The 288,358-nt window shown below is 46.1% G+C and overlaps 1 protein-coding gene across 1 annotated transcript; it reads right to left on the bottom strand.

Annotated features, from left to right (window-relative positions):
• Nucleotides 1–216,724: 216,724 nt before the first annotated feature.
• Nucleotides 216,725–220,307, bottom strand: LOC146855187 (syncytin-2-like). The gene is made up of 3 exons (XM_085651085.1): nucleotides 220,202–220,307; nucleotides 218,298–218,990; nucleotides 216,725–216,828 (listed from the first exon to the last, which is right to left on the bottom strand). The coding sequence occupies exons 1-3, from the start codon at nucleotides 220,305–220,307 to the stop codon at nucleotides 216,725–216,727; spliced, it is 903 nt and encodes a 300-aa protein (XP_085507211.1).
• Between the last annotated feature and the right edge of the window lie 68,051 nt (nucleotides 220,308–288,358).

The raw sequence follows: 288,358 nt of genomic DNA, 5'->3' as shown, positions 1-288,358 counted from the left end.
TATTTTTGATTGTAATAAAATCTTACAAATTTTTGATTTGGAGTCAGTGGTCCTTCCTAAATGATATTGGATTCTGATGATTATGTTTTAAGAATTAGGTTTTCTGCCCTTCACACTATTTAGCAGATAAAAAGATCCTGGCGACCTGAGAGGATTCTTGGAGATCACCAGGTAGGCAAGAATCCGGTCCTATCACGGTCACAGTACAGATCTACCCATAGTTAAGTGGATTATATGTTACTTATTTTTCTTCATTTCTCTGTTGCTGTTTAACTAATGTATGTATTAATTACCCTAAACCACTTCCTGTCTGCTGTTGGGGGGGGTGCTCTTGGAAATAAATCTCTCTATATATAGACTGGATTCTGTTGTCTATATTGCTGTGTCTTGTCTATCCCAAATACCACATTTGGTACCAGGAGTGGGGTTAACAAGTGTTCATTTGGCATATGAACATTTACGAAAGTAACTGCAAATGAAAGAAATAAAAAGAAAATGGGAAAATAGAAAAAACAAGAACAAAAATAAAAATAAAAAAGTCTTGCTGGTGTCCTAGTTTGACTCTTGGACACAAAGAGTAAAATCATTCTAACTGGTGACTATTATCTACAAAATAATTCTACTTTGTGTTCGGAGCTATTGTGCACACTCATTGATTGCTAAGGTGCTTGGAACATTCATATGTAAAGAGGCCACAACTCAGTTCAACCCACTGGAGTGTCTCTTTATTTTATATTGTGTGGAGGAGGCTGATGTCATACGTTGCCGTACTCAAGCGTGTGCATTGAATTATGGGCAAATGAGCACAATTCCATCACATTTTAGCGGCCATTTTTAAAAACACGCTTCAGTAGTGGTGTCTTCATGTCATTTGGACCCGTGAGTTCAATCCAGTTTATATAATATATACTCAGCATCACTCAAAGTACAGGAGAGCGCTTACATTAAGGAGATCTTTCATACAGTTTCTTCTGTTACTCATATATTTTAATTATGGGTACAAGTCAAAATGTAGTCCAACCGCCGCCTTTGCTCCGAAAAATGGTAGACACGAGATAAACTAGAAGCAGTGGTTTTGTATCTTTGAGAACTATTTGCCTGCTAATGATGCCATGAGATAAGATCCACTGAGATAATTGGCACTTTTGTTCAATCATTTGGCAATTTGACAATATGCCTCAAGTATCTCGAGGCAAAAGAAAAAATGCAAAGGCACTATTCAGAAGAGTTGAGTGTACAACACAATTTCTTTAAACACTAACAAAATAAGGATGAAACAGTCGGAATTTACAGCGGCATTACATGTGCTCGCCTCAATGTTTGAGTTTGGCAGTAATGTAGAGCCATGGGGAAATGCCTATTTTAAGTATGGGCATGGGTTAAGATTTAGTTCAATCTTTCATCTCTAAATTGCAAAAGGTGTTCAAGAATGAAATAGGGATGGTGAACAGTTTTGAACAATCTATTGAGCTCAAACAGGGTGCTATTCCGATTGTACACAAAGTAAACCCATTCCTTTCAGCCTACGGGAGGATTTGAAAGTACTACCTGATAAACTCTGTGCTGAGGGTGTAATCCAGCATATAGACTCTTCAGAATGGGTTTCTCCAATTGTTTTGATGAGTAAATGTTCTGATGATTTCCGTTTATGTCTGGATTTGCGCTCTTTAAATCAAAATATCATGATGGACCGTCACCCGTTGCTGCACATACAAGAATGGCTTGCAAATATTGGCCAGGCCAGGTATTTCTCAACTATTAATTTGTATTCTGCATACCACCAGACTGGGTTGAGAGAAGAATCATAAGGTCTTACCACTTTTGTGATACCTTTGGGTGCCTTTAAGTACTCATGTTTGCCATTTAGATGAGCATCAGCTGCTGTCATTGTGTTTCAGACAAAGGTGGACACATTGGTGCCGATTATGATCCTGTAAAAAAATTCCCCGTACGACTCGTATCCGGTCTTTTTACCGTATGAATCGTACAAGTGCCGTACAAACTGCCAAGTACGATTCGCATGGGAAAAAGTCCATACGAATCGCATTGGGAATTATTCCCCACACGTCCTCGGGTCGGAAAATGTGTCCGACACATCCTCGGACGATTTACCGTACAAATGTGAAAAGTGAAGTCCAACCGCTCAAGTACGATCCATCCCGTGCGCACCGATGTTACAACCGGATGGAAAAAACACCGTCCGCACCGAACTCCCATAGCAACCATGGAGACATGTGCCCGCATACGCGCCCAACACTTCCCCCAGCCCTCCTGTGTACGAGTCGAATCCCCACCCGTGTACGTACGAGTCGAACCCCCACCCGTGTATGTATACCCGTGTATGTACACCCGTGTATGTACGAGACGTACCCCCACCCGTGTATGTATGGAGTACCCCCACCCCAACCGTGTATGTACGACCCGTACCCCCACCCGTGTATGTACGGAGCGTACCCCCACCCCAACCGTGTATGTACGGCCCGTACCCCCACCCCCGTATGCATGGAGCGTACCCCCTATCTCAACAGTGTATGTATGGCCCGTACCCCCACCCCCGTATGCATGGAGCGTACCCCCCATCCCAACAGTGTACGTACGGACCGTACCCCCACCCCAACCGTGCATGTCTGGCCCGAACCCTCACCCGCGTATGTATGGAGCGTACCCCCACCCCAACCGTGTATGTACGACCCATACCCCCACCCGTGTATGTACGGAGCGTACCCCCACCCCAACCATGTATGTACGGCCCGTACCCCCACCCCCGTATGCATGGAGCGTACCCCCCATCCCAACAGTGTATGTACGGCCCGTACCCCCACCCCCGTATGCATGGAGCATACCCCCATCCCAACAGTGTATGTACGGCCCATACCCCCACCCCCGTATGCATGGAGCGTACCCCCCATCCCAACAGTGTATGTACGGACCGTACCCCCACCCCCGTATGCATGGAGCATACCCCCATCCCAACAGTGTACGTACGGACTGTACCCCCACCCCAACCGTGCATGTCCTGCCCGAACCCTCACCCGCGTATGTATGGAGCGTACCCCCACCCCAACCGTGTATGTACGACCCGTACCCCCACCCGTCTATGTACGGAGCATACCCCACCCCAACCGTGTATGTACGGCCCGTACCCCCACCCCCGTATGCATGGAGCGTACCCCCATCCCAACAGTGTATGTACGGCCCGTACCCCCTCCCCCGTATGCATGGAGTGAACCCCCATCCCAACAGTGTACGTACGGACCGTACCCCCACCCCAACCGTGCATGTCCGGCCCGAACCCTCACCCGTGTATGTATGGAGCGTTCCCCCACCCCAACCGTGTATGTACGACCCGTATCCTCACCCGCGTATGTATGGAGCGTACCCCCACCCCAACAGTGTATGTACGACCCGTACCCCCACCCGTGTATGTACGGAGCGAACACACACCCCACCAGTCTAAGTACGGAGCGCACCCCAGGCCCCAACACCAGCACCTTCACCCAACATCGCGCATGTACGAGTCGTACCAAGCCAGAGACAAGGACAGCACTGTACAACAAAATGGCCCATGTACACACCGTACACACGCTAAAAACACACGTACACAACCAGGACAAAGCAAAACAACACAAGAAGACTCTATTCGAATCGCACAAAGCCACAAAACATGTCCAACAAGCACAAATACAACACATTCACTGACCTGCAACTGCCAAACTCCCAAACAGAGGCCCAAAACACAACCACTCCTTATAACACACCCACCCAAAGTTCAAACACAGCCACACCCACCAATGGACCAATAAAAAGGGCCCACAGACACAAACCATGAGCCTTTGCAACAGACTCACTGCTGCCAGACCCCACTGACAACCCACAGCACCATACTTGAACCTTTACTACACCTTACACTTGCACACCTTCACACACCCACCTTCACAAACACCCCCTCATCACATTCACACACACACCTGCACAACCACACCCACACACCCACAACCATCCACACCCACACCCCCCACAACCATCCACACCCACACCCCTCACCATGCCCACTAACAAGAATCCAAAGTTCACTAGCCAAGAGTTGGAGGTCCTTGTCGACGAAATCCTCAGAGTCGAGCCACACCTCTTTGGAACATTGGTCAGACAGACCAGCATTTCCGAAAAAACAGCCATGTGGCAGACCATTGTCGATGCTGTGAATGCTGTTGCGTCCACCAGAAGGACCAGGCATGAATGCCAAGCCAGGTGGTACGATCTGCGGAGGAGGGTCCGAGCCAAAATGACCGACGACCACAACCAGGCCAACATCACTGGAGGAGGGCCGCCCTGCAGACGCGTACAATACCATCCCTGGGAGGAGAGGGTGATGGCCATACTGCCGGTGGTGGCAGTGGACGGAGTAGAAGGACTCCGAGAGCCGGGTGAGTACACAAACAACTCACCTCACATGGGGGGAACGTCATCCACAACCAAACTCACAATCATGCACGCAACCACCCCAAGCTATCGAATGACTCAACCACACTCCATGAACACGCACATGCCACTAGCGCCACCATGCCCCATACACCCAGCTGGACAATGCCAAGTCACAGGCCACAGAAAACACCAACACAAGACACGGTAAGCCGGATGGCGGGAGTGTGGGCCCCAAAAATCACATAGTGCAACTCAGAAGCAGACAACAATGCCCTCTGCCCATATGGCCTAGGTCACAGCCAGACAAACAGTGTGTCCCCACACAGGAAAGACTTGCCAGCAAATGGCGGACGCCTTGCATTAAGACATGGGGGTGAAGGCACTTTTTGCACATGACAGCAGCTATTGAACAGCCAACACTGTGAAAGAGTGGCAGCACACACCACCACAGCAGCAGCGCACACACAGACACTACACCCAATGGCTGCCTGGAGATCAGAAACAAACTCACATGAACAAGCCAAGGGCCATTCAAAGATCTGCAAAAAGTGTGTGCCTAGGAAGCTGGGCTGAGGTGACAGAGGGTGACACACAGAGGGAGGGAGAGGGGGAGAGAGAGGGAGGGAGACACAGGGAGACGGACAGAGGGAGGAGGCTGACACAGGGAGGGAGGGAGAGGGGGACAGAGAGGGAGTGAGAAAGGGAGACACAGGGAGACCAATTCAGCCTTGGGTGGTGTGGGAATGTCTGCTCGTCAGCAGGTGGACTGCGTGCATGTAGACAAGGGTGGCCAGTGCCTGAATCCCCCTCTCTTCTCCATGGCAAAACACTGGGCCATGTCTCAACCTGTGCACCAGCACAACGCCAGCTACCTGCATTATAAAAGTGTGTGGAACAACTCCATGTGCCCACGTACAGTGCAACATGGAAGGCGCCAATGCATGGCTCGCCACACCTGCTCACTCCACTGCTGACTGCAGTCACAATTGACGCAGCAAGTAAGACTGTGTCACACATAGGTAAAGTCTCAAAAGCTGTGGCCAAGGGACATACCCAGGCACAAGTGCACTGTGAGTGGAATGCAAGACATATCCAAATACCCAGAGGAAATGTGCCAACTTAGAAACGAATGAAACATGGATGTTGCATGGAACATAAATAACATTGTCTCTCTCACACACAGGTCAACGTCGTGGATCACCCTCCAACACTGGGGGGGAAGACTCACAGGACCCGGCTCTGCGGGATGCCGATCCCACCGGCAGCGACGACTCTCACCACTCTGTGGACGACCCCGACCAACCTGGCCCCTCTGGTGTCCAACCACCTGCAGCACCTGCGTCAGGTACAACTGGGCCAACCACCACCCCCACTCCTGCCACATCCCAGGAGACACCCAGGATCCCTGCCCCACCACCACAATGCAGCCAGGCTCACCAGGAGGGACACGGTGCACCGGGCACCCAGGAGGAGGCAGGCGACAACGCTAATGCCACCCCTCAGGGGTCCCGGAGACCCGATGTGCCCACAAGGGTGGGCCAGGTGCAAGTGGGCAGGGGTGGTGGGAGTGGAGGACGGCGGAGGCGCGAGCCTTACCAGTTGGCTGCGGAACCAGTATATTCTCATGTCAGAAACATCCTGGACACATACCGGCAGGACACCACGGGCATGGGCCAGGTGGTGTCCACCCTCAACGAGATGAAGGGGACTCTCGAGGAGATCAAGACCCAGCAGGCCCAGCAACATGCAGAGCAACATGCCTGTCTACTGCGACACCAAGGGCGGATGGAGGACAGACAGGCTGAGCTTGTGACGGTGTTCACGGGAATTCACCGTACACTCCGTCGGATGGCCGACAACATGGGCAACCCTCCCTGTGCCACCAGGCCAAGAACATCACCACCCACAGGGAGGGATCAGGAGGAGGAGGAGCCATCCGACGGAGCATCCCAAACATCGTCACGGCCTGCTTCTGAGGGTTCCCGCAGGAGGGCGGGTCATCCACGGAAAAGACCGTGAGGGTCGGCGCAACAGCACCATCTCCCAGGACACCTGGCCTGGCACCTGGCTCACTGGACCAACAGCAGCACATCAGCAAAAGACATTCTCTGCCACATGGACTTGCTGGTCACTGTCTGACCAATATTGACAAAGACTGTGGCATGGACTCTGATGATTTCCAATGGCAAGGGTACCAACTCCCCCAGTGAACTTTGGATTCCACACACCCGGAAAGCCCCTCTTGTCATACCCCTCCCCACGTACCCCAACACAAATAAAAAGTTACACGATAAAGAGATGATGCCTACATTTTGCATTATTACCTTACATGTGTCTTGTAAAGTCTAACCATGCCTGAGTTCTCATATGACTTCAACCATCCATACCCTGGGGCCTGAGTCTGGCACAGAACACACATGGGTCACAATGTATTAGGCAAGACAGACATGGTGCACCATACACACCCGTGATGGGCCCAACCAGCTGAGGGGGTGGCCGCACAACCGTGCCGACAGACATATTGAGTACAGCGACAGTCATGCGCAGAGGTCAGGGATCATGTGGAGTGTCCTGGGGGGCACCCAGGTATGTGTAGACAGGTGGCAGAACCATGTCCTGCAAGCTTGAGTCAGGTGGATGCAGAGAATGGTGGCCTGGCCAACGTTGGATGCATGGGGATGGCACATGTCACAATAGCCACACAGTCTAATCCCACACAAACAGCTTGCATCTTGCTACTCTACACATAGACACATAGCCACTATCACGGAAAACCATGCCAGACATGCCGTATGCCCCGTGGCAACACACCAGCATTGACTGAGAAGAGGCACCTTGGAGGCATAGGGAGACCTTTATTAGTCATGTATTCGGGAATGCAGAGGCAATTCGGAGTACACATACACAGGTCATGTTGAGTAACATGTGGGTCCAACACTGGAACCCCCCTTCTGCAGCACAAATGCGTGATAGCCATGGAACTGGCACACAAGTGTCGGGTAACAGTTAAACACCCCCTGCTGCTCACGGAGAGGCTGCCATACACCATTGATCCTCTGATGTGGAAGTCCCACACCATGTCAAGCCAATGCAAACCGTATGTGTCCGAGGGCAGTGTTACACACATTGATGCCATCATCACAATCCACTATCCCATCACAGATGACTATCAACAAGTCTGACCATCTATTCAGGTGTACCCAGCTACATGTCATGTGTCCCATGGTGATGCGACATGTCTGCAGAGGAACCAAACATCGACAGGGGCAGTGTGCACACATCGGAAACAACTGCCACACTCAATACACCCCTGATGCATCCCTTACCCTAAGGAGACTTCCAAACTTGTCCGTGCGTGTAACGCTGAGTCAGCACACGATGACGTGTCCATGAGGAATAGCAGTGCCACAACAATGCAACCAGCAGACGGCATGCGCAAGTACCTGGGGATGAGAGACACACAAGAAGTCAGCCACAAAAAGCACAGCCACTTGCATGTGCATGTACTCGACACATGTAAGGATGACAACATGCTAGGTCACAATTATGACTGGGGAAATACACTCATCACTGGCACCATCACTCGAGTGACACATCCACACACACCTCTGACTCACGTGGCATACATGCAGATGGACACACACATCGCAACACATGCCACACGGGGACCAATGCGTGCACACTCAGACACTGGTACTCACCACTAAGCAAAGAAGTCGCGTATGAGCCGACTCCGAATGTCCTCTTGTGGAACCACATCCTCAACATCACTAGCCCCATTGCCAAGCCCTTCGTCCTCCACGGGTGGATGGTCCTGATCATCTTGATCCAGGATGAGTGGCACAGCTTTCTCAACTGCCATGTTGTGCAGCATGCAGCAGACCATGAAGATTTTGCAGACCTTCGCCGGGGCATATGGGAGGGCGCCGCCGGTCTTGTGGAGGCATCTGAATCGGCTCTTCAGGAGGCCAAATGTCCTCTCTATCACTCGCCTTGTCCGGCCATGGGCGGTGTTGTAGCGGAGCTGGGCCGGCGTGCTGGGGTTGCGGAGAGGTGTGATCAGCCATGGCATGTTGGGATAGCCAGCGTCCCCTACATGGAAACCACATGGACATAAGTAGGACAGGAGTAGCGGTCGTGCTGGAAGTCTACGCAAAATACAGGACAGACAGAGTTTACCCACCAACAACACATGCTCGTTCGTTGCGCAGCTGCGTCATCATTTCAGGCACCCTGCTACGCCTCATGATGTAGGCATCGTGTGCTGATCCTGGAAAACGAGCACAGACATGTGAAATCACCATGTTGGACAGACACACCACAAGGGCATTGATGGAGTGGTAGTGTTTGCGATTCCTGTACGCCACCTCCTGTGCCTGTGGTGGTACCAAAGCCACATGTGTCCCATCTATGGACCCAATGACATGGGGCATCCCTCCCAGGGCATAGAATCCACGCTTGACCCCAGTCAACTGTTCAGGAGTTGGGAAATGGATGAACTCATCCAGGTGAAGCAACATGGCCTCTAAGAAATCATGCAGCACACGGCTGAACATGCTCTGGGACATGCCACCAACATGAGCTATGGTATATTGAAAGGTACCCGTGGCAAGAAAATGTAGGGCTGCCATTACCTTCAGCTTGGGAGTCAGTGCCGTAGGATACCTGTGCAGCGGTTGCAGGTGTGGTGCCAGCCTTGCCGTCAACTCCTCAATCAACGGTTGTGGGAAGCGGTAGCAGCGTATACAGTCATTCTCCCGCATGTCAGCCAAGTCCGGAATTGGTCGGGGAAGAGGCGGCGCTCTGCAGTAATTTGGAAGTGACAAGGAAGAGTGAGTGCACTACAACAACAATTTATATGTACTGAGCACATGTTAATCTGTCAATACACATATGCTACATAGGGAGTCAGGTATGTGCTACATGCCCTGGACACGTATGGCTGCCAGGTGACACTCCTACCAAGACCCAGCTACACACGGAGATTGTGAACCTCCACATGCCATGGCATGGGACTAACTGTGTCCCAGTGTGAGTGAACAGCCAGACGCAACACAGGAGTGACATACATCAACACATCAGCAGAAGTAGGATGCCGATTGCAGAGACAGGTAGCGGAACGCTAGAGCCACAGGTCACATGACATTACACTAGGACAGCCCACACACCTTGCCATTAAGGTGTACATGTCATGACTCACCACACATACATTGAGAGGATGCAGACAGGTCCTTGTTACGCTACTCCGTGTCCCATGCATACATACACACCTCACATCCGATACCACATGTGGCCTGGTGTGCGTAACAGTGTGCCATGTCCATCTACACACAGACACATGTTGGTTGCTGCAACAGCTGATGCTTTTGAGGGAACACCAACATCAAGCTAATGGGAACACACCACACATACATGACATAGACACATCGTGCACCGTGGGTAGTCACATGTCTGGTGTGGTAACCCCTGTAGCGGGCATCAGGGGACACTTGCGTGTGTTGTTGACTGTGCCATGCCAGTGACGCTCATCCCAAGTGTGCAGTACGACATGCACACATGTCAAAGGAGTGAAGGGCATGCCTGGCACATATTGCACCGTCACACATAACATCTGTACACATCTCATCATACATCTATTGCCTTCTCGACTCAGGAGTAATGTGCCACATCACAGCCTTTCACACCTGTGCCCCACACATGTAGTACTGGCCAGACAATGCCTTGATGTCCATCCATGGACAAGTATGTCAGCTCTATTCCTTCCTGTGTGCTGCCTGTCACCACTGTGATGTGTGAAAGGCACCGTACATTCGCTCTGAGGGCCTGTGTACGTTCCCTATCACTATGGGAGTGCAGCCGTAGGCCTACCCATAGTGATAGTGAGCGGACAGGCGCGTGTACGGTCCGTATCACTATGGGTATGCATACGCCAGCACACCCATAGTGATAGTGAGCGTACAGGTGCGTGTACGGTCCGTATCACTAAGGGTACGCATACGCCAGCACACCCATAGTGATAGTGAGCGTACAGGCGCGTGTACGGTCCGTATCACTATGGGTACGCATACGCCAGCACACCCATAGTGATAGTGAGCGTACAGGCGCGTGTACGGTCCGTATCACTATGGGTACGCATACGCGAGCACACCCATAGTGATAGTGAGCGTACAGGCGCGTGTACGGTCTGTACATACACTGTTGGGATGGTGGTACGCTCCATGCATACGGTGGTGGGGGTACGGTTCGTATATACACTGTTGGGGTGGGGGTACGCTCCATACATACGCAGGTGAGGGTACGGGTCGTACATACACTGTTGGGGTGGGGGTACGCTCCATACATACGCGGGTGAGGGTACGGGTCGTACATACACGGTTGGGGTGGGGGTACGCTCCATGCATATGGGGGTGGGGGTACAGTCCGTACGTACACTGTTGGGATGGGGGGTGCGCTCCATGCATAAGGGGGTGGGGGTACGGGTCGTACGTACACGGTTGGGGTGGGGGTACGCTCCATACATACGCGGGTGAGGGTACGGGTCGTACATACACGGTTGGGGTGGGGGTACGCTCCATACATACGGGGTGGGGGTACGGGTCGTACGTACACTGTTGGCATGGGGGGGTACACTCCATGCATACGGGGGTGGGGGTACGGTCCGTACATACACTGTTGGGATGGGGGTACGCTCCATGCATACGGGGGTGGGGGTACGGTCCGTACGTACACTGTTGGGATGGGGGTGCGCTCCATGCATACGGGGGTGGGGGTACGGTCCGTACATATCCGTACCCACGCTGTGGAATGCTTGTGCGGGCCATACCCAGGCCTTTGCCACGTGGGTACAGCCGTCCCGCCATTGTTGGGGTGACATAGGTGTGGGCGTGGTACGACTCGTACCCATGCTCTTAAGGCGTGGGTACGGGACGTACCTGTATTGTTGTGTTACATGTTCGCGTCGTCAACCACTTCCGTTGTGGCGGACGCTGGCTTTGCTGGACACGCCCCCACACCCTCGTAGTGACCAGGGCCTGGGGGTCAGGTATGTCCAGGGCATGTGTGCTGTGTGACTTGGGTGGGGGTTTTGTGGCCTGCCCCTGCTCCTGCCCCCCCCCTTTTCCCCCTCCCTTTGTTGTTCTGACCTTCTGCGGCGTCTGCGTCCGAACCTGTAGAGGAGGTCGGCTGCTATGAGGGCCGGGATGACACGTAGGTTCGGGTCCATGTCTGTCCGTCGCGTGCAGGTACTCCTTGTTCGCGTCGTCCTGATTTCCCAGCAGTTTTTGGCTGGCGGAAAATATTATCCGTGCGGGATGACGTCGGTGCGGATCGTATTTCGTGGTTCGTGAATGGCAGGCTGCATGCGTCCCGACGTCACGTCGGCGCTTTCCCGGATCACATTTGTATGTATATTTTCGTCGGTCGGTGTTTTGTACGATTCGTACGGAAATAGTATTTCCGTGCGAATCGTACTTCCATGTTTGTATCTTGTTCCGACCGGGTACGCGTCGGACGGAGAATATGCTCCGTCCGACGGTTCGTACCCGGTTTTTACAGGATCGTAATTGGCACCATTGTGTGATGAGCTGGAAAATTTCCAAACTTTCCAAGATGATATACTAATGTTCACTGAAGATAGAAATTATTATTTGTAAGTAGTTGTTCATGTGTTACATATCTTGAATGAAAGGGTAATGACAGTGAAACCGGAGAAATGCTAACTTTTTGTTGAATACCTGGGTCACTTCAGTTCAGACAGTGGTATAAAACAATTTTTTTTATGTGGGGGTGATTCTTAAGGCACTGCTGCTGCAGTGTGGAATGTCAAATCCTCCCTTCGTCACAGACCAAATATCGCAATAACCCATTCACTCAAATACATTCATTGGTGGGGCCCATAACACCAACACTCACACTAACTTGATCTGCTTCCCCGGGAGGGTTAAGTTTCCATACGCTGACATGAAAGGAATATCTTTTCACCTAAACCCTTACGTGCATTGAATACTTTTATTGACTTCAAACCTCGTGATATTCCCCTCATTTGGCGATGGATCAGTTAGTTGTTTTTGAAGTTTGGTAATTCAAAACATTTATTTATGCTCTTCTCTTAATCTAATTTCTTCAAATAATCGACACAACACATTTGTCTATTAATCAAAACATCGTTTATGTAATTAATTGCAAATTTTAGAAAATCATCGTCCAAACCGCAGAACATCATATTTACCTAATCTGGCTATTAATCGTCCTCTAAGTCAGTCAAGTCGTGGAAAAATCTTTAAATTCATCAAAGTCAGGCCGCAATTCAGTCTCTCAAAGATTCAGGAAAACAGCTGTCCAGCAGTGTCACCATCCTCTCTGTCAGCATAACGTCAGGAAATTCGCAGCAATTCAAATCGAATGACAGAGATTAAATAACTCACTATTCTACCGTCCTTTATAATGACTTTAATGTCAAAATGTATCAAGAACGAGTTTTAGACAGTCCTGATTGGTGGATTTGGGGTCACTCGGTAAAGTTCTCACATAGTCCGTTAGATTAAGTCATCACACTTGCTGGTTTTGGTTTTAAAGACAGTTCATTGTTTTGTAGTCCTGGCAACTCTCCAGTATGACCTTGGTGGGTACATCTTTCCTGGGGTCAGGACGAGGCCATTGTTGCTGGCGGTGGCGCAGGCGCAATTCACCCAAAACCTCATGGACTGTAGCAGTCGCATTGTGCGTCTCAGTCGGCCATCTTTACGAAGGCCCAAATGGTCAACTTAAGTAAAACAAACACAAAAACGTAATTAAAACATTGAAATGGCTAATAAAATGTTAAACCCTCACTAATTCCCCTATGTGTAAGTAATTATCTAGCATAATAGCAACATTTAAAGCGTTTATATTCACCCAGTGATGTCATCTGGTGCAACTTACAATTACGTCACAAAAGCAACATATATCACGCAATATTCAAATTTTCTACCATTAGTATGCGTACATATATTAGTATACAATTAGTTTAGCCATGCAGAATGCAAATCCCGCGTGTAATTCTTTTGTTAATATAATTGGTGAGTTATCACTTCAAACGGATTAATAATATTACCATTAATTGATTATTCGGATTAATATAAACATGCAGAATAGGGGGATCTACAACATTTTGTACTACCCGCTCCAGCACTGCTACCTGTAGGCAAAGGCTATTTGAGTTCATTTTTAGAACTGTGTAAATACTGCGATCGATTTGTTCCTGGATATGCATTAGTAGTACAACATTTACATTCCCAACATAAGGAAGGGGTCAAATATAATTGGACATCAGATGTTCATGACACTTTTGAAGAAGTGAAAAAACTGGTAGTGAATGCACCAACATTAGATTCTTATGTAGGCGAGGAGAGATGATTTTTAACAGGTTAATATAACATATAAGGTACTGGTGCTGTTTTTGGACAGTTAGTTGGAGGAAAAGGGGCTCCAGTTTATTTTTGTTTGCAGAACGCTCGCAGATGCTGAGACTAAGTGCACCACTATTGAGTGGGAAGCTTTGGCCTGTGTGAGAGATGTTCAGAAATTTAAAACATATATCTGGGGTACCTCCTTTGATGTCAGATCATAAGCCACTGCTTATTTGTTCACTGCTAATTGTCTTAGCACGTTTGGTTAGGCTTCTATCCAAGCTCCAGGAATATGATTTGAACATCAATTATATTCAAAGGGGAGCAAACTTCAGATCAGTTTACCTTTCACATCTGCCTATCTCTATTACAGATTGTGTTAATGGCCATGTCTGAACTGGGGTGGCAGAGTGGGCTAAAGAACTGTGATGGATTAAACCCAGATCAGTTGACTGGGGGTGAGTGCTTGCAATGTTCAACACCCCATCCATCATTTCCTTTGGTTTTGCTTTGTTCGCCATAAGTTGGCAGGGTATGCTCAGACGTGAGTCCCTTGCTCACTTTGCCACTGGATTCAAGCAAGCCTGGCTGAAGACGGCTGAAATGCCAGAAACCGGTCCTAGGAAGCTTGTTTCCGGTCCAGGGAAGACATGGCTTGGCAGTTCGGGCTGGACTGTTCCCATGAGGCACAGGGTCAGACTGATTTGCATATGGCCATGTCTGAACTGGGGTGGCCGAGTGGGCTGAAGAACAGTGATGGATTAAACCCAGATCAGTTGACTGGGGGTGAGAGCTTGCAATGTTCAACACTCCATCAATCATTTCCTTTGGTTTTACAATTAGTTTAGCCATGCAGAATGCAAATCCCGCGTTTAATTATTTTGTTAATATAATTGGTGAGTTATCACTTCAAAGGGATTAATAATATTACCATTAATTGATTATTCGGATTAATATAAACATGCAGAATGGGGGGGTATACAAAATGTTGTACTACTCGCTCCAGCAATCCCCCCTTTGGTGATTATATCACCACACCAACAAAAATTTTGTATCCCTTTTACGGAATTTCAAAGTGATTTCTTGTTTTCTTCATATTTCAGTTTCCCCTGTTTCTTTTCTTTTTGCTGATTTATACATACTCTCCTTGATTTCCTCCAATTCTATTTCTTCAAATTCTCTTTCTTGTTTCTTATCTCTTCTCCTTAAATTCTTAACTTTTTCTGATTTTTATCCTTTTTATGGCAGATACACCCTAATCTAATTATTAATACAATGAAAATCACACATGTTAATTGAAATAATATCTTACCTAAAAATGTACTACCTAGTTTTACTACAAAATCTTTAATAGCTGATAATTTCTTTCCAATCTTTTCCCAAACACCTTCAACCTCCAGTGGTGCAATTTTGTCATGCTATTCTGTAATATTTTTAATATAAATTTTCAAATCTTTTCTTTCGTCAGGAATGTAAGTACAACAGTGTTGAACCTTCAGCATTCCACAGACTCCACCCTCTTTTGCCAATAATATATCAATGGCAAGTCGATTTTGCATTACCAGAGCATGCATGGCAACCATTTCAGTGTTTAGCAATAAAAATCCTCCAGCGGTGCTTGTTGACAAGCGATCCACTACTGTTGAAAGTCTTCTAATTTTGTTTGCATTCAGAGATATTCCCACTGCTGGTATCAATGCTCCAAAAATGTCACCCACAATTTCTGTTCAAGATTCTGTCTTACTACAAGCTAAATAACTACCTAAAGTATGTACACCATCTTCTCCTCTATCCATATGAAAAATCTTTGGAAAAACCAGGCCTACATAACATGTGCCATACCAATGGTCTGGCAAATGATAATATGCCCTGTTCCCACAAATGAAATATAGTCCAGGGAAAACCGGATCTTTTCCACCTTTAAATCCTCATCCATCCATGATTCGGTATGTATCATGGCACTCGCTATTCCCTACAAAATAATTATCATATGCTGTTTGATTCCTTCTAATACACAATTTCCCTTTCTGAGGCCAATCTAAAGCCATAGTTGGACTAGCTTCACCTTTCAGATGTTTCTCCATTTCTACATCCCAGACTGTCTTCTCTACTTTTCCTTCTGAAGCCTTTCTTTGTATTTTCAATCTCCTTTCTTCAACCATATCTAACAATGTCTTTTCCTCTTTCTTTAAACTGCAAGTCAAATTATTTCTAAATATGTATTCTAATGTTAGTTCTTTAGTCTCTAAGAAAAATTCTCCTAATACCTTTGCAGGTTTTACCTTATTTAGTTTGTTAATTGACGGTTCTTGTGAAAATATAGTATCTACATCTGAAAAATAATACTTTAATTTACCTGTTTGATAAAACAAACTAGCTATTACACTACATGTTATTCCATAAGTTACTGGAAGGTGGTGATAAGTCATTCCCCCCGATACAGAGGCAGGTAACCGCATACACACGTAGCAGACCCTTACGTCCATTGTCTTGACATATTCATACAACAATTTTGAAAACACATTATTAGAAAGATCAGTTATAGACCTGTCTTTATGTAAATAATTTTTATCTATTCTAGTCGGAACTACCTTTTGAATCTTCCCTATATTAGTTATGTTTTCACTATGTCCTTCTAATGTATATATAGTAACTTTAAATGAGATCAGTAGAGCAAGTATACTCCATAGAAGCATTAATAATCCTGTACAACAACAACACATTTTACACCATCTCCTCAGAAATCTACATCTATCTTTTCTACTATCTATGTTTGCCATCTTTGCTAAAATGGACCGTGTCTTTTGACTTAGCCTCTTCTACTTCACAACTAGTTTTCTAACCCAAGGCTCTAAGCACCTACTTGGTTCTACCAGTTTTTGTCTTTTTCAGTATTTTATTGTCTTTCCATCAATAGTTTTCTTGTCTCATTCAGTTTGGCATTTCATCATTTTTCACTTTTCCTTTGTTTTCGGTATACAGAATGTCCTGAACATCCGCTTCTTCTCCAATATCGGACAAGATAACTCTCAGGATTTCCGATTCTTCGTCTTCCTCAACCACTTCCGGTACAACCACCTCTGGATTTCCTTGGCTATCCGCCCCTTCTTTTACTTCAGGCAGGGCCACATACGTCCATTCTGGTGATTTATACTTCTGGTTAGGTTTGCTTGTTCTTTTGCTCTCTTTAACTACAATTGTTTCTTCTTCTTTTGATTTTTCCTGACTCGTCACTTCATTCACCTTTTCAGCCGTTGGTGAATTTACTCGTTTCAGTCGATATCTCAATCTTTTTATTTTATTCGGCCAAACATCGTCTTTGCAGTTCTTTTCAATTTACTCCCTTTATCGTTCTTTTCAGTTCTCCAAGCTCTCTTTCTTAGAACTCGACCTTCAGGTATTTCATCTTCGCTTTCCTCTGACTCTGTTTCAACTTGCTTTTTACTCTCAACAGTTTATTTTTCCACCACTTCTTTTGTTTTCCCTACTTCTGTCCCTCCTCGAATCTCCGACACGCAATCTTCCTGCTGACTACTTGTCCCTGCTTCTAACTGGATGTTGGTGTTCCCTACACTTCCTCGGGGGTCTTCCGCAATAATCTTTCCCTCTCTCTCTGTATCTGGCACCTGTCCATCTAAATGTGTTGTTTCAGGTGGAATTTCTCTCAATCTTTCATCTGGCACTTCCTTCTCATGAATCTCCTTTATCGTCTCTTCACTGTCTTTTTCTTTGTTCTTTCCTCGTTCTTTCCTGGAAGATTGTGCTCCTTGTTCTGTTTCTGAGTCGGAACTGGTATCAGAAATCTGTAACCTTCTCCTCAGAGAACTACTTCTGGGGACAAAAGTTAAACTTGGTTCTGTTTCCCCCCTTTCAGGGTTTTCTTTGTCTTTTGGCTCTCTGTCGTCTGACTCAGTACTGGATTCTGATTCATTGAAATACTCCTTTTCTGTGCTGTCTACTGGATTTGGAATTCTCAAAGTATGACTTGCATGAATCCAGTTCCTCAATCCAGCACACTTCACAGCTGTCGTTGTGGTCAAGATGACTTGTCTTGGTTTTCCCCACCTGGGAACCAAACTGTTTTTTTCTTCTGTGGACTTTTATCCTTACCCAGTCCCCTGGGCTTAGATCATGGGCTGGCTTCTTTTCAAGGGTGGTGGCATCTGCTCCAACCTGATGAAACACAGAATGAACTGCGTCAGCCAGGCTTTTACAGTATTCCAACACCATGTCATCAGTTATAGTCATCAGCTTGTTGACTGGTATAAACATGTGGCGCATGGCTCGTCCCATGATGATTTCATGAGGACTTAACCCTGTAGTTCTGTCTGGAATTGATCTAATAGTCATGAGTACTAGAGGCAAGACATCAGGCCATTTCATACCTGTGGCTAAACATATTTTCCCTATCCTGTTTTTGATAGTACCATTCATCTGTTCCACCACACCAGAAGCCTCTGGTCGGTAGGCACAATGTAGTTTTTGTCGTACATTCAAAGCTTCACAAATCAGTTTTATGATCTCATTATGAAAATGTCCCCCTCGGTCTGATTCAATGGTCACTGGGAACCCAAATCTAGGGATAAATTCCCTCAAAAGTAATTTTGGCACTGTCATCCCATCATTTCTTCTTGTTGGAAATGCTTCTACCCATCTGGAAAACAGACAGACCATTACCAAAACATACCTCAACCTATCACAGGGAGGCATTTCAATGAAATCCACTTGCATTTTGGTAAAAGGCCCTCCTTCTCGACCTATTGTTCCTAGACTCACTACTGTCTTTCTTCCTGGATTGTATTGCTGACATATTAGACATCTCTGACAAAGACTTTCTACTGCCAGTCTGAACTTTGCATTATACCAGGTTTGTTTAAAGGACCTGATCATAGCGTCTCTCCCTATGTGTACCTGTCCATGATACATCCGTGCCATAGCAGACATCATGCTATCAGGCATGACTGGTCTTCCATCTCGATAGACCCACACATGATCTTTCTCTCTGGGTGCACATCCTGCTTTTACCCACTGCTTCATTTCCTCCTCTCCTGCTTCTTCCTGCAATTGTCTTACTTCTTCCCATGTTCCCACAGTGTTAGTAAACATCAAAGAGCAAGAAATCACCTCTTTTGCCTTAGCCCAATTGATTGAATTCTGATTTCGTGCACAGTATTGTGCCATGTGATTCGCAAATTTATTTCCAGTAGCGATATAATCACCACTGCGGCTATGAGCAGCACACTTTACAACAGCCAATTGCCTAGGCAGCTGTATCGCCTCAAGCAACTTTCCATCCACTTCAGCATTCTTAATGGGAGTTCCACTTGAGGTTAAGAATCCTCTCTGTAGCCATATCTGGCCGAAGTCGTGGACAACTCCATAGCCATACTGGCTATCAGTTATCACAGTCACTCTCACACTTTTCCCAATCTTGCATGCTCTCGTCAAAGCAAAAAGTTCAGCTACTTGGGCCGATTTTACTCCTTTCAAATAGGATGCTTCCATTACTGCTGCAACTGTGCATACCGCATATGCTGCACTTAGCACTCCATCATCTGTCATCAAACAAGACCCATCAACAAACATAACAAAATCACTTTCTGGTAAAGGTTCATCTTTTATGTCAGGTCGTGGTTTTGTACAGAAGTCAAGTACATCCAAACAGTCATGATCTGCTTCATCTCTTACTTCCACATTCTCAGCATCAGGCAACAATGTTGAAGGATTCACATTCAAACATCTCACAAGACTTACATTTGTTGCACCTAATATGACCTTTTCTTACTTAGTCAGCCGACTATGTGTCATATACTGAGTATGACTCCTTGTTAAAAGGATCGCCACATCATGAGGTACAAACACTTTCACAGGATATCCTATCACAATTCCCTCACTCTGTTCCAAACTTCGACATGTAGCAGCTACTGCTTTCAAACACCCATGTAGGGCTACAGCAACTGGGTCCAACATTGATGAAAAATATGCAATTAGTCTCCTCAGTTTTCCATGCTTCTGTACTAGAACAGAGAGTGCACATTCATTACTCTCACTGCAATACAACTCAAATTCCTTTTCATAGTCAGGCATACCCAATGCAGGTGCTTCACACAACCCATCTCTCAATCTTTTGAATGCTGCCAATTCCTCTTTGTTCAAATCAATAGGAACTTTCACATCACTTCTGGTCAGTCGTACCAAAGGTTTTGCGATCAACGAAAAATTGCTGATCCATTGACGACAATATCCAACCATTCCCAGAAACATTCTCACTTCTCTTTCGGTCATAGGTGGACTCATTCTTTTTATGATCCTGATTCTGTCTATTGTTATTCTTCTCTGTCCTTTTTCAATGTTATGTCCTAAATACTGTACTTCCTTCTTACAAAATTGCAATTTCGATAGTGACACTTTTAGTCCTCCATCTACCAAATGATTCAGCAAGGCTATCGTATCTACCTCACAAGCTTCCCGGGATTTCGTTGCCATAAGTAGGTCATCGATGTATTGAACTGACACTGAATTTTCTGGCATTTCTAGATTTTCCAAGGACTTCTTCAATAGCTGATTAAATATTGAGGGGCTTTCTGTATACCTCTGTGGAATTCGGCACCAAGCCAAAATACGCTCACCGAAACGAAATACAAAAATTTGCTGACTGTCATGGTGCAATGGAATGGAAAAGAAAGCATGGCATAGATCAATCACTGTATACCATTCTGCGTCATGGGGAATCTGATATAAAATCACAGATGGATTCGGTACAATGGGACAGCATGACACAAAAATTTTGTTCATCTTTCTCAGATCTTGTACTATCCTGAACTTCCCACTAGGCTTTTTCAGTCCCATTATTGGTGAATTACATGGACTACTCATTATTTCTCTCAAAATACCTTGTTTTATCATTTTTTCAATTACAGGAGTCACTCCTAGGATTATTTCAGGTGTCAATTTATATTGTGGGACATTTGGATAACTTACTCCTTCTTTTACTGTTATTTTTACTGGATCTACATTTCTCATTAATCCTACGTCTTCTCCGGTGAAATCCCAAACTTCTCCTTTAACAGATTGTTTTAATTCTTTAGGTAATTCGTCAGGGTTAAATACAGCATAGGTTTCAGTAACCTCCTTCTCCCTGTTTGCCATTGTCATTTTATACAACACATCATCATCTGGGGTTTCAAATGCTATTCCATCCGGGGTACAAAATATAGTGCAGTTCATCTTGCACAACAAATCGCTACCTAACAAATTCATGGGACTGGTGTCGCACACGACAAAGCGGTGCATTTCAGAAAATTTCCCTATGCTAACTTTCACTGGATCTGTAAGGTAAGTTTTAATCTGCCTGTTGGATACACCAACTACTTGGATCGTTTCATTATCAACTTTTCCATCTACAAATGGGCCTGTCTGGTCTACTTCTAGAGTTGCGCCAAGTACGCACTCTTCTTCCTCCCTTCGGCACCGTCAATAACCCTCTTCTGAATCACTCTCATCGTGTTGCAGCCAATACTGCGAAGCAGCGCTAGCGCGCGGCGGCTTATTTACCTGTTCTCCGTTGTAGAATCCCGTTTCATTACTATACTTCTGGGAATTTTTGCTCTGTGGAAAAGGTGGTTTTGGCGCCTGATTCTGTTGTGTTACAACCTGCTGCTGTCGCTGCGGTTGACCACTCACCTCATTCTGCACCTGTGGATTCAATGATGCATTTTCATCGTTAGTACTTGGGGGAAATTTACACTCGGATTTCCAATGCCCTATCCTACCGCAATTATGACACGGAAATTTCTTCTTAGCTTCCTCTATATTTGGTTTACCTTTCCCAGGATTAAATTTTTGTCTTGATCCTGCTTGTTCGGCTAATTGAGCTTCCTGTCTCTCCGCTACCTTTACTTGTGCCCACATAGCCTTTTCTTTCAATTTTCGCTGTTTTGCTTCAATCTCATCTCTGAAATATTTAGCATGTCTCAGTACTTCGTCTATTTTCTTATTTTGCCAGTCTACAGTATGCTGTTTTATCATCTCACTAATTTCTGGACGAAGACCATATACAAACCTGTATACAAAATAACTTAGATCCTTTTCACTCAGATTTTCGTCCCCACTAAATTGTTTAAAGGCCAAAATCAACCTCTCATAATACGCATGTACTGACTCTTTGCTTTCCTGATGTAATCTGTCAGTTTTTACCCAATCTGTCACTTTAGGAGGTACTTTGTTTTTCAGAAATGCTATAACCTGTTCGTATTTCTTCATTACCTCGGGGTCTGGAGCCCCTGTTTTTGGATCCCTTGGGTATTCTTATGTTGGCCAATCTATCATGATTTTGCACTCTGTCCATAGATCTGCTGGTACTATTATGTCAAACAGACTGTTTAGATCAATCCACAATACTTTGGACAATTTTACAAATCTGTCCACCTGTCTATACCACTCGACGGGTTTTTCACGTAGTCGAGGGAAGTCATTTGTAAATGACAAAATATCTTGCGTAGTCCATGGGACATGTACATATCCTCCTCCTGGAATTTCTCTCATAGGGCATTCTGTCAAGACCTTCTCTTTTTCTCTAACAGGGAAAGCTGAAAAGGTTTTATCTGAAACATCATCTCGTTTTCGATACCATCTACTTTTCCATTTATCCACATCTCCCCATTTTCTCAAAAAAATAATTATTTCCTTAATCTGACTCATTCGTCCTGTGGTATTAATATTTTCAATATCCTTTTCAGTGAAATCTACTCGATATGGTTTCTGTAGGGCTTTTTCCTTTTCAATATCTATACCCATTTCATTTGCCACTTCTTCTAATCTTTCATGGAGACTTTTTGCTCTCCACGTTATGCTTTTACACAGAAATAACAACTCCTCATCTTGGTAGGTTTTTAACTTCTCCGTAGGGATAGTTCCTACTATTAACTCTTCCAGTACCATTCGTAGTTTGGCCACATCTATCGACTGAGATTCTTTGTCTTTCTTCTGCAAACTTCTCAACCATTCACTTAATTCCTCCGTAGATGGCCCTACTGACTTCTCTACATTTCCTTGTCCAAAATCCTTTTGTGTTTCTAATATTGACGCCATTGTTGTTATGCGCCTTTCTGCACAATTCTGGCCTGCAAATGGATTATTTGAAACATTCGGTTCAATCATACTTATTGTCTGTCTCCAAGGATTATCATTTTGACACAGTTTTGGTTGTTCAACCTGTTTATTGCTTTTATAAGGGACCGTCAAACAATGTTCGCTATCTTTCTGTTTATCAAAAATAGGCATTACTGGACCTATCGTTACTGGAACTGTTACAGCTTCCAGATTTTTGGTCAATTCTCTTATTATCTCTGTTAATTCTAGGGTTGTCATTGCTAGTTCCGCTGAATTTTCATCCTTTATTTTACTTCCAGACTTCTTCTCTACCTCTCTAATGGAATTGTTTTTTCCCAAATCTTGGAACTCTGGTTCCGATTTTATGATTCGTACTGTTTCTTTCATTGGGGCACTTGGGGTTAATATTTCTGGTTCTGGCCGATATGGGGGTGGATTTTTATAGAACATGTCATCAACAACATCATCCTCTGATTCATTCACTCCATACCCTCTCGATTCCACATTATGTCTCTTTTCTACGCATTTTCTTCCTTCATTTTCTCCTGCAGTTCTTACGGGAAACAAACCCTCAGTCATACTCGCATTCCGCCACCTTCTCATTTGATCATCATGAGTCTCATGTCCATATGATCTACCAAACATGTACCTATACCTTCCGCCACTTCTCTGTCTTTCTCGGTCGTGCATCTCATCTTCCCATTCTGTCAATGCTTCAAATTGTGTCGGTCTAGGTCTTGGTTCTAAATTCATCATTTTCTCTCTTAAATTTCTCAAAACTGCCAAATTGATTGAACCATGTTCTGGAAAAACCAACACTCCGTCTTTTTCCTTATACTTGACCCAATTGTCTAACCAAATACAGGTGTGATATCCATATTTCGCAACCATAAAGGATGCGGGCGTTTTCAGTGGAGGAAGTAACTGTCCTTCCCTAGTTACAATCGGTTTGTCTTTCTTAAACCACTTTTTAATTTTACCAAACCAGGACTTTTTCTCCTTTTCTGGTGGATCATAATACATTTTCCTGTCTTCCGTGTATCGCTAGTCTCTCCTTTCAACTGTACCGCTATTCTGTCCAATCGTAGCGTGACTCACACTAACGCACTAATCTGGGGCGTCTACGTCACCCTGTGCTTCTCCACTCCTAGCGCGGCGTACACTAACGCACCAATCTGGAGCGTTCTACGTTTCTGACTGACTGGCCCATCCCAGCGCGGTCGTTCTGACGTCAGCAGCCGCTGCCGCAGCTCCTGCTCCTGTCTACCCCTCCTTTACAAAATCCACTCGGTAAGTTTTGTTTCAAATTAACAAGTCTGTTAGTAACAACATAAAAACACCACCATTGTCCGCTTCGCTAACCAAGGAATAGCAATAGACTATTCTCACGAGAATTCCGTCTTTCCCGAGAGCAGCGCTTACTTCTGCCCTACTACGGAATCGTCACTTCCGTTGATAAAGTAGCACATCCCTCTACCTTACCCTTCTAACAAGCATTAGCTAACCGTTTCTCCAGAATTAAGACACATAGTTGGAGACCCAATGCTCCTGAGAAATAAAACTAGAGTTTCACAATTAACCCGAATACCTTCACATTCTCGCACTTTCATACGAGAAAATGTAGTACATTCACACAGAATCCTGTCTTTTCCGAGAACAGCGAACAGTCTGTCCTACTACAGAATTATGACGTACGTTAACAAAGTAGCACTTCCCTCTACTTTATCCTTCTAGCAAGCTCAGAGAACACCTGTTACCTTTCCAGTGATAAGCGTTATCGGAATGCCATTTGGACTCCTGGTACCTAAGACCAAAATTTCACAGGTAACCTTCGCTATCATACACACTTCTCTCACACAGAAAATGTCTCTAATGGCAACACACAACGATTTCACCGAATCAAACCCAGACAATGCGTCGTGCAACTTCAATCGTTACACGTTTCTCCCTATGTACCTACAGGGCAACAACAATTCCGTCTTTCGCGAGAGCAGCGCTTACCTCTGCTCTACTACAGAACCGTTACAAACTTCCGACTTCCTACATCCCAGAAGCCATGCAAACAACATAGAACTCGACGCGACTCAACATAGAGTGTTAATACATAAACCAATATCAATCAATAACCAATAATCAATAAGCAATGTACAAGCTATATTCACCAAATCAAAACAATAACAACCATCATTCTGCTACCAGAAAAACTGATGCAGCGTGTAATGTCAAATCCTCCCTTCGTCACAGACCAAATATCGCAATAACACATTCACTCAAATACATTCATTGGTGGGGCCCATAACACCAACACTCACACTAACTTGATCTGCTTCGCCTGGAGGGTTAAGTTTCCATACGCTGACATGAAAGGAATATCTTTTCACCTAAACCCTAATGTGCATTGAATACTTTTATTAACTTCAAACCTCGTGATATTGCCCTCATTTGGCGATGAATCAGTTAGTTGCTTTTGAAGTTTGATAATTCAATTCATTTATTTATGCTCTTCTCTTAATCTAATTTCTTCAAATAATCGACACAACACATTTGTCTAATAATCAAAACATCGTTTATCTAATTAATTGCAAATTTTTAGAAAATCATCGTCCAAACCGCAGAACATCATATTTACCTAATCTGGCTATTAGTCGTCCTCTAAGTCAGTTAAGTCGTGGAAAAATCTTTAAATTCATCAAAGTTAGAACGCAATTCAGTCTCTCAAAGATTCAGGATAACAGCTGTCCAGCAGTGTCACCATCCTCTCCGTCAGCATAACGTCAGGAAATTCGCAGCAAGACAAATCGAACGACAGAGATTAAATAACTCACTATTCTACCGTCTTTTATAATGACTTTAATGTCAAAATGTATCAAGAACGAGTTTTAGACAGTCCTGATTGGTGGATTTTGGGTCCCTCTGTAAAGTTCTCACATAGTCCGTTAGATTAAGTCATCGCACTTGCTGGTTCCGGTTTTAAAGACAGTTCATTGTTCTGTAGTCCTGGCAACTCTCCCAGTATGACCTTGGTGGGTACATCTTTCCTGGGGTCAGGACGAGGCCATTGTTGCTGGCGGTGGCGCAGGCGCACTTCACCCAAAACCTCGTGGACTGTAGCAGTCGTGTCGTGCGTCTCAGTCGACCATCTTTACGAAGGCCCAAATGGTCAACTTAAGTAAAACAAACACAAAAACGTAATTAAAACATTGAAATGGCTAATAAAATGTTACACCCTCACTAATTCCCCTATGTGTAAGTAATTATCTAGCATAATAGCAACATTTAAAGCGTTTATATTCACCCAGTGATGTCATCTGGTGCAACTTACAATTAAGTCACAAAAGCAACATATATCATGCACTATTCTAATTTTCTACCATTAGTATGCGTACATATATTAGTATACAATTAGTTTAGCCATGCAGAATGCAAATCCTGCGTGTAATTCTTTTGTTAATATAATTGGTGAGTTATCACTTCAAACGGATTAATAGTATTACCATTAATTGATTATTCGGATTAGTATAAACATGCAGGATGGGGGGATATACAACATTTTGTACTACCCGCTCCAGCACTGCTACCTGTAGGCAAAGGCTATTTGAGTTCATTTTTAGAACTGTGTGAATACTGCGATCGATTTGTTCCTGGATATGCATTAGTAGTACAACATTTACATTCCCAACATAAGGAAGGGGTCAAATATAATTGGACATCAGATGTTCATGACACTTTTGTAGAAGTGAAAAAACTGGTAGTGAATGCACCAGCATTAGATTCTTATGTAGGCGAGGAGAGATGATTTTTAACAGGTTAATATAACATATAAGGTACTGGTGCTGTTTTGGACAGTTAGTTGGAGGAAAAGGGGCTCCAGTTTATTTTTGTTTTCAGAACGCTCGCGGATGCTGAGACTAAGTGCAGCACTATTGAGTGGGAAGCTTTGGCCTGTGTGAGAGATGTTCAGAAATTTATAACATATATCTGGGGTACCTCCTTTGATGTCAGATCATAAGCCGCTGCTTATTTGTTCACTGCTAATTGTCTTGGCACGTTTGGTTAGGCTTCTATCCAAGCTCCAGGAATATGATTTGAACATCAATTATATTCAAAGGGGAGCAAACTTCAGATCAGTTTACCTTTCACATCTGCCTATCTCTATTACAGATTGTGTTAATGGCATCAATGATTATTTCCAATGTGTTGTGGTTGCTTTGAATGCTGTTTATGGGGCTAAAAGCTTTTCTTCAGAGGAGGACTGGGTGAACGCTACGTCACAGGATTCTGTTTTACAAAGTGTTTTTATGTTATATAAAGGAAGGATGGCCTCAGTCTGTCTTGCTGCTCAGCTCAAAATGTTTTCTCAAGTATCAGATAAATTGTCTTGTGAGAATGATATTTGTGCGACAAATGGTAGATTTATGTCACATGTGAGAGACTATTTGGGTTATACCATAAAGGGTATTTAGGTATATTGGCAACTTGCAAGAATTGCAAACAATTGTATTGGTAGTATGCCATAGATACACAAGTGAGAAGTTATAATAATGTATATCCACAGTGTGCTGTGCCTGATAAACATTGGCGAATAGTGATAAAACCCTGGTGCCCTGTACTTCTACCGAACCATTCTTGGGACAAGTTGGCTTTGGATTTTTCAGGCTCATTTAATTTACTTCCTTCTGATCAAAGATATCTAATTGTGTTGATATATACATTTTCTAAGTGGATTTATTATTCCTTTGTGGATTCTCCTAATACTAGCAATGTTATTATGGTTCTGGAAAGTAAATTCTATTTGGATGGTCTCCAAATGTGATTGTCACAGATAATGGCACATATATTGTCTCCAATGACAGAAAGGATTATTTGTTTAGATGTGATATTAATCATCTCTCTGTTGTACTTTATAATCCTTCAGTCACTGGATTAATTGGAAGGGCAAGCCACATACTTAAAGAAGGCGTGCAGACTGCTATTTCAGCAAAGCTGAATGTCAGTAAACAATTTGGGCTTATCTCACTTCATCTCATTCCCCCACAGGTGTTTTGCCTTTTAAGTTGTTAACAGGAAGGAATCCCAAGTCCAAACCTTTTCCTAATGGGTTGTATCCATATTTTTCAAAAACAAATTTGAACAATAGTACGAGCAAACTACCTGAAAGGATTGGTGGTACTCATTCAAAAAACCCATGATGTGAGAAAATTAGAATCAAAATGTACTTCTCATGTGAAAATTCTAAACGTGATTACGTATTTCTTTTACTGTTGGAAAGGTATGGTGAAAACAAGGTCACCTTGTTTCCATTTCCAACTCTCAAGTAGGGATTTACAAGGAAGTATCCAAAAATACCACAGAGTATTCAATTGATGACTAAGATTCCATGATTTCTACCTATTTGGGTGTTGGTACTGCTGATGGAGGTTATATTCCTGATCCAGGTGTGGACAATACTTCCGAACCTGAGCAAGCTCCAGGTTTATCTCTATCTGACTGAGTGGGACTGTCTGACTGGAGTCTTCCTACACATAGGACGCGCAAGGTCAAGTTACCCGTCAAGTTACTTGATGATAATTTGTCATGAACTCTTGTTTTTGTGTTTTGTAAAGTGAGAATGATGATGTAGTACTAGGTGTTACTTTATTTGCCTGTTATTTAGGTTGTTGTTTTTACATGCTATTAGTGTATCTTTATCTCTTCCTACATATAGACTGGATCCTTTTGTCTAAATTGCCGTATCTTGTCTACCCCAAATACCACATTTTCCACACCCCAAAAAATTCCATTTTGCTGCCGTTGACATTTAAAAATAACGTCATCTGTCCTTGATGCTAGGTAGGCAGGGATTAACAATTTTTCGTTCCATTTTCAACAAAATATTAGGTTTGTGTGCATACACAATAGACACACCTTCATCAGACAAAAAAAGAGCTACAATTGCCTGATTGTACACATTGAAGACAGTGGCACTGAGGTGCGAACTCTATTAACGTGGTTGTCAGAGTGAAGAGAAAAGGACTGAATCTGTCTGCTCCTCTTTGACAGAAACTAAGGGGCATATCAACAACAACCGGCGATAATTATCGCTAAGCGCACTTAGCGCTAGGATAATTATCGCCGGCTAGCGTTGATTTTTATCGCTGAGATAGCGTGCTATTAGCAACGCTTATCTCAATAGCGATAAAAATTCTCACGCTAACAGGCTAACGTGAGATTATCGCTGGAAACCCAGCGATAATCTCACGTTAGCTTGTTGATAGGGACAGACAAACTTAGCCATGATATCCTCCTTCCATAGGATATCATGGCTAAGTCAGAAAAATACCAGACGTAAAAAAGCAGCGTTAACCACGGTTAGCGCTGCTTTTTTTGTCTCTAACAGGGTTAGCGATATTCTTGATAATAGGAGAAATGTCGCTTAGCGACATTTCTCCTATTATTTTACTCTGGAACGCCCCCTTTGCATCTCATTACAGATGCAAGGGGAAGCGTAGAGTAAATGGGTGCTAACATGCAAATTTGCATGTTAGCACCCTGTTGTGGATGCTAGGTTTATCTCAGCTTTTTTGGCTTTTAAAGCCAAAAAAGCAGAGATAAAGCCCTTGTTAATATGCCCCTAATAAACTTCCTGAGGGCAGTAGCTGAAATTCAGGACTAGGGGTTGCACTGAGATCTTCAGCCCGGCTTAGCTTCCTGTGGTGGCTCTGGCAGCTGCTAGCACTAAAAGGGTGCCAAGGAATGATCAGATTTAAGCAGCTGGAATTCAATCAGGTTCAGTCCTACAGTACAAATACAATTAAGGAGGCTTGAGATCTAATATAAGACTGGAGAGGATAACTGCAGGATGTGTCATTCATTACAACTGGTCTGTTCGATGATACCATTAGTACCTGTAATTGATGAGTAGATGGAAGTGACTCTTGGAATGGAATTGTTCAGAATTGTGATAACCAAGTGGCCACACAGACTCAGCGGGCAGAGAACCTGCAACATACAGACCCGATGAAACCAGTTTGCATCATAACTCTGTTGAAGAACAAAATCCTGACAGACCCTCTGTCACAGGGAACATGCTTTAGGGCCGGCTGCTTTTACTCTTCTCAGAAGAGCCCTGTCTTCGACTTTTCCCGGTTCTCTCTATGGCCTACCTCCTTCTGGCCAGTCAGTTTACGCCAAACAAACACCCTGATGTGCACAATTCCAAGTTATTTATGAAAAACAATAAAATGCTGCACTAACGTTCTGATCATTGCCCTGCCCACTCCAGGTAGTCCTTCATCTATGACAAATTCTCTGCAGGGCTGCACAGGACGGGAACTCCTACATTAATAAGTTACCAGGACCCAATGGACAGTGTTACATTTGCAATTAATGTTAATAAAAAACAGAAATCAACAAGGTTTGCTCCTGAAATACATTTCTAGCATATACGTACGCTTTGTTCCAAATGCACATATAGAGCACATCAATGCATGTGCATTGTGAGTCATGCATACCTTATGTAATAGTTTGTTATGGTGAGTTAAGGCTAATTTGTGAAGCTTTAGTCCTCATGCCATGGAAAACAGTCGTAATCAATCCCAGTTCAATTATGATTTTTCAAGTTATTAAAGCCCCACAGCTGATACCATCAAACCCAAACAGAGCAGGATATGGCCAATGCTGCTCCATCCAAACTCCTGAGTAGATGCATGTGGTAGGTCGTATTATAAGGTCTTAAAAAAACTATTTGCAATCAGCATTAAAAGGTGCCCGCTGTCTCTCTAGCTCTTGCTTTGAGAGTATTACAAGAGGGCCAAACCTTCAAAATATAACAACAAACTTGATCTGGTGGAAGTCCATAGTAACTCCTCATGCTGCGGTAGGCTAGAAAAAAACGAATTTATAAAACCCTCAAGCCTGGAAATTGTGCTCTGAAAAGTGGAAGGTTAAAAGGGACTGCCGCAAAGAAGGTTAACCTGACATGCTCTGACTGAAATTGTGTTTATTGCTGTGACCGCAGGTAGGACCCCCTGCAAACCTTGGAGAGACTTACCCCTGAGGAAGGCTGGCTGTGTTTACACAGGAAAGGCGGCGAGGCGCACGAGTCTGCACATGCAGGGACCTGCAGGCTGCCCCCTCCTTCCTGCTGACAGAATAATTGAAAATAAATGAATGTTCTCTTTTCCCCTCCAAGTTATGTTCAGAAACTGTGACTCGACAACTGGAACTAAATTGAGAAAAGGCATTTTCCGATAAGTATATGTACTTTGCTTGAGAAGAGTCAGCCTGGAGCTTCAGACAGAGGCAACCTATCTATGACTGTTCTGTTCTGGTATATATATATACATATATATGTATATATATATATTATTCTGTGGCCAGCATTCAACTGGCTGTGGTATCTAGGCATTTTATTATTAAAGTTAGGAGCTTTAATGCTTACATCGTTCCTGCAGATATTTGATTTTATTTTCTGTAAGGCTAAAGTCACTGTATCCAGAAAAGACCCCTAGGGCTTAAGTCGTTTCCTGTGAAACATGACACAGCCTTGCTACTGCCTTCCACCTAGATACCCACTAATAGCTCCCGTGTTTGTGTAGTGCTGTATGGAGTGAACATACAACCAAATGGTATTGGTTGTCACAGAACTGATTGTTACTAACGATACACCAGCACTCAACTGGGCTAAGACTCGTCCTTCCTTTTGTCAGTAGGTATCTCTAAAGCATTAGGGTGGGCGTGTCCATAGTGGTCCCAGACCTGAATATGCCTCACCCCTTTTTCAGTATAACAATCATTAGCCTTATGGTAAAAACACTAACAATTTTCATGACTAGACAATGATGACACAGTGTGTATGATTGTCCACTTGACAGAAGAAATTTGAAAATTCACATTTTTGTTTCTGTTTATTATGAGTGCAGCTAGGCGCAAACATGTGTGAAGAGACAATCAGGCATAAGTCAAGACATGAATGGCTTTCCTAGCATTCTTATAAATATTATTAAAGAAGGAAAAGCAACAATTCACAAATGTTGCGCCCAGGGGGGTCTGTACAGTGAAAATGTGCAGTCCAAACTGCCACATACAAAGCTCAGTAAACAAAGCGGGGTTGCACATGGGTAGGACAAAGCTTTTTACTATCTTTCCACTAATGAATATGCATGAGATGGTAGACGTCCACTCATCATCCTTATGTGTAGATTAGTTACGCAAGAGGGTGGCCTTCAATGGGCCACTCTGTTTGATTTCCCAGTAGGCAGACCTGTTCAGTCCCATCCCTTCAAGAACGGAAAAAGGGATACCGTGGGGCTGTGCTGATGTGAACATACACCAGCTGAACTTCAGGCCTTACGGGGCACAAAGAACAAGTAACTCCGGGAAAGAGTGGGCTTTCAATAGGTATATGTGTCAATGAGTGACACAGTGCCCCTAAGCAGCAGAGTTCGTCAAAATGCCTGGGTTAATGATAGTGACATGACAGGTCACATGACCCTTGATTACTAGGCCTGGGCGGTAAATTTCGTTCCGCTCGCGGAATTTGCGATATTTTGACATTTTCGCGTTCCGCGGAGAGCGCGAAAATGTCAAAACTTTCGCAACCTGCCGCGAAACGGAAGTATTTTTCTTGCTTTAAAAATGCATTCTTGCGCATGTCATGACTTACCGGGTCCCTGCGTTCGCCGACGAGTTTACATATCCATTCGCACGCGCCACAAGATGTTGGATTGTTGGTAGCCGGTCGCGCTATCCCGCGAGAGTTTGCGATCGTGAACACGTCATTGCGATCGCAAACAGGAAATAAGCATCGCGAGCAAGATGGCCGCGCCCACTAGTGACCACATGGGCAAATTGGAGATATATTTCCCCGCGTGCGAGCAAAAACACATCGCGAACGGGCGGCAAAAGCAATCTCCACATCTTCGCGAAAGTTTTGCATGCTCGCGGAGATTTTGCGCAATTTCGCGATAATTTGCGAAAGTAAATCTCGCAAATTCCGCCCACCCTTATTGATTACTACACAGGAAATTACCTTGCATGACATTTGATTCCAATTATATCACAAAAAGTGACATATTCCAAAAACAACCTTGATGACATTACAAAAAAAATGGCACAGCATGACCTTTGTACTTGTAGTGCACCTTTGATTGTGCAATGATCAGCACACTTGATGCTATTTTAAAAGCCTCCAATTAAATATGAAAATAACTATGCAATGTACACCCTAAAGTATATAACAGATATTATGCATAACGTTTATATGTAAATTAGTTGTAATGGGCAGAACATAATGATTTCAGCAGAATAAATTCAACAAAAACAAGAAACAAAACCACAATGCAAAATATTCTAGGGACCAGTACAAAACAACGGACTTAAAGGTAACATCAACCCTCAACACCCACAGACAAAGCGTAGCTGTTAGACTTGGGGGTCTCTAGTTGGCATAGGTATGCACTTGTGACAAATAGGGACCCTCTCCTCTAGTCAGGGTAAAGGGGTACACTCCTAAAATAACACCTGCTCACCCCCTTGGTAGCTTGGCACGAGCAGACAGGCTTATCTCAGAGGCAGTGTGTAAAGTATTTGTGAACACATACAGTAATCAAGTGACAACTACAGATGGACACCACACAGGTTTTATATCAAAAATAAGTATTCTTTATATAGATTTACCACAAGACCATTAAACGACAAAAATCCACAATACGGTTACTTTAAGATGGTAGAATTTAGCTTAGTTCTCTTTAGTTCTTAAATGCGACACTTTAAGTCAATGTACCTTTTAGATGCGACACGCAGGGCAACGAAAGTGTTGCAACGATGTTGATGTGTTGAAGATTTTTGTGCAAAGAAATAAAGACGTGAAGATCTTCCAGATGCGGCACCCTTCTCCGATGTTGCGAGAAGACTCTACTCGATGCGTCAGGTACAGCGGCGATATCCCTTTATGTGATGCGACGACAGCGGCTTTGGCGGCGACACTCTTCTCCGACGTTGCGAGACTCTTCCGCTCAATGCGATACTGCAGCGGCGACACCCCTTTAGGCGATGCAACGACAACAGCTCCGACGGCGCCACGCTTCTCCATGGATTCGAGGTACTTTTCTTGATGTGGTGCAATGCGTCAGCTACGATGGCTGCGATGGCGACACGCTTCTTCCTCGATGCAAGACTCTTCTCTTGATGCGGTGCAATGCGTCAGCTATGATGGCTGCGATGGTGACACGCTTCTTTGGCATTGCGAGACACTTCTTCGATGATACGAGACGCTTCCGCTCGATGCGACAGCTGCAGCGGCGACACACATCACTTGATGCGACGACAGTGGCTCCGACGGCGGCACGCTTCTCCTTCTTGAGTCGCGATTGACTGACTGACTGACTGATTGTATTTATAGAGCGCACTTATGCCGAGGCGTCTTGCCGCTAGGTAGCCGCATCTGGGAAAGCACTGACATTAGCTTTGTAAGAAAAGCCTGGTTTTTATGGCCTTTCTAAAGATGGAGCGAGAGGGCTGAAGGCGGAGGGAGACAGGGAAGGCGTTCCATAGTTTAGCTGCCAGGAATGAAAAGCGATTACCACCCTATCTTGCCCTCTTAATTTTGGGAGGAAGGACCAGCCCGACGTCAGACGATCATAGACAATGCGCTGGAGTATAGCGAGAGAAAAGAGATTGAACATCTTCGGCCCCGCCTCCATAGAGGGCTTTGTGTACAAGGCAGAGGGCCTTGAAATCAACCCAGCGTCTTACCGGAAGCCAGTGAAGAGCTTTGATGCTCACGGAGGTGGGATGGTGTTTCGGAAGGCCACATAGAACTCGGGCAGCAGCGTTTTGAAGAGATTGGAGTTTGGTCAGCTGTTTTACCCCCGAGCCCAAAATGAGTGCATTACAATAATCTATCCTAGATAGAATAAGAGCACCCTCTACAGTTTTCCTGAGGGAAAGCGGGATAAATGGGAGAATTTTATAAAGGATTTTAAGTGTGAAGAAGCAAGCGGAAACCACTTGGTTGATTTGGGGGGCACAGGTGAGCCCACCATCGAGGAGAAAACCAAGATTTCTAGCCTTGGTCACTGGCGAGGGGCATATCCCAACCTCCGGGGGCCACCAATGCTGGTTCCATATGGAGGGTTTATTTCCGAACTCGAGGACCTCGGTTTTTTGGGTATTTAGCTTTAAAAAATTAACCCTCATCCATGACATAACGGAGGACAGACAATCGCGAAATCGCTCAGCTGGCAGATTGTCATTTTGGGTAATTGACACCAGTATGTGTGTGTCGTCAGCGTAGGAGACGAGCACTAGGCCATGACTCTTGATCAGTCTGGCTAGTGGGGTTACATAGATGTTGAAAAGAGTGGGCGAAAGTGCCGAACCCTGTGGGACTCCACCCGGGAGAGTGAACCGTTCCGATTTATTACCTTCCCAGTGGATTAGCTGTTCCCTAGAGTCGAGGAAGGAAGTGAGAAGCGATAGGGCCTTGCCACTGACTCCCACGGATTGCAGCCTAGTTAGTAATACTGTATGATTTACAGTATCAAAGGCTGCCGTGAGGTCTAGTAGTATTAGGGCAGCTCTACCTCCATCATCCAACACCCTTCGAATTCCTTTGGTTGCCATGATCAAGGCAGATTCGGTAGAGTGTTGGGATCTAAACCTATGCTGAGTGGGATCTAGCAGGTTGTTTCCCTCCAGGTAGGATGTTAGATCCTGATTAATGGCCTTTTCCAATATTTTGGAGGTTATAGGTAGACATGAGATGGGACTGTAGTTTTTCGCCTCCAAAGGATCAAGAGAGAGTTTTTTCAATATAGGCCTAATACAGGCCAGTTTCCATCTACTGGAAAAATCCCTGTTTCAATCACTAGATTGAGCAGCAGGGTCAATGCTCTGCTGACCTCTTCCGCTGCTAGATGTAGAATATACGGGGGACAAGGGTCAAGTGAGAGTGATTCAACCACTTGCTTCACCACCTTCCAGCTCCTTGCGACACGCAGTCCCTCAGAAGGCCCAAAAACAGCAGTAGACACTTCCAAAGAACTCTGGGGAGCTGGTGGTTGAAGTCTGTTGTTCCTGAAACTTCAGCAGGAGGCACGCTCTTTTCCAAGCCCGTGGAGATCCTTCACAGGTTGAACAAAAGTACACACAAAGTTCCTTTCTCCTCTCTTTGGCAGTAGGCAACCCCTGCAGGCCAATCCCCCAGTTTCAGGGATATTCTCTCCTCAGTTTCTTCTTGGTTCCTCTCCTCAGCAGAAGTTTCTTCTTGTTTTCCTAAAGTGATCTAAAGTTCTGGGGTCTGGGTCCCCTTTTTATACACAGTTTCTCTTTGTTCTCTGAAGGCAGAGAGGACTTTGCCTAGTCCAAACCAGTTCCGGTCAGTCCTGGAGCACTTTGTTGACTTGACTCCTTCTTTCCTTTCACAGTGCAGGGCAGAGACATCAGACGCACCACAGGAGGTGGAGCCAGCATTGTGGAGGGAAAGCACAGCCCTATTCAGGTCCCAGGTGCAACTCCTCCCACCCATCTAAATGGAGATCTCTCAGCCCTGTGCTGACTCACCCTGTCTCCGGGAATTCCCCAGCCCCCTGGAATTCCCCAGCCCCTGTCACTCAAACTCCAGACAAGGAATACACAGCCTAGCAGAGGCAAGTTTGGATGGTTAGACAAGAAAATACATACTTTCTAAAAGTGGTGTTTTCAAACACAGAGGTGCCGATTCCGATTTGGGTAAAAAAAATTGCGTACGACTCGTATCCGTATATTTTCACGTACGAATCGTACAAGTACCGTACAAACTGCGAAGTACGATTCGTACGTGAAAAATACATACGAATTGCGTCAGGAAATTGGTCCGAGAGGGAGCCGTAAATGTTTACATCCGAATAGCGTCGGGAAAAGTGTCCGATAGGGAGCCGGACATTTTTACGTGCAAATCGTAGAACAGAAGTCCGAGCGCGCAAGTACGATCTGTACCGCCCGTCCGAATACACAGCCGCATGTAAAAGGCCCCGTACGGAGCGAACGCTGTAGCACACATGTACACGGGTAAACTTGTGCCCGGATACGAGTCGTACAGCCCCCCCTCACCCCGCATATGTCAGCACCGTACCCCCGTATGCCAACACTGTACCCCCCTCCGCACCTTACCCCAACACCGTAGCACAGCCCCGCACTTGTCCGCACCGTACCCCAACACCCTAGCACAGCCCCCCACCTGTATGTGCCGCACCCCAGGCTCGTACCCCAGCCCCGTACCTGTACGCACCGTACCCCAACACCGTAGCACAGCCCCGCACCTGTACGCACCGTACCCTAACACCCTAGCCCAGCCTCCCACCTGTACGCACCGCACCCCAGGCTCGTACCCCAGCCCCGTACCTGTACGCACGTACCCCAACACCGTACCCCAGCACCCTCACCCAGCATCGCGTATGTACAGACCTTACCTATGCGAAAAATACTCGTACAGAACCAGGACACTGTAAAACAGCACAAGGAGGGTCAATTCGACTCGCACAACACAACAAAACACGTCAACATGACAAAATACATCTCTATGACTGACCTGGCACATCCAAACAGGCAAACAGAGGCCCTAAATCACAACCACCTCTTATTACACACCCACCACAAATTCAAACCCAGCCACACCCACAAATGGACCAATATAAAGGGCCCACACACACAACCCATGAGCCTTTGCAACAGACCCACTGCTGCCAGACCCCACAGACAAACAACTGCACCTTACTTACACCTTAACTACACCTTAACTTACACACCTTCACACAACCTCATTCACAAACACCCCCTCTTCACATTCATACACACACCATCACATTCACACCCACACACCCACAACCATCCACACCCACACCCCACACCATGCCCACACACAAGAATCCAAAGTTCACAAGGGCGGAGCTGGACCTCCTTGTCAACAAAGTCATCAGAGTCGAGCCACAGCTGTTTGGAACATTGGTCAGACAGACCAGCATAGCCCAAAAAACAAGCCTGTGGCTGAGGATCGTCGATAAGGTGAATGCTGTTGCGCCCATCCAAAGGACCAGGCATGAATGCCAAGCCAGGTGGTACGATCTGCGCAGGGCAGTCAAGAGGAAAATGAACGAGGAATACGCCCAGAGTAACATCACTGGAGGTGGGCTGCCCCGCAGACCCGTACATTACCATCCCTGGGAGGAGAAGGTGATGGCCATGCTTCCGCCGGTGGGAGTACACGGAGTCGAAGGAGTCGCAGAGCATGGTGAGTACACAAACAACTCACGTAACATGGGGAGAATGCCATCCACACCACAAATACACAAAATGCACGCAACTTCCCCCAAGCCCTCAACGCACACAACCACACTCAAAAACCACCCTCATGCCACTAACGTCTCCATGCCCCATTCGCAAATAAAGGCAATGCCATGTCCCAGGCCACACCAACCACAAACCCAAGACTGGATGTCCGGGATGCTGGGAGGGTGGGGCTCACACAACACATTGTGCAACTCCGAAGCAGACACCAATGCCCTCAGCCCATATGGCCTAGGTACATACCCATGCACCATGCCCAATGCACAGGGACTGGCAAAGTACTGACAAGGTAGCTGACTCTTGGCCCTGCTGTATACAGCACAAGAACCTCCTGTGACCACTGTACACTCAAACACCAACTACACAAGCTCAGATATCTAGCACAGGCACTCAAACTCACTGTCATGCCAGCATGCACCATGAGGGGACAGACACATCACCTGGGAGACCCAATGACAAATCACACTACACCCAACAGCAGGCCCGGTCACACACCCCCCCTCACACAAGCACACCCCCCCGGGGCAGGCAACGTATTTACCCACTCTCACAATGGACAGGTGACACAACAAGACCAATCAATCGCCAAATAAGCTTCCGAGCCAAAATTCAACTGGTCAAACACTCAGGAGAACATATCAATCTGTCCCCCGCAACATACCCATCCCCAAGTGTACATTGAGAGGAATGCTAGGCACATCCAACTACCTGGAGGATCTGTGACAACTTGAATATGTATGAAACATGGATGTGGCATGAAACAGCATTAACATTGTCTCTCTCTCTCACACACAGGGCAACGTCATCGACCTCCCCCCAACAATGGGGGGAACAATCACAGTCCCAGGCTCAGCGTGAAGATGATCCCACCGGCAGCGACGACTCACACCACTCCGTGGATGACCCCGACCAACCTTGCCCCTCTGGTGCCCAAGCCCCTGCAGCACCTGCGTCAGGTACATCTGTGCCAACCCCCACCCCCATTTCTGCCACATCCCAGGAGCCCTGCTCGCACTGAACAACACAGCCAGTCTAACCAGGAGGGACAAGGATCTCCGGGCACCCAGGAGGAGGCAGACAACCCCGATAATGCCATCCCTCAGGGGTCCCGTAGACCCGATGTGCCCACAACGGCAGGCCAGGCTCGTGTGGGCAGGGGTGGTGGGAGTGGAGGCAGGCGGAGGCGAGAACCTGACCAGCCAGTTGAGGGAACCGGTATGTCACACATATGCCACATCCTGGACAACTACCGTCGTGACACCAGGGGCATCAGCCAGGTAGTGTCGAGCCTCACAGAGATGAAGGGGACCCTCGACAAGATGAAGAACCTGCAGGCCGAGCAACATGCCAGTCAACAACAACACCAAGGACGGATGGAGGCAAGACTGGCTGAGCTCCTGGCAGTGCAAACGAACATGAGCCGTTCACTCCGTCGGATCGCCAACAACATGGGCAACCCTCCCTGTGCCACCAGGCGAAGACCAGCACCAGCCACAGGGAGGGAGGAGGAGGAGGATTCATCCGACGGAGCGTCCCAAGCATCGTCAAGGCCTGCATCTGAGGGTCCCGCAAGGAAGGTGGGTCGTCCACGGAAAAGACCGTGAGAGTCAGCGGACCATCCACATCTCCCCGGTCACCTGGCCTGGCACCTGGCCCACTGGCGCAACAGCAGCACCTCACCCAATGACATTCTCTGTCACATGGACTTGCTGGTCACAGTCTGACCAATGATGACCAACACTGTGGTCTGGACTCTGATGACTCCAACTGACAAGGATGCCATCTCCCCCTGTGAACTTTGGATTCTATGCACCCGGTAGAGCACCTTAGTACATCTACCAAAAGACTTACCCCACCAAAAATAAAAATAAAATTTGTCATGAGATGTTGCTGTCATTTGGCATTAGTCCACAACATATGTGTGTGTAAATGTCAAACTATGCCTGAGTGTTGAACTAACTCCAGCCATCCATACCCTGGGATCTGAGTCTGGTACAGGACACACATGGGTCACAATTTATCAGTCAATGCAGACATGGAGCACAATACTCACCTGTGATGGCATCAAGCTGCTGAGGGGGTGCTTTCAATACTGTGCGGACAGATCTATTTGGAAGAGTATCATTAAGGCGTAGAGGTCATGCCTCATTTGGAGGTTCACAGGAGGGAGTCCCAGGTATGTGTTCCCAGGTGGGAGAACTATGTTCTGCATGCTGGAGTACGGTGGATCTGAAGAATGGTGGCCAGGTCAAGGTTGGATGCACGGAGATGGCACTACGGGTTCTCGGATGACAGTGGTACAAGGTTGGTGTTGGGTCGGGGTTGTGGCCTGCCTCCTGAGTGTGGGTGGGGAGTCTGAAGGTCATCCTGCAGCACACAGTGATCCATTGCAGCTATCTCTGCTGGACGGTGATGTGGCTGGGGCGCGGGATGTTGCAGCTGAGGTGTGCAGATGCAGCCTGGATGTGGACAAGTGCCCTGGGAGTTTGGATGTGGCTGCCCCGTAGAGGGCAGGACAGTATTTGACACAGATGTTGTTGTGGACCTGGGGGATGGTCCGTCTTTCCTTGGAGTGGATCTATCTGGAGATCATGTGCATAATGCAGAGGGTGTTGCAGTCTGAGGCACAGATGCTGGTGATTACCATGGCAAATGTGAGCAAGCAATCCATGATGCACACCATCTTGTGTGCATGGACACTGGGTGCTTGTGCGGGGCTTCTGCAGGTGGGACACAAGCAGTTGACCCAGCTGTAAGGGGACAATCCTCAGATGTTGACCTCAGTCCTGTACAAATCCAGCCTCAGGTGGCTGCTGTTCTGCCATTCATCCATGGATCTCATGCAATCTTGAATATTGGAACTGGCAATGTCTGCGTCCTTGGTGAGGGTGAGGAGCACCTAGCTGTCAATGGCATACGAGTTGATGATGAGGTTGTGTGCGCATGTGATGGTGGAGAGGGGGGTCCTGGACACATTGTAGATTGACACGCTGAGAGATGATACCTGTGCCATGTGCCTCACAACGACAGCATACTACATGCAGAAGCCTTGAGTCCCACTCCCATGGCCTTGCCGGGGTACAGAGCCGGTGGGGAGTAGGAGGGACATGACCTGGTGGGTGTGACAGGGCCTGGAAGGCGTGGCAGCGCTGTGTCGGAGTTGCACACTCAACATGCAAAGGTGTTGTGTGTGCGCTTAGTGTATGCCTGAGAGCTGGCGGCAAATGTGTGGACGGACATTGCTTGGAGGGTGGCTGCAACATCAGACTGTAGTGTGATGTGGGTCATGCAAGGACATGAGGCTCGTGCAATGTTCACGTTGCATGTGCAGACGGTCCAGCCTTTGGCACCGCGTGGCTGCAACTGTGACACAGACAAGCTGATGACAGCCAAATGAATGGGTTGAGGGAGGAAAGGAGGAGCATCTTTGATGTGTGTGTGTTGCCAAATCAGGAAACTTCGTGTGCCCTTGCTGCAGTGGCTGCAACAGCAGGCGGCATGTCCTGGGAACTATGCCACAATTTCCACACAAAGACTAGAATGTCAGAAAGGACTACTGAAACAGGTGTATGTCAAGGAAGGAGTGACCGGTTTTCAATGGCACACCCAGAGACAAAGGATGCACAATCACCAAAGATGACTGACACCGGATCATGAAACTGAAGGCCAAGCTGCGCACAGGAAACACATCCCAGAAGATGTTGACGGCCCGTTGTGGGGACCAACATACCAAAACACATACACAGCCATGGACTTCATGCACAATAGAGAATCAAATACATGAAGAACAGCATGCAGGTTGCTAATCTACACATAGACTCATATGCACAATCCTTGACAACCATGCCAGAGATGGCGCATGCACAGTGGCAAGAGACCTGCATTGACAGAGATGAGGCACCTTGGAGGCTGAGGAACACCTTTATTACTCAGGCTCACACCTATGGAAATGCATCAATATTAACAGACTCACAGGTCTTTTGGATTAACATGTGGGACCTACACTGGACACCCCCTTCGCACCACAGATGCTGTAAATCCATGGGACTGGAACACAAGTGAAGGGGGTGAGCCCAACATCCCCTGCTGCACACGGAGAGGCTGCAATTCCCCATTGAGCCTCTTATGGGGATGTCCCGTAATATGTCCACCCGTATCCTCCCGTATGTTTGCGAGGGAAGTTGTACACACATTGATGCCTTCATCAAAAACCACAATCCCATAACAGATGACTGTCACGAAGTGTGACTATCAATTCATGTGAGTCATGCTACATGTCATGTGCCCCATGGTTATATGTTTCACTGAATGGTGTGGAAAAAATTCTTCAAAAACTAGTCATTAATAGACGACTGAAGTTTCAAATCGTTCTTTTAGATGGAAGTTTAAAATAATTGAAAAATAAAAAACATTTTGATTAATTCAAAGAAAACAAAGTTCTTCTACATTTTTTGTTTCATCTTAAAATGTCTGCCCATAAAAAAAGTTGAGATTGAAGTGTAGTTGCAGTATTAGCAGTCTTGTTGTTATATTAGATGAGTGGCCCAGCTTTACTGCCTTTGGCCAACCTCCAGTGTTGGTTTTCGCTTGCTTAGCAGAGGGTGCTCTGCGAGAGGTTTTTCTGTGTTTTATTCACAGCAGTGTTAAAAGTAATAGTAACTTCTTCCATAGGATATATTCACCTTCGAGACTTTCACACCTATTCACAGTTTGCTTGAGAGACCTCGCCAAGAGACCACATGAAATTTTGAATAACCTTAAAATGAAACAACTTTTGAGATTAATTTGTCAAACAATTTTTTCTGTGGTCCAATTAGAAAGATTCGATCATTTGTTCATTCAATTGTCGTAGTATATGTTTGTTTGTTCAGAACGTGTCAGGAATGTATGCGCACAATAACAATTCATGAATGAATGGGATGTTTGATAAGTATGATTGATATGTTTCACTGAATGGTGTGGAAAAAATTCTTCAAAAACTAGTCATTAATAGACGACTGAAGTTTCAAATCGTTCTTTTAGATGGAAGATTAAAATAATTGAAAAATAAAAATCATTTTGATTAATTCAAAGAAAACAAAGTTCTTCTACATTTTTTGTTTCATCTTAAAATGTCTTCTCATAAAAAAAGTTGAGATTGAAGTGTAGTTGCAGTATTAGCAGTTTTGTTGTTATATTAGATGAGTGGCCCAGCTTTACTGCCTTTGGCCCACCTCCAGTGTTGGTTTTCGCTTGCTTAGCAGAGGGTGCTCTGCGAGAGGTTTTTCTGTGTTTTATTCACAGCAGTATTAAAAGTAATAGTCACTTCTTCCATAGGATATATTCACCTTCGAGACTTTCACACCTATTCACAGTTTGCTTGAGAGACCTCGCCAAGAGACCACATGAAATTTTGAATAACCTTAAAATGAAACAACTTTTGAGATTAATTTGTCAAACAATATTTTCTGTGGTCCAATTAGAAAGATTCGATCATTTGTTCATTCAATTGTCGTAGTATATGTTTGTTTGTTCAGAACGTGTCAGGAATGTATGCGCACAATAACACTTCATGAATGAATGGGATGTTTGATAAGTATGATTGATATGTTTCACTGAATGGTGTGGAAAAAATTCTTCAAAAACTAGTCATTAATAGACGACTGAAGTTTCAAATCGTTCTTTTAGATGGAAGTTTAAAATAATTGAAAAATAAAATACATTTTGATTAATTCAAAGAAAACAAAGTTCTTCTACATTTTTTGTTTCATCTTAAAATGTCTTCTCATAAAAAAAGTTGAGATTGAAGTGTAGTTGCAGTATTAGCAGTTTTGTTGTTATATTAGATGAGTGGCCCAGCTTTACTGCCTTTGGCCCACCTCCAGTGTTGGTTTTCGCCCCCATGGTGAGTCAACATGTATGCATAGTAACAAAACCTGCACAGGAGCAGTGCCCACAGATTACAAACAACTACCACACCCAAAAAGCCTTGCTGCAATCCTTACCCAAAGGAGACTTTTCACCATGTCCGTGCATGTAACGCTGATTCAGCACACGTTGCATTACTCATGAGGAATAGCAGGAGCACAACGATGCCACGAGCAGACAGCATGCGCAACTACCTGGGGATGAGAGACACACAAGAAGTCAGGAAAAACATAGTCATCCGCATGCATGGTCATGTACTCTACATGAATAAGGTTGACACCATGCTAGTTGTCAATTGAGTGTGTCAGCTAAAATGTGTGGAATGACATCAGCACTCGAGTGACACATCAGCACACACCTCAAAGTCACTTAGCATACAGTCAGCTGGACACACACATTGCAACACATGCCACACAAGGCTCCAAGCGTGCACACTCAGACCCAGGGACTCACCATTATGAGAAGAGGTTACGTATGAGCTGACTCCGGATGTCCTCCTCCTCCTCCTCCTCCTCACTTGCCTCGTGACCAAGGCCGTCATTCTCCACGGGTGGATGTTCCTGCTCATCGGGATCCAGGATGAGTGGCACAGCTTTCTCCACTGCCATGTTGTGCAGCATGCAGCACACGAGGAAGATTTTGCAGACCTTCACCGGTGCATATGGGCTGGACCCGTCGGTCTTGTGGGGGCAACGGAATCGGCTCTTCAGGAGGCCAAACGTCCTCTCAATCACTCGCCTGGTCTGCCCATGGGCGTTGTTGTAACGGTGATCTGCAGCTGTTCTCGGGTTGCGGAGAGGCGTCACCAACCATGGCATGTTGGGATAGCCAGAGTCCCCTACATGGAAACATCATGTAAAGAAGTGGGTCAGGAGATGCCGTCACATACTAAGATACCACTGAATACTGGACAAACAGAGTCGACCCATCAACAAGACATGCTCGTTCGTTGTGCAGCTGCAGCATCATTTCTGGCACCCTGCTACGCCTCATGATGTAGGCATCGTGTGCTGACCCTGGAAAACGTGCACAGACATGGGAAATCAGCATGTTAGCAACACACACCACAAGGGCATTAATGGAGTGATAATGTTGACGGTTTCGATAGGCTACCTCCTGTGCCTGTGGTGGTACCAAAGCCACATGTGTCCCATCAATAGACCCAATTACATGGGGCATCCCTCCCAGGGCATAGAACTCACCCTTTATACCTGTCAACTGCTCACGAGTTGGAAAATGGATGAATTCATCCAGGTGCTCCAACATGGCTTCTGAAACATAATGCAGGACATGGCTGAACATGGTCTGGGACATGCCACCCACATCAGCTATGGTGAATTGATACGTACCGGTGGCAAAGAAATGTAGGGCTGACATCACCTTCATCTTGGGGGTCAGCGCAGTCGTATAACTGTGTCACGGTTGGAGGTGTGGTGCCAGCCTGTTTGTCAGGTCCTCAATTAACTGTTGGGGGAATCTGTAGCGGCGTATGCAGTCACGTTCCTTCATGGCAGCCAAGTCTGGCATTGGTCGGGGGAGAGGCGGTGCCCTGCAGAAATTTTGAAGGAATAACCAAGATTGAGTACATTACTACACCAATGTCAATGAACTGAGCACATGTTCAACAGCTAATACACATATGCTACATACAGAGTCTGGCCTGTGCAATACATCCTGCACACATATGCCAGCCAGGTGATACTCCTACCAAGAGCCAGCTACAAATGTGGATTGTCAAGGTCTACATGACATGCCATGAAAGTAGCTGTGGGCCAGTGTGAGTGAACAGCCAGACACATTACAGGAGTGACATACATCCACATATGTGCATTTGAATGATGTTATCTCATACAGACAGCTGGCGGCAAGCTAGACGCACAGGTCACATGTCATTGAAAAAGGACAGACCACACACCTTGCCATGAAGGGGTATATGTCAAAACTGATCACACAGACATTGAGACTACGCAGATATGTCCTCAGCTCGCAAGTCCCTGTTCGATGCATACAGACACACGTTACGTGTGATTCCGCATGTGGCCTGGTGTGCGTAATAGTGTGACATGGGCATCTACACACAGACACATGTTGGATGCAGCTACAGCAGATGCAGTTGAAGGAACACCAACAGCAAGCTCATGGGAACACATGACAGAGTCACATCGTGGCACGCTGGTAGTCAGATGTCAGGTGTCATCATTTGTGTACCTGGCATCAGGGGACAGTTGCGGGTGTTGGTGACTGTGCCATGCCAGTGATGCAGTGCTTGACAAGTTTTCACTACATGCACACATGTAAAAGGTGTGAAGTTGAAGTGTGCCACATAGTGCCCCATCATACATAACATCTGTACACAGGTCATCACACAACTATTGGCTTAAAACATGAGGAGACATGTGCCACATCACAGCCTGACACACCTAGGCCCTACACATGAAGGACTGCACTGACAATGACTTGATGTCCATTCCTGTGCGAGTCTGACACCTCCATTCCCTTCCTGTGCGCCTCCTATCACCAGTGTAAGCTGTGAAATGCACCGTACACACGCTCTGAGTGTGTGTGTACGTTCGTATCACTATATAGGGGTTGGGCAGGAGAACGCGTGTGTGTACGGATCGTACACATGTACGTGTACACACTGGTCCTATCCCTATGGTAGTGTTGCCGTAGGCGTACGCCATAGAGATACGGGCAGTACACGCGTGTGTAGGGGTCCTATCCCTATGGTAGTGTTGCCGTAGGCGTACGCCATAGAGATACGGCCCGTACACGCGTGTGTAGGGGTCCTATCCCTATGGTAGTGTTGCCGTAGGCGTACGCCATAGAGCTACAGCCCGTACACGCGTGTGTAGGGGTCCTATCCCTATGGTAGTGTTGCCATAGGCGTACGCCATAGAGATACGGCCCGTACCCACGCGTGGGTACGCGTGAAGCTACGGCCCATACCCACGCGTGGGTATGGGCCGTAGCTTCACGCGTGTACGGCCATATCACTAGAGTAGTGGTGCCCTAGGGGTATGTGTGAAACGCACCGTACCGGTGTGGGAATTTGAAAATCACAATGGGGACACATAAGGGACAAGTATTAGGGCCTAAATGCATGCTGGTTGTCATGGATACCCAGTTTCAAGATCAAAATTTTCCATCATGTGGCCTGGAAAAAGCAGTTGGCCAGCTTATACATTGTTGCAAAGTGGTTGTTGACTTGACGTGATGCATCAAATTTGAAAAAATGCTAATGTTGTCACTGGTGTATATTCAAAGGGATTGGAGGAAACGTAGGATGCAAATGAGTCTGACCAATCACTCCTTTAAAGGAAATAGCCCAGCAAGGCAGATATAAGTCAGCCAGAACCCATGAGAGGGCACTTCCCTGCACAACCTTTCTTCGACACCACTGCTGCTGTTTGGCTTCCTCTGGCACCATGTCAAGGACTGTGGAGAGGGCCCAGCCTTTCACCCAGGAGGAAAATGAGGCGTTGCTGGACGTCATCCTCCCACAGTTCCCCAGCCTGTATGTTAGACCAGGGCAGCAGGTGAGTGCTGACTCCGCTCCCTTTGACTGTGCCCCTTCTTTTTGTGACTGGCACTTCTGGCATTGTGTCCAGGTGTGACAGACATGCAATGTTGTTTAGAGTGGGTCCCGGGGGGGGATGGTTTAGGTGTTTCATGCAGAGCATGAGGTGGTTCATGTGTGCACTCCTCACTTGCATTGTGCTTACTGTGACATTCACTGCATGGTGCATGGCACATTCTGCATGGCTAATCCTCTTGGCCATTCTTGTTCTATAGTCCTGAGGTGATTCAGTGTTCCCCCCGGTGTGACAGGTGACTGTACCCACAGATGTGTGTGAGTTTAGTGGAGCTGTGGTGAGAGTGACCAAATGATGTTTACGCACCCTGGACATTGATGTGTGTGAATGTTCCCTGTCATGTGGGTGAGTGTCTATGTGGAGTGTTGCACCACAGATGGAGGAGGCAACTGCTCTACCCATCTGATGTAAGTAGTAAGCCGTGCTGTGTGTCTGACTAGCTGGGCTAGCCCCACACCTGTGACACCCCCCAGGCAAGTGGCACATGTGCAGAGTGAGGTTTGTATCCGCTGTTGCCACTGGCAGGTGATTTATCTGTGCCTGTGTGTGTCTGTGTACTCTGCTGAGGTTGGGTCAGTGGCCTGGGGCATGTGACTGCTTGGAGGTGCTGTCCATCAGCCTTGTGTTGCTAGTGATATACAGTGTGTGCCATGATCACGGAGTATGTTGCACCCCTCATGCCACCTGTGTACTTTCAATGCCATGTAGTGCATTGGGGCTTACACAGAGGCAAAATTCCCTATGACGAAGGTGGCATTAGTTTGCAGCATGCTATGCCCTGTTCAACAAATCAAAGATATTCTAATGTGTGTCTCTGTGACATGGAGCAGGTGTAGTAATCTATTCTCACTTTGACATCCTCACAGGTAACCGCCTACGAGAAGGGGAAGATATGGAAGCGGGCCGTCAGGGCCGTGATCTCCGTGGAGGGTCGCAGTCGGCACCTGGCCCAGGTGAGGAAACACTGGCAGGACATCCGGTGCTGGACCAGGAGGATCGCCCGGGTCCTGCTGGGGGACTCACCAGCACGAAAACACGGCGGGCGCCGGCGCCTGACCCACCAAATGAAGCATGTCCTGGCGGTGGTCTTCCCTGACATGGATAGGCGGTTTCAGGAGAAGCAGCAGCAGCAAGGGGGTAGGTACATGTGTGTCTGTTGTGTGTCACAAGCTTTTGGAAGTGCTCAGTCGCATGGATAAACTGCCAGGGTTTATATGTGCAGTGCATCTCCTGTTCCCCCTAGTCAACCGCAGCTGTTCTTCCTCCCTTCCTCTCTTCGACATGTGTTCCCTGGTCTGTGTGTAATCACTATTGCACATGGTCATCTAGGCTGCAAGTTCATCACGGTGCACAATGCTTTCTGCATCATGTGTGGGGGTGGTCTGTGACATGTGTTGGTACCTTGCCTGTGCCCTGTCCTGTCCACTCATTTGGGGGTCCTTAATTGTTGGCACTGTCCTGAGGCTCCACATAGGAGTGTGTGGTTTTAAATACACACCCTTGCAGCATGCATGACCAATGTAGTGGCCTCAGACATGATGTGCATGAGTGGGAGATATGCATAGGGCCGAGACGGTTGCTCCAGTTACAGTCAGATCATTGTGAAGGGTAATAATGTGCCTGCATGACAGATGTCTCCCAAGGAAGTGCACAAGAAACCACCTTTACATTTTGGGGGAACACGCTGGCACATTTCACACAAATGCACAGTTCTGTCCAAATTTTGTTCTGGAATTATACATGTCCATGTTCCCACAGTGTGTTTGCATTAGGGGTAGTCCTTGGTTGTTGCTGATGCCAACTTACCGGTGTCCAGTCATCCGGACCACCATGGTGCCATGTATAAGTACTTCCTGATACCACATTTCTTCTTAACAATGGCTTCTTGGCATTAGTCTGGCAGCTCATACAATGACTGTGTAATTAATTCGATCTCCAGTTATTTGCTGTTGTGTCCTGATTTTCATTATTTAAGGTGGCATGGTGGGTGAACCAACTGGGGAGTGCAGGGCTTACATATGTGCGGAGTCATCTAGATGTTACTCATGATGCATTTCATGATATGCACTGTGACCTATTATGTTTGGACTCATGTGTCAGATGTACACAGGTGACTGATTATTTCCTGTCTCTTCACCTTGCCCACAGCATCATCGGGGGACACCGAGGGAGACACCTGCACGGACGTGGAGGAGGGATCCAGCACCAGTGCCACCACTCCTGGCGAGTCGGCAGCATCAAGTGGCACGGAGGGCGAGGGGAGTGCAGCGGAGGACCTGGGTAGTACCAACACAGACTACAACGCTGACGGGTCCAAGGCTGAGCTCCCTGAGGGGGCGGAGGCTGCTCCAACAGCTGGCAGCAGCACTACAACTGTTACCGCCCCCTCCATTCCCATCACTGCCCTCCCAGTTGCTCCGGTCCCTTCTGTCCGTGTACGGCAACAACGTGTCTACTTCGTGCCAGGCACCGCACCCCTTGCCCCTGTCTCCCCTGCTGCCCTCACTTCCGAGTCTGTGGATATTCAGCGGCAGTTGCAGGTTGGGCAGACATCGATCCTGACTGTCCTCCATGGCCACACCACACTGCTGACACAGATGGTGTCGTACATGGAGGGCATGTCATCAGCGATGTCTGACCAACGGATGTTGCTGCGGTCCATGGACTCGTCACTGACGGCAGCAGTGGGTCTCCTGCAGTGCTTGGTCCCCCCACCTACCCCTGCACCATCCACACTTCCCACTCCCATGCCTGTCCCAAGCACACACACACATTCCCAGGCAGGCACCACACCAGACACAGCCAGTACACCAACAGGGAAGGGCAAGCGCACACCTCCAGTCACGCACACTCAGGGGGTAGAAGGCACACCCACTGGGTCTAGGGCACACAGGCAGACACGCAGCCACAGTCGGAGTCTGCATGCCTCACTCCCCAGTCCCTCCAATGTCACTCCCTCGGCTCCCCTGCCCCACAGTCTGAGAAGGAGGCCTACTTGGCTGTGCTGGGCCTCAGCCCCACAGCTTCACCATCGCGCAAACGGGCAAGGCACTCCACGGGTAGGGGAGTTGAGTCCCCCCCCTGTCCACCACCTCCCCCAGTAGCGCTGCAACCCATCCCTCTGCCCTCCCCCTCCTTGGGGCCTGTGGTTCATTCAGGTGCAGGGGAGACGCTGGCAGAGCTTGCGGACGTGTGCAGCGCCATACTGACCTCCACCTTTGCCGCTGCCCCACCCCCTGTGGTGGAGTCGTCCGTCCCTGCACCTGCAACACCTACCCTTCCCCCTCCTGTCCCTGCGGTGCCTGGTCCTTCCCCACATGATGCCCCCACCCCAGTCGATGAACCAGAGGTTTCAAATGTGCAGGCAAGCTAGGGGAGATGCATGGACATGTGTCCCCCCCAAGGACATTGCATCTGGACTGGCCTATGGCCTTTGTACATAGTGTCCTTTCATACATTTTATTTTACTGCTGAATAAAGCATTTTGTTTTCCCTTTGAACACGATTGCTTTTCAGGTATTGATGTTGGCGCTGATGCTCCATGAGTTGAGGTGGTGATCATGTGTTAGGTGTCTGGGAAATGTTGTAGTATGGTGCTTGTTAGAAAGGGTAGACGGACCGGGAGGGTCGGCCGAGGTCAGGAGGAGAGGTCTCCGGGGAGAGCCGTCTCCAGCGATCGTACAGACAAGTGACTTCCCCCCCACAGACAGACACCCCACAAGGATAAGATTTAGTGTTCTTTATATGCACTTCTTAGGGTACGATGAAATAGTACAAGGAGGTCTGGACTCAGGGGTCCCCTCGATTTAGGTCTCTTGGGATAGGGAAGGGGAAGCGGGACAGTCTGTTTACCAGTCCGGTAGTTCGGATGAGATGATGGTTAGCCCACAATCCTCGAGCTTGGTGGTGTAGCTGGTACGGGCTGCGGCAGCGCCAGCAGGTCCCGGTAGAGATGGTCGAGGTACGGTCCGCGGCAGCGCCAGCAGGTCCCGGTGAAGATGGTCGTTACAACGGGCCGCGGCAGCGCCAGCAGGTCCCGACGAGGATGGAGGTTGCAGAAGGCCGCGGCAGTGCCAGCAGGCAGGACGATAGTTCGCAAGATAGGGCTACGGCAGCGCCAGTAGTCCGTCAAGGCTGAGTTCTCTCGGTGTCTCTCGACTCCAGGATACAACTGCCTTCCTGCTCCGGAGTTGCCCCAGTTATAGGGCAGGCGCTCTTTGATGTCCGGACCCTCGCACTTGGAGGTCGGAGGGCCCGGGATGAAGGTGTCCAGACACCCAGCAGGGGGTGGAGCCAGCGCCTGGGGGAGCTGGAGGCGATCGGCACCTGGCGGGGGAAGAGCTCTTGAAACTTCGTCCTCCCATTGACCTGCCAAGTGGTCCGCTCACCTCCCGGGTGGATGGTGGTGCCGGGATGTCGGGGCCGGTCAGGCCCGGGGTTAGGGTCGGGGCGAGGCCACGCGGCCTCGTGGTGCAGGGCCCAAGATGGCGGCTTGAACCGGCCGGGGGAGCCGGTGGGGCTGGGCCCCGTGATGAGTAGAGGTCCGAGGGCAGAAGATCCGTCGGGAGACGGGGTACAGGTGCTTTTCGTGGGTTATGCCTGGTGGGCCGGAGCTCGGGCCCTGTCGTGCGGGGAGGGAGCAAGCCCTTCGTGTGGCCTGTCCAACATGCGTCCCCCCCAGCTGAAGGCGGGGAGAGTCACCCATCTCCTTGGGGACTCTCTTCGTCGAGGCGGAAAAAGCGGGACAGGCCATCCGCGTTGGCGTGGTCTTGGCCTGGTCGGTGCTCCACAGTGAAGTCCATTCCCTGCAGGGAAATGGACCAGCGCAAGAGTTTTGGGTTCTCCCCCCGCATCTGCATCAGCCACTGCAGGGGTCGATGGTCGGTTTGTACCCGGAAGTGGGTACCGAAGAGATAGGGCCGGAGCTTTTTGAGGGCCCACACCACTGCGAAGGCCTCCCTCTCGATGGTGCTCCAGCGCTGTTCTCGGGCCAGGAGACGTCGACTGATGAAGGCCACCGGCTGGTCATGACCTTCGGGGTTTAACTGAGAAAGGACGGCTCCGATGCCGTGGTCGGAGGCGTCGGTCTGTACCACGAATTCCCGACTGTAATCGGGGGCCTGGAGCACAGGGGCGGTGCACAGGGCGGCCTTCAGCTTCTCGAAGGCCGCTTGACAATCGGGGGTCCAGTTAATCCGCTTCGGTTGGTTCTTGGACGTGAGACCCGTGAGGGGCCCCACGATGCTGCCGTAGTCCTTCACGAACCGCCGGTAGTAGCCGGTGAGCCCCAAGAAGGCTCGGACCTCGGTCTGGGTGACGGGGGGCTGCCAGGACTGGATGGCAGCAATCTTAAGTTGTAGCGGGGCCACCAGCCCGCTTCCCACTTGGTACCCAAGGTAGGTCACAGACCCTTGGCCACTTTGGCACTTGCCGGCCTTAATTGTGAGGCCGGCCCGCTGGAGGGCCTGTAGGACCTCTTGGAGGTGACGGAGGTGGTCGGGCCAGTGGCGGCTGTATACAGCGATATCGTCCAGGTAGGCAGCGCTGAACTCTTCGAGCCCCGCCAAGACCTGGTTCACGAGGCGTTGAAACGTGGCGGGGGCATTCTTCATGCCGAAGGGCATGACGTTGAATTGGTAGTGGCCATCGGGGGTAGAGAAGGCTGACCGTTCCTGAGCCCTGGGCGTGAGGCCGATCTGCCAGTAGCCCGCTGTTAGGTCGAAGATACTGAGGTAGCGGGCGGCCCCCAGCCGGTCGATCAGCTCGTCTGCTCGGGGGATCGGATGAGCGTCGGTCCGGGTGACAGCGTTCAAGCCCCGGTAGTCGACGCAGAATCTCAGTTCAGGTGCGGTGCCGGGGGCAGCGGATTTGGGGACCAATAAAACCGGACTGGCCCAGGGACTGTCCGAGGGCTCGATGACCCCGATTGTGAGCATCTTGGCCACTTCCTCCTGTATGCAGGCCCGTACCCGATCTGGTACGCGGTAGGCCCGGTGTCGGACAGGGGGACTGTCCCCGGTGTCCACGTCGTGCAAACACCAAGGGGTGACCCCGGGGGTGAGGGAGAACAGGGTAGCGAACTGCAGCAGGAGGTTCCGGCAGCCCTGGCGTTGCCCCGAAGGGAGGGCGTCAGAGAGCCGGACCCCGTCCACGGAGCCGTCATTCTCCTGAGTCTTAAGAAGGTCCGGGAGGGGTTCGGAGTCTTCCTCTGCCCCACTGTCCGTAGCCATCAGGAGGCTGAGTTCTGAGCGCACAAAGTGTGGTTTGAGTCGGTTGGTGTGGAGGACCCGAAGGGGGTTCCGGGAGGTCCCCAGGTCGATGAGGTAAGTGACGGGGCTTTTGCGCTCGACCACTTTGAAGGGCCCCGTCCACTTATCTTGCAAGGCACATGGTTCGGTGGGGGACATCACCCATACTTGTTGTCCAGGCTCGAACTCAACGGAGGAGGCATTGTGATCATACCACCTCTTCATGTCCTCCTGGCTGGCCTCGAGGTTCGCCTTGGCCATCTCTCTGAAGCGCCGGGTCTGATTGCGTAGGGCCAGGAGGTATTTGAAGACGTCTGGAGGGGTCTTTAGGGGGGCCATCTCCCAACCTTCTTTTACTAGGCTGAGGGGCCCTCGCACAGGGTGCCCGTACAGGAGTTCGAAAGGGCTAAAACCGAGGGACTTCTGGGGAACTTCTCGGTAGGCGAAGAGGAGGCACGGGAGTAGTACATCCCACTGGCGACGGAGGGGCTCTTCCAATCCCCCAATCATCCCCTTGAGAGTGCGGTTAAAACGCTCCACTAGTCCGTTCCCTTGGGGGTGATAGGGGGTCGTGAATCTGTAGGTGACCCCGCCTTGTTGCCAGAGGGACTTCATGTATTTGGATATAAAGTTCGTGCCTCGGTCGCTGACGACTTCTCGGGGGAAGCCTACCCGGGAGAAGATCCCCATTAGGGCCCGGCCAACCACCGGAGCTGTCACGGTCCGTAGGGGCACCGCCTCGGGGTAGCGGGTGGCATGGTCCACCAGTACTAAGATGAACCTGTGTCCTTGTGCCGTGCGGGGGTCCAGAGGCCCCACAATGTCTATCCCCACCCTCTCGAACGGGGTGGTGACCACAGGGAAGGGTTGCAGAGGGGCTTTCAGCTTCCGACCACTCTTCCCGCTGGCTTGGCATGTGGGGCAAGATCGGCAGTGGTTCAGGACGTCGTTCCTCATTTTCGGCCAGAAAAAGTGGGTCACTAGGCGGCTGTACGTTTTGTCCTGGCCCAGGTGTCCAGCCAGGGGGACATCGTGGGCCAGGTTGAGCAGAAAGTCTCTGAAGCGGAGAGGTACCACCAGTACTCGACCGGCCCCCAGCTCGGCGATTCTTTGCTCGCTGTATAGCAGGTCGTTATCCCAGTAGACCCAGTGAGTTCCGGTGGAGTCCCCTGCGTTCTGGGCGCTGGCTTGTTGGCGGAGTCCCTCGAGGGAGGGACAGGTCTTTTGTTCCTGGCGGAACTGTTCTTGGGTGGGCCCCCCTTCTTGACGCCACTGAGCCAGGTCAGGAAGGTTCTGGGGTTGCGCGTCCCCTTCGGTCGTTGGGTCTGGGAGGCTGGCCTCGTCGTTGTCTTCTACTGGGTCGACCGGGGGCGGAGGTGCTGGCCATTCCGGTTCTTCTGATCGGGGGACGGCACGGGCGGCCCTGGACCGGGTGGTTACGCAGGCCCAGTCCGGGAGGCCCAGCATCCCCAGGTGCTCTCTCCTCTCAACGGTGGCCCACGGGGAACTCTCGAGGTCATTCCCCAGGAGGCAGTCCACGGGGGCATCGTCCCGGACCGTCACCTTCAACAGGCCGGAGACCCCTCCCCATTCGAACGGGACGCAGGCCATTTGACACATACTCTCAGAGTTGTCTGCCGAGCGGACGGGGCAGAGAATGTTCGGCAGGATCTGCTCGGGCTTCACCAGGTGACAGCGGACGGCCGTCACACTGGCGCCTGTGTCACGCAAGGCCTCGGCTCGCTGTCCATTAATGGTCACCCACTGACCGTATTTCCTGGTGTTAGCGGGTAGGGGAGCCCGTGGGACCATGTCTCTTCCCCCTAAGCACGCCAGGACCATGGTGGCCGGTTCCCACTCTTGCTGGGCCGGCTCATACTCTTCTGGTTCCCCCGATAATCGCTCTTCTCCCAGGGCGGCGGCAGCTACCTGGCGGGGCTTGGGTGTTTGGTTCTGCGGGCAGCTCGGGTCATTGGCGTAGTGGCCGACTCGCTGGCATCGGTGGCACGTGACGTTGGCTCGGAACCCAGGACGCCACGGGGGGTTGCCCCGGCCGGCCGGAGGCGGGGTGCTGGCCACGGGTGTTGCTGGCAAGGCGTCTCTCCCTCGCCCCTGGCCCCCTCCTCCTCCCCGAGGACGGTGCTGGCCTGGGTTGCTTCTGTTCTGTTCGTGTGGCCCCCTCCGGCCCACTCGGGTGCTTTCCCATCGGTCAGCTTCGGCGGCGAGCTGCCGGGGGTCAGTCAGCTTACTGTCGAGGAGGTGCTGCCTGAGCTCGACGAAACAGTTGTTCGACAGGTGCTCCCATACCATAAGGTTAAAGAGTTGTTCGTAGGTGGTGACATGGCTCCCCTTGATCCAACCCTCGAAGGCACGGCTAAAATAGTTCACGTATTCTACCCAAGTTGTACCTGGGATCCGGGTGCAATCTCGGAACCTCTGGCGGTACATCTCGGGTGTGAGGCCGTAGCGGGTGAGGAGGGCAGCCTTCATGTGGTCGTAGGACGACATTTGGTGATCTGGGAGCTGCAGTAGGGCATCGCGACCCTCGTTGACAAACCTTCCCCAAAGTCCGGCTCCCCAATCACTCCGGTCGATCCGGTGGGAGGTCATGGCGATCTCGTAGGCTTTAAACCACTGTTGTATGTCGTCTTCTCGGACATACTCGCGGACAACATCCTTGGGGATGTGGACTTTTTTCTCGATTGGCCCCGGGGTGTGTGGCCGCTCAGGCACCCCCAGTTCTTTATTCTGTTTCCGAAGTTCTATCTCCGCTAGTTGGCGCTCGTGCTCGAGTGTTATTTTTTTCTCCTCCAGCTCTCTCTGTCTCTGCTTCTCTTCTCGTTCTTCTTGGAGCCGCATATGCTCGAGGTTGAGTTTCTGTTCAGCTAACTTGAGTTCCTCATCCATCTTGAGTCGTGCCATTTCCAACTCGTGCAATCTGGTTCTTTCTCTTTCTCGGATCTCCTCCTGCGAGAGGCCCGTTCCCCGCTCCTCGGGAGCCGTGGCGTTCCCCTCTGGTGTGATGCTGCTTTGGTCGGAGGGTCCAGCGACCCCAGTTTCTGTCCACGACTCTAGGGCGTGCTTTAGATCATCCTTGGTACTCAGGCCGGTGGTAGCAATGCCAAGTTCTATGCAGAATTGTCTCAATTCCGGTGGTTGTATTCTTCTAACTTATCCATTTGGAATTTCTCGGTGGAGCTGCTATCTTTGGCTGACATCGTGTTTTTGTCGTGGGGTGAGCTACTCTCTGTACGATTACGCGTTGATTCGGATCGCGCCGCTGGCCACCAATGTTAGAAAGGGTAGACGGACCGGGAGGGTCGGCCGAGGTCAGGAGGAGAGGTCTCCGGGGAGAGCCGTCTCCAGCGATCGTACAGACAAGTGACTTCCCCCCCACAGACAGACACCCCACAAGGATAAGATTTAGTGTTCTTTATATGCACTTCTTAAGGTACGATGAAATAGTACAAGGAGGTCTGGACTCAGGGGTCCCCTCGATTTAGGTCTCTTGGGATAGGGAAGGGGAAGCGGGACAGTCTGTTTACCAGTCCGGTAGTTCGGATGAGATGATGGTTAGCCCACAATCCTCGAGCTTGGTGGTGTAGCTGGTACGGGCCGCGGCAGCGCCAGCAGGTCCCGGTAGAGATGGTCGAGGTACGGTCCGCGGCAGCGCCAGCAGGTCCCGGTGAAGATGGTCGTTACAACGGGCCGCGGCAGCGCCAGCAGGTCCCGACGAGGATGGAGGTTGCAGAAGGCCGCGGCAGTGCCAGCAGGCAGGACGATAGTTCGCAAGATAGGGCTACGGCAGCGCCAGTAGTCCGTCAAGGCTGAGTTCTCTCGGTGTCTCTCGACTCCAGGATACAACTGCCTTCCTGCTCTGGAGTTGCCCCAGTTATAGGGCAGGCGCTCTTTGATGTCCGGACCCTCGCACTTGGAGGTCGGAGGGCCCGGGATGAAGGTGTCCAGACACCCAGCAGGGGGTGGAGCCAGCGCCTGGGGGAGCTGGAGGCGATCGGCACCTGGCGGGGGAAGAGCTCTTGACACTTCGTCCTCCCATTGACCTGCCAAGTGGTCCGCTCACCTCCCGGGTGGATGGTGGTGCCGGGATGTCGGGGCCGGTCAGGCCCGGGGTTAGGGTCGGGGCGAGGCCACGCGGCCTCGTGGTGCAGGGCCCAAGATGGCGGCTTGAACCGGCCGGGGGAGCCGGTGGGGCTGGGCCCCGTGATGAGTAGAGGTCCGAGGGCCCTTCGTGTGGCCTGTCCAACAGTGCTCATGGGGTGGACCCTGGTATCTGCGTGCCATCACAAGGTCTCTGCAAAGATTCTTTGCTCGTGTATGCTCTTTGTGATTGGAGACATTGTCCCAAGGAGTGTTCCTTCCTCTGTGGCACCTGACATCTTCCCTGCAGGGAGTTGCACAATTGTTGTGCTGAACTGTGTATACATTTCCTTGGTGGCAGACGGATCACTTCAACTAGGTCCATGCCTGCTCATCAATGTCTCCGGCTGCATCGTCTGTGCCATCCTTGGTAGTCACTGTACTTGTGTATAGAGTATGTTGCCATGCCTCCATGTGGAAAGTGTCACTTTTCCGCACTATGCATGTGTGTACTCCCAGCCTAGCACAGAATTGGTACTTGTTCTGCAGGGTATTTGGTCACCTGACTGACAATTGTGGTCATTGTATCTGTGGGAAGTCCACCCTATTCCTTCCATGGGAGACAACTACTTGGTGGCTGTGTCAGCACCTGTACATTCCTATCAGTCCTGGAATGTGCGTGACAGTGTGTATTCCCTTTGGCTCTCTTAGTTTAGTGGGCTTTCACATAACTATGCAGTCTTGTGACATGTTCTCAGTGTGTGTATTGTGCTGCATCCACCAGGGGTGGGTATGCATGTGTCATTTGTCCTCACACCCACATGTGGTGTGTCATGCCGTGGGGGAAAGACGTCCATCCTCATGGGAGTGGGACAGTGCTGTCAGTGATGTGTTGATATGGCACTCTTAACATTTTCACACATTGGGGATGCGTTAGTGAACCCATGGAGGTGTGGTCATCTGAGGATGATGCACCCACCACTCATATGTCAGGGCTATGCTGGGAATCCTCTGCACCCACCCCATGTCTCTGTCAACTACTGGGTGTTCCTCTGCACCCACCCCTCATTTGTCTGGGCACTGCTGGGAGTGATAGGCACCCACCCCTCATATGTCTGGGCACTGCTGGGAGTCCTGGGCACCCACCCCTCATATGTCTGGGCACTGCTGGGAGTGATAGGCACCCACCCCTCATATGTCTGGGCACTGCTGGGAGTGATAGGCACCCACACCTCACATGTCTCTGTTCACTACTGGGCGTTCCTCTGCACCCACCCCTCACATGTCTCTGTCCACTGCTGGGTGTTCCTCTGCACCCACCCCTCACATGTCTCTGTGCACTGCTGGGAGTCCTGGGCACCCACCCCTCATATGTCTGGGCACTGCTGGGAGTGATAGGCACCCACCCCTCATATGTCTGGGCACTGCTGGGGGTGATAGGCACCCACCCCTCACATGTCTCTGTCCACTACTGGGTGTTCCTCTGCACCCACCCCTCACATGTCTCTGTCCACTGCTGGGAGTCCTGGGCACCCACCCCTCATATGTCTGGGCACTGCTGGGAGTGATAGGCACCCACCCCTCACATGTCTCTGTCCACTACTGGTGTTCCTCTGCACCCACCCCTCATGTGTCTAGGCACTGCTGGGAGTGATAGGCACACACCCCTCATATGTCTGGGCACTGCTGGGAGTGATAGGCACCCACCCCTCATATGTCTGGGCACTGCTGGGAGTCCTGGGCACCCACCCCTCATATGTCTGGGCACTGCTGGGAGTGATAGGCACCCACCCCTCATATGTCTGGGCACTGCTGGGAGTGATAGGCACCCACCCCTCACATGTTTCTGTCCACTACTGGGTTTTTCTCTGCACCCACCCCTCACATGTGTCTGTCCACTGCTGGGTGTTCCTCTACACCCACCCCTCACATGTCTCTGTCCACTGCTGGGAGTCCTGGGCACCCACCCCTCATATGTCTGGGCACTGCTGGGAGTGATAGGCACCCACCCCTCATATGTCTGGGCACTGCTGGGTGTGATGGGCACCCACCCCTCATATGTCTGGGCACTGCTGGGAGTGATAGGCACCCACCCCTCATATGTCTGGGCACTGCTGGGAGTGATAGGCACCCACCCCTCACATGTCCCTGTCCACTACTGGGTGTTCCTCTGCACCCACCCCTCACATGTCTCTGTCCACTGCTGGGAGTCCTGGGCACCCACCCCTCAGATGTCTGGGCACTGCTGGGGGTGATAGGCACCCACCCCTCACATGTCTGGGCACTGCTGGGAGTGATAGGCACCCACCCCTCATATGTCTGGGCACTGCTGGGAGTGATAGGCACCCACCCCTCACATGTCTCTGTTCACTACTGGGTGTTCCTCTGCACCCACCCCTCACATGTCTCTGTCCACTGCTGGGAGTCCTGGGCACCCATCCCTCATATGTCTGGGCACTGCTGGGAGTGATAGGCAACCACCCCTCATATGTCTTGGCACTGCTGGGAGTGATAGGCACCCACCCCTCATATGTCTGGGCACTGCTGGGGGTGATAGGCACCCACCCCTCACATGTCTCTGTCCACTACTGGGTGTTCCTCTGCACCCACCCCTCACATGTCTCTGTCCACTGCTGGGAGTCCTGGGCACCCACCCCTCATATGTCTGGGCACTGCTGGGAGTGATAGGCACCCACCCCTCACATGTCTCTGTCCACTACTGGTGTTCCTCTGCACCCACCCCTAATGTGTCTGGGCACTGCTGGGAGTGATAGGCACACACCCCTCATATGTCTGGGCACTGCTGGGAGTGATAGGCACCCACCCCTCATATGTCTGGGCACTGCTGGGAGTCCTGGGCACCCACCCCTCATATGTCTGGGCACTGCTGGGAGTGATAGGCACCCACCCCTCGTATGTCTGGGCACTGCTGGGAGTGATAGGCACCCACCCCTCACATGTCTCTGTCCACTACTGGGTGTTCCTCTGCACCCACCCCTCACATGTCTCTGTCCACTGCTGGGTGTTCCTCTGCACCCACCCCTCACATGTCTCTGTCCACTGCTGGGAGTCCTGGGCACCCACCCCTCATATGTCTGGGCACTGCTGGGAGTGATAGACACCCACCCCTCATATGTCTGGGCACTGCTGGGAGTGATAGGCACCCACCCCACATATGTCTGGGCACTGCTGGGAGTGATAGGCACCCACCCCTCATATGTCCGGGCACTACTGGGAGTGATAGGCACCCACCCCTCATATGTCTGGGCACTGCTGGGAGTCCTGGGCACCCACCCCTCATATGTCTGGGCACTGCTGGGAGTGATAGGCACCCACCCCTCATATGTCTGGGCACTGCTGGGAGTGATAGGCACCCACCCCTCACATGTCTTTGTCCACTACTGGGTGTTCCTCTGCACCCACCCCTCACATTTATTTATTTATTTATTTATTTATTTAACTTATATAGCGCATTATAACCACCGGGGTCTCTAAGCGCTGTTTGTCCAGATTACGTAGTGAGGTATGGCATTCACTTGATCCCAGCAGTGCGCCAAGGGTCTGCTCCATGCTTGCTTAAAAAGTACAGTTTTTAACTTTTTCCTGAAGGATAGCAAATTGCATTCCTTCCTAAGTTCTGGGGCCAGTTTGTTCCACAAAGCTGGGAGTGTGTTGGAGAAAGCACGTCCCCCCACCGTGGCCAGTTTGAAACGGGATTGGGACAAGAGGGTAGCGTCCGACGAGCGCAAAGTCCTGCCCGGTACATGTCTCTGTCCACTGCTGGGAGTCCTGGGCACCCACCCCTCATATGTCTGGGCACTGCTGGGAGTGATAGGCACCCACCCCTCATATGTCTGGGCACTGCTGGGAGTGCTCTGCAGCCTCCCAGCCACCCACCCACCCCCTTGGTGCAGTAAACTGCTGTCTTGTGCATACACACACACCAATATACTGCTTATATGCTGCACCAGGCCCTAAGCCAACATTCGTGGCGTGTGTACGCCTTGTATCCATTCTGTAATCGTGCTGTAGGGGTATGGGTTGGACGGACCGTACCCCCAAATTCTTGGTGTGTACGAGCCGTACCCACGCTCTGGGGGTGTGTGTATGGTCCGTACTATGCGTACCCCTACATCCCCACTCCAATGGTGTTACGGACCGTACCCACGCCCTTAGGGCGTGGGTACGGCCCGTACCACCATTGGAGTGTTGAGGCAGGGGTATGCGCCGTACCCACGCCCTCAGAGCGTGGGTACGGCCTGTACCACCATTGGAGTGTTGATGCAGGTGTACACGCCGTACCCACGCCCTCAGAGCGTGGGTACGGCACGTACCACCATTGGATTGTTGATGTAGGGGTACGTGCCGTACCCACACCCCCAGTATATGGGTACGGCCCGTACCACCATTATCGTGGTGACGGGTATGCATCCACGTCCACTTCCGTTGCGCTTACCCCTACGTCACCACTCCAATGGTGGTACGGGCCGTACCCACACTCTGGGGGCGTGTGTACGACGTGTACCCCTACCTCAACACTCCAATGGTGGTACGGGCCGTACCCACGCTCTGAGGGCGTCGATACGGCGCGTACCCCTGCATCAACACTCCAATGGTGGTACGGGCCGTACCCACGCTCTGAGGGCATGGGTACGGCACGTACCCCTGCATCAACACTCCAATGGTGGTACGGGACGTACCCACGCTCTGAGGGCGTGGGTACGGCGCGTACCCCTACATCAACACTCCAATGGTGGAAGGGGCCGTACCCACGCTCTGGGGGTGTGGGTACGGTCCGTACCACCATTGGAGTGGTGACGGGTGCGCGTCCACATCCACTTCCGTTGTGACGGTACGTGGGGTTTGGTGGACATGCCCCCCCGAAGTGACCAGACCCTGGAGGTCAGGTATGTACAGGACATATTCAAATTTTTACTTGGGTGGGGGTTATGTTTGCTGCCTCTGGCACCCCCCTTTGCCCCTGGGGGTTGTTCAGACCTTCTGCAGCATCTGCGTCGGTCTCTGTGCACCAGGTCGTAGGCTAGGAGGGCCGGGATGACACGTAGGATGGGGTCCATGGCTGTCCGTCGCGTACCGGTGCTCCTTCTTCGTGTCGTCTTCGATTTCCCGGGAGTTTTTGGCTGCCGTAAAAAATGAGCAGTGCAGAGTGACATGGGCACGGATCGTACTTGCTGGTCCGTAAAACGCTGCCTGACTCCGTCCGGACGTCACGTACGCGATGTTCCGGATCGGAATTGTGGGTATTTTTTTGCCAGTCGGTGTTTTGTATGACTCGTACGGAAATGGTATTTCTGTACGAATCGTACTTGCGGGTTTGTAAGGAGGATTTTTCCCGGGTACGAGTCGTATGGAGAATACGCTCCGTACGACCATTCATACCCGGGTTTTACAGGATCGGAATCGGCCCGAGAATGTTAAAACCAACTTCACCAAAAGATGTATTTTATCATTCTGAGCTCAGGCATACTAAACTCGAATTTCTACCATGTTCCCTGAGTCAGTTAGGATTATAGGATGTAATAATCAAACTGCCCATTCTGGCCTATGGAGAACAGGTAGCTTTGCAATAGTGAAAAACGAAAATGGCTGTAATTCACTATTAGAACATGCCACACACACCAGGGCATGTCCTACCTTATCCTTACAATGCACCTTGACCTTGGGCCTACCAAAGGGGTGTCTGATATGAAGACAAGGGAAGGTTTAGGGACTGGCAAGTGGGTGCACTTGCCCAGTCAGCATGACAGTACCAGACTGCACACAGGCTCTGCAAAGGCAGACCTGAGGTACACTTTAACAGGCTGCTTCTGTGGGTGGCACAATCAGTGCTGCAGGCCCACCAGCAGCATTTGGATTACCAGCCCTGGGCACTCCTGGTGCACTGAACTAGGGTCTGACAAGTAAACCAAATCAACCAATCACAGAATCACTAATCCATACATCAATTTACATAGGGAGAGCATATGCAGTTTAGCACTGAGCAGCAGTGGTAAAGTGCCCAGAGTCATAAAACAGGCAACAACAGGTCAGAAAAAATATAGGAAGAAGGCAAAAAGTTCAGGGATGACCCTGCAAAAAGGCCCAAGTCCAACACTAGCAAATATCACAACATATCTCTGAAAGTTGTGACTGAAGCAATGAATGAGTGAGTTTTCATTTTCAGATGAATACTGATATTATGTACTAAATGTGAGTCAATAAAAAATAAAAAAAATAAAACAGATTGAAAACTTTAATGACCTTGGCAATAGAAGACTTGAATATAGTTATGCAGATCGAGTTCCTTGTAATAAGCCCTCCCAAAGGTAAGTACACATTGTACAATTTACACAAACTCTGCAGAGAAGAATTCACGATCAGTGCCTCCCAATACTCCCAGGCTCTTCCAGCTGCAGAAAATGCATAATGTATGACATGTTCACCGTGAACTATTGAGATTCAAAGTTTTCTTCTTAATTAATTCCTGGAAATACATATTCGCCTGCTTCTAGGAATATACCATTCCCTAGATAATGCTTTTGAGTCGCTACATGGTGCACTTTCGTCACACTGCCTGATAATTAAATGTCCCACACATGACAAATAGTCACATTTAACAAATGCGCAATGCATGTCTCCAAGCAGGATGCATCCACAGTTCTCACAGTAGGGCGTACCTGTCAGTGGTGCAGTGGTGGCACGTGGGTCCAGCGGAATAAGAGGCACCAGTTACATACCACTGCCCCTTCATTTTCAGTCATTTGAATTGCATACATGTTGGACCTCCTGGCCCTGCATGCCTCGCAGTATTTACAGAGGTGCACTGGCTGGCTGCAAGGACCATGTTCAAATCTGCAGTGTGCTGTTGCTGTGATCCTGTTGTGTACTCCATTTATGGATGATTAAGGATGGAAATGGAAGTAGAGATGCACATTCAGGACTTTACTGCCACTTATCCCCACGCACCCACACGGCTTTATCAAAAAGTTCTCCGATAAAGTGACCCTTCGGTGGAACCGTAGGGTATTGCAGCGCCGCCCCGATGAGGAGCACCAGCCCGATGATGAAGCATAACATCCTTCGGGGTGTGTGTGGGCATCATGATAAGGACACACTTTCCCCCATTCCTAGAGTAGTAGAACAACTTCAGTTATTCTTCACTTCTCTCAGCCTTTTTTTGACTTACAGGAACTTTGACTCTAATATATTTGAAGTGGCAGCGATATGCACGCTGTCCAAGCAGGAACCACAATCCTAGTCAGGGTAAGTGTAGTACACATTAAAAGTTTACATATGCTCACCATCTGGTAGCTTGGCAGAGGGCAGTCAGGCTAAACTAAAGAGGCAATGTGTAAAGTATTTGTGTGTACACACACGCACACAGTAACACAGTGGAATCACCACAAAAGCACTCCACACCAGTTCAGAAAAATAGGCAATATTTATATGAGTAAAACAAGACAAAAAAGATAAAAAAAATCCAATGTACACAAGTCAAGCTATGATTTTTGCAGGGTTAAATCAAAATATAATGCTGGGAAATCAATAGCTCCAACTTGGGCCATCTGGTCGTGCTACATCAGAGCAAATCTAAAAGTTCAGTCCAACCGTGATGGAGAGCGGGCTGGATCTCGAAGTCACGAAGACCCACTGACAGTACTTTGGGTGTGTCGCAGTTTGGGGACTATGCTTTGAAAAATGGAGGGGATGCATCACTGTTGAAGGCAATGTGTATGATCCGAAATCGGGCAACATTGTTGATGCATTGATGTGAAGTGCGCCATGCGTCGGTTACGAGGTGTCGATGTCGAACCGCTGGGCAGTAGGCGATGCGTTGGCATGAAGCCATGCAGGGCTGGGGATGCATTGGAGTCAGGAGAGGTGCATCGCAGAGGTTGGTGATGCAGTTTCCAAGACTCATGCAGCGGCGGTGATTCAGAAGTGCTGCATCAGCAAAGTCGGGCTGTGTTGTAAGTCGAGGATGTTGCGTTGCAAAAGAGATGTCTATGGCGTCGATGCAAGCAGCGGCAATGCAGCAATGTTTTAGAGGAATGTGACACTTCCGAACAATGCTTCGATGTTGATGTGTTGGTTTCTTCAGTTGCAGCACCACCCACTCACTTCCAAGGAATGGATTTGGCACCACTTGCCACTTGGCAGAGTAGGACTCACAACAGAGGAGCCCAGGTGCTGGTAGCAAGATGCAGGTGAATTGTTTGATATCCCTGAGACTTCAGAAACAGGAGGCAAGCCCAACAAGCCCTTGGAGAACCTTTAGAGATGCAGGATATGGAGAGTAAAGTCCAGTCCTCTCACTCAGAGGCAAGAAGCTGCAGGCAGCAGGCCAACACAGCAAAGCAAGCAGCAAAGTGGCAGACCCGCCTGGCAACACAACAGCTCTTCTTCTTGGTAGAATGTCCTCAATTCCAGAAGTGTTTTCAGTATACGGTGTCAGTGGTCAAGTACTTATACCCATCTCAGCCTCTGAAGAAGTGACACTTCAAAGAAAGGTTTTTGTAGCACACAAGACTTTGCCCTTCCCTGCCCCGGCTCCAGACACACTACATGAGGTATGAAACTCTGGGTATGGTGAGACGCACAGCCCTAGTCAAGTGCAAGTGTCAGCTTCACCCTCCCACTCTACCTCAGGAAGACCTATCCACCTGGCGATGGGCCTTCAGGACACACCTCAGCTCCCTTTGTTTGTGACTGTCGAGACGGAATGCACAAATCCCAGCTATCACTCAACCCAGGCGTGTATTTCAGAGACAGGCAGACTCATGGAATGGTTAAAGTAAGGAAGGTCAAACAAAGGATGATTGAACATCGGAGTGCGTTTCGATGTAAAAAAACTAACACCTGCATGACTAGACACTTTGTTGATAAGTCACACACGGAAGATGATTTTACATGGGTTATTATTGATAAACCTAAGTACCATGTCAATATGGGTTCTTTGGAGAGAGTTCTGTTACTCAGGGAACAGAGGTGAGTGTTACGCTTGAAAAGCCATATTAATGGTCTGAATGAAGACATACCGTGGAATACACTGTGAATCTGAGATTTTGGCAATCATTTGTCTTATACAAAATGTTCCACGTGCTGTTTCTTCACATGGCTGCGTTATATCCCTATTATCTGCTGCCCCTTAATGTCTTCATATCTCTATAATTTGCTGCCCCATAACACCTTTGTGAAGTCTAGATCCACATGAAAATGATGGTACAATATTTCCTTTTATTGTGCCTCTATTGAGTTTAATAAGCCTTCATACTAGATATGAGACGAGTCACTTTCACTGTATTCCCTTTGATGGTATGTGATTAGGCGATGCATTCTTCAGGCAGCATATGTTTTTACACTTGTAGACTTAAAGTGAATCCTGAGCGTGGGTCCTCTTTTTCTAATCACATAAATAGATTTTGTAACAAGTTAACTAACTACAGACCCCAGAATGCATTGGATGTAGCTGAGCGGAGTACTGTTTCCAGGTTCTGTTTCTCGAGATCAGTTTTCTATGTTGAATATATAGGTATCAAGGCGAGCGTTAAAGATTGGACAGGGATCGCTAAACACACATATATATATATATATGTACATGTTTGTTACGATCGTTGAATCAGTCCATTTCGTTTTGTTATGTTCTCTTTGAATGAAGAGGTTCGTGCAACCGGAAGCAATTCGGTACACTTCCGGGTTGCACGGCCGGGACCCAGGAAATCAACATTTAAAAGAGGGGATTTTCAGAAGATATCGTCGGCTCCATTTGGGAGAAGTTGGCGGCGTAACTTGGTGAGCAATCTGTTTATTTTGACATACCCCTGTGTCAGAGATGGTGACCTTTGAGCCAATAATCGATTGTACGAGTGAATTATAGCCAGTAAAATGGGCTTAACACTCGGTTTTGGTTCGCTTGATTGTCTGGGGCTTTACAGAGTGGGAAACTATACACGTGTGAGGTGTATATGCTTTCCTGTTGACGAAAAGAATTGCAGGATTATGTAAACATTTGTTGGGCTATTGATCGTTTACAAAAGAGTTAAAACCAATTAAATTCTAAAAGAAAGAGGTGCTGTCTCTGTTGAGTAAACAAGAAGAGGAACTTTCACTCGTTTTGTTTTCTCCTCTCTTCTTTTCTTTCTTTACTTTGGATAACCCCCATATTGAAATGTATTTTGATCTTATGTGCAGTATGTTGCTATATTGCGTTGCCACATAGGTGATATGCTGTGTTTGATTATGGTGACAAGTAGTATACTTTTTATGTTTTCCATATTCTTAGATACCCGCTTAACATAAGGACCAATAAAAGGTATTGGCAGGTATTGATCTGCTTTATGGTGAGAATTATTATTTTTTCATTATAGTTTGGTGTTTTGCGTCACTGGGGTGTTATTTGGCACAGATTCCACATACACTGGGTGATAGACACGTTAGGTATATGATACAATTTGAGATATTAAAGTGTGTTTTCTCTTGTGTTACAGTAAGAAGACCAAATTGATGTTGGTCTCTCAACACCTACGAATTATAAGTATGGTTTTTTATTATTATCATTTTTAAGCAGAGTGACCAGACAATGGTCCTGATGAATGCCATGAATTCACCTCAGTTTGGCAGAAACATGCTGACCTGACCTAGTCAGATAGGAAACATGTTATCCCTATCGTCACACTCCTTATTTTAAGATCCATCCCTAAGGGAGAGCCAATAAATAATTTTTCTCCTTAGAGAGATGGTTTTAAATCACATTTAATATTATTTGCACTCTGCCCCCCATTCACATACTCACATTGGAGTGTTAAAACACCTCAGCTCCTCTCCTAAGGGAGAGTAGAAGCCCACACAGTGTACCTTGCGGACACTGTGTGCAAGAGGGGACCCAATGATGAAGCATGTCACCATCATGGTGAGTGAGGGTTCTCGTCTTTAAAAACTAATATTTTTGAAGGTGTGTGTTCTGTGCACTTTTGTAATTAACCTTTGATATCCTCTCCACTACTGTATATTTTTGTGAGTCTAGTTATAGGAGTAATACAGTGTGTGGTTCAACTCTCCTCTTTGACCTTGTTGTGAGATACAAGTTAGCACAGCTGTGGGCTGTAGGTCTAGTTTTAATTGGGTATTTAGAATAGAGTATACATTTTCACCTTAGTCTTTTCTATCGCTTTTTGAGCTTTAACACATTTTTTGGTAGACAAAATGACAGAGAACACAGGTTTGGCGTTTGATGAGGATATGGTCCAGGCAATACTACAAACACCTAGTATTTTAGATACACACATCTCACAGACCTTGTCCCATACAGAAGATTGGACTAAGCTCAGCAATGTGAAGAAACAGCAGGTTAGAACTATCTTACATGCTGCAATATTAACAGAGTATCTGAGAGGCAACATAGCCCCCCCAGGATTGGTGGTGACAAATGCCCCGAGACTTTTTCTAGACAATAAAACTTTTGTGACAAATTGGTCCAAAATAGCGTGGCGGTGCACTAGAGATTGGCTAGTTTTGATTATAAATACAGCTAAAGAAATGGCCGATCTCTTAGCTATTGAAATATTAGCACTGGAAAGTCAATTGAAAGTGGGAATACAGGTTACTGTGTACAAAAAGAAATTAGAGGAAATCACTAAGAATCTCAATGAAATCAAAGACGATCTGGTCAAGTTCAAGGTCAACAAATTGAAGAAGGATCTTGATAGATTTACCTTAGAGAAAGTCTATCCATATACATCTGATGATTATCAAACCACTCTGAATAAGAAGAAAGATAAACGAGGACAACGAGGATGGCGGAAAGACACAGACGAGTGGACCTCTAATTCAGATGAATGGAGTGACTCCAATGACTCAGATCCAGAATATACATCAGCTAATTACATGAGAACTTGAAAGTAAAGTTCTATCTAAGGAAATGGGTTTTGTTCCTACTAAGTTAGGTGACAAATTTTTGATTCATAAAGAGTTTTCGGACTTTTTTCGAAAAGTTAGACTACACTTCTTTTTTTCTGATAAAGATAAATCTGAGATGAGCCGTACACAGAACACGGGATTGAGGAATAAATCCACTTTTGTACCGTCTCTACAACAGATACCTTCTGAAGTACACACCTTTGAGAAAGCAGTTCTGAAGGAATATGAACTAAGTTTGCAATCTCCCAAAGTAACATTCTGCAATACATCAAATATAGAACGTAGGTGTATTCAAGAATTGAGCAATGATTTGAACATCACGATAAAACTAGCAGATAAGGGCGGAGCTACCGTCATTATGAACACGACTGATTATCGGAATGAATGCCTTCGACAATTAGGTGATGCAAAGTTCTACACACAGATTGGCCAAGACCCTACTTCCAGGTTGCAGACATGTATTGGTACTCTGGTGGAAGAAGGAAGGCAGGAGAATTGGATAACCAAGAATGAAGCTGAATTCTTGGTTCAGACACATCCCAAGACTCCTGCTTTCTATATTCTTCCCAAAATACATAAGGTCCAGAGACCACCTCCTGGGAGGCCGATAGTCTCGGGCATTGGCTCAGTATTGGAGCCTCTGTCCAAATTTGTGGACTATTTTCTTCGCCCCATAGTAGCGGAGATGCCGTCCTATATACAGGACACCAAGCATGCTCTGTCTCTTCTGGACACAGTCTCTTTTGATCCGGCTACGTCTTTGATGGCTTCGTATGACGTAGAGTCATTATATACAAACATTCCACAGGATGACACCTTACAAATCATTGCACTCCTGTTAGAGAGTCATCCACGAGATGATCAGACACCAAATACTTTTGTGATGCAGTGTGCCAGGCTGGCTTTGAAAGAGAATTTTTTCAGCTTTGAAGGAAAACTATATTGGCAAACGACTGGCACTTCTATGGGCAGCACCTGTGCTCCCAGTATGGCCAATCTGTATATGTATCATTTCGAGACCAGCACTATTTTTGATATTAACAATCCCTTTTCACACCAACTGAAATTGTGGAAACGATACATAGATGATATCCTGGTCATCTGGGAAGGTGCCCAGGGTTCTCTAGATGCATTTTCCGTGTGGCTGAATACACGAGATCGCAATCTGAAATTTACTGGTGAATCCAGCAATAACACTCTTTCATTTTTGGATTTGCGACTATATCTCAAATATGGCAAAATTCAGACTGAACTGTATCAGAAACCTATGGCGCGAAATTCATTGTTGAGTTTTTACAGCTTTCATCCTCGTGCACTCCTGAATAATCTGCCTCTAGGTCAATTCTTGAGATTACGAAGGAATTGTAGTGAAATAGCAAGATACAAACTACATGCTAAGAATTTGACTGATGAACTAATATCTCGTAACTATCCGAGTAAATTAGTACATGGTGCCAACAAGAGAGCACGTAATAATCATCGGGAGGCTCTGTTGGAATCCTATACTAGACCTGAGAACAAAAGGATGGTCTGTGTCACTACTTTTAATGATCAATCAAACAATGTCAAAAGAGCTGTCAATAAAGCTTGGCACATCCTGAATACAGGGAATTTATCCCTGGAAAGACCTCTTTTTGCTTTCAAGCGGAGTAGCAATTTAAGAGATATGCTAGTACACACTAGACCCAGAACTGATACACGAGATAAAAGACAGCCGACCATATGGGGTGCAACATCAGTGGTGGGACGTTTCCCGTGTGGTACATGTTCCGTTTGTCCTTTTACTCGAAAAGTGACACAGCTTGACCTAGGTCTTGAAACACCTTGGACATTACATACACACACCAACTGTAACACTAGTGGGGTCATTTATATGATCACTTGTCCATGCCTACTGGTATATATTGGAATGACCACTAGGAAGGTCAAACAAAGGATGATTGAACATCGGAGTGCGTTTCGATGTAAAAAAACTAACACCTGCATGACTAGACACTTTGTTGATAAGTCACACACGGAAGATGATTTTACATGGGTTATTATTGATAAACCTAAGTACCATGTCAATATGGGTCCTTTGGAGAGAGTTCTGTTACTTAGGGAACAGAGGTGGGTGTTTCGCTTGAAAAGCCATATTAATGGTCTGAATGAAGACATACCGTGGAATACACTGTGAATCTGAGATTTTGGCAATCATTTGTCTTATACAAAATGTTCCACGTGCTGTTTCTTCACATGGCTGCGTTATATCCCTATTATCTGCTGCCCCTTAATGTCTTCATATCTCTATAATTTGCTGCCCCATAACACCTTTGTGAAGTCTAGATCCACATGAAAATTATGGTACAATATTTCCTTTTATTGTGCCTCTATTGAGTTTAATAAGCCTTCATACTAGATATGAGACGAGTCACTTTCACTGTATTCCCTTTGATGGTATGTGATTAGGCGATGCATTCTTCAGGCAGCATATGTTTTTACACTTGTAGACTGAAAGTGAATCCTGAGCGTGGGTCCTCTTTTTCTAATCACTTAAATAGATTTTGTAACAAGTTAACTAACTACAGACCCCAGAATGCATTGGATGTAGCTGAGCGGAGTACTGTTTCCAGGTTCTGTTTCTCGAGATCAGTTTTCTATGTTGAATATATAGGTATCAAGGCGAGCGTTAAAGATTGGACAGGGATCGCTAAACACACATATATATATATATATGTACATGTTTGTTACGATCGTTGAATCAGTCCATTTCGTTTTGTTACGTTCACTTTGAATGAAGAGGTTCGTGCAACCGGAATCAATTTGGTACACTTCCGGGTTGCACGGCCGGGACCAAGGAAATCAACATTTAAAAGAGGGGATTTTCAGAAGATATCGTCGGCTCCATTTGGGAGAAGTTTGCGGCGTAACTTGGTGAGCAATCTGTTTATTTTGACATACCCCTGTGTCAGAGATGGTGACCTTTGAGCCAATAATCGATTGTACGAGTGAATTATAGCCAGTAAAATGGGCTTAACACTCGGTTTTGGTTCGCTTGATTGTCTGGGGCTTTACAGAGTGGGAAACTATACACGTGTGAGGTGTATATGCTTTCCTGTTGACGAAAAGAATTGCAGGAATATGTAAACATTTGTTGGGCTATTGATCGTTTACAAAAGAGTTAAAACCAATTAAATTCTAAAAGAAATAGGTGCTGTCTCTGTTGAGTAAACGAGAAGAGGAATTTTCACTCGTTTTGTTTTCTCCTCTCTTCTTTTCTTTCTTTACTTTGGATAACCCCCATATTGAAATTTATTTTGATCTTATGTGCAGTATGTTGCTATATTGCGTTGCCACATAGGTGATATGCTGTGTTTGATTATGGTGACAAGAAGTATACTTTTTATGTTTTCCATATTCTTAGATACCCGCTTAACATAAGGACCAATAAAAGGTATTGGCAGGTATTGATCTGCTTTATGGTGAGAATTATTATTTTTTCATTATAGTTTGGTGTTTTGCGTCACTGGGGTGTTATTTGGCACAGATTCCACATACACTGGGTGATAGACACGTTAGGTATATGATACAATTTGAGATATTAAAGTGTGTTTTCTCTTGTGTTACAGTAAGAAGACCAAATTGATGTTGGTCTCTCAACACCTACGAATTATAAGTATGGTTTTTTATTATTATCATTTTTAAGCAGAGTGACAAGACAATGGTCTTGATGAATGCCATGAATTCACCTCAGTTTGGCAGAAACATGTTGACCTGACCTAGTCAGATAGGAAACATTTTATCCCTATCGTCACACTCCTTATTTTAAGATCCATCCCTAAGGGAGAGCCAATAAATAATTTTTCTCCTTAGAGAGATGGTTTTAAATCACATTTGATATTATTTGCACTCTGCCCCCCATTCACATACTCACATTGGAGTGTTAAAACACCTCAGCTCCTCTCCTAAGGGAGAGTAGAAGCCCACACAGTGTACCTTGCGGACACTGTGTGCAAGAGGGGACCCAATGATGAAGCATGTCACCATCATGGTGAGTGAGGGTTCTCGTCTTTAAAAACTAATATTTTTGAAGGTGTGTGTTCTGTGCACTTTTGTAATTAACCTTTGATATCCTCTCCACTACGGTATATTTTTGTGAGTCATGGTTAAAGTAACAACATTCCAACTTTCTAAAAGGGGCACTTTTAGACCTGCAATTTAAAAACCAACTTCACTAGAATGAGGTGCCGATTACGATCCTGTAAAAACCTGGTACGAACCGTCGGACGGAGCATATTCTCCGTCCGACGCGTACCCGGTCGTCAAAATTTACAAACATGGAATTACGATTCGCACGGGAACACCATTTCTGTACGAATCGTAAAAAACCCCGACCGAACAAAATAAACCTACAAATGCGATCCGGGAAAGCGCCGACCTGACGTCGGTACGCTCGCAGCCTGCCATTCACGAACCAGGAATTACGATTCGCACCGACGTCATCCCGCACGGTGAATATTTTCCAGCTACCAAAAACTGCCGGGAAATCAGGACGACGCGAACAAGGACTACCAGTACGCGACGGACAGACAGGACGACGCAAACAAGGAGGACCAGTACGCGACGGACAGACAGGACGACGCGAACAAGGAGTACCAGTACGCGACGGACAGACAGGACGACGCGAACAAGGAGGACCAGTACGCGACGGACAGACAGGACGACGCGAACAAGGAGGACCCGTACGCGACGGACAGACATGGACCCGAACCTACGTGTCATCCCGGCCCTCATAGCAGTCGACCTCCTCTACAGGTTCGGACGCAGACGCCGCAGAAGGTCAGAACAACTAAGGGAGGGGGGAAAGTGGGGTGGGGTGGGGGTGGCAGGACCAGGGCAGGCCACAAACCCCCCACCAAAGTCACACAGCACACATGCCCTGGACATACCTGACTCCCATGCCCTGGTCACTACGAGGGGGTGGGGGCGTGTCCAGCTAAGCCAGCGACCGCCACAACGGAAGTCCGTCACGACGCGAACCGGCAACACAACCAGACAGGTACGTCCCGTACCCACGCCTGAAGAGCGTGGGTACGAGTCGTACCACGCCCACACCCACGTCACCCCAACAATGGCGGGACGGCTCGTACCCACGTGGCAAAGGCCTGGGTACGGGCCGCACAAGCATCACATAGCGTGGGGACGGATATGTACGGACCCTACCCCCACCCCGTATGCATGGAGCGGACCCCCACCCCAACAGTGTAAGTACGACCCGTACCCACACCCGCGTACGTATGGAGCGTACCCCCACCCCAACAGTGTAAGTACGACCCGTACCCCCACCCGCGTACGCATGGAGCGTACCCCCACCCCAACAGTGTAAGTACGACACGTACCCCCACCCGCGTATGTATGGAGCGTACCCCCACCCCCACCCCAACAGTGTAAGTAAGACACGTACCCCACCCGCGTACGTATGGAGCGTACCCCCACCCCAACAGTGTAAGTACGACCCGTACCCCCACCCGCGTACGTATGGAGCGTACCCCCACCCCAACAGTGTAAGTACGACCCGTACCCACACCCACGTACGTATGGAGCGTACCCCCACCCCAACAGTGTAAGTACGACCCGTACCTCCACCCGCGTACGTATGGAGCGTACCCCCACCCCAACAGTGTAAGTACGACCCGTACCCCCACCCGCGTACGTATGGAGCGTACCCCCACCCCAACAGTGTAAGTACGACCCGTACCCCCACCCGCGTACGTATGGAGCGTACCCCCACCCCAACAGTGTAAGTACGACACGTACCCCCACCCGCGTCCACCCCAACAGTGTAAGTACGACCCGTACCCCCACCCGCGTACGTATGGAGCGTACCCCCACCCCAACAGTGTAAGTACGACACGTACCCCCACCCGCGTACGTATGGAGCATACCCCCACCCCAACAGTGTAAGTACGACCCGTACCCCCACCCGCGTACGTATGAAGCGTACCCCCACCCCAACAGTGTAAGTACGACACGTACCCCCACCCGCATACGTATGGAGCGTACCCCCACCCCACGCGTACGTATGGAGCGTACCCCCACCCCAACAGTGTAAGTACGACCCGTACCCCCACCCACGTACATATGGAGCATACCCCCACCCCAACAGTGTAAGTACGACCCGTACCCCCACCCGCGTACGTATGGAGCGTACCCCCACCCCAACAGTGTAAGTACGACACGTACCCCCACCCGCATACGTATGGAGCGTACCCCCACCCCAACAGTGTAAGTACGACCCGTACCCCCACCCGCGTACGTATGGAGCGTACCCCCACCCCAACAGTGTAAGTATGACACGTACCCCCACCCGCGTACGTATGGAGCATACCCCCACCCCAACAGTGTAAGTAAGACACGTACCCTCACCTCGAATGCATGGAGCGTACCCCCACCCCAACAGTGTAAGTACGACACGTACCCCCACCTCGAATGCATGGAGCGTACCCACATCCGTGTATGTCATGAGCGTACATATTGTGAAATTGGAGAGGTGGGTGCAGAGTCCTCCCAGCAGTGCCCTGAGACAGGAGGGGTGGGTGCAGAGTCCTCCCAGCAGTGCCCTGAGACAGGAGGGGTGGGTGCAGAGTCCTCCCAGCAGTGCCCTGAGACAGGAGGGGTGGGTGCCTATCACTCCCAGCAGTGCCCTGAGACAGGAGGGGTGGGTGCAGAGTCCTCCCAGCAGTGCCCAGAGACAGGAGGGGTGTGTGCAGAGTCCTCCCAGCAGTGCCCAGAGGCAGGAGGGGTGTGTGCAGAGTCCTCCCAGCAGTGCCCAGAGGCAGGAGGGGTGTGTGCAGAGTCCTCCCAGCAGTGCCCAGAGACAGGAGGGGTGGGTGCCTATCACTCCCAGCAGTGCCCAGTCACAGGAGGGGTGGGTGCAGAGTCCTCCCAGCAGTGCCCTGAGACAGGAGGGGTGGTTGCAGAGTCCTCCCAGCAGTGCCCTGAGACAGGAGGGGTGGGTGCCTATCACTCCCAGCAGTGCCCTGAGACAGGAGGGGTGGGTGCAGAGTCCTCCCAGCAGTGCCCAGAGACAGGAGGGGTGGGTGCCTATCACTCCCAGCAGTGCCCAGTCACAGGAGGGGTGGGTGCAGAGTCCTCCCAGCAGTGCCCTGAGACAGGAGGGGTGGGTGCAGAGTCCTCCCAGCAGTGCCCTGAGACAGGAGGGGTGGGTGCCTATCACTCCCAGCAGTGCCCTGAGACAGGAGGGGTGGGTGCAGAGTCCTCCCAGCAGTGCCCAGAGACAGGAGGGGTGTGTGCAGAGTCCTCCCAGCAGTGCCCAGAGGCAGGAGGGGTGTGTGCAGAGTCCTCCCAGCAGTGCCCAGAGGCAGGAGGGGTGTGTGCAGAGTCCTCCCAGCAGTGCCCAGAGACAGGAGGGGTGGGTGCCTATCACTCCCAGCAGTGCCCAGTCACAGGAGGGGTGGGTGCAGAGTCCTCCCAGCAGTGCCCAGTCACAGGAGGGGTGGGTGCAGAGTCCTCCCAGCAGTGCCCTGAGACAGGAGGGGTGGGTGCCTATCACTCCCAGCAGTGCCCTGAGACAGGAGGGGTGGGTGCAGAGTCCTCCCAGCAGTGCCCAGAGACAGGAGGGGTGGGTGCCTATCACTCCCAGCAGTGCCCAGTCACAGGAGGGGTGGGTGCAGAGTCCTCCCAGCAGTGCCCTGAGACAGGAGGGGTGGGTGCAGAGTCCTCCCAGCAGTGCCCTGAGACAGGAGGGGTGTGTGCAGAGTCCTCCCAGCAGTGCCCAGAGACAGGAGGGGTGGGTGCCCATCACTCCCAGCAGTGCCCATGGAACGCAAAGGGTGGAGTAGTCACAGATACCATGCCCACAAATGTCAGTCAGGTGCACAAAGACCCTGCAGTACATGTACCACATGTGTGCGAGGCTGGGAGTATACGCATGCATAGCGCAGAAAAGAAAACATATACACATGAAGTCATGTCAATAGGCCACATACACAAGTACAATGACTACCAAGGATGCCACGAATGATGCAGGTGGAGACATCGCTCAGCATGCATGTGCAAAGGTGAAGGACTACGTCACACACCCAGCTAATGGACACACAGCTCTGTGCTAAAGTCAGGGGACACCCTGCAGGGAAGAAGTCAGGGTACACAGAGGAAGGAATACACCTTGGGACAATTGCAACATGCAGCAACTGCTTACATGAATGGAGAAAGGTAGCTAACACCGTGTGATGGCACACAGATCCCAGGGTCCCCCCTATGAGCAGCACACTACTACATTTCCCACACACCCAACACATGACCAACACCCACAACTATGTAGCAGCCCCACCAACAGCAATGCCAGCAATGCAGGAGTGTTCCAAGGGCAAAAAATAAATAGCTTTATTCAGCATGAGCAAAAAACTAGTATGACGTAAGTCCAATATTAACAAAGGCCATAGGGCAGTCCAGGAGTCCCAGCTGGATGGGGGACACAGTGGGATGCGTGTCCCCTAAGTTGCCTGCACAGTTACAATCCGTTGTCTTCCACAGGGGTGAGGGCATCATGTGGGGGGGAAGAAACAGGCACCGCAGGGACAGGAGGGTGAAGGGTAGGCGTCGCGGGTGCAGGGATGGAGGACTCCACCACAGGGGGTGGGGCAGGGCCAAAGGCGGAGGCCAGGATCTCGCTGCACACCTTAGCAAGGTCCTCCAGGGGCTCCCCTGCACCCGAAGGAACCACAGGCCCCAAGGAGGGGGGGGGTCAGAGGGATGGGTCGCAGCGCCACTGGGGGAGGGTGTGGACAGGGGGGGGACTCAACCACCCTGACCGAGGACTTCCTTGACCGCTTGCGTGGTGGCGTCACTGTGGGGCTCAGGGACAGAGCGGCCATGAAGGAGTCTTTGGGGGAGATGTGGCCAGGAGAGCTGAGGGGAGGGGATTTGGAGGGAGTGGATTGGGTGGAATGTAGACTCCCACTCTGGCTGCGTGTCACATGTTTGCCCCCCGACCCAGTGGGTGTGCCTACTGCACCCTGTGTGTGCGTGTCAGGAGGTGTGCGGCGGACCTTCCCTGCTGGTGAGGTGCCTGTGTCTGTTGTGGTGGGTGCATGCTTACGTCTGGGTGTATGTGAGACAGGCATGGGAGTGGGAATCGTGGAAGGAGCAGGGGTAGGGGGTGGGACGTAGCGCTGCAGGAGACCCACTGCTGCAGTCAGTGTGGAGTCTATGGACCTCAGCAAGTTGCGTTGGTCAGCCTGCGATGAATGAATGCCCTCCAAGTATGCCTCCATGTTGTTGAGGACCTGGCTGTGGCCATGGAGGACATTAAGGATCGCAGTCTGACCAATCTGCAACTGCCGCTGGATGTCCACAGCCTCAGCATTGGCGGCAGCAGTGGAGACAGGGGCAGGGGGTGCAGTGCCTGGCAGGAAGGAGACATGTGGTGACCGGGCACGTTGGGAAGGGACACGAGCACGTGGGAGGCGGCTGATGCCAATGGAGGGGGCGGTGCCAGATGTAGGGCTGCTGTCAGATGGTGGTGCAGCCACCGCCCGTTCGGAGAGATCATCCTCGGACCCGTCAGCTTCATACTCTGTTGTGCCAGTCGACAGGTCCCCGGGTTCACTCTCCTCCGCCTCAGTCCCACTCGAAGTGCCAGCCCCGATGTCACCGCTGGCACTGGTGCTCGGTCCCTCCGCGCCGTCTGTGTCCATGTCTCCCTCCGTGTCCCCCGACGATGCTGTGGGCAGGGTGAAGAGACAGAAATTAATCATACACCTGTATACATATGTCACATGAGTCAAATCTACGTAGGTTACAGTGCATAGCCTGAAACAAAGGATGAGTTACAACTACAAAACAAGGTACATACGTAGGCCCTGCAAGACACAGTTGTGTGACCCACCATGCCATGGAAAAACTATGGAGAGCATGACACAATAGCAAATGAGATGACATGGTATTCTGACTGAGGAGCAAGGCCCTGGGGACAATACAGCACTGCATCTGCACCACACAGCGTGGCAGGAAATTGGGATGAGCAGGGACCAAATCCAGGAACTAGAGGCACATGCAGCATAGGTAATACTGAGAACATGCCCACCCTGACTGGCACGCTGCACCTTGAGTGTATGTCCAGACAAACATCACACACTGGCCAGTCCGAGCAAGGAGATGACAGGTCTTGACATGTAGGCCATGCCCGCCCCACCCACCCCCTACATGAGACAAATCTGTGGAGACACAGGAAGCACTTACATCTCTTAGTCTGGGTGAAATACACATGGGATGCAACAATTCAAGATTGCACACCAAATACCCAAGGTGCGCCTGTCCTAATAATAATCTACAAATGGGCATCATCAGATGATTGCAACAAGACACACAGGCAATGGCCACCGTGAGTATGTACTTTGAAAATCAGGTCAGGCTGGACAGTGGACACTTGTAATACATCTCACGTCAAGAAACATGGTGCCAGGGGACAATGGCACAGAGCACAACCTATGCTGTAGACACAGAGATTGTCGACATTCTCTGATTACACACATGATACCTAGGAAAAGATGCCCCTGGGGACAGTAGTGGCCACACAACTCCATGCTCCTGAATGGGAATGACTGCAACACACGCTAACATCCCTGCACTATGCCTAACGCACACTCATGCACATCATGTCACAGGCCACCACATGGGACATGCCTGCTGGAAGGCCTGGCACTCGAGAGATTAACTCCCATGTCTGGACTCAGCATTAGTGCCAACTGACATGGAACCCACAAGTCCAGAACTGGACAGGGCACAGGCAAGGTCACAAAACCTGTTACACACCACCCCCACACATGATGCTGCAGGCATTGTACACTTGGAGAAGGTGTCAGGCTACATAACCTTGTGATGGAGTGACTACAAGCAGACCAGGGAACACATTGCAAGGAGGGGAAGGGAGGCAGGAGAGCACTGCTATACTGTGGGGAACAGGATCTGCACAGTACCATAAACCCTGGAAGTGTATCCATGGAACAGTGCACTTACAAATGCTGGTGAAACACAACAAACACACACATGTACCTACCCCCTTCCGGCTACTGCATGTCCTGTAGACGCCTGTCCAAGTCAGGAAAGACCACCGCCAGCACACGTTTCTGGATGTGGGAGAGACGGCGGCGCCCGCGGTTCTTGTGGCTCTCAGGGGAGTCCCCCAGCAGGACCCGTGCGATCCTCCGCGTCCAGCACCGGATATCCTGCCAGCGTTTCCTCACCTGGGACAGGTGCCGCCTCCGACCATCCGCACTCCTCACGGCGCTGACGGCGTCCAGCCATATCTGCTCCTTGGCAGAGGCGTCTACCTGTGAGGATGAACAAGTGACACTACATCAATACACCTTGCACATGTCACGGGGACACAGATTAGAACACATTTGCTGTTTACAACAAGGCATAGTGTGCATCCAACGCATTGCAACTTTGTCATAGGGACATGATCCTGTGGGGGAAGGCCAAAAGCAGTACGTGCCATTGAAAGGACACAGGTGGAATGAGGGCAACTACACAATCAATGAGCCAGGCTCACACTGTGCATCACACCCACCCCTCCTGTCTCAGGGCACTGCTGGGAGGACTCTGCACCCACCCCTCCTGTCTCAGGGCACTGCTGGGAGGACTCTGCACCCACCCCTCCTGTGACTGGGCACTGCTGGGAGTCATAGGCACCCACCCCTCCTGTCTCAGGGCACTGCTGGGAGGACTCTGCACACACCCCTCCTGTCTCAGGGCACTGCTGGGAGTGATAGGCCCCCACCCCTCCTGTCTCAGGGCACTGCTGGGAGGACTCTGCACCCACCCCTCCTGTCTCAGGGCACTGCTGGGAGTGATAGGCCCCCACCCCTCCTGTCTCAGGGCACTGCTGGGAGGACTCTGCACCCACCCCTCCTGTCTCAGGGCACTGCTGGGAGACATCAGGCATTCCCCCCCCTGGGACCCCCCCTACAGTACATAGCATGTGTGTCACACCTGGACACAATGGCAGAAGTCACAGTCACAAAAAAGGGACACAGTCTGTGGCAGTGGACACTGCACTCACCTGATAACCTGGTCACCCATACAGCATGGGGTACCGTGGGAGGATCACATCCACCAAAGCCATGTTCTCCTCCAGGGTGAATGGCTGTGACCTCTCCACAGCCCTTGACATGGTTCCAGGGAATCAGTAGCAGCAGCTGGGTCGTGGAATACAGAGATGTGCAGGCAAGTGCTCCCTCATGGGACCTGGCTACCTTATATCTGCCTTGCTGGCCCATCTCATGCACAGGAGTACAGAGTGATTGGTCACTCACATTTGCATCCTATGTTTCCTCCAATCCCTTCAAACCTAGCAGTCTGTGGGTTCTCAATCGGTTTTATTCTCCTGCATGATGTCAGCCCCACAAACACATTGCAACAAAGTAGATTAATTCCAACTGACTTCTACTGTGCACCTTCCAGAACAAATTCAAAATTTGAACTTGGTCTCCATGACAACCAGCATGCATGTAGGCCTTAATACTTGTCCCTCATGTGTCCCCTATGTAATTTGGAGCTTCACACACAGGTACAGTGCGTTCCGGGGCCCTAGGGCACCCCAAATGCATTGCAACGGCCCGTACACGCGTGCCTACGTTCACTATCACTATGGGTGTCCTAGCGTATGCGTACTCGTAGTGGTACGGGCCGTACACACGCCTGTACGCTCCCTATCACTATGGGTGTCCTTGCGTATGCGTACTCGTAGTAGTACGGGCCATACACACGCCTGTACGCTCCCTATCACTATGGGTGTCCTCGCGTATGCGTACACGTAGTGATAGTGAGCGTACAGGCGTGTGTACGGCCCGTACCACTACGAGTACGCATACGCGAGGACACCCATAGTGATAGGGAGCGTACAGGCGTGTGTACGGCCCGTACCATTACAAGTACACATACGCGAGGACACCCATAGTGATAGGGAGCGTACAGGCGTGCGTACGGCCCTACCACTATGGGTGTTCTTGCGTATGCGTACTCGTAGTGGTACGGGCCGTACACATGCCTGTACGCTCGCCATGACGATGGGTACACATACGGCAGCACTCCCATAGTGATATGGGAACGTACACAGGCCCTCTTGGCAGCAGTACGGCGGTTTTCACACATCACAGTGGTGACAGGCGGCACACACGTACGGATTGGGCGGACATACTTGTCCATGGATGGACATACTTGTCCATGAATGGACATACTTGTCCATGAATGGACATCAAGGCATCGTCTGTGCATTACTACATGTGTGGGGCACAGGTGTGACAGGCTGTGATGTGGAACATTACTCCTGAGTCGAGAAGGCACCAGATGTATGATGAGATGTGTACAGATGTACTGTGTGACGGTGCAATGTGTGCCAGGCATGCCCTTGACTCCTTTGACATGTGTGCATGTCGTACTGCACACTTGGGGTGAGCGTCACTGGCATGGCACGGACACCAACACACGGAAGTGTCCCCTGATGCCCGGTACAGGGGTTACCACACCTGACTTGTCACTACCCACGGTGCACAATGTGACTATGTCATGTATGTGTGGGGGCTTCCCATCAGGTTGATGTTGGAGCACCCTCAAAAGCTGCAGCTGTTGCAGCAACCAACATGTGTCTGTGTGTAGATTGACATTGCACACTGTTCCGCACACCATGCCACATGTGGTATCGGATGTGAGGTGCACACGTATGCATGGGACACGGAGTAGCGTGACAAGGACATGTCTGCATCCTCACAATGAATGTGTGGTGAGTCATGACATGTGCACCTTCATGGCAAGGTGTGTGGGCTGTCCTAGTGTAATGTCATGTGACCTGTGGCTCTAGTGTTCCGCTACCAGTCTCTGCAATCGGCATCCTACTTCTGCTGATGTGTGGGCGTATGTCACTCCTGTCTTGCGTCTGGCTGTTCACTTGCACTGGGACACAGCTATTCCCATGGCATGGCATGGGGAGGTTCTCAATCTCCGTGTGTAGCTGGGTCTTGGTAGGAATGTCACCTTGCAGCCATACGTGTCCTGGGCATGTAGCACATACCTGACTCCCTATGTAGCATATGTGTATTGACAGATTAACATGTGCTCAGTACATATGAATTGTTGTCGTAGTGCACTCACTCTTCCTTGTCACTTCCAAATTACTGCAGAGCGCCGCCTCTTGGCCGACCAATTCCGGACTTGGCTGCCATGCGGGAGAATGACAGCATCCGGTGCTACCGCTTCCCCCAACCGTTGATTCTGGAGTTGACGGCGAGACTGGCACCACACCTGCAACCGCAGCACAGGTATCCTACGGCACTGACACCCCAGCTGAAGGTAATGGCTGCCCTACATTTTCTTGCCACGGGTACCTTTCAATATACCATAGCTCATGTTGGTGGCATGTCCCAGAGCATGTTCTGCCGTGTGCTGCATGATTTCTTAGAGGCCATGTTGATTCACCTGGATGACTTCATCAAGTTCCCAACCCCTGAACAGTTGACTGCGGTCAAGCGTGGATTCTATGCCCTGGGAGGGATGCCCCATGTCATTGGGTCCATAGATGGGACACATGTAGCTTTGGTACCACCACACGCACGGGAGGTGGCGTACCGCAATCGGAAGCACTACCACTCCATCAATGCCCTTGTGGTGTGTCAGTCCAACATGGGGATTTCACATGTCTGTGCTCGTTTTCCAGGATCAGCACACGATGCCTCCCTCATGAGGCGTAGCAGGATGCCTGAAATGATGATGCAGCTGCGCAACGAAAGAGCATGTGTTGTTGGTGGGTACAGTCTGTCTGTCCTGTATTTTGCATAGCCTACCAGCACGACCGCTTCACCACTTCTAACGATGTCCATGTGTTTCCCATGTAGGGGACGCTGCCTATCCCAACATGCCATGGCTGCTCACACCTCTCCGCAACCCCATCACGCCGGCCCAGCTCCGCTACAACACCGCCCATGGCCGGACAAGGCGAGTGATAGAGAGGACGTTTGGCCTGCTGAAGAGCCGATTTCGGTGCCTCCACAAGACCGGCGGCGCGCTCCCATATGCCCCTGCGAAGGTCTGCAAAATCTTCATGGTCTGCTGCATGCTGCACAACATGGCAGTTGAGAAAGCTGTGCCACTCATCCTGGATCAACATGACGAGGACCATCCACCCGTGGAGGACGAAGGGCTTGGCAATGGGGCTAGTGATGTGGAGGATGTGGAGCCGCAAGAGGACATCCGGACTCGGCTCATACGCGACTTCTTTGCTTAGTGGTGAGTACCAGTGTCTGAGTGTGCACGCATTGGTCCCCGTGTGGCATGTGTTGTGATGTGTGTCTCCACCTATATGTATGGCACGTGAGTCAGAGGTGTGTGTGGGTGTGTCACTGGAGTGATGGTGGCAGTGATGGTTGTATTTCCCCAGTCATAATTGTGACCTAGCATGTTGTCATCCATACATGTGTCGAGTAAATGCACATGCAAGTGGCTGTGCTTTTTGTGGCTGACTTCTTGTGTGTCTCTCTTCCCCAGGTACTTGCACATGCCGTCTGCTGGTTGCATTGTTGTGGCACTGCTATTCCTCATGGACACGTCATCGTGGGCTGACTCAGCGTTACAGGCACAGACACGTTTGGAAGTCTCCATAGGGTAAGGGATGCATCAGGGGTGTATTGGGTGTGGCAGTTGTTCACGATGTATGCACACTGCCCCTGTCGATGTTTGGTTCCTCTGCAGCCATGTAGCATCACCATGGGACACGACATGCAGCTGTGTACAGCTGAATAGATGGTCTGCCTGGTTGACAGTCATCAGTGATGGGATTGTGGAATGTGATGATGGCATCAATGTGTGTTACACTGCCCTCGGACACATACGGTTAGCATTGGCTTGACATGGTGTGGGACTTCCACATCAGCGGATCAATGGTGTATGGCAGTCTCTCCGTGAGCAGCTGTGGGTGTTTAGTAACCCCGGGCGTAGCACTACGCTTCGCCCACGTAGTGTACGTAGCGCTGCCTGCTTCGCACTTTCCGAAGTAGGCGAAGCAGGGCAGCGCTACGCACACGCCGAGGGCGAAGCGTAGCTGCCTGCCACCCGCCACCCACCTCCCGCCTGCCCTCCTTTTAAATAATATCAGCAATGAAAAATAAATTAAAGTAAAGCGACTTACCTTAAGCGCGGCGTCTCCGGGGCTCCCTCTTTCTCGTTTCTAATTTCTTCTGGCAAATGCGCATGCGCGGACACCCGCGCATGCGCATTTCTTGCGAGAAATGCGCATGCGCGGGCGTCCGCGCATGCGCTTTTGTCAGAAGAAATTAGAAACGAAGAAGAGGGAGCCCCGGAGACGCCGCGCTTAAGGTAAGTCTCTTTACTTTAATTTATTTTACATTGCTGATATTATTTAAACACATTTGCTGTTTACAACAAGGCATAGTGTGCATCCAACGCATTGCAACTTTGTCATAGGGACATGACCCTGTGGGGGAAGGCCAAAAGCAGTACGTGCCATTGAAAGGACACAGGTGGAATGAGGGCAACTACACAATCAATGAGCCAGGCTCACACTGTGCATCACACCCACCCCTCCTGTCTCAGGGCACTGCTGGGAGGACTCTGCACCCACCCCTCCTGTCTCAGGGCACTGCTGGGAGGACTCTGCACCCACCCCTCCTGTGACTGGGCACTGCTGGGAGTGATAGGCACCCACCCCTCCTGTATCAGGGCACTGCTGGGAGGACTCTGCACCCACCCCTCCTGTCTCAGGGTACTGCTGGGAGTGATAGGCCCCCACCCCTCCTGTCTCAGGGCACTGCTGGGAGGACTCTGCACCCACCCCTCCTGTCTCAGGGCACTGCTGGGAGTGATAGGCCCCCACCCCTCCTGTCTCAGGGCACTGCTGGGAGACATCAGGCATTCCCCCCCCGGGACCCCCCCTACAGTACATAGCATGTGTGTCACACCTGGACACAATGGCAGAAGTCACAGTCACAAAAAAGGGACACAGTCTGTGGCAGTGGACGCTGCACTCACCTGATAACCTGGTCACCCATACAGCATGGGGTACCGTGGGAGGATCACATCCACCAAAGCCATGTTCTCCTCCAGGGTGAATGGCTGTGACCTCTCCACAGCCCTTGACATGGTTCCAGGGAATCAGTAGCAGCAGCTGGGTCGTGGAATACAGAGATGTGCAGGCAAGTGCTCCCTCATGGGACCTGGCTGCCTTATATCTGCCTTGCTGGCCCATCTCATGCACAGGAGTACAGAGTGATTGGTCACTCACATGTGCATCCTATGTTTCCTCCAATCCCTTCAAACCTAGCAGTCTGTGGGTTCTCAATCGGTTTTATTCTCCTGCATGATGTCAGCCCCACAAACACATTGCAACAAAGTAGATTAATTCCAACTGACTTCTGCTGTGCACCTTCCAGAACAAATTCAAAATTTGAACTTGGTCTCCATGACAACCAGCATGCATGTAGGCCTTAATACTTGTCCCTCATGTGTCCCCTATGTAATTTGGAGCTTCACACACAGGTGCGGTGCGTTCCGGGGCCCTAGGGCACCCCAAATGCATTGCAACGGCCCGTACACGCGTGCCTACGTTCACTATCACTATGGGTGTCCTAGCGTATGCGTACTCGTAGTGGTACGGGCCGTACACACGCCTGTACGCTCCCTATCACTATGGGTGTCCTCGCGTATGCGTACTCGTAGTGGTACGGGCCGTACACACGCCTGTACGCTCCCTATCACTATGGGTGTCCTCGCGTATGCGTACTCGTAGTGGTACGGGCCGTACACACGCCTGTACGCTCCCTATCACTATGGGTGTCCTCGCGTATGCGTACACGTAGTGATAGTGATTCTGGAGTTGACGGCGAGACTGGCACCACACCTGCAACCGCAGCACAGGTATCCTACGGCACTGACACCCCAGCTGAAGGTAATGGCTGCCCTACATTTTCTTGCCACGGGTACCTTTCAATATACCATAGCTCATGTTGGTGGCATGTCCCAGAGCATGTTCTGCCGTGTGCTGCATGATTTCTTAGAGGCCATGTTGATTCACCTGGATGACTTCATCAAGTTCCCAACCCCTGAACAGTTGACTGCGGTCAAGCGTGGATTCTATGCCCTGGGAGGGATGCCCCATGTCACTGGGTCCATAGATGGGACACATGTAGCTTTGGTACCACCACATGCACGGGAGGTGGCGTACCGCAATCGGAAGGACTACCACTCCATCAATGCCCTTGTGGTGTGTCAGTCCAACATGGGGATTTCACATGTCTGTGCTCGTTTTCCAGGATCAGCACACGATGCCTACATCATGAGGCGTAGCAGGATGCCTGAAATGATGATGCAGCTGCGCAACGAAAGAGCATGTGTTGTTGGTGGGTACAGTCTGTCTGTCCTGTATTTTGCATAGCCTACCAGCACGACCGCTTCACCACTTCTAACGATGTCCATGTGCTTCCCATGTAGGGGACGCTGGCTATCCCAACATGCCATGGCTGCTCACACCTCTCCGCAACCCCATCACGCCGGCCCAGCTCCGCTACAACACCGCCCATGGCCGGACAAGGCGAGTGATAGAGAGGACGTTTGGCCTGCTGAAGAGCCGATTTCGGTGCCTCCACAAGACCGGCGGCGCGCTCCCATATGCCCCTGCGAAGGTCTGCAAAATCTTCATGGTCTGCTGCATGCTGCACAACATGGCAGTTGAGAAAGCTGTGCCACTCATCCTGGATCAACATGACGAGGACCATCCACCCGTGGAGGACGAAGGGCTTGGCAATGGGGCTAGTGATGTGGAGGATGTGGAGCCGCAAGAGGACATCCGGACTCGGCTCATACACGACTTCTTTGCTTAGTGGTGAGTACCAGTGTCTGAGTGTGCACGCATTGGTCCCTGTGTGGCATGTGTTGTGATGTGTGTCTCCACCTGCATGTATGGCACGTGAGTCAGAGGTGTGTGTGGGTGTGTCACTGGAGTGATGGTGGCAGTGATGGTTGTATTTCCCCAGTCATAATTGTGACCTAGCATCTTGTCATCCATACATGTGTTGAGTAAATGCACATGCAAGTGGCTGTGCTTTTTGTGGCTGACTTCTTGTGTGTCTCTCTTCCCCAGGTACTTGCGCATGCCGTCTGCTGGTTGCATTGTTGTGGCACTGCTATTCCTCATGGACACGTCATCGTGGGCTGACTCAGCGTTACAGGCACGGACACGTTTGGAAGTCTCCATAGGGTAAGGGATGCATCAGGGGTGTATTGGGTGTGGCAGTTGTTCACGATGTATGCACACTGCCCCTGTCGATGTTTGGTTCCTCTGCAGCCATGTAGCATCACCATGGGACACGACATGCAGCTGTGTACACCTGAATAGATGGTCTGCCTGGTTGACAGTCATCAGTGATGGGATTGTGGAATGTGATGATGGCATCAATGTGTGTTACACTGCCCTCGGACACATACGGTTAGCATTGGCTTGACATGGTGTGGGACTTCCACATCAGCGGATCAATGATGTATGGCAGTCTCTCCGTGAGCAGCTGTGGGTGTTTAGTAACCCCGGGCGTAGCACTACGCTTCGCCCACGTAGTGTACGTAGCGCTGCCTGCTTCGCACTTTCCGAAGTAGGCGAAGCAGGGCAGCGCTACGCACACGCCGAGGGCGAAGCGTAGCTGCCTGCCACCCACCACCCACCTCCCGCCTGCCCTCCTTTTAAATAATATCAGCAATGAAAAATAAACTAAAGTAAAGCGACTTACCTTAAGCGCGGCGTCTCCGGGGCTCCCTCTTTCTCGTTTCTAATTTCTTCTGGCAAATGCGCATGCGCGGACACCCGCGCATGCGCATTTCTTGCGAGACCCCCATGCCAGGCCCCCATTCTCTGCATCCACCGGACTCAGGCTTGCAGGACATGGTTCTGCCACCTGTCTACACATACCTGGGTGCCCCCCAGGACACTCCACATGATCCCTGACCTCTGCGCATGACTGTTGCTGTACTCAATGTGTCTGTCAGCACGGTTGTGCGGCCACCCCCTCAGCTGGTTGGGCCCATCACGGGTGTGTATGGTGCTCCATGGCTGTCTTGCCTAATACACTGTGACCCGTGTGTCCTGTGCCAGACCCAGGCCCCAGGGTGTGGATGGTTGGAGTCAAAAGAGAGCTCAGGCATGTTTAGACTTTACAACACACATGTAAGGTAATAATGCAACCAGCAGGCATCTTCTCTTCATGGTGTGATTTTATTATTTTGGGGGGGGGGGAGGGGGGATAAAGTGAGGGGCTTTCCGGGAGTTTGGAATCCAAAGTTCAGTGGGGAGTTGGTGTCCTTGCCATTGGAAATCCTCATAGTCCATGCCACAGTCTTTGTCAACATTGGTCAGACAGTGACCAGCAGGGCCATGTGGCAGAGAATGTCTCTTGATGCTGTGATGCTGTTGCTCCAGTGGGCCAGGTGCCATGCCAGGTGTCCTGGGAGATGGTGATGTAGCGCTGACCCTCACGGTCCTTTCCGTGGACAACCCGGCCTCCTGCGGGGACCCTCAGCAGCAGGCCGTGACGATGTTTGGGATGCTCCGTCGGATGTCTCCTCCTCCTCCTGATCCCTCCCTGTGGGTGGTGATGTTCTACGCCGTCTGGCACAGGGAGGGTTGCCCATGTTGTCGGCCATCCGACGGAGTGTATCGTGAATCCCCTGGAACACCGTCACTTGCTCAGCCTGTCGGTCCTCCATCCTCCGTTGGTGTTGCAGTAGACAGGCATGTTGCTGGGCCTGCTGGGTCTTGATCCCCTCGAGGATGGACACAACCTGGGCCATGCCCGTGGTGTCCTGCCGGTATGTGTCCATGATGTTACGGACATGGGCAAATACCGGTTCCCCAGCCAACTGGTCAGGCTCGCGCCTCCACCGTCCTCCACTCCCACCACCCCTGCCCACTTGCACCTGGCCTGCCCTTGTGGGTACATCGGGTCTCCGGGACCCCTGAGGGGTGGCATTGGCGTTGTCGCCTGCCTCCTCCTGGGTGCCCGAGACACCGTGTCCCTCCTGGCCAGCCTGGCTGCATTGTGGTGGTGGGGCAGGGATCCTGGGTGTCTCCTGGGATGTGGCAGGAGTGGGGGTGGTGGTTGGCACAGTTGTACCTGACGCAGGTGCTGCAGGTGGTTGGACACCAGAGGGGCCAGGTCGGTCGGGGTCGTCCACAGAGTGGTGAGACTCGTCGCTGCCGGTGAGATCGGGCTCCCGCAGATCCGGGTCCTGTGAGTCTTCCCCCCCAGTGTTGGGGGGTGAACCACGACGTTGACCTGTGTGTGAGAGAGACAATGTTAATTTTGGTCCATGCAACATCCATGTTTCATCAGTTTCAAAGTTGGCACTTTTCCTCTTGGAATTAGGATCTGTCTTGCATTCCACTCACAGTGCACTTGTGCATGGGTGTGTCCCTTGGGCACCACTTTGGCCCCTTTAACTATGTGTGGCACAGTCTTACTTGCTGCGTCAAGTGTGACTGCAGTCAGCAGTGGAGTGGGCAGGTGTGGCGAGCCATGCATTGGCGCCTTCCGTGTAGCACTGTACATGTGCACATGGAGTGGATCCACACACTTATATAATGCAGGTAGCTGTCGTTGTGCTCGTGAACAGGTTGTGACATGGCCCTGTGTTTTGCCATGGTGAAGAGGGGGGGTTCTGGCACTGGCCACCCTTGGCTACATGCACGCAGTCTACCTGCTGACGAGCAGACATTCCCACACACCACACGGCTGATTTGCTCTCCCTGTGTCTCCCTCCCTCTCTGTCCCCCTCTCCCTCCCTCTCTGTCCCCCTCTCCCTCCCTCTCTGTCCCCCTCTCCCTCCCTCTGTGTGTCAGCCTCCTCCCTCTGTCCGTCTTCCTGTGTCTCCCTCCCTCTCTGTCCCCCTCTCCCTCCCTCCGTGTGTCAGCCTCCTCCCTCTGTCCGTGTCCCTGTGTCTCCCTCCCTCTCTGTCCCCCTCTCCCTCCCTCTCTGTCCCCCTCTCCCTCCGTCTCTGTCCCCCTCTCCCTCCCTCTGTGTGTCACCCTCTGTCACCTCAGCCCAGCTTCCTAGACACACACTTTTTCCAGTCCTTTGAATGGCCCTTGGCTTGTTGCTGTGAGTTTGTTTCTGATCTCCAGGCACCCATTGGGTGTAGTGTCTGTGTGTGCGCTGCTGCTGTGGTTGTGTGTGCTGCCACTCTTTCACAGTGTTGGCTGTTCATTAGCTGCTGTCATGTGCAAAACACTGCCTTCACCCCCATGTGTTGATGCAAGGCGTCCGCCATTTGCTGGCGAGTCTTTCCTGTGTGGGGACACACTGTTTGTCTGGCTGTGACCTGGACCATATGGGCAGAGGGCATTGTTGTCTGCTTCTGAGTTGCACTATGTGATTTTTGGGGCCCACCCTCCCGCCATCCGGGTTACGGTGTCATGTGTTGGTGTCTTCTGTGGCCTGTGACTTGACATTGTCCAGCTGGGTGCATGGGGCATGGTGGCGGCAGTGGCATGTGCGTGTTCATGGAGTGTGGTTGAGTCATGCGATAGGTTGGGGTGGTTGCGTGCCTGTTAGTGATTTTGGTTGTGGATGAGGTCCCCCCCATGTGAGGTGCGTTGTTCGTGTACTCACCCGGGTCTCGGAGTCCTCCTAATCCTTCGACTGCCTCCACCGGCTGTATGGCCATCACCCTCTCCTCCCAGGGCTGGTAGTGTACGGGTCTGCGGGAGGGCCCTCCTCCAGTGGCGTTTGCCTGGTTGTGTTCCTCCAGCATCTTGGCTCGGACCCTCCTCCGCAGATCGTACCACCTGGCTTGGCATTCCTGCCTGGTCCTTCTGGTGTCCGCAACAGCATTCACAGCATCGACGATGGTCTGCCACATGGCTGTTTTTGCTGCCATGCTGGTCTGTCTGACCAATGTTCCAAAGAGCTGTGGCTCGACTCTGAGGATTTCATCAACAAGGACCTCCAACTCTTGGTTACTGAACTTTGGATTCGTGTTAGTGGGCATGGTGAGGGGTGTGGGTGTGGATGGTGGGGGGTGTGTGTGGATGGTTGTGGGTGTGTGGGTGTGGTTGTGCAGGTGTGTGTGTGTGAATGTGATGAGGGGGTGTTTGTGGAGGTGGTTGTGTGAAGGTGTGCAAGTGTAAGGTGTGGTGAAGCTTGTAGTATGGTTCTGTGGTGTCTGGCAGCAGTGAGTCTGTTGCAAAGGCTCATGGTTTGTGTGTGTGGGTCCTTTTTATTGGTCCATGGGTGGGTGTGGCTGTGTTTGAAGTTTGGGTGGGTGTGTTATAAGGAGTGGTGGTGTTTTGGGCCTCTGTTTGTTTTTGGCAGTTGCAGGTCAGTGAATGTGTTTTTTTAGTGTTTGTTGGCCATGTTTAGTGGCTTTGTGCCATTCGAATAGTGTATTCTTGTGTTGTTTTGTTTTGTCCTGGTTGTGTACGTGCGTTTTGAGCGTGTGTACGGTGTGTACATGGGCCATTTGGTTGTACGGTGCTGTCCTTGTGTGTGGCTTGGTACGACTCGTACATGCGGTTGTGATGTTGGGGCCTGGGGTGCGCCCCGTACTGAGGAGGTTGTGTTGGGGGTGCGACTGGAACGTACTGGGGTGTACATTGACGGTGGTACGACACGTGCAGGGGTGGGGGTACGAATCGAACGTACTGGGGTGTACATTGACGGTGGTCGGACACGTACAGGGGTGGGGGTACGACTCGAACGTACTGGGGTGTACATAGACGGTGGTACGACACGTACAGGGGTGGGGGTACGAATCGAACGTACTGGGGTGTACATACATGGGGGTCGGACACGTACAGGGGTGGGGGTACGACTCGAACGTACTGGGGTGTACATAGACGGTGGTACGACACGTACAGGGGTGGGGGTACGACTCGAACGTACTGGGGTGTACATACATGGGGTCGGACACGAACAGGGGTGGGGGTACGACTCGAACGTACTGGGGTGTACATAGACGGTGGTACGACACGTACAGGGGTGGGGGTACGACTCGAACGTACTGGGGTGTACATTGACGGTGGTACGACACGTACAGGGGTGGGGGTACGACTCGAACGTACTGGGGTGTACATAGACGGTGGTACGACACGTACAGGGGTGGGGGTACGACTCGAACGTACTGGGGTGTACATAGACGGTGGTACGACATGTACAGGGGTGGGGGTACGACTCGAACGTACTGGGGTGTACATACATGGGGGTCGGACACGTACAGGGGTGGGGGTACGACTCGAACGTACTGGGGTGTACATAGACGGTGGTACGACACGTACAGGGGTGGGGGTACAACTGGAACGTACTGGGGTGTACATTGACGGTGGTCGAACACGTACAGGTGATGAATACAGGCCTCAGCTAGGCCCGCAGGACACAAGGGTTCGCTCTCCTGCAATGGAATCTATAAGGAAGTTGGCACGGAAACTGCAAAGTACAAAGACAAAGTTTATTAACCCTTAAGGGTGGTCCTACAATCCATACAATACCCTTTCAGTATTGCATAGAGTAGCACAAAGAACTTGCGTACACGGTCCCCTTTTATACACAACAGAGGGGCTCATAAGTGGGAGGATACAACATGAGACAAGGAATGTTACCTTTTATGGACATTTTCGATACAAGATCAATATGTGGGTGGAGCTGACATACTCCTTGAGCCCGCGAAAACATGGTCAAGCAAGGACTAACTGATAACAGATGTGGTCAAGCCGGGGCATGCGCCAGGCGGACAAAGGAACTATTTATAGACTGTTACTAGGCAGATTACAAGAGCAACTAACACGGAGATAGGACTCTTCTCGTGTTGAGCACGAGGAGACATGACAATACAAAATGGAGTCCAAACTTCAGTCAACATAACGAAAGAGACATGTCTAAGGGAGGAGAATTCATGTCTTTAGTAAATGCTTAATCACATCGTGGTTTCAATTTACAACAGACGACCCTTTCAGCATTTACTGAAGACATCCGGTTTGTTAGGATAATCATCGTATATGTCAATTGTCATCATTCCTTCTACTTCCTTAGCTAAACGTTTCTGATAAGTGACATTGGCAATAGCTTTCTTATCGGGAATACAGAATGATACACATAAGGAACAGAGCAAAGGACCACATTGGACACAGATGCAGCAAGAAAACAGAACTGCTATAATTATACAGAGACCCGTTAAAACCTTCCAACCCCAAGCAGTGATCAATGCCCAAAACCATCCAGAAAAGGACCAAGTGCCGTTTTCTGTATGGATTTCAGCTGCAATTTTATGCAACCTGTTGATTGCATTATAGACTGACGGCGTGTGGTCAGGGATAAACACACAGCAACTACTCCCGATAATTTTACAAGCTCCACCTCGATCAGCTAACATAACATCTAACACCATCCGATTCTGCAATGCAACAATTCTGGTAATATGCAATTCTTCCGTAAGATTCCCAAGAGCAGCAGCGGTTTGGTTTGTCACAGCCTCTACCACTCTTGTTAATCTTCGAACTTTCCTACTATTTAGGGCAGCTCCAACGAAGAAAAACAATCCTAAATTAAAATCAATGTACTGCTGCAGACTGGTGTCAGTCTGATCCACATCATCAATTGATAGAGTACGTTTATACCTATTTACAGTCACATTATTTAACAACTTCGAATCCTTATGATAGGATGCAGGTGCCAAAAATACAGGAGGCAATAGAAATGCTACATAACATACTCCGGACCAACCGGCTGGCAAACGGTAATAACCTTTATTTCCGCATACGAAGTATGTATTATGGGATGCTAAGAAGGTACTGTTATTCAACCCGTCGATGTTTAATATGGTAATACAATCACTAACACCAACAGGAATATAACCCACACTCTGGACACACAGGTCCGCTTGAGCTTGTGCCACTTGAATCACAAATTTGTCTTTTCCCACAGTGTCTCTGGTGTTCGTGAAAATATAAGGAATCGATTCATTGTCTGGTCGATACTCTTCCCATTCCCAAATTGTCCCATACGCTTGTGGATATCCATCTTTATCCTGATGACATTCTTTATTGAGTCTGAAGAGTAATCGTCCCACTGTGGGTTTCCGGGTGGCAAAAAGCAAAGTGTACCATGCTCTACAAGAGCCATTATGAGAGAAAGGAAGAGGTATGAATGGCGTTCCTCCTTTCTTCTGATGAGCTGGCATCATACCACATATCCAACAGTTCGTAGCATTCGTGGCAACGTGGGTATGATGCAACATCTGAATGAAAGTGTTATTCAAATAAGACTGACGATGCTTCAATTCTTGATACGGAAGGGTATAGAAGTAGTGCTCCTCAGGCACTGGAGTGGTCAACACAAGTAACTCTCGAGCAGGAGTCACATCCTCCACAAACCATGTGGTTATCCCAACAATAGCTACTGTGAGCATAAAACCTGTTGCACAAAGGATCTTCTTTTTCTCCATGTCAAGATAAAGAATCAATATCTTCCTGAAACTAAAAGGTTTGTCAGAACTCTTCCCCTTAGGCAGCGGTCGATTTCTTCACCAACGGGCCAAGACGGGTGTCACTACACTAATGCAGGGCTGATCCCCCCCCCCTTGCCTCATTGGCTCTCCGTTTCACTAACCCAAGGGCTGTTCTGACAACATGTCCCGATACTGAAGGATTCACTTTCTTGGCCTCAGATGATATCGCTTTCCTCCAGGAGTCGCGTGGTCCGGAAAGAGCTCCTCAGCGTCGTTCGATTCCACAGCACGGCCTTTCTCTGTGGTCAGAATCTCTCGTTGATCGGTCAATACAGCAGGCTCCACCAATCCGGGCGGTACTTTTCGCACAGCTGTCCTCGTTGCAAGTAGGACTTGCTCAGGACCAACCCATCTCGGCTCCAGGCTATTCGTCCTGTCAAAGATTTTTATCATGACATAGTCGCCAGGCCGGAGACTATGTCCTCCACCGGTGGACCGATCAGGGAGCGCCTCCCGGACCTGTTGATGAATAGAAACCAAGTTATCCGTTAACTGTGCCAGATAATCATTCATCATTACACAAGGTATATCATACACAGTCTTAGGTTTTGGTGGACCCCAAATATTCATTGGACGTCCAAAGACAATCTCGTACGGTGTAAGACCGGTTCGAGAGTGCGGTACCGACCTAATTGACAATAACGCCAGCGGTAAAGCATCTGGCCAAGTCAAAGACGTCGAAGCTTGGATTTTAGCGATCTTGAGCTTCAGTGTACCATTATACTTCTCGACTAGTCCTGCAGATTGAGGGTGAAATACTGCGTGGAACTTCTGGGTGATACCCAGACCCTTCAAAACATACTTTATAACATCCGCTATAAAGTGGGGTCCGTTATCACTCCACAGAAGTCTACAAACGCCATATCGAGGGAAGAACTCCTTCAACAGCATCTTGGCGGTAGTCATTGCAGTATTGTCTTTCGTAGGGTATGCCTCAACCCATTTGCTAAAGGCACAAACCACTACTAGAACATACTTCAAATTGTTACACCGCTCAAGCTGGATGTAATCCATCTGCAGAACCTCAAAGGGTGCAGTAGGTGTTACAAATTCTCCTGCTGGAGTTCGAGTACCCTTTCCTGGGTTGTACCTCAGGCAGATCATACAGGTCTGCACCACCCTCTTTGCCGTGCTAGCAATCTCTGGATGCTCCCAGACTTGGGTAAGCAATTTTACAATTGCGGAAGCTCCAACATGTGCTAGCCCATGTGCCATCTGAACCATAGGTTGTACAAAAGCCGTGGGTAGTTACCAACAGCTTATGAGATAACACAATTCCCTCGCTTTGGCGTATTGACACAGCTGTCGCCGCAACCGAGCGAAAACAACCAGGCAATGCTCGGGCAACAGGATCAAGTACAGCCGAAAAATATGCACAAGGGCGCTGCTTGTCGCCGTGCATCTGCACTAAAACTGATAATGCACATCCATCTTTCTCATGCACATACAGCGAAAAAGGTTTGGTATAATCAGGAGTCCCTAACACTGGTGCTGAACAGAGAGCCTGTCGCAATTTCTGAAAGGCAGTGTCACACTCATTCGTCCAAGGAAGCGGAATAGGTGTGTCTTTTGTCAAAAGGGCTAACAATGGCTTAGCTATGTGTGAAAACCCTAGTATCCATTGCCTACAAAACGAAACAAGACCCAAAAATGCACGCACGTCCTTCTGCGTGGACGGCGTCGGCGTGTCCAGAATTACTTGGACACGATCTGGTGTGAGTGCACGCCCCTCCTTAGACAAAAGGTGACCCAGATAAGTCACCTTTGGTCTACAGAACTGTAACTTTTTCCGAGATACTTTGTGATTATGGGATGCCAAAAAGGAAAGCAAAGACAACGTACTCGTTTCACACAACTCCGGAGTGTCGGCCGCCAGCAAGATGTCATCGACATATTGAATGAGGGCGACGCCTTCGGGCAGAACAAAGGAGTCCAATTGTCTTTTCAAAGCTTGACTGTAAATGCTAGGGCTTTCCGTGTAACCCTGAGGGATTCTACAAAATCGGTAAGACCTATTATTTAGAGTGAAACCAAAGAGGTATCGACTATCGGGATAAATAGGAATTGAAAAGAAGGCATTTTTCAAATCAATAACTGAAAACGTGGTCGCCGTAGGCGGGACCAAAGTAAGCAACGTCGTGATATCAGAAACCACTGGGTACTGAGGTATCACGATCTTGTTTACTTCTCTCAAGTCAATTATAAACCGATAGACTTTGGCATCCGTATCCTTTTTCAAAATGGGTAAAATCGGGCTATTACAGACGTTATAGGGAACTTCTTCCACTACTCCCACCTTAATCAAATCCTGCACTATCTGTATAAGAGCCTCTTCCCCCTCCTGCGAAATACGATACTGTGGAAGGCGTGGTAACACCGCCCCCTCCTGGACACTAATGTGAACAGGCGGAATCACCATCTGTCCCACATCAGTATCCGAGGTGGCCCACAGAGCACAAGGGAGGGTAGCTAACACAGCATCTTCTGCAACCACACACATCCGTTCAGACAGGGGGTAATTGTCATTTAATATCACCCGCACTCCAGCAGGGGAGCAGCGGATCGTAGCTCTGAAGTGCTTCAACATATCAAGGCCCATAATATTGTCCGGCGTGTTCGGGGCAAGCAGAAACGGACAGGGTGCAGAAAAAGAATCAACCTGAAATGTGAGGGGCCGTGAAAGAGGGCTTCGGGAGAGTGTACCATCAAACCCTACCGATGTAACCATTAAGCCAGATGGGGGAGCCCTCGGAACCAATTGTTTAGACAGCGCACTACGAGTCGCTCCTGTATCCACTAGGAACTGATCAGTAGAACGCAAAACCTCAGCTGATACGTAAGGACCCTTCTGATCAACCGGCACCTCAACTGATTCTAACCCCCATCCAACGCATTCCTATGCATGCTGAGAATCATGGTACCCAGAACGGTCAATCCCCGACACTTGATACTGGTTTTGTCGATCGAAAACATTAGGCCTATCTCGTTGCTGCCCGGCAGGGTCAAAACGAGCGTGATCGTTAGAATTCCCTCTAAAATTCGAGAAACCCCCTCTACCTCTCGGGCCACCCTGATTGTGTCCCTGCCGCGAAGCATGCAACGCCGGGCAATCTCTGGCCCAGTGTCCCGATTGCTTACAATACGCACATTGATTCCTGTTCAAATCAGATCGGCCCGAGGGAGGACCATAAAATCCTCCCCTACCTCTATTTACACCCCGTCGGGGCGGACCATATACTTGTGCTAACATCACCTTCGTTTTTAAATCCTTCGATTTCTTCTCCTCCTGCCCCTTCGCTTCTTGCTCCTGGCGCTCATAGTACTGAGCTATAGTCAGGAGGGCTGTCGGGGTCGCAGTGGACCAAGAACTTTCACTCGCTTTTATGCGGGCTGCGATCGCCGGTAATAAATTCGCCACATATTTATCAGCAAAGAGGTGTCGACCCGTATCATCCGTAAGTGACTGACCACTAAAATCATGAAACGTCTCCTCAAAGCGCGTAAAGAAATCTGTAACTGATTCATCGACTTTCTGCTTGCACGAGGCTAGCATATTCCAGTCAATCTTTTTAGGGGGAATGATTGTCTTCAACTTAGCCAGAATAGCAGCAGGGAGATCTAAGATAATCTGAGGTGGTTTCTGCGCGGGCTTCCTCTCCCTATCCTCATCCTCAAGCTCAGACCACCGAGCCTTAAAAGCGGCAACATCATCCACCTTCCGCACAGATCGCCTCATATCTGGTGGTAAAATAAGCCCAAAGAACAAATCTATATCCGCTAAGGTCATAGTACAAGAATTCAAGGCCCCCTCGACTTCTTCGTAAAAGGCCGCTGGATTCTTGCGGGGATCAGGCAACGCATTCTTTAACGCCATGACGTCAGCCCTGTGCCAGGGAGTATAAACCCAATTATACACAAAATATCCCTTAGCATCGGCGGAGGTAATATCCGAGCTAGTCCCCGCTCCTTTAGGAGGAACATACAAAGGCGCCGCCTCTCGCATTGGTTTAGCATGCACTAGGTCGCTCTTATCTGACTGAGAGGTGGCTGAATGGCCATCTCCGGTACGCGAATCCGACCGCTTCTCCTCCTCAACTTGTTGGCGTGCTTTCTCTTTAAGGTCCCTCGCCGCATCCCGCAACGCAAACAGTCGCCGAACCGCATCAGGCGCCTTAGAGGGAGAGAAAACACCATTACGCAATGCTTTAGCATCTAATACCACATCGTCAGGTTCAAAGACACTGGAATATTTCCGGAAAGCAGCAATCACTTCCTCAGAAAAGTGGCCCAAAAAATACAACCTTTCTCTATCCTGCCACAACTCCCAAGAATTCAACAACTCAGCAAGGGATAACTTGCCCTTGAGTGCACTTGCCGAAGCTCACCCATTCGGTCAGCCGATAACATGGACCGCGTGTCCACCTTACCCGAACCCGATCCAGAATCTTGTGGCCTCGGGGCAGACGCGCCGACATAAGGAGGCGGAGAACGATCTAATAAATAAAAATCATCGTCATGATTATCAAGGACAGGATAAAGTGACTGACGAACAGCATATTGACCCGAGACTTGTAACCTACGCTCTTTCTCTTGCCTCTCCGTCTGTTCTCTTTCCTCCCGACGCTTTGCTTCCTGTGCTCTCACATGATCATTCTTCCGTTGCTCTTTATCAAACAGCGCTTTCTCACGCTTCTCTCGCTCACGCACTTCCTTCACCCATAATCGCACACATTCAAACATGTCTTGACGAGCACGCCGCTTACACATACACTGTTCCACATACTCAATCTTACGCATATCAAACGACCCATACAACGGCCACCGTAACTCAGGATCCTTTCTGGTATATTTCCTCCATACTGTGCTGTACATTATGGAAGAAAGACCATGCTTCACATACATATCCCTATTAGGAGTCCCCTCTGGGGGAGCTGGAGCAGATTCCTCGAGGTTTAACCGGTTTCCAAAGCAGCAGCACCACTTACGGAGTGCGCTAAAAGCAGGCATGCTCAAAAATAATGCAAAATATGCAGTATTATCAAAAAATGGCACTTAAACGTTGTGCCGTTCAAAGTTACACAGTTCCGGAGAAATATCTCCACATTACCTGCCTATATGTGTTGCAACGCATATATTCTCACAATAATCAATACAAGATATGACCGGTCATCACAAATCAAACTCAAATAGCCAAACCAGGCTTCAAAAACTCGGAGCAAGCACCGTACAACGGTTCTTACCAATCAAGAGTCCAGATTCCAACTGCCAAGCTCCCAAAATTCGCCCAAACGGCTGTCACGGCAGGACCGACAGAAGAGGTCTCAGTCGAGGACCGGCGCCACCCAGATGGTCAGGTCGGAAGGGAAGGAAGAAAACCTCGGGATGCCAGGACTAAAGTGCCTCTGGCAGTGATCACATCCCCGGCCAAATTCCTCACCTTCGTCGCGACCAATCCTTCGAGCATCCGAGTCGCCGATGAGCCCCACGTTGGGCGCCAATTGATGAATACAGGCCTCAGCTAGGCCCGCAGGACACAAGGGTTCGCTCTCCTGCAATGGAATCTATAAGGAAGTTGGCACGGAAACTGCAAAGTACAAAGACAAAGTTTATTAACCCTTAAGGGTGGTCCTACAATCCATACAATACCCTTTCAGTATTGCATAGAGTAGCACAAAGAACTTGCATACACGGTCCCCTTTTATACACAACAGAGGGGCTCATAAGTGGGAGGATACAACATGAGACAAGGAATGTTACCTTTTATGGACATTTTCGATACAAGATCAATATGTGGGTGGAGCTGACATACTCCTTGAGCCCGCGAAAACATGGTCAAGCAAGGACTAACTGATAACAGATGTGGTCAAGCCGGGGCATGCGCCAGGCGGACAAAGGAACTATTTATAGACTGTTACTAGGCAGATTACAAGAGCAACTAACACGGAGATAGGACTCTTCTCGTGTTGAGCACGAGGAGACATGACAATACAAAATGGAGTCCAAACTTCAGTCAACATAACAAAAGAGACATGTCTAAGGGAGGAGAATTCATGTCTTTAGTAAATGCTTAATCACATCGTGGTTTCAATTTACAACACAGGGGTGGGGGTACGACTCGAACGTACTGGGGTGTACATAGACGGTGGTACGACACGTACAGGGGTGGGGGTACGACTCGAACGTACTGGGGTGTACATAGATGGTGGTACGACACGTACAGGGGTGGGGGTACGACTCGAACGTACTGGGGTGTACATAGACGGTGGTACGACACGTACAGGGGTGGGGGTACGACTCGAACGTACTGGGGTGTACATAGACGATGGTACGACACGTCCAGGGGTGGGGGTACGACTCGGACGTACAGGGGTGTACATACACGGGTGGGGGTGTACATACACGGGGGTACATCTCGGACGTACGGGGGCGGGGGGGAGTGTTGGGCGCGTATGCGGGCACATGTCTCCATGGTTGCTATGGGAGTTCGTTGCGGACGGTGTTTTTTCCATACGGTTGTAACATCGGACGCACGGGATGGATCGTGATTCCTCGCTCGGACTTCACCTTTCACATTTGTACGGTACATCGTCCGAGGACGTGTCGGACACATTTTCTGACCCGAGGACGTGTGGGAAATAATTCCCGATGCGGGTCGTATGGACTTTTTACCATGCGACTCGTGATTGCCAGTTCGTACGGCACTTGTACGATTTGTACGGTAAAAGGACCGGATACGAGTCGCACGGGGAATTTTTTTACCGGATCGTAATTGGCACCTATATGTTTTTAAATTATGAGTCCAAAGACACCAGACTTTCTCTTCCTATCTTTACCCAATTGGAAGTTACACTTGTAAAGTGTTTCAAGTCTGCTCCAGTGCTAACCTATGGGAGAGATAAGCCTTGCTGTAGTAAAAACGAATTTAGCAGTTTTTCAATACCAGGACATGTAAATCTCAAAAGCATATGTCCTACCTTTTAAATAGATGGCACCCTGCTCATGGGGCTACCTAGTGACTACCTAAGGGGTGACTTATATGTAATATTAAGGAAGAGATTCTTGTGTTCTAATTTGCTAAAGAAATTGTACTTTTGCTCCCACCACAATGAGTTTGCAGTATTACTAATTTCATATGCAAGAACTGTGTACAGGAACCCTTCGATTCTGCGGGGTAACCAGATTTTTAGAAGACTTTCCTATTCTATTAGGGATGCTGTCCGTTTCCTTCTGATTTATTAACACAGCCATATAGAAATCAGAGGCCTCTCTGAACGCTATGGGTAGAATGGCCCATATCTGTGGAAACCAGTTTTAGCCACACATTGATCAAGTGGTTAAAGTCAACCCTGGCAGTCAAATCTCATATTGTGTAGGAGCCTAAATAAATACACAAATAAAATATGCTGCCACAAAAGGGCATACTGGAGGACTCTAGTGATTCTACCCATAGGTTTCTTCTCCATTGCCTTGGAAATGTATCTTGATCCTGCTTGAGAGCAAAATGCCACCCATACAATATGGCTTGGAATGACTCAGAACTGCTGACTAATTTGGCTGAAAAAGCCTGGAAAGAACACTTCAATCAAAGCCCCAAACCAGACTTCACAATCATATGGGAAAAAGAAGCAGACCACCTTGGGTTAAACCTTTGCACCCATGCTCTGCCAGACCATCAACTGCTCCCTGGCAACCACCTCGTTCCCCGACGACTGGAAACACGCCAAGATCAACCCTCTCCTGAAGAAACCCTCGGCGAACCCCACCAACCTCAAAAACTACCGACCCATCTCCCTGCTCCCGTTCCCAGCGAAAGTCATTGAGAAAGCCATCAACAGCCAACTCGCACCATTAATAGAAAAGCACAACATCCTGGACTCATCCCAATCTGGCTTCAGAAAAAAAAACAGTACGGAAACCGCCCTCCTCACCGCAACAGACGACATCCACACCCTACTGAACAAAGGAGAAAGAGCAGCCCTCATCCTCCTCGACCTCTCTGAGGCATGCGACACAGTCTCTCACCGCACCCTAATATGCAGACTCCACAACGCAGGGATCCAAGACAAGGCCCTCGACTGGATCTGCTCCTTCCTCTCTGGCAGAACGCAGCAGGTCAGACTACCCCGTTTCCTCTTGGACCCTACACCTACCACTTGCAGAGTCCCCCAGGGGTCCTCACTCAGCCCTACACTCTTCAATGTCTACATGGTTCCGCTCGCCCCCATCGTCAGAACCTACGGACTCAACATTGTGTCATACGCAGACGACACCCAACTCATCCTCTCCCTATCCAACGAACCCAACACCGCTAGACACAACTTTCGAGAAGGCATGGAAGCCGTCACCAAATGGATGAAAAACAGCTGCCTACAACTAAACACCAACAAAACGGAAGTACTCATCATGGGGCCAAACCCCGACGCCTGGAAAACCACCTGGTGGCCCCCCGCCCTCGGATGCCCGCCTAACCCCACGGACCACGCACACAACCTGGGAATCATCTTAGACTCAGAGCTTAAAATGGACTGCCAGATCAACTATGTCTCGTCCTCCTGCTTCCACACCCTCCGCCTCCTACGTAAGACCTTCAAATGGATCCCCCTTGAACACAGAAAGACCATCACTCACTCCCTGGTCACCAGCAGACTCGACTACGGCAACGCACTCTATGCCCGAATAAACAAAACCTCACCCGCAAGCTACAGAACATCCAAAATGCCGCCGCAAGACTGGTCCTCAACCTGCCAAGACATTGCCACATCTCCCAGCATCTGCACACACTCCACTGGCTTCCCATCAAAGCTAGAGTCACCTTCAAGATACTAACCCACGCTCACAAGGACCTCCACAACACCGGACCAGCATACCTGAACAGCTGACTCAAATTCCACGCACCTCAAAGGACCCTCAGCTCAGCTCTCCTACGCCATGGTCCCCCACGCTTGAAAGACCAGGTCGGGAGACAACTCCTTCTCCTTCCTCACGGCCAGAGCCTGGAACGACCTTCTGCTCCACCTCAGACAGACAACATCGCTCCCCATCTTTGCAAGAAACCTCAAAACCTGGCTCTGCGACAGACCCCCTTCTTGATGGACTGGATCCTGCGACCTCCCCCCCCAGTGTCTTGAGATCCTTACGGGTGAGTAGTCACGCTTAACAAACACCTGACTGATTGATTGAAACCTAAACCGAACTCGTTCTAGAATGAGGGACATTCATTTAAAAAAATTAAATGAGAGCATAATAAACAACTCGTGAATTTAGAAAGAGAAAATAAGTTCTAAACTCTTCAAGCCTTCTGCCCCTTGGGTCATGTTGTGCTTTACAATCTTGCTAAGCATGCACAATCATACATTGTCAAGTTAACGGATTACTTAAAGTGGAGGCTGTTCTCCCAAGGTAAAAGTAGGACTCTCCCTTTAAAGGACCTACTAAAATAAAGAAAGCTGGTGTCAAAAGCTCTTTGTTTATGTGGACAAATAGAAGACCTAGTGCTCTTTCTACTAGGCTGCAGAATTTACCAGACGATCAGAGATAACACCAATTAAATTGCTGGTGCAAAATGAACAGTTGGAGAATGATGAGGAGTGAACTTTCTTCTTACTAAGCAACATCTCAGAGAAAATAATTGGTGAAGAGCTGGATTATAAACACTACAATGAAGCAGCGTCTTCTCTTTTGAGGTATGTTTGCAGGATGTTTTGGACGTAATAAATGCAAATGAAGACTGAAGATCTCTTTAGCACAGTTAGTAGATTAGGAATTAAATTCAAATGAAATATGAGTGACCATTGTTTAACAACTAAACCCACCCAAAATTTGATTTTACTTAATTAACTTTGGTGAACATGTTCTTTGATTCTGTCCACGCCCGTCCGAGTTTGGAGGAGGCGGGCTGGGCCCCCCTCTTGGCTGTTACACCTTTATCTTCAACCTAACCTGTGGAATAGAGTTTTGGACCACTGCTTCCGATCACTGGAGAATTATTTGGATCTTTAGAGCTTCCAGCTGGGCCAGGACTCCCACACGGTCGGACTGTAGTTAAGAGTGCTGTCTTCTGTTTTTTCCAGCACATGGGCTCTACGCTGATCTTGTTGGCTTTACCGTCTCCGCTTATTTTAGTAGCTTTACTTGTGACTGTGGGGCTTTGTGGATCATGTGGACCTTAACAATTTAATCTCCTCCATTAAGATATCTTGTCAGTTGTTGGCGTCTGTTGGAACAGACAGGGCACTTTCGGATTTAAGTATTTCCACAGTGGGAAAATGCAATGGGGCGGCAGGACCTACATCTAAAGATCTCTGTAATGTAAATGCAGAAAGAACACTGAGCCACAGTTAAGCAGTGCCCCAAGTAGGGCCCATCTTGGACACCACTTCGTTTGACATGTTCAAAGCAGCCCTGCTGTCAGCACTGAACACCAAATTGGACCCTATTTTACTTCAATATCCGCGCTGGTAAGCAATCTATCCATATTGACTGCCTTACTGCAAAGGGACTGTACCCTTCCTGTTATAAGCCCCCCTTCCCCAAAGGCCACCGCCATGGCCTTTGTTGATAGCTTCTGTGGTGTTGGCATGGGGACTGGTGCTAGAGCTGAGACCATCACGGAGCGGTCAAGTCATGCTGTAGCTAAAGCTCGCTCTGATATGATAGTATCATCCATGAATATTAATGATCTTTTGGCCCGACAAGATAATTGCAGGGGGGGAGTCTCTTGAACCCAGAATTCTCTCAGTTTCGCCAAGCTCAGGGAACCAAAGCAGGCGGTTTCTACAGCTCTAATGAATGGCAGGAAGGGCTGCAAGTCATGCTCTCAGGGGATCTGAATAATCCTCCCCCTAGTATGTGTTCTGTTCAACTCCCCACAGAGTCTACCCAGCTTGATGGGATTTTAGCCAATGTACCCCGTCTTGATCCAGGGACAAAGGAAGGCTTTGTCCAATTGAAGAAAAAGGTGGTGCATTGGCTACATTCAAATATTGCTCTTGGGCCTAGGGTGGAAAACCAAATCATTATGGTGCATAGGACACAGTGGGTGGGTAGTGCCAAGAAAGCCGGGGTGGGGGACTGCGTTGTCATTCATTTTAACAATTCTTTTATGGTAAATCGAATTTTAAGTACAGTTGTGCAAACCAGGTGTTGAAACTCAGCAATTCTGGCACTGGGCTATATTTAGATGCCCAGAAGTTACCAACCAGGGTATCAACAGGAGCAGCCTCAAGAGGTGGGCTACAGGAGTCAAATGGAGGCGACCACAGGAGTAAGCTTAGTAAATAGGTTTGCCCCCAGGGTTCACTGGAAGGGTGAGCTTCACGGTGTGCTGGTTCTCAGGACCTTGGTGGACCTATACCTCAGGAGAATGCACAGTCCTCGGACGAGGTATTTAACGAGTGTGAAGGGTGTACATTTCTTTCCTGGAACATTGCAGGGCTTGCGAGTAAGATTGAGGCCCTGAATGGTTACTCATTGTTAATCATTTTAATGTGATTTGCCTCCAGGAAACATGGGCTGTAGATAATAGTTACTTTTTGGAAGGCTACAAAACCGTTGTTGTGCCAGCTACCCCATGTAGGCTAGGACTAGCCAAAGGGGGGCTTGTTACCTTTGTTTCCGTAGCAGTCTGTGGCAACTCTGCCACATCGCTTCATGCCTCCTCCACTCTACACGTGATGTTAATATCCAGTGGAAAGAGCAAGCTCATGCTGGTGATGTTTACAATGCGGGAGTTGCACACTTGGAAGAATGTTATATAACACAGCTGGGGTCTGTACTCCGGAATATCAATCTGAGAGGGCAGAGTTACCATAACATGTTTTTAACAGGGGATTTTAACATACACATGTGTGGAGATATTAGGCAGGGAGGTGTGAAAGCTATGGGCTGCGCATAATAAGTAGGCTTACATATGGAACATACATCTCAGGGTACTGCACTTAATAGTATCTTGCAAGAATTCGATCTAACAGCTGCCCTCGGGGAAAACCGACATCACCCGTACTTTTATCGGGAGAGGGTGTGAGACTTTTATTGGTTTTATCTTTGTTTCTACATCTTTTTATTCCCTGATCACGGATTTTTCAGTTAAGGCGGGTGTATATAGCAACCACAATCACATTTGTGTCTCAACAGGATGGTCTCGAGTATACCCACACATCAAGGAGGGGTCGGGAGCTCCTTTAAAAGTGGTGGAAGCGGGTAGGAGATTAAAGTGGGGGCAAATCGTCCTGGAGCAACTTCATGAGTCCCTTTTAACCCAGTGTCACAGAGAGTTTTCAATCTGTCATAATAGTGAGGCCAGTGCATCGGATATTATGGATGCATTTGGAAGAATGTCCAGTGCCAAAGGGAAGTTATTACAGGCCCCAGGTAGGCACTGTAAGAGCATAGAATCGAGATGGTTTGACTCAATGTGTTCCCAGGCATCCAGGAAATTGAAACAGGCCTTAAGAGTCACACCTCGAGACTAGGTGGCTGTCAAAGGCCTCCAGAGAGCCTACAAGGCTGCTCTAGCAAACCGCAAGTCCGCCTTGAAGGAGGAGGCCTGGATCAATCTGGTAGAGGCCAGCACATTGAGCAATAGCTCAAAGTTCTGGCGCATTATCAACAGTCCCTTCCTAGCTGGAGACAGCGGCAGCTTACTGGATGCCCATATTAAAGAGGACAGTTGGATAAACCATTTTAAGGATATCTTCCAGTCAGACACCTTGTTGACTGAAGGGCAGGAAAGGGTGGAAGGCAAGGCGAGCTCATTTTTACAACACAAGAGGTAAGAGCCGACATCATGCGACTGTCTAAAATAAGGCCCCAGGCCCAGATGGGTTCCCTCCAGATCTTTATATTGCACATGTAGAACCCTGTGTACCTGTACTTACAACCGTTATCAACGCATCAGTCCAGGTCGGCTTCCCAGACTCTCGGGCCTTATCGACCATAGTCCCGGTCTTTAAAAAGGGGGATCGGGACAGCAGTCTTTGCTACAGGCCCATCTCTCTTTTGGATTCTGTGGTGAAGGAGGTGGATCGTATGGTACTGGATAGACTTGGATCCTGGGCAGACGAAAACAACATTCTAGCCGAGGTACAATAAGGTTTCCGCCCAGGTCGTTCCACGGTGGATCGATGTTTAAATCTACCCTGGTAGTGTTTGTATGACTTTTATGGTTTTATTTGTAAAACCGAATAAAGTTTTTGATGATGATTCATTTTTATTAAAATTGTTCTTTGTGCAAAAGGCACAATTACTGTGCCGAAGGCACCTTTTAAATAAATTCAAATTCACTCAAGAAGCTAAGATTTGCATGCGCAATTAGTCTGCATAGCAGGGTCGAACAAGCTCTACAGTGGCACAAAGAAGGAACATCCACCGTTCAACATCTAGCTCTACATGCTCTGGAAGTAGGGGTGCTGGAGGTGCTGCAGCACCCCCCAAAATAACCATGCTGGAGTTCAGAAGGTGAATGATCAATAAATCGGCCTCCAATTTTTGTTTATATCTTGTCACATTTGCTGTGTGTTCAAAGACAGGTCAAATGTCAGTCTATGAGGCCCATTAGGATGTAGGGCGGATCGTCTCCGTCCGCATGGTGGAGGCGATCCGCCCTACATCCTTCCCCGCCTGCCACCCATTTACCCCCGCCACATTAGTATGGCGGGGGATACCGCGGTGGACGGGAAGACCGTTCGCCGCTTTTCCGCTCGGTCGACAAGTCGACGGGGCGGAAAAGGGTTTAATATGGTGGCGGTGTCTACAAGACACCGCCATCCATATTAGCATGGGTGCAGAAACATGCCTTTCCGTGGCGGAAACAGGCATGCAGAATTCTCTTCCGGGGGCCCATTGTGGGCCCCCAGGGTATTGAGGGTGTGGGGGGTGCACAGGAGGGGTACCTATGGTACCCCTCTGCATTGTCATGGACATGGTGGCAGGCACCTCATGGTGCCTGTCACCTTGTGCATGACAATGCACGCAGTGCATTCCCAGCATTGTGGCGGGCGGTGCTCACAGCACCCCCGCCACAATGCTGGGAATGGAGGATGCCACGGTGGCGGTGGCATCCTAATCGCCGGTGCGGGACTGCCGCACCACTGGCTGTCGGTCCCAGCACCGCTAGGGTGGCGGACGGATGGAAGTCCGCCTGCCATCCTAATGGGCCTCTATGTCTCACAAACAACTGCTTGTACTTTTAACATGGAAACAGGTGTTTTCTTTTCTTTCTCTGACCGCAAAGTATGAGCTATGTGACAATCCTGCATGGAATTTAAAAGGAAAGGCTGTAGGATGTCATTTTTATTCTAACAAATAACAGCATTTAAAGATTTTTAAAAGAACTGTACAAATATTTCATCTATTAGGAAAGCACACAAGGCAGATTTTTTTGTAATTCTTTAGTGTGATGGAAACAAAGACTTTAATAGGACAAAACAAATCAATACACTTGACTTGGTGATGCGCAATTGGTAAATATTTGGTGAAACCTGATTTCCACACACTATTGTTTGTGCGCTACATAGTTTTGCCACTTTAACTGCATGTTTATGCAAATTTAGTGGTCATTCTAATGGAAAATGTACTGTCTGTAAATGACAGTGCACTATCACACCATGCTTCAGTAATATATTTGTGACAGTTTGCTACAAAATGCACTGGCTACATACTACACCCTTTGATATACTTGCTGCTTGTGTGACACTAGGATGTTTTACATTCCCTAGGACCTCAGTGATGTATCATTGATGGCAACACCCCCCACTCTGAAAATTATTCCGGCACCACTGTCTAGCTCTTTGGTTGAGTTCACACGGGTTTTAGATAAACAGGAAAGGATCGGGTATATTTTCAGAGTGGAGGAATTAAATAACGATAGAAAAAAACTTCTTCTGGGATGATGGGTATTGGAGCAAAATACACAGTCACCAGATTACTGAGACTGGGAGAGAGACATAGGAGAACAGAGTCAGAACCCCCCACTAAGCAGACTCTTTTTGCAGGAAACAACGAGTCAGAAGAAAATCCTATAGACAGTCAATAACACTATGTGGTGTCAAACCCACTGGCAGAACTGTGCTAACAGTACTAGAAAATAACACCAGGACATCAGTGGCGTAACAAAGGCCCCCGCAGCCCCCGCAGTGCCGGGGGAGCAGGGCGAGCTCCAGGGCGCCCTCTCAGCACTGTGCCCTGGCCTGAGAGTTCCTGAGTGAGTCCGGAGGGGGGCCCTCTATGTACGTTTCAGGGGGCCCCCTCATGTTTTCTTACGCTTTCAGGACAGCAAGTAGTAAAAGCAATCTGCAGATGGCTGACAGCAACAAACAAGGAGCAACACACAGCCCCTTTCCTCACATACAGTACTTCAACAAAGCAAGCATAAATGTGACCAACAAGCACTCAATCCAATCGGATGTCAAGATACCTCCGCCAATTTCAGACTCCTGGGTCATTCAGAGGGAAGGGCGTGTCACATCAATCTGTGTCTCTCTTCTACAAGGATCACTGCCAGAATATCGACGGACAGAATATCAAGCTACAGGAATATCGAGTCTACAATATCGATGGACAGAATATTGACAGCATATCTCTACAATGGTAAGTACAAAAATATCAAAACCAAAATATCTTTGTTTAAAATATCGTTTTTTTAAAATGCCTTAAACATAATATTAAAATAATTAAATAATAAATATTAATAAATAAAAACATAGTTAGAATTATTTAAAAATTTAAAAAACTGATAAATGATAAATGTAATATAAAAAAAATTAAACATACTTTAAAAAAAAGATATATATATTAACTTAATAATATTAATCAATAATTACTTAATTATAATTATAAAATGTTAGAAACATAAGAACAATTATAAATACATATATATATATAAATCTGTAATATAAATGTAAAAATAATATAAATATTTATATATATTTGTGTCTGTATATATATATATATATATATATATATATACATATATATATAATAAATGTAAATATTAAAATTAATATTTACTTTAAAAAAATGTTTACACTACATTATAAAGTAGGGAAATGTTGTGTAGCGCAGGGTATAAAACTACTATTTCCACTACAGCAAATGCAACAGTAGGGAAAGTGTTGAATAGCGGAAGGGAATAATTTACTGGTCCCCCTCCAGTGAGTGTAACAGTAGGGAAAGTGTTGGATAGCGGAGGGTAGAAATTTACTATTCCCACTCCAGTGAGTGTAACTGTAGGGAAAGTGTTGGATAGCGGGTGGGTAAAATAACTATTCTCACTCCAGCGAGTGCAACAGTAGGAAAAATGTTGGATAGCAGGTGAGAATAATTTACTATCCCCCCTCCACCAAGTGTAACAGTAGGGAAAGTATTGGATAGCAGAGGGGAATAATTTAGTATTCCCACTCCTGCAAAGTAAATAACATTAATTAACAAATATTTAATTTTTCAAAAATAATTTACCTCCCACTATATTCCCCTATAAACATCAATATTGTAAAATATAGCACAATTAACCTAATTATTTAACAATTAAATAATTAACTAATAACAATTAACAATTAAATTAAAAACAATCAAAAATAAATTACAATTAACATAATTATTTAACAATTAATGAATTAACTATTAACAATTAACAAGCAAATTAAAAACAATCCCAAATAAATTAGTTCACACAATTAACACTATGAAATAACTTCGAATATATATTGCATATAAAGAAATAATAAAAATGTTATTAAAATTAAATTAAATTACTCTCCACCCTACTTCCCTATCAACCCACAACCAACTAAAAAATTACACAATTAACATATTTACTAATTATTTATTATTAATTAATATCCAATTAATAACGAATTAATAACAATGTTAACGCAATTACCAATATAAAATATGAATTACATAAATATTAAACAATACAATTATTGATTAATTAATTATAATTTAATTACTTCTCACCCTACTCCCCTATTAATAACCAATTAGTAATTAATTAATAACAAATTAATTAACACAATTAACCATATAAATGAATAAATATAAACATATTAATTAATAACATTATTAATTAATTAATTTAAATTAAATTACTTCCCACCCAATTCCTCTATAAACCCACAACCTGCTATGGAACAAAAATACGCAAAAATGTAATTAACATAAAATGAATTACTTGTAAGAAATTGAAACATACATTACAAAAATAAGCTATACTTTTAACAAATATACAACATACAAAAGACTGGGAAAAAAATTGATATTATTAACAACAATATTTTTACTAATGATATTACTAACATCGATATTAATTAACACGATATTTCTTACCTACGTGTCGCTTTTCTGGTCGATGATGTTCTTGATGGTCGATATTCTGTCATGTCGCTATTTAAACATCAATATAATGGTATGTTGATATTTAGACATCGATATTATGTCTGCATACCCTTCTACAAATATTGCACAATCCAAACATATGTGTCAGGATTTGCATAAAAATGTAGCAAACACGGTGTAGTGCTAAACAGCTTTGGTGAAACCCCTCAAGGTACACACACTAAGGGGTCCATTACGATGTCCGCCCGCCATCGTAACGGAGCCAGGGACCGACCGACGAAATTGCGTCGGTCCCACCATATGTATTAGGATGCGCCCGCCACACTGGTGGGCGCATCCTGTGACTTTCACATTGCGGGTGGATCTGCTGGCTGAAGAGACCCGCTCGCAATGTGAAAGGACTGTGCATGGCATTGCCATGCACTACATGGCAGGCACCATGTGGTGTCTGCCACGTAGTGCATGGCAATGAGGGGGGTACCATAGGTACCCCCCATGTGCACCCCCAACACCATGTGGGCCCTCAACAGGCCCCCAAAAGCAGAAACTACAGGCCTTTCCATGGCAGCAACGCCGCCATGGAAAGGCCATTCTCCGCCGGCATCATTTTATGGTTGGCGGTGTCTTACAGACACCGCCAACATATTGTAGCCATTTTCCGCCCAGTCGGCGAGTCGACCGGCGGTGAAGCGGCGGACGGTCTTCCCGTCTGCCGCTGACCCCCCAGCCATCCTAATGTGGTGGGGGGTCAATCATGGAAGGATGGAGGGCGGATCGCTCCAGCCGGGCCAGCGGTGGCTACCGCCAGCCCGGCGGGGGCGATCGCCCGCCACCCTAATGGGCCCCTTAGTCACACCTTTCTCTGCAAAGTATGAACAATATACAATCATTGCCAAATCCAATAGGTCTGAATGTTTGTTGGAGGACATGTTTAGTAGGAGCTATGCTACTGTATGTTGCACTCAGCCACCTTACAAAAAAATGCCATAATGAAGGACATCTTGAGATACAACAGATAAGCTGGGAGCAGGGCGCCGTTGCTTTTCAGATTGCATTACCAAAGTTATGATGCACCCTCAAAGAAGAGTTTTATGAAAGGTAGTCAGAAGGTGAAGCTTGCTTTCTAAGAGGTGAATTTAAATTATATTCACAGCAAACTATTGGAAAGTAAATACTTTTGGAACAGGACAACTATTTTCTTTTTGCACCTTAAGACAACCTATAAGTACAGTCATCTTTAAGATGTTGACAAAAAGCTGAACATCCAACATGTCATCCCAGCAATAAAGTAAAACAAATGAGCATGGAAAAACATTGCATTTGGTGTGTGAGTGATGATGTGCATGGCTGTCCTGCAAGTTAAGGATTATACTTCATAACTTGCAAATTTTAGTTTTTTTTGTTTTAATTTATAACCATAACTGCCCTTTAATTGTGTTTTTAAGTGAGTTTCCAAGTTTTTTTTAAACATAAGGTGCAATACCAAAGTTAACGATAAGAATTAATAAAATAGGATACCAATACAAAGCTATCTCAAGCAGTAGGGTATTACCCAACCCCATGAATGTAATCCTCCAAAAATATAAACGTATTTACACTCAGAAACACTGCAGTCGACATTTGTGAAAGATAAACGGTCTCTGTGTTTAAGCATTTTAAGGGAATTGATTTCTGTGAAGAGGTGCACTGGTGTCTATGGTGATATCGACAGCTGGGGTTTCATGTTTAATCCAATTTATGGAGATTACAATCTACAGCTATTTACACTTTCTTTTTATTGAAACTGAGAGGGCATAGCCTGTGCTGAGGGGATCAGGACCAGTAGACTGGGATTGAAGCAGCCACCCAAAACAAATCAGCAATCTCAGTCCGTTTAAGTCTTTATTATGAATTGCTCTATAAACAGAAGAAAATGACATATGCACATCAACTCCGATTGTAGCCTGGAAAGAGATGATAGAAATGTCAATGTGATCCACAGAAGAGTTCCGAGTAGGAGGCTTATCAATGAAATCAATTTCAGTCTTACAGGTAATTACATCCAGAGAGGAAGGGCTTCTATGTGTGTTACCATAGTAACAGTTATAAGGATGCAGCTTTCAGCATAGAACAGAATATTGATTTTTTCATGTGATCATCAGATTCTGGAAAGGCCGTTGACAAGCAGGCACCCTCTATTTTGTGCACATAAAACAATGAGAATAAATTCAATAGGAGCATTGAGGTAAAGTCTTAAAGCATTTCTATTGTGTGAAAGATACATTCCACGCTGATCAAAGACATACTAAAGCAATTTGGGAAAGGTGCCTGCATGCGCTATACTAGTCGCATTTAAACGCGCTGCGCTTATTATTGATTTTAAAGCTCGTTTCTGACATTTTCACTATTTTGTTTGGAGCCTCGTTTTAGTTGTATAACTGTTTCTGGCCTCATACCTGCATTTTAAATTGTGCCCTCACCGCGTTTTTTCCCGGAATTTCACCGGTTTTGTAGTTTCTTCGTGGCGCTTGGCCGCCATCTTGGGGTGGTCTCTGCCTCCTGTGCCACTTGCTGCAGCGCTCTAGCGCTTCATGTAGCCCAGGTGAGCTGGTACTTAAAGCTCACTCTGCTAGCGCAGCGGTGACGCGCAGCGGTAGCGCCTGACTCGCGCCGGAGTCGAGCCAGAGTCTGCCCGTCTGCGCCCGTCCGCGCTAAGTACGCGCGGTACGCGGGGGATTTTATCGTTTATCTTTACTTTGTGTATATTTGTGTGCCCGTAGTTGTCGCCCTGTCAGGATGATTATGTATTCCGGTGCCTCGCTTCTTGCCATCAGAGATACTCTCCCACGCTGCTCTGCCACACCCCACCATCCGCTGTGTGGCCCGTTTCAGTGTGCTTGCAACAGATGGTCATTGGACCAGCCTGTAGGTATTCGCGAGCTCGCCACTTCTCCCGCCCCACGAGCTCCTCCTGGTCTCTCTCCGTTGCCTGGTAGCTTGGGATCTGGTCTACGATTTTTAAATCTGAACACCAGATCTCTAGTGAAACACCATCTGTCTGTGGCTGATCTCATTTTGGATAAGACACCAGATCTGTTGGCTGTAACTGAAACCTGGCTACAAGATACTGATGACGCCATAGTCAATCTTGCCTGTCCTCCGGGCTATTCATGCTTCAGATCTAACCGCCATTCTAGAGGTGGAGGGATCGCCTTATTTATCAGATCCGCCTTTACATGTACCTGGACGGTCTTGCAGATTGCTGGATGTGAGAGTGCGCTGTTTAAGGTTTCCATCAGCCCTCAGTTCTCGCTGTCAGGGATGGTTGTCTATCGCCCTCCAGGCAGCGATGTAGCTTTTAGAGGTGCCTTTCCGGAGGCTGTGAGCCTATTGGCTAGCGGCTGTGCAAACTTTTCTATCTTGGGCGACCTAAATCTCCACTTTGATAGGTTAGAGTCTCTGGCCATCAGTGGTTTTTTGGCCGATTTAGAGGCTTTGCAGTTGACCCAGCTTATTTCTCAGCCTACACACGTGGCCGGCCACACCCTTGATCCGTTTTTTACCACTCTCTCTGATGTTCGGATTGTGGCGGTTGATCCTGTGATATGGTCTGACCACTATCTGGTGTCTGCTTGGCTTCCCCTCCCTGCCAATCCCACTATACCGCCTCCTTTGCGGATACCCCGGCGCCACTGAAACAAACTTAGGTTAGAGGACCTTCACCGCATCATGGGTGCTGAGCCATTATGTCCCCTGCTGAATGCCACCTCGGGCTATGACCGGTTCTGTAACTGGATTACCAGGGCGCTGGACGTCCTGGTACCTATCATTTCCAGCAAGTCCAGTCCCCGGCAGGCTAGCCCCTGGTATGACAGCGCGCTGCGTGCAATGAAGTCCTCTTGCAGACGGGCGGAAAGGGTGTGGCGTAAGTCGTACGATGCCGACAAGAAATCCATCTACCTGGCCTTAGTTAAGCTTTACCATCGAGCTATATGCAGGGCCCGGGCGGCGTTTTACGCAGCCGAATTTCGAAATAGCCTTAACCCGACTAAAACCATCTTTAAAACCATAAAAGACTTAATGGCAAAGAGAGTTCCCCCACAGTTGGACAGTTCCACCGCCCACTGTGAAGCCCTAGCCACCTTCTTTTTGGATAAAGTCAGGAAGATCTATCTGGCGTTTCCAAGCACACTGTCTCCTGTGATTCCCTGGAGCGGCTCTAGCAGCTGTCCATCGCTGCACTCCCTTCCTACCATCTCCAATGAGGAGTTCGCAAAGTGGGCCCTGCGAGTCAAGTCTGGATCGCCTGCAGACCCGGTAAGATCTGCTCTTTTCAGGGACGTTGCTTTTCAGGGACGCACAGCAGTGTGCTCCCTGATTAACCTCTCCCTAACCTCTGGCCTGGTCCCTGCCAAATGGAAGCAAGCGGTGGTTTCCCCGATCCTAAAAAAACCATCTTTGGATCCATCTAGGCCTGAAAACTACCGCCCTATATCTTTGCTCCCTTGGCCGGCCAAGGTTATGGAGGCCCATGTAAATCGGGCCCTCACGGAGCATATGACCCTTGTGAATGTCCTGGATCCCACGCAGAATGGGTTTCGTGCTGGCCACAGCACTGAGACGGCCCTTCTGGCAATGGTTGAGCATTTGCGAAGTGTGCTCGATGCAGGTCAAACGGCAGCGCTTATTTTACTAGACCTGAGCGCTGCCTTTGACACTGTCTCCCATCGCATCTTGCTACACCGCCTGCAGGACATTGGCATTTGTGGTTCAGCTCTGCAGTGGTTCCGCTCCTTCCTCAGTGATCGCTCCTTCTGCGTTGCCACCCCTCCTTTTCAGTCCAAGTACCATCCTTTGGACCTGGGGGTCCCTCAGGGCTCCTCGCTGAGTCCCACGCTTTTTAATCTGTACGTGCAGCCGCTGGCTGAGGCCGTCAGGCAATGGGGCCTTACCATGGTCTCCTATGCTGACGACACTCAGTTGGCGGTTACGATCAGCGGGGATGCCAAGCAGGATGCCTTCAGGTTCCGAAGTGGACTGAGAGAGGTGGCCAGCTGGATGAATAACAACTGTCTCCAGCTGAACGCGTCAAAAACAGAGGTGATGATCGTTGGAAGGGAAGCGGACCACTGGGGGGACGAATGGTGGCCTCCAGAGCTGGGATCAGTGCCGGCCCCTGTCCTGGAACTCAGGAATCTCGGAGTATGGCTTGACCACACACTAAGCTTTGTGACTCATACAAAGAGAGTGGCGGCCTGCTGTTTTGGAGTACTACGCGGGCTAAGACCCCTGCTGCGATTCTTCGATGCTCCTACAAGACAGCTGGTCATTCAAGCAATGATCATCTCGCGGTTGGATTACGCCAGTTCTCTCCTACTAGGAGCGAACCAAGCCGAGATTCTTCGCTTACAACGAGTCCAGAATGCGGCGGCTAGGGCGGTGGTTGGTCTGCCTCGAACCTGCCCTACCTCTAACACCCTGCGGTCCTTGCACTGGCTCCCGATATGCAAGCGTATCCAATTCAAGGCTCTCTGCCTGGTTTTTAAAATTCTGAGAGAGTTGGCACCCGGAATACTCAATACACTGATCTCTCCCTATGTCCCTACCCGCTCACTACGATCCCTTGGACAGTCCTTGGTGGTCGTCCCCCGTTTCAGACTTAGTCGGATGGGGGGTCGCTCCTTCCGCGTGAAAGCCGCAACCCTCTGGAATGCGCTCCCCTTGGAAATCCGCCTTTCGAATGACCTAATGTCTTTCCGCAGGGCCCTGAAAACCTTCCTGTTTTAATTGTTTCTAGCTTTTATTGTTTGCTTTTTGTTACCGGACCTAGTGTTGTGTTGTGTTTACCTTTCCCTGCGCCAGGACGCTCCTTCGCTGGAGCAGCTGTGCGCATTAAAATGCAACTAACATAACATAACATTTATCATGCCTGGTATAGTATCACAGTTTCTGAATGTAAGAAATTAGGTAATTCCCAAGCCAATGTAGAAACATAGCGTACATTTTAATGAATACAATTACCCCACATTGACAAAAATGCAATCAGTAAAACTAGAGTTCTGAATTGTTAAGGTTTCTAGGACATATAGCATCAATATGCACAAAGTGCTTAATGCAATTATCTGGTCATGCTGGACAAGGTCAAAGTCGCAAGTTCCAACCACCCCAATTGAGCGTGGATCAGATATAGAGACTAGGTTCATCCTGCTTAAGATTTTAGCTTCTTTGAGTGAAAGAGTTTGAGGGGAGCTGCAGCAAAGCTTCACATTGGTGAATGATAAAAGGAGCCCCTTGTCGGTCTGAGGAGCAGGTTGGAAGTCGTGATCAGTTGCTTTTTGGTGCGAAGAGTTGGTTGTTGCTGGAGCTTCGCAGAACCTTGCCGTCTGTGCTGGATCTCAAAGCGTGAGAGATTTGCATCGGCTGGTTTCACTGATAGTCGTCCACCAAAACAAGTAGTCCTTTCATGATCACAAAGAGCCCAAGAACTTCTAGATCTTCACCTGGACCTCTGGACTTATGGTTTTAAGACAGGAGGAATATACTTTGATGATAACCAAGAGCCCAGAGCCTGGAAGGGGGGCACCGCTTGAGGAGTAGGACTCACTTGGCAAAGGCCAGCAGCAGAGCTCAGTCAGGCAGGTCCAGTTGGTGTCGGTCTGAGGGGCAGTTGCAGGGAGGCCTCTGGAAGCTTGTTGTGTTCCTGTAGCTCAAACAGGAATTCAGCCAACTAACCCTTGGGGTCACTTCTGGGAGCCTTGGTTCAAGGCAAACAGGTCCAACCTTCCTTCCCTGAGAATCTTCCTCTGGTCCAAGAATGTTCTTATAATGGGTTCTTAAGGTGCCATATTTATACCTGGTGCCAGCGTTTGTTTGGGGGATATGACTGCCCTATTCCCAAACTGGGTCTTGTCAGTTCTGCTTCTTCTCCTGGGTTAAGCTTCAAACTGTCTAAAGTGACAAAGGCGAGAGTACCTGGTGTGTACCTTTTGGTGTACTGCAGGCAGAAGGGTAATTAGGGCAGGGCACGGCTCCATCCCAGCCATCCTTTCAGGAATGCCCACACCCTCCACAACTAGGCCCCTTTTTTACCCATGTCTGGAAGGAATGCAGAGCACCCCACAGGAGAGACATTCACTGTCATGTGACCCTGGACACTGGCAGAAAGACTAATTTGGTTTAGGCAGAAAAATGCCGACTTTCTAAAAGTGGAATTTTCAGAATAATATCTTGAAATACGAATTTACCATTAAAAATTATTTAAAATTGCAGTTCAAATGAGGAGAAGAAGTATTTCAATATCTGTTCCCACACTGAAGTTCATATGGGAGAACAGGCCCCAGGCCCAGCTCTTCCGTGCTCATGCACCGCTCTGCTTCCTCCCCGTTTTTCTGAGTGCCTTCCCCTGCTTTTCCCTCATTTTTACTGTTTTTTTCTTCCTCTCCCTGTTTTTCTGAGTGCTTGCTCTTGTTTTTCCCTCAATTTTCACTGCTTTCTCCTTCCTTTCCACTGTTTTTATTAGTGCTTTCTCCTGGTTTTGCCTTGCTTTGTACAGCTTTCACCATCCTTTCCCTCCATTTTTTTAGGTGCATTCTCCTGCTTTTCTTTTTGCTCAAATGTGAATTTACCCTGAAAAACTGAAAGACAAGAGGCATTTGGCAAAAACAGAAAGAGTTGGTTTAATTAACTGCAGCAACCGGGAGAGCAAGCAACAGAGTCGGGAGGTTGAAGACTGCCTCCAAAGCACATTGGTATCAGCCGACCTTTTATACATTACGTGAAGCGTCATAAAGTCATTTTTACATTCCTTTGGAGACAGAAATCTGGGCATCCTCATGGGGCCATAAATCTGATTATTTGAAGTGCAGGTGGGTCTTGACCTTGCATTGACACAATGTGGGGCCAGTGGGTACGTGTCCAGATGTCCAGCATGGGGAGTGCGTGATCACAGCATGCAGTGTGCATGCTGTGTTCTGCTTGGCTGAGTGTTCCTAACTTAGTGTGGCATCTGACTTTATGGTGTTTAGGGGAAAGGCGCCTCTCTGGCCAGACGTGTTTTATTGGGGCCAATCTCCTAAGACCATTGTGGTGCCACTGCGTATCTGTGGGATCAATCTGGGTTTTTCCTGTTCTAGCGTTTGTCTAAGGGTTACTTGTCACCCCACCTGTGATCTGTACATCAGCTGCTTCAGGCCTAGGTTGCAGGGCCTGCCAGACCAAGCACTTCTAATTCGGTGTTGATGGGGAGGTCATATCGGGTGAATTCAACTATGGTGATGCAAGTTCGTTATCATACGTACATATATTGTGATATCCATTGATATTGTATATTTCAATATTAACAGTCTTGTTTTTCACTTCTTCCTCTTTCTTCTCCCCTGTTTTTATGGGTGTTTTCTCCTGCTTTTGCCTCTTGTTTCTCTGCTTTCTCCTTCCTTTCGCCCCATTTTTCTAAATGCTTTCTCCTGCTTTTGTCTCCTTTTTATACTGCAGTCTCTGTCCTTTCCCATTGTTTTTCTGAGTGCTTTCTCCTGCTTTTGCCTTGTTTTAACTGCTTTCTCCACAAAGCAGCTAGCAGCTCCAGCACCTTGAGACCCTTACAGGTGATTTGCTGCACTTTATAAATTCTGATTGATTGGTCATTTATTAAGTAAAATACAGTAACCTGGTGTTAGTCTATCGGAGAGCTAGCCTTACTGTGGGGGAAACGATTTAAGGAGTTTTTCATTGCTAGGGTATGTAAAACTTAAGTACGCATGTCTCACTTTTAAATATCATGCATCCTGCCCTATGAGCCTTTAGGGAGTACCTTGGGGTGACTTACAAGTACTAAAAAATAAGGTGTAGGCCTGGCAAAAGGCTAATTTCGCTTGATCGAAATGGCAGTTTAAAACGGCGCTACAAACATCAATGGCAGGCCTGAGACATCTTTTACATGGCTACTGTAGTGAGTGGCACAACGAGTGAGGCCGCCACACTAGTTAAATTTAATTTACAGGCATTGGGATATATGTAGTACCATTTACTAGGGGCTTATAAGTAAATAAAGTGTACAAATCAGGTGTGGTCAATTAAACTATGTTTTCAAGAGAGAGCACAGGCACTAATTAGCAGGACTAACGTGCAACGAGTCCTAAAAGTCAACACAAAATGGGTTCAGCAAAGGAATGCAAACATTTTAGGGTGCCCCTGCAGAGAGGGCCTGGTCCAACACTGGTTTAGTAAAATTTCACCAAAATCTACATTAATAAGATAAATGCAACTCCAAACATTCGCTCTCATTATACTTCATTCACTATATAAATATGTGTTTAGATGTTTGTTGGTGGTGGACTGGTGCATCCAACTTTGAATGCTCTCCACCTAAATGGGAACACCACAGAGTTAATTAGTCGGTTTTGCATAATGTATGCTTTATTCTATGCTTGGAGTATTTTGGTTTCAATTGTATTTGGTCCCTTGCTCATGCAGTGACGTAATGAAAGTTGAGAGGGCCCCCCTGCAAGGTACACGGAGGAGCCCCGCTCCAGATTTAATCCAGAGCTAAAGGCCTGAGTAGTGTTCTGAGGTCGCCCCCTGCAGCTCCTGCCCTCCCCGCACCGCGGGGGCTGTGGGGGCCTGTGTTATGCCCCTGTGCTCATGATGAATACTGCCAAAGATATTCATTACATACCCAACAATCAGTACACACAAATTTACACTACTTACACAGACACACACTGCTAGCATAACTACCAAAGATCATCTGTATTTACAGGTCCCCACACTAAGAGAAATGCATAGACATCAACAACCACAGATCATTCATACCCAAAGATGAAACAAAATCCTCATGCACATGTGTACATATAATGGGCTTCAACATAATAGAGGCTTTCCTAACCTTATTTACATTAGTGGCATTATCTTCATTTACATAAAAGCGGATGTACCATATATTCTGTCAAAAATTCTCTCACACACTGATAATACTTTAGTGCCCAAAGTTTGTAGCCAAAGTGTAAACCTACTTTAGTCTTGTATCCTGACACTCTGGAGATGCAGACACATATGCATCTTGATTCATCATGCTCACTGTCATTTTTTTGTGCAAGAAAAGTAGAAACAAAAATTATTTGAAAAGCACCAGTTGGCCAAAATTCATTTGGCTAGCCAGTATTGAACATGGAAGTCCACCACTTGATGGTAGCTTCTTGCGAGTGAATAAAATATGAAAATAAGTGGAGCCTGTAGTTATAGTGTCATAACAGCACTGGGCTGGTGCTTTCATAGAATCCAAAGAAAAAATAGTAAGAGAATATTGTAGGTGCAAGTGATAGCCAGAAACCATACAATCATCTATTAAAGTTTAACACATCCTTGCCTAGCAGATCCGGAGGAACACATATTCTTCCACACTGTCATGTTTTGTGAAGGAGACAAAAGAACATTTCTTCTTTTCAGAAAATCATGACAAATTCGAAAATATCATTTTCCCTAAGGTATCCTTTCCAGTTATACCAGTTAATGGAATAATTCTCACCTATTGCATATGTATGAGCATGAGCAGAGTTCAAACATGCCAGGTTTTGCTAAATCCTCCATGAGTTCTCGTGGAAGGTATTTTCCATTAAGGCATAGCTGCTCTAGACTGCTTACTGTCTGACTCCACACTGCAATGTTAGCTGAATAGGCAAACAAACAGAAGAAATGCTGCCACCCACCTCTGAAGTGGTTAGTTAGACTCTACATAATTAGAAACTATGAGTTGTGACCGCAAAATGGCTTTTTTAAATGTACCAAAACCATATTCGGTGAAATGTTACTGAATCACAATTTGGGTTTAAGAATAAATAACAGAATCTGTATTTGGACGCGGCATGTATAGGGCATTACCTCCAAATACAGATTCTTTAGCTCATGTATTAATGTTTTAAGACTAAAACCTCATCACAAAACAATAATTTTTTACCACCAAATGGGGCACCTTTCCCTCAGTGGATGTCAACAAAAACATTTGATTGAAGTTAAAAAAAAATGATAAAAGTATTTGTTTTCTTTTTTAAACACAGCAGTTTTTCCTTTTAAAACCAGTTGCATTTCTAAAAAAGATTGGTTTATTTAAAAGCAATCACAGACATGGTGTTGTGCTGACCCCACAGGACACCATATCTGTGACTTTAACCTATCACAGAGTGTTTCAATTTGCGACATTGTCTCAATTTGCGACATACCTCATGCATAATAATGCGATGAATTAGGACCCAGTACGAGTAGGTATTTTGTGAACCAACCTATTGATACATAGGTTGGTTCACAAAATACCAATAGATTCAGTAGAAGCAATTTGCACCCACTTCTACTGAACGCATTTTTGTAAATTGCTATTAAGAAGTTGCACATTGCAAATCGTTATTTGATGCAATTTAGAATTTCTGAATGGGAATCTTAATACATCAGCCCTCCTGTGCTTTTAATATTTCTCTATGAAGTGGTTGGGTTAAGATCTATGAGGAATTGAGCAGTGCACCATAACCGATGATTTTACCACAAATTATAGAAATGCACAAATAATATACTTGTGAAGAGCACAAGCCATATGAAAGTGTACCACATTTGAACTTTACGGACAACATTCACTCAGTTTGGCTAGGTGGACTAAGTGCATGTGCTCCAACAAAGTTAAATACTATAGCAGCTAAATATGAAAGCAGGTGTATGCGAAGAATGCTAGGGTTATTCTTGGAAACCTGTCATAAGCAGACAGGAATGTCTCAGAGAAATTGCTTATGATATAGGATCAACAAAATGGAAAAAACATTAAAGTTGAAAAAATAACTTGATCCAATTCCAAAAGCAATTCAGGTAGAAAGAAAACATTTGTATGTTTCAGATGGCATAGTAATTAAGCAATTCTGCATACAAATTAAGAAAATCCAAAGTAGGGATCAGTAGATATTTTAAAACTATTTTTGTTGTATTTGAAACAGTTTGTGTTGTACGTATTTACGTGCACCAGTGACTTGCTTGTCCTTTTAAAAAATGGCCACTAAGAGGAAGTTGTGCAATTGATTTTGCCTTTTGTACTAAAATAGTTAATATTACACTAAAGAATGGACTTAAAACAGTTCCGTGTCTTACTCAGTTGTCTCAAATCATATTTCAAAAGACCATGTTGACAAATGTCACTATCCACATAACATGTAGCAAATATTCTGACTTGTGTGCCTGTTCACCAAATGTTCCTTCCTCAGAGCCCCTTCCGCAGACAACAGTCTGCATGTTCAAATGACCTGCTTCTTAAAAACACTTTTCAGGAGCCCAGCTAAAAGTAAATTCCCAACTGGTCTTGCTATTTTTCCTCAAGGTAGCATACAACTCTTCCTGGGATCCTTTTTTTCATTGCAGCCCAGAAAAGTATTAAGTTCCAGCGGTCGCTCTCCTGGCATAGTACGAGGTCCCTCTTCCCTTTGTTGTAACGACAAGAGGCTAGCTTTGCTAATCCTGAGAACAGTTAGACATTTAGGACAAATCAGGATTCCCTAATTCAAATAACATGAATACTGTGGCAGCAGTCATTGTCTTATTGATTTCCAGATTTTAACAGTATTCTGATTTCCAATTGGCAAAAGTAACACAGGAGTGATGGGTGTTAATACCTTAAACTACCCCTGTAAAATGTGCATACTGTCACCACATATGTGGCAATACTTTCCTAAAACCTTCTATTAATGGGTTTTCCAACATGGAAGAAGAGGGCTTAAGTTAACGCACTCACTGGCTCTGCAAGCCCGCCTCTAAGTCTGCCTAGTATAATTAGATACAGCCTTCTCCCCATCATGGAACCCCCTTAAATTGGTCCCCAATATACCTCCTTGCAGCCAGGTGTCAGTAAGTCTCTGGGAAGACTCACTTTCAAAGACTTCAACGTTGGGTCATCTTTTAACACAGAAAGTAGTAGAAGGCCATATCTCCCTTTTATAGAACTAAAAAAATGCCCCCTTTTTTAGGTCGGGCCTAGAGTCAGCAAGCATGTGCTGCTCTGCGAGGCATGCTGTATTCCCTCTGTGGCTTGTGCCCACGCCCACTGGTTTTCATTGGGTCCTTTCAGTGCTTTTCAAACTGCCCTTCTTTTGTATGGTGAATTGGAACCATTTGTCCCTCCTTTTGGTGTGTTTGTCACGTCCATGGCAACTGACCATGTTGCATTCATCATTTCACTTCAGTCCATTTATTTTACTTTCGCTGCACTATTTGGTTTGCTTTGATGTGTGCAGCTCTTGTGTGGCTGCCTCCACTTTGTTTTTCAGTGATGCATTCAGGGCCTGATTCACAAAAGTAAATTAAGACCAAAAGTCTAGGTTTAGACCTAAAGTCTAACTTTATTACTACTAAAGTTAGACATTTGGTCTAAAATTAGACCAAAAGTCCAATTTAGACCAAAAGTCTAACTTCAGTAGTAGTAAAGTTAGAGTTTTGGTCTAAACATAGACCAAAAGTCTTACTTTACTACTGCTAAATGCCCTTTGTGAATACCAAAAGTCGTAAAGTTAGACTTTTGTCTCAGATTACTTCTCTGTAAACTTAGACTTTTGGTTTAATTTTACTTTTCTGAATCAGGCCCTCAGCCTCTAATACGTGCCGCACCTTCTACAATTGCACAGTTGCATGGTGTTCTGTTCAGGGCTGCGTTTAATTGTTAATGTAAAGCCGTACACAATGGAGAGGGCCAGGCTTCATTCTGTCCTCAGTGCAGTGTGTGGCAGACATTAAAGATGTTTTGGGATTGCTTTAACTTCCTATCTTGAATGAAGATAAGTGGCCTAAAGCACTTCTTTTTGAGCCCTGCTCTAATCGTGCTCCACCGGGGCATCTGGACACCTCTCCCTCTGGGGGTGGCATGCCGCCAATGGGAGCTCAGACATCCCCTCTCACCCTTCACGTTTCCATACAATCTTTGCTGAGTTTTTGTAGATGGCAGCTCGTTTTCTCCAGTCATACGATGAAAACTGCAGAAAAAATGAAGAATACCTGTTGGGGGTTGGATTGGAGGGGGTAGAGGGAGGTGGGTCACTGTCTGCTTTAGAATCTCTTGGACGTTTACCTTACGGTTCCTGTAGAAAAGGGCTCTGTGCGGTGACCTGTCCAAGATTCTCAAACATGAATAGTTCATTCTCTGGCAGCTGAGGATTTAAATAAATTATTAAATGATTACTAAACAATAATAACAATAATAAAATCTATTTTAACCAAGCACAGCATAAGATGGCATGTTGATCCACGCTTAAACAACAGGTCCTCTTTTATCCGAATCAATGCTTCTCCTAGTTGTTGACATGATGAAAGGCTGGATCAAAGTTCAAGTGCTTACCCCTGAGTTCCAGGCAAACCTCTACAATGGGCACCAGCCATACATCTATTACCCATGGCTGCCTCCACCCCTCTCCTTTCCATGACAACAGACTTGCTGCTGGCTTTGAGGCCGCAGACTGCCTGTGAGTCTCTGTTAAGTTTTGGGGCTGGAGGGGCGAGTGTGGGAGGGGATGCAGCTGTGTTTTGATACCTGTTTATTGTCTCAGCTGCCTCAGATCGCAGACCTGCGGCTGCCAGTGTCTGTGGCCCAGAAGCGGAGTGCAGCCTGCTCTGAAAGACGGTTCTACCGAGAAACAATAATAATACGTCTGGTTGCTGCACACTTAAGAGTACACACTCAGACCAGGTAGGACACAAAAGGTTTGCTGGAAGCCAGCAGTCCCCCAGAGTGGAAAAGTCAGACAGTTAGGACATATCAGAGTATTAATCAACACAACATCAGCACAGCACCACCTCAGCAACACCTCAGCATCAGCACAGCACCATCTCTGTGTCAGCACAGCACCACCTCATCAGTGCACCACCATTTGTAAAGCATTAACTCAGCATCAGAGCAGCACCACCTCATCACCAGTGCACCACCTCACCACCATCACAGCACCACCTCAACATCAGCACAGCACCATCTAAGCTGCAGCACAGCACCAGCTCTGCATCAGTGCACCTCAGCACAGCCCCACCTCAGCACCAGTGCAGCATCACCTCAGCTTAGCACCAACTCAGCATCACTCAGCCTCACCTGAGCACCACCTCATCACTACTTGAGGACCAGTGCAGCACCATCACCACAGAATCACTCAGCAACACAGCATCACTCAACACCACCTCAACACCACTCAGCACCACCTGAGTCAACCCTCAGAATCTGGCATCTGTTGATTCTCCCCTAGTGTCCATACGCTGCTCATATTTTAATTCAGGTACTATTTCCCAAACTCCATCCTCCTGTTGTTTATGTCCCCCCTCAACCCCATTACAAAAAAGTTATAACAAACAAGCATTACAACAGTCAGGAAGACATTACCAGCATTATAAGGACAAAAAAACTAGATGACATTTATTTTTTATGGTAATTATTTCTTTAATAGGGTTGTTCAGTTATATATAATGTCTTCTTGGTTACATATAAAATAACAAAAAATTTTATAACAGTTTTTGTTATAACCTTTGAACATGCTGCACCGCAGCCACACTGCTCTACAACATAGCTTAAAGACATTGGAAAAGCCAATTGCTCTGGCTACACACTTATAGGGTCCCAAAGGCGAGACCTATTGGCTATGCCAATGATTTTCTTCACTCTTACTTACTAAGGTCAGGGTTTAGTGTATCCTACCAGAGTCAGATTATGTAATTAAGCTTGCTTTCCTTGGTGATAGAGTGCCCACAGCAGGGGCCAGTGAACCAAAAGGCCAATTGACACCAGGTATGTTATGTTTTGGGGCCATATGTATCAAGCCTTTTTCCAGATTGCAAATGGGCAGATTCTCAGAATCTGCCTGTTAACGCATGGGGAAAAAGCCTTTTTGGGATGTATCATCCCAAAAGGCCATCGCAAAATAGAGAATCACAAAATTTGCGATTCTCTATTTTGTGAATGGAAATAAGGAATTGCAAATTGCGATTCCTTAAATGCAATTCTGTAAACACCAGAAATTTGCTATTTGGCCTTAAGGAATTGCAAATTACCACTAACTTCAAGTTGGTGGTAATTCGCGATTTTCTTTAAAAAACGACTTTTTTGATTTTTTTAATGTGCCATATGTCGCACATACATGCCCTTAGGTCATGTATTTGCGCAAAATGTGCACACATGCATATTTTAGGGGTGCAACAGGGTGTCCTTTTGGCACCCTTGCAACCTTGAAATTGCATTCTCAATTTGCGAATCTCTAATTGGTAATCGCAAATTGAGAATGTCTTCCCGTACATTCCTATGGGCATGAATGGGTAGGTATTCCTTATTTGCGAATCTCAATTTGCGATTCGCAAATAAGGAATATGTAGGATTCGCAAATTTTTTAGCAAATCTTACATACATTGCATTTTGCGATTCTCTAATTGTCATTCGCTAAAAATCGCAATTTGAGAATTACAAAACTCTTTTTTGATACATATGGCCCCTGGTCACTAATTATGCAATCATCTCACACCAACTACCAGTCTTCTTGGCCACAGAGAATCCTAAAGTCCCAGCAAGACCTAGTTATAATTCTTATCAAGGGAAAGCAGGATGCAAAAGCATTTTATGTGACACTTATACTAAAAATGTAAGTTCAACACTGAAACAGATGTTCACTGATAGTAACATTTCGCAAGAATGTTGTTTCTGCCTCTTCAGTCATAGGACAGGCGCTGTCAAAATATAGCTGGCCCAGATGTATGTACTAACAGAACTTTGGTATCCATTTGGCTACTGAAATTCGTAAGTTAGCATAACATTCTTGTTGCTTTTCTGACTATTAGGCAACTGGCTTTTGGGGCTTCGAGTCACACTTTGCAATTGCCTCCTTTAAAGTCAAACGTCTCAAATGGGTTGACATGTTCCTGCTGCAGCTTCCACTACCGTTTTTGTAAACTCACTAGTGTGAGGTATACGTTTACACTGCATTCCACGTTGGCTATTTGACTTTTATGCAACTTGCACAGTTTTTTGTGTGATTTCACCGAAAAGCCAAATATTCTAATTGATTTTTACCATTCCGTTCCCAAGTTTAAGAGATAGGGCCCATAAAGTAAGAGGTTATCAGTGTATTCTGGCTGTCCAGAGGCCTAAAATGATAATAATTCCTGTTCATAAAAATGAAAAAAAAACTATGGCGGATAGCACACTAAAAAGCAGATTTTCGTACAAGCCCGTGAAGAAAAAGTGTGGGAGGCACGGATCAAATTGATCAAGTCAAAGTCGAAATAACCCTAGATGTAGAACCGGGCCATGGATAATTACAGGTCCAGAAACATCAGCTGCAGATATTCAGCAATCAGTGGGAACATTGTTTACAAACATTTATTCTGAGAGGTGTGTGTTATTACCAGGACTCGACCTACTTCAGCTCTCAGAAGTAAATGGAAATGTTGAGCATTTTTCAGAGAGTTCAAATGCCTGTTAACCCCGTTACCGGACATTTCATCCTTTTTCTTCATTTTTGGTCAGTCTTAAAATCCTCTGTTATGGCACAAGGAAAGTGAACCTTTCATCAAAAAACACAAGATTGCGTGTTCCAACAAGACAATGTCCACCAACCCGGACAGGAGGCTAAGTGCAGCTAAATTTAACATCTTAAATAACCACACTAGACACGGAAAGTGAAGACTGCAAATGATGAAATCAAACCTAGATCAGTACCTCTGGAGAGCATGTCCAATAAAAGATGTGGTGTTTCGATAGGGTAAAGACAGAGCTGCAAAAGAGAAATTTGCTGTATGCAATGATATTCCCATCCAAACTGTGTGTGATTGCTGAGGGAAAGGTGTCATTCTTTTTGTCACCTGAAGAGCCTGCAGAATGGCTTTAGAGTTGAAGACCATAGGACACAAGCAACTGAAAGAAATAGGGCGCATCACTGACACTGACTTGGGGCCAAGCCAAAAAACAAAACGGCCAAGACAGGTGATACTCCAGGAGGGCAAATGAAAGGGGGAGCTCCATCCTATATGAACAGGGGTCCTCTGCAGCATTTGGACGCCCTGGGGGCGGACGGATTGAGGCAATGAAACGCTGATATGGCCTGACGGTGGTCCGAGCAGCTGCAGCCCGGGAATGTAAGAGCGGTGGGGCGGGGGGGGGGTGTGGGGATTTCGACAGACGAGGGTAAAATAAGTATTTAATAAACTTTCCCTCATAGTCGTCTGTCGAATCCCACCCCAACCCGGCCCCACCACTCTTACCTGCATGGGCCGCGGCTGGGTCCGAGACAAAAGAACAATAGACACTGACTCATGGAGTCCCATAGCATTGTTCTGATAGTTGGACTTGTGCTTTATGGTGCAGAACTAAATGGTCTCACAAATAAGATTTTATGTTTGGGGGAGGGCGACAGATGCCTCAACCATTGGGGAAACGGAAAGTTCAACACTCGCAGCATGAGGCAGTAGGGGAAGGGGAGAAGTTCAGGAGTGAGGAAAGCTACTAATGTTAGACCCTCCGGTCAGGATACAGAAGAAAATGCACAAGTTGCTTGTAATCAGATATGGCATCAAAGATGGCACAGGCTAGGCCACTAAAAAAGAGGTTGTGTATCCTGTGTTGGAATGCGAACGGCCTGAATAGGCAATTAAAAAGAGGGGTGGTGCCCAAATATGTAGCAAGACAAAACCCAGATCTCATAATCCTAAAGTCAACTCTCCTTGCAGGAAACAATTGTGGGTTATTGCGTATAGGGAAATACAAAGTTCTGGTACACTCAACGGTGCCACGAGGGGTAGGGATACTTGCTCGTCTCTCCTTCTTTCATCATCATCATCATTATATTTTCTTTATTTCGGTTTATACAACATAAAAGAACAAACACAGGTATGTACCAAACAAGCTAAAACAGTTAAAAGATTAAAAAGAGATTAAAACAATTTAAATTTAAAATGATACATATGTTAAAAACAATGAGGTCAATCACATTGCCAAATCCTTGTTTTATACTTTAAGAAAGTTCATCCTTGCCCACCGCATTGAGCTTAGAAAGTGGGAGACCGTATAGACAATGTGGAATTCGGTATTATATTTTAGGAGCCTGAATGCTTCCATACAATATATTGTGCCAAGGTTTCTCCACAACTGGACCAGCCATCTGTGTCTAATTGAATGGTATGCCTGGCAGAAAAAGAAAACATGGAGTTCAGACTCTTCACCCGAATTACAGGCTGGGCACCCCAACGGAGTGCCACTAGACCATTTGTGGGTGAAGGTACGCAAGGGAAGGCAGCCATGCCGAAACTGCACGTATAGTTTCCTGGCTAATGCCAGGCGGATTTCGTCAAGGCTTGGCTCCAGATTATACGTGACCTTCACATCCAGAAAGTGTGATGTAAGAGCACCGGTGACAGAATCTTCATGTAATTTAGCAAGTTGTCCACCCCAGGAACTAGTACTTAGATGTTTACGCAAGGTTCTCAAACATGCTGTATCTGGGTTATCCCAAAGGTCATTTCGGCCAATTGCACAAAGGCCTTCCCTAATATGTGCAAACCATGGCAGCTTTCCTATGCCGGAGAGTCTCAATAAAGCACAGCGCGTCCTCCTCTGTAAAAAGTGTACCAATTAGGTCTTTCAATGGTTCACATTGTCAGTTTAGGTCACCACCTAGTACTACTAGAGACCGGATAGCAGGTATCAAGTTGGTCTAGAGTTGGTGATTTTTGGCCAGTCTTCACCGGCCTCGAGTAGACGTTAATTAAGGCGATTTTGGACTCAAAAGTGAAAGTCAGTAGGAGGCACAATATGTCTGGGGAATTGGATGCCGCTGAAGTGATCGTACATCCTAAATGACACCCAACCCAAGTGCAGAGCCCACCTGAGGGTCTAACCCGTCCCCTGGTAATGGCAGGTATACGAAATGAAGCAAATCCCATGCGAGTTGGTTTCTCCGTTGACCAGGATTCCTGGAACATACAGATGTCACAGGTATCCACGAGCCTTCCCCACTCAGGGCAGTCTAATTTGCTTTTTATACCTACCACATTCCAAGATACAACCTTGAGATCTTTTGATGCACTGCGATTGGCTAGAGTGTCCCCCTGGACCTTGTTCACTGAATGAACTTCTATTTCTAGTAGCGTTGCGTGGCTTTTGTTAAAAGAATCAATGGCTAACACTGTATTTTCCCGCCTGTCTGGGTTACCATAATTTTGTGAGTTGCCATGGAACCAGATGGGAACGTGGGGAAGTGTAGGGGTAAGAAGATGTGCATCCTGTGTGATTATGGTAGATTTAGAACTAGGGGTTAATAATAGAACTTCAGGCGGTTTGGAATGGGCAACTAGACTGGGATGGGCAGTTACAGTCTTCAGGGTGGGGTCGCTATCGGGAGAACTAAGAGGCTTGTTCTTAGGATCCGGGGCCCTTTCCACTGCAGGATCACTCATACTTATCGACCAGGGTACCCGCTAGGCCAAAAGTCAGTCAACATCTTCCAAAGCCCCAAATCTATTTGCCAAGGGCAAATTAAAGACATAAGATCTCAATTGTGTAACACCCTGTCCTACCAATGGCCGATTCTGATGCCAGTCATTTTTTCTGTGTCTGGAGTCGACCCTGCTGTCGTAAATGGATTCAAAGATATAAAAATGTGTGAGCAGAAGGAGTCTGACAGCGGAACCTGTGGTTGAGAGGCAATGGCTCAGATGCAAAAGATGTTGTGGAATTCATGGGTTCCTAAAGTTAACTATAACACAGTCCCCTCTGGCATCTTTGGGTCTGTTACCCACCCAGCTCACTCTGCGTGTCATAAGTATTTTGACAGCATTAGCATAGTTAAATTGACAGTGTCTGGCATACAAGTGCAAGCATTTGTTTTTTAACTCAGATTGTATTTCTTTCTGGCCTTCTTTTAAAGCTGGACTCCAGTAAGAACAATAAAATAAGGGGTTGAGGCTGGTGGAAGGTTAATTGTTGGTAGGTCAGTCCCTGCCCAGACTCTCAAATTTGTCGGCCCCGTATTGCCATTCATTTTTTCAGATATACCTTCATTTACAGGTGCCCTGGCCCTGGCTTTGTGACCGATATCTCGCCATATGCTTGTCTCCGCCGGGGTAGCAGTGGGAGCCCCACAGGGTGCATTAGCACGGACTCAAAATGGATTGAGTCCGTTTTTGTCCTTGAATTCCTGAAAGAATTTCGTTGCCTCTCTAATTTACTTTCGGCCGCTGCTGACCTAAGCTCTGCCTACATTGATTGTCCCCCGAGGTTGCAACCACCCTGATTCACTTTGGAGCCATCCTAATTATGCCTGGAACTCTGTATCCTGCTCGGATTGACACAGCGTTTTCCTGACTTGGGGTTATCAGAATCTCTACTATTACATCCCCCACGTTGTACCTTGCTGAGACTGGTCCAGCATTCCACCCACTGGTGATATCAGAAGTACTGTTTGAAGCAATTGTAACCGTAGCCGTAACTGTAACCGTAGTCCTGATGATGAACTCAATTGAATGAGTTCGAAACGCCGTCGACTTTTCAACGTTATTTGCGGTCCTGTAAATGGTCGTGCCTAAATCATAAAATAATGTTGTGATGATCAATGTTTTGTAAATATTGTGCCCGACTCTTATTGTTAATTTAATTTTGCGCCGCCTCACGTTGCTCTTGCACCCTTGTGTCACTGCGCCGTCTTCACTTATCACTTCAATTCCAGTGCTCACACGGTTGGTATGGTTACTGTAATTAAGTTTTTTGTACTTCTAAATATAAATAACAACTTGCATTTTTTCAATTTGGTCTCCCGTGCCCTGTTTGTTCTGATTAATTTCTTTGTACTAAATGGTTCTCCTTACATGATTGACCAGTTGAGACATTGTTCTTTGTTAATATGAATAGTGAATCAAAACATGTGTTTGATAGAGGATTCACGTTTTCCAGCCTGTTTAAAATGTATTTGAGTATGTACGCTGTTTGTTCACTGCTGCTAACAAAGACCCTTCCATTAATCCATTAACTATGACAGCATCTGGATAAACTGATTACCTCTTTAAATGCCTAAATAGAACTGTCAAAGAATGAATGATGACCATTTGACGTATCCAAAAAGACTGGAGCAGCGGCTTGGGTAGACAGCTGTGCTTTAGCAATAACTAATCCATTTGAGGTAGAAACAAAATATTTTTTGACAAAATGTGCCAGTTGTTTAGTGATTGATTACGTATGTGGCAAGTCCGGCAATATATATTTCTGTGGCAAACACAGTAGAAGTGCGATATTATAGTGGACCTGAATATTTCTTGGTAATCCAAAAGATTTTGAATATCAAATGGTTGCTAACAGGAAGCTAGTTGAACTTTTTCCCATTGCAAGAGATCAGCTTGTTTATTGTAGCCAGCCTGGCCGAGACATTGAGAGTGGCCTGTAGGAGCGAAAAGTGGCTGTTACAGCCTCTGTTCCTATGACCTTAGTGGATAACCTGTAACTCGTCTTCTTGGCAGGGCTGCTAACTCCGCTTTTGTTATGTTATGTTATGTTATGTTATGTTAGGGAAATTTCTAAAGCGCACGACTCATCCTTGGGCATCTCGGCGCTAAGCCTAGTAGAAGTCCGAGGAGGAAAAGACAGACAGAACGGGAGTGCGAATTATCAGTGATCAGAACAGAAAGGTTTTCAGTTGTTTTCTAAAAATACCGAGAGATGTACATCCACGAAGAAAAATAGGTAGCATATTCCAATAGCGAGGGGCAAGGTATGAGATAGACTTTCCCCCAGAACGGGAGAGACGGATTCGGGGGATCGTCAGGAAGCAAAGGGTGTTTGATCGAAGGTTGCGGGTCGAAGTCTGTTTAGCGAGCCTTCTTAACAGATATTTGGGGCCTTTGCCATTTAGAGCCTTGTATGTAAGACAGCAGGTCTTAAAGTATGATCGTTTCCCGACCAGAAGCCAGTGGAGGTCTCGCAGCAGAGGGGCTGAAGGAGAGCCCGCCGGACGGTTTAGAATCATTCGGGCGGCGGTATTTTGGATGACCTGCAGCTTTTTTAGCAGAGTCGGGCCTATTTCTGCCAGCAAGGCATTTCCGTAGTCGAGGCGGCTGATCGCATTGGCCTGGACCAGGGTTCTGCGATGCTTGATGGGAAGGTAGGGCAGGATCCTCCGTAGGAGCCGAAGGCTGAAATAGCAGGAACTAGAAATCGCTGCTATGTGTTCTTTCATACATAAAGCCCGGTGAACTTTAAAACCCTAAATTTTTCACTACTTGTTTAGGGGGAGGGGCGACACCCAACTCCTGAGGCCACCAATCATGGGTCCAGAAAAGAAGGGCTTTCCCTATTAGCATGATTTCGGTCTTGCTTGGATTCAATTGGAGATAGTTTCCCGTCATCCAATTAGAAATGGCGAGCATACCAGCCGAGAAACGTAGATGTTCTGATTCTACGTCAGGGTTAATTTTGAAGATAAGCTGGGTGTCGTCTGCGTATGAGACTATCTCAAATCCACAAGACTCTGCTACTTTAGCTAATGGGGACATGTACACATTAAACAGTGTGGGACTAAGGCAGGAACCCTGAGGTACACCTTTATCCAGACAAGACTTCTCTGAGCAGTAAGGCCCTAGCATAGTCGTTTGATATCTGTCAGAAAGAAAATTCTGCAGCCATTTTAGGGCTTGATCTTGGATGCCGCAAGAAAGTAGTCTCTCCACCAGCTTGGAGTGTGCGATGGTGTCAAAAGCGGCGGAGAGATCCAGGAGGACCAGAATTACTGATCCTTCGGCGTCCACTTCTCGCCTCAGTGAGTCGGTCACCGCCAGGATTGCGGTTTTGGTGCTGAAGCCCGGACGGAATCCTGATTGTGAAGGATCCAAAAGGTTATTGAACTCCAGATAGAGACTCAGCTGCCTGTTTATGGCCGATTCAAGTTGTTTGCCCAACAAGGGTAGGAGGGATATGGGGCGGTAGTTACTATGTACCTGGGGGTCCGCCAACGGTTTTTTCAGGATAGGTCGAACGTAAGCTTCCTTCCAAATGGGGGGAATTATACCTGAAATGATGGAACAATTGAAAATTCCTTGGATTTCCGGGGCACAGCATGAAGCTAGGATGGCCATAAGTCTGGGAGGGCAGAGGTCACTAGGTGAGCCAGATTTGGCCGAGGATAACAGATTTGTGACTTCATTCATAGAGATAGGTTCAAATTGTTTAAGAGTGCAGGTAGGCGGGTGGCTCCTTTCTAAGGAACTTATGAGAGAGGCTGAAATCTGGGCTAGGGGGGTGGGGAAGTTGGCATAAATCAGATCGATTTTTTGATAAAAATGGGCAGCAAGAGAGTTACAAAGTTCCTGTGACTCAATTTGAGGCAGTCTGCAGGCTTGGGGTGAGACGAAATCTTTAACTATGTTAAAAATGCTTTAGATGAGTAGGTGGCCTGGTCGATTTGTTTTAAGATAAAAGTTTTCCTCGCTGTTTTTATGTTTTGATGATATTTTGACAGGGATAGTTTATAGGTCTGTCTATCCAACAGGGTTTTACTGGTTCTCCAGCGTCTCTCCAAGATTTTACACCTTCATTTCTCAGCGCGAAGCTCCGCAGTGAACCAGGGAGCTGATAATCGCTGTTTGGAAGGACAGAATTTTTTGGGGGGGGATTAAGGAGTCGAAAGCCGACATTAAGCTGGTGTTAAAGTTCTTCAGCAGCCCCGAAACATTAAGGTCGGCCGAGGTATCTGCCGGTGGATGTGAGTGGAATACCGCCTCAAATGCCTCCAGAGATAAATTATTCCAAGGTCTGCGAAGTTGTTTCGCACGTGCTATGGGTCCAGGTTGAGAGTTAGTATACTGACGTCAGGTGGAGAATGGGACCATAAAGTGGTCAGACCATGTTAAGGGAAGGAGGGGAAGACAGTATAAATGATCAATGTTGGTAAAGATTAAGTCTAGGGCGTGTCCTGCCCTATGCGTGGGGGCAGTTACAAGTTGGGAAAGCCCGATTGGATTTAAACTATTTAAGAGATTGTTCGCATCGGGGTTCAATGGATCTTCACCGTGGAAATTAAAGTCTCCAAGCAGAATAAAGTTGCTGGATGCTAGGACTTGCATAGCGATCAGCTCAACTAATTCATTTGAGAAGTTGTTCCTGGACCCAGGGGGCCGATAAATCAGGGCACCATTCCAGCTATCAGACGGCGATCTGGTGAGTTTAAAAAAGACCAGTTCCAAACTGTCAGTACTATGTGTGGCAGTCCATTGGACGTTTAAACTGTTTTTAAAAGCGATTGCTATCCCCCCCCCCTTTTTCCCTCTCTATCAAGGTGAATACATTTGTAGCCATCCGAGATTGCTAGATTGATCTGGGGATGGTTTGTTGGATTTAACCAGGTTTCTGTGAAAAAGCATAGTTCCAGGAGTGGCTACTAATCATGTCCCAGATTTCAATGGGATGTTTAGCTAGTGATCTGACGTTACAAAGGATAAATTTAGGGCTAAGGTAGTCTAGGTCAGAAGTGTCTGCCCGGGGAGGTGGGTCGGGGGTGTTTAGCTTGCAGTGAAAGAGGCAGGTCTTGCATGCTACTGGCCCTTCGAGATTTAGCGGAAAAACGTTGGAGCAACAAATCATTGGGGAGAGATACGCCACTTCCCTAGTTGGATATATTATACGTGTCCGGTGGGGAACGAAAGACCTGGTTTGGGCAGCGATTCCTGGCGCAGGGCTTGTTAGGGCGCGGACGGGCGCAGACGGGCTTGCCTTAGGCGCGCCATCGGCGTGCCCGCGGCGCGCCCGCTGCGCGTGCGCTCAGGATCTGACATTTATTGTAATAAGAGCTCAACAACTAGCCCCCTACCTGCTTGTGGCCTCAAAGATGGCAGCCGTCCCAAACAGGATGTCGGGTTGCTTCCCCCGATCCCCGAAGAGCCTGAGGACATGGGAGAGCGAGCAACAGCGTGACGATTAAAAAGTAAGTGCAAAATAGCGGTTAACAGTTAGCAGCAAGTAAAACGATTAGCAGCAGGTAAGAACTGTGGCGCGCGTTTCCCGGCTTCCGCCTCAGGAAATAACTAGGTGCTGCACGTGCGCTCAGGATCTGACATTTATTGTAATAAGAGCTCAATAACTAGCCCGCTACCTACTTGTGGCCTCAAAGATGGCGGCCGTCCCAAACAGGAAGTCGGGTTGCTGCCCCTGATCCCCGAAGAGCCTGAGGACCTGGGAGAGCGAGCAACAGCGCGACGATTAAAAAGTTAGTGCAAAATAGCGCTTAACAGTTAGCAGCAAGTAAAATGATTAGCAGCAGGTAAGAACTGTGGCGCGCGTTTCCCGGCTTCCGCCTCAGGAAATAACTAGGTTATACACGCTTTTCGTGTTTCTGACGGTGATGAAATCGGTGCTATTGAGTTGTACAATTTTAACCTTTAAAATAGTCTTCGATAGTCCGGTGATTTCTTGTGGTTAAAATTTTAAAGTATATTGTGTAATTAATACTAAATCATTAGCATGTTTTATTCCACAGTTGGTGATGGGCTCTGTATGTTTGGTAAATCTGTCCCAAATATTATAGAATGAAAAGGCCTTAACCTGTAGAATGCCGTAGTGATTCTTTCACTGTCCAAAAGGCCAATATATAAGCATCATCAACGTATGAGAGAAGATGCCATTTAAAGTGGCATTTGAAAAACTGCGAAATGCCCAAGATGCACTTAAAAAGCATGATTTTTTGCAGAAGTAACTATTGGAATTTTTTTAATGCTTTGTGATTACCTGCACATGAGTGCACGGACACTGCAACATACAAAAGCTGTGACAGTGTGACACTGCATGCACACAAATACTCTGTCACTGTGTATGGGCGGGTTACGATGACCGCACACAACCGAGAAAAATTCACACACGGTGAGCTTTCCAGTCTGTATCTTCCTGCAAACACGTTCTTTGTAACAGCTGCTCACAGTTACTTTGCACCAACCTCCTCACCAACCTCCTCACCGCTCCCAAGCGCTGACGCTGGTCTAGCTGGACCACTCACACAGACCCTCATTTGACATGACAAACTGTACCTTGTCATAGGCCGTTCCGCTCCTCCCTCGCTAGATCTTCTACCAATAATGTACATCCGCAAATGCCAGAGTTATTTCTCAGGGCATATGCGGAGAGGCAAGACCTACTTCTCCGTCAGTAATCTACACAACAAGCAACCGAACCTTGCCAACCTGAACTCATATGAGGTAATTCTCACCTATTCCACTCGATCTAGGTCAGCATCCATGTCTTCCAGTACAAGAAAGACCTGTGACTGTCTGCTAAGTGAGAGCACTGTTGGCCTCAATTTTCTGAAACCTTACATGAGTACAAATAAGACTGTCCTACTACGGCTCCTCAGGATGTAACTATATGCACAAATGTGCTTGATGAAGTTTAACAAAACACTTTGTAGCAATCACACTTAAATTAGAAAGTATTAGAAGCGTATTTATTCATAAATACAGGTATACAGTTTTACAGTAACCTCCAGCTTCTCAACTGACTACAGTCTAGAACCCCCATATGATGTCAACCCATTACATCATTCAGTTCCACAAAGGGAAAAAAGACATTTCCACACATCTCCCCCCTTACAACTGTTTTCTTACAATTGAGAAAGAGAACATAAAAGAATACAAATAACAATAATAAATAATACAGCAAAATGTTAACATTCCACATAAATATAATGATAAGGAGCGAAAAGTGGAGTCTCGATTCTATAGGGTAAGAAATATGGACTTAACACAAATACCCACACTCTAATGGAATCACTATACTGTTGGATAAGGAATGTGGACCTTACACAAATTACCCATACTCCACTCACTTCCATAATCCAATTTTACTACAGATCCCATTACCTTAACCACTCTCTGAGGTTGAAAATACTTGCTTTCTCCTTTCCTGACAAATCCAGACTTTCTCACGACAACCAAATCACCACATCTCATCTCAACATCTTTCACACTTTTGCTTCTATTATAACTTTGCCTTGTTGCTCTCTTGAGACTCTCTAATTCTTTCAGCAATACACTCACGATCTACCCAAACTTGACTTTTCTTTTGCAACCATACAGGAGATTCTTTGGTTGCAGGTTCCCTACCCTTCAGAGCAATGAACGGGGAAACACCAGTGACGGTATGAGGAGTCACCCTATGGGCCCACATCATCTTTTTCAATTCCTCTCTCCACATCAATACATTCGCCAAGGACAATTGAATATTATCTACAATTATCCTGTTAACCCTTTCAGCCAATCCATTGGCCTGCGGCCTAAACAATGCTACTCTAACATGTTTAATCCCTAGATCTTCAAGAAACTTAGACATTACATTGGACACCAACTGCACCCCATTATCAGTGACCAGTGTTTTAAGAACTCCTTCTTCTAAGAAAACTTCCTTGAGAAATTCAATTACTTTCAGAGACGTGATATTCTCAACAGGTTTGATAGTAAACCATTTACTATGATAATCTACTAGAACAATTAAAAACCTGTTCCTGAGCCCTAACCTTTCAATTGGACCTAAAAAATCCAATGCTAATTTCTCCCACGGTCGATGAGGAACCTTCACACACCCCAATGGTGGCTCACGAACAACTTTACACTTATCACTATTACTACAAGCATAACAATCCTTGACAATCTCCTCTACTTCCCTATCCATTTCAGGCCACCAGAAACACTGCCTCAACTCTGCCTCTTTTGGTCATGCTTCTCCCTAGATGTCCTTCATGCACCAGCTTGATCAATCTTGCCCTCAGTATCTTAGGTGGAACTATCCGATTACACCTTAAGGCTTTATCAGATTGAATATTCAACTGATCTTTTACCTTGATATACTGCTTCAATTCCTCACTCAAACTCAAAACATTTTTCCAACCATCAGTTATCGTACATTTCAATTCCTTGTACATGTCATCACTACAAAACGCCTCCGTCCATTCTTCAAGCTTCAATGCTAATTCTCCTCCAATAGGTGCAGATACCTTGTCCACCTCAACCATAAAGGACATTTTTTCCTCATCATCAATAGGCATACGCAACAAACAGTCTGCCACTACATTTTTCTTTCCTCTGACAAAATTAATTGTAAAATTCATATCCATCACCGATAACACCCAATCTAGAGATTCGTGGAGTCACACTTCCTTCCAGCCCCTTACGACCTTTAAAAATATACAGTAGAGGCTTATGATCTGTCCGAAGCATAAAAGGTAGTCCCCAAAGGTAAAACCTAAAATGATTCATTCATCAATAGACATTAAAATGTCTTCTTGAACTTCTCCAAAATTCTCAACTACTTTCACAGATTGTTGTGAAGGACGTATTTTTGTTCTGCACATTTTAGCTAAATGACCCTTCTTGCCACATAACCTAAATATTGAGTTTCATACTCCACATGCAAAACTTGTAGCAATTTTCCCTGGACCACCACATCTATAACATGGAATTCTTCTTCTCTCAGCTTGTCCATTTACACTGGGTTCTCCTGTTTTAATTGTTTTTTTCACCTCTTGCACATCAAGTGCCACAACCTCTTTATCTGGGGATTTAATATTTAGTTTTCCCACATCAATTTCTTTCATCCAGACAGCAGTATTCTCCATGCTCCTAGCTATTTGTATAGCCTCCTCCAATGTTGGGTCCAAAGATAAGAGTCTTTCTTTGACTTTTTAATCTTTCGTACATCTAACAATTTGATCACGAATCAAAGACTCCATTAAACCTTGGAATTCACATGTGACGGCCAAACCACGTAGTGTAGCTACATAGCTCATAATGTACTCATCTTGAGTTTTTGAGCGGCAAAAAAAATTATGTCTCTCAAATACCACACTCAATTTTGGGGTAAAATGTTTCTCTAACATTTCTAGAGACATATCGTATACATTAATAGGCTGGCCATCCCCAATCCCTAAAGAGACCTCAGTATGTCATTATAAATCCTTCTTCCTTCAGTTCCTAAATGATGCAGCAATATTGCTTGCCTCCTCAACGGTCCATATTTGTCTCCTCCAATTGTCAACATATAAGTGAAAAATATGTTTTTCCACCTTTTCCAAGGTATACTTGGTTCACCCGGAACAGGAAAAAAACTAGGTGGTGCCGCCATTCCTTGTTCCGCCATTCCTGCAATAAATACAAAATAATAAACTACCACAATTGACTAAAGAAATAAACTAACACAAAAGATTAAAATAAAGAACTAAAATAACAATTTAAAATAAGTGTCTAAAATAATACATTTATTGTTGATGTAATCAATATAGAAATTTTCAGCAGGGTTTTGATGTTTTCACTCTTTCTTTTTTTTAGGTCTCGCTGAGCCCCAGCGCTTGCACACAAAGAAACCCCGGCACTCTAATCAAGTATAACCAAACATAATTGTGGAAATTAATCTCATGAACTGCAAGCACCAAGTAATGTAGAGAGATAACCTCTTGATATAGAAAATGTTACGAAACGTACAAGTATATGCTGTAAACACAGATTTAATAATTGTTAGACACAAAGCGATTTAACTAACATGTTACATCCCATGTCAAAAGATGTTAATATACACATTTCATTTTGTGCAATTCTTGTAGACACAGATCTTGACACGTAGAACATCGTATCAGGAACAGCCAACGCGCGTTTCGTCACCACCGTGACTTCCTCAAGGCTGTAAAAGTAATCATGGATAAAACATTGGAGTGTTCTAACGTAAATACAAAAAAGACTTTGAATATCCAATTCTAAAATTTCTTCTCCTTAAAAATAGTCAATGAAAGGAAACTATTAGAAAAGATTTCTAGGTTTGAAGTTAACCCTACAGCCACGGAAATGAATAAGTGAAAAACAAAGAAAGGTTGAGGTGGCAGATGAAGCGTGAAAAATCTGAAGCAGAACAGGAACTATAGAGCAGAAAAGTTCCAAAATACACCCAACAAGACAAGTGTCCATATAGATAGAAAACTAAACAAAGGGTGTTGACCAGGAAGGAAATCCTTTCATAATCATATATGTGTAAGGAAACCCATGAGCCAGAGTCTGTTTCCAAAACTAGAAAGAAACAGATCTTATTGCTTGAAAAAAAGAAGAAGAGCAATATTGCGAGCACTAAAATAATTCTACGTAGTACCCCTACTATCCCAATATATAACTGGTCATAGAATTATGCTTAAAAATATAAAATCTATATAATCAAGAGTTAATAAGTTCACCTTTAATTCCGGTGCTCAGAAGATGATAGGGAGGGCTAAGATATGCCTGGTCCCCTAAGTCCTCCGAAGTCCTAAGAATTCTTTAGGGAGTCCGGATATCCAATTTCACATAAATTGCTAGGGAAGTATATCAAAGCTGGAGATAGAAAGAATACGAACGAATCTTAGCAACACCAGAGCTAGTCAATTTTATCAAGTATTGCTAATTCTAAGGCCTAAGCCCGTTCTTGATTTATACAACCATTATATCAGACAGTTATAAGTTCACCTTATTCAGCGGTATTCGGATGGTAGAAAGGGCTATGATGTGCTGGGTCACCTAAATCCTCCAAAATCCTGGAGAGTTATAGAGTCCAGTAATTAGTTTCATACATGGTTGAACGAGTAGCGAAGACTGGAAGTGAAACAAAGAAAAATATTGATATATACGACCAAGTCTTGAGCAACCCCAAGGAAAGTCAAAGTGATAGAGCATTACTATATGTAAACCTCAAGCAGATCGTAATTTACGTAAGGTATTTAAATCTAAAGACAATAGATTTTAAATAATTTTGAATCCAAATCCATTTGAGACATGTCCACTAAACTGCCCCTACTCAAAGAAATCCTGCTTGCGAGAAATGCTGATTCTCTGCAGTCTCAAATCCAAAGGTAATGGATATCCATACATGTATCCCCAAAGAATAAAAGTATATACCTATGTGACAGGAGAAAAAAAGGAAATATGGGTTCAGTAAGTAATGTGAGACATTACTTTTCATAGAATAAAAGTTTCATATCTCTAAAGCAAAGGGGCGGGTTAAGTCTGACTAGATGACACTTACGACAATTTCTGCACGCTCATAGGCTCCGCTATCGTCAAATATCCAATCTGTTCGGAATTTCAAGGAACCATGATAAGATCCTATGATTCAATGACGGAGAGATAAATGTGACTAAAGCGTCAAAGTTAGAGCCAAAAAATACCTACTGTCACATATTCACATTGTCTGGTTTACACATTTAGCCAACCTTTTTTGTTATAAACGACTTATATGAAGTTTAAATTAGTTCGGGGAAAAGAACACGGAGTGTCCAGGCCAAATGTGGGAGAGAAGTGAGCACGGAACAAGCCACCGTTCCTGTGATGTTTAGAACAAGCTCTCCCCAACAAAGGCACTCCCCCTTTCCCCTTCCCCCAGGATAGATCATAAACGTCTACAATAGATATATCCTCCCATCATTTAGAGTCATATATTTACTAGTGTAGCTAGCCATGGCACATACCCCCAAATCGACAACACGGTAGTTTACTCCCAATCAATGTAAATCTCCATGCATTCAAGTTGTCAGCCGCTAGCAGAATCCTCCCGTCATGCACTAACTACCCGTCTCATTTACCTCTGATCCGCAATACGTAACGTCCCGAGATTCCTGCCGTCCGTGGGCTTCCTACATCGTGTGGACCCGCCCGAGGTCTGCTTAAGAGCCAATCATGCCCCGGAAGTAGTCTCCACAAGTTCATGGGTATGAAAAACTAATTAGAAGACAGACTTGCGTTTGGAAGTGTGGTCGCCATATTGGAATGGGAAAACATGTAGTATGTCTCATTTGGCCATTCCAATATTTGTGTGTTTAACACACCTAAGTACTACATTCAATATCACGAAGTACTAGAGAGATTTAAACATGAAAAAACCCAAAGTAACACAAATATAGACTAGATTTACTTAAGTTGGTATGGAGATGTGTACAGAAAAAATCGCTAAAGGTATATTTTTTAAAAGAAGGAAAAGAACCGAAAGGACCAAATCCACCATTGCCCAAAGTTAGTATGTCATTGTACCTACTTCTAACTGTGCTGTTCTAAATAAAGAATCAAGATTATATTTGAGACAGGAAACAGAACAAACCTCATAATGAACACAGTGACGTTATATCCTTGCTCGTGGCAACAATCTAATCGGACATTATCATTTCACACATGTTAGCAAGAGCTACACATTTCTAAACCGAAATTTGAGCCAAAGATGTGGAAATCTCTCAATACAATCTCAAGGTTATGTTTCCACGCAAGAAAATAGATCCAAAAAACGCAACCTGATGTAGGCAGCAACATTGTATTCATTGCTTTTGGCATCCTTCTAATTAAACATCAGCAATAATGTCATCATGATTATATAACACAGGATCAGAGAAACCACCGTCTAAGTTCTAGTGACACCACGTATATGTTAAATCCTCACATTCACCTCTCCATAGAACACATTATACGTTACTATAAGTCTAGTGGTGTTAATCGCATAGTATGGTATTCAATTGTTCTGCACTCTCTTAAACACAACAGTAATACCTCTATAGTTTTCAGCTCAAGGTGTGAAGGTTCATTCAGACAGGAAAACATGCAGTTCTCTATCAAAATTTAGACCCTGTTCAACTGCTCTCAGTCTAATAATCCATTGTGTTTCAGTTCTACGTAAGCTGAGAAGTCGGTCCCCCCCTCTCTGTTGTGATTTGATTTGAGTAATGCCATGAAATCGAATATCCTTCATGTTTACTGCCAGATGTGAGTCATTAAAGTGAACTGCAAAAGGATATTCTCTGTTGTTATTCCTGACTGCCCTAATATGTTCTTGGATTCTCTCCTTAAGAGGACGCAGTGTGCTGCCCACATAGATAAGCCCACACATACATATTAGGCAGTAAACCACATAACTGATATTGCAGTTTATGAATTCACGCACAGAGTACTTGACTTGAGTATTATATTTGAAGTCCGTTAGTTTATTCAGGGCAAACATTGCACTGTGTGCATTTAAAGAAACCCTCAGGTCTATTAGGAAGCCAAGTTGTGGTCTGACTTTTAGGGGGCAGATAGCTGGGACATAGAATATTGCGTAAAGTGGTACCTCTCCTGTATGCTACCATTGGCTTTTTGGTGATGTATTTGGCTAAGGACTTATCTAGATGTAGTAGATGCCAGTGTTTGAGTAGGATTTTGTAGACAATATTGCTATGTGTGTGGAAGCCAGTCACAAGTGCAAGCTTGCCATCGATGTTACGTTTGTCTTCTTTCCTCTTGTATGTCTTATGTAACAGTGAATGTCTAGAGGTCTTAAGGATTTTAGTTTTGGCTTTCTCCAGAACTGTTTGTGAGTAACCTCTTTGTGCAAAGCTTCCCTCTAGGATGTTCAGCTCCAAGGCAAAGACTGAGGAATCTGAACAGTTTCTTCTAATTCTAGTCATCTCCCCTAGTGGGATCGCATTGATCTGTGAGCTAGGATGTGCGCTTTTTGCATGCAAGACTGAGTTACAAGATGTCTCCTTCCTAAAGAGTTTAGATTGAATTTTATTGTCCTCCACATATAATACTACATCTAAAAAGTCTATTTCCATTCGATTAGATTTGTACGTGAAATTCAGATTGTACATGTTTACATTGAGATGTTCCACCAATTTCAAAAGATCACTCTCATTTCCAGACCACATCATAAAGATGTCATCTATATATCTGGACCAGTAAATGATATGTTCAGTCACTTCCGGGGGGCCTTCACGCCATAGGTGTCTCAGCTCAAAGTTCTCCATATACAGATTTGCGTATGACGGCGAAAACTTTGAGCCCATTGCAACTCCCACCGCTTGTCTGTACCAACTACCCAAATGTAGGAACACATTGTTTTCTAATACTAGACGAGTTAGGTCTAAGAGCATCTCTGTGTGTTCATACAATGTCGCATCTCTTTGCCCTAGGCAGTCACTTAAGACCTGAAGTCCCTTTACTAGTGGTATACTCGTATAAAGAGAGCGGACATCTAGCGTCACAAAGGTAAAATCACTTGACCACTCGAAGTCTTCCAAGCGCTGGCTCGAAGAGACATTTTGTATGTGGGATTTTCAAAGTGCTGCTGGCTGGCCTAACGCTTGCGTTCACGCGATCGTGCACGCGCACAGCCGGCCGCCAGCAGCACTTTGAAAACTCGTGAGCGTCATCGCGATCACTTTCGCTTTCAGAGCGACCGCGATGACGCACGCGCACACACAACTCCCCCTCCCCCACCACATTTTGCGTCTCGGGCCACTCGCGCGCGGCCAACGCTTGTTTAATATTTGTTTTTGGTTTCCCATTGTTTGGGAACGCTATCACCTTGTTTTTGTGTTCCTATTACGTTCTATCCATACTGTGACTACTAACACTATTATGTTGGCCTCTCTTGTTTTCCTTCGCACATCTTTCATTTCTATCTTAACCGTTGCTCTTTTTAGTCCTTCCTTTATTCCCAACTCCCCGTTCCTCCCTGTATTCCCTCTCGCACTGGTTCGAGTTTTAATCCTCGCTCTTTCTCAGACCAGCTCTCTGGGGACTGTGTAGCTCTCTCGCTCTGTAACCCTCCCTGTACACTCCCATCTCGAGCGATACGTCGGACTCTCACTGTTCTAAATGGTCAGCAGAGGCCAGTAGGGCTGACTCCTGTCAGGCTATCCAAGACCTCCACAGACATCCGGCAGTAGCGGTAGCATTTAGCCCTCCCACAAGCTGAAGGTCAGAGCCCCCTTCGAAGGGCCGTGCATCAGCAGCGGCTTCAGTAGATCTGATGTTCAGGAAATGTCAGTGGCTGACGCAGAGACGCCCTTCTCGAGGCAGATCAGACCTGCACTGACCGAGGAGTCCTCTGCTGCCTCATTACTGAGGACGGATGGCGGAATTGAGGCCCAAGAGCCACATAGCAGCATACTAGACGAGGCTCAGCAGTAAAGAAATGCGAGTTCAGCAGAACGCACCACAGTAGCATTGAAAGCGCAGATGAGGATTCTTCGTCATAGGCCTTTGCATCTAAAGGTAGCGGCTCCCTCCTGGTTTGCAAGACACACTGAGGCTTTGATTTAAAGACATCATGAGATGGTAGAGTTTCCATCTTCATGCACTCGAGGCATGCACACCATTTATGCAGGGGAGGTGTGCACCGAACACAGGTGCATCCTTAAAGCGGGGGGACTCTGAGCCAAAGCTGCCAACTGTCCCAATGCCCTGGGGTTCATGGCTTTTTAACCTAGCGTTATATATCTCATACATTAAGATTCTGAATCCCTTGAAAATACTGCGCAGTTTCATCCTACACAGACATTAGGCCCTTCCAAACCTTTAAGGACCTCTACACCTCCTACATCGACTTCTCCTCTATGCTACTCTTTTTATGACATCACTTGCTCCTTGAGCATTTTCAACAACCTATTAACCAACTTCAATGTTATCCTCACACCTCCAAGAGCAAGTTACCTATTGTCTAATCCCTCGTCATGTATGTATGTAGGTATGTCTGTCTATGTATGTAGGTATGTCTGTCTGTATGTATATATGTGTGTATGTATGTTTGTATGTATGTAGTATTTCTATAGCGCACATCTAGCCAAAAGCCAATGAAGATGATGTAGGCCGTAACTCACATGAACAGAAGATGCATTTATGTTACACATGTTTTACATGTTTGTTACATTCCACCACCGATTTGGCATTTTCCCTTGTGCGAGCAAACAAGTTCTTTGAAGGGGGGGGCTAAATATATGGAAACTAAGTTCCTGTTTGCAAGTGGGAGGATGTAATTTTAAAATATTGAGGCTTTTTAAAACAAGCATTTGCAATGCAATAGGTCTCGCATTTACGCAAGTTTAAGCTATTGGCATTGTAGATGACAATGCCTTTTATTTATGTTTAAAAAAAAGGCATTTTCATTTACAATGCCAATAGCTTAAACTTGCGTAAATGCGAGACCTATTGCATTGCAAATGCTTGTGTTAGTTTACTAGCTGCCTACCATGCTAAAAGCATTGCTAGGGTGTCTAATGCAGTGAGACCGTCCAGTGCCTCTTCTGGTTGACACATGTTGAGAGGTCAGTCATTCTGGACCTGCACTTGCTGTCATTTGTGCATGTACAGCTTCCACCACTTCATAAACTCTGCAACTGTGGATGAACAGCCCCATTCTCGTCGTGACAAATGATGACTTTGGGGGCTGACACTCACCTGCCATGAAAGGTGCTGTAGTCTTCTCAGGTTATCTCTGGGAACCTCTCTTGCACAAACCCAGCCGCTCTTTGTGTACAGTATCACTGTGCATAGCTCAACCTTCAGCCTGTTGACTTACTTTGTGGCGAGTATTTATGAGAGAGATGGTTCTCTAGTCGGTTCAGTCTTTCCCATCCTGCCGTAATTAGGTCTCGCCTGACCCAGCGCTTGCGCTGGTCTGGCGAGACTTATTGAGAGGGCTCCAAAAAGTGCTACCAGGCCAGCCTAGAGCTACAGTGCACGTGCACGGGCGCGCGCGCTGCGCTTGACAGTGATCACTTTCACTTTCACGTCCGCTTGTTATTCCTAACATTAAATGCAATACATTCCAACTCTCGTTTTGGACTTTATCCAAGTAGCAATACAGGAGTGTAAATTGGAAAGTATTTAACTATAGAATTTTTTTGACATTTATTGTGGGTACAAGACTTGTTACTTTTATTTATTCGCAGCGCGCTATGCGCGCTTTTACTTTTACAATGGGGCCGCACAATGCACACTTTAAGATTAATAGCATGGGCGCACATGATTGTGCACTCAGCACACAAACATAATTTTTTTATTTAAATTACGTGCAGGCCTACGAAAATGCACCCTTTTAGATTAATACCACGGGCACACAGTCAGCAATGGCACCTGCCCCCTCCCTCTACTGGGACCCATGCGGTAGGTTTTAGCGCGGCATCCGCTTTCACTTTAACATGGGTGCACAGTCAACAATGGCGCCCGCAGCTCTCACCCGTCACACTGTAAACATTCAAACTATCAGCGCAGCGCCCATTCCACAAGCGCCACGCTTTCTTTTACTTCTCACCAACCACAATTTCCACAGCTTTTAAGTTATACTCAGAGTTTCCTGTGTTGAAGGATAAGAACACCATCGATTGCTTGTGTCCGACGTTTGTTCTGTGATTGAGTTGGATTATTGGAGAGCAGCTGATTTTTTTAGATTAACATGTGCAACAGGTAATTGGTGAGCTGTATAAATTAATGTCAAAGTACATTGCGTCCAAGAGTTTTATAGAGTCATGAAGCATAGCATCGGCATGCACCCAGGCGTTGGGTAACTAGTCCTTAATAACTTAAAACTATAGAGAATGTTGTACTGTTTGTTATCTTATTTCTTTCATACTCGTCACTCAAGATCATTATTCAGGCAATAAGGAGGGTGAATCCATGTCTTTCCCTTGAGCCAATTATCTGATTCACTCCATATTCAAATTATCTTTCACAAACGTCATGATCGTTCCTCGAGTACAGAATTAACAAGCATTTGCAATGCAATAGGTGTCGCATTTACGAAAGTTTAAGCTACTGGCATTGTAAATGGCAATGCCTTTTATTTATATTTTAAAAACCAAAACATAAATAAAAGGCATTGTCATTTACAATGCCAATAGCTCAAACTTGCGTAAATGCGAGACCTATTGCATTGCAAATGCTTGTTTCCTTCTGTTCTTCAATTCTCTTCTTCTGTTCCTCAATTAGTCTCCTTTCTATGACTAATCGTTACTCAACTCTTCAACAGTCCTCTTTCTATGACTAGTGAAGTGAGTCACGCGTTGCAGCAGCTTCCCAATGAAGACTCCGATAGTGTGACAGCAGATGCTCTCAATAAGTGAAAAGAATTGGCAGTGAAGAAGAATTATACGGTAGTCATCATTTCTTCCTCTTTATTGTAATGGGCGCTAACTTGTCTGAAATACACGCATTAAGGTTCATGAAGACGCGTTTTGTTATAATGCGCTCGAGCAGTGTCTCCCTCTCTTGATACCGCGCTTGTGTCAAACAATAGATGGCGCTCGAGTTCAAGCAATGTCTTGTGTTGAGCTCACGCCCTTGCTCGCGCTCTTGATACCTTGATAGTGCACTCGTGAATACACGGCGCTCGAGCTCAAGTAATACTTTGTGTTGAGCTCACGCCCTCAAGAAAATTACGGTCTTCTCCCCAATTCTCCGTAAAATAGCAATAGCAACAGCAAAATATTCCTAACAAAAAGTTGAACACAAAAGGCTCAGATTTTTAAATGAGGAAACTCCCCAAAAAATCTCCGTTAAGTAAACAAATCGTACCATCCACGATACAATTTTAAAATCCCAAAGAAGACATTTTTTCAATAAGTGAATTCTCCCAGGAAAATCCTTCAGTTTACCGTTTTCTTTTTTCCAGGGGTGGAGGTTACTCTGCACTCTGCCCCCTGCGCAGATCACTCGTCGCCATAAAAAGTGTAGTAATCACACTTAAATTAAAAAGAACCGTATTTATTAATAAATACAGGTATACAGATTTACAGTAACCTCCAGCTTCTCAAATGACTACAGTCTAGAACCCCCATATGATGTCAACCCATTACATCATTCAGTTCCACAAAGGTAAGAAAGACATTTCCAAACACTTCATACTTTAATTTGGGTTTATGTTGTTTTACCGAACGTGACGGCTGCTCACACAACACCGTTCTGGACTTTACACAAAAAAGAACAGTCAATGTTCTGGCACCCAGGATAATGTGCTTCATGGCTTAATACTTAGAAGGTCCCAAAGGCAAGACCTATTGGCTATGCCAATGCTTGTTCTGTATGGTTACTGGGACAGGGCAGAACTACAAATAGGATTCAGTACCCCAGTCTATCTTTTTATTCAATATTCTGGAAGCTTCCCTCATGAATATGCATAAAAGGCTCATATATAATTTATTTTATTCATTCTCGTTTGTTCTTCAGTGCAGAAATGTACATTTATTCTCCTTGATATTCATTTCAGTTCATAGGTACAACTCGACGTTTGGTAGTATAATGTGAACATGATTACACCACTGAAAACCACAATAGCATTCCTCTCATTCACACCCATACATACTACATGCACTTCATACTACTCATGCGTAGTTAAAAACATCCTTTCCACATCAAAATAACTTTTGAGGATTTTTATTAAAAAAAACTTTATGCATAAAAATATTCAAGACTTAAATAATAATTGTCTTAATTCAAATCTTTTGTTAACTGCGTTTCGCACTATTTGATTATTTTATCTGAACAATTGGACCATTTTCTTTAACATCTGTGGCAAACGTGATATATAATCAACGCACGTTTTGGCATAAGCAGCTTTCATCAGGAGTGACACATATTATGAAGACCCCACGAAGTAAGTTTCCAGAACCCACGGGAACAGAATAATATTTCCCACTGAGCCTCAAATGCCTGACTAAATGTTTAGAAGTACAATAAAAACATACATAGTGCAGTCCAGTGAAGACACCACTAAACCACATCCCCACTCTCCATGACATGAAACATTGGAGCAAAGCACGACCGCCTTGCCAAGGATTTAACAGTGTTAACTCAAGATCACCTTTGCGTGGTCAATAAACAGAATAACAAATCTTTTTGGAATACCAGATTACTTTGTTGTGTGTGGAAAACGGAGGAACAATCGCAATATTAATCGAGAAGACCTGGCACCAAGTTCACACTGATACGACAACAGGAGGAGGGTGGAAAACATATGAAAGAAACAAGATGAAACTGAAAACTCATGGAAATAAGTGAACTTGAATCATATGCGGCCGGTGAGCCACCTTCAGAACATCAGCTCTACCTGAATTGGTACAGGAAAGGTATCACCAGTGGCAGGGTATTCTTTCTCCCTTCTATGTTGAGGTGATAGCCAGCAAAAATTGTGAGATTCTATCCCTTAGGGAACTATAGGAAAATGAAAAGAGCTGAAAAGCACTTAACACTTGCCAATATAATACCCAAATTCGTCGAATAGGCTCAATGTAGGGGTAGCATTGTGTTCTAGTGGTTTAATTCAACTAGGGCAGGGCCCCAGGACTTCACCCAATCACATCCATCAGTGTGTTTACAAAAACCAACCCCTTGTCAGAACCCATACTAAGTACCAAGTTTTACAATCCACCAACCCTTCAAACTAGGACTTACTCGAGTCTCATGGTGGCCCATCACTAGAATTGTGAAAAACTGCCCTATTTGGGGTAAATCAGCAGAAATTCCACAGATAGCGATGTCTTACAGGGGGAGCTCCATGCTAGGGAGAGGTAACCCATAACCATTGTCCCATAAAATTCAGGACCTCTAAAAAATGCCTCACAAGGAGTGGTGGGCGGCCGAGAGGAAGTCAGTTATACTTTGTCTCATGACAGAGCTTGTTTGTTGACTAATGCACAAAAGGGGACTCCCACCCAGACCTGGAAAAAATCATAAAGATTTATTCTGATTTTGGGCACTGACCAGGCCTGGATTAATTCCACAAGGCTGCTCCCGCCTTTCTGACATGGACAGAAATTGAAACAGCTAGAGGACTTTTGCTGTATAGATGAAGAGCCGGCTGGCCTTTTCTGAAGTAATATATTGTGAGTCATACCTCTTACCACACAGTGCATAAGTCCAGGTTGCTCCCCTTTCACTCATTGGGTATCTGTGTCCTGATGAAGACCCACATCTAAGGTTTCAATTGGCCTTTCGCCCAGGTTTGGGTCGAAACGTAGACAATCTCTCAGCCTGGACTGTATATACTATCTCTGGAGAGGCAAATTGATTCAAGCAATTACCTACATGTTTATAGATGTCGAATTAGCTATTTGTCAGTCCAACAGACAGGTTTATTGTAATTTCGTATGACCATTTTTTACTTGAATTGAATTGTTAATTTTCCTTTCCCTCTTTCTATCACAAATACACAAGCACTTCCTTTGAACACATTTTTGTTCACATAATAGAGCAATTAATAAATGTAAATGTGTATATATTGCTGTTTTTCAACACAATTTGAAGTATTTGCATTTCAATTATGTGTCTGTGTATGATGTAGTTGTCTTTTGTATTCTTCCCTTCTTTTTTGAAATAATACTTTCCCCCTTCTCATCAAGTTTGGAGGTTCTTTTTGATCACTTGTGTATGATCAAGAAATACTAAATAATTAAGGTGTATCCCTGTCTAGATGTTGTCCGATTAGACCATTTTTGTTGCTTGCATCTCATTGTACTCAGGTCCTTTTTCTGTAATGGGTCACAAGGAGGGGCGGCAGAGCAGCAAACTCCCTGTCAGTACCCCTCCCCCCCAGGCCTGTGAGAAAGCAGATTCTCTCACCATTGTCTCCATCCTATACCTCCTCACATTCATATCCTCCCACACCGGCGGTGCGCTCCTTTTCCCCACACTGAAGCACACATATTTATATGTGGCGGTAACTATCAGTTGTGCGCTAAAGCACCTCAGCTGTGAAGGCGGACGCTGCCGCCCCCCCCAACTATCACAGCTGCCATTTTGTAATAGTCTAATGTAACGTCTAGCAAAGCAGTGTAGAGAAACTGCACTTACGTTCCTCTTAAGCAGCTCTATCTGGAGACATGTTCATAAATAACTCCTGCAGCTAAATTATACGATAAAGATACAATAAAAGTGTCTTCAGTCTAATGCAATGTATAAAGAACAGAATTACCTGGTTAGAGTATCCCACTGTATCCTGGATGTATAGAAGGGAGCTGTCTTGGAATGGTCTGAATGTTGACCATATTTGGGCAATACTACTAATTATCTTCCTTTCTCTTTTTAAATTTTTTTTTATTTTTTTTATTAATGTTCCACAAAAAGAAGCATATAACAAACAATTGAAATAAAAGCATACCAATACATTTTTTTTCTTTTTTTTTAACATCATATATATAATAAGTACATAAGGATTAATAAATAATTTTAATAAAAACCAGCATAGGAAAGAAATCTATTTAAGGCTCATCACAAATAGCAGAACAAAAGAAAATTAATCAGTGAAATAATCCTTTAGCGGATGTCAGATATTATTATTTATTATTATTATTTAGCGACTTGTAAAGCGCCTGGTGACCCAAGGGCATCCCCGCGCTATAAAAATTTGCTGTCCAGATGAGAGGGAGGAAAGAAGGGGGATGACGTTATTTAGGGAATAAAAGTGTTTTCAAATTTTTTCTAAAAATCAGATAATTGGATTCCAGTCTAAGGGTACGTGGGAGGGAGTTCCATCCAGTGGAAGCTTTCACTGAGAAGCGTCGACCTCTAGTGCGTGTCTTTTTAAATTTGGGGATGTTGGCTAGGTGCTCACTCTCGGACCTCAGGGATCTGGACGTTTTATATGGAGTAACCAGGTCGCTGAGGATCGAAGGACCACCTCCATTGATCAATTTGTATGCCGTGCACATGGCTTTGAATTCCACTCTTTGGCGCACAGGGAGCCAGTGCAGGGCCTTGATAGCAGGTTTCGCTGACACTCTGGAGGGAAGGTTCATGAGTAGACGGGCAGCTGCATTCTGTGTTTGTTGCAGTTTCGCCAGGGTGGCCTCAGGGGCTCCCAGGTAGATCATGTTACTATAGTCCAAACGTGATAGTATGAGCCCTTGGACCAGTAGTTTCCTGGATGCGGGGGAGAGTAGGGGGAGAATCCTGCGGGTAGTACGCATAAGCCCAAAACAGGTTCCTGCAGTTTTGGCCGCTTGCGTTTTCATGGAGAGCTCGGGTTCTAACCATACTCCTAGGGTCTTAATTTCATGTTTCGGGGTAGGAATTTCTCCGAACACGTCTGGCCAGACCGCTGGGGGGATGGTCACCCATTGCTTTCCCATGAGCATCACTTCGGTCTTTGACCCATTTAGTTTTAGTGATGACTCACACATCCAACCGTGGATTTCCGTGAGGCAGTTTGCCAGCTTGTCTGGGTGGTCGTCTAGTTGGGATAGGGAGACGACCAGCTGTGTATCATCAGCGTAGCTCACTATTTTTATACCGAATGGAATCACCACGTCTTCAAGGGGGGCCATGTAAGCATTAAAAAGCGTTGGGCTCAGGGAAGATCCCTGAGGAACCCCGCTCATGAGGGGAAGAGTGGACGAGCGATGGTTGCCGTCCCCAACCTGGAACGTGCGCCCAGCAAGGAAGGAGTCTATCCATCTGAGTGCCGTCCCGGTGAGCCCTGCTGCCGTCAACCGATTGAGGAGGACACGATGGTTGACTGTGTCGAAGGCTGCACTAAGATCCAGGAGGATCACTGCCACTGACCCTCCTGAATCTAGAATGCGCCTTGCCTCCTCGATGACGGCAAGAAGGGCAGTATCTGTGCCATGGCCCGGGCGGAACCCAGTTTGGGATTGCCGTAGGATGTTATTTACCTCGAGAAACTGAGACAATTGTCCGTTGACCAATTTCTCAGCTACCTTGCTAATACCAGGGAGGAGTGAGATTGGCCGGTAGTTGGCCATATCTGCTGGGTCTAGCTGGGGTTTTTTAAGGAGTGCCTTCACCACTGCACTCTTCCAGCTAGCGGGAACCGATCCCCGGGCAAGTGAGCTGTTAATAAGCTCCGTGATCGTGGGAATGATGACGGGGGCTACAGTTTTAAGGAATCTAATGGGTACAGGGTCCAAAGGTGATCCGCTTTTCATTTTGGTCAAGGTTGCTTCTACCTCGTTGCAGGTTACTGGCCTAAATGTGGCAAGTTGAGGGCGTAAGCTGCTTCCAGACTGGTTGGGGGGTGAACCATTGTCCATGTAGCTAGAGGGACAGGAAGGGGGAAGGAATACTAAGATGCGGGCAATTTTGTCGTTAAAATAAGTGGCTAATTCGTTGCTTCGGTCCACAGGGGGGATATTGGAGGACGGAGTGGTTGGTACTTTCAGAAGCTCTTTTACAATTAGGAAAGATTCCCTGGCTGAATTAGTGGATTCTTTTATACGAGTATCATAATGGGAAGCTTTAGAGCGCCTAATAGCAGTTTTATATAATCTAACTGAATTTTGGTAGGCTTCCTTGCTGGCATGCTGCCAGTCTTTCCTCCAAAGTCGTTCGGCTCTCTTACAATTTTTGCGTAATAAACGAAGTTCCGGTGTATACCACGGGGCGGAACCTAGTTTCCCATTTTTGTCCTCCCGAGTCCTAAATGGGAGTACGAGATCCAGGGAGGTAGTGATCCATTCTCTATATTTACTATCGGCAACAGCCGGGTCTTCTGCGTAAGCAGGGGTAGTTGACTTTAGGGTCCTGGCCCATTCTTCGGTGGGGAGCCTGGACCAGGCCCTGTCCCTGGTATAAGTGGGCGGTTTTTGAGGTTTCCTAAAAGTTCCTGGTAGTTGGAAGGAGACTAGAAATTGGTCCGTCCAAGGGAGGGGAAGGGACTCACTGGCTAGCATAGTGAGGGAACTCGTGAACACAGGGTCCAGCAGGTGACCCTTATTGTGAGTAGCTCCAGAGTTTAGAAGGCGGATGTCAAGGGCCGCCAGATCAGTGATCAGGTCGACAGCCCCAGAATCTAAGGGGTCATCGAAATGAATATTCAGGTCTCCTATTATCATAAAATTAGTGATGGAGTGGGCCTGTGTAGCTACTGTGTCCAGGAGAGTACTAGCAAAAGGACCAGGATGACCAGGGGGGCGGTACACTAGGATCCCTGAGAGAGAGTTAGTCGGGTCTAACTTAATTGTAAACTGCAGGCTTTCAGAATCGGGAATATGCGCGTCATTAGTATTGCAGAGGAAATGGTCCCGATGAATAATGGCGACACCCCCACCCCTAGCAAGGCCAAATTTCATTTTACGTGGTTTTTTAAGCGAATACATACTAGTTTCCAAATTATACAAGTTAAATAATTTGGCACGCCACAAATCAAAGCTCGGAGCCTGAGGTTGCAGCCAGGCTGTAGCTATTGATAATCGTGTTACTGCGGCTATAATGAAGAGAAAGTAACGAAATTCAAAAAGAGGTTGCCCCTGAGTAAGATCCCCACCTATCCCTAATAAGATCATACTCGAAGACATTGAAATGGGTTTGCCAAGAACACGAAACAGAAAACTTCTAATTTGGTTGAAAAGAGGTAGCAAAGAAGGACAAGAAAAAAAAAACATGTACTATATCGGCATTATATGCTCTACAGCGAAAACATTCCCCAGAATTAAAAAATTGAGAAGAGCTACCCCATTTCATCATCACCGCAGGAGTGCGGTATAAATTAAACATGGTTTTATAATGCTGGGCCTTTAATGAGGCAGAATGGAAAACCATATGGGCAATCTTGATGGAATCTTTGATACTAATAGACGAAGATGAAAGCCGGCATCTCCATTTCTCATTTGTTTTATCAAGATCGTCTGGTCTAAATTCTAACAGCACAAAATAAATTGATCCTATTCGCAATTGAGATCTGACAACATCAATGATGCGAATAGAGGTAAGTTGAGTAGTATGTTTATGAAGAAAATCACGAATCTGAAGAAATTAAAAAAATTGATTATTAGATAAGTCAAATTTCTGTCTAAGTGCATCAAAAGAAAGACAGTCACCCTCCCCTGAAACAAAATCCCCTAGACATGTGATCCCTTTGGAATACCAGTAACGCATAACTGAATCACAAAAAATGGGGGGTAGAAGATGTGATGCAGTAAGAGGAGTATATACTGTATATTTAGGAATATGGCACATTTTTTTAACAGTTTTCCAAACAGTAAAGGCAGAAATAATAATTTTAAACCGAGTACGTTTATAGTAACTACCATCGACCTCGGATATCAGGCAGTTTTTAGCAAACGAGCCGAGCGCAATTTGGTAGATCGATGGAACTTCTGCCAGATTACCAACTTCCTCACCCGTAAGAAGAATACGCATATTGAGGAGTAAGCACGAGATCTGATATAATGCAAAATCCGGGATTCCCCTCCCTCTTAGGGCAGATGGTAACGTCATCAAGCGTGAAGCTCTGCGAATCTTCCCAGGGGCCCAAAGATATTTTTTGCATACTGACTGAAGTTGGTGAATCTGAAGTTTAGGAACCAAAAGAGGAACAGCTCGAAGAAAATAAAGTACTCTAGGTAAAATAATGATTTTTAACAAATTAGATCTACCAACAAGAGTGAGGTGAAGGCTCTGCCAAGAATCCAAGGCAGATTTGGTTTTATCCAAAATATCCTTCCAGTTAACCGTAATCACATCATCCAGATTGGGTCTGATCTTGATGCCTAAATAAACCACTTCCTCCACTAGCCTGGGTTCCGACACTATAGCTCGGTCCGTACATAAGCATTGTGTCTTGGCAGTGTTGAGCCTATACCCAGAATATCTCCCAAAACACTCCGCTAGATGTTCTATGACGGGCAAAGCGATGTTTAAATCTGACGTAACCACGGCTATATCGTCCGCGTAGGCGAGGACGCTATACTGCGTGTCCTGAGCTATAAAAGGGGGGATTTGTGAATTAAGATCTAGCATTTTAATAAATGGATTGATATAAAATGCAAAAAGAAGTGGAGAGCAGGGACAGCCTTGGCGGGTCCCCCTGCTGATCTGAACCCCCTCCGATTTAATGCCCATTACGCATATCTTAGCCGTAGGGGCCTGATAGAAAACCTGAAGGGCGGGATAAAGCCGGAACCAAACCCCGACCGTGCCATTATCTCCCATAGGAAGCCCCATGAAACCCGGTCAAATGCCTTCTCGGCGTCAAGCAGGACGAGATCCAGAAACATGGACTCGACCTGCGCGATGTCGAGAAGAACAATGACCCTGTTGATATGGTCAACTGTGCCCTGGCCCGGTACAAAGCCATGCTGCTGCGGCGATACCAGTCAAGCAACGAGCGGGGCCATTCGATTTGCCAAAAGTTTGGCATACAGTTTGCCGTCACAATTAACCAAGGAGATCGGACGATAAGATCCTGGTTGATCAGGAGGCTTCCCCTTCTTGGGAAATATAACTACATGTGCTTCATCCCATGAACGGGGGGAGAATCCTATCCTAGCTGCCTGAAAAGTATTCAGCAGATCCTCACACAATTCCGAAAAAAAGATCTTATAAATCTCCGTCGGGAGAGAATCTGGTCCAGCCGCCTTGCCAGAAGGCAATTTGAAAAGTGCTTGTTCAATTTCTTCACTAGAAAATGGCATATCTAATCTCTCAGCATCTACAGGATCGAGCTTTTCCCATTCTAATGCAGATAGCCCAAGATCAAGAGGAAGATCTCCAATATCCGGCTGGCTATATAAATCAGAATAAAAATGCTGGAATACTTTCATAATAGCCTGGGGTTCGTAGATTAATATATCTTGATCGTTATAGATAGAATTAATTTGTAATGCTTGATGTTTCGCGCGTATTCTTTGGGCTAAATATCTCCCTGATGATTCCCCAAACTCATAAAGTTGCCTCCTATAGAGATGATGTTTAAGCGCGATCTCCTGAGCCCATACACGATTAATATTTGCCTTACAACATGCCAATTTATCAAGACTATCCTTAGGATCAACCACCCCCCGCAGTTGAACAGAAAGATCTAATTCAGCATTCCTCAATTGGGTAAGCAGTTGTAGCATATTCTGTCTACGTAATTTTTGTGCATGAAGACCATAGCTGAGAACCTCACCCCTAAAACATGCCTTAAAAGAATCCCACACTACCGCAGTGGCCTCGGTTAAGTTGAAAAAAGTTTGGGATCCATTCTTTCATATGACTCAAAAAAAGAGTATCAAACAAAAGCTTCCTATGAAAAGAAAAAGCCTGAATATATCTGGGAATAACAACATTCGAAAGAGAAATAACTAAAGGAGCATGATCCGATAGTAGTCTAGGGAAAATTTGGATTTGAGTACAGAAGGCCCAGGCTACAGGAATAAGAAAATAATCCAATCGAAATATTTATTGTGAGGTGAGGAAAAAAACGTATATCCAGGATCTTGTGGAGATACGGAATTTCACACATCTGCCAACCCATGATCATCCATCAGATTCCTTAATGCCTGGAAAACCTTAGGCTTACGACCCCTATATATCTGAGATGAGGAGCTCGCCCAGTCACCATCCAACTGAATATTGAGATCTCCAAAAAGTATTAACGGTGAGGGCCATAGAGCGAGTTCCCCATTCAGGTAATCAAAAACATTTGCCTCATCCAAGTTAGACCCATACACAGTGCACAAAGTAAACCGTATCTCTCCCACTGAGCATTCAAGAATTGCCCAGCGACCATGTATGTCTACCAGAGAGCGCTCTGACTTAACTAAAGAGGGTCGTGCTAATATAGCAACTCCTCGCGTCGTATCCGATTGTTTAGAGGCAGCAAGTGTAACATATCCTAGGTCAAGCAGCTTCTGTCTGTGGGACCAAGAAGTATGTGTTTCCTGAATGCACATAATATCAGGATTAATGATTTTTAATTCAGCCTGCATCTTCTTCCGTTTGTCATAATTATTGAGGCCACAGACATTATACATACCAATTTTTATCCTCATATTAGCCATTTACCTTCATATATTGAAATACCAACATAGAAAAACTCAGTCATAAGTACGACAGATATTAAACAGGAACAAGACAGAAAAAAAAGTAGAAAATATAGATCTAGAATCATCTTGTGGAACATAGTTTTTTTAGTACCCCCCCGGGTCCCACCCCTTCCTCTTCCCACATCCCCACCCTACCCAACCTCCCTTCGCCCTCCCACCTCCCACCCACCACACCCTCCCTTTATTGAGGCAATAGGACCTGGGTCCCTAACGATGGGAAGCTGGTGACGCTCCCCGCGGTGCCCCCCCTTAGAAAAAACAGAAAAAATCATAAAACTAATCAATTAATCAACATATGCCACTCCACCTTCAGCTACCGGGCCCCAGTGAGTGTAAATATTCTTTAGCCTGGATTTCAGAGGAAAAAAACTTATTCTTGCCCTGGTATACAACCTTTAACTTTGCGGGGTCGAGTAAAAACGCCTGCCCCCCCCTTAGCTTGAAAGAGAGGTATCAGCTGGCGAAACTGCCACCTGCGCACAACTGGCTCGTGACAAAAGTCAGGTCTAACGAAAAAATGGACACCTTTAGCAAATCTCTTCTGATTCGGTCTGGCCAAATCATAAACAGCTTCTTGCGCGAGAAAGTTGTTAATTGAAATCAGGATGGCACGAGAATGGGCAGGTTCATGCCCAGGACGGGCAGCTTGCTGTTTACTATGAAATGGGAATCGATGAGCTCTCTGTAGTTCAATCTCCCAGTCCCATTGAGAGAGTTCCGGGAAGGCCTCTACAAATAACTGGATGATAAATTGCCTCATATCAGCCCCTTCTGCCCCCTCTGGAATGCCCAAGACTCGTAAGTTGTTACGCCTCATCCGGTTTTTAAGTTCAGACAGTTTCCATGTGACATCATCTTTCTGTGTCTTTAAATCATCGACCACTCCTTTCTGTGTCATTAGCTCATCCTCCAAAATAGATATACGAGTTTCTGTCTCGCTCACTCGAGTGCCAATCTCGGCGCTTGTCTTATTTATACGTCTAATAGCATTTTGTAATTTACGACAAGCCCCCTGCGTTCTGGCATTCTCAAGTCTAGTCTCAGCCTTATGTGACAACATCGTATCATAAATCATCTCCAACGTAATTGGTTTCAGAGGATAGGAAGAACTGGCTGTGGCAGAAATCCCTTGTGCCCCATCATTACCGGGGACAGATGGCTGTGCAGTGGAAAATGAATAATCCCAAGCCAGATTCTCCACCTGAGGGTCCGAGATGTTATCAGGTAGAATGGAGCCCAAAGGAATCACCTGTCTGCTCAGAGTCTTGCTTTTCCGAACTGTACCGCCCGGGGGAGCCAGATTCATATATCCACCCGATAAACAGCCATCGATCTCTCCCTGACTGGCTGACCCGGCCTCATACTCGGCCCAGTCCCGGCTGGTTGTGTCATCATCATCTGAAGTCGTGGATGCATCTGACAACGAAAAGAAATTATCTAGCGGGTCATTATCCGGGTTGGACCCAGCCCTACCACAAGCGCCGTCCCCCTGAAAAAGCCCAATCTCCAAAGTATCACCGAGGCCTCTACCGACCTGATAGAGAGAACCTTAGATCCCAGAATGCACCCTGAAGGACCAGCCAGGTCAGCTTGAGAACCAACAGCCAAATCGGTAACTACTAATTGACTCACAGCATTTTCACCCCCGCGATCTTGGCCGTGAGAGGTCATTACAGAGGGATCGACCAGCTTATGCCCTTCCGATGGAGAGTTCAGGGCAGAATCCGAAGTTTGCAACATCCCGGTATCAGCAGGTTTAGATTTAGATACAATCTGTATCGTATTTTTAACTGAGCGTTTCACAAATAACGGTGCCGTGTGCCTTATCGTGGCCGTTGCTGTGGAAGCAGAGGGGATCTTACCCGCAAAAATCTTTGCATTAGGTGCAGAATCAGCGACAGGACCAGGGCCAGTATCCGTGGGCATTATTTTCACCAATCCCCCAGGTGTAGACTCTGTACCTGTTGTGAGCTGACCGCTACAGAGCTTGGAGCTCCTTGCTGAAATCTTGGTGGCCAGCTTGGGCGGCATTCTACCGGCAGGCAGAGGAGATTTGCCGGCAATCAAAAAAGTGGAAGAAAAAAAGAAACGCTGAGCTCCGCAGCAGAGAGCTCTGAGACGCCAGGTACCTCTGCGCGTCAAAATCAGGTAGGACGCCGCTGTGAGTACTATCATCGCCGGGAGCTTCAGACAGCAAATTCTGCTTTCAGTGCAGTTATTTAAAAACTTTTCTCGGATACCGCAGCCTCAGGGATCTAATCAATATCGTGGCATATGAAAAGGAGGAATCAACCGCAGGGAGCGTTCAGATCCAGCTCACTCGGCCAAAGCTTCAACCGCCATCTTGCCTATAATCCTCCTTTCTCTATGTATTGTGGAGGTTCACCTACAACTTTGCTACTCGTATCGCTTGATACCATGATGTATTTTGGAATGAGCATCCTAGTTATATATTGTATCTGTTTCTCAAGAGACATAAAGGGGAAAGGTGAGGATCCTTGTGAATTAAATGAAATGTGGCATTTATAAAGCGCGACGTGTCACTCCAAAAGGAGCCTCCTGGCGCTGTACAGATAACAAACTTAGCAGTGGAGAATGGAGACCTAGATGAGGGCTAGGCAAAGTTCATCAGGTGCTCCATAGAACCAGGTCTTTAGGGCCTTTCTAAACTACATTTCAGATTCTATCGATCTCAATTTGTTTGGCATAAGATTCCAAGCCTTTGCACCTAACACAGTTACAGACTTCCCTCCCCGCGTTTTAAGTTTAAAAATGGGTAGTTTGAGTAGGTTTGCAAATGCAGATCTGAATGTCCTCGTTGTAGTGTATGGTGTGAATCTTGTAGAGAGATATACTGGCCCCAGTCGGCGAATAGCTCTGAAAGTAGTGACAAGGAGTTTGAATAGATTTCTCTTGTGTAGCGGGAGCCAGTGAAGAGTTTTCAGCGCTGCTGAGGCTGAAGCCCTACGGGGAAGTTTTAAAACCAATCTGGCTGCAGCGTGCTGCACTACTTGTATCCTCTTCAGGGTTGATTTATTAACTTCTGCCAGGAGGCTATTACAGTAGTCTAGGCGCAAAAGTATTAGTGCCACCGCCACTGTTTTCCTCGCAGAAAGCGGATTCAAATCAAATAATTTTTTCCTGGTTTTAATTAAGCCAAAGCATGTACCTGCCACCTTAAGTACATGGGGTTTGAAGGAAAGGGAGGAGTCAGACTACACCCCCAGATTTTTGCCCACCTCCACAGTGGATGGAGGAGCTGCTGCATCCTCTGGCCACCAAACCTTGGGTTGAAAGGAGTTATCTTTTCCTATCAGCAGGATTTCTGTCTTATCCGTGTTACATCGGAAGGTGCTTGTTTTTCATCCATTTGATGACCTCCATAAGACAGGATTTGAAGTTTTCTTCAGCTTCCGTGGAGTTTTTATTAAGGGACAGGATTAGCTGAGTGTCTTCAGTGTAAGATGTTGTTTCAATCCCATAAGCCAAAATGAGGGAAATAAGCGGGACCATGTATATATTGAATAGAAGTGGGCTAAGTGAGGAGCCCTGTAGGACTCCAGTGGTGATGGCACGTTCTGAGGAAAGGAAGGTGCCAAGGGAGACTGCTTGCCTCCGATTGGACAGGAAGGATGTGATCCAAGCCAGTTCCATGTCGGAAATGCCGCAAGATTTTAGTCTGGCCAAGAGGATGTCATTAGAGATGGTATCAAAAGCGGCCGGCAAATCGAGAAGGATCAGCACTGCCTTCCTGCCATTATCTGTGATGAATTTCAGAGTGTCTGATATCTCTAGTAGTGCAGATTCTGTGGAATGCTACGGGCGAAAGCCTGATTGTCGGGGTGGAAAATCTGGGCTGTTTCAGAGAAATTAGAGGTTTCCTTATAGACCATTCTTTCAGTAATGTTACCCAAAATGGGCAGTAGGGATATATGCCTATAATTGGAAAGATTAGATGAATCCATATTTTGTTTTTTCTTTAATGGCTTCACTATAGCAAATTTCCACCCATTGGGCACCATGCCGGAGGCAAGAGAGGAATTCACAATGTCATTAATCACAGGATTTACTATATCCATGATACGATGTAGTATCGTTGGGGGGCACGCATCCAATGGCGAACCTGATTTACACACTAAAATAGCTTTGTGTGTCTGTGAAAGAGTGACAGTTTGAAAGGCGTGAAGGACGGGCCTATCATGCCTATAATCTGGCTCAGGGTCGTTAACAGGTTCTTATGAACTTGAAGTTCCAAAATCCTTTTGGATATTCTTGATCTTATCCTCAAAATATGTTGCAATATCATTGCAAAGAGTTTGAGAGGGAGGAACTTCTGAGTGTAAGGCTTTGGGGTCAACAAAGGATTTTACGATTGCAAATATCTCTTTTTGGTTTTGCTTCGCCATAGCTATTCTGTTACCAAAATAATCTTTTTTTGCTAATTCAATAGCTAAGGGATATTGTTTTCTGTAAGTTTTAAAGATATGTAAATTGGCTAGATAGGCAGCAATACCCTAGTGTGCCTTGAAAATGAGACCCTTAAATTTAGGTTTGCCCACTCAGACTACCATACCTTCCTTGGAGCTCTTATCTGGGGCCTGGGAATGAGGCCTAGGATATTCCCCAGCCACTTCAGAAAAAAGAGAACAGATATTACTACTTCACAACTTCACAATTAGATATCACTATCTATAATGTATCGCATTTTCCCAAGATATTACATTGTTAAGCCTCGAGTGTGTGTTTTCAACATGAATATCCAGATCAGTTATACCTAATTTAGATTGCCATTTCCCTGAATATTTCTCCAGATCATCTTTCATTTGGTTGTTGAGGAGATTGTAAATTGTGCCAATTCTGGGAGATTTGGTATCAATCATTTTTTCGATACGTTTGCTTATAGCTAAGTCTGCAGGGCCACCCCACTTACATTGTATAAAACTCCTAATTTGAAGATATTAAAAAAATTCCTTGTGGCTAAGATTGAGCTTTATTCTAAGATCGCTAAATGAATGTCTTTTTAGTGATGCTGTACGAATATTCCCCGCTCTTCTATATAAATCGTGGATACTGACTCACTTTGAACTGGAGCTGGGATCGCGCTCCATTTGCCTTGCTGGACCTGTGAGGACGCCTGTGCTGTGCCCGGAAGGGAAGCTGTGGGGGTTTGTGGCTGCCGGGACTGCGAGGACCAGGGTGCTCCCTGCAGAATCCATACAGCACACCTGCTTCCTCTTCCCGGCCCCGCCTCCTCAAATCATTTAAAAACCTCGCGGCCCCCGCTTCGCGGGTGCTGCTCGTGGATACTGACTCACTTTGAACTGGAGCTGGGATCGCGCTCCATTTGCCTTGCTGGACCTGTGAGGACGCCTGTGCTGTGCCCGGAAGGGAAGCTGTGGGGGTTTGTGGCTGCCGGGACTGCGAGGACCAGGGTGCTCCCTGCAGAATCCATACAGCACACCTGCTGCCTCTTCCAGGCCCCGCCTTCACCTTCCCTCATTACCTATTAATACTCCCCTCCCCTCACGCACTAGCGGGACGCGTGCAGGACAAGAACCGGGGCGAAGACCGGGCAAAGAGCGGGCCGTTTGAGGCCCTTCGAGACCGGTCGGGATCGGTCTCGGTCAGCGCCCCCTGCTATTCCGTCCCCCCGTGTCTCACGATACCTGCTCCAGCCAGCCTTGACAGAATGGCTTTGAGGGAGACACGTAGTAAGACTCTGATGGCTGCTGGAAAACCCCAATGCACATTGGACAGTTACTTCGCCAAAGCTGGTTCTCTATTAATTGAGGACATCACTACGCTCGAACGACGTATCTCTCAAGAGATTGATTGGATAAGGAGATCATCGTTGGGCCTCCGCAAGGACTCCGACCCAGAGACTTGATGGGAGTCAATTAATGGCGAGGGGAGAGGGCTCAACTGAAATGCTTGAAATAACTAGTCCATCTTGTCCCACTATAGCAGGCACCTCAAACAGTGATTGTTCCATACCATCTCAGATAGATTTTAGCATATTACCCCTTCCCTTACCAAAGCCGCTTCATCCCAATCTTAGCCCTAGCACTAGCACTACTGTACATGGTATGGAGGAAAATAGCTCAGGGGCCAAACCGACAGACATTAATAGGGCAGCAGTGAGAGAAGGAGCTATCCCCAAAAATAGTAAGAAGCCCCAGATGTCTCGGGGGAAAAAATGTAAAAACACCAAACCACTTCCCACACCACAGAGGCTGAAACCTGAGACAGCAAACAAACGTCGAACCCCATCACAATCTAAGGGGCTCACGCCACTTAATGCGCCAGATCATAAATTTGATAAAACTGGATCAATTTCTGGGGAGGAGGATATCACACTATTGGATATTCGCAACATGATGAGGCTGTTGCTTAAACCATTGGAAGCACGCCTGGGGAAAATAGAAACCACCCTAAATTGTATTGTAAAGGAATTGGCATGCATTTCACTTTCTTGTGCAAAAGATGCCTTAGCCCCAGACACTGGCCCGAGTGGTGCGATGAACCAAATAGCCCCTCTAGCTACGAACCCGAATCCTCCTATTATCCCGCTAATACCCCACGTTTTCTCTCCCCAACTGACACTACCAACCATAGATCAGACACTAAATAGATGTACAGAAGGGAACCCGTCTGTACCTGGCTCTAAGGGCTCCCTTAACAGCCCTAATGGGAATCAAACGACTATAGATCTGCCGCCTGAGGTCAGCCCATTTATAGTAATTTTGGCAGGTGTCCCTGCCCTAAAAGAGCCAACGCAAGAGTCAGTTGAATCGCTTAAAAATAAAGTCATCAATTGGCTCACAATTAATAGACCTCTTCCCGATGGCATATGCAGCCAGGTCCTGATGGTAAGAAGAGCTCCATGGCTGGGTGGTACAAAGAAATCTATACAGGGAGATTGTGTCTTGGTCAATTTTAGGGACCCCAGGACAGTCTCCCACATAACTAACTGGCCCTATCGCGATAAGGGTACTACAATCCAAGCCCTACCACTATCCTTCTTTTATCCATCTGTATTACAAGAGCAGGGAGAGAGAGATTGGGAACCTGTGCGCGGCCGTGGCAGAAGGTGGAGGCAAGAGAATAGGGGTACCCATTATATGAGTGATCTACCACACCTTGATGACTTCCCTACGCAGAATAGATTTGGAAGCCTAGCCTGGGAGGACTGACTGCTTTGGATAAGCAGTAAAGAGGAGGGCGTTTTATCCTCCCTCACAAAGGAGTCTAATACCATGAAGGTTGAGATCAAGAATCTGATAGCCAACTACCCTGTAAACTCTGCTACCCCGTCATGTGAGGCGGTGCCCCCTGTATCCCCTACCCCTACTATGAGTACATCTCCACTGCATGAGCGGTGCTGTATCCCAGACGCAGAAAAATCTATTGGCAGCATTAACTCCACTGTTTTAAAAGTGTTGTCATGGAATGTGGCGGGCCTCGCTAGCAAGTTGCATTCTCCAGAATGGAATACATTTGTCAGATCTAAAGACATCTGTATGTTCCAGGAAACCTGGGCCTGTGACGAGGTGACGTATTTGGGATACGCGTCATTTTCCATGCCGGCGAAATGGGGAGGGATAGGACGTCCTTCGGGTGGCCTTGCAACATGGTTAGCAGTAGATTTGGGATGTAGTGCTGCTCTACATCCACTTTCTACGGATGATATTCTTGTGGTACTTTTGGAATGGCCAAATTCTAATAGGCTCATGTTGGTTAACGTCTATTCTCGCCCAGTAACTAATGGCCTTGAATCACGGACTATAGATGATCTTGCCTCCGTTTTAAGTGAAATTCCCGCTGATATTCCTTACCTAGTAGGGGGTGACTTCAATTGTCATTACGAGCCCCTCTATGGCCCATTAGACGGACTGGCCGACGAGGAGGATCCGCTTTGGTCTATTCCTCCCTTGGAGGCTCCCGGCCCCAGAGCATGGACACCACTAGCGGTCCAAATTACATCACTAACCCTAAAATTTGGTTTGCGGGCCTGCAATGGCCGGAAAAAATCAGACATCCCACCAAAATACACATTTAGCCGGGGTGGGAGGGAATCGAAATTGGACTATATTCTTGTCCCACTAGCAGCTTGGGTTTCCATCAAAGACTTTAGGGTCTTGCCAGGTGTGGATAGTGACCATCATGCTCTGGAAGCAGAATATATCCTTTCCAATAGTGAGGCCACGAGGGCCCAGACCTCGCCCCCTCGGAAAGGCTTAACATTAGCAAACAACAGACGTAGAGTGAGATGGGAAAGATTACTTTTAAATCCGGAAACTCTTCCCAGCCTCTACGCCCGGGCAATTCCTATACTGGAAAAAGCACTGGCATTAACCGACCGAGACGTCTGCCCCGATAATAGGATGGAGTGGGGAACACTATATACAGACCTAACTTTGGCCCTTTCTGATATACTTTTTACTACACTGCAAGGACCTTCAAAACGTTCGTCTAGTCCTACCTGGTATAATTGTGCATGCCGGAAGGCTAAATCGAAGCTCCTGGTGGCAATCAAAGAGGGTCTAGGGATTGAGGTCTTTAGGGCCAGGCGCTCAGTATATAAACGCATGATTGGCCATGCACAAAAGGAATGGGAGTACAACAAGTGGGAGAAACTTAAAACTACACTAGCATGTGCAGACTCCCGCTTATTCTGGCGCCTTGTAAACACAGGGGACGAAATGCAACCTGATGCAATTGAGCCCAACATTTCGGCCTCTGCATGGCGAAATCATTTTAAATCCTTATACAGCACATCTGGTCCACCTGAGCTAATAAATTCTAAAAATATTGATGAAACTAAAGGGCGCCCCTTTACTCTGAAGGAAGTATATGAGGCGATTGACAGACTAGCCCACGGCAAGGCACCGGGCCTAGATGGTCTGCCTGGTGATCTTTTTAAACACGAGCCAGTAGTCTGGGCACCATACTTGTTGTGCCTATTTAATTCTATTTTGGGGGGCATGGAGGTCCCAAAAACTTGGTTGGGAGCAGAGATTGTCCCAATATTTAAAAAGGGATCCCCTCTGCTCCCTTCCAATTATAGACCAATAAGCTTAATAGACGTCCCACAAAAGCTGTTCGGGAGATTACTATTGAACCGTCTCCAAGCATGGATGGCAGAGAAGGACATACTGAGCCCATTCCAAGCTGGGTTCAGAGAGGGTGTCTCTACAATAGACCAAATTTTCTGATTCAATAATTTGTATTGGAAAACTGTGAGTTTGGGCAGAGGAACGCTGTACACAGTCTTTGTCGACCTCCGAGCAGCGTTCGATCTGGTGCCCCGTGCCAAACTATGGGCAGTACTCAAGGATTTAGATGTTCCGGGTGACATCCTATCCATGTTGATGAGGCTCCATTGGGGCAATTACGCCAAAGTGAGGTGTGGCAGGGGAGGCGGTCTCACAGAGGGTTTTCCCGTGGACTCTGGGGTAAGACAGGGCTGCGTGCTGGCACCGACCCTGTTCTGCCTCTTCGTGAACGGTGTCATAGACTTCTTGACAGGGTTGAGCTATATTGATGCCCCGGTGTTGAATGGCAGGAGGGTACCCGCAATTATGTTTGCGGATGATACCCTCCTGCTTTCAAAATCTCCGATGGGCCTCCAGAGAATTCTGGACGGTTTCATGAACTTTTGTGAGCTTCGTGGTTTGGAAGTGAACGCGACGAAAACTAAGTTCATGACTTTTAATCCGTCCACTTCAACCCGCCCAAACCCTATGATAGGACACGAAAGACTAGACCGGGTCTCCACATTTGAATACCTAGGTGTCACCCTGAACCAATCCCTGACTTGGGACACCCACATTATGAGAGTAAACTTGAAACTCGCCCAACTTACAGGTGGCATACATAGGATGTTATCTAGGACCACCTATAGGCCACTTGGCCCGCCACTCCATATATATAAAACCCAGGCTAGAGGTGCAGTCACTTACGGGGGTGAGATTTGGGGACATGCTGCGTGTTGTAAGTTGCAGATAACTGAAAACAACTTTATCAGGCAACTGACCGCTCTACCATCAAGCACCCCGCTGCTCCCGCTGAGACTGGACCTCGGTTTAAGATCAATTACTGAAGAACTGGGAGGAGCCAAGATGGCGACCGGAGCAGACGCTTGAGCGCCCGGCTCCGCCGGCCCTTGGCATCGGACTATCATCCTGATTCCTATCCTCTCCGATTTTCGAGGTGCAACGTGCGCGACGACGCGCTGACCGCGCCGCCGCTTTCCCGGAGTCTAAGCCCGCCCGGATGCCGGAGCTCTTGGTGCCTTTGTTCTCCGCGCTGGACCCCTGCTCCATTGTGGCCTTGGCCGGCCCCCTGGAAGCTCCGCAGTCACTGGACCCCCGGCGCAAATCTGAGCCCCGCGGCCCCGATCCCGCCTCACACCATGGACTGTCGCCAGACGAGCCGGGGGAGAGACGCCCGGACACCTCCCTCACCTTTCACCTGACGGGCTGGAGCTATAGGGTAAGCCCCGGTGTGGCGGGTCTCCTGCCCCGCTCTGTGGCCCGCGCTGTGGAAGGCTGCAGACCCCCTTCTTCTATTGCCTAGTCGGCTGCAAAGAGAGTCCGAGGGAGGGGAAGCGACTGCTGGCTTTCACCTGTTGCGGCGCAGACCTGCGGGGAATTGCCTCCTTGTTACGACCCCCCCCCCTGGCCACTGTACCGTTCAGCGGTAAAACATGGCGTTGATTGCCTGCTCGCTGCTGGGGGGTGGTGCTCCGGTCTCGCCCGCTGCCCGCTTCGCCCTCCCTCTACCAGACTCCAGCTCCACAGTGCCGTCCCGGATTGCTGCCGATGTGGGGGCGCAGCTTCCGCTGACATGCGGCTCCGTTATGGCTGCCCTGCGGGACTTTCGTCTGCAATTGTGTGTTGGCTTGCAAACGCTGAGTGAGCGGTTCGACTCCATACTGTCGGCTGCGGGTCGTGAGCGCCCCGTTGGTTCTCAACAAGACGTGGGTCTGCCAGTGCTTCTGTCCTCTTGCGGGGACGCAACGACTGGGTATAATCGTGCTACACTGGTGTCTGCATCTGGCTTTCCCGGCACCCAGGATCAATCGATCTCCTGCTCAATTGTAGACACTTTGTTTCCCCGTTCATTGCTGCCTGCTTTGTTGTTGCCTGCCTCACCGCGCCCGCAAGAGTATCCAGCTGAGCGACACCTGACGTCCTCGAGGAACCGTTCACGGTGGCCTACGGCTTCTTTTATGTGGAACCCCTGTACTTTACAGGCCAGGTCTGGATTTTATATGGTGCACAAGGGGTCCTCAATAGATGATCGGCGGCCATTTTGTGACTCTACTTCTCCATCTTCTCCCAAGCGGCCATATTGTCTTTGTCTGCACGGGCTGCGGGGCCTACATGTGGGGGCTAGTCTATCTTACGCCCGCGATCGGGCCAGGGCTAGATTGATTTCTATCACCATGGTTTCACGGATGGGCTGGACTGGGACTGGAACTGTCTGCATATGTTGTGCGCACTCGTCTCGATTTGTCTGCCTTCATTATATTGTTGTGACAAGTGATCTTCACACGACCGCCTTCGGGCGTAGTGGGTTCTCAGTGTGTGGAGGCGTAGTTGGCCGGTGGTTTCGGGCGCTCCGAGGTTACGTGGGCTCCTCCCCGCTTTCTTCTTTGTTTTCTTATTTTCTTTCCTTTATTCCTACTTTCTCTCTTGTCTATATTTCGGGTTCATTGGGCGACAGGCACTATGCTGGGGGGGGGGGCAGGCCGTAGCCTCCGCATTGGTGTAGGGTGGGGGGGTAATTTACTGTTTCTTTTTAGTTCTATGGGCCTTTTCTTCTATGTCTCTGCGCTGTCCTTGTTTCCGATTCGGGGTCCGGGTGTGGGGTGGATTGAGTGGGGGCGGCTTTGGAGGGGTGCGTATTTACTCATGTGACTATCCTGTTATATAACTGCATCGCCTCACTGTCTGAGATTTCTATGGCCGTTTTTAATGATGCTGCTGCTCTCCCGTGTGATGGAGCCATCTTGCGGACTCGAATCTCCTTGGTTCTATCCTCTACTGACTTTTTCCTCGATAAAATTATTTTGAAAACCTTAAAATTAACCTTCACTTCTCCTTCCCCTGGTGTCAAGGATCTTTCCAGTGTATAACTCCTGAATCGTTGCCAATCTTGACCATTGATGCACAGGGGATGTAATGTTTGTCTCAGTGCTTAACTGTTTTGTGGCCGGCCTGATGGTTGTAGGCCCGTATTTGTTCTTTTGCTATGCACAAATAAAGGTTTAAAAAAAAAAAAAAAAAAAAAAAAAATTACTGAAGAACTGGGACTCAAGCCTCTGACGTATTGGCGTAGAATATGGAGTTTGGTGGAGCTATCTAGCTATAGAGCAGAATTAGAAGAAATCCTGGGCCTACCAAACGTGTTGAAAATATCTTGGTTTAAGTACATTAAGACTACTTTTGAAAGGATGGGGAAATCGGAGCTGTGGCATGACCCGCGGAGCGCTTGTCCCAGGATCTCTCGTAGATCGCTGGTGGAGGCATACCGCGAGTATAAGCTACAGGCTGCAATTGAATCCCTATGCCAAGATTCTTTGTCCAGTCACTTTCTTGCTATCAAGGATGTTTATCAGCTAGAATTGGTCCTTGATGATGTTAGTCCACCACTAACTCGAAAATTGTATCTGCAGTGGCGTTATGGAACACTTCCCTTGAGGGCTCATACGGAGCACTGGCACAAAATAGCGACCACCCCAAATTGCCTAGTATGCCCTCTCAAACGAGAAGATGATTTGCACATGATCTTTTTCTGCCCTGCATATAACATCCCACGTAAACATTGGTTTGTTCCACTTCTCAGGAACCTAGGCTTTAGGGAACACCGTCCTGCATTTAGAGTTTTAAAATCGGACTTGTCTGCCCCCATTGTATGTGCAGTAGCCACATTTTTAAGTGCAGCATGGTTTATCCGTAATCGTTTTATGTCTAGTGAATAATACACTTTTTAATGCTTTAAAATTGGCATATGATTTTACCACTGTTTTGGTTTTATTGTCAATTGTTACTGCATTTTATTTCTGTATCTTTTATGGTCCTTAGTGACCGAAATAAAGATTTGATGAATGAATGAAATAATACCCGAAGAAGAGAAAAATACCCCTACTTTATTTATTCCGGCTTTAATCCATATTGCCATATAATAATCCCCAGAAATCTCAGGTAGATTCTCATTATTTCTCAAAGGAGTATAAAAATTCAATCTACCAATGCTCAGCAAACTGTAAACTGAAGAAAAAAACCTTAAAAGGCCCCATAAGGGTATTGAATCTCACCCTTTTGTAATATCCCAGTTCCAATTGTCGCCATAAGCAAACCAATGCTTCAGAGGCAATTAATAATTCAGGAGTAGAGGGAGGATCCAGTGTTTGTCCATTGAAGCATTCTTGCAGTAAGACAGAGCAATGCTGATGGGTGTTCGCCCAATAGTATAATTTTTGGTTGGGAAGGGCCCACCCCACCCTATCTTTTGGAAGTGACAAATTTTGTAGACCTTCTAGGCCGAGAGTAGGCCCAAAGAAATTGAAAGAAGAGATCATCGAGCTTCTGCAACCATTGGTTGGAGAATTCTAGCAGTATGTTGTTATGTTATGTTATGTTATGTTATGGGAGCTTATATAGCGCGCAGCTACCTCCAACGGAGGTGTCCCGGCGCTGTTACTAATCATGTGGACCTGAACGGAAAGGAGCTGTGACCAGTGAGGAGATGAATTAATGCAAAAGAAAAAGCCAGGTTTTCAAGGCCTTTCTGAAGACATTTTCTTTCTCAAGCGCTCTAAGATCCTTCGACATAGAATTCCAGATAGTGGGTGCCCGGACAGAAAATGACCGACCGCCCATTCTGACCTTTCTAAATTTAGGTACCTTAAGAAGATTCAGATTATTAGATCTTAAAAGTCTATTTTGCGAGTACCTTTGAATTCTAGCTCTAAGATATAGAGGGCCGATATTATGCAAGGCACGATGGATTAGTACCATAGCCTTAAAAAGCACTCTTTTCTTTATAGGTAGCCAGTGTAGACTGGCCAGATGAGGGGAGATTCTATGGCGGACAGGGATATTTCTGATTAATCTAGCTGCTGCGTTTTGGATTAGCTGAAGCCTGGCTGTCAGATAGTCTGGAAGTCCAATGAATAGACTGTTTGCGTAATCCAGGCGTGAAGTGATGGTGGCATGCACCACCGTTTGACGACAGTCTACAGGCAGGAAGTGAAGAAAACGGCGCAGCATTTTAAGCTTCCAAAAACAAACTGCGGAGAGCTGCGCAATGTGATCCTTTCCAGAAAGCTCTGTATCCATCTTAACGCCTAGGTTCCGAGCCACCCTGACTGGAGCCGGTGCAGGATTTAAGGTGGTAGGCCACCAACATTCTGAGGACAATGGAGATTTGTTATTAAAAAATAAAACCTCCGTCTTTTCTGTGTTCAACTTTAGACAGTTGTCCGACATCCAAGATACTATATCCAACATACAGCTCTTAACACTCAACATCCTTCCTCCATCCTTTTCATCAAACGAGAAAAGGAGCTGGGTGTCGTCAGCATAATTGACAACACGTAGGCCGTGTTTCTCAATTATAGGGGCCAGGGGAGCCAGGTAAACATTAAAAAGTGTCGGGCTCAATGCAGAGCCCTGAGGAACTCCGCATGACAGCAATTTTATTTGTGAGGAATGCGGACCCAACACCACCTGTTGCGAGCGTCCCTCCAAAAAAGTCTGAAACCACGACAAAACTGCTCCTGATAGACCAACGTTCTCTAATCTGTGCAGTAGGATTTTATGGGACACAGTATCAAATGCCGCAGAAAGATCTAATAACACAAGCATTGCACAGTGTCCTTTGTCCACAGTTTCTCTCAGAATCTCCGTAGCCTCCAGGAGCGCGGTCTCAGTGCTAAATGTAGCTCTAAAACCAGACTGGGAGTCATGCAACAGGTTGTTGGAATCCAGGATCCTCGAAAGTTGCCTCTGAACTTCCTTCTCCAAAACTTTAGCTGGAGCTGAGAGTAGAGAGATAGGGCGATAGTTTTTTAATACCAAGGGATCAACTCCTTCTTTTTTTAAGACGGGTCTAACCAAGGCTTTCCTCCACTCAGCTGGATAGTTTCCAGTTTTCAGCGACTGGTTCCAGATAATATTCAGGACTGGATTTAGCCCCTGAGCAAGAGTCTTGTAGAACCTGGCAGGCAAAGGGTCTGCCGGGGAACCCGATTTTACAAGTTCAAGGTCAACCAGGGATTGAGTGTCTTCAAAGACAGCAAAATTAGTCCAGGACTGATTTCCATACCCATTGCTCATGGACGGATCGGGTTCTTTGCAAGGAAGAAACGAAGAATATATTTCTGCAATTTTCTCATAAAAAAAGGTTGCCAGATTCTCACACAAAATTTGAGACACAGGTATGGCACTTAAGGAGGCCAGAGGATTAGTGAAACCTTCTACAATCTTGAAGATTTCTTTTTTTGAATTGTTAGCCGCTCGAATCTGATTAGCGAAATGGTTTCTCATGGCTGACCGCTTAATGCGATGAAAAATTCTAAGGGTGTTTTTATAGATGAGTTTGGCTTCCAGGGAATAGTTCCGTCGCCAGACTCTTTCCAGCTTCTTACAGGCACTCTTTCTAGCTTTAAGATCATCCGTAAACCATGGGGCGGAAGGACGATTTCGAACAGTATTCCTCAACACCCCCGGAGCAATGCTATCTAAAGTTGGAATTAATTGCATCTTAAAAGCTAGAGCATCCGGATTAACGTCTCCCGTAAGATGGGAAGGAAACATTCCCCAGTTATTAGTGAAGGTAGTTAGAGAAACCTTCCGCCAATCTCTAGTCTCTATCATAGAGTGGGGGCCTGTCTTGGGTTTATAGTTTCTTTTAAGAGTAAAAGCAACAAGATAATGGTCAGACCAAGTAACTTGTTGAGGAGAGCTCATTGCCAAGGTCTGATCATTTGTAAAAACCAGATCCAACGTATGACCTCCTCTATGGGTGGCACTCTGCACCTTCTTTAAGAGATTCAGCCCCTGGAGCGTATCAATAAGTTTACTGGCTTCCACATTTTCACTATCATCCACATGGAGATTAAAATCCCCTAAGACCGTGAATGAAGGGAAATTCAAAACTGAGCTGCTAATCCACTCATACATATCTGTTAAGTACCTAACAGGGGATGAGGGTGGCCTATATATAAGTAGGCCTGCCATTATGGGGTAGGAAGGGCAGGAGATGTTGAAGGATAAGGCCTCAATGGGACCAAACTCCTCCAACTTCTTGAAGGAGACGTCCCACTTATCCCATACTATGATCGCTACCCCGCCTCCCACTCGATCCATAGCTCGATTCGCAGCCACTAGTCTGTAGCTAAAAGGAACTGCCAGCGCAATATCCGGCTGAGAACTTTCTCTCAGCCAAGTTTCCGTCAGAAAGACTATGTCCCAAGCTTCACATTTCATACTTAACCATATATCGTCAGCATGTTTGGGAAGGGACCTACAGTTAATATAACCCGCCTTAATACTGTCCCCAACTCTCTGTTCCGGCTGTTGAGTGGGTAACGCTGACTCAGAAGGCTTCAATAAAGGCATAATAACAAAGTTGCAGTACTTGCAGCTCTTTTCCCCCCCTTTACCTTTCCCCTTTTTTCCAGTCTCAACATTCAAATTGTGGCGCATTGGACAGTTGCCCACCGAGAGGGCCCAAAGTTCCTCTCTCGTCCAGGAGATTCCCCCCTTTGGTGCAGATTGAGCAGCGTGGCTAGCGCTAGTCGCGATCCGGTCGCGGACGGGCGGAGACGGGCTTGCCTCTGGCGCGCCTCCGGCGCACCATCGGTGCGCCCGCTACGCCAGCGCGCTGCGCACTTGCGTCTCCTGCCTAAAATAGACAAAGGCGCGAGAAGGCTAGAGCGCTAACCTTCAAAATGGCGCTGGAAGCAAGAGAGGTAGCGCGGTATGGTGACGCGAGAGTAAACAGTTAAGGTTTACAGCACACCCCAAATTCTTGAGCAGCGAATAGCGATACAGTTTTAAAATATTCAATTCAATTTAAAATATTCAATTTAAAAAAGAGAGAGAAAGGAAAGCCCTTTCCGATGTGCAAAAAAACTTGTTTTTAAAGTGCAAGTATGAGCATGAGGCTGCAGCAATTCACCCCCCGTTAAACTCTTATTTCCGACTGATCTCTACAACCAGCTAAACACTCTATCCACAAGGTCTTCTAATAATCAGGGCTGCGCACTTGCGTCTCCAGCCTAAAATAGACAAAGGCGCGAAAAGGCTAGAGCGCTAAACTTCAAAATGGCGCTGGAAGCAATCGAGGCAGCGCGGTATGGTGACGCGAGAGTAAACAGGTAAGGTTTACAGCACACCCCAAATTCTTGAGCAGCGAATAGCGATACAGTTTTAAAATATTCAATTCAATTTAAAATATTCAATTTAAAAAAGAGAGAGAAAGGAAAGCCCTTTCCGATGTGCAAAAAAACTTGTTTTTAAAGTGCAAGTATGAGCATGAGGCTGCAGCAATTCACCCCTGTTAAACTCTTATTTCCGACTGATCTCTACAACCAGCTAAACACTCTATCCACAAGGTCTTCTAATAATCAGGGCTGCGCACTTGCGTCTCCAGCCTAAAATAGACAAAGGCGCGAAAAGGCTAGAGCGCTAACCTTCAAAATGGCGCTGGAAGCAAGAGAGGCAGCGCGGTATGGTGACGCGAGAGTAAACAGGTAAGGTTTACAGCACACCTCAAATTCTTGAGCAGCGAATAGCGATACAGTTTTAAAATATTCAATTCAATTTAAAATATTCAATTTAAAAAAGAGAGAGAAAGGAAAGCCCTTTCCTATGTGCAAAAAACTTGTTTTTAAAGTGCAAGTATGAGCATGAGGCTGCAGCAATTCACCCCCGTTAAACTCTTATTTCCGACTGATCTCTACAACCAGCTAAACACTCTATGCACAAGGTCTTCTAATAATCAGGCTGAAAAAATCTGAAAATGTATAACATTTTTCTGAAAGAAGATCATTTTAACGGCATTACATTTACCTACAAGGGAAAGATGTACGTTGTTTAACCTACTGAGTGATTTCTTGAACTTATCGGCCAGAGAGGTGAGGTTTTCATTAACAATCGCATCTGTGTTAGCCGTTATATTAACACCAATGTACACTGCGTTTTTCAACACTCTGTAATCCACCCAAGATATTTTCTCATTGATGATAATTTTCGTCTTGTCATTATTTGGGGAGTACCACGACATGTCCCCAAACTTTTGAGCCTCCACTTCAACCGCGTTGATTAAAGTTTCCGGTTTTGGGGTAACCAAAGCAAGGTCTTGAGCGTGGACCATAATTTTCGTATCATAGCCTTGCATAAGTATTGGGCAAATAATTAGATTATTTTCTAGTCTCCTGATGGATGGATCGATATACAGTGCAAATAACAAAGGGGAACAAGAACAACCCTGCCAAGTCCCCCGCGAGATCCTAAATTGTTCAGACATTTCCCCATTTATCAATACGCTGGTAGTGGGTTTAACATATAATGCCTGTATAGCCCATGTGAAGCCAGAGCCTATCCCCATTCTCTGCATGACGGCCCAAAGATAGAGCCAGGAGACCCTATTGAAAGCCTTTTCTGCATCTAGCAGGATGAAGGCCATCTGTGTTGCATCAAACAGAGAGATAGGTCTTCTTATATTGTTTATTGTACCTCTCCTGGGAATGAACCAATGCTGCCATTTGGAGACCAATTTACCAATCACTTTCGACAAGCATGAGGCTAGAACTTTTGAATACCTTTTTGAATCCACATTGATTAGGGTAATCGGGTGAAACGAGCCAAGCTTCTGAATATGTTTGTTCGTTTTAGGGAATACAATGATTTGATCAAACGACCACAAGTTAAGGGGGCTGCTCCTTTAAAGATTTGCTTGATAAACTCCTTGAGCTGACCAGAGAATATTTTGTAGAATTTGGTAGGTATAAAATCAGTACCGGCATCCTTTCCCTCTGGTAAGCTGGTCATAGCAAGAATAATCATCTCCCAAGAAGGGGGGGCCCATCAAGTAGCTCTTGTTCCTCCCTGGTCAATTGAATCAGCGGAGTTGCATCAAGATACTCAAAGATAACATTCTGCATCAAGTGGACCTTTCTATCTGCGCTCTCTGTATATAATGCTGGGTAGTATCTCTGAAAAGATATCCTTATCCTATCATGCGTTGTTTCCACCCCGTCTGTTGGATCCCCAATTGCCTGTATCTCACTGTTTGTAGTTTGCTGCCTTGTTCTCATTGCTAGGTGATGTTCTATTTTTTCGCTGCATTCATAGACTTTTTCCCTGTGTGAAGCCAAGTCAGATGCGACATTTTTAGCAAACATTTCCCTAATCACTGCCTTGGCAGTTGCCATCTCCATTTTGGCTACATCCACTTCATTCCCCTGCTGCACAGCGGCTATGAGCTTCTCTTCTGCCGCAGCCAAATTATTTTGAAATTCCCGTAGGAAGCATTTTTCGTTTTTCCCCTGCTTCAAGGAAAACTGAAGAGTTTTGCCCCAAATACATGCCTTAAGTGTGTCCCACACCACTCCTATAGGCGTAGTGCTGACATTCCTTGCCAAGAATTACAGAATTCACCTCTTCATGTGTTTACGATAATCCTCATTATACAGCAAAGCTCTTTCAAAGCTCCAAGCAGAGACCCTCTTTGTAAGCCCTTCCCCTTAATCTCCAAAATTAGTGGATCATGATCCTACAAGATCTGAGGGTGAAGCTCAATATAAGTAGCCTGCATGAAAGAACAGGATACAAAAAAAATAGTCCAGGTGGGCATGAGACTGGTGTGGAGTGGAATAATACATATACCCATGCTGGGCGGGTTTCAAGCTGGACCATATGGCGATAACCTCTTGGTCATGGCTTAAATTCCTTAGAGCTTGTAGTATTCTATTTTTCTTCCTGTGTATCTCTGGTATTCATCCACAACCCAATTACAATGTAGGTTGATATTCAGATCTCCTCACATAACAATTTACATAGGCTAGTGCACTATCTCGTTGGATAGCCAATCAAAAACCCCGGGGTCATCAGCTATACTGCCTTACACTGAGCATAGGGTATAAAGGATATAGGCTAAAGACCGACATTCAGTAATGACCCACCTCCCATGTGGATCCACTTGAGTTTGCTTGAATTGTATTGAGTTATTGCATGCTAAAATTGCCACCCCACGCATGCGTACACTTTGAGATGTCCTCCGATCATTCTGAAACCCTGAGTTTTTAACACATGCTTCAATATGAGTATCCTGTAGGCAGATAATATCCAACGACACGAGACACAGGAGTTGCAGCCCTTTTCCATGTGTCATTTAGTCCACAAATATTAAGGGTAGCAATCTGCAGCTTCCCTTTTCTCAGCATTAAGGTGCCCTAGTTTCTATCCTCTCAATATCAAAGCTATGTTTGTTACGCAAACAACTAATCTTGTTAGCGAAAAGAAAGCAAACCAAAAAGCACTTCCACTTGATCAAACATCTTTACCTATGTGGACACCGCCCTACCCTCCCCTACCCCAATCCCACCCAGGCTCAGTTCTATAAGACCTGCTTCTTTTATACTATACTCCATATAGGATCGCTAAATGGGGGATAGTAAAGGTACTCAATGCCCCCAATGCTCTCTTTATGGAGCAGTCATAGTTTATAGCTATCTTAGAGATAAATTGTCCTTGAATATAACTCTAACCCCTTCTGTGATATTGTTGGGGGATAAATACTTGCCCATTTAAAAAAAGGATTAAGAGCACTCTTGGCTTACTTGCGGACACAAAAGCACATGCTACTTTTTTGGGCAAGGGAGGTTGGCTTATGGCATGATTTGTAGATTGCATTGATGGAGTATGATTATTGAAGTATGATTTTGCTTGGTCAAATCCTGCTCACTGTGTGTGAATTACTAAAACATACTGAAGAAACATGACTAACATTGTGTCTCGTTGAACATTGAGATGTTTAAAACTGCATCTTATAGGCATGCAGAAGGGTCGCAAACTGTTTTGCGATCGAGTCACTCATGACAGGGAGAGAAAAACTACTAATGTGTTATGATATTGATGTGAAAAGTAATAATGCAGTTTGTGTTTTAGCATAATATGATTTGGAAAGCTTTCTCTAATGAAATGTTTCTTGCTATGTCTTTTTCTCAAAACTAAATTTGAAACTTTAAAGAGAAGCTGTTTGTTTATTAGTGAAATATATTAGACTGTGTTTATGATTATAATAAACGTGTTTTTATACTACTCTTAAGTGTTTATATTCTCTTTAAAAGCTTTAAAGTTAGTACATTTCATTTAGGAAATGGTGATTTGTGCTTTTCTAAGTAGGCCTTAAACTGTATTATGTCTTTCCATTGTAGGCCTCAGAGAAATTTAATTTGTCCTTCATTATTTTTAAAATGTTGACTTGATTGCTTTAGCTACGAATATTATCACTAATGGTTTCTTTCTACAGTTTGAATATCCTCTCTCTCTGAACAAACTGTGTCAACTTTGTTTCAAGCTAACTCGGAAGCGCATGCATGTTAAGTTGCAAGTGTGCTTCCTAGTTCTGAGGTGGAAATAATATTGCACATTCTTAGAAAACTGTAGACAAGAGAACAAAGGTATTAAGTGAGGATTCAGGACGATATGGGCTGAAGAATGATCATTCCACGATCACACCATGGATCTCAACCAATAGAAACCATGCAAAACTGTGCAAAAGTTATTTTGTGGGCAGGAACCGTGAACATTTTGGGGTATAATCGTCCCGTGGGAAAAGGATGTGTGTGGCTATTATCCTTGCAATTCTTGGCATGACATGCTGTCGGTCTGAACTCTGATTTCCCTGAACTGAAATCTCCTGTTTTTCCTCTGCACTTCATTGGCTGGTGAAGTTGAGTAGGCTATCCATCAATCAATCAGCACATTTGTAAAGTGCACTACTTACCTGTGAGGGTCTCAAGGCGCTGGGGGGGGGGGGAGGAGGTGCTACTACTGCTCGAACAGCCAGGTCTTGAGTAGCCTCCTGAAGGTCAGTAGGTCGTGGGTCTGCCGTAGGAGGATGGGGAGGGTGTTCCAGGTCTTGGCGGCGAGGTAGGAGAATGATCTTCCACCAGTGGTCACTCTTCGGATGCGGGGGATGATGGCGAGGGTGAGGTCGGCAGAGCAGAGCTGGCGGTTCGGGGTGTAGAAGGTGAGTCGTCTGTTGAGGTATGCTGGTCTGGTGTTGTGGAGTGCTTTGTGTGCGTGGGTGAGGAGCTTGAAGGTAATCCTCTTGTTGATGGGGAGCCAGTTGAGGTCTCTCAGGTGGGGTGAGATATGGCTGTGGCAAGGGATGTTGAGGATGAGGCGTGCAGAGGCGTTCTGTATGCGTTGCAGTCGTTTCAGGAGTTTGGCCGAGGCTCCCGCGTAGAGTGCGATTCCGTATTCCAGCCTGCTGCTAGCAAGGGCCTGGGTGACCGTTCTTCTTGTTTCGGTGGGGATCAACCTGTAGATCTTGCGGAGCATGCGTAGGGTGTTGAAGCAGGAGGACAAGACGGCGTTGACCTGCTTGGTCATAGAGAGTGTCGAGTCGAGGATGACCCCCAGGTTGCGTGTGTGGTCGGTGGGTCTCGGTGCTGCTCCCAGTGTGGTTGGCCACCAGGAGTCGTCCCAGGCTGACGGGGTGGAGCCGAGGATGAGGACCTCCGTCTTGTCCGAGTTCAGCTTCAGTCAGCTCTTCTTCATCCACTTGGCGATGGCCTTCATTCCTTCGTGGCTGAAGCTTTTGGCTGACAGGTTAACTACTTTGGCTATCACACGCTGTGCTGTAGACCAACTCACGTCACAGTCCTGATAATCTACAACTGAATCTTGTGCATTGACCATTCATCTTAAGATTTAGATAAAAGTATCTTGAAAAGTATTCTGAGTTTGTCTTTCTTATTGATGATATTATTGACAAGTTATGGTTATTGATTATTATTGTTAGATAGGCATTTCTTCATTACAGGTCCTCATGAAGGAATGGCTTCCGTCTCTAATTATCTCAGTACCTATTAGCTCTTACAAAGATCTATCGGATGACCTCATGATTTGTAGGTGGTTGTTAAGTGTCTATGGGCCCAAACTCTTTGATGTAGTGAATTACATTACTGGGTTTTGGGTTTACGGTGTGGTTGTTAACTTATGTCTGTGTCCACAATTTTACACTGATCCGCTGGATCAGTTTTCTGGTAGTGTAATCGGACGGTTATTTTGTCTAAAATTTACCAGTTAATGAAGAGACAGAGTTAAAGACATTGACAGACTATAGAAATTCGTACCATTATGTTCTATGGTGTGGTCCGTCGTTGACCTTAATGGAAGTAACAGGTCCATCATTGGCCTAAGATCCCAGAATAAAGCCTAAGGGCAGTCTTAGTGTTGCATACACTGTGTGTTGTTGGCTGTGGAAGTAGTGCTGTGCAAAAAGGTCTTGCCAGTGCTTGTATAGGGAATCTTGAAGCATGACAAGTGAAGATTTTTGAGGTTGTTTCAGAAAGCTCATCTGGAGAGATCTTGGAGATTTGTATTTAAGTGAGGGCGAAATTGCGCATATCGAGATTTTGCTGGAAGTAAAAGAAATTTTGTGTGGTTCTATTGCTTTCTTTTAGTTAAGCAGACAAGTTGTATTTACGTTATTTGTTTTGTTAAAGACTTTGTAAAAGACGCCAGTGCTGGTATTGGTTGGTTGGTGTGAGTTGCGCTGGTATTGGACAGCACAATCGGTTTTGATTGGTGGCAGAGAATCATGACACGGAAAGAAGTTGTTGATAATTTTCTCATAAAGGTTTGATTTTTAGCATAGAAGATCATGAAGTTTTTTAAATTGTTAAAAACCTTGTTTAGTAAAGATGAGTCAATACCAATTAGAGGAGGCATTCTGTGCCTCCTGAAGGGACCCCCTGCTTCATTTATGTCATAGAAAAGGGGTTATCACACGTGTACATGGTTAGAGAATTGGATGAAATATACTGAGCAAGATGGTGATTTAGCATTTACAGAGAATGGGACTTTTAATACTAGAATTGTAGAGAATTTAAGGAGACAAATAAATACCTTGAGACCAGATCCTAGACCTATGCAGTAAGAATCTCTTGAAGAATGGGAACATGAGGCATACAAAAGAGAAAAAGAAAAGTTTCAGAGTAGATACAAGAATACTGTGAGTAGATATTCAGAGGCAAAGTAGGATGCCCAGAAGAAAATGTGGAGAAGGGATATAGCTGAAGGGACACAAATGTTTCAAGTCATGGTAGCTGAGACCGGTGAGGGAGAGAAATGCAAAGAGAAAAAGAGGAATGTTGAAGAGTTAACATTTTAAAATACTGAGTTGCTGAGGGAGCTGATGATATAGATGAAGATTGTGTGAATGAGTTATTGATGAATAGAACTCCATCTTATCATGAAGAACAGAATCATGTGGAGTCAGGTTCCCATCCGAGTGTCCCAATACTGCATGCGGAATTGGCATATGAGAAAACTTCATTAGGGCAGAATCAGATTACAGTTAGAGAAGAGTTGTTGAGAATAATGTCACCAATGAACCCAGATGTTTTGTCAGTTCCAGTGACCATTGGTCCTATTGTTCCATTATACAATAATGGACAAGGAGTTTCACAAGTACATACTTTAACGCTACCCAATAGACAAATGAGTGGAGTTCATACAGTTATGGAAAAGACGAGTATAATGAACCAAGGGTCAAATATGAATAGTGGAGGAAATGCTAGTGCTGTCATAGGAGAAGGGTTAGAGCCATTAATTCGGATTACAGAAAAATCTGTTGAAACCCATAAAAGAGGTGCATATATAGATCGGAGAATGATGTTGCAGATAGAGAGATTGATGACACCAACATCAGGAGGGTCGAAGACAGGTGGAGTTAGTAAAGCAGGACAGGGCACATCTTTAGGACCTTCCCCATAATTACAAGATGAGTGGATAAAAGAAATAGCACCTGGATAACTGTTTGAGTATAGATGTGAGAATTGGAAGAAATGATACTGGGAACAATTAGTCCAGAAAGGTTAGGTAAATATCAGGAGGAAGAATTACTTATCATGTGTAAAGACATTACCCTGAAAGCAAGAAACACGCATGAGAAATTTGAAGAGATTGCACAAACAAATGGAGCTTTACAAAAGACATATCGATTGGATTTCAGTGACAAAGATTTTGAGAGTCTGAATGTGTCAGGAAAGCGTTCGCAGCTCAAAGAGTTAATTTACATTCTAAAGCGTTTGGGTGAAGTAGATCGATATGAAAGTAGATGGGCAAAGAGGAAACAGTAGTAACTTCAGTGGCTTTACCATTGTATCCTTTGAGGGAAATAGGAACTGAAACAGCTAATTCACCAGTATATCCTCTGAGAGAGGCACCAGGAGGAGGAGTTGTTCACGTCCCTTGGTCGAGGCAGGATATATTATCATTTATGAATGATTTCCCTAGATTGAGAGAGAAGCCAGGGAAATGGTACAAACAAGTGGAAAGGTTTGTCAAGGGTTCGAAAGTTTTGTGGAAGGATTTCGATGGCTTGTTTGATGTTGCAGTCCCGACTGATTTGTGGGTTGAGTGCAGAATTGCTGTAGATTGTCTGAAAGAAGAGTATCCAAGAGATCCAAAGACAGGAGCCCCATCAGAAGAAGTAATGAAAAAATATAATCAAGTTATTGTGTATTTGAAAGGGAAGATTTCACTGAAAGAAACAGATTGGGTGAAAATAGACAGGACTACTCAGGAGTTGAAAGAGTCAGTGCATGCATATTATGAGTGGCTTTTGTCGGTATTTAAACAGTACAGTGGTAGTGAGAATGTCTCTGAGAAAGATATGGGACATTTTGTATCTCGGTTGGTGTACGGATTGAGGCCAGAGATAAGTGCCATGATTCAGCAGCATTTGAATTGCTGGCAAAGCAAATCGATATACGGAATTCTTCGTTATGAGAAATACTGTGGTGATGATATTGATACCCGTCATAAAAAATAAAAATAAAAAATTGATGTTAGCTCGAATGAAAGCAGTGAAAAAACGGAGGATTTATGAATATGAATACGGATTTGACAGGAGCTTCTCAGGGAAATGGTCAGACTACTACTGGTATGAGAGGTGTAGTGACAAATGGAAATACTGTGACAAATATGATACTGTTTCCACAATGGAGAGGTTGAGGTGGTAATATAGAGGAAAAAAACCCCAAACAATGCAAGGTGACGGTCTTAATGGATAGCACTATCACTGTATCTCTGCTGCCGTATAAGGGTGATTGAGCACAATACTCCGGAACCTGCCACCTTTTGGTGCCACTGGTTACAGATTCCCAACGTACTTAAAGCAATAGGAGGTGCACCAAACACAACACATGTAGTCCGTTGTTATTTCTTTTAATCTCTTCTTTTATTTCACAATAGTTCATAAAAACAGCCAACGCGTTTCTTTCTCCAATGATAGAACCTTGTGGAACTTCATCAGGGCAGTAACAGATAACATAAAACACATATAAGCAACAGAGAAATGACAATGACTGACGGACATAACTTTTAGAATATCATACATTTTCCATAGATAAACTGTGATCTTAACATAAAAACAACACTAGTTTGACAGTTTTTCTTTTTTTATATATACAGGAGCTGCGCCATTTTTTTTATATAAAAACACCAACAAGACAAGGGACTGACACATTACAAACAGTTAAAATTGTTCCTATATATGTTAAATCTTAATGATTAAAATAGCAAAAATATACCCAAAATATAGAGGAGTTGAGGAAGAATTTTCCATGTCACACGTACGGCAAGTTTGGGCTTTAGAAGCGTGAGTGTAAAAGTATTCAGTAAAATACAGGTGATAAACAATTGATTGAGACAGGAGTTGATGGAATGAGCAGACGCAAATGAATCAGCAGAATCAGCAGATGTCGGTTGGCAGAGGACAGGGTCAGCAAATACCTCAAGCTCCCATGCAAAATATGAATGGTCAAGTACAAGGATACAATGTGAATATGGGTTTCCATATAAATGATCATTTGAATTCAAATGTGCAGGTGTCTTCACAGTACTTGATGCAGTTGGATGAAATTGATTCAGATGCATCTCAATGACAGTGCCTGGGGGGGGGAGGGGGAGGAGTGCGTGCGTGGTGCATCCTTAGAGGTAGATCAGAGTGGTCCTTATGTGGATGGCGAGGTTGATGGAAAGACTGTTATGTTCCTAGTAGAAACTGGTGCTACCCGTTCGCATGTAAGAATTGGGCAAATTCCCAACAATACCCCTCTCTGGAGAAAGTATCCAAGTTGTAGGAGTTTCAGATCAATTGATAAAGACCCCAGTGACCATGAAATTACAGATTAGAGGGTTTCAGAATTTGTATAAATTTGTGGCGTGTGACACAAGTCCAGTTAATCTATTAGGTAGGGACTTATTGTGTAAGATGAACTCTTCCATTTATTGTACACCAGATGGAATAGCATTCCATTCAAAAGATGAGGATGCAGTATTTCGATTGGCACGACAAGGAACAGAAGTGAATGACTTATATCCTCTATTTATGGTGAATGATTTACCAGTTGAACTGAGAGATACAGTATTGTCTGATGTGTGGGATTTTTCAGGTAAAGACATTGGTCTGATGAAAGGAGTAGCTCCAATTCAGATTACAGTAAAACCAAATGCAGAGTTCTCGAGAACACCCGCTTACAAAATGAGTCCTGAAACAATTGTAGGAGTAACGCCTGTGATTGAGATGTTGATTGAACAAGGTATTCTAAAAGAGTTTTTAGGGAGTCCATGCAATTCACCTATCATGGAAATTCGCAAACCCAATGTGAAGTATAGGATAGTTCAAGACCTTTGGAAAATCAATCAGATTGTGATACCTTGTTAAGTGCCAAATCAAGCTGTGATTCTGTACAACATTCCTTGTGAAGCGTAATGGTTTTCAGTGATTAACTTACGTCAGGCCTTTTTCACGATGCCCTTGCATCCGGATAGCCAATATTTATTTGCTTTCCAGTTCAGAAACCATGTCTTGGCATGGTGCCAAGATCCTCAAGGGTATACAGCAAGCCCCTCAATCAGATATTGAAGAAATGTCTGGAGTCATTGTTAATGCCTAATAACTGAGTTTTAGTGCAGTACATTGATGACTTGCTGGTTGCGTCTGGAACAAGAGATGCTAGTGTTGCTGATACGATTGCTCTACTGAACGATTTGGCAGTAGGTGGGCATAAAGTGTCACCAGCGAAATTACAATTTTGTCAAAATGAAGTTCTTTATTTGGTACATAACATTGAGAAAGGAGTCAGGAAAGTGTCTCAAGTTCGGATAAATGCCATTTTGTAAATGAATCCACCGAGTACACAAAAGGAGGGTTGAATGTTCCTTGGAATGGTTGGATATTGCAGGCAGTGGATACCAAGTTTTTCATTGATAGCCAAGCCATTACAAAGACTGACACACAAAGATGTGTCAGATCCTGTTAATCTGAAAGATGAATGCATGAAAGCATTTCTTGAGCTGCGAGACAGTCTGTGTTGAGCACCAGCATTGGGAATACCCAACTTTAACAAGAATTTTGCACTTTTTTGCAGTGGTTGCAATGGTTGTGCACTTTCAGTTCTGACGCAAATGCACCAAACAGCACGCCGTCCAGTGGGATATTTTTCTGCTACTTTGGATCCTCTAGCTGCTGTCTTACCTGGTTGCTTGAAAGCAGTTGCAGCTACTTGTATGAGTTTGGAACGGATGGAGACTATTGTGATGGGATATCTGTTGAAAGTGTATGTGCCACATTCAGTTGAGATTTTGCTAACGCGAACTTGCACACAGCATCTTATAAGCAGTCGCTAAACAAAATTCGAATAGGTGATTTTGGTTGGGGAAAACGTGTCTGTGACAAGATGTACGAGTTTGAATTCAACTTCTACTGTTTCCTAGTTGCGAAGTGTTGGTTGTCAAAGCAGATCATGATTGTTTGGATGTGACTGAATTGTGTACAGAGCCAAGACCTGATATACAGGATACTCCATTTCCTGAATCTGATAATGTTCTGTTTGTGGATGGATCATGCTTGAGAGATTCCTAGGGTACCTTGCGAACTGAATATGCGAGTTGTACAGTGATGAGTTGAAGCATCATGGTTGAAAGGAGTGAGTTCAGAACAAGTTGATTGTGCTCACTAGGGCATGCTGTATTAGAAAATAAATGCGAGTCACCATATTTACAGATGGTCTATAGGGTTTTAGGGCGGTGCATGATTCTGGGCAGTTGTGGTCCCAATGTGGGTTTCTGACCTCTTTGGGTTCACCCATATGAAACGGAGAGTGTGTAAAGAACCTACTGATCGCACTGCAAATGCCAGCCCAAATTGCAGTGGTGAAATGTTCAGCACATAAATCTGGTTGTGACTGTGCCACTATTGGCAATAGATATGCTGACATACTTGCGCGCTTTTGTGCTCAAAATTCATAAACAATTAATGGGAAACATTTGAAAGAACAATCTGATGAAACAGAATGCTGACTAATGTTTTCAATTGTTGAGACCTGGGAAGAAATTAGAGAGTTACTGAGGCAGAAAGAGAAGGGTGGATTAAAGCAGAATGTACACGTAGTCTAGAAGATGACATGTGGGTTTACACAGATGGAAGACCTGTGTTGCCAGATAGTCTATTGTCACCAATGGCAAGAGTTTGTCATGCTCTAACTCATGTAGGCAGAGATGCTATGATAAGGTTTTTTTAAACAGTCATAGTACAACATAAAATTCAGTCATTCCAGAAAGCCTGTGCCAAAGATGTATAACATGTCAGCAACAAAATGCAGGAAGAAAAACAGTTGTCAGTCTAGGTCGAATTGGAAAAGTGGGGGGTCCATTTACGCGTATGCAGTTGGACTTTATTGAAATGCCTCCTTGCAATGGAATAAAATATGTCTTGGTGATTGGGTGTCTATTATCACATTGCGTTGAGGCATACCCAACAAGACTTAATGACACCCTAACTGTTGCTAAATTGCTGCTTAGAGAGTTGATACTGAGATTTGGATTTCCAGTCTCGTTAGAATCGACAGAGGAATGCACTATAATAATGAAGTAGTGCGAATGCTCTGTGCTGCCTTACAAATTGAGAAAAAATTGCATTGTGCATTTCGACCAGAGGCGTCAGGCGTGGTCGAGCAAGTAAATGGCACAATAAAAGCAGGATTGGCTATGTTTTGTACATCCACAACATTGAAATGGCCTGATGCTTTACCATTGGTGTTTATGACTTTAAGAAGTATCCCAGACAGAAGAACAGGACTGTCCCTTCATGAAATTGTTATGGGGAGGGCTATGAGAGAGCCAACAGTCCCAGCAACTTAGCTTGTGAACATATCTGATGATTTAGTGCTCGATTATTGTAAAGGATTGACTGATGTAGAGCGGTCTGTATCTCACCAGGTTGGAGAAGTCAGAACTACTGTCCAACAAGAACAAGCACATGACCTGTGCCCAGGTGACTGGGCACTTGTGAAAAAACACGTGAGGAAGTCTTGTTTGGAATCTCGTTGACGTGGGCCATACCAAGTGATCCTTGTGACAACAGCAGCAGTTAAATGTGGTGGTCTGCCTAATTGGGTTCATGCCACACATACTCGTCGAGTCCCATGTCCACATGAAAGTACAGAGTCAAAAATCAAATCAAAGAAAGCTTTATTCGATTGTAAACAAACAATTATAAAAGCATAATAACATGGTTTCATAAATGAAAATTCATATAAAATACATATATGCAATTATTTAAAATTCTGATGTACAGAGTCAGTTAAAAGTGGACAAAGAGAGCCTGAACAGACTGAGAATCAAGCACAGTGGGTGAAAGCTACTGGATCTTGTAACACTGTAACTGTCAAAACTGATAAAGAGTTAGTCCCTGAAAGTGATGAAGGAAGAGAGAAAAGGATATCAACTAAGTGGAGACCTGAGACAAATTAAATAGACAGTGTACCTGTAAAACGAGTGCAAAAAGGTGATAAATGGCCTTGCGGAACTACGCAGATGAAAGATACTTTAAGTAGAATGATCACAGCAACTGTAGTTGAAGTCTCTAGCCAATCTGAACAAAGTGATGCAGACGGAGAAAAAATCACAGTACGCAGAACAAAAAGAGCATGAGTTCCAATTCAACAATACACAGCACCCGAATGAACATATTTAGCTGCCACAAGTGATTGGGAGAAAGAATTCATTACATTCTGTTCTAAAGACAACTCATCTTATGAGCCACCCTAAACAAACTGTGTCTGAGTAAAAAGGATGCTGAGACAAAGAGAAGAGATTGAGAATAAGGCCTGAAGCTCGGAAAGAGTGGGATACACAAAACTTGCCAATTTAGCTGATTGATCATAATTTTTTAATATTAATTAGATTTTTTTCTTTTTTTTCCTCTCAGATTTGATTAGATTTTTGTTTAAATATGTATAGTTTTGAGACTGGAAATCAAAATCCAAATTGAAGAAAGTGTTTAGGTATTTGTTTTATATGTGTTTTTGTATTACTACTTGTCTTATTGGTGTTAATACTAATGGTGTCTTATTGCATGTTTCCCATTAAGCCTACTAATGAATACGTGGGAATAACCACAGAAGTAACAAAAGTGCTTAAAGAAGATACTGAGATAAATATTAAGAAACTTACAGGAAATGACTTAGACCAAGATAAATCTAATGGCTTTTTGTTAATGTCTTTACTAAGCGTTTGTATGAGTATGTTGGTACTATGGATGCAAGATATTGTTTTGTGTGCATGCAATTACCCTTGTCTGTGTCGGGAGGGGTGATTTATCATCATCTTCCTTTAACATATGGAATTTCACAAAGTGTACTAACAACTTTGTTCTATGGCAAGGAACAGTTTCAATATTTTTACTCCAACCATGATTTTGTTTTTTCAGAAGTTCCTGTTAAAAAGAACATGAATATTGTGACTACTTCAAAGAATGCTGAATATATGGGTGCATTTTGTCATACCACTAATCCTATTGATACTGTATACGCACATAGAAATAACTTGACACGTAGTTTACACAGTGTACAAATAGAGTTCATAAATACCATGGAGGATAGTCTGCAAGAATTTAAGAGAAAATCTGTAGAGCAGAAATCTAGAATACCTCCATGGGTTTCTAGTGAGGGAGATTACAAGAAGGGTGAGACATATGCTGCAATGACTCTGGATTGGCATCGCAAGCGAAAGCTTTGCATACTAAGACAAAAGACTGAATATAATAATTATTTTATTGGTTCCAGTGAGTGTGAACACACCTTCCAAATTATGGAGGGTTGGGGATTGAGAGGTGGTACTGATCTAGTTTTCACTGGAGTATATTTTGTGTGTGGCAAAAACGCTTATTATAGATTGCCTCAACATTGGTATGGGTGTTGTTATGTGGGGACTGTTTTTCCAAAAATCTACCATGTGTATGATCATGGAACCAATGAAAAGAAACTAACACAGATTATAACGGGAATAAGTGCTGCGGTAATCATGGATGATATTTTTTGTGCATTAATAACTTCAGTAGGAGTGATAAAGGGAGATATTCTGGTGCCCTTTAGGATGTGGTCACCGCACCTGTGGACACAGGCTACCAATGCAACCCTTCACTGAGAAACAAGGGAGAAAGATGTAAGATGACAAATAATCTGGTTGAAGTGGCACTTTTATTCAATAAGTCAAAGACATCAATAAAATGCAATATCAATTCACTATTTATGCAAAGCCATTAAGAAACCTGACTTCACTCCGTCAGGGCTAGACCACATGATCATTATAATGATTAGAAGTCCAGAAACCTGGCTGGAATTAGGACCTGCAAAATGGCATAATTGAAATCAGTGAGAAATTCAAAGACACAGAATACATTCTTATGAAAACATAGCCCTAAAGGCAAGCTTTTCTGAAGAGAACTAGCCATGTAAGATTAACATTTCAAAAGACCCTAAATGAAAGGAATTGGGTGTGGATGGAAAGTACCAAGAGCAATCAAAGCTTAAAAAAGGCAAAAAGGTTATCTAGATTGGGATGTACCACCTGAGAGAGAGGCTTTGAAGTCCAAAATCAGATAAACGAACGGCCGGAGAACCCATGCATGTGATGGACACAGCAGCAGAGTTCTGGCTTCTAATTGAGGTGCTGGATCTGATATACCTGAAAATGCAGAACCATGACACTGTTCTGATGCACTTTCTGACGCAGGTGGCCTGACCGCATCTCCTGGGACACGGAACTGGTCAGGTGGTTGAAAACAAAGAACATCTTGTCTTGTACATGTCTCTAAAAATATGTAAGAGCGGAACTTAAGACAGGTGCTCCTATCGCAAAGCTGCGGCTGTGGTTTCACTTGGCCAAGCTATGTTTTGAAAATAATAATGTAGCAAGATGTACCAACTGGTTCCAGCTGGTCTTGTACGTGCATGTGTGGGTGTCTTGCAAGTGTATTGTGGAAAGTTACTGTACTGTACGTGGTTTCCCAAGCTACCTTGCAGCGTTGGGTACTAGAGAGAGTCATATTTGTGATAAGTGAGGCCTAGTAGATTTTTTATATTTAGGAATGATGAGAACTGGGGGACCCTGGTAGATGTGTCAGGGGAGGTGTGAGTTACTACGTTACCAGTGATTGTGTGACATAAAAATGGCCAAAGTAGCACATTTCCAGGTTATGGTTAGTGGGGCCTATATAGAGACCTTCATGCTGCCAAGGTCGATAAAAATGCTTTTTCTGGTAATCAGATGGTGAAACGTGATCCTCCATCATTTCCCATTATCCTATCATGCGTTGTTTCCACCCCGTCTGTTGGATCCCCAATTGCCTGTATCTCACTGTTTGTAGTTTGCTGCCTTGTTCTCATTGCTAGGTGATGTCCTATTTTTTCGCTGCATTCATAGACTTTTTCCCTGTGTGAAGCCAAGTCAGATGCGACTTTTTTAGAAAACATTTCCCCAATCACTGCCTTGGCAGTTGCCATCTCCATTTTGGCTACATCCACTTCATTCCCCTGCTGCACAGCGGTTATGAGCTTCTCTTCTGCCGCAGCCAAATTATTTTGAAATTCCCGTAGGAAGCATTTTTGTTTTTCCCCTGCTTCAAGGAAAACTGAAGAGTTTTGCCCCAAATACATGCCTTAAGTGTGTCCCACACCACTCCTATAGGCGTAGTGCTGACATTCCTTGCCAAGAATTACAATATTCACCTCTTCATGTGTTTACGATAATCCTCATTATACAGCAAAGCTCTTTCAAAGCTCCAAGCAGAGACCCTCTTTGTAAGCCCTTCCCCTTAATCTCCAAAATTAGTGGATCATGATCCTACAAGATCTGAGGGTGAAGCTCAATATAAGTAGCCTGCATGAAAGAACAGGATACAAAAAAAATAGTCCAGGTGGGCATGAGACTGGTGTGGAGTGGAATAATACATATACCCATGCTGGGCGGGTTTCAAGCTGGACCATATGTCGATAACCTCTTGGTCATGGCTTAAATTCCTTAGAGCTTGTAGTACTTCTATTTTTCTTCCTGTGTATCTCTGGTATTCATCCACAACCCAATTACAATGTAGGTTGATATTCAGATCTCCTCACATAACAATTTACATAGGCTAGTGCACTATCTCGTTGGATAGCCAATCAAAAACCCCGGGGTCATCAGCTATACTGCCTTACACTGAGCATAGGGTATAAAGGATATAGGCTAAAGACCGACATTCAGTAATGACCCACCTCCCATGTAGATCCACTTCAGTTTGCTTAAATTGTATTGAGTTATTGCATGCTATAATTGCCACCCCACGCATGCGTACACTTTGAGATGTCCTCCGATCATTCTGAAACCCTGAGTTTTTAACACATGCTTCAATATGAGTATCCTGTAGGCAGATAATATCCAACGACACGAGACACAGGAGTTGCAGCCCTTTTCCAAGTGTCATTTAGTCCACAAATATTAAGGGTAGCAATCTGCAGCTTCCCTTTTCTCAGCATTAAGGTGACCTAGTTTCTATCCTCTCAATATCAAAGCTATGTTTGTTACGCAAACAACTAATCTTGTTAGCGAAAAGAAAGCAAAGCAAAGAATATAACTCTAGCCCCTTCTGTGATATTGTTGGGGGATAAATACTTGCCCATTTAAAAAAAGGATTAAGAGCACTCTTGGCTTACTTGCGGACACAAAAGCACATGCTACTTTTTTGGGCAAGGGAGGTTGGCTTATGGCATGATTTGTAGATTGCATTGATGGAGTATGATTATCGAAGTATGATTTTGCTTGGTCAAATCCTGCTCACTGTGTGTGAATTACTAAAACATACTGAAGAAACATGACTAACATTGTGTCTCGTTGAACATTGAGATGTTTAAAACTGCATCTTATAGGCATGCAGAAGGGTCGCAAACTGTTTTGCGATCGAGTCACTCATGACAGGGAGAGAAAAACTACTAATGTGTTATGATATTGATGTGAAAAGTAATAATGCAGTTTGTGTTTTAGCATAATATGATTTGGAAAGCTTTCTCTAATGAAATTTTTCTTGCTATGTCTTTTTCTCAAAACTAAATTTGAAACTTTAAAGAGAAGCTGTTTGTTTATTAGTGAAATATATTAGACTGTGTTTATGATTATAATAAACGTGTTTTTATACTACTCTTAAGTGTTTATATTCTCTTTAAAAGCTTTAAAGTTAGTACATTTCATTTAGGAAATGGTGATTTGTGCTTTTCTAAGTAGGCCTTAAAGTGTATTATGTCTTTCCATTGTAGGCCTCAGAGAAATTTAATTTGTCCTTCATTATTTTTAAAATGTTGACTTGATTGCTTTAGCTACGAATATTATCACTAATGGTTTCTTTCTACAGTTTGAATATCCTCTCTCTCTGAACAAACTGTGTCAACTTTGTTTCAAGCTAATTCGGAAGCGCATGCGTGGACATGTTAAGTTGCAAGTGTGCTTCCTAGTTCTGAGGTGGAAATAATATTGCACATTCTTAGAAAACTGTAGACAAGAGAACAAAGGTATTACGTGAGGGTTCAGGACGATATGGGCTGAAGAATGATCATTCCACGATCACACCATGGATCTCAACCAATAGAAACCATGCAAAACTGTGCAAAGTTATTTTGTGGGCAGGAACCGTGAACATTTTGGGGTATAATCGCCCCGTGGGAAAAGGATGTGTGTGGCTATTATCCTTGCAATTCTTGGCATGACATGCTGTCGGTCTGAACTCTGATTTCCCTGAACTGAAATCTCCTGTTTTTCCTCTGCACTTCATTGGCTGGTGAAGTTGAGTAGGCTATCAATCAATCAGCACATTTGTAAAGCGCACTACTTACCTGTGAGGGTCTCAAGGCGCTGGGGGGGAGGAGGTGCTACTACTGCTCGAACAGTCAGGTCTTGAGTAGCCTCCTGAAGGTCAGTAGGTCGTGGGTCTGCCGTAGGAGGATGGGGAGGGTGTTCCAGGTCTTGGCGGCAAGGTAGGAGAATGATCTTCCACCAGTTGTAACTCTTCGGATGCGGGGGATGATGGCGAGGGTGAGGTCGGCAGAGCAGAGCTGGCGGTTCGGGGTGTAGAAGGTGAGTCGTCTGTTGAGGTATGCTGGTCTGGTGTTGTGGAGTGCTTTGTGTGCGTGGGTGAGGAGCTTGAAGGTAATCCTCTTGTTGATGGGGAGCCAGTTGAGGTCTCTCAGGTGGGGTGAGATATGGCTGTGGCAAGGGATGTTGAGGATGAGGCGTGCAGAGGCGTTCTGTATGCGTTGCAGTCGTTTCAGGAGTTTGGCCGAGGCTCCCGCGTAGAGTGCGATTCCGTATTCCAGCTTGCTGCTAGCAAGGGCCTGGGTGACCGTTCTTCTTGTTTCGGTGGGGATCAACCTGTAGATCTTGCGGAGCATGCGTAGGGTGTTGAAGCAGGAGGACAAGACGGCGTTGACCTGCTTGGTCATAGAGAGTGTCGAGTCGAGGATGACCCCAGGTTGCGTGTGTGGTCGGTGGGTCTCGGTGCTGCTCCCAGTGTGGTTGGCCACCAGGAGTCGTCCCAGGCTGACGGGGTGGAGCCGAGGATGAGGACCTCCGTCTTGTCCGAGTTCAGCTTCAGTCGGCTCTTCTTCATCCACTTGGCGATGGCCTTCATTCCTTCGTGGCTGAAGCTTTTGGCTGACAGGTTAACTACTTTGGCTATCACACGCTGTGCTGTAGACCAACTCACGTCACAGTCCTGATAATCTACAACTGAATCTTGTGCATTGACCATTCATCTTAAGATTTAGATAAAAGTATCTTGAAAAGTATTCTGAGTTTGTCTTTCTTATTGATGATATTATTGACAAGTTATGGTTATTGATTATTATTGTTAGATAGGCATTTCTTCATTACAGGTCCTCATGAAGGAATGGCTTCCGTCTCTAATTATCTCAGTACCTATTAGCTCTTACAAAGATCTATCGGATGACCTCATGATTTGTAGGTGGTTGTTAAGTGTCTATGGGCCCAAACTCTTTGATGTAGTGAATTACATTACTGGGTTTTGGGTTTATGGTGTGGTTGTTAACTTATGTCTGTGTCCACAATTTTACACTGATCCGCTGGATCAGTTTTCTGGTAGTGTAATCGGACGGTTATTTTGTCTAAAATTTACCAGTTAATGAAGAGACAGAGTTAAAGACATTGACAGACTATAGAAATTCGTACCATTATGTTCTATGGTGTGGTCCGTCGTTGACCTTAATGGAAGTAACAGGTCCATCATTGGCCTAAGATCCCAGAATAAAGCCTAAGGGCAGTCTTAGTGTTTTATACACTGTGTGTTGTCTGCTGTGGAAGTAGTGCTGTGCAAAAAGGTCTTGCCAGTGCTTGTATAGGGAATCTTGAAGCATGACAAGTGAAGATTTTTGAGGTTGTTTCAGAAAGCTCATCTGGAGAGATCTTGAAGATTTTTATTTAAGTGAGGGCGAAATTGCGCATATCGAGATTTTGCTGGAAGTAAAAGAAATTTTGTGTGGTTCTATTGCTTTCTTTTAGTTGACCAGACAAGTTGTATTTACGTTATTTGTTTTGTTAAAGACTTTGTAAAAGACGCCAATGCTGGTATTGGTTGGTTGGTGTGAGTTGCGCTGGTATTGGACAGCACAATCGGTTTTGATTGGTGGCAGAGAATCATGACACGGAAAGAAGTTGTTGATCATTTTCTCATAAAGGTTTGATTTTTAGCAAAGAAGATCATGAAGTTTTTTAAATTGTTAAAAACCTTGTTTAGTAAAGATGAGTCAATACCAATTAGAGGAGGCATTCTGTGCCTCCTGAAGGGACCCCCTGCTTCATTTATGTCATAGAAAAGGGGTTATCACACGTGTACATGGTTAGAGAATTGGATGAAATATACTGAGCAAGATGGTGATTTAGCATTTACAGAGAATGGGACTTTTAATACTAGAATTGTAGAGAATTTAAGGAGACAAATAAATACCTTGAGACCAGATCCTAGACCTATGCAGTAAGAACCTCTTGAAGAATGGGAACATGAGGCATACAAAAGAGAAAAAGAAAAGTTTCAGAGTAGATACAAGAATACTGTGAGTAGATATTCAGAGGCAAAGTAGGATGCCCAGAAGAAAATGTGGAGAAGGGATATAGCTGAAGGGACACAAATGTTTCAAGTCATGGTAGCTGAGACTGGTGAGGGAGAGAAATGCAAAGAGAAAAAGAGGAATGTTGAAGAGTTAACATTTTAAAATACTGAGTTGCTGAGGGAGCTGATGATATAGATGAAGATTGTGTGAATGAGTTGTTGGTGAATAGAACTCCATCTTATCATGAAGAACAGAATCATGTGGAGTCAGGTTCCCATCCGAGTGTCCCAATACTGCATGCGGAATTGGCATATGAGAAAACTTCATTAGGGCAGAATCAGATTACAGTTAGAGAAGAGTTGTTGAGAATAATGTCACCAATGAACCCAGATGTTTTGTCATTTCCAGTGACCATTGGTCCTATTGTTCCATTATACAATAATGGACAAGGAGTTTCACAAGTACATACTTTAACGCTACCCAATAGACAAATGAGTGGAGTTCATACAGTTATGGAAAAGACAAGTGTAATGAACCAAGGGTCAAATATTAATAGTGGAGGAAATGCTAGTGCTGTTATAGGAGAAGGGTTAGAGCCAATAATTCGGATTACAGAAAAATCTGTTGAAACCCATAAAAGAGGTGCATATATAGATCGGAGAATGATGTTGCAGATAGAGAGATTGATGACACCAACATCAGGAGGGTCGAAGACAGGTGGAGTTAGTAAAGCAGGACAGGGCACATCTTTAGGACCTTCCCCATAATTACAAGATGAGTGGATAAAAGAAATAGCACCTGGATAACTGTTTGAGTATAGATGTGAGAATTGGAAGAAATGATACTGGGAACAATTAGTCCAGAAAGGTTAGGTAAATATCGGGAGGAAGAATTACTTATCATGTGTAAAGACATTACCCTGAAAGCAAGAAACAGGCAAGAGAAATTTGAAGAGATTGCACAAACAAATGGAGCTTTACAAAAGACATATCGATTGGATTTCAGTGACAAAGATTTTGAGAGTCTGAATGTGTCAGGAAAGCGTTCGCAGCTCAAAGAGTTAATTAACATTCTAAAGCATTTGGGTGAAGTAGATCGATATGAAAGTAGATGGGCAAAGAGGAAACAGTAGTAACTTCAGTGGCTTTACCATTGTATCCTTTGAGTGAAAAAGGAACTGAAACAGCTAATTCACCAGTATATCCTCTGAGAGAGGCACCAGGAGGAGGAGTTGTTCACGTCCCTTGGTCGAGGCAGGATATATTATCATTTATGAATGATTTCCCTAGATTGAGAGAGAAGCCAGGGAAATGGTACAAACAAGTGGAAAGGTTTGTCAAGGGTTCGAAAGTTTTGTGGAAGGATTTCGATGGCTTGTTTGATGTTGCAGTCCCGACTGATTTGTGTGTTGAGAGCAGAATTGCTGTAGATTGTCTGAAAGAAGAGTATCCAAGAGATCCAAAGACAGGAGCCCCATCAGAAGAAGTAATGAAAAAATATAATCAAGTTATTGTGTATTTGAAAGGGAAGATTTCACTGAAAGAAACCGATTGGGTGAAAATAGACAGGACTACTCAGGAGTTGAAAGAGTCAGTGCATGCATATTATGAGTGGCTTTTGTAGGTATTTAAACAGTACAGTGGTAGTGAGAATGTCTCTGAGAAAGATATGGGACATTTTGTATCTCGGTTGGTGTACGGATTGAGGCCAGAGATAAGTGCCATGATTCAGCAGCATTTGAATTGCAGGCAAAGCAAATCGATATACGGAATTCTTCGTTATGAGAAATACTGTGGTGATGATATTGATACCCGTCATAAAAAATAAAAATAAAAAATTGATGTTAGCTCAAATGAAAGCAGTGAAAAAACAGAGGATTTATGAATATGAATAAGGATTTGACAGGAGCTTCTCAGGGAAATGGTCAGACTACTACTGGTATGAGAGGTGTAGTGACAAATGGAAATACTGTGACAAATATGATACTGTTACCACAATGGAGAGGTTGAGGTGGTAATATAGAGGAAAAAAAACCCAAACAATGCAAGGTGACGGTCTTAATGGATAGCACTATCACTGTATCTCTGCTGCTGTATAAGGGTGATTGTGCACAATACTCCGGAACCTTTTGGTGCCACTGGTTACAGATTCCCAACGTACTTAAAGCAATAGGAGGTGCACCAAACACAACACATGTAGTCCGTTGTTATTTCTTTTAATCTCTTCTTTTATTTCACAATCGTTCATAAAAACAGCCAACGCGTTTCTTTCTCCAATGATAGAACCTTGTGGAACTTCATCAGGGCAGTAACAGATAACATAAAACACATATAAGCAACAGAGAAATGACAATGACTGACGGACATAACTTTTAGAATATCATACATTTTCCATAGATAAACTGTGATCTTAACATAAAAACAACACTAGTTTGACAGTTTTTCTTTTTTTATATATACAGGAGCTGCGCCATTTTTTTTATATAAAAACACCAACAAGACAAAGGACTGACACATTACAAACAGTTAAAATTGTTCCTATATATGTTAAATCTTAATGATTAAAATAGCAAAAATATACCCAAAATATAGAGGAGTTGAGGAAGAATTTTCCATGTCACACGTACGGCAAGTTTGGGCTTTAGAAGCGTGAGTGTAAAAGTATTCAGTAAAATACAGGTGATAAACAATTGATTGAGACAGGAGTTGATGGAATGAGTCAGACGCAAATGAATCAGCAGAATCAGCAGATGTCGGTTGGCAGAGGACAGGGTCAGCAAATACCTCAAGCTCCTATGCAAAATATGAATGGTCAAGTACAAGGATACAATGTGAATATGGGTTTCCATATAAATGATCATTTGAATTCAAATGTGCAGGTGTCTTCACAGTACTTGATGCAGTTGGATGAAATTGATTCAGATGCATCTCAATGACAGTGCCTGGGGGGGGGGGGGGAGTGCGTGCTTGGTGCATCCTTAGAGGTAGATCAGAGTGCTCCTTATGTGGATGGCGAGGTTGATGGAAAGACTGTTATGTTCCTCGTAGAAACTGGTGCTACCCGTTGGAATGTAAGAATTGGGCAAATTCCCAACAATACCCTGGAGAAAGTATCCAAGTTGTAGGAGTTTCAGATCAATTGATAAAGACCCCAGTGACCATGAAATTACAGATTAGAGGGTTTCAGAATTTGTATAAATTTGTGGCGTGTGACACAAGTCCAGTTAATCTATTAGGTAGGGACTTATTGTGTAAGATGAACTCTTCCATTTATTGTACACCAGATGGAATAGCATTCCATTCAAAAGATGAGGATGCAGTATTTCGATTGGCACGACAAGGAACAGAAGTGAATGACTTATATCCTCTATTTATGGTGAATGATTTACCAGTTGAACTGAGAGATACAGTATTGTCTGATGTGTGGGATTTTTCAGGTAAAGACATTGGTCTGATGAAAGGAGTAGCTCCAATTCAGATTACAGTAAAACCAAATGCAGAGTTCCCGAGAACACCCGCTTACAAAATGAGTCCTGAAACAATTGTAGGAGTAACGCCTGTGATTGAGATGTTGATTGAACAAGGTATTCTAAAAGAGTTTTTAGGGAGTCCATGCAATTCACCGATCATGGAAATTCGCAAACCCAATGTGAAGTATAGGATAGTTCAAGACCTTTGGAAAATCAATCAGATTGTGATACCTTGTTAAGTGCCAAATCAAGCTGTGATTCTGTACAACATTCCTTGTGAAGCGTAATGGTTTTCAGTGATTAACTTACGTCAGGCCTTTTTCACGATGCCCTTGCATCCGGATAGCCAATATTTATTTGCTTTCTAGTTCAGAAACCATGTCTTGGCATGGTGCCAAGATCCTCAAGGGTATACAGCAAGCCCCTCAATCAGATATTAAAGAAATGTCTGGAGTCATTGTTTTTTTTTTTTTTTTTTTGAAAAAGTTTTTATTGAGCAACAATTCGGTCACAAGTATGGGCCTACAACCACCCGGGCCGGCCGCTAGGTACATAAGGAAATATACACATATCAAAGTTGCAGTCCGTTCCCAGGGCACTGCCCCGCAGTGGCTCAAGATAGTTCTCGAAGAACAGCAAGCGTCAGTCCAACAGTAACAGAAACAAAAGAAAAACAATAAAAACAAAAGGCGAGTTACGAGGGATACCAGTGCGGTTCAGGCTCCCCCCGGGAAACTCCAGTCAGAACATTTGAGCAATCCGCTAAAGAGAGGAGTACCGGGAGGCCGGGGACGGAGGGGGGGGGGGAAAGGGGGGTCAAGGAAGATGAACGTCCCTATGTAGTTGTTACAAAAAGCGCCAGGAGCCGTCGAGGGTCAGGGGGACATGGCAATATCAGTGTCTACCAGGGGGGGCGTACAGATGCCTCCGCGATACGCATTCCATTGGCCCCAAATTCTACCCCATGCCCCCGGCTTGCCACGGGCCACATACACTGTCTTCTCCCGAAACATACACCAGTCCATATTCTCCTTCCATACTGACACGGTGGGCGGCCGTTGAGCGCCCCAAAGTTGCGCTATATCCCTCTTGGCAATCATGTTCCCTAGGGCCGCCCACCGAGTCTGAGCCGCGTTGTAGTCATTGGGCTCCCACACATTCAGGACACAGCGACGCACCTCCGGCAGCAGTACAACCCCGGTGACCTGTCCCATAACCGTGTGGACCCGGCGCCAATAGTCCGCCACCTCGCGACACTCCCAAAGGATATGAAGAAAGGTGGCGCTGAGCCCGCAGCCTCGTTTACAGAGCCCGTCGTCGGAAAATCCCATCGCGACCAAGCGCGGACCCGTAACATACACCCGGTGGAGAATCTTGAGCTGTACCAACCGGAGACGAGCCGGAATGGCAACCTCCTTGGGGGACGACAGTGCAGACTGCCAGTCTTCGTCATCCAATTCGACCCCATCCCCAGTCCAAGCCTCCCGAAGGCGCACCAGGAGATCCGCCCGGTGATTAATCAATTTTTTATAAATTAAAGAAATAGTACTATCAGGGACATGTCCGTCAAGTACGCGGTCCTCGAGGGGCGAGGAAACAGGGATCTTGGTCCCCTCCCCGAAGACCGAGAGCAGGGCGTGTCGAACCTGGGCGTAGCGGAAGAACTCCCTGTCGGTCAGCTCGTATTCGGCCTGGAGCACCGCGAAAGTCTTGACCGTGCCCTTGTGCCACAGGTCTCCCACTTTGCTGATACCAATCGTGTCCCACTGGTCAAACCCCTTGGTGGTCCACAAGCTGCCCAGGCGGTCGGAGGCAAACAAGGGAGTAGCACATGTCATTCGCTCACTCCAGCCCATGGCCACAGTGGCAGCCCTCCAGGTCCGCACAGCAATCTTAGTAGGACCCGTAAGGGTCCGGTCAGCCAGGCGGGAATAAAGTGCCCTGTTGTAGTTCCCGCCGGGAAGCAGGAACTTGTCCATCTCATACGCCGGATTCAAGCCGGGCGCATACATGGCGTGGTTAATGGCAGATAGCTGCGAGGCCCAGTAGTACCTGCGAATGTCAGGAAGCGCGATGCCCCCGTCATACCAGGGGAGAGTGAGCTTAGCAAGAGCTATACGCGCCCGGCCGTTCCACACCAGTCTCCTCTGCAGGCTCTCCACCTCCCGAAAGTAGGCCACTGGGATAACGTCGAAGGAGTTCTGGAGTGCATAGAGGAACCTGGGAAGGGACATCATTTTAAACAGCGCGGACCGACCCAGCGGGGACAGGGGCAGCCTGCACCACCGGGCCGTGTCCTCACGCAGTCGCCGAAGTGGAAGCAGAAGATTCTGCTCGTAGCGAGCCACCGGGTCCCGCGAAACGTATATCCCCAGGTACTTAAAGCCGCTCAGAGATATTTGAATCGGGAGCCGAGGCGGCAAGAGAGGAGGACCACCAGCGATGGGATAAACGCAGGATTTAGACCAATTGATCGTGAGACCCGAATTGTTCCCAAAGGAGGTCAGAACGTCAAAGAGGACGTTGAGTGACTGCCGCGGTGAGGTGAGATACAGGAGAATGTCGTCCGCATACAGCGAGACCCGATCTTCAAAGCCCGGGCCCCACCGGATCCCTCTAAGCGAGGGCTCCCAACGGAGCCAGGCAGCGAGTGGCTCCAGGGCGAGAGCAAAAAGCAACGGGGACAACGGGCACCCCTGCCTCGTGCCCCTGCCGAGGGCAAAGGGCCGAGAGACCCGCCCATTCACCACCACTTGAGCCATGGGTCCCGTGTAAAGGAGCCTCACCCAGCCAATAAATCCCTCCCCAAAGCCGAATTTATCCAAGACGGCCCAGAGGAATGGCCACTCAATAGTGTCAAATGGCATCGTGGCATCCAAAGAGACCAGCACGGCCGGCTCGGTGAGGAGCTCCGCCCTGGCGAGGACCCCGTGCAGACGCCGCAAGTTAAGAGCGGTGTTGCGGTGCGGGATGAAGCCGCATTGGTCCGGATGAATAAGGTCGCACACGACACTCAACAATCGATTGGCCAGGACTTTCGCCAGGATTTTAGGCTCCGCATTGAGCAGTGAAATAGGCCGGTAAGAGGTACAGCGGTCACGCGGCTTGCCCTCCTTGGGGAGAACGACTATAGTGGCCAAGCGCTGGTCGGCCGGAAGGGAACCCGCCGCAAGAGAGTCGCGGAACATGCGGCCGAGGAAGGGCGCAAGCTTATCAGGACGCAATTTGTATAGTTCAATGGGCAGACCGTTAGGACCCATAGCCTTGCCCGAGCGAAGGGAACGAATCGCGGTCGCTATTTCATCCGACGATAAGGGGGCGTCCAGCCGCTCCCGGTCCTCAACGGACAGGCCGGGCAGAGCAATATCTCTCAGTAGGAGGCGAGAGTCATCTTCGTCCCTGTCAGTCACCGGGGAGTACACCGCCCGGAGGTGGTCAGCGAAGCATTCCACAATCTCATCCGGTTCAGTCACACACCCACCATCCGCAGCACGCAACTCGGGGACCACACGATTCACTCTCTCCTTTTTGTCCAGCCACGCAATCAACTTTCCCGCCTTGTCCCCCGCGTCATACAATCGGCCCTGCTGCTCCCTATACATAGTTTTGGCCGCGTCAGTGACCAGGGACCTATATTCGAACTGTTTCAGGCTAAGGGCATGTAGCCCGTCCGGAGTAATATTCGCCTCCAAGGCCGACTCCAGCCCCGAGACATCAGTCTCCAGCTTCACCACCGCCTCGCTCCTAACCTTCTTGGCCACCACTATCTGGGCGAGGGCGTGTCCGCGTATAACAGTTTTAAAGGCTTCCCAAAGGGACAACGCAGACGACACCGACCCCTCGTTTTCACTGAAGTATTGGTCCATGGCCTTAACCAGGCTGTCACGAGTCACAGGGTCCCGCAGGTACCAGGGGTTAATGGGAGCTATCCGCCCTGCGGACCGCGACCCGGTGTCAAAGAGAAGCCACAGCGGAGAATGGTCGGAGATACCACGCGCCAGGTGTCCGACCTCTCGAATCCGACCAGTCTGCGCCGCTGGCATAAGGAAGTAGTCTAACCTGGAGAGACTCCCATGCGCCCCCGAATGAAAGGTGAACTGGCACTGGGTCGGATGCAGTAGTCTCCAACTATCCACCAAGCCGAAGGTCTCCAACATCCCACCCAGCCATGACTGGGCAGCGGGGAGGGTCCTCGGTGGGTGACGATCCAGTTCACCCGAAACCACAGAATTAAAGTCCCCGCCCATGAGCAGGAGGCCGTCCGGGAGGTCAAGCAGCATTCGACCCAAATCAGCAAAGGTGGAGTTCTGGAGGCCCGGGGGGACGTAGACTGAAACCAGGGTAAGGGGCTGCCCCTCCCACCTCCCAATCAGACACACATAGCGCCCTCTGTCATCCGAGACTATCCTCGTGATCTCCACCGGAAGGGAGGTTCGCAGGAGAATGCCCACCCCCCTGGAGCCAGTTGCGAAACCAGAATGGGCTACGAGGCGGTATCCCCCCCTGTTCATCGCATGGCAGACATTGCCGACCAAATGCGTCTCCTGGAGAAACACCACATCAGGAGTCAAACGGCGCAAATATTGCAGTACAACACCCCGCTTAATACGGTCCCCCAACCCATTGACGTTCCACGACATAAGCCTCAACCCGTCTCCCCCCATCCCCTCCAATAGAGCAAGAGGCCCCCAGCCCGCAGCACCGCTCCCAAATATGGATAAAAATCAATTCCTCGCCCTGTAAACAAAAAACACACAACTAAACAACCCCTCTTCCCCCCCAACCCCACCCCAAGTCCACCGCCCCCCACCCTGCACCCCTGCGGGCCTAAGACCCCCCCCAACTTGCAGTGTGCCTGTCGCCCCGCTAACCCCATTCTACAAAAAGACCCCGGAGGAGGAAAGGGACCCGAACCCGCCCGCACCCCTCACGGGTCCTGGTAAAACACAGTATGCAAAAGAAGTAAGACCCAACTGTACAGTGCAAAAACGCAAAAGCAAGGACCAAAGGTCAGTCTAAGGGGACCCGTCACCTGCGGTGCCCCCAGAGGGCCCGGGCCGGCCACCCCCGTCCGGCAGCGAGTCCAGCCAGTCACTTGCGGCCACAGGAGTGTCAAAAAAGACTGTCCGCTCTCCATGCTCCACTCGAAGTTTCGCCGGGTAGAGCATCGAATACTTCAGGCCTAGCTCGCGGAGACGGCGCTTCACCCCCTGGAATCCCATCCGCTGTTTCTGGACCAGTTGCGTGAAGTCCGGGTAAAAGTTGACGGTCGAGTTCTCGTAGCGGACCGGGCCACGGGTCCGTGAAGCCTGCAGAATAGCATCGCGGTCCCTGTAGTGGAACAGTTTAGCCACGATAGGCCTCGGGGGGGCCCCCGGCCGCGGCCGGCCGCCAGGAACCCGATGGGCCCGCTCCACAGCGAAGAATTTACTTAGGCCAACCGGGGACAGCTGCTGCAGGATAAGTTCCTCGACCACGAGGTCCACCGGGCGGCTGTCGGAGGACTCCGGTACCCCAATGATACGGATATTGTTGCGTCGGGCCCGTCCCTCGAAGTCCTCAAGCCGCCGGGCCATGTGGTCGTTGACCACTCTAATGTCCCCAAGCGCGGCCCGCAGATCCGACACCTCCGCACCCAGGGTGGAGGTCCGTGTATCAAGGGCCTGGACCTTCTCGTTGGTTTTAGAGAGGTCGGCCCGAATCAGGGTGACGTCGATCGCGACAGTGTCGATCTTACGGGCCAGGGCCTCATATTGCGTCGCGATAGTTTCCCTGATGCCCTCGATGGCGCCCATAATGTCCTGTAGGGAAGGTTCCGCAGCGACGGTCGTGCCTCCCCCCGCAGCATCCGGGGAGAGGCCAGCAGCGCCAGGGGACCCCCTGCCCTGGGTATAGCGGTCCATGTTGTTGCTCTGGACCGCTCCCCCGCGTAGTGAAGCCTTGGTCTTGCGCCCCTCCGGTCCCCCTTTGCCCGCCATGTGAGCGCCGTCACTCAATGGGACCTCCGATCAAGGGGTGCACGGGTGCCAGCGAAAGGACCACAAACTGTCGGTGTAGGGGTCGGAGGCGTCAGACCCGCCAGTAGCAGATGGAAGCAAACCTCGGGCAGAGGCCCAAGAGGCACCCCGCCACCTTGAGCACGCACGCCAGCTGATCTCCTGAAGGCCAAAATCGAAACCGAAAGTGCTGAATCGGTAACTGGCACCGCGCTGAGGCCGCTGTTGTTCAATTGCAGCCCGGCCCCACGGGTCACCTTCACCCCGGCCTCCTCCGTCGGGTGGGTCCCAAAAGTTCCGGCGACGATAACTCAGGATTCCCAGGTCCGATTAGAATTTTGAAAAGAGATATATAGTCAGCTGGTCTTCTTCTCTCAGATTCCATACACCAACTCAGGATAGTCTCAGGATTTATTCCGAGGAGCAGAAAGGGTCCGGGGAGCCCTGTGCTCACGCGACCATCTTGGATGCGCGCTAGGCTCCTCCTCCTGGAGTCATTGTTAATGCCTAATAACTGAGTTTTAGTGCAGTACATTGATGACTTGCTGGTTGCGTCTGGAACAAGAGATGCTAGTGTTGCTGATCCGATTGCTCTACTGAACGATTTGGCAGTAGGTGGGCATAAAGTGTCACCAGCGAAATTACAATTTTGTCAAAAAGAAGTTCTTTATTTGGTACATAACATTGAGAAAGGAGTCAGGAAAGTGTCTCAAGTTCGGATAAATGCCATTTTGTAAATGAATCCACCGAGTACACAAAAGGAGGGTTGAATGTTCCTGGGAATGGTTGGATATTGCAGGCAGTGGATACCAAGTTTTTCATTGATAGCCAAGCCATTACAAAGACTGACACACAAAGATGTGTCAGATCCTCTTAATCTGAAAGATGAATGCATGAAAGCATTTCTTGAGCTGCGAGACAGTCTGTGTTGAGCACCAGCATTGGGAATACCCGACTTTAACAAGAATTTTGCACTTTTTTGCAGTGGTTGCGATGGTTGTGCACTTTCAGTTCTGACGCAAATGCACCAAACAGCACGCCGTCCAGTGGGATATTTTTCTGCTACTTTGGATCCTCTGGCTGCTGTCTTACCTGGTTGCTTGAAAGCAGTTGCAGCTACTTGTATGAGTTTGGAACGGATGGAGACTATTGTGATGAGATATCTGTTGAAAGTGTATGTGCCACATTCAGTTGAGATTTTGCTAACGCGAACTTGCACACAGCATCTTATAAGCAGTCGCTAAACAAAATTCGAATAGGTGATTTTGGTTGGGGAAAACGTGTCTGTGACAAGATGTACGAGTTTGAATTCAACTTCTTCTACTGTTTCCTAGTTGCGAAGTGTTGGTTGTCAAAGCAGATCATGATTGTTTGGATGTGACTGAATTGTGTACAGAGCCAAGACCTGATATACAGGATACTCCATTTCCTGAATCTGATAATGTTCTGTTTGTGGATGGATCATGCTTGAGAGATTCCTAGGGTACCTTGCGAACTGAATATGCGAGTTGTACAGTGATGAGTTGAAGCATCATGGTTGAAAGGAGTGAGTTCAGAACAAGTTGATTGTGCTCACTAGGGCATGCTGTATTAGAAAATAAATGCGAGTCACCATATTTACAGATGGTCAGTAGGGTTTTAGGGCGGTGCATGATTCTGGGCAGTTGTGGTCTCAATGTGGGTTTCTGACCTCTTTGGGTTCACCCATATGAAACGGAGAGTGTGTAAAGAACCTACTGATCGCACTGCAAATGCCAGCCCAAATTGCAGTGGTGAAATGTTCAGCACATAAATCTGGTTGTGACTGTACCACTATTGGCAATAGATATGCTGACATACTTGCGCGCTTTTGTGCTCAAAATTCATAAACAATTAATGGGGAACATTTGAAAGAACAATCTGATGAAACAGAATGCGGACTAATGTTTTCAATTTTTGAGACCTGGGAAGAAATTAGAGAGTTACTGAGGCAGAAAGAGAAGGGTGGATTAAAGCAGAATGTACACGTAGTCTAGAAGATGACATGTGGGTTTACACAGATGGAAGACCTGTGTTGCCAGATAGTCTATTGTCACCAATGGCAAGAGTTTGTCATGGTCTGACTCATGTAGGCAGAGATGCTATGATAAGGTTTTTTTAAACAGTCATAGTACAACATAAAATTCAGTCATTCCAGAAAGCCTGTGCCAAAGATGTATAACATGTCTTCAACAAAATGCAGGAAGAAAAACAGTTGTCAGTCTAGGTAGAATTGGAAAAGTGGGGGGTCCATTTACTCGTATGCAGTTGGACTTTATTGAAATGCCTCCTTGCAATGGAATAAAATATGTCTTGGTGATTGGGTGTCTATTATCACATTGCGTTGAGGCATACCCAACAAGACTTAATGACACCCTAACTGTTGCTAAATTGCTGCTTAGAGAGTTGATACTGAGATTTGGATTTCCAGTCTCGTTAGAATCGACAGAGGAATGCACTATAATAATGAAGTAGTGCGAATGCTCTGTGCTTGCTGCCTTACAAATTGAGAAAAAATTGCATTGTGCATTTCGACCAGAGGCGTCAGGCGTGGTCGAGCAAGTAAATGGCACAATAAAAGCAGGATTGGCTATGTTTTGTACATCCACAACATTGAAATGGCCTGATGCTTTACCATTGGTGTTTATGAGTTTAAGAAGTATCCCAGACAGAAGAACAGGACTGTCCCTTCATGAAATTGTTATGGGGAGGGCTATGAGAGAGCCAACAGTCCCAGCAACTTAGCTTGTGAACATATCTGATGATTTAGTGCTCGATTATTGTAAAGGATTGACTGATGTAGAGCGGTCTGTATCTCACCAGGTTGGAGAAGTCAGAACTACTGTCCAACAAGAACAAGCACATGACCTGTGCCCAGGTGACTGGGCACTTGTGAAAAAACACGTGAGGAAGTCTTGTTTGCAATCTCGTTGACGTGGGCCATACCAAGTGATCCTTGTGACAACAGCAGCAGTTAAATGTGGTGGTCTGCCTAATTGGGTTCATGCCACACATACTCGTCGAGTCCCATGTCCACATGAAAGTACAGAGTCAAAAATCAAATCAAAGAAAGCTTTATTCGATTGTAAATAAACAATTATAAAAGCATAATAACATGGTTTCATAAATGAAAATTCATATAAAATACATATATGCAATTATTTAAAATTCTGATGTACAGAGTCAGTTAAAGGTGGACAAAGAGAGCCTGAACAGACTGAGAATCAAGCACAGTGGGTGAAAGCTACTGGATCTTGTAACACTGTAACTGTCAAAACTGATAAAGAGTTAGTCCCTGAAAGTGATGAAGGAAGAGAGAAAAGGATGTCAACTAAGTGGAGACCTGAGACAAATTAAATAGACAGTGTACCTGTAAAACAAGTGCAAAAAGGTGATAAATGGCCTTGCGGAACTACGCAGATGAAAGATACTTTAAGTAGAATGATCACAGCAACTGTAGTTGAAGTCTCTAGCCAATCTGAACAAAGTGATGCAGACGGAGAAAAAATCACAGTACGCAGAACAAAAAGAGCATGAGTTCCAATTCAACAATACACAGCACCCGAATGAACATATTTAGCTGCCACAAGTGATTGGGAGAAAGAATTCATTGCATTCTGTTCTAAAGACAACTCATCTTATGAGCCACCCTAAACAAACTGTGTCTGAGTAAAAAGGATGCTGAGAAAAAGAGAAGAGATTGAGAATAAGGCCTGAAGCTCGGAAAGAGTGGGATACACAAACCTTGCCAATTTAGCTGATTGATCATAATTTTTTAATATTAATTAGATTTTTTTCTTTTTTTTCCTCTCAGATTTGATTAGATTTTTGTTTAAATATGTATAGTTTTGAGACTGGAAATCAAAATCCAAATTGAAGAAAGTGTTTAGGTATTTGTTTTATATGTGTTTTTGTATTACTACTTGTCTTATTGGTGTTAATACTAATGGTGTCTTATTGCATGTTTCCCATTAAGCCTACTAATGAATACGTGGGAATAACCACAGAAGTAACAAAAGTGCTTAAAGAAGATACTGAGATAAATATTAAGAAACTTACAGGAAATGACTTAGACCAAGATAAATCTAATGGCTTTTTGTTAATGTTTTTACTAAGCGTTTGTATGAGTATGTTGTTACTATGGATGCAAGATATTGTTATGTGTGCATGCAATTACCCTTGTCTGTGTCGGGAGGGGTGATTTATCATCATCTTCCTTTAACATATGGAATTTCACGAAGTGTACTAACAACTTTGTTCTATGGCAAGGAACAGTTTCAATATTTTTACTCCAACCATGATTTTGTTTTTCAGAAGTTCCTGTTAAAAAGAACATGAATATTGTGACTACTTCAAAGAATGCTGAATATATGGGTGCATTTTGTCATACCACTAATCCTATTGATACTGTATACGCACATAGAAATAACTTGACACGTAGTTTACACAGTGTACAAATAGAGTTCATAAATACCATGGAGGATAGTCGGCAAGAATTTAAGAGAAAATCTGTAGAGCAGAAATCTAGAATACCTCCATGGGTTTCTAGTGAGGGAGATTACAAGAAGGGTGAGACATATGCTGCAATGACTCTGGATTGGCATCGCAAGTGAAAGCTTTGCATACTAAGACAAAAGACTGAATATAATAATTATTTTATTGGTTCCAGTGAGTGTGAACACACCTTCCAAATTATGGAGGGTTGGGGATTGAGAGGTGGTACTGATCTAGTTTTCACTGGAGTATATTTTGTGTGTGGCAAAAACGCTTATTATAGATTGCCTGAACATTGGTATGGGTGTTGTTATGTGGGGACTGTTTTTCCAAAAATCTACCATGTGTATGATCATGGAACCAATGAAAAGAAACTAACACAGATTATAACGGGAATAAGTGCTGCGGTAATCATGGATGATATTTTTTGTGCATTAATACCTTCAGTAGGAGTGATAAAGGGAGATATTCTGATGCCCTTTAGGATGTGGTCACCGCACCTGTGGACACAGGCTACCGATGCAACCCTTCACTGAGAAACAAGGAAGAAAGATGTAAAATGACAAATAATCTGGTTGAAGTGGCACTTTTATTCAATAAGTCAAAGACATCAATAAAATGCAATATCAATTCATTATTTATGCAAAGCCATTAAGAAACCTGACTTCACTCCGTCAGGGCTAGACCACATGATCATTATAATGATTAGAAGTCCAGAAACCTGGCTGGAATTAGGACCTGCAAAATGGCATAATTGAAATCAGTGAGAAATTCAAAGACACAGAATACATTCTTATGAAAACATAGCCCTAAAGGCAAGCTTTTCTGAAGAGAACTAGCCATGTAAGATTAACATTTCAAAAGACCCTAAATGAAAGGAATTGGGTGTGGATGGAAAGTACCAAGAGCAATCAAAGCTTAAAAAAGGCAAAAAGGTTATCTAGATTGGGATGTACCACCTGAGAGAGAGGCTTTGAAGTCCCAAATCAGATAAACGACCGGCCGGAGAACCCATGCATGTGATGGACACAGCAGCAGAGTTCTGGCTTCTAATTGAGGTGCTGGATCTGATATACCTGAAAATGCAGAACCATGACACTGTTCTGACGCACTTTCTGACGCAGGTGGCCTGACCGCATCTCCTAGGACACGGAACTGGTCAGGTGGTTGAAAACAAAGAACATCTTGTCTTGTACATGTCTCTAAAAATATGTAAGAGCGGAACTTAAGACAGGTGCTCCTATCGCAAAGCTGCGGCTGTGGTTTCACTTGGCCAAGCTATGTTTTGAAAATAATAATGTAGCAAGATGTACCAACTGGTTCCAGCTGGTCTTGTACGTGCATGTGTGGGTGTCTTGCAAGTGTATTGTGGAAAGTTACTGTACTGTACGTGGTTTCCCAAGCTACCTTGCAGCGTTGGGTACTAGAGAGAGTCATATTTGTGATAAGTGAGGCCTAGTAGATTTTTTATATTTAGGAAGGTTGAGAACTGGGGGACCCTGGTAGATGTGTCAGGGGAGGTGTGAGTTACTACGTTACCAGTGATTGTGTGACATAAAAATGGCCAAAGTAGCACATTTCCAGGTTATGGTTAGTGGGGCCTATATAGAGACCTTCATGCTGCCAAGGTCGATAAAAATGCTTTTTCTGGTAATCAGATGGTGAAACGTGATCCTCCATCATTTCCCTGCTCTTGTTCATTTTTAACAGAGTATTTCGGTGACCCTTCCGCTAGCGGGGGGATCCAGGGCATGTCGTTAACATAAGACTTAAGGCTGCCCTGGGGTTGTTCTCTTGGCCGGACAGTATCTCCATCTGGCCTAACAAGTATTTCAGCATAATCTGCGCCTGATTTATTGAGCAGACATTCATATCAGACAGCCGTAGGGCCTTTGCTCAGGGTATCTCTACCTGGGGGGAGTGGAGGGACTGATGGTATGTCATAACTAGTGCCAGGTGCTGCTAACTCGCTCATTTCCCATTGCATCCCAGTCCCATCCCCAGGAACCCGATCCATGTCCTCATATTTTGCTACTTTGTAGTTCCCTACACTAGAGTAGTTCAACCCTACTATCTTAGTGCTAAACTTTTTGACGCATTGGCTACCTAGCTGAAAGACGCAACACAGAAGCAACATAATCCCAACTATGGGTATCACTAATTTCAGGATTGCTGTCAGCCATGAGGGCATCCAGCCATAATCATACCAGTCCATTGGAAATATATCCACAGGGGACCTCCCTCCGCCTTCATTTCCTTTCCCAAGTTGGTCAACTCCTCAATGGCCCTTGCTATTGATCCGTTATCCTCGTCGTTTCCCGGTATGAAAGTGCAGCAGGATTTTCCGATCCGATGGCATAGACCACCGTCTTTAGCAGTTAGCATGTCGAGGAAGTAGCGGTGCTCCAGAACCATCAGTCTTAAGGGACGCAGTTCTTCCCTGATTGCATTTAATCCATCCCTGGTGCTGTTGATGGCTTTCATCACCTCATAGCGTGTTACCTCGAGCCACCTGGCATTTGCTTTAGTCTGGAAAAGTGGAACGGTCCCTCCAAAGAAGATCTGGGTCTCGTTAAAGAGGCAGAATTCTTGAGGAATGTTGTCATGGGGATCATTTGCAAAGTATTGAGCTGTTCGCCGGTGGCGGTGGAGGAATATAACATCACCTGTCATTGGGTGTGACAGTATGTGGGAGGCGTTTGATGCCGGCACAACCAGGTGTACTTCATGCAGAGTCACAAGGGAGCACAGTCCGAGCCACTGAGGAGGTAACTGGAGATAGAGGCGTTCTCCGCAAGCCCAGTAGTAGTCCATCAACGTGGAGGTGCCGGACTGCATATCAAAATTGAAGATAGTTGTGTTGCAATCTGTGTTACGCCCAACAGGTACAGAGCCATTACCTATGAAACAAAGAGAAGGGTTTTTTAGTTTAAATGCTCTTTTAGGTTCGGACCTTTCTTCCTTACCCCAGGTGTACCTGCCACTTTCCTGAGCCCATATCTGTTCACACTCCTCATCAACATCCCAGGCAAACATCTCCTTCATATTCTGTTTCCCCAGCCCAAGGGGGGCCTAAGGAAGCTGCTCTACATATTAGGCCATCGACAGGGATCCATCTGCCCTTTGTGTAAACCTGTGCTAATAACTTCAGCACAGGTCTTTTGGCACATGGACATGTGCGTTCATCATGATGGCCTACGGAATTATCGCAATTGGCTTCGGGCACCGACACTGAGATATATCCGTCTTCCAGGATATTTGGTCCATAAATGTCCATATTGTCGGTTCCCTTTTTATGCATAATCTCTATCACTCTTTCCAAAGCGGCTGTCTTGGTGATAACCTTGAATACAACGGGGGTACGGGCCCATACTGTGGTATTTACAGTCACCTCATCCATTTCAACCTTGCTGATCTGGGTCTGTCCCTGCGCACGGCAAAGATACAAGTGCAGAAAGCACATGGTGATGTGTGGTGGGACTTCTTTAGGAAAAATTAGTCTGTCAGCTCCTACTGCATGGGGGATGTATGAACATACTTAGCAAGAATCATGCGTTATTGATTTCCCTACTGCTATCATGTCTCTGTACCATGAGTTGTCTGTTGGGAAGGAGTGGACCGAATGATCTCTTACTGCCTGCTGTAGACCGAGTAGGGGCCCGAAGCCCTTTTGTATCTCTACAAGATGTTGGAATGTCTTATGGTGTTTAGGCTTATGGGGGACAAGGGGCTTTGTTCTGTGGGGGAGATAGCGAATTGGCGGCTCTGTGGTGGCGGGAAGGGCGCCTGCGGGAAAGTTGTTGTTCTGTGACATTGGCAGCCCTTTTTCCCGTAGTATTTCTGTCCCCTGGGGCGGGAGTTGAGAGTTCAAGATGCACACTAGTGTGTGTGGTGCTAGTGCTGCTGTCGGGGAGTTTGGGACCTAGCATGCTATGTGTTGTTTTCTTCTGGTTGTGGGTGACCGCTGGTACAGTGGACGGAACAGTGGATGCTACAGTTTTTCTGCTACCTATATTAGGATAACTTCTTACAGCAAGAAAACAGATATACCAATTAAACGTTACTAGTGCCACTCCAACAATGATACGTAACATTAATATTGAAAAAATACATATCTTTGCATCACTGCTGCTATATTCATGGAGCAGCACGTGGGTGTCTTCTTCGTCTTCATCATCAGTAGAAGGGAAGCCGCTGTCCTCATTCAGGAGGACCATGGGTATGTCACTTTCCTCTTTCAGTCCATTATTTGATGCTGCGGAGGTGCAGGATCGGGGCGGACGTCCTTCCTGTGTATCCATGCTTTGCGCTCAGCTATCCGGACGGCAGTTGGAGAAGAATCGGTCACCTCGAAAGGACCTTCAAACTTGGGGTCTTTCCAGCACCTGACGTGCTTCCGTATGAAGATCAGGATCCCAGGACGAATCGGTGGGAGCTCAGGATCAGTGGGGCCCTTGTCTTTCCTCTTGGATACCTGGGCAGAAGGGAACTGCGCAGCGCGGGTTAGTGTGCACAAGAAATCATAGAGCTCTGCTTTAACAATCTCAGAGGATGACTCGCTATCAGTTTTGGGCCTGGTGGAAGGGACGGTTACATTTATGGATAGTCCAGTAACAAGCTGGTGGGGTGTGAGGTGGTGATCCGAACTTGGAGAATTTCTTAATGAGAAGAGAGCAAGTGGGAGGCAGTAGAGAAATGTTTTGCCGATGGTGGCGCTTATTTTACTTATTTTGTTCTTGAGCAGGCCGTTGAGGCGCTCACAAATACCATTACTTTGGGGGTGGTAAGCGGATGTCAGTTTGTGTCTAATGCTTAGCATTGTGGTCAGGGAGGAAAAGATGGCATTTGAAAAATGTGTTCCGTTATCTGTCCTGATGGCGTCAGGGATTCCCCAGCGAGAAATGACGTCGCGGAGTAGGAAGGTGGCTGCTGCTTTGTCATCGCAGTGGACGCATGGTCCAGCTTCGATCCAGCGCGAGAAGGGGCATACTACCACAATGAGATATCGGTAGTTTTGGCATTGGTCAATCATATCGACATAGTCAAGGTGGAGTTCCTTGAAGGGGCCAGAGGGTTTGGGGATGGTGGAAGCGACTGTTTTGAGGGTTGGGTTTGGTGAATATTGTTGGCAGATGAGGCATTTGTTAACAAAGAGTTGTATTTGTGAGCATTGGGGATGAACCAGTCTGTCTGTAATGTTGTGGACATGTTATCTCGGGAGACATGTGCGGGAAGGTGTAGTTGATCTAGTGCCACTTGCAGTAAGGCTTGTGGCATGACAGGCTTTCCAGACATGGTCTGTCTGTAAATAAAATCAGCAGGGTCCTGCTGTACCCCCCTCTTCTTCCATAGCTCTTTCTCTTGATGTGGTGCACTTTCTTGTATTTCTCTGAGATGTAGTTGGGCAACGTGATCATATTGTTGCATGTTGTCAATGGGGTAGGAAGTATTTCTGTCAAGAGTTTCATTATTTATGTCTGTGTGTCGTGCTGGAGCTACACTATCATCATGCGTTTTTGTCTGTTCTGCTGGAGCTATGCTTCCTTCTGTGTGCTGTGCTGGAGCTACTGCTTGGTCAAGTAGGATAGGAATGTTTTGAGGATCCGGCTCATTCGCTGGTAGGGGGCCTCTAGCTGCAGCTTTGGCAGCCCAATCTGCCAGCGCGTTACCTCTGGAGACAAAATCTTGTCCGTTAGTGTGTGCTGCACATTTGACAACTGCTACCTCAGTTGGACGTGTGAGGGCCTCAATGAATTCGTCCAACAATTGTTTGTGACATACAGGCGTTCCATTTGATTTAAGAAATCCGCGCCTTTTCCAGCGCAAGATGCTCGAGTGTGTTGTTGTTATGACATATGCAGAGTCTGAGTAAATGGTGATACGGTCATCAGCCCCGTGGTTCAAAGCTGCAATTAATGCCACTAACTCAGCAGCTTGGGCTGAGTAAAGTGGAGGCAATGCAATTTGAAGTACAATGTCTAGGGAATCAGAGAATTCATGTTGTTGGGCTCTAACTACTGCGGCTCCTGTGTACCTGATCAATGGTGGAGGACCCATCAACAAAGTATACAGTGCTGTCTGGTAAGGGGTCCTCTTTTGCTGCTCCTGACTCATCTGGAGAGTATGTGGCACAGTCATGGGTGTCATCGTCTGGGGCTGCAATAGGATGAACAAAGAACGTGGCAGGATTGACTGTGTGACATTTGACAACTTTCAGAGAGGGTAATGACAGTATGACTCCGTACCCTGACACTCTTTGTGTTGTTAATGTTGTCTTGGCTTTCTGAATTATAGCAAAGACGGCATGCTCAGTGTATAGTGTCAACGGGGACCCCATGACAATGAGGGTGCTTTTCTCTACAGCGAATGCTGCAGCGGTGAGAGCTTGTTCGCAGGGGTAATGACCTTTCATTACAGAATCTAGGATGCCGCTGAAGTAGGCGATGGGCTTATGGCCCATGGGGTATTTTTGCATAAGTACTGCAGTCATGACCTCACCATTGCAGTTGGTGAACAGGTAGAATTCTTTTGTGTAGTCAGGTGAGCCTAGCACTGGGGCGTTTGTTATTTCATCTTTTAACTGGTTGAATGATGCTGACATTTCAGGTGTCCAGTCTATTTTGTTATGTCTGTCTTTGGCTGCTTTAACTGCTTTTAGCAGAGGGGCAGTTATTGTGGAGAAGTCAAAGACCCACTGATGGACATAATTGACTAGACCAAGGAATTTCTGGATGTCTTTTACAGTTTGGAGCTCCGGGGTACTTTTTATGGCCTCAACTCAGTCCGGCGTGACTCGTCTCCCTGATGCTGATAGAAATTGGCCTAGATAGTGTACCTCTGTTTGGCAGTACTGAAGTTTGTTTTTGTCCACTTTGTAACCTCTGTGTGCTAGTGTAGTAAGCAGAGAAGTGGAGTCTTTCCTGCATTGTTGTTCTGTGGTGCTACAGAGCAAAATGTCGTCGACATATTGCAACAAAGTGCTGTCACATTGGAAATTTGATAAATCTTCTTTGACAACTCTGTTAAAGACGCTGGGGGACTCACAGTACCCCTGGGCTAACCTTGTATACGTCATCTGCACCCGCCTGAACGTGAAAGCCAATAGGTACTGACTGTCTGAATGAAGGGGGACGCTAAAAAACGCATTTTTCAGGTCAATCACGGAAAAGTACTGCGCTTCTGGGGGAACATTTGTGAGGATGACAGAAGGGTCTGGGCCAATGTGAAACTCTGGTACCACTATGTTGTTTATGGGACGCAGGTCGTGTACTAGACGCCATTGATTAGTCTTAGATTTGCGGACCGGAAAAAGACAGGTGTTACAGGTAGAGGTACAGGGGTATATGACTCCCTGATCCAGCAAGGCCTGTATGGTAAGGGCAATTCCCTCCTCTGCTTCCTTAGATAGTGGATACTGTTTTATTCTGGGTAATATTGCGCCTGGTTTCAGTGTTATTCTAAATGGGGTGGCAGAGTGGATAAGGCCCACATCATTAGGGCCGGTGGTCCACAATTGTGGCGGGACTTGGGCTAAATCTACCTCATGCACGGAGTCATATTTTGGTGTGACAGTGGGTGTCCTTTTTTCCACTGTCACTGAGAGGGGTACCTCATTCGTGTAAATGATCTCTGTTTTGGAATATTCATCAGGATTGCCAAAGAGTTGGTCATCTGAGATACTCCTTACCAATTGTCCAGGCTCAATAAAAATGACACAGGCCCAGGTGCACATATTGTCGTCACCTGCTAGGAATGCCCCGTATGTGGGCGTTATTTCAAGAGCGTGTATGCCTAAAATCATGTTCTTGTCTGAAATCTGGGAATCCTGGGACTGTGGACGAAAAAGGAACTCTTTTGGGAGCTGGAAAGTGCGATTGTGCAGTTCTGGTGTGTTAGCTACAATGATATGTACCGCAGTGCAGAACGCTTGCTCATCCACAGGGCGAGCTCTTATTTGATCCTCCTAGGAGGAGTCAACAGTGAGTGTCATCATCCTTGCCAAGGGTGTGCCTGGTATAGAGCAAATCATTGTTCCATTGTCATGGACGTGAATAGTCATGTTTCATTTTGCCATGAGGTTGAGCCCTAAAAGATTAACTGGAGAGTGTGGTGAATAGAGCAGCCACTGTTCCAGCACACGGTCTCCTATTTGTATGGATACTTGCTTGGTGAACGTGACCCTTGCTATTGCCCCAGAGAATCCCTGTGTCCGCTACCTGATCTGAAATGGGCAGATGTCCGCCTGTGATACAAGAGTAGGTAGCGCCTGTGTCAATGAGAAAGCTATATCTTTTATTGTTTATCGTGACCAGGACAGTGGGGTCGTCTTCACCGCTCATGGTGCTTGATAAAACCGGGCACACAAGAGTTGTCTGTGGTCTGTCCTAGCTAGTATATCCTCCTGCTTGGTATTGCTGGATGGTGCCTTGCGTGAACGGATTGTTGGAGGCAATCACCACACCACCCTGGGGTGGAGCATTTTGTGCTTGGGGTATCACTTGGTACGTGGGTGTGTGCTGCAGCGGCTGTATGGGAGCTTGCATCTGCGGGGGCGACTGTTGGGCTTGAGCCATGACCGGTGCTTGGAACTGTACTTGCTGTGGGGCAGGTTGGGCGTAGGCATACAGCATCTGGGGTTGCCGTGGGTACATTTGCTGTTGCTGGGACCGTGGTGGCTCTCGTTGGGTAAAACCCATAGGCTGCTGGCCTTGGTCTCGGAGTCTAGTACGGCATTCTCTCTGTATGCGGCCCACCTTATGGCAATAAAAACAAGTGTGTTGCCCTGGCTGCAATTGTACTCTTTGCTGTCCCATTCCATTACCTCTTCCCTGCATGCCTAAATTTCTGTTGGCAGTATTCCTATTATTGTTGTAATACTGTTGTTGGTCACTACTGTGTGCAGGTTGTGCCGCTATGTATTGTACAGGGGGCTGCGGCTGTATGTACTGCATGACAGGCTGTGGTTGTGTCTGGACATATTGTACGGGTGGCTGCTGCTGCGTTAGTTGCGGGGTAGGCTGTGTGTTGGCGGTGAGCGCGTTCTGAGCAGCCTGTGGGAATGTGGTGACTGCTGTCATCTGACTGACAGGTGCAGCTAACATGACGGTGTCTAGGGTGTCCTTCTTTTTATTAAGCTTCTGTTGTACCAATTTAGCTGCATCATTCTCTATGGCTAGCTGTCTACTCCTCTCCTGGTCCTGTCTCTTTTTGCAAAAATGTATAATTTGATACTGAATCTCAGGCCATGGTTTTGCTTCCATAGCCACTACTCCGTCTAACTTTTCCTGTACATCCTCTGGCAGTCCCCTTTTAACCATGTGGTAGAAGAGCCTGCTATTTCCTCCTGTTGCGTTACATTTATCTCCTAACTCCTGATGCCATTTTTCCTTCATTCTAGAGATAAAGTTAAGTGGATCCTCGTTCGCTTGCATTGTCAGTGACATGAGGGACCCGATATCGGGGACATCCGGGAACTTTAGTCGTAATTTGGCCCAGACTGCTGGTCTTATTTTATCGAATGGCTCCCCATCAAATTCGGTGTTATTCATAGTGATGAAACCATTACTGACACTTTTGAAGATGTCCTCCGCTTCCCCATCCATAATTGAGACGAGCAAACTTTTCATATCACCTATCACTAGGATGTTACCTGTAGTGCTCCTTTCTAGGGCGGCTATCCATTTGTCGGCTCCCTCCGCGAGGGGGGTGAGTTGCTTTTTGAAGTTTTCCTTGTCCGCATAGGACCATGGCATATAGACAGGTGGGTCACTGGCTTTTTTGTACAAGAGTGGCATCTGGTGTGTCACCCCTGTGTCTAGTGCCTTGGGCCGTGTGAGGTCATGTTGTCTGGCGTATTTCTGCCAAATCTTAAGACTGGCCCTCATGTATCCATAGTCCCAATCCTCATCTCCTGCACCGTGTAGGATGCATTCTACAGCTGTTGCCATATGCTGAGGCTCGAAGGACCCTTCTCTTGGCCATGGGAGCATCTGCGGGGCCAAGGACTCTGTCCAGCCTGCCAAACAGTCTGTGAAGGGGTTAACAGCATAATCTGAACCTTCTCCTAGTATAACTATCTCGTTGGGCGTTAGACCATTGTTTCGCAGGGCGCATGGTCTGCTGAGAAACATGCTGGCACGCTGGCTAGCTCGGGTGTTGCGCATGGAAGCAGAGCCAGAGACATCATACATGATGTCATCTGGACATCCGTGCATCCCCAATACCCTAAGGCTCTCTAATTCTGTTGCCCTAGGCTTCCTTATTCTCCCTGTATCACCTGAATTTCGGAATTCCGGGCATGGTGGGAGGAATGTGTTTGTTGTTGTTTGGGGCCGAGGTGCGGGAAATAGTGGATCAAATAGATCCACCGCGGCAGTGCTCGGTGGAGGTGTCTCCTGTTGTGCGAAGCGGACCTGAGCTGTTGGGGCAGTTGTATGTGTTTGCCTCGGTGCAGTTGGCTCGAGCCCGGGAGAGTGTCCATTGTGGCACAGTCCTCTATTTCCCTCTGTGTCTCTAAAGAGTTCTGCGTGTAATGTGGGTGGGGATGGGGTACGTACTGTTGTTTGACCTTTTGAGGGTCCAATGCTCGCTCTCCTGAGGGTGTCAGTTATATGGTCCTTCATTCGTTCCAGCTTCAGTGACACGCGTCGGATCGAGTGGATGACATCCCCGGGTGGGGGACTGTGCGATGTTGTTCTATTGAGTATGTGTGTAGGGACCTTTTCATTCGGGCTATTCTCCAGACTTTTGCTTATTTGTGTAGTTGTTCTCCAATTGTCATAGTGGACTGGAGTTCCCGTCGGGGGGGCCTGTTGTTCCCTATCCCTATACTGTTGTGGGACGTTGGAAAGTGTGATCAGGGGGGTATCGGTGTTTGTACTGAAATATGGCAACTGGTTTTGAGGGGCGCCCTCCCACTCCTGGAGCCGTGGGGTCCTTGCATCGTGGGGGGCGGTGAGATCCAGGAGCAAATCGTGTGAGGATGCAGGTGAATGGTGAGATGATGATGCGTGTGAGCGGTGAGATGATGTGCGAGAGTCAGCGTCTGAGTCTTCGCTTTCATCCTCACCTAATGGGGCATTCATGGAAGTGGGAGTGAGTTTTATCAAAAATTGTGCATCTATTTGTCCATGTAATCCTGGCACTGTGGCGTGTATAGTTGGGCTGCTACCGATGGCATGTGGTGCATGCATGGGAACGGCAGAGGCTGGAAATGTGGGAGGTATTGTTGGACTGGTGCTAGTGTCGGATGGTGCCGGGCAGTCTGTACTGCATTCGGCAGTGGGTGCAGGGGAATCTGATAGGGTAAAAAGAGCCTCTGGGAGTTGGTTGTATCCAACCGCTGGTAGATTATTTGTGGTACAATGTAAATCTGGTTCCTCAGTTGAGGTGGACTTTATTATAGGGTACATACCGCTGGCCTGATATGGTGGGAGAGCCGAAGGAGTGGTGGCCATTACAGCAGTGTGCTCTTGTGCATTATCTTTAAAGATACGCCAGAGATCCAAGGTAGCCTTTCTCTTCTGTAGCTTGGTGCCAGAGTATTTGGTGTCTAGGAAGGTGGTGGCATGCTCGAAAATCGTTTTTTCAAAACTACCCTCTAAGGGCCACGGGTGAGTCATGTTATTTGTGAGTTTATGAAGTTCCCTACAATGTTTAAGTATGCTCCGTTCTTGCCCACCAAATATTTTCAGGACGTGCTGGAAGGGTGTCACCATAATGAGATCTCTGAATGTGGATAAGCAAAGATAAGTATTTTACTGGGGGGTGGTGTCGCTGCCTACGCCTCTGTAAAGATCAGATACGAGTTCCCCTCCTACGCCCTCAATGACACGGTCATATATACCGTTCTGTAATTCAATGTTCTGGATAGGAGTGCACCCAGGGAAAAGGAGCTGGCCACCAAAGCAGGCGTCAGCTATTTTAGACTGGAGTGGGTTTCTGGGCCAAAAGCTTGACAAAATTACTGGGCCTTCCCAATTTTCAAGTCGTAAAATAAAATATATGTGAAAGCCAGTGGTTGTCTTATATACAGTAGAGCTGAGTATCCTATTCATAGGGACACTGGTATATATGTATACACTGTGAGCTTAAAATACTAGTGCTTGCACGGAGGGGTGGGCTCACCCAGTCTATGTATTTCTACCCTAAATGTGGGGGAAGTTGGGGTATCGATCTCTTATAAGTTCATCTCCTATCTCATGAAGAATAATGATGGTGAGTAAGAGTCTAAAATCTAATTCCTCAGGTCCCCTGTATATTCCCTCAGGGGAAAAGTCAGGGAATTCAAGATTGTGGCGGGCAAGGGCGAGAATAATTTTACTCTGTAATGGGTTTCGTGGCCAGGAGGAAGTGAAGTTGGTGGGTATTTCTAAGCCTGGGGATAGTAGGCGGATGCATATGTAGATCCAATCTGGTGTTTTGTGCACCGCAGTGCCCAATATTCGTTTCTCATATATTGCGTGAAGCGCCTGCATGGGGTTTTGTGGCAGTGAAGGGTAGGTGGTGCAGAATATATATATAGCAGTACAGCAGGAAATACTATTTTTGTTTGTGTTTTAAGGTGCTAGTTGATGTCTCAAGGGGGTGAAAAAATGCTGGTGCAATAGATAGCGTGATCTGCCTGTTATGACTGTAGTCAATGCCGAGTGCCTGAAATATTGTGAGAAGAACCGTGCTAGTGAGGGGTGTCATGTGAAGGAAACAAGATGGGTGACCGTCAGAGAGACCCACAACGTGATTGTTGATCAGGTATATCGTGATATTGTTGTGGGGATTACTGTTCATTCCCAAAAATTGGGTGGGCGTGCAAGATCAGGCAGGGAGACGGAATCTGCGGAACAGCAGTGCTCTCAAAAGGGGTGCTGTGTCGTTCTGAGACTGTGGGTGTACAGAAAAGGAATCAGAGGCAGAAGGCGTGGGGGAATTGGGAACTTCAATATTTGGGAGAGAGGCTGTCTCAGATGAAGCCACTGATAATACGGAATCCAATGAAGATTCCCCGTCGGTGACAAAAATAGGGGAGGGAGCAGAATGGGCAGGGTGACCTGGGTGTTCAAATGAAGGAGAGGGGGGGAACAGATAGGGTGGAGGAGTTGGAGTGTTTGTCAGGGTAAAATAGGTAGGGGCAAACCGTGTCTGAAGAAGGCGGGGTGAGAGATATCTCTGGGAGGGCATCAGATATTCTGTCAGGAAAGTTGCGGAGATGTGAACTTGGGTGTTTTGGGTGAAGGTGACCCCGAAAATCGTCCAAGCCTCGGATAATATGTGTCTGAGTTCGTCAGTAAGGGGAGTGAATTCGCTAGAAGTGATATCGTGGACAACCTGAGGAGTGTCGTGCATGAATTGGATAGTGCAGTCGATAATTTGTGGGGAATAATCATCCCCGGAGTGGACTCCGAGGCTAACCATCCCCGGACTAGCCGGAGGTAAACCAATACAATTAGTAATCATCCCCGGACTTGAACCGGAGGGTAACCATTCAATTAGTAATCATCCCCGGACTTGAACCGGAGGGTAACCATAAAACCCACAAAATGTGTAGCCTCAGACCACAAGTACGAAGAAAAAGGATAAATAGTGACCACACAAAGAAAGAGAGAGAGGGTGTTTTTAAACGTGACCAGAGAGACTGCCTACAGGGGGTCAGGAGCTCAGCCAGAGACAGCTCAAAACCCACCCATGTAGCAAAGACCAAGGAAATTCAAGGAAAATAACAAAAAGTCCTTGGTTTACCCATGGTCTGCAATGGGTGGAAGTGGGACTCTCAGAGGCAGCTCATGGGAGATCTTCAGATCCACCGCAGGCAAGAACAATCGTGGTACGATGAACTTCGTGGTCGCCAGCTGATAAAGGGAGATATTCTGATGCCCTTTAGGGTGTGGTCACCTCACCTGTGGACACAGGCCACCGACGCAACCCTTCACTGAGGAACAAGGAAGAAAGATGTAAGATGACGAATAATCTGGTTGAAGTGGCACTTTTATTCAATAAGTCAAAGACATCAATAAAATGCAATATCAATTCATTATTTATGCAAAGCCATTAAGAAACCTGACTTCACTCCATCAGGGATAGAGCACATGATCATTATCATGATTAGAAGTCCAGAAACCTGGCTGGAATTAGGACCTGCAAAATGGCATAATTGAAATCAGTGAGAAATTCAAAGACACAGAATACATTCTTATGAAAACATAGCCCTAAAGGCAAGCTTTTCTGAAGAGAACTAGCCATGTAAGATTGACATTTCAAAAGACCCTAAATGCAAGGAATTGGGTGTGGATGGAAAGTACAGAGAGCAATCAAAGATTAAAAAAGGCAAAAAGGTGATCTAGATTGGTGTACCACCTGAGAGAGAGGCTTTGAAGTCCCAAATCAGATAAACAGCCGGCCGGAGAACCCACGCATGTGATGGACACAGCAGCAGAGTTCTGGCTTCTAATTGAGGTGCTAGATCTGATATACCTGAAAATGCAGAACCATGAAACTGTTCTGACGCACTTTCTGACGCAGGTGGCCTGACCGCATGTCCTAGGACAAGGAACTGGTCAGGTGGTTGAAAACAAAGAACATCTTGTCTTGTACATGTCTCTAAAAGTATGTAAGAGCGGAACTTAAGACAGGTGCTCCTATCGCAAAGCTGCGGCTGTGGTTTCACTTGGCCAAGCTATGTTTTGAAAATAATAATGTAGCAAGATGTACCAACTGGTTCCAGCTGGTCTTGTACGTGCATGTGTGGGTGTCTTGCAAGTGTATTGTGGAAAGTTACTGTACTGTACGTGGTTGCCCAAGCTACCTTGCAGCGTTGGGTACTAGAGAGAGTCATATTTGTGATAAGTGTGGCCTACTAGATTTTTTAGATTTAGGAAGGGTGAGAACTGGGGAACCCTGGTAGATGTGTCAGGGGAGGTGTGAGTTACTACGTTACCAGTGATTGTGTGACATAAAAATGGCCACAGTAGCACATTTCCAGGTTAAGGTTAGTAGGGCCTATATAGAGACCTTCATGCTGCTAAGGTCGATAAAAATGCTTTTTCTGGTAATCAGATGGTGAAACGTGATCCTCCATCAGGAGTGATTTTGAACTCACATAAAATTGAAAAATTATCTTCAGTGGTTTTTGATACTGAAATGGTTGCTATTAGATCGATGGTTGTGTAAAACCGTCTCGCAGCTGACGTATTATTGGCAAAGGAAGGCGAAGTCTGTAGTATGCTAAAAATTCAACAATGTTGCACTTATATCCCTGACAAAACTAGAGACATGCAGCGATATATCAGTAACATTACTCATTTGCGTAGTGATTTAACAGAACTAAAAGTTGATGGTGCATGAGAGACACTTGATAAGAGTTTTTCCTCGGTGGGAAATTGGTTCGCAGCATTGACTAACAGCTTAGAAGGGCAAATACTAACACCAATAATTGCTATTGCTATTGGCATAATGTGAGAAGTTGGCCTGGTATATGCTGGTCACTAGTTAAAGTGGCCACCTTGCACCAGTACAATTCGACTCTTATGGTAGAGAGGTGTAAGACAACCTTTCAAGAAAGCTATCCTAGTGGTAGTTGTGGAGAGCAGCCTTCAGGCTAAGTCTTTAGAGGAATTTAAAGCAGCTTGTTTTACCTTATAATCTCTTGAATTACTAAATAAAGGACACCACACAGGTATATATAAAAAATATATACGTATTTATTACTAACAACTCTCTGCTAATCTCTTTATGAGATTAGAAGTCAGGAACATATGCACAAATCAACATTTCACAACAAGTTAAGCACAAATATGGCTGGGGCCCTAGGGGCCTACCAGACCATATACTAATAAAGAGACTTAAGAATAACGACTTGAGAAGGGACAAGGCCTAGGGCCTTCAGAAGCGCTGGGGCCTCACTAATCCACCCAAGGCAGGTAAGTAAAGGACCCACGGGAGACGCATGCAGTGTGAGAACACAGCCGCGGATCCCAATTGACTTCAATGGAGCAAGTCACGATTGGAAATGTAGAGTTTAAGGATACTTCGGGAGAGTCTACAAGCAAGTCACTTAAGGGTAAGTAGTTCTAGAGCCAACACCCACAGGAGCACCGTAGTGCTGGAGTTACCTCACCCAGGGAAGCCGGGTGCATAGGTGTCTTTTGGTGTCGGGTCGCGGCGTCGTTTTCAATGGGAGCCAAAGAAGACTTGCTGCTTGTGAAGACATGAGAAGTGTCCAGTGGAATCCAAGGCTGGATTCAGAAGAAGGAAGACCTGAAAGCAGAGGAGACAGTGTTCAAGTCACTTGACAGTGACCCGGGGCAAGGAAGATGGATGCCCACAGTCGTCGGGTGATTTCAGGTGTTCATGGGTGTCTTGACTCTTCAGCCACGAGGTCCAGGAGGCATCGACGACAACCAGGAGCTGGATTCAGTGTGTCCCACAAAGTCTGCAGCTTACTGCAGTGTCGGTGACCAGATTGGAGCCAACAAGCCTTGGTAACAGCAAGTCTCATGGAAAGGAAAAAAGTCAGCAGTGCAGACCAGGAAGGTCTGAGGGACTCACCCAGCAAGGGTAAGTAAGGCCAGGCCTGGAGCAACCAGGGAAGTCCTTTGGAACTGTAAAAAAGTCTTCAGGGGACCCACAAACCAACTGGCAAGGGATCGCAAAGACACCTCAGGAGGATTCACTCACCAGGAGCCCACGGTCACTCAGGATGAGGTAGGCCTCTGATCTTCAGAGGAAATCCTGCTGAAGGCTTGGACCACACATGGTCCAATGCACAAGTTCGTAGAATGTCGTGAATGGGTTGCACTTGAAAATAGTGCCCGGTACCCAGGTATTGCGGTTCCTCGTCACTCGTGGGGTCCACATGCCTCAGCGTCATTGGGGACTCACGATGGCCTTGGAGAAGTCAGGAGATCTACTTCCAGGGCTGCAGGGACTTCGGACTCCGGCGGGAGCGGGAAAGTTTGCGACCGTTGATTGCAAGATTGGGTGCCTGCCAAGCAGTGGAGTCACTCCTTGACTCCAAGGGAGATTCGTCCATCTTCCAGAGGTAGTGGAACATTGAAGGTCCAGGATTCTTCTTCAGCGCGTCATCCAGGGATATCTAGTTTGCAATGGCAAGGGTTCCCTAACTTATACTACAAGGAAGGGAGGGACTAGCTCCATGACCCCACCTATGGGAGGGTGAGGGGAGTGGTGGCTACGCCCACTTCCCTTTGTCCAGTTTCATGCCAGAGCAGGGGCAGGTATCCCCTGAGCCGGTTTGAACTGGTGTATGCACTGTTCGCCCAGTGCAGGACTTCAAAGCACTCTAGGAGTGCCCCCACCCAGCCCCAATACACTAAACCCTGTCTGGGAGATGGTTACACCTCCCTGTGACAGGATGCCTATTGTTGGGCCTCCTCCACTGTGAGTTTCGGTCATCGACAGGAGGGCAGCCCAGTGTCTGTGACTGGTGGCATCCATTTTGTGATGCCAGGGCTCTTCAGGATTCTACTGTGTTTCCACAGTGGGTACATGTCTATCCCTCTAGAAGGGTGGGAACATACTCCCTCACCAGTTACTGGTGTGGGGGTATGATTCCAAAGTGTTTGACACCAAACACAACATGTTTTGATGCAGCCATCCCAGAGTTAGCATTTACCGCGAGGTTATAATGCACTTAAGAGTATATGGTTTGACCGCATTTACAAACAGCCCCAGAGAATGGACTCAGAGCTGCAGAGGGGCCCTGCTCAGGCAGAGTCACCCCCTCACATGGAAACCAAGCACCTTGCCCTCAGGATTGATAAGGCCTGCCTTAGGGGTGACTAATAGGTTTATATGTGTGTGCAGGGAGAGATATAGTGAACCTATATCTCAGTGAGGAGTGCTAACACTACCTCACCCAGGCTGCAGTAGCAGGCCTGTGGTGTCAGATTTAGTCTGCTTCCCAGGGGTGGCATAATACATGCTTCAGCCCCTGGTAGGCCTGTGAAGTACCTATGCCCTTGGTACCTAAGGTACCATATACTAGGGGCTCACCTTACCCCACCCGAAACTCGAATCTTGTGCGCTATGGACCCAACTCCTGGTCCATTAACTATCCAGACAAAATGACCAGTAATGCAAAAAAGAACTTCAATCATAGTACTCTAAAACAACACCTGGAAACACTCATTGTAGATAACTACCACACAGCGACCAATGGCAACACGAAAACTAACTTCATTTTTTACACAAATCGCCCGGCTAAATGGAAAACCACCTTCTCTCTTCGCCTTCAAGTCGCCAAGTCAGTAATCATTCCCTATGGTGAAAAAATCTCTACTACCATCTCCTCGACCTTCAAAGGAGAACTCACCATCTCCATCTACAGAACTGGAACCATTCTCATACAGGCCACCGACCCGCACCTCACCACTTTTGACCGCCACTTCCCCACACTTCTTTCCTCGTTAACTCAACTGAGCCGTCAAACCATATCTCCCCAACCCACCATCACCCTTACTAATAACGTGGAACTGATCCAATCTCCCTGATCTGAAGAACCTCTCTTCAACTCATGGACATCCACCATCACTCACTATAATCACACTACCCCTATCATTACTCACCGCCGCCAAACACCGACAACTATTACATCGACTGAGCACACCACGAACAACAAACTAACAATTAACAAACACCACAAGACCGATTTAGATCTTGACAGCTCGGACTCTAACCTCTGCCCTCCCGCAACCGAAATCCCCACAGGCACTCTCCGCTCGACCCCTGATAATCTGAACCCTCCCTCACAAACTACCTCTTCCTCCAACACAGACCTTTTTCCCCCGACCCTTACTTCCCCCATGTCCAACGTCATCTCCAATCCTGTGGTCACTCTCCCCCCTACTACCACTGCACACTCCCCCTCCGATGTCCCACATCCACAGACACAACCAGTCTCCACCGTATACCTCACTGACAACCCCCGTGTCATCCCCATGGCCATCATCACCAAACCCATAAACTCGTTCCCACCTATTATCACTACACGCTCCCCCTCCGCCGTCGCACACTCACATACACAACCTGCCTCCACCGCTAATCTCATTGACATTCCCCGGAACTCTGACTTCTTACCTAGAATTTCTCTCCCTCCTCACTTGGACAGTAGACCCTCTACTCCTCCTTTGAACTCCTTGAATGGGAGCATTACTAATCCGGCTTCCCGCGTCCAACCTCTCCCCTCTCCTAATCCCACTGATTCCGTCCAATCCCCGACCCCTGTTCACTCTCCCTCCAAAGACCCAAGTCATTCTCGGCCCCTGCCTAAATCCTTAAACTTTTTCAGCTCAATAGCACAGCAACTGAACAGAATGGAGGTGAAAATTAACTCCCTTGCTGCTGATTTCCTATACTTACAACAAGATCTTCTCAACAGGACCAAGCCGCCATGCTCCCTCTCCCCGGGTAGATTTCCTCCCACCCCACTCAATACCACTCCCTTGGTCCCACACTGCACTCCTCGTCCCCCCAGTCCGTCAGCGAGTCAGGCACTTCGACCCAACCGGGATCACCAACCCTTTTCGATACCGAAACCTGATGAGATCAACGACTCTTACCTCACTTTGAGCCAGAAGTCAGCCCCTTTCCCCATCCCTGTTATTATCGGCACAGAATCCCTAAAAATGTTCATTCGCCTAGACCTCCTGCTCAATACTCCTCTATCCACCTTACTCCCTCATCATCGAGGCTCCCCGTCCTCTCTCTTGCATGCTCCTCAACTGTAGATCAGCAGTACAACATGCCACAGACATTGCTGAAGCTCTACTCGCTGAAGAAATTGACATCCCTTTCCTCACTTAATCCTGGCTAAATGTCCACTCCACCCCCATTCTTGACATTCTCACCCCTCCAGGGTACACCATCATCAGACAAGACAGACCGATCAAATCGGGGGGAGGACTAGCCATCATCCACAAGGCAGGAATACAGATTACCAAACTTAAACCTGCAGAATACCTATCATTTGAATACCTGGGTGTCGAACTCACTGCCAAGGGCACCTCACCCATCAAATTCCACACCATCTACCATCCTCCTGGAGAGCGAACCCTTTTCCCCGAAGAACTAACAGACCTAATATCACGGTTCTCCATGACAGACACTAAAGACGTGTTCCTGGGTGACCTCAATATCCACTGGAACGACCCAGAAGACTCCACTGCCCAGAACCTATGCAACCTACTTGAAATATATAACCTCAAACAACTCTGCAATAAACCAACTCACATCAAAGGTGCAACACTGGATGCGATCATTACCAACAATGATCTGGTCTCTCTGAGAGCGATTTCTCCCATTGACTGGTCCGACCACCACCTCATTCTGTTCAAGATTGATGCACTTGTCTTCCACCAACCTATTCGTGATGACAAACCTAAACACTGGACCAGAAATATCAAAGCAATCCCTTTATCCGAACTTGAATCCAGGATTCATGCCCATCTTCAACTCCAACCCTCATCATGGACGGCTGATGACCTCACTACACACTTTAACTAAAAAATGACAGAGGTTCTAGACCAAGTAGCACCTCTCAAACTCAAACAATTGAGGCGAACCAAATCTAAACCTTGGTTTAACGTGGATCTGAATGAGGAAAGGCGTCAACTCAGACAAACGGAAAGGTCTTGGAGACTAAACCCCTCGACCTTACACCTAGCGCAACTTAGATCTGCTCGGCAAGCATACAAAAAACACATTGTCAGTGAAAAGGCGTCTTTCTTCCGCGGCCAACTAGATCTGGCGAAAAACAGACCGAGAGAACTCTTCAACATTTTCAAAAGCCAAACTAACTACACTCCCTCTCAAGAAATCAAAGCCACCAATGAGCGTTGTGAAGAAATTGCCACCTTTTTCACTAATGAAGTCTCGAAAATTGATCAATCCTTCATCCAAACCTCTAACTCTCCTTCCCTCTTAACCTGCTCCACTCTAACCACCCCTGATCATTCAGAAAGAGTTCTTACCAAGGACAATCAGGTCTGCCTCCAACTAAAAAACAATGCACATTGGTCCGACTTTGAGCTAATGTCGGAAAATGAGGTTTTCAGTATAATTTCTAACCTAAAACCTTCCTCCCACACTATGGACCCCATCCCATCCACAATCATAAAATAACTTAACCACACCATTTCCCCTTTCTGGACAAAAATCATCAACGCCTCTTTCACCTCAGGCTGTGTCCCAGATTCCCTTCAACTTGGACAAATCACACCCATTCTCAAAAAACCAGAGGCCGACCCTAATGATCTCAACAACCTCAGACCTATCTCCAACCTCCCATTCCTTGCAAAAACATTGGAGAAATGTGTTCTCCACCAACTCAACAAACACATTGATGAGTTCAACCTCCTCGACACCTTTCAATCAGGATTCAGGAAAGGCTGTAGCACGGAAACAGCTATGCTCAACGTCTCTGACGATATTCACAAGGCTTTAGATGAAGGTGATGCCTGCATACTCATCCTTATTGACCCATCGGCGGCATTCGACACAGTAAATCATCCAACACTTCTGGAGACCTTGTCGAAGCGCTCCGGCATCAATGGCACAGTACTAAAATGGTTCCCCTCCTTCCTTCAACACCGCTCGCAACAAATTAAAATCAACTCCTGTCTCTCGAAGCCAACAAAAGTCACACTTGTTCAATCTTTTAATGGAGCCCCTCACAATCATCTTGAAAAAAGCTGGAGTGAATTACCACCTTTACGCTGATGACTCCCAAATCTATTTCAAAATCAAGTCTCCCAGCGACATCCAACACCTCAATGCCACTCTAACCGAGATCCAAACTTGGTTCAACGCTAACCACTTAAAGCTCAACCCAGATAAAACAGAACTAATCCTAATATCTCCAAAAAGCAACCATCGTCCAATCCAAGAGTGGCTCAAGAATCTGGTCGCCCTAAACTGCCCCATCGTCCTATCCGACTCAGTTAAGTCTCTAGGCATCACCCTTGACAAGAACTTATCTATGGAGGCCCACATTAAAAACTCTGCAAAAAGTGCTCTTTTCTCTCTAAAACACCTCAAGAAATTGAAACCTTTTCTTCCCCATGATGACCTCAAGACAGTAGTCCAATCCCTAGTTCCCTCTAAAATCGACTATGGGAACGCCATCCTAACAGGGACTCCAAAAGCTCACCTAGCCCCTCTAAGGGAAGTGTTGAACATGGCCGCTCGACTCGTATCTGGAGTAAAAAGATTTGAACACATCACTCCAGCTCTCAACTCCCTCAACTGGCTTCCCATGGAAGGGAGGTGTATTTTCAAACTGGCCTGTATCACACACAAAACCCTTCACTCTCCGGCCCCTAACTACCTGAACAACAAACCGGTAAGAGCAGGTCAATCCAGATCGCTGAGAAGCTCCAACTCACTCCTTCTTATTCCTACAAAACTGAACAAGAAAACCACACAATACCGATCGTTCTCTGGCAACGCTCCCAGGATGTGGAACGCTCTCCCTAGAGTCCTCAGATGCAACCCCTCCTTCTCCTGTTTCAAAAGGGACCTGAAAATCCATCTCCTTAACAAAAACTTTCCTGACCAACGTCAACTAACCTAGACTTCAATATCCGAGTTTACTCCTCTCTCTTGACATTTAAGGATAGTTGGTGACCGGACTGTGCAACCACCTTATCTTCCATGCTGTATTTTGTTTTATCCCTGGTTCTGCTTCCTTACTGCCTGCCTACTGTGTAATGCAATTTCCATCTGTTTTTCTTTACAGTATGTATGTAAAGCGCTCTGATACCTAAGGGTCAAGCTAGCGCTATATAAAACATTTAAAATAAACAAAATAAAATAAACAAGGGACCACAGTATCCAATCACTATTGCACCTAATATGCACTCCATGTTGTTTAAGGGAGTAAGTAGATAGCCTGGGGTCCTGGATAGCAGGATCCCAGCCAGACTAGTTAAAAGCCATCCATACACCAGGAAAAAAATGGGGGCAACCATGCAGTCAGATTCCACCTTCCTACACATAATAATTATAATACTGACATATAGATGTTGTAAACGCAAAATAGAAGAGAAAAAAACAAAGAGATGGAAAAAGAAAAATGGACAAAATAGAGTTAGAAGATAGAAAGGGTGCTTATTATGAAGTGTTAAGGGAGGTACAAGGTGTTAGGTTGAAACAGATGAAAACAAGTGCATTCTAAGATAATCATATTGTCATCAGATTAATGAAGATTGTGTGATGGCTTGATTCGCCATCAGAGGAGGAATTGGTGGACCATAATTATTTAAGAATAATTTTGCTTGGTCAAATCCTGCTCATTGTGTGTGAATTACTAAAACGTACTTAAGAAACATGACTAACATTGTGTCTCGTTGAACATTGAGAGGATTAAAACTGCATTCTGAAAGCATGCTGAAGGGTCGCAAACGGGTTTGCGATCAAGTCACTCAAGACAGGGACAGAAAAACTACTAATGTGAAAAGTAATAATGCAGGTGGTGTTTTAGCATAATATGATTTGGAAAGATTTTTCTGATGAAATGTTTCTTGCTATGTCTTTTTCTCTAAATGTAAATCTGAAACTTTAAAGAGAAGCTGTTTGTTTATTAGTAAAATATATTAGACTGTGTTTATGATTATAATGAAAGTGTTTTATTTACTATTCACTTTAAAAGCGTTTCTATTCTCTTTAAAAGCTTTAACATTAGAATGTTTCCTTTATGAAATGGTGATTTGTGGTTTTCTATGTAGCCCTCAAAGTGTATTATGTCTTTCCATTGTAGGCCTCAGAGAAATGTAATTTGTCCTTCATTATTTCTAAAATGTTAACTTGATTGCTTTAGCTACGAGTATTATCGCTAAAGGTTTCTTTTTTCAGTTTGAATATACTCTCTCTATGAACAAACTGTGTCAACTTTGTTGCAAGCTAACTCGGAAGCAAGCATTAAGTTAAATTGCAAGTGTGCTTCCTAGTTCCGAGGTGGAAATAATATTGCACATTCTTAAGAAACTGTAGACAAGAGAACAAACGTATTACGTGAGGGTCCCGGACAATATGGGCTGAAGAATGATCAGTCCACGATCACACGATGGATCTCAACCAATAGAAACCGAGCAAAACTGTGCAAAGTTACTTTGTGAGCAGGAACGATGAAAATTTCGAGGTATAATTGCACAATGGGAAAAGGATGTATGCAGCTATTTACCTTGCAATTCTTGGGCATGACATGCTATCGGTCCGAACTCTGATTTCCCTGAACGGAACTCTCCTGTTTTCCCTCTGCCCTTCATCAGCTTGTGAAGTTGAGTAGGCTAAACCTTTTGGCTCACAGGCATTTGATTGATTATTTATTATGCTTTAAACTGTGATTTTATTGTGATTGCACCTATATGCATTTGAATAACCAAGTATTAAATGATTCTACTCTGTATTTGTGTATTGCCCATTTATCTTAAGATTTAGATAAAAGTATCTTGATAAGTAGTCTGAGTGTGTCTTTCTTATTGATGATATTATTGACAAGTTATGGCTATTGATTATTAATGCTCGATAGGCATTTCTTCATTACGGGTCCTCATGAAGGAATGGCTTCCGTCCCAATTAGCTCTTATAAAGATCTATCGGAGGACCTCATGATTTGTAAGTGATTGTGGAGTTTCTTTGGGCCCAAACTCTGTGATGTAGTGAATTACATTACTTGGTTTTGAGTTTATGGTGTGGTGGGTAACTTATGTCTCTGCCCACAATTTTACACCGCTTCCGCTGGATCATCACGAGACGGGATTTCTTTTTCTCTATTATTATTAGGCACTTGTTACTTTAAGATATGTGTATGGTTGTCAACTAGAGGAAATGTCGACTTAATCAGTTAGTCCAAATATAGCTAAATATTTTTTATGAACTTAAGAAATCATATCATAAGCACTTCTTTGATCGATTGAATATGTAGTGTTATTCTCTGTGAGTGGCTGATGGGATTGGTAGGTGGGTTTTTGTTGTCGGTGTCTGTTTTTTGGTTCTATGTCTTTCTGTATATCTATGAAATGGCAATAAAAATATACTTTTTAAATGAATATCCAGTAGACTTCACAAAGTTTTCTTATTGTTGTTAGATCTTTACCTTCCCTAGCCACTATTATTTCTACAATAAACCATTTTATGTCACCTGGCTGATGGCCTTTTTCCGGGTAATGTCTCACCATGGGGGCTTGTATTTTGCAGGTTTTGACTGTTGACCTGTGTTTTGTCAGGTGAGTATTAAAACTGCAGTCCATTTTGCCTATGTTCTCATGTCAACATGGGCAGATTCACAGATAGATCACATTCTGTTTTTTGTAGTTAGTGAAAGTGCCAGAGCATATGGTAATTCCATTATGTATATGGACATTTGTCTCCAAGGCACTATCACAGGTATTCACCACATTTGTAATTTCCTTTAATGGGATGCGTTCCATCAGTACTTTTTTGGACAACATTCCATTTCTCTGGGTTGCTGTTGAGGATTTGTCAGTTAGAGTTGATAATTTGTCGTACTTTCTAATTGGGTAACGAATGTCTCGTGATGCAAACTATTTTCCGAGGACTTTTAGTTTGCTGATTTTACAAGAGGTGGTCTCGTTCATAAAACCTGGCTCTTTTGTAAGCCTCCCAAATAAGTCTCTTTGGGTACCCTCGTTTGCTGAATTTCTCTTTCATAGTGATATCTTTTTCATCATAGTCTGTTATGTTGGTACAGTTCTTTCTTAATCTAAGGAACTAGCCAAAAGGAATCTCATGTGCAGGAAAGTGTATCTTCTTGAAATGTTCAACCCACTTTTTGCCTAGTATTTGATGTGATTTCCACTAGAAGTGCACTCAGCCACTGCCTACCAGGTATCCAGTGCCAGATCGTTTGCCCAAAAACGTTATGCTTGTACCACAATTTGTATCTTTGGCACTCCCTGTAAGTCCAGGAGGCCAAAGAGGTTCCTTAAGGGCTGCAGCACATATTGTGACACCCTAAAGGACCCCTCACCAAACACCTACAGAGTGCAACAGCAGGCTGTGTGTCTTGATGCAGACAAAAGTGAAAACATGACATGGCATACAGCCCTGTCTGCTATGCCTACGGACACTGCATGAAGTATAGGTAAATCACCCCTACTGCAGGCCTTACCACCCTATGGCAGGGTGCACTATACTGCATGTGAGATGCCCCTGTGCTGGTCAGCCCTATTGCTGACAGTAAAAGTGAACAGGGAAGGCATTTTGAGTTCTGGACAATAGTGAAAACGAGTTTCCCAGCTACATGATGGCTTCACTGTAAATAGAGATGTTTGCTATCAAACATCTTGTATTAATGAGCCTGCAGTGATGCCAGTGTTGTATTTAATATTACAAGCACACAGAAGACACCTTAGAGGTGCCCCCTGAAAACCTACCAGCCTCTGGTGTGTTGACTGACTGGTTCTTGACAGCCTACTGCCAGAGATGAGTTTCAGACCACCAAGGGTAAGGGCCTTTGCCCTAGGAGGTCAAAAACAAGACCAGCTCAGGAAGAGGGTTCTTCACACCGTCTCCCACAGGATGGCCTGCTGATTTGCATTCCACAGTAGGGGAGCTTCAAATAAGCCACAGTTTTTGAAATGCAAATCTGATTCCCCTCACAGGAGAGGAAGCTGACCATCTTTGTCCAGAGCCCTTTGGCACCTGGACAGGTGGGAAAATTAGCTAGTCAGGGAGGGGTGCCCACTCTCAGGCTATCACCCCCCTAAGGTGGGCTACCTGAAGTGGACATGCCTTTTTAGAGTTGGCCATCTTGAAGATGGCAAACTTAGGAATTCTTGGACAGTATAATACCCACTTTCCAAAGTAAGCTGTCTTATAGGGGGCGTGGTGACCCCAAAGGAAGGTAGCCTATTGGCTACTCCCCTACGCTCACCTAAATTCAGTATTTGGCACCAGAGAAGCCGATTCTACCGGCCTGAAAGAAGAAGACTGACGTGAAGAGTTGCAAAGAGCAAGAACAGTAGATAATGCAACTTACTTGGTGTCAACCCTGACGTCCTGCCTGCTGACTTCGACATTTGCACCAAAAGCTGACTTGTTCTGCAGCTGTTGTGTCCCAAAAGCCTGGGAGACCCACCAATACTTCACCTAGGAATCAAGAACCCCCATGGGACAGCAGACCTATTCCCCTGCATCCTGCAGGTACAAATGACTGAGCTGAAAGGCTCCAAGACCACAGAAACCCGATGCCAGAACGCACCACTGCACCTGATCCGCCTAGCCCGAGCTGAAGTGGGCCAATAGTGCCTAAGTGGTCCCCAGACCCTGAGTCTCAAAGCCCACATTGAGTTTCCCCACTGTCAACTTTTCAGCAATGCCTGAAGCATCTGCTCGCAGGCCCCCTCTACTTCGACTGCTCCCGATAAGGAAAATCCGACGCTTAAGGACCCCTCGGCACCCATCAAGTATGGCCTATGGAGAAGGGGACCGAAGGTGTACCTATGTCCCTAAGCATCATGAGGCTTGAGTCCCCCATTAGTTCAGCTCGACTGGCCTCCCAGTCAAAGCCTGCAGCCTCTTTGAATGAAGACTGATGCCTATTGACTTCCATTGGGCACTCAACCCTGTTTTGCACCCCTGAACCCGACCGACCTAGTGCCACTGGTGGTGTCTGGCTGGTGTTGCCTTTGACATTGCCCTCCAAACACCTTAAGTCCTGGAGATTGGTCTCATACGCTGCTGTAGTGTACCTGAATGCTGTACTTGTTTCTTTTCCCATAGCATAACATTTCAGCTTCTGAAAAATGCAGTGTCGACTTTTTAAATTTAAAGGTATTTATATTGAAAATAGTACTTACCTGATCATTTTGACTCATGCCTAAATATAGATAAAGATACTTTTTTTTTAATTGGTGTGGATCTCCTTACGGAGTTGTGTGCATTATTTATTGATTATTGTGTGTATTTGCAGATGTCCAACACTCCTCTCTGATAAGCCTAAAACTGCTTGACCAACCTACCCCCTAGAAGAGCACCTTGGGATTGCTAGAGCAAGCCCCTGCCCACGTATAAGGGAACCCCTGGAGTCTTTGTACAACATATCTCATTTTGTTATATGATATAAAGGGCCAGTTTCCTCTACCCTGTTACTGATACCTTTGATGGTAGCTGTAAAAATGAAGTAGAGTTTTGCATGCGGTGGGTTTCACAAATAGGTCCATTTTTAGTTGTCCTGATTTGTGTCTGATCCATATGTCTAGAAATTCCACTTGTTGTTTTCTAGTGTTGGCTGTAAATTTTAGATTTTGATCAAATAAATTGAGCCATTTCGTTCAAAGTTTCCTCTCCAACTGCCTAGATAAAGAATATGTCATCAATGTATTGTGACCAAGATTTGACAAATTCAATAAAGGGGACTACTTCACTGTAAATACATTTTTCTTCAAAGTAACTCATAAAAATATTTGCAATAGTTAGTGTGCAAGAGGCGCTCTTGTTTACTCCTTTCTTCTAAAGAAACAGACTGCCACCAAATTCAAAGACATTTTCCTGGAGGACAATTTTTAGGCATTCGAAAAGGATTGTTCGATGTGCTTCACTAATGTACTGTTGAACAAAAAGGTCTACTGCACTCATAGCTGCCTCTTAAGCTATATTACTGTATAATGCTTCAATGTCTAGGGTGACAAAGAACTCACTATGATCATTAGAAGTCATGCCTTTTATCTTCCTGATCATACGTCTCCTGCCTTTGAGGTAAGATTTCATCTGTGGCACTGCAGAGTGTGGAAAATAGTCTACATACTTTGATAGAGGTTCAGTGATCGACCCAATAGTGGTGACTATAGGAAGTAATGGGGGATCCTGTTGATCTGTGTGTATTTTGCAACGCCATATATACTTGCCATTTGGGGACTGCTGACATTCAGAAACTTAAACTCTTTTGTGCAAATTATGCCTTCATTGAGAGCCTGTGTGGTAATTCATCGCATCTTTATGGTCACTCTATTCAGGTCTATAGTTATGCCCACGTAATGTTCTGTGTTGTTCAGCATCAGTTTCATTTTTTTTAAATATTGCTCCATCTCCATCAAGACTACCCCGCCACTTTTATCTCTGTTTTTCATTGTAACCTGCTTATTCTCTACTAAGGCTTGTAATGCTGTTCATTCTTCCACTTCGAGACTGGGGGTGGTATTGGAATGTAACAAGTATATTCCTTGAGTTTGTTGAAGACTACCCTCTCAAAGGTTGCTTCTTCCAGCCCCTGGAACTGGTTTTAAGTATTCTAATCATGTTCATAGTATACTACCAAACGTTGAGTTGCAGCTGTGAACTAAAATGAATAACAAGGAGAATAAAAATACATTTGTGCACTGAAGAATAAAGCGAATGAATAAAATAAATGATATGATGTGAGCCTTGTATGAATATTCATTAGAGAAGTTTCCAGAATATTGAATAAAAAGGCAGACTGGGGTTCCGAATCCTATTTCCAGAGGTAAAGTAAACAGAAAGAGTGTTGAGTTTGAGCTTGATGAGGGACCAGGCAGGGGTGTCCGCTCTCTCCTTTCCTCTGTGCAGTAGCCCTCGAGCCTCTGGCAGAGTGGGTGAGAAAGGATGTCCTGGTGCGGGGCATCCACTGGGAACACAACTGAATGGATATAATAACCTTCTATGCAGATGACCTACTCCTTTATTTGACAGATCCAGGTAATTCCCTCACTAGAGTCTTTGGGAGATTCTTGAGCATCCAAATAAACTGCCACAAATCAATACTATTCCCTATGACCTCATGGAGAGAGTTTGAGGAGCAGGAGAGGAGAGTAACGGAGTAGCAGGAGATTCCCATAGAAAACACCCCTGGGGAGAGTTATGTATCCGGGAATTTATTTCTCGACTGACCCTCAAGAATTTCACAAATCGCCTAGGCAGAATACTGGAGGAAAACAAGATAGATGTGATTCATTGGAGAAATTTGCCACTATTGGTGATGGGCAGAGCAGCGATCAGCCTGAACCTTTTGACTTTTCCACAGCTTAGCACGACCAGATTACAGCGAGTGGCCCTTTGTACTTTTAGGTGATAAACTTACTTAAAATTAATAAAGCTGCCTGTCTCCGGTTCTACTGATGAGATTTATTGTCATTTTACTCTATTTTTCCTAATTGGTGTGAGATTTTACTGGTGTTTTATTTTTACTTTATTATGGTTTGTATGCTGCATAAATAATTTACAAAAAGAATAATTGATGGACAGAATGCAGAACAATGTCATACATTCACCCCAGTACAGAGATCTGGGCCTAAATCCATTGTTTGTTTGCTCACCATGCCATTCCAGTTTAGACCCAGCCATATGCAAATCAGTCTTGACCCTTCACCCAATGGGAACAGTCCAGCCCAAACTGCCAGGCTTGGTCCTCCTTGGACTGGAAACAAGCATCCTAGGACCGGTTTCGGGCTTTCAGCCCTCATCAGCCAGGATAGCTTGACTCCAGTGGCATGGAGAGCAGGGGACTCACGTCTGGGTATACCTGTCCCACTCGGGGTGACAAATGCCAAAAGAACAATTGATGGACAGAATGCAGAACAATGTTATACATTCACCCCAGTACAGAGATGTGGGTCGAAATCTATCGTTTTTTTGCTCATCATGCCATTCCAGTTTAGACTCAGCCATATGCAAATCAGTCTTGATCCTGGACCCAATGGGAACAGTCTAACCTGAACTGCCAGGCCTGGTCCTCCCTGGACTGGAAACAAGCATCCAACGACCGGTTTCGGGCTTTCAGCCCTCATCAGCCAGGATAGCTTGACTCCAGTGGCATGGAGAGCACAGGACCCACGTCTGGGCATACCCGTCCCACTCGGGCTGACAAATGCAAAAAGAACAATTGATGGAGAGAATGCAGAACAATGTCATATATTCACCCCACTGCAGAGATCTGGGCCTAAATCCATCGTTTTTTTGCTCACCATCCCATTCCAGTTTAGACCCAGCCATATGCAAATCAGTCTTGACCCTGCACCCAATGGGAACAGTCCAGCCCGAACTGCCAGGCCTGGTCCTCCCTGGACTGGAAACAAGCATCCTAGGAACGGTTTCGGGCTTTCAGCCCTCATCAGCCAGGATAGCTTGACTCCAGTGGCATGGAGAGCACGGGACCCACGTCTGGGCATACCCTTCCTACTCGGGGTGACAAATGCAAAAAGAACAATTGATGGACAGAATGCAGAACAATGTCATACATTCACCCCAGTACAGAGATCTGGGCCTAAATCCATCGTTTTTTGCTCACCATGCCATTCCAGTTTAGACCCAGCCATATGCAAATCAGTCTTGACCCTGCACCCAATGGGAACAGTCCAGCCCGAACTGCCAGGCCTGGTCCTTCCTGGACTGGAAACAAGCATCCTAGGAACGGTTTCGGGCTTTCAGCCCTCATCAGCCAGGATAGCTTGACTCCAGTGGCATGGAGAGCACGGGACCCACGTCTGGGTATACCTGTCCCACTCGGGGTGACAAATGCCAAAAGAACAATTGATGGACAGAATGCAGAACAATGTCATACATTCACCCCAGTACAGAGATCTGGGCCTAAATCCATCGTTTGTTTGCTCACCATGCCATTCCAGTTTAGACCCAGCCATATGCAAATCAGTCTTGACCCTTCACGCAATGGGAACAGTCCAGCCCAAACTGCCAGGCTTGGTCCTCCTTGGACTGGAAACAAGCATCCTAGGACCGGTTTCGGGCTTTCAGCCCTCATCAGCCAGGATAGCTTGACTCCAGTGGCATGGAGAGCAGGGGACTCACGTCTGGGTATATCTGTCCCACTCGGGGTGACAAATGCCAAAAGAACAATTGATGGACAGAATGCAGAACAATGTTATACATTCACCCCAGTACAGAGATCTGGGTCGAAATCTATCGTTTTTTTGCTCATCGTGGCATTCCAGTTTAGACCCAGCCATATGCAAATCAGTCTTGACCCTGCACCCAATGGGAACAGTCCAGCCCGAACTGCCAGGCCTGGTCCTCCCTGGACTGGAAACATGCATCCTAGGACCGGTTATGGGCTTTCAGCCCTCATCAGCCAGGATAGCTTGACTCCAGTGGCATGGAGAGCATGGGACCCACGTCTGGGCATACCCATCCCACTCGGGTGACAAATGCAAAAAGGACAATTGATGGAGAGGATGCAGAACAATGTCATACATTCACCCCAGTACAGAGATCTGGGCCTAAATCCATTGTTTTTTTGCTCACCATGCCATTCCAGTTTAGACCCAGCCATATGCAAATCAGTCTTGATCCTGCACCCAATGGGAACAGTCTAGCCTGAACTGCCAGGCCTGGTCCTCCCTGGACTGGAAACAAGCATCCAACGACCGGTTTCGGGCTTTCAGCCCTCATCAGCCAGGATAGCTTGACTCCAGTGGCATGGAGAGCACAGGACCCACGTCTGGGCATACCCGTCCCACTCGGGCTGACAAATGCAAAAAGAACAATTGATGGAGAGAATGCATAACAATGTCATATATTCACCCCACTGCAGAGATCTGGTGTCAAGAATTCCTGTCATGCGAGGGGATGAAAACGGTAACCAGCGAAAACGGACTACATCTCCCAGGATGCTTAGCGGTTGAGAGGTTATGTAAACAGGAGAGCTGTTACATAACTCAAGGAAAACACGCCCTTATGTAAACAGGAGAGCTGTTACATAACTCAAGGAAAACACGCCCTTATGTAAACAGGAGAGCTGTTACATAACTCAAGGAAAACACGCCCTATAAAGGGAGGAACCGGGAGGTACAACGCTGTCAGATATTGTGTTTACACCGACGTACCTGCTTAGTGAAGAGCAGTGTTCCGGAGTGGTGCTCCAGTAAGGCAAGAACGGAGGTAGGTCGAGTCGTTACTCCCTGGGCCGTGTCTTGCCCCATCGTCACCTGTGAAGGACCCGGAAGCTCTACCGGATAACCATTGAGCTTCGCTTTTTGACTCGGCTGAGTCAAAGCGCAGTGGCGCTTTTGCTGGTTGGAGTCGTAACTCCCAGCCCGACCAGAGATACAGGGACTGCCAGCTGTAACGCACACCAGGAGGTGTTTGCCACGTTACAGACTCGGAAGTCCACAGGATCGATCGAGCGGCTGCTCTCGGTTCAGTCTTCTTTGCTTGTGATTGGGGTATCGGTGACGCATCACCAGGAGGTGACTCCGCGTCCCGGTGCAGTCTGAGGAAGAGGTTGAGCGGCTGCTCCCTTCAGGTAGAGACCCCGGCTGGGTGTTTCCCTGACTCCTCGATTCTCCCCAACACTCTTCGTGCCCCTCACAGCCTACCGATTGGCATTGTCGGCCATTTCATTTCTGCCCTCTGTTGGCATACGCCGGGATCGGCGTATATGCAGAGGACGGTTAGGACCATCCGTGCTGTGGGCTGGGAACGTACTTAGCCTGGAGGATTCCAGTGACTATAACCTTTGTTTATTCCTTGTATTATTTTTGCCTTCATTAAAATAACTAAACCTTCACAAGTGGTTGCGTTCTCATTATCGTGTCTGTTAAACGATCCTGAGACGTTCAGGGCGTTACATCTGGGCCTAAATCCATCGTTTTTTGCTCACCATGCCATTCCAGTTTAGACCCAGCCATATGCAAATCAGTCTTGACCCTGCACCCAATGGGAACAGTCCAGCCCGAACTGCCAGGCCTGGTCCTTCCTGGACTGGAAACAAGCATCCTAGGAACGGTTTCGGGCTTTCAGCCCTCATCAGCCAGGATAACTTGACTCCAGTGGCATGGAGAGCACGGGACCCACGTCTGGGCATACCCTTCCCACTCGGGGTGACAAATGCAAAAAGAACAATTGATGGAAAGAATGCAGAACAATGTCATACATTCACCCCAGTACAGAGATCTGGGCCTAAATCCATCATGTTTTGCTCACCATGCCATTCCAGTTTAGACCCAGCCATATGCAAATCAGTCTTGACCCTGCACCCAATGGTAACAGTCCAGCCCGAACTGCCAGTGGGCAAAAGAACGATGGATTTAACCCAAATCTTTTGACTGGGGAGAATGTTTGCATTGTCAGCATTCCGTCCATCATTTGTTTTCTGTAACACCCTTCTCCCTAAGTGGCATGGGTATGGCCAGACGTGGGTCCCTTGCTCACTGTGCCACTGGATTCAAGCTAGCCTGGCTGAAGAAGGGTGACATACCCTGAAACCGGTCCCAGGATGCTTGTTTCTGGTCCAGGGAGGACCTGGCCTGGCAGTTGGTCTGGACTGTTCCTGTGGGGCACAGGGTCAAGGCTGATTTGCATATGGCTGGGTCTAAACTGGGGTGGCTTAGTGGACAAAAGAACGATGGATTTAACCTAGATCTTTTGACTGGGGGAGAATGTTTGCATTGTCAGCATTCCGTCCATCATTTGTTTGCTGTAACACATAAATACTTTAGACATTTCCTCTAAGTTAAGCTTGATATCTTTTGGGCCAAGCTACCATACGGGTACGCACAAATAAATTTAGTGACTTTTGTGGTTCACCCTGACAACGATTGTTTGTTACTTAAGAGGGGTGTTCACCCTCAATCAAAACCCCAATGTTTCATAATGATAATTGCCACCAGCAAAATGAATTTTTCTCGATCTGTAGCTAGCATGGATCAGCATATCCTCAAAACCCTGCTCCATTACAAACAGAAAAAACACACACTTACTGCTTTACAAAGTGATCATATCAGGAAACGATTTCTTGTCCAGTTTAAGTGAAAAATTAAGCTTACATGCCTGAGATTTGGTATAGCATTTCCTGTGCAAGAGGAGATAATGAGGCCAACATCCTGAGGTATCCGAAATAATCCATAGTAATGAAAAGGCCTGTACCTTGATGAAGTCATGTTTATAAATTGAAAAGATTTTAGACTTTTAGGCCAATGGTCATACTGAAAGATTTCACAAGATTAGGGCTTAGATGGCGACTAACCATAAAGGATACAACAGCATCCATACATTTTATGATACCGTTGTCAGTGTAGGCCATTAATACAGCATCATTGGCATAAAAGACATTAGGGATGAATCTACTGCTAACACTAGGGATATCCTGGCCTTGTACACTACACAAGTATCCAAATCATTGATGAATAAAATAAGTAGAATATGAGACAGGACAGAGCCCTGCTGAACACCTCTCCCCAATTTACAAAATTCAGTTAATTGGCAATTGGCACTATAGTGCAGTCTAGCAGATAAATGTTAAGCAAAGCTTTAGCCTATTGACACAGTCCAAGACAAAATCTTTGTCCATGAATGCTAGCTGTTGAGACTACTTCAGAGAATATTCTCATATTTTTCTATAAGAAGATGGAAATTTAAATCCTTTTCTATTGTCCAAAGTCCCTAAATCCATACTGAAGATCAGAGTAAATATATTTATCTTCAACCTAGTTCAGTCTCCTCTCTGTAAGAATCCATTTGTTGATCTTTACATTCGAACGGATTCATGAGATGGAATGAAAGCAATGAGGATCACCTGATTTACCCTTTTTGAAAATGGGAACAATAATTAATTAGAACCAGGATTCAAGAATAGGGATGAAGTCATCTGCATTCATTACTCTAACATTGAGATCAACACAAAGCTCTACATTATTCTTGTAGCAGTCCATGGGGAGCTTTAGCTGCAGGACTATTGGTAATGACCAACATACCTTGAAATATTAAAAAACAATACTGTGAGTATCATTCATATAGAGGAAACATAAGTATGGAGGCTGTTCTTCATTTACATAATCTCACCATAGATACTACAAAAAATGACAGGCCCAAGTTTTAGGAAGAAATAGAGAATTTAAGGAGAACCTTAGCACCTTGTTAATGAAATGGTAATTCAAGCTGTTCCAGAATTGACCATTGTCCTAATTAATTAGCCAGCACAAGATCATTCCAAACATTCTGCCTTATCGAATGTTCCTACCTGTGAGGGCTTTCTAATAGAGAGATTGACATAGCAGTATCTCTTCCCTGTCTCTAGGTGATTTACTCAAAGCCTGTCTAGACAGACATTCCTCTGGGAATGCAGGGCGGTAGATATATGTGTCTGAAGTGTTACTGTTTGAGGTCAGTTCTCCCTGGGAGGTAGAATAAGACGAGAGAAGGGATCGCGTAGGGGTGCACGAAAGCAAAGTAGGAAATGACCAAGTCCAATATGAATCAATGCTTTGAGAAGGATAGGGTCCTTGAATTAGGTTAGAGGGGAAACTAGATTATATTAAGTTGAACGTGAGGACCAAGGCTAAAGGTGTTAGGAAAGAGAGATGCACCAGGGCATGAATATTGAGATGGGAGGTTTTTGTCTAGGGTGCAGGTGATGAAGACTGAGTGGTGCTACCCAAGGGAGTGTGGGCTGATGGAAAAGAGGTATGAGAATATGGCTATTAGACTGAAAGGCAGCCGCGGCCCGTGGAGGGAGTTCCGTGGGGCGGTAAGGCGGGGCGGGGGAGGGGAAGGGTGGGGGGTTCTAAAAACCGGAATATGGATAATTGCAGGTAAGTAAACAATTAAATAAATAAAATGAATTTTGTAGCGCGCGCTGCATCTTTGCGATGCAGCGCGCGCTACGAAATTCGTTTTATTTATTTCATTGTTTACTTACGTGCAATTATCCATATTACGTTTTTTAGAACCCCCCACCCTGCCCCTCCCCCGCCCCGCCTTACCGCCCCACGGAACTCCCTCCACGGGCCGCGGCTGCTGAAAGGGTTACAATGGAGCTATGCGAATGGGACAGGGAACTCTTCCATCCAAGGTCGGCTTGCTCTATGGCTGAGCAGTGGAGGCATGATGCCAATTTTTATGGAAATGGGGATATGCTGACAAAACAGAGAAGGGCTGAGAATTTGAATGGGTTGCACGGATGAAGACTGAGCAGTGCTACCCAAAGGATTGTTAGCTGATGGAAGAGAGGTATTGAGATGTGGATATTAGATGGTAAGGGATACATTGGAGGCATACAAATAGACTAAGAAATTCTGCCCTCCATGGTCTGCTTGCTTTGTGGCTGAGCATTGAAGGAGGCATGAGGCCAGTCTTCATTGCAAGGAGGAGATATGCAAACAAAACAGGGAAGAGCTGCTGTGGTGGTGAATGGTCATAAAGTAGCTCCAGGTAGCTGCTGCTGCATTACCAAAATCATCATATTACTCATTTTAAAAGTGGTTTTAAAAACAGAAATACCATGATTTTTTGTTTTAAACTAAGATAGAACTGTTCACTTGAATTGAGAGGGAATCTGTTTACTTTGAGTGGGAATCTGTTGATATGTTTTAAAATATCTATTTGCTGCTAAACTTACTTGCTGCTATGTCAGGCTAAGTCACTGATTACTGGTAGGAGTAGAGAAGGGACCACGAGTCTTCCTCCACACACTGGAAATTGTATCAGGTGTGGCCAGGTTCAGTGTCTTACCTGATACACAATAGGCAGGCACAATCTTGGTTAGTTTGCTAGTTGTTAAAGCGATAATCCCCTATGGCCCAGCTTCCTGATAAGCACCAAAGGCAAGCCTGTCTGCGCCCGTCTGCCCCAGCTGGGACCAGGGTCCAGGACCCTTGCCCATTAAAACAGAAGCAGGATCAGCTACTCTAAAGAAGGAACTTCAGGCTCAAAACTCCACAGAAGGTAGAGCATGCATGCATAAAGTCAAACCTAACAACATTGTTCTGAGATGTGAAGAATGCAAAGAGAGCCTAGCGGGACCAAATTTGGGGAGACTAAAAGCCAAAACACAGGCAGCTGCAACTAATTAACTGTAGATCTCTACCTAAACATAGTTTATATATATGTGCTTTCCTAACGGAGGAAAAGCCAGAAGCCATGTGGCTTTTGGAAGACTCCATGCCTGGCATAGTTATGACATTTCCCCTGGGCTATGCAATTTCTAAAGGGGACATAGACAGATAAAAACGAGTGGGGGAAGTAGCCATCATATATAACTAGGAGATTAAAGCTAGGTTTGACCCCATACCACTCCCTGGATGTGAAGGGTTGTTATTCTCCATGGAACTAGCACCTTCCTTCACTTTCTCAGGGATACTTATATACCGACCACAAAGCCCAGCAATTCAATTTATACAAGCACTCCCAGATATCATGGCAGAGTACAGTCCTACAACAGCCAACTTCTCAGTGTTAGAGGACCTTAACCTCCATTTAAAAAATAAAAATTGCGAATGACCAACAATTTTTTAATGGACCTTGAAGCAGTGCAACTGAGGCAATGAGTCAAAGCCCCTACTCACAATCAAGGCCATTTACTTGACCCCATCCTTTCTAGCATACCTCACTTAATCACAGGAGACCCTATAGATATTACATTGTCAGATCACAAACTACTTCCTTTCCGACTGACCAGATCAAACCACACAGTTGCAGCACCTATCAGTCCCAGAGTCCAGCAAAATTGGTCAAAACTGAATTTAGGAGATTGAGAAAATTCGCTCTCCCACTCCATCTCTGAAACAACAGGAGACATAGCAAGCAGGTAGAACAGCTTAGAGACATGGAAACTGAATGCCTTAAATCTCCTGGTGCCTTTACAACAACAAAAGGCCCCATGCCCTAGAGGAAATGCACCATGGTTCTCAATAGAGCCCCAGGAGCAAAAAACAGACTACAAACTGGCAGAAAGGTTATGGAGGAAACGTTACAACAGCACAAGTTAAAATGACTATAAAAAAGCAGTAAAACAATACCACTATGACGTCAGGGAAGCTAGTCAGTTATTTTGCTACTAAAATACAAAATGCATCGAATTCATCTAAAGAACTATGGGCCACATGTATGATCGCCAGATTTTATGACTTCCTAACTGTGACTTTTTGCATCTTGCAGTTAGGAAATCGCAAAACCATATTATGGTTCCTTGTGGGCTTGATTTAGTGACTCAGTAACAAGTTGCATCGCAGAATAGGAGAACGCCAACTACAATTTTGTATTTGGTCGCAATCTCCAAATGCAGTCGCAAATTGGGATTGCGGTCACAGTTAGCGACCGCATTGTTAAAAATTTGCCTTACTGCTTCCTCGGTCAGGGGGCGAACACCAAGCACAGGAAGTGCTGACCAGGAGAAGCCAGGAGAGCAAGCAGGGTGAGGAGGAGACAACTGCTGCACAGCCAAAGTGAGCAGAGCGGGCAAAACAGCACCAGAAATGGCCAGTCAACAGAGAGAGCAGGAATCAGGGCAAAGAAAAAGAAAATTAAAGTTTTTAGAGAGAGAACTTGAGCTTTTGAGGAAACAGTGCTGCAATAATCATGACCAGCTTTTTGGTCGTGCCTCCATGACTGTGCCAGAGTCACAAAATAATAATCTGGAAGGACATGCAGCAGGGGATTAATACTGTTGGAGTGACAGAACGCTCAGTTGAGGAAATAAAAAAGAGGTGGTACCATCTGCGGTCTCGTGCTAAAGAAAGGGTGGTAACACACCTGCGGGATACTCAGGCAACAGGAGTTGGTCCCTCAACTGCACCCTCACCCTCAACAATGGAGGCAATGGTGGAGATAGAGGCTGTAGTAGGATTTAGGACCCACGACATGTCTGCACCTCCAACATCACCAAGTAAGTGTGAAACTTCAAATCTTTTATGCCCTTAAATTGATGTCTAAATGCATGTAATACAACCTTACACAGACATATCTGGATGGTCCATGTACATGTAGAAAAAAAAACCATGGTGCATAATGGTGTATGTAGTCATAGACATAAACAGTGTAGTCCGTTTTTTCTTGTTTTTTTTTAGAGTTTTATATAGAGCGAACTATACCCGAGACATCAGGTATCAGAGCTTTTTACATGAGCACCAGTTTTGTTACAGAAGGACACATTCATTTTTGTTAGGCACAGGGAGATTAAGTGATTTGCTCACATTCACAGGATGTTGAGCGTCATTGCCGAGACTGAAACCCGGTTCCTCAGCTTCAAGGTAGACCGCCCTAGCCGTAAGGCCAGTGTCAGACATTTGTAGAATATATATTTTTATTTTTTTATTTTACGGAGTTTTATATAGTGCAACTTGACCCAAAGGTATCGGGTATCAGAGCGCTTTACATAGCAACAGTTGCGTTACATGCGGACAGATTAATTTTTTTTTGTTGTTAGGCACAGGGAGATTAAGTGCTTTGCCCAGAATCACAGGATGTTCAGCGTCCATACAGAGACTCAAACTAGGTTCCCCAGATTCGAGGTTGACCAACCTAGCCGTTAGGCCAACTCCTCTCCCCAATAATGTTGTACGATCAATGAGATAGTGTGTCACACATAACATTTGATTGATATTCCTATTATCCAATTAGATACACCTGTGGAAGTACTTGAAGGGCTGGCAGATGAAGGAGAAGACCAGGGACAGATCGAGAAAGACCCAAGTGGAGTGCCTGAGGTTGTGCCTACCACATCACATAGCCAGTCCAGCACAGTGTCCATCTCTCCACAGCCAGCAGCAGTAGAGGGGCAGGATACCAGATAGCCACCCACTCTTAGCCACCATCCAGTGAGCAGGATCTGACAGCAACGCACCACTCTATATGGGCTTAGGTGCCATCAGACAAGGCAGGCATGTGGGTCCCAGGTGATGTCCGACCAACAGTCAGTGTATGGCACCAAAAACATATGCAGTTGACTAACCAGATATTGACATTAGGCTTCAACGGCTTGAAAAAGCAGTTGGCAGACAATCAAGCCTGCATGGACTCAAAAATAGATGCACTAACAGGTGCTGTTAGCCAGCTCTGCACTGAGCTGTCAGAAGACAGGAGCCTGCAAAGGCTCAGGAAGAGGAGCAGAGGTCCCAGGATCGATGCCATGACAAGGGCCATAGGGAGACTTGCACATGCTACCACTACCCTATCGAAGTGCACGGTGGACATACAGGTGGCGCTGGGCCACTACAGTGGAGATGTCTCATGGGGCCTAGCCCAGATCACTGCAGCTGTGGAGGCCATTCAAACTGCCCACATTGCCAAGGGACAGGGTGCTGAGGCTTTAGACAGTCAGGTGTCAAGCCTCAGCAGTGTATCTGCCTCTGATGCCTGTGTGCTGCGACGGAGTACCAGCCACACTCCAGCACCTCCTCATGGCACCAGCTCACATGCTGGACTTGGTTCAAAGAAATGAGTGCTGTCCTGCTGGATCGTCTCCAGAAAGCGGGTGTGGCTGGTCTGGCGCTGGGCTGGCTTAGATCCTATCTGGACAATAGGCAACAAGCAGTTGCATTACCACCGTTTCGCTCAGATATACGCCAGGTGAAGCAGGGTGTGCCACAGGGGTCCGCGATTAGTCCGATCCTCTTCAACCTCTACCTCCGACCCCTAATCAGTTTGATAAAATCCTTCGGCATCTCAGTTATTAATTATGCCGATGATACACAACTGATTTTTTCCTTTGAGGGTAAGGAGGCGGTCTCGAGGGATATTTTCCATCAATGTATGTCGGAAACAGCAGAGTGGCTTCGCCTCAATTCACTCCAATTTAATGGGGCAAAGACCGAGGTGCTTCATTGCTCCTTGGATCAGCCCTCTCGCCCGTTGCCAGAAGATTTCTGGCCGGCATCCATGTTGTCAAGGCGGATACAAACTAATAATGGCCTCAAGCAGGGCTGCGAGCTGGCCCCCACATTGTTCAACCTGTTCCTGGGGGACTTGGTGCCCCTACTAAACAACTGCAATTCACACTCGCCAAAATTAGGAGGCCTCAATTTACCATGCCTCTTATATGCAGACGACCTGGTGTTAATAAGCCACACAAGAGTTGGGCTTCAAAATCTTCTGAATATGACCCAGAAATATTCTGAGTTAAATGATTTAACAGTGTACCTCGAGAAAACGCAAACAATGACAATCAGTAACAACAAAAAGAAGAAAGTTTTCTCGTGGTTCTGGAAAAACACCCGAATTAAAGACACCTCGTCGTATAAATATCTAGGCGTGAAGATTGACAGTGGCGGCCAATTTAGCGAACAAAGGGCTAGCATAAGAGGCAAAGGCACTGTTCTGGCAATTGCCTTAAAAACATTAAATAACAACCTCTCCGGCCCTTCTCTGTCCCCCTTACTACATGTTATACGTGCCAAACTGTTACCAACACTAACATATGGGAGTGAGGTCCATCGAGGCAGAGATGCCGTTATACTTGACAGCACAATCGTGTCGGCATACAGAATCATCTTCATCCTTCCAAGGCGATCCTCCCCAGCACAGATCAGACTGGAGTTTGGAATTCGGTCACAGCTATTGACACGACAGGGGGCATATATCTGCTCCTGGGATAAAATAAGAAAAACGACCGAAGGGACGCTGAACGAATATCTATGGAAGGAGCTAGAGCAGACTCAAAACTCACCAGCTGCAAAACACCTTGAAAAAAGCATAAGGAACACCGGGTTGGCAGGGCTCTGGGCGTCCCCTGTAGATCATAAAACACTCAACAAACTGGTGAAAAAATCGATCAAGCTACAGTCATGGGTTCAGGATAAAGCCATCCTATCAAAAAGATCTCATGCTTGGATGGTATTAAATACATACCTGACACAAGCCTCCCAGCCTTACCTTGCCTTAGGTTACACAAAAAAAATCAAACTGTGCTTTTTAAGATATAGATTGGGCTTGTTACCATGCATCCTACATCTTCCTCACTGGCTGAGACCGAAAGCAGGCACATTATGCAGGTTATGCGGCAAAGGGGCAGAAGACATGCTGCACCTGCTATGCTCGTGTGAGGAACTGCACGAAGAAAGGAAGCTCCTGCTGAAACGCCATTTCATTCTACAGGGGGTACGCACACGAAGGAATGCAGTGCTAACCTGCTTTTCAGCACAGGACCCTCAGCTGAGCTGTAGATTTGTGACATTTTTAAAAGTAGTAGAAAAAAAACTACCAAAAACTGATCCATGATTAACTCAGCAAAACAGGACATTTGACTTAACTTACACAGATGAATTATTTATGCTGTAGATTTTTAACGAATTTTATTATGTGTTATTGTATCGCATTGGTTTTAATTAACTGTGCAATAAATTATAAACCGAAACCATCTTGGGTACTGTGACAGCTGCTGAGTCGGCCCGTAACTTGGGGATCATGTTTGAGCCTAGTCTGCAGCTGGATGCCTCGGTAAATAAGACTATAGCAACGTGCATGGGCCTCCTTCGAGCCCTACGTAAAATCTTGCCGTTGCTTCCCCTAGAAGCTCGAGCAGAGGTGGTGCGCAGTACTATACTCAGTAGACTAGACTACTGCAACGCACTACTTCTGGGGACACCTAAGTCTTTGGTATCTAGGCTGCAGAGGGTTCAAAACATGGCAGCCAAGTTGGCATTGGCTCGACCACGCTCCGCGTCATCTTCAGAAGCATTATCTGACCTTCACTGGTTGCCTGTCCAGCAGCGTATTCTTTTTAAAGCTGCCTGTATTGTGTTTAGAGCGCTGCATGGTCTGGGACCTCTGCCACTCCAACATCTTTTTTTCTGGTACCAGGCTGCTAGACCCTTAAGATCCTCCTCGGCTTTTTTGATTATAGTCCCTAAATTTGTCAGAGTGAGGATGGGCGGACGTGCTTTTGGTTTTGCAGCAGCTAAGCTGTGGAATACTCTTCCTCTGTTGCTAAGGAGTAAGCAAGAATTAATCTCCTTTAAAAAAGAGTTGAAGACCTATCTCTTTCCAAGAGCAATGTAGTGTATTTGATCTGATGACTTACGTAAGGTCAAGCGCCAGGATACCCTTGGGGTGGCAGAAGCGCTCAATAAGAATTTAATACATACATACATACATACAACGTCAGGCATTGCTTTTTATGTTCTTCCCTTTAGCGGTGATGTGCACTCAATGTATATATGCTTTTGTGTGACAGACAGGTTTGTCAATGTATGTTGAATCCTGCCATTAAAAGGAGATTAGGTTTTTGCAATCAATTACTTGTTATGGTATTTTCCGACAGTATTCTGTATATGGACATGTCTACAGTGCAAAGTATTCTCTGGCTATGTAGTCCCTGTACCTTCTCGCCTCAACTGCTCTGCTTGCTGCGGTTGGCTGATGGGCAGGTGAGCCAGGATTCTGATCCTCCGAGTCCAATCCAGTCATCTCAATGGGTAAGCCTCTCCTGTAGGCAATGTTGTGGACTATGGCAGAATCCATAACCTCAGGATATACGCACTGTCACCTTAAAAAGCAAATATATGTGTGAGATAACATACGAGGAGCGATGATTGGGCAGTAACGTATAAATGTTAACATTACTTTACAGTACCTAGTAGGTAACCTTTGACAAACTCCCCTCATTCCAGTCGTTGGTAAATCTCACTGTGCCTCAACATGTAGGAGTCATGGGTGCTCCCCGGATATTGTGCCACAATATCTGTGATAATATTGTTTGCATTGAAGGCAACTTGGATGTTCATGGAATGGGTGTTCTTGAGAATCCATAATAGTTATTCCAGGTGGGATGGAGAACATATGGGCACAGGGGTCCCATCTATACCCTGCTGACCTGTGGGACTCTGGTTATCAGGTAAAACTGTAATTTTGCAGTTTGCAGTGCCACATCATTCCTGGGCAGGTAAATGTCTTGGTGTTTGTAGAGGAGCATGGCATCTAGGAAACTGCGAAAGCGCACCTTGCGACACCCTTTCCAGCCACAGCTGTCACATTTTTGTAACTGCTACTGGCCGATAGGTAGAGGAAGCACAACACCTGGACATGGGTGGGGATTGCACTGCTGTGCTGCGTACTGCTTTCAAGGTGCAGCTTTAAGGTTGCTATTAGCTCCAAGATAACATTGCTGTATTGTTCATAGATCTCTTTGTCTGTCTTCTCAAACATGGTCAGGCTGACTCAGAATACCCTCTCCTGTCTCCGCCTCTTCTAATGAGCAGCCAGTATGCACATCCTCCTCGCTATCACATACAGGGCAGCCATTGTGGAAGCCCCTAATACATTCTGGGGCTGCTTTTACACTTTGGGCCCTATTACCACCTTATTTGAATTGTTGGTAACTTGCATATGCAAACGAGTCATTTTGGAACTATTTGCAATTTGAGACTCACATGACGTTTGCGACTTGCAATTAGGGATTTCCTAATTGAGACTCACAAATTCTTGTCACAAAAAAAATATTCGCAAATCGGTCACATTGCTATTTTTGCTTTGCGAATGCTTGTCGTACATCGCGGACAGACATTTTTGTATTCACAAAACGATTTGCGGCCAATTTGCCAAAGCAAACTGTTCGTATATGTGTCCCTAAATAACCTGGTGAGTAGTTTAATGAAACCCAAAAACAAAAAATCCGGCCCCCCTCCGTCAGAGGGACAGTGCAACCAATTGGCCAGATTCTTTTTGGATAAAGCCAAGAACATCCTCCTAACATTGGAACGAGATGTAGGAGCAACCACACTTTTGGAGATGGGGCATGGAAAAATGAGCACTTTCCCAGGAATGACAAGGGAAGTTACACAGAAAATTCTCTCATCTCTTAAATCAGGTTCTTCTCAGAACCCCCCTCCTCCCGATAGTATGCTCCAAGGCGGGATGCCAGTTTTTTCCACTTTGACTACATGTTTTACCACTCACACAAGAATGGTATAGTTCCTTCAACATGAAAGCATCCCATTGTCTGGCCACTATTGAAAAAACCATTGGCTGATCCATTACTTTGTGAAAACTATCACCCAATATCTCTCCTACCAGGGCCTAGTTAAACTTTGGAAAGATGTGTAAGTAAAAACCTATCCCTATATTTCGGAGTCAAAAGGAATTCTGCACCCCTCCCACACAGGTTTTAGACCAGACAGTAGTACAGAAACTGCCCTCCTAGCAGCCACAGAGGAACTGAGGGCAATTTTGGACAAAGATTATTTTGCGGCCTTGATCCTACTGGATCTAAATGCCACTTTCAATCCCGTCTCACATCCTTCACTGAATAAAAGACTAGTAGAAGGAGGAATTACAGGCACAGCACTAAAATGGCTGACCTACTTCCAACGAATCCGAACCTTTCTAGTATATGAAGAAGAGAGGCAGTCAGATATCTATCCCCACAAGTGCGGAATACGACAGGGTTCTTCATTAAACCTGATCCGGTATAATCTGTACGTCTTATGGCTTATCGTTGATCTCCTATGTGGACGACACACAAATTATCATCAGTCTTTCCCATCAATCAGAAAGCACTTCTGTCCTCCTTAACACCTATCTTAGGCACGTAGTGGACTGGATCGCAACCAGCAGTCTTAAACTTAATGGAGATAAAACAGAGGTGATGATAGTGAGAAATAACTCTATTTATGGAGAGGAACTTGCCAAACGTTTTAGGCAGTCACCTCACCCCTGAAATGTAAGTCAAAAGTCTAGGAGTATGGCTTGACAAAAAACTGGCAATGGAAATTCAAGTCAAGAAACTGACAGCCATTTGTTTTGGCCTTCTTCGGACCCTGAGAAGACAACTGAGATGGTTGCCGGAATCAGCTCGCAGAGTGGTGGTAAAAGACCTGGTAGTTTCTCGACTTCACTACGGAAACTCCTTATATCTTGGGAGTCTCAAGTCAGTCATTAAAAGAATGCAGGTCATACAAAATGTTGCAGCCCACATTCTTCTGAAAATTCCTAAACACCAATCAGCAACAGCAGCATTGGCAACCTTACACTGGCTCCCACTACCGAAAAGAATTCATTTTAAGACACTCTGGCTTGCACGCAGAGTTGTGTATAAAACAGGACCCAAGTTGATCCTAGGAATTCTTACACCCTACAACCCGGAAAGGATGCTATTTTCCACTGACCAGTAGCTACTGACAGTTCCTAAGATAAAGAAAGCTAGAGCTGGGGGTCATTCCTTTGCATATATTGCCCCTAAGCGTTGGAACTCTCCCCCACTAAGTCAGATTTAAAATTCAGAAAACTGTGAAAAACCTGGCTTTTCAAATAAACTGTCAGCAAATCTAGAGGACCTGATTGCTAGCTTAGCGCTGGGAGGCCCTTCAAGGTGGGCGTGTGCTTTAGAAATTCTGGGAATAGAGTAGAAGAGAATAGAATAGAATAAGGTGACATTGTAGCTAAGGCGGAATCAGTAAAGACAGCTTTAGTTCAATTAAACACCATAGTTGTCATTAACATTGCTCCTGGAGTTGGGGGTAGCAGGTTATCAAGTTAGTGGAGAGTGCTAAGGGATAGCATTTTAGTGACAGCAAGCAGGGCCTGTACTTCTCAGGTTCCTTTTTAGACACAGCCTTTGTGAAGAGTGATGCTTCTCACAGCAGGTAGCACTGGGGATGTCTCCTATCTGGAGAACCTAGACTATAGGCACACTGAAGTGTAAGCTTCTGCACATGGCAGCCATTCAGCCTTCCTGTAGCAGTAATCAGAGACACAAAAGGAAAGGCCTAGAAACTTCCTCACCTTGAACAATAGAAACTGCTGTCCCACGCCTCACTCTTCCCGTCTAGCAAACATTCAGTGTTTAGGAAAAACAAGAAATCAGCATCCCCTTCATAACAGAATCCTCATTACATTTCTAAGAGGAGTCTTCTCTCCATCCTCCCTCACTTCAGTGCCTGGACTTCACCCTCAAGCCACAGGGATGCAGGAAATGCACTTCTACTCTGCGAAGGCTAATATCTTCTCCGATCTAAGCCGCTCTAAATCAGGGGCATCCATTATTGCCCCGCTTTTCTTTTCCAATTAGTAGTCTGACCAAGGCTTTAAGACTGAGCATCAGAAAACATCCACTCCAGAATTTTAAAATCTCCTTTCGGTGTTGCACTTGTTACCCTGTATATTAATGCATGTTGATATCATAATGAGGTTACTGATTCCTTTGAGGGCAGCCTAAAGCTCTCCATGTTTTCCTATATTTTGCTTCACACTTCCCACCCCTGAGCATATCAGCTGTTCTTGCTGTAGCAGTGTTCTAGCAGTAGCCTAGTGGCGTACAGATTGTTCAACTAATTTTAGTGTCTATCAAGAGCATAACACTATCTTGCATTCAAATAATATTGTTTCTTTCTACTGGTTTGCACACTATCTCAATAAGCATCCACAATTCTCTGAAACACTGTGCCTGAAAAACTGATCTTGACGTAAAACTTCCAGTTGTCAGCTTTTCTTATTCTTTCGAATGACTCTCCTTTCTTTCCATCTTCTGCATGCCTGCTCTCTCTAACCACAACCTACTCTAGGTCATATGCATGTGATAGAGCATGAAAATGTAGCTTTACAAAAGTCTTAATTTGTACAAATATTAACATGAGAATGCCTAAGGAATTAAATAATAGAAAACATGCCTTTTCTTAAACATGCAAATTAACGTGTAGCATGATTTTTTTAGTAGTAAGCACCCATTTCTAACGTAATTACATTGTTAAGCCAGACTAGGCCCAAGTAATTCTTTCTACTTCTGTCTTGTCTTTCTTATAAATAAATGCCTTTAGCAGATGATGCATGGTGTTGAATTAAATAAATATGTTTGGTTTAGTAAACATATCATTTTTATAGAATGTGTTGATTTAAAAAAAGATGATGTATTCATTTCCTTAGCTACATGTTCTCATCTTATTTAGTAACATTTTTGCTCCACATATTCACAATGATGAATAGTAAACAGTATATTAAAACAATGGTGTATGCAGGAGAACGTGAAGCTCATGAAATAATTTCTGTTAAAGTTACAACTAGAATGTTTCTGCTTTAGGGTAGTTCATTGTCACTCAGTGGAGTTCTGAATAGTTAAATAATGTTAGACTGCAGGGTTTCTCGTGGGAACTCAGAGTGAATTTAAAGCATATGAATGTTAGCAACTAAGTAGACGTTCTGAGGATAATACCTTGCCAACTTCGTACGTTTACAGTGGGAATGAAGAAAGAAGCAGCAGACCAATGGATGATCGGCGTGCATGCATGTGTTTCTGTGTTTAATATACATTCTCCTAGTTAGATTCTAGAGGGAGCTCTTCCATCACTTTTCCTTAGAGCTCGCCCTGAGAGCCTTATGCTGCTCAGACTGGTCCAGGCTATTTGTTCTGTGGCCGTCCCTTTTCTTTAGCCTTTTGGCCTTTCTCACTGTGAGCTACTGCTGACAGTGAATCCGAGACTCGGGTGAGTTCCCAGAACTACTCTTCATGAGGGTATCAACTAAAATCTGATTCTATTTCAATGCTCCTTAAAATTTTCACTCTTTTCTGAAAGGACTCTTTATAGGATCTGGTGGGTTAGGATTTGTTAGAGAAGAATATGGACTAATTTAATAATTTCCTTTAATGGAACACACTGTAATATCATTGCTTGTCTCTAACCATTTATTTTTCTTGATAATTCTGTAAACAGACTTATCTAATTTTGAATAAAGATACCAAACAAATGCAAATATATAATGACAAATAAAGGTTTTAGAACTATTTTAAACTCTCAATATTGACTGAAAATAATAATTATTGTTTATTGAGATGATGGCAAAGATCCAGTCAACCTGAAAAAGAACAAAGCGTGCAGTTGGAGATCACTTTTGTAAGTTATGGGTTGAACTGTTTAAATTAAAAAGTATTTCTGCACCAGCACATGTTTGTCATAATTCCTATTATTGGATTTCTGCATATTGCCCACACCTCATTCAAAAGATGACAGTCCTGTCTTTAAAATAATAACTCTGCAAGCTACCAATATCTAGTCCTGTGGCTTTTGTATTAATACCACCAACTATTGCAGGAATTGACATACCCCTCTCAGTAAAGATCACATCTAAACTCTATTGATTTACTTCAGAACCTGAAGACCTGGCTTGCAAATAACCTACCATTGGCAGAGGTACGCACACACACACACCTGTTCAGCAACAGGACACCTTTGCAGGTGATAGTGTGCTTTACAAATACACATAACAACATAACACATAAAAACTGAAGTAAATCAATTAAATTATTATTTTAAGAAGTACCACTAACCTTGGTTTACAGAGCAGCGTACTGCTCATTGTAAAGTTTGTCAATGTCTTGTGAGGGATAGTAAGCACTATATACATACAATTACATTACAATACAGTGTATTCACAGTGAAGAAATGGAAGTGAATGTGTAGTACACAGAAACATGTTTTGGTACTATATGATTAAAACAGTTTTGAAGGGTTTGTAGGTTATTACTTGAACAAAGTTAGATTTATTTGCACTTAATATGAAATGTTTAATTTATAAGGGAGACCGTACATCACTGAAGTGATTTTTTTCCTTTACATGCTATGTAAATAGAAGTAACTGATCATAACCTATTTTCCTATCTAAAAAACGTAGAGGTACTTTATTGCACTGTACAGTAAATGTATTTCCAGTGAAACATGAAGACAGTAGAAACTCTCCTCTGGAGTAATCCCTGAGTTCAATGGATTCCCTCTGCATTTACATGAGCTAGGAAAAAAAGAGCTGTCTTATTATAGGTTAACATACTTTAGAAGGACATATAGCTGCAAACATGTCCTTGTACCAAAAACTAGTGAACAATGTAAACATGCGCATGGGTGCTATACGATAAAGAAGCACTGATAATACCAGCAGGTTTGGCTTTTGTATAATTAATTTATAGTCACACATCATTCAATCATATATGCAAATATAGTGAATACACATATTTACAAAGATCATAACACCTGCACCTAGCAATTTTCTTTATTCCATTAGACATAAATGTGTCCATGCTCACAAACCAACAAACATACTTGCAGTGATGCACAGAGACTCACAGTAATACAAGATTATGGGTAGTAGGCAAGAGTCATAAGGGATTCACAGTAGGGGCAACTAGGGTTCATAGAGTGATGTTCACAAAAGGAGTACAGGTGATAAGTCATAGAGGTGCAATAAGGATACACTTTGATGGGACAACTGGGAGATGTGGCTCAGGGGTGCATGGGTGACGTGAATATTATGTCTCACAAGAGACTGGAATCTGAGCATGATGACAGCATTAATTGTTGTGCATTACTGAGAACACTGGATCAGTGTCTCCTGGGTAATATATAGTTCTAGGGCACAGGATGATGAATAAAAGAGAACACACCCTAATACATAGAAATTGAGTACATGTGGGGGCATATTTATGGGAAATGCAGCGCAGCAAGTTTCCTTGCAGCGCTGTGCTGCCGTGCGTCACAGGGAAAGGGCAGGAATGCACAATATTCATACAATATGATGCAGTCCTGCCCTTTCCCCCTGCACTTGCGCTGTTTCTGCAGCCTAGCGCCAACGGAGGTATCCTAGCACTATAGTGCAAGGGTGCCTGTGATGTAGGTAGGGTTGTTTTGGCACAGGAAGGGGCACCTTCTTCCACAACAAACAATCCATAGAGGCATTTTCCTCTTTCTAGGTGTGTGGCAGAATGCAGCGCATATAGAAAGCCACACTGCCGAGCATATTAAGAGTTGCAAAACAACAACCCGTTCCAAAGCAGTGAGCCCACCATGAAAAAGGTGATGGTGAGGCAACTCAGTGGGCCCTCATAGGGTCCCTGCTGTCTCTGGGCTCAGAGTGCGCATGCGGGGGGTGGGGGCACATGTACACTGTCATCTGTAGGACCACCAAAGTCGTAATAAGGCCCTATGTCTACTGACCAATCACTGCTTATTCTTTTAATGTGGAAATTGGTATGTATTTTTCTTTCTCTAACTGCAAAGTTAGAGGATTTTATAAAGTGAACTATCTGACAATCTTGCAGTGGTACAGGGAGTGTCAAAGGAAAGGCTGTATGATGTCAATTTTTCTAACATGCAACATTTAATCACCTGTTAAATAACTGTACATCTATGTCGTAATATATGACCAGTTAAGAAAGCACAAATGAAGCACGTTATTTGTAATTCTGAAGTGTGATGGAAAGAAAGATTTAATAGTATGAGCAACACAAAAAGATGATGGACTGAATGCTGAGCATTGTCAAACATTCACCCCCAGTCACCGAACTGGGCCTAAATCTATTGTTGTTATGCTCGCCACACCATTCCAGTTTGGACCCAGCCATATGGAAATCAATCTTGCCCCTGCTGCCATGGGTACAGTCCAGGCAGAACTGCCAGCCCAATTCCTCCATGGACTGGAAAAAACGAGCATCCTGGGACCAGTCTCGGGGTATAACCCCTCATCAGCCAGGTTAATTTGAATCCGGTGGCATAGTGAGTGCAGAATCCATGTCTGGGCATAACCATCCCACTTATGGTGAAAATTAGGACACAAAAAGATGTTGGAAGGAATGCTGAACATTGTCAAACATTCATCCTCAGTCACAGATCTGGGCCTAAATTCAACATTTTTTTGCTTGTCACGCCATTTCAATTTGGAAACAGCCATATGCAAATCAGTCTTGTCCCTGCTCCCTATGGGAACAGTCCAACCCAAACTGTTGGGCTGGGCTGGCGAACGCCTCCTTCCCCGACAACTGGAAACACGCCGAGATCAACCCCCTCCTAAAGAAGACCTCAGCAGACCCTACTGACCTCAAAAACGACAGACCCATCTCCCTGCTCCCGTTCCCAGCGAAAGTCACTGAGAAAGCCGTCAACAGCCAACTCGCCACCTTCATCGAAGAGCACCACATCCTCGACTCCTGCCAATCCGGCTTCAGAAAAATCCACGGTACAGAAACCGCCCTCCTCGCCGCAAGTGACGACATCTGCTCTCTCCTGGACAGAGGAGAGACAGTAGCACTCATCTTCCTCGACCTTTCAGCCACCTTCGACACAGTCTCTCACCGCACCCTAACATGCAGACTTCACAAAGCAGGGATCCAGGACAAGGCCCTCGACTGGATCCGCTCACTCGTCTCCGGCAGAATGCAGCGGGTTAGACTTCCTCCTTTCCTCTCAGGCCCTACACCATCCACCTGCGGAGTCCCCCAGGGATCCTCTCTCGGCCCCACGCTCTTCAATGACTACATGGCTCCACTCTACCCCATTGTCAGAACCCACACACTACACATTGTTTCCTACGCAGACGACACCCAACTCATCCTCTCCCTCTCCAACGAACACACACAGTCAAATACAACTTTCAAGAAGGCATGGAAGTAATCGCCAAATGGATGAAAAACAGCTGCCTACAACTCAACACGGACAAAACAGAGATACTCTTCATGGGCCCAAACACTGATGCCTGGGATGACACCTGGTGGCCCCCCGCCCTCGGAAACCCGCCCACCCCCACGGACCACGCACGCAACCTCGGAATCATCAAGGACTCTGAGCTCAAAATGGATCGCCAGATCAACTCTGTCACATCCTCCTGCTTCAACACCCTCTGCCTCCTACGTAAGACCTTCAAATGGATCCCCATCGAGCACAGAAAGACCGTCACTCACGCCCTTGTCACCAGCAGACTTGACTACGGCAACACACTCTATGCCGAATAAACAAAAACCTCACCTGCAAGCTACAAAACATCCAGAACGCCGCCGCAAGACTGGTCCTCAACCTGCCAAGACACTGCCATATCTCTCAGAACCTGCACACACTCCACTGGCTCCCCATCAAGGCTAGAATCACCTTCAAGATCCTCACAAACGCACACAAAGCCCTCCACAATGCCGGACCAGCATACCTGAACAGCCGACTCGCTTTCCACTCACCCCAAAGGACCCTACGATAGGCCCTGCTCTCCTACGCCGTGGTCCCCCGCACCAGAAAGACCAGATCAGGAGGCCACTCCTTCTCCTTCCTCGCGGTCAGAGCCTGGAACACCCTACCGCTCCACCTCAGACAGACTACATCGCTCCCCATCTTCACGAGAAACCTCAAAACTTGGCTCTTCGACAGACCTCCTCCTTGATGGACTGGAACCTGCACCCCGCCCTCCTCCCCAGCGCCTTGAGACCCTTACGGGTGAGTAGTCGCGCTTAACAAGTACCAGATTGATTGATTGATAGTTGGGTCAGATCCTCCCTGGACCTGAAAACAAGCATCCTGGAACTGATTTTGGGGTATCTCTCCTCATCAGCCTTGCTAGCTTGATTCAGATGGCGTAGCAAGCATGGGACCCACATCTGGGTATACCCATCCCACTTAGTGTGAAAATTGCAACACAAAAAGATTCATCTCAGCTTTTTAACGCTCATTGAATCTAAGACCAAAGTTGTTCTAATGTGCACAAGCAAACCACTGTGAGGCCTGGAAAAAAGGAGCCTGATTCCATACTTTCTAGGATCCTAAAGACAGAGAAAAAACTGTTGCAAATGCTGATTCTGAATGTTGTTTTAGCCACAAAACAGAAAGATCATAAGGCTTTCGATAAGAAAGGACAGTTACATATTAATTTTAGTAGCTGAAAATTCACGTTTGGATTACCACAAAGGTCAGAGGTTGATAGGAGGGTTGAAGCAGTTTTACAAGGTGAAATTAAACTTACAAGAGTGCTGAAAAAAAGACCATGTGCCCAACAGCAGAATGCATCTGTACTGGAACCTAGTAGACCAACGGTGACTTTTTTGACACATAGCCCACTCCAACCTATAGATCATCTCAAACGTTGTGACCAAGATGCACTTCAACCCACAAAGGCACGACATCCTTCAGACCACCCATTTGAGATGAACTGGTGTCAAAAAGCAGAGATTTGCGACCTTGGTATCACATATCAAGAAAACGCTCTCGTAGAAGCCAGTTAAGACCACAGCTGACATTCTTTGCTTAATAATCTGAAGCTGTTTCTGGTCAGTCAGTGTCAGCCACGGTCACTCTGAGATGCCAGTTAGCTATACTGTATATAATATCACAAACCAATGTCACTCACCTGTTCACCCATTCTTGCACTTGCTTAGACATATGCAGTCACTCACACATCGAGGTACTCACACATATGCACACATTCATAGCACTCACTCCTTCAACCATTCACTCAGACACTCACTCACACACTCGCTCAAGCTCATGAACTCACTGATTGAAATACTCTGACACTCACAACTCCTACATCAGAGACAGGCAAGCATGTTTGAAGCCATTGCTCACCGGCCAAATTAAAACAACACAGGTTTATTTGTGACTACCAATTTGCAAATATTGCTTTCAATAAAGAGATTTTATCATTTTCAGCCACGTTTTACCAATATAAAATACAGTGAGCTGTTTGCTCTATACCTTTTATTTTTTTCGCAACTAGCAAAAACAGTATAAATCATTTATCTTAATGTTACACAGTCCAAAATATATGCAAAATATGGAGAATACCACAACTCTGTTAGGTGCATGTATTTGTCTTCTTCATTCCACGTTGGACAGCGAAACATATTTGCAATCTCTCCATAATGCATCTTTTTTATTTCCCATAATGACAAAGCTCCTTATTGCTGCCAACATTATGAAAAGGAACATTTCCCCCATTATCTAATTCCTACAGTTCTTTTCCTCTAAAATTACAAAAATGACAGCATGACAGTGGCAATTTTAATAAAATACGCTGTATCTTCACAACTCTAAACAATCACTGGCCTTCTATCACAGCTACAAGTACATGCTGTTCTCTTTCAGTACGTTTCTTGCATAATCATAGGGCCACCAATACATTTGCACGCGTCAGCCTTGAGGTCGCCATTTTTTAATTACACGTCTTACAATTGTGTTAGGCTTCATTGGATAGTATGAGTTGACGTCGATGGTGCGAGCGTCGCCTGTCACTCAAGTGTCATTACAGACCCTCCCTTCCCAGATGAACCGCGTGGAGAAATTATTAAGCACAGCAAAAGTGGCTGTTTCTCACCTATTGAACCAATCAATCACCAACCCGAGGAGCCAAACACAGCAAACATTGTATGCTGCAACAATAAATACACCAGTGATGGTTAATTCTGCTATCGTGAAGAGACGAGCACAACGAAAAGTATATTCGTTCCTACTTCGAACACTCCTACCAGCTAAAAGAGTCTGCGCCTTTACCGTCACTCCCAGGTTACCATTGCTCTGATGAAAGCAGTAAACTGACCGTTAAGTGATTTATTAAAGTATCACACACATTTAGGTTTGACTTTTGGAGAAATATGCTAAAGCCTTTCCATAGTGTGAAATAACTGGGATGTGTCTTCTACTCATTAGTATGCCGGTGTGCTACTTGTCTATATCTGCTGTCTATTGCAAAAGTCACACTACTGATTGATGTAATCTGTTGGTAGGTTTGCATGGTTTCAAGGAGACTGCTTACTGTCATATTGAGGGAGGGCACATTGACTCCTCTTACTGAGTCACATATATCTCCTAGGTATAGTTTACTTGATGAAAGAAGTACTGGCAAAACCCATAGGTCTCACCCGTGCACCCAGATGCAGACCAATTGTCTTTGCCAATGTGTTTTTGCCCCAGATGTCTGCCGGGCACGCATGCATGGAGGTCATCTCGAAATGGAAAAAACATTTAAGAAAACTTCAAGAAAAAACATTCCAAGATGACAGTCGTGAGTGCCATCATTCCAAAAGGACTGTCCTTTGTGGACAGCCATGAATAGCTGCCATCTTAAAGCAAAACAAAAAACATTGCAAGATGGCTGCTATTTACACTTGCTTACATGACACTCACAGGCAGCACACTTGAAATGGAATGGTATGAAAACCATTTAAAATGGCTTCTTGCCGATGCAGCAGCGAGAAGCAGATTGACCAAATACAGTGTATGTCAACACTAGTGGGGCTAATTTATGAAGAAATAGAGTGGAGGCAGGAAACGCGAGAGGTACAGGCAGAACAAGGAGGGATAAAGGGAAATTTAACAGTCCCTCATGGATTACAATGCATGATGTCAGCACAGCAGTGGAAAAATACAACTCAACCAATATAAACACTGTGAGAACAAATCCTCCTCTGTAGGACAAACAACAACAAAGAGTAAAGACTTAATATCAGGAGCAGGGAACTGAGATAAACAAGAAAGCCATCAATGATGAGAAAGGGATGGACCCAAAGTCTATTCTAAATCAATATTTGATACAATGGGTCTGTTGCCAGCAGCACCTGAAGCTGTCTACAAGCAATACCTAAAATAAGTTCAGGGGCCCAAAGACTTTCTACGGACCCTCCCACCAGTGCTGTGAATACCAAGAGAGCACAGATTTGATTCCACCTCATGCCTCTTTCTTCCACCACAGGGTATCCTGGCACTGTTGAGCATAGACTGGTCTTGCAGCGAGGTAAGAGAAAGCTTTACTTCTGGCTCTGGCTCTGTGTATACAGTGGATGCATGCAAGCAGGAGTCCGGTAGATGGGAGGTGTCTGGTATATGTGTGGAAGTTGATGTGAGTGTTGAGGTTGGCAGAGCCTAGGTTGTGTAAGACTTTGCGTGTGTGAGGAGCTTGAAGAGTGTGCGTTTGTGAATGGAGAGTCAGTGAAGATCTTTGAGGTGCAGGGTGATGTGTGTGTGGTGGGGAAGCCTCAGAGTGAGTCTGAGTCTGGCAGCTCCATTTTGGATGGTTGGTAGGCTCCTTGTTAGTTGGGCAATGATTCCAACATAGGGCCTGATTCACAAAGGTAAACTTAGACCAAAAGTCCAAGTTTAGACCTGAAGTCTAACTTTACTACTACTAAAGTTAGACTTTTGGTCTAAGTTTAGACCAAAAGTCTAACTTAGACCAAAAGTCTAACTTTACTACTACTAAAGTTAGACTTTTGGTCTAAACTTAGACCAAAAGTCTAAGTTTAGTAGTAGTAAAGTTAGACTTTTGGTGCTGTTGGGGAATGTAGGAGCAGATGGGTTTGCCTTTGGTGCGCACTTGTTATACAGTTCTTTCATAATATAGAGACTGAATTTTCTAATATAATCAGTAAATGATGGTCTATTCGGTTAGCTAACAGTACCGCATCTAAACTCCTAAACTTACAGAGCTATAGATTCTATCAGAAACCTAGAACATGACTCTCAGAGTCCCAAGGAAAGCATGGAAACAGATCTAATCCTTATGTTTGTTACTTTTGCATACCCAATGTGCTCACAATTAAAGGATACAATATTGCATTTTCAAGCGTTTATTGAAAAGCTCCTATCCCTGCAAACATACATGAACTGCAATTGTAAGAAAGATGAGACAAATTATTGTAATAAGCATTATTAGAATAGTGAAAAACACAAACAATTCAATCATGGTAATTATTCATAAAGTTGCTAAAGTTACTCCTATCTATTACTAATCTTTATGCTAAAGAGAGCATATGAGAGTACCCATCTGCCAGGCCTGTTGGAATGACCTAGCCCCATTCCTTGGTGCTGTATGTCACAAAGCTAGGCTTAGTGTATCCACAGATTCACCTCTGAGTTTACAGCTAGCTTCCTTCTCAGCATTAAGGCCGGGGACAGCGGAACTGCTTCTCACATCAGCTTTCCATGATGACTTCGGCGAAAGTGCACCTCTCACCAACTTCAGCATGGCCGCGGTTTAAATAAAAACAATAAGGCAAGCTTCACAGACTGTGTCAAAGTTGCAGGACAGCATTTTATTTAGACTAAAGCGTCCTCTCCTTGCGAGCACAAAAAATAAAACAATGCCACATGGTCTGAATTTGTAGGACCCCGTAACTAAATGTGCAGAATACACAGTGTGGCAATGTCTATCAGGAATAAATGTGAGCAAGGGCCATTCTCACAATAGGAAAACATGTGCAAACCACCATTAGAAAATTAGGCTAAGGTAAAACGAGAAACTATAATGAAAACTGAATGCAAGCCATATAACATCTTCTGCCTCCATTAAGTAGAATCTGGACACAGAGAGGCTGATGGGCAGGGCTTAGGTGACCAGTGAGAAGGAGATTAGAGTGCAGGGGACGAGGTGGGAAGGCTGCATCAGGGAAAATGTGCAAACGGGGGAAAGAGACCGGGAAAAAGTCTTGTGCAATCATCAGAAAGACACAGGGAAAGGAGCCTTAAAGTGGCCCTAAAAGTGACAAAAAAGAGAGCCGAAAACTGAGACTAATCAGGGAAGCAGCAGGGCACATAAAGAACAGAATAATGCAAGCAAGAGAGAAAAAGGCATTAGGAGCAAAAAAGGCACAAAAGCAAGTGGTAGAGCAATTGTCATGAATGCAAGTAGGGGACAACTAGAAGAGCGAAGAAGAGGTCAAAAGGAGCAGGAACGCAGAGAGAGAGTAAAGCAGCAACAGTGAGAGGTCAAAGGCCAAACGGGCAGAGAGGGTGCTAAGCAAATGAGCAGTAGGGAAGAGAAAAATGGTAGGAGTGCAAGGCTAGCAGCCTGACAGTAGCAATGGAGCTGGGTCCACAAGGCTCAGGCCTGGTCGGAGGACAAGGGACAGGTAAGTGGTGCAGGCATAGTTAGGCAGTGATTTCTTCTCCTTCTTGCCCCCTTCTCTGACATTCTCTGTGTTGCCCTAAGTCAACATCTGATTGATAAAAATAAGTCCTTATTACCCAAAATGAGTGCTGGTGCCCACCACTTGCACTATTTAAGCACTGCCATTACACACATTCTGTCCAGCGCATCAATTTCCAACTGCTGTTATTTGGAATACCAGATGGGAATGAACTAACAGAGAAAATAAATGTGTAGTAGGCTTATTTCTCATTCACCAGGGTGGAGACACATGGGGGGCATTCAAAAAGGCATTTATGACTCCTCTAGTTCATCATTTAGTTATAATGACAACTCACAAAAATGCAGTTATAGAGCTATCCCTACCCCATTCTATCTCATGTGTGTAGTTCTCCACTGAGAATGCATAGAAGTATGAACACATCATTCAAAATTGTCTGTGAAATGTGGTAGTGACAAGGAGAAGAGGTTGTTAACTAGGTAATATATACTACAAAGTAGGATAAGGAAAGCGAAACCAAGAAGGGCATAGGTATCAACGTGCAAATCCAAAAAAGAGGCCTGCAAAAGAGTAGGTACCTTGCAATTCACACACATTACCCCCACCCCAAGTAGTTCTGCAGCCCCCACAGGCTCAAGTCTGCCGCAGCTTCACCTTAAAATAAGTTTCAAACCATACATGGCCACTCACAGGAATTGCAAGGGTATCACTTAGAAATCAATTGAGATAGGGAATAACACTACCAGCAAAAGGCATACACCCAAATTGTGCAATAAATTCAGGCAAGGAAATGTATTCTGACCTGTAAAAAAATATTTCTGCTTTTGGACCACTGGTTTTCAGACCTTGCTTATAATTCTTCCTAATGGAGTCTCACTCAGTGGAAGATTCTGTTTAAAATTGTTTTGAGCTGTGATCATCAGAAACAACCTTTTAAGATAAGGCCCTGAATATGAGGTTCTGCACAGAGTATGTGTTAGCACATGTACACAAGCACCTGCAAAAGTGTGTAGGCTAAGCGAGGAAGCCTGTTGTCTGGCTTATCCTACCATCTGCAATAAGGTAGCAGTGGGATGGGGAAGGATTAGGATCATTTTTCAAATCAATCAGAAATGGTTTTGCAAAGATAGGTCAATGGCTAGGTAGTGTAAACGGAGGAGTTTTGAAGTTACTATTAACACCAATTATTGTTATATGAATCGGCATTCGGCATTATATGTGTGCTTATTTTTTTTTAATGTTACAAAGGAATTTCATCATCAAAGGGAATGACTTGTGAGTATAAGAAGATGTCAGGAACTAGTGGAAGAAAACGAAAGAGACTGCATGTCAAAGTCGAGAAGATGCAAAGTGAACTTTATGATTATATGCAGGATTTTGAAGAGACAAAGCGGAAGAACACAACGTTGATGAATGATATACATTAATAAAGAATTGAAGTTATGATGGAATCATCAGAGTAGAGAAGTGTGAGCACTAATTTTCTGTTAATGAAAATAACACAACTGTTGGTTATTTTACAAACTTCCATATGTCAATGAAATGCAAAGTAAGATGGCATGTGAGTATTATCAACCATTGCTTTTTGTAATGCTGTATATTGATACTGACGAATGTTTAATGAAAAGGTTTTTTTTTAAATAACACGCTATTGCTAATACTGATCTGTGTTTACATTGTCCTCCACTTTGTTTAGATATCCTCTCATGCCACATGATATTATTATTAATTCCATTACTCAAATAACATTTAATAGTTTCAGACAAATCAGCAGAATACGTTCTCAGAGAACACTTCTTGAACATAGTATGCCAAGGACAAATCTTGCTCATCCTAGTTTTGTTTACATTGTATCTAAGACATTGTATAACCAAGACTGTGAGAATGATCAAACCATAATGTATTAAAGGTGGGAAAATCTCAGAATGTATTCTATGTAGAAATGTTTCCTTTAGACTGTTTCCTATTTGTTTAAACATATTGAATCATGTGTTCCCACAAATGTATGTAGCCATTGTCTAAAGTCCTATATTAGGGTATGTATTTCTCTCAGAGAGAGAGACCCATACTCACCTTCTTAGAAGGCGAATAAATGCAGGATTTCATACGGAACTGTACTGAGTTCTTTTACCTATGACTTATATGCTTTGCTGCTAATTTACTGATGGCATATTTTATATTTTGACTTACAAATGCTTAAAAACTTACATAAAGCATTAAAAATGATATTTTGTCTGTCATTCTTAAGAGATTGTTTCAGAAGTATTATATGGACGAGGTTTGATTTTTGAAGTGACAGTTCTAATCGGGGAGCACCAAAGTGCGAGCTACATGGACTACACTGCTCCGAGTCTTGAAACTGCTGTGCTGAATTTGAATGACTTTTGTTTGAAATCTTCTAAGGGTTCCACGCGCCAACACTGTGAGGGCAAGTACAGTTTATGCATCTTTGCCAAATGTATGTCTTTGGATATGTACCCTTTCTTTATCCAGTACTCCTAAAAGGTTCAGCAGCTCCTGTGTCTTTTTTCCTTCCCATCAATTTTTTGATTCCCTGATCCGGTGTCCTAAATATTGGCTTAGTACAACCAATTCTCTATGTATCATGACTTTTAAGAGGATGTCAGCTAGTAATGGTCTCCTCCTATCCACAGTCCAACACTTTTTTTGTGGCAACTATTGCAAGAGATTCTGCAGTTTAGGGAAACAAAACGTACCAGATATGGAAGTTGTTTATGTGTTTAGATAAATCTTTGCAGAATCAGATGCTCTCTAGATTTCATTCTTTCTGACAGGATAGGGCTAATGAAAAGATTAGGGTCAGTTGAAGACTCAGGGTAAAGATTATTATCGGAGTTTGGGTATTTTAGATAAAGATCTGGCTAAATATTTAAGTCAAGATTAGGGTCTGAGTTAGAGTTAGCATGAAGTCTATGGCTTAATTTAGGTTTAAGAGAAGGTTTAGGTTATTGATAGGTTAATGATTAGATTGAAGATTAGGACAGGAGTAAGGGTTGGGATTAAGTTAGAATTAGGCTGTGGGTTAGGAACAAGGTTTAGAGTAAGAAGGAATTATGATCTGGGCTAGGATCAAACTTTAGGGTGCAGGTTTGACTTAAAGGAGAGGTTATGGTTAGGGTTTAGCATAAGAGCTGTTTATCAATGTAGTGTAGTCCTAATAGTACCCTGTCATGCAGGACCCACGTTCTTTACGGATAATATATACTGTGGGTCTGGTGGCAGACTGACAGTGCACCCCCGCCACATATGTTAGCCTATGGTTTGCATTAGCTAGCTCACCGTGCCACTAGAATCTCCTGCTATCAGAGGGATTCGTTTTTGGCAACATCAGAACACAATAACCTCAGACTCGTGGAAACAATATACTATTTTTCACCCAGTCACTCGTGCGTGCTTGCTTGTTTTGCTTTCAGAGAGATACAGAGAAGTACAGTTGAGCATTTTTACAATAAGAATTTATTGTACCGTAGTTCTTCTCGTGTAGAATAAGTTCACTGTTACAACTGTAACACAGTAGCAGAGATATAGAACCAGCAGTACAGTGAATAAAAAGGAATAGTATTGTTCTACAATTTTGTAATCGTCACAAACATATACATGAATATGAAATGCATTCATAAAAATAAAGTGCGTACTCCTAAGATGCCTAACTAGATGTCCCTAAGTGTACCTAGCATGTGAATAGGTGCTACAGAGCCTAAGCCTAAGAGACTATGAGCCAAGAATCCCGCTAGGATTGAGTCGAACCCCCATACCTGAATAGTGAGAGTGAGATATCATGGCAGAGTACAGTCCTACAACAGCCAACTTCTCAGTGTTAGAGGACCTTAACCTCCATTTAAAAAATACAAATTGCGAATGACCAACAATCTTTTAATGGACCTTGAAGCAGTCCAACTAACTCAATGAGTCAAAGCCCCTACTCACAATCAAGGCCATTTATTTGACCCCATCCTTTCTAGCATACCTCACTCAATCACATGAGACCCTGTAGATATTACTTTGTCAGATCACAAAATAATTCCTTTCCGACTGACCAGATCAAACCACATAGTTGCAGCACCTATCAATCCCAGAGTCCAGCAAAATTGGTCAAAACTGAATTTAGGAGATTGAGAAAATTCGCTCTCCCACTCCATTTTTGAAACAACAGGAGACATAGCAAGCAGGTAGAACAGCTTAGAGACATGGAAATTGAAAGCCTTAAATCTCCTGGTGCCTTTAAACAACAAAAGGCCCCATGCCCTAGAGGAAATGCACCATGGTTCTCAATAGAGCCCCAGGAGCTAAAAACAGACTACAAACTGGCAGAAACGTCATGGAGGAAAAGTTACAACAGCACAAGTTAAAATCACTATAAAAAAGCAGTAAAACAATACCACTATGCCGTCAGGGAAGCTAGTCAGTTATTTTGCTACTAAAATACAAAATTCATCTAAAGAACTATGGGCCACATGTATGATCGCCAGATTTTATGACTTCCTAACTGTGACTTTTTGCAACTTGCAGTTAGGAAATCGCAAAACCATATGTATGGTTCCCTGTGGGCTTGACTTAGAGACTCAGTAACAAGTTGCATCGCAGAATAGGAGAACTTCAATTACAATTTCGTATTCGGTCGCAATCTCCAAATGCGGTCGCAAATTGGGATTGCGGTCACAGTTAGCGACCGCCTTGTTAAAAATGTGCCTTACTGCTTCCTCGGTCAGGGGACGAACACCAAGCACAGGAAGTGCTGACCAGGAGAAGCCAGGAGAGCAAGCAGGGTGAGGAGGAGACAACTGCTGCACAGCCAAAGTGAGCTGAGCGGGCAAAACAGCACCAGAAATGGCCAGTCAACAGAGAGAGCACTAATCAGGACAGAGAATAAGAAAATTAAAGTTTTGAGAGAGAGAACTTGAGCTTTTGAGGGGACAGTGCTGCAATAATCATGACCAGCTTTTTGGTCGTGCCTCCATGACTGTGCCAGAGTCACCAAAAAATTAATCTGGAAGGACATGCAGCAGGGGATTAATACTGTTGGAGTGACAGAACGCTCAGTTGAGGAAATAAAAAAAGAGGTGGTACAACCTGCGGTCTCGTGCTAAAGAAAGGGTGGTAACACACCTGCGGGATTCTCAGGCAACAGGAAGTGGTCCCTCAACTGCACCCTCACCCTCCACAATGGAGGCAATGGTGGAGACAACTCTTAAGCCATAGGCTGTAGTCTGCACCTCCAACATCACCAAGTAAGTGTGAAACTTCTAATCTTTTATGCCCTTAAATTGATGTCTACATGCATGTAATACAACCTTATACAGACATATCTGGATGGTCCATGTACATGTAGAAAAAAAACATGGTGCATAATGGTGTATGTAGTCATAGACATAAAGAGTGTGTAGTTCGTTTTTTTTATTGTTTTTTTTTTTTTTTTAGAGTTTCATATAGCGCGAACTAGACCCGAGACATCGGGTATCAGAGCATTTTACATGAGCACCAGTTTTGTTACAGATGGACACATTCATTTTTGTTAGGCACAGGGAGATCAAGTGATTTGCTCACATTCACAGGATGTTGAACGTCGTTGCCGAGACTGAAGCCCGGTTCCTCAGCTTCAAGGTAGACAACTCTAGACGTAAGGCCAGTGTCAGACATGTGTAGAATATATTTTTTGTTTTACGGAGTTTTATATAGTGCGAACTTGACCCAAAGGTATCAGAGCGCTTTACATAGCACCAGTTGCGTTACATGCGGACAGATTCATTTTTTTGTTAGGCATGGGGAGATCAAGTTATTTGCCCAGAATCACAGGATGTTCAGCGTCCATACGGAGACTCGAACTAGGTTCCCCAGATTCGAGGTCGACCACCCTAGCCGTTAGGCCAACTCCTCTCCCCAATAATGTTGTACGATCAATGAGATAGTGTGTCACACATAACATTTGATTGATATTCCCATTATCCAATTAGATATACTTGTGGAAGTACTTGAAGGGCTGGCAGATGAAGGAGAAGACCAGGGCCAGATCGAGGAAGACCCAAGTGGAGTGCCTGAGGTTGTGCCTACCACATCACATAGCCAGTCCAGCACTGTGTCCATCTCTCCACAGCCAGCAGCAGTAGAGGAGCAGGATACCAGATAGCCACCCACTCTTAGCCACCATCCAGTCAGCAGGATCTGACAGCAACGCTCCACTCTATATGGGCGTAGGTGCCATCAGACAAGGCAGGCATGTGGGTCCCAGGTGCCGCCCGACCAACAGTCAGTGTATGGCAGCAAAAACATATGCAGTTGACTAACCAGATATTGACATTAGGCTTCAACGGCTTGAAAAAGCAGTTGGCAGACAATCAGGCCTGCATGGATTCAAAAATAGATGCACTAACAGGTGCTGTTAGCCAGCTCTGCACTGAGCTGTCAGAAGACAGAAGCCTGCAAAGGCTCAGGAAGAGGAGCAGAGGTCCCAGGATCGATGCCATGACAAGGGCCATAGGGAGACTTGCACATGCTACCACTACCCTGTCAAAGTGCACGGTGGACATACAGGTGACGCTGGGCCACTACAGTGGAGATGTCTCATGGGGCCTAGCCCAGATCACAGCAGCTGTGGAGGCCATTTAAACTGCCCACATTGCCAAGGGGCGGGGTGCTGAGGTTTTAGACAGTCAGGTGTCAAGCCTCAGCAGTGTATCTGCCTCTGATGCCCGTGTGCTGCGACGGAGTACCAGCCACGCTCCAGCACCTCCTCATGGCACCAGCTCACATACTGGACTTGGTTCAAAGAAATGAGTGCTCGGTGAAAGTCAGGCATTGTTTTTTATGTTCTTCCCTTTAGCGGTGATGTGCACTCAATGTATATATGCTTTTGTGTGACAGACAGGTTGTCTGTCAATGTATGTTGAATCCTGCCATTAAAATGAGCTTAGGTTTTAGCAACCAATTACTTGTTATGGTATTTTCCGACAGTATTCTGTATATGGACATGTCTACAGTGCAAAGTATTGTCTGGCTATGTGGTCCCTGTACCTTCTCGCCTCAACTGCTCTGCTTGCTGCGGTTGGCTGCTGAGCAGATGGGCCAGGATTCTCATCCTCAGAGTCCAATCCAGTCACCTCAATGGGTAAGCCTCTCCTGTAGGCAATGTTGTGGACTATGGCACAGGTTGCCACAATCTTGCAAGCAGTCTACGGCACATACTGCAAGGCTCTCCCACTCTTGTGCAGGCACTTAAGTGGGACTTTAGGAGCCCAAATGTCTGCTCGATCACCGACCTGGTGCGCCTGTGTGCTGTGTTATAGCGCCTTACATATGGGTTGTTGTGAGACAGGTAGGGTATGAGAAAGATTCCATGACCTCAGGATATATGCACTGTCACCGTACAAAGCAAATATATGTGTGAGATAACATACGAGGAGCGATGGTTGAGCAGTAACGTATAAGTGTTAACGTTTCTTTACAGTACCTAGTAGGTAACCTTTGAAAAACTCCCCTCATTCCAGTCGTTGGTAAATCCCACTGTGCCTGAACATGTAGGAGTCATGGGTGCTCCCCGGATATTGTGCCACAATATCTGTGATAATATTGTTTGCATTGCAGGCAACTTGGATGTTCATGGAATGGGTGTTCTTGAGAATCCATAATAGTTATTCCAGGTGGGATGGAAGACATATGGGCACAGGGGTCCCATCTATACACTGATGACCTGTGGGACTCTGGCTATCAGGAAAAACTGTAATTTTGCTGTTTGCAGTGCCACATCATTCCTGGGCAGGTAAATGTCTTGATGTATGTAGAGGAGCATGGCATCTAGGAAACTGCGAAAGCGCACCCTGCGACACCCTTTCCGGCCACAGCTGTCACATTTTGGTAACTGCCACTGGCCGATAGGTAGAGGAAGCACAACACTTGGACATGGGTGGGGATTGCACTGCTGTGCTGCATACTGCTTTCAAGGTGCAGCTTTAAGGTTGCTATTAGCTCCAAGATAACATTGCTACTCATCCTGTATTGTTCATAGATCTCTTCGTCTGTCTTCCCAAACATGGCCAGGCTGACTCAGAATACCCTCTCCTGCCTCCGCCTCTTCTACTGAGCAGCCAGTATGCACATCCTCCTCGCTATCACATACAGGGCAGGCATTGTGGAAGCCCCTAATACATGCTGGGGCTGCTTTTACACTTTGGGCCCTATTACCAACTGATTTGAATTGTTGGTAACTTGCATCTGCAAACGAGTCATTTTACGACTATTCGCAATTTGAGACTCACTTGTGCATGACGTTTGCGACTTGCAATTAGGGATTTCCTAATTGAGACTCACAAATTCTTGTCACAACATTTGCAAATCGGTCACATTGCTATTTTTGCTTTGCAAATGCTTGTCGTACATCGCAGACAGCCATTTTTGTATTCACAAAACGATTTGCGGCCAATTTGCAAAAGCAAATTGTTCGTATATGTGGCCCTAAATAACCTGGTGAGTAGTTTAATGAAACCCACAAACAACAATCCGGCCCCCCTCTGTCAGAGGGACAGTGCAACCAATTGGCCAGATTCTTTTTGGATAAAGTCAAGAACATCCTCCTAACATTCGGACGAGATATAGGAGCAACCACACTTTTGGAGATGGGGCATGGAAAAATGAGCACTTTCCCAGGAATGACAAGGGAAGTTACACTGGAAATTCTCTCATCTCTTAAATCAGGTTCTACTCAGAACCCTGCTCCTCCCGATAGTATACTCCAAGGCGGGATGCCAGTTTTTTCCACGTTGACGATATGTTTAACCACTCACAGAAGTATGGTATAGTTCCTTCAACATGAAAGCATCCCATTGTCAGGCCACTATTGAAAAAACCATTGGCTGATCCGTTATTTTGTGAAAACTATCACCCAATATCTCTCCTACCAGGGCCTAGTTAAATCCTGGCAAAAATGTGTAAATAAAAACCTATCCCTATTTTTCGGAGTCAAAAGGAATTCTGCACCACTCCCAAACAGTTTTTAGACCAGACAGTAGTACAGAAACTGCCCTCCTAGCAGCCACAGAGGAACTGAGGGCAATTTTGGACAAAGATGATCTTGCGGCCTGGATCCTACTGGATCTAAGTGCCACTTTCAATCCCGTCTCACATCTTTCACTGAATAAAAGACAAGTAGAAGGAGGAATTACAGGCACAGCACTAAACTGGCTGACCTACTTTCTACTGAATCCGAACCTTTCTAGTATATGAAGAAGAGAGACAATCAGATATCTATCCCCACAAGTGCGGAATACCACAGGTTGCTTCATTAAGCCCGATCTGGTATAATCTGTACGTCTTATGGTTTATCGTTGATCTCCTATGTGGACGACACACAAATTATCATCAGTCTTTCCCATCAAACAGAAAGCACTTCTGTCCTCCTTAACACCTATCTTAGGCACATAGTGGACTGGATCGCAACCAGCAGTCTTAAACTTAATGGAGCTAAAACAGAGGTGATGATAGTGAGAAACAACTCTATTTATGGAGAAGAACTTGCCAAACGTTTTGGGCACTCACCTCACCCCTCAAATGAGTTTGAGTTTGAGTTTAAAATATTTGTTAAGCGCACGTACACCAAGCGGTTTCATGGCGCTATAGAGTACTACAGAATTCCAGAAAGGCAGAAGGGCGGGGTGAGCTTGAGGGCATTAAGAAGGAAAAGCTTGGATAAAAAGTGAGGTTTTAAGTGCCTTACGAAAAATTGGGTACTGGGTGCAGGATCTCAAATGGGCCGGAAGAGAGTTCCAAAAAGCAGGAGCAAGTGTGGAGAATTTAGAGCCTCCCCATTTTTTTCTTCTAAAGCGGGGAACCACAAGTAGATGTTGGGTGGATGAACGTAGCTCCCTGGGGGGAACATAAGAATGAATTTCGGAGGTGATATAGGCGGGAGCTGAGCCGGACCGGACATTAAAGATGATGCAGCCCAGCTTAAACTGGGCTCGTTCCTGAATGGGGAGCCAGTGTAAAGACCTGAGGAGGGGCGTAACATGATGTGATTTGGATAAATTGAAAACTAGGTGGGCCGTTTGGTTTTGGACCAGCTGTAGACGTCGCACAAAGTGCGCGGGCATGCCCCAATAGAGGGCGTTGCCGTAGTCCAGGCGGGAAATAACCATCGCCAGGACTATAAGTTTGAGTGCGGAGGGAGAAAAAAAAACGAGAGACTTTGCGGATGGTGCGTAAAGAAAAGAAAGATGAAGAGACGACAGAACTGACTTGGGAATGAAGAGAGAGTTGGTCATTAAGATTGAAGCCAAGAGTTTTAACAGAGGAAGATGGAATGGGGGGAGAACCCAAAGAGGGGGGCCAGAAAGAGAAGACCAGGGACTGGAGCAGCCACCTGTCAGCAACAACTCAGTTTTATCGGGGTTAAGCTTCAGGTGGTTGTGATTCATCCAGTCTTGGATGAAAGTCATGACTGAGTGGAAATTGGATATTGACTCAGGGGAAGAAGATAGTGAAAAAATAAGCTGGAGGTCATCCGCATAATTATAGACGGAGACCTCCAGTTGTTGAAGGGCAAAAATAAGAGGGGCGATATACAAATTAAATAACAAAGGGGAGAGGGAAGATCCCTGGGGAACCCCGCATTGAACTGCACGGAAGTCCGCAGCATAGTTGCCCAAATGCACAGCTTGGGAGCGGTCGTGCAGGAAGGAGGACAGCCAGACCAGGGCTGAGCCCTCGATTCCCGCCGCTCTGACACGGGAGAGTAAGATGGCATGATCAACCGTGTCAAAAGCGGCAGAGAGATCCAGGAGGACCAAGGACTGAGGATGGTTAGTGTCCATGCCCTCTCTAAGTTTGTCGAGGACCGACAAAACCACGGACTCCGTCGAGTGAGCGGGGCGGAAACCGGCCTGCCTGGGGGCCAGTACATTGTTCGTCTCCACAAAGGTGCTAAGTGTTCTGGTTACATGGCGTTCCAGTACCTTCGCCAAAAAAGGTAAGAGTGAAATGGGGCGGTAGTTAATAGGCACCGAGGGATCAGCACCAGGTTTTTTTAAAATGGGTAGGATAACGGCCGATTTAAGAGAAGAGATAACAACGCCCTGTGAAAGGGAGCTATTTAGAAGAGTAAGAGGCGGCATAGGACAGGTAGAGTAGATTTGTTTGAGTATGTGCGCAGGACAAGGATCTAGTGGGGAGCCGGATTTAACCAAAGGCAGGAGAGAAAGGAAGGAATCTTGTGCAAGAGGAGGGATGGATTCAAGACAGGCTACAGCTGGGGGATACTGAGGGCTAACAAAGAGGAGGGAGGGGAGGGGGATATTAGCTTTAATAGTAGCTATTTTGTCAAGAAAAAAAGAGTTAAGGGAATCACAAAGGTGCTGTGAGGGAGAGGGTTTGAGTGCGGCCCTGTCGGAGTATGCTAGATCGTGCTCAATGGTAAAAATTTCTCTAGGCCGATTTTCGGCAGTGTGAATTTTGGACGAGAAATAAGCCTTTTTAGTTGTTAAAATAGAGCTTTTGTAAAGGGCCAATAAGGTGGTATACTGGTTTCTGAGAGTCGGACAGTAGTCTCGCCGCCAAAAGCGCTCTGCCCGGCGGACGTCGAGTTTTAGAGCCTTCAGTTCCTTATTGAACCAATGATTCGCGTCTTTAGAACGCCTGGATGAAATCCGCCTTAGAGGGGCGACTGAGTCGCAGCCTGCTTGAAGCCACGCGTTGATGGAGTCCGCTTGGCCGAGGGATGAAAGTCTGCGGAGATCCGGGCTGGAAGCGGTGAGTGAGGCAGATAGAGAAGCCACATCCACACGGTTCCATGAGCGCGCCCAGATGTTCTTGGTGATAGCGGGCTTGAGAACTGGGCTGAGGGATAAGGAAAAGGAAATAAGGGAGTGATCGGACCAAGTGCAGGGAGAAATAGACTGAGAGGTTACCAGGCAGTTGAGGGACCAGATCTGGTCAAGGATGTGACCCCGCTGACAAATCCGAAAGGGCAGCAGAGAGTAAGTAGTTTTTAAAAACACAGATTAATAATAATGACAATCCAATTTTAAAACAAGAAGACTCCCGGCTTCCGCCTCAGGAGTGTAGTACAAGTAAATGGCGGCGCTAGTAGTCAGCGTCGCTTTATGATGTGTGGCGGTGGGCGTGGCCTCCGAAAAGGAGGCGTGGCCTGGGCCAAGTGCTCGCAAAAAGAGTATCTGGCTCCGATGTCGAGCAGCGCCAATTCCGCTGACAAATCCGGAAGGGCAGCAGAGAGTAAGTGGTTTTTAAAAACACAGATTATTAATAATGACAATCCAATTTTAAAACAAGAAGACTCCCGGCCTCCGCCTCAGGAGTGTAGGACAAGTAAATGGCGGCGCTAGTAGTCAGCGTCGCTTTATGATGTGTGGCGGTGGGCGTGGCCTCCGAAAAGGGGGCGTGGCCTGCGGCCTGGGCCAAGTGCTCGCAAAAAGAGTATCTGGCTCCATTGTCGAGCAGCGCCAATTCCGCTGACAAATCCGGAAGGGCAGCAGAGAGTAAGTGGTTTTTAAAAACACAGATTAATAATAATGACAATCCAATTTTAAAACAAGAAGACTCCCGGCTTCCGCCTCAGGAGTGTAGTACAAGTGATTTTCAAAAGTTTCGGAGCATGGCTTGACAAAAAACTGGCAATGGAAATTCAAGTCAAGAAACTGGCAGCCATCTGTTTTGGCCTTCTTCGGACCCTGAGAAGACAACTGAGATGGTTGCCGGAATCAGCTCGCAGAGTGGTGGTACAAGACCTGGTAGTTTCTCAACTTGACTACGGAAACTCCTTATATCTTGGGAGTCTCAAGTCAGTCATTAAAAGAATGCAGGTCATACAAAATGTTGCAGCCCACATTCTTCTGAAAATTCCTAAACACCAGTCAGCAACAGCAGCATTGGCAACTTTACACTGGCTCCCTCTACTCATTAATGTTAAGACACTCTGCCTTGCACACAGAGTTGTGTATAAAA

Source organism: Triturus cristatus, chromosome 4_1 (assembly GCF_964204655.1).
Source record: "Triturus cristatus chromosome 4_1, aTriCri1.1, whole genome shotgun sequence".
In the NCBI taxonomy this organism is placed as follows: Eukaryota; Metazoa; Chordata; class Amphibia; order Caudata; family Salamandridae; genus Triturus; species Triturus cristatus.
The sequence above is the reverse complement of the archived record's forward strand: the minus strand, read 5'-3'. Positions and strand labels throughout refer to the sequence as shown.

What these genes read in the sequence shown, in the direction of transcription:
- LOC146855187 (XM_085651085.1), bottom strand. Translation starts at nt 220,307, where the DNA reads ATGGTCCTCCTGAATGAGGACAGCGGCTTCCCTTCTACTGATGATGAA. An exon ending in CAGCAGTGATGCAAAGATAT is followed by an intron (nt 218,991 to 220,201) that starts GTATTTTTTCAA and finishes TTTGTTTCATAG; the next exon opens with GTAATGGCTCTGTACCTGTT. An exon ending in GATATATTTCCAATGGACTG is followed by an intron (nt 216,829 to 218,297) that starts GTATGATTATGG and finishes GCCATTTTGCAG; the next exon opens with GTCCTAATTCCAGCCAGGTT.